We start from the raw sequence: 283,097 nt of genomic DNA, 5'->3' as shown, positions 1-283,097 counted from the left end.
ACAGTAACAGTCTGCAAATTGGTAAAAAGTTCACAATATTAAAATTGTAGTTGAATTTAACATTTTATTGGAATGACCTTTGGTTTTTAGTTCAAAGTTTAAGATTAATGCATCATCATTTAGTGGCTTTAATAACCAGCTGAAAATTCCTGTGCCATTTTTTCTTAAATTTGAAATTATCCTTAAAAGCATATACTCCATATTCTGGGGGAATTTTTAAAAAAGCAAATCAAATAGAAATGTAAACAAGAACCAAAGCAAACACAAAAGTGAAGGAATATAAAGCAAGATCCTGCCAGTGACAAACACTGATCCAACCTAGGAAAATAGAACAATTTGCCACAGTGCCAAGTGAAATAAACAAGACAAACAAAATATCTGGAAAGCATTGAGAAATAAAACTATACATCTTAGAAAAACAACATGTAAAACACACAAAGTTACATTTTATTCCAGTAGTTTGTCATTAGGTTCAGAGTCTTGAAGAGAAATACGAACTGGTTGCTGCTGTAAAGAGTCGGTTTAAGCTGACAACATTTGGTTATTCTGCAGAGAAGACTTTGATTTTTTAAGGTCATGGCCTCATAAACTGATCAGTCATGATTACTGAAGACAGGTCTAGACAATAGTTTTGAATTGGTCTATAAACTTTTCTCAAAGTGTAACATATATAATCAGTTTAAACAGCCAAGAACAAATTAGAAACTATATCATGCTTTAATCTCTAAAGGGCTGCACCATATTAGAAAATTATTCACTAATCTGTGCTCCAGTCAGCATTTTGAGCAGGGCCATTTCCAACTTCATAACACTCTTGGAATACATTAGTCAATTAATGCAGTCCAGTCTTTTGAAATATGAATGTTATGCTGACATATTGTGCAGTCCTACCTCAAATCAACATTTACATCTTATGATGGTTTTGTAAATTAAGTAAAAAAAGAGGTGGACAGCTCTAACCAACCAGCTTCACCGTTTCCTGGAAAGTTTATCATGTCGAATCATGTTGCAACTTTAGACAAATCCAAAACGCTCAACAGGAAACAAAAAAATAAAATGAACCCGTCAGTAAAATTTAAAGTTTACATTTATTTATCGAAGGGCAACACAATTCATAAATACTGAGCAGCTCGTTGGTACATTCAGACCAAGTGAAGTGAAATTCTCGAAAGCAAAATGAAAAAAAAAAAAAAGAAATCAAATCTAGTTCAAAACAGAAATGTTGCAGATTCTCATGTGTTAAATGTTAATTTACAGTCTCATACAACCAAGCAGCAACAGGTCAGCTCGGGTCAAACTAATCTAGGGTCACGATCATGTGCTTCGCTCACCACACTATGGCAATCACTCTACTAAACTGCAGATCCAAGCAGAGGCTGAAGCCGTTTTAAAAAGTCAAAAAGGGTTTGAATGCGTCAGACGACGTGTTGTTGCAGATTCCTTTTCTTGCATAAAGGCCGGTCCTTTTTTATTTTTTCCTCTCCAACACGTTCACTCCACATCCATTGTTCATAAATGATAGTCCATCTCCAGGTCCGGCATCGTCAGCACAGAGATCCGATCCAACGGTTGTTTGACAGCATGATGGGAACTCTGATCGGAGGCACGTCAAGGCTGAGCTTTGCAGGACCCGAAAAATACATTTAAGGTTTTGGGTTAGGCAGAGGGCGCCGGAACAGCAAGATGTGAGGTTCTGGAGGGTGAAAAAAGGCAGAAAACAAAACTTGTCAAATGCAACAATACGTTTAAAACAGCCGAGGTCAAAACTTTAGACACGTCGGGGGTCAACATCCTTTGCAGATTTGATAATATCATGGTCAAGTCCAGTCCTCCACAGGTACATCATCCGATTTTCAAACAGATTCCAGGCTCTAAACACGCCTGGGTCCCATCAGACATTGAGCTCTACATCTTTCAGGTCAGAGCATCTTGTTTCAGAATATTAGACATTTTGTAGCAAATCTCTAGACCTTGATGCAATGAGGTGATTTAGGGAAAAAAAAACCTGAATGGGGAGGGGGGGGCAGTTTTAGGCTGTTGAAAGAAAATTAAATTTTCACTGTGCATACATTTTAATGACTAAAGTGATATTTTACTACTAAAAAAAAACTTTTGGATGAAAAAATAAATTAAGAATTTAATCTATTCAAGTGCCTTGACAAGCTCATCTTCCAGCCAGCAAATAGGAACACATGTTCATTTAGGAAACAAGATTGCATTTCACTGAGAACTGAAAAAAAGTTTAAGAAAACTTGCAGGCGCATTTTTTGTAAACTGCATTTACAAAAAAAGTATATAATCCAACATCAATACTACCAGTACAAGCATACATAACCAATATAATTAAAAGCTTAAATCTCTGTGGCTCTTGACACGTTGCACTCAGTTGTCAACACTTCCACTCAAACCCAGCTTCGTTTTGTTGCTGTGCACATTTCATACATCGCCGCTTCTCTTGCTATTTTTACCTCCCAAACGCTTACAATAGTCATGTGAGCTATTGGGGGAAAACTGAATGTCTGAAGGTACATTCCTTCTTGACAGACCTATCACTTAATTGCATTACAGGAGGTTTTTTTTTTTTTTTTTCACACCACAACAACCACATTATTCAGTTACAAATCATAAGTGTCAGTTTCTCAAAGTAGAAACTGCATACATCAGTCAAAACCAAAGAATTTATGGCCCATTATTAAAACTGTATGATAGACTTCAAGTTTCATCTTTATTAATTTCAGAACTTAAGTCCTGATTTAAGAGATTAAATATACATACAAAAAAAAAAAAAAAAACTTATGGAGCAACCGCTTTATAGTCAAGTAATTGTTTAATAAGCCATGCAACATAGGAGAGACATACTTGTGCATTTCATCTTTTTTATTTATTTATTTTTTTAATCAACAGGTTAATCAAGCAGTATGGATAACTGCATTTTAATATTCAAAACCTGGTAGTTATCTTAAAATGTGGATCTAAACACATGCACCCCCCCCCCCATCAAGGCTAGAACTTCCACATGTCATTAACAGTCACTTGTATAAAAAAAGAAACTGGGATAAACAAGGGTAAAATCAGTAATATAGCCGTGTAAAGGTACATTTATGTTTCAGCCAACACCACCCATACCTGGTTGATGGATCATGTAATGCACCCATCCCTGGCTCTGCTGGACCCCCAGGTTCCTCCACTCGGTCTCAGACATCAAGTGGGTCTTGGGTACACGTTTTGCGATTTCTTTGGGCAGCATTACATGTCTGCAGAATTATACAACGTCAGAATAAACTGGAGGCCTGTTCAGCTCGTGTTGGGTTGCCAGCTACAATGGTATGTCATACAACAGTTACGCAACATGAGGCCAACAAATGTCAATCATGAAAGTAAAACAAAAAAAAAAAGAAAAACTATGAATAAAGCCCACCTGTATTCGTATTTGTCATCGTCATATTTGTCAGAGTAGTAGATCTGTTTGTGAGACATGGCGGAGGCCTGGAAAGAAGTTTCAACCGTTAGTTAGCGTCCAAAGTAAAACTAGGCTAAGTAGCGTGTTAGCAGCAAGTTTTAGTAAAGCGAGCGCAGCTAAGCTAACGGCTTTAAGTTAGGCATGAACTGGTGAGACATGTAAACAACAAGACATTATTTAACCGTTGTAAACGACAGTGGGATAACTTTTAAACTTACCGTATGAAAGCGCAAAGTTACTCTGATCGGAAAATAATCAAGTTATGTAGTTATTCACATCCGATAACAGCAGGATGTTCGCTCTCTCTTTGTTTCCCTCTCGACTGTTTTCAAGCCCGCTTTACTCCGTTCAAAAAGACCTGGCTTCCCCTCATTGGTCAACCAGAAGATCAAGCTTACCTTTCATTGGCTGCTCTGAGGGTGAAACTAGATTTCATTGGCTAATACACCCTGTCAGAGGAAATGACGTAGTTTCCATCTGACTTTCCAATTGGCCAGCGTAATTTGCTCGGTGGCTTTAATGGAGATAAAAAAAAAATCTTGGAGGTTTCTTCATTTATTTGACTACTTGAGTCACAAATTATTTGACAACTAACAATTAAAGCTTACCACGTAATGAAGTTTAAAGTCTGCTCTATTTGCATTTAGTGTAGTAGTTATTTTATGCAAAAGTACAAATGTCTTGTTTTAAAATTTACATTTAAAACGCTTTCATTTTTGTTTTCATACTGATTACCATCAGCGTCACAGCAGGAGACATTTTCTACAATACGTAGATCACAGTTTTCTGTAAATACTAACAAAACATGTTTTTCTTTATTTAATATTTTCCTCTACTACTTAAAAAATCTAATTGTTCCATCTTTGACACTGGTTGGTGGAATGTCAAACCTGGGTTATGCTACTATTTTTAATTATTAGTAAGAAAATAAGACTCTTGTGAATTACAATAAATAAAGGGGTTTCCAAAGTGAGTGTTTTGTTTAATGGTTTCTTCCTGTGCAGAAAACAAATCCTGATCATTTGAGACTATAAGATCTCAATCTGATACCTGTAGTTTTAAGCATAAACATGCACACGCTGTATCATAAATATTCCTGTACCAGTTTACTATTTGCAGGGGCAAGGACCAACTTTCACACCTATTGACCACTTACAGTGGTAACCCTACATTTTGTTTTGGGACAGTGAGAGGAAGCTTGGACAGGCCGGCACAAAGTAGAACATTTAAGACTATCTTTTTAAATAAATAATCTGAAAAGTAAATTGTAAAGAAAGCATTCAGCTTTCTTTATTGTGATGCCTTAAGTAAAATCTGCTATTTTGTATTTTTTTCTTTACAAAATGGCCTATCTTAAAGTAACAAGAGGCAGGACATACAGCCACATACCTGATAGCAATTAAGATAGATCAACCTCTATGCAGAAAGAGCCTATAGGCCAGGATTCTGTGCAGCAACATAAATACATATTCAGATTAATCCAGTTGTACAGAAAGATCCATCTTTCCGTCATCAGCTTTCCCAACCCTTTGAAACATTCGCAAAGCATTTATAGGAAGGATCAAGAAAATTATGGACAACCCTGACCATCCTCTTTACGAGACTATCTTGGGAAGGCAGAGCATCTTCAGTCAGAGGCTTCTTCAGATTCAGTGAAGAACAGGCTGCTGCAGAAGACCTGCCAACAGCCATCACAATATTCAATAACTCTAAGAATCTAAGTTAATGAGCTACAACATTTAATATTTATTACTTCCCTTTGGGATTAATAAAGTATTTTTGAATTTGAATTGAATTTGAATGATTCAGCCACCACCATGTGTCATGGTGGGGGTGACAAATCGAAGACAAGTTGCAGTGTTAGTTTTTCATCACATATAGCATTTTTCATATCAGACAAAAAGCTAGAATTTGATTTTATCTGACTAGATCTCATTCTCCCACATGTCTCTCATGTCCCCAACATAGGACGGCCTTTTCCTTCTCTAGCAGCTCTTCAATCAAAACCTGCTGTTTTAAATGTGCTCAGAAATATCTTTGACTGGACTAAATGAAATATGAAAGACTAGAGTTTGTTTTATTTTCTTCCCTAATCTCTATGTAGTTTTACCATATTCCATATTTTAATATAGATCTACGGCGTTGTAGGAGGCAGAAAAGTGCCTATCACAGTCTGAACACTAAACACACTAATTATAGAGGATAAGGAATCAGATGATGAAACCAGTGTCCACTCTGCAGCAACCGGATCGGTGGGGGTGTCCACTCTGGTAAGTCCCACAGTCAAATATAGCTGTGCAGACGTGTCAGTGAGCCGCTGGTCCGTGCAGCCTCTCCCTGCTGTGTATAAATATGTGTGCACGCATGCATCCTTGGGGGTCGGGGTCACACATGAATCTGTATTATTATAAACCCAGGAGAAGAAGCCCCGTCCATCACCTGCCGCTTTTTTCACCTGCGTGCGTCAATCACGTCCCTTTTCCTGACACAACGCTTCTGCCTGAGTGGCTCAGCTGTCATCCGGGGGCGGGCGCTCCCTGGCAGATCCTGAAATCCCATTGGCTGGGAGGTTTCTTTGGTTGACGTGACGCAGCTTGGAATTCCCAGAGTTCCCAAGTTCACAGGAGAAGAGCGTTGATTTTTAGAAGTAAGCAGGAGGTTTTGGAAGAAAAATCCGCTAGCGACTGGAGTATAAACAGGTTTGTGTAAATAAACCGTCTTTTATCGGGTGTAGTTTGGCGTGCTCGACGCTCCTGCTAGCTGCAGGGCCTGAGTGGGAACGCGGAAGAGTGGGAGTGGGAATGTTCAGGCTACCATCCTTTGTTTACCATCATGAGTGTACCTTCAAATCGGTTGCTACAACAACCGCAGCCCCTAAAGTGTGTCTCTAATGTGATTTAAACGGAGCCGTTGCACTCCTGAGCCTGCTGGTTAGTGAGTATGTGTCTCTATTTTCCTGTTTTTGGATCAATGAGCTGCTCCAAGCTGAGGTTTCACCATCTTTGGTGATTTATCTGCCGCTCACACTGTCTGGCTGAATGGATGTGGATGAATTGTTTGTCTGTGGATGTTAAGTCAGGTGTTTTTGCTTGTTTTTTCCCCTTCTTAATTTTACTGCGCAGCTGTGTATTATGGATGCCACCATCCCATTACATAACTGGAATCAGGCACAATCAGCTCTTTATCCCGCCTGAGCTCCGTATTTGTTGCTTAAACCTTTCTTAGGTTGCACAATTGTGTCCTTTTAAACAACAGTTTGCATAATCACCTTCAAACACTGCATGCATTGTGGGAGAATGTGCCTTTTTTTGTTGTATTTTTTCCCCCCTACTTAAAAATCATGCACAATATATGCAGTACCGTTATAAAATAATATCACAGCCAATTTGTTGAGTTAGGATAATTTGCTTGAAAAGATTAGTGCCATTTGGACATGTCCACTGAGGACACGTTGTCGCTTTCGTCATGTGCAGGATATTATAAAGGTGAATCTGTGTGGTGCTGTGCTAACCTGAGCCTGCAGAGGGCGATGTCTGACAGCAGCAACAGCACAGGCAGCACTGGCTCCTCCACCAACAGCTGGACCCTCCTCTCTCCAGAGGTAAGAACCTAACTTTGGCAGTTTGGACTTCCTGTTTGGACAGGAAGTCCAAATCCTTTGGCTTAGCTTCCTAAGAAGAGAAAACTAAACCTAATTTAGGAATTATTAATGAGTTGCATGTTGGTAAGATGCATGGTTTCCCGCATCTCACCTGTTGTCCTGTGAGCAGGACAACAGGTGATTGTGCGGGTTTGTTGCTGACCGATATTTTCATTTTTCAAAAACTCCACTCGTCCTTACAGTCTCCAAAGTCACGGAGATTCAGCAAGATGCTGCTTCTTTTCTCGCTTATTTCTTCATTTCAATCCAGACCTTGTCTTCCTGGTTCCTGGCCTATACCACTATGCTCAGGTACCTTGAAATTTTATCCGAGCTGCTCCTGCCAGTTTTATAAAGCACCCCCAGGTGTGGCTTTCTTAAATTATTTAAAGGTGTCTTGGTGTATGCAAACTTTCACCTTTGTATGAAGTAATAAAAAGTTATTGCTCTCATTATTCTGGCATTTGGAGGATAAAAAATAATTCGGTAGTCCTCACTGACATTGAAAATACACAATTTAAAGTTGTTTAATTTCAGACAGTGAGGAAAACTGGTTGTATGCTTTTATTTGGTGTAAGAGACTACTCTCTCAAATTAAAAATTAAAGCAAAATTGATCACTTGTAAAAGTTGGGTCACAAGGAAAAGGCAAAGATTTTGAATAACATCAGAAAGTGTACACATACATAATATTCACCAAACTTCATTTCGTGGAGAAATGTCGGGACCTTTTTGAGGCTAACGTTTGTTGGTATACGGGTGGTTGTTGTTTTCAGAAAGGAGCTTTTTAATGAGACCTGTGATTATTTCAACTTCTACATGTTGTAAGCATAACTCCTAACCTTTTTTTTTTTTCTTTTTGGAGGGTTTCAAACGTAAACATCACTCATAAATGGGTTCATTTGTTTGCCCAGCACAGTGCTCGCATATTTGCTTCCTTAGTCAGGGTGACTTTCATTGTTGAAAGACAAATAAAAGAAAGCCACTGGCTCCAACTCATCTGACTTTAAAGCCACAACCAAAATGGATGAAAGCTTTGAATTTTCAATTCTGTCCATGGAAAGATGGTGCTGTTTTAATTAAATGTATTATTAAGTTAGTATGGCAATAGACATGCATAAAAAATAAACTTAAATGACAAAACCCTAACGACCAGCAGGGGGCGATGTTAGAGAGGGAAATGTCTTTTACCTTGACTTACCTGTATTTTCGTTGTAACCAAAGCATTTCCATAGCAACTGCTTTTTTTTAAGAGATCCAATCGTAGTTTTACACACAAGCATAAAATAAAGAACACCAACTACTGATAAGTAGCTTATAAAAGACAACTTAATGATGTCTGATTAAAAACCTATTGAGTCACTTGAGTCAACAAATAAGTGAACATATAAACAATAAGGAAGATGTTTGTTTCTATGCATTTTTTAAAAGCAGGTACAAAGAATTATTTGGCTAAAAAAAATAATTCATATTAAGCTTTTTTGGCTTTAGCTTTCTCACTGAATCTATGACAACCAACTCTAATTTAATATTTACTGCATTATAAGATTAAAAAAAAAATCATATGCAGTCTTTGCCTACCTGCATTTCTCCATACTCAATTAGTCCATGTAAACAAACAATCCGGTTCTTCTGTGGTTTTGAGATGGCAGGTGTCAATTCATCAGAGTATAAATAGAGGTCGCTCCTTTTTCGACAACCCAAGACTTCTGAACACTGAACACAGCTGCTCTAGAGCATTTAAGATGCAAATTCCTCTCATTTGTTATTGCCATAGAGTTTACGGGTCAGGGGAAAAAAATGAAGCTAAATTTGCATGATCCAGAGAGTTTTCAGTAACAGAAAATGCTCTGACCTCCAACACTTCAACCAGAGAAAATAGAATAAAGAATCATCCCCAGTTTATTTTCGTTGAAAATGTAAGAAAGTATTTTAATTTAGTTTATTTTAGGGTGAGTTTTAATCCTGCTTGCTTTAATATTTAATAGCTCTACTGGACATTTGCTGCAGGCATCCTCATCTCATTCTCCAGTCACTGGCCAGACAGTAAATTACATCGAAATTAAGGAAGCATTTTTATATCTGAAGTTGGATGAATTACATTACAAGAAGCCGACGTATTAATCTTGATGAGGAAGAATTGACCTATGAATATATGTCTTAAGTGTCCTGACTTCAGTAGGAAACATTTGCATGCCAACTATGTGGGAAATGAAACTCTTGTTCTTAGGGAGATGCTTATCAAGACATCCCTTACAGTGGATATCAACCTGGCTTGTGAATGCAAGTTTAAGTGCAACATTTCCTGTCTAAACTTGTAACCCCGAGCCTAAAAATCCTAAAAATCTGCCGGATGTTTGCAGGAAACCAAATAATGAGTCACCAGCCGTACAAAAGGCTCGGCATGAATGAAAGCCACTCCTTCCTCCGCTATCTTTTTACTGCGGAGGAATGTAACTGCATTGTTGGTTTTGTCTGCCTCAGGTGTAAAGACGGCTCAAAGGTTTCGTTCCTTTAAGGAGCCAAATGCTGGGGTCGTTGCCTGGCTGCATTCTGATGCAGTCTGCAGAAGAAAAAATAAAAATAGAGAAGCTTTAGATATCGTCTGGAATGTGATCAAATATTAAATAAATCTAATTCAAAAATGGTAAAAAAGCAAAATATTAACTTTTATCTCTGAGGATATTTTATGTACTTCAGAAATGTCTATGCTTTTTCTTTTAAAATAATTTAAGAAATATATTAGCCTTTATGCAGGTATTATTTATTTGTTATAATTTTCTAGGTTTTTCTCCAGTGGGAAAAATTTAAAATGCAATTTATCCTGTTTAACTTTGGAGCCTTCTGCTGCAAAACCTGCGTACTGTGGCGCTTTGTTGAATAATCAAGATTTAGGCTGGAACAAAAAAAAAAGTTGGACAAATTCAACCTTTTAATTTGTTTTTGTTACCAATGTGGAACAAAGTCCCTACAGGAAAAACTGAATTTATTTATAAAGAAAACCACAGCAAAGAGGTTTAGCTGTTTCCAAACATGTCTCCAAACATGTAATGGAGAAATGTTTGTAATGTGTCCATTACAAACATTAGTTGGCACATAATGTTTGCAATGGAGACGTTACAAACATTAGGCGCCAACTACACACCTACTAGTTGTTCGGGAGTCCTTTGCTTCCTACCATCACAAACATAAACCATTTAATCGGTTAAACTCCACCGGGATTTTAACTAGAACTGTGTCAGCTGCGACCCTGCTGTGAAAAAAAAATTAATGCATGAGTATCTGTAATGCTTTCCAAATCAATTTTGAAATACGTTTGTCTCTCTGAGAATGCAACAAATTCCTTGATATTTTTTCATTTAAGAAAATGCCAGGCAACTAAAATAACCTACTGGTAATTTAAGTTATGGATGTTTACGCACAAACCTCTTTTTTAAAATATAAACTGATGGAATCGGATACCGTATGGAACCTCGTAGGATTGTTTTAATTAAATGCTCTGTTTATTTATGCTGGTTTTTTTCCTCTTGTCAGTAATATGTTTTAAACAGAATCTCTAGATTGTTTTAATAGGAAAATTGACTTCTGAATCAAATCGTGACCCTAAAAATCAGAATAGAATTTAATCGCAGGTCACTGAGCACCTGGATCTATTTAAGTTAACTCCATTAGGCTGTTCACACTGCAGCCAGAATACCGATGTTTCGCCTCAATGCGACCTGATCTGATCTTTTCATGACAGCCTGAACAACACAGGTCAGATTATTATTATTTTTATTTTTATTCAAATGCGGTCCAGGCCAATTGCATATCCGATACGTGTCCGATTTTTTTCAAATGTGACCTGAATCTGAACGGATCTGAACTGAACGTCATTGATACTTGACGTCACTAGTCTTCGTCCTGACACGTGCAAGCTAGAAGAAAAACGACAACCATGACGGACCACAATGAGGATTTAGTTCTTAATATATTGGCTCCGATTGGACAACAACTTTAAAGTCGTAAGCTACACTCCACCGTTAGCATTCATGTTTACTTCCGCAATCGCTCAGCACTTCTTCTTCGTCGTCGTCTTTTTCGTGGCTGTTGGCACTGTACCGTCACTCTATGTGTGACGGTATTGCGCCCTCTGCTGTGCGTGCTTAGCACTTTCAGGTCACGCTGGTGATCGCATAAAAGTCGCATATATTTGGAAGCGTAAACGACCACAGGAAAAAAAAAAATCAGATTTTACAAAAATAGGAATTGGGTCACTTCAGGCTACAGTGTGAACATCTCCTTTGTTTTTTCTTCTTCTTTTTTTTCTAAAATATACTTGTTGTTTTCACCATAAAGGATGTGTCTGTTAGTGGTTTATGCTGGCAGGCATGTTTTCCTGTCATTGCCACCTGTTTTAACCCGGATCCTGTTGTCTCTTCTCTCCTCGCAGGAGGCTGCCATTGAGAATGTTGGGCCTGCAGACGACGGCACAGAGAGTCTGGGCGATGCCCCCAGTCTCTCTGAGGAGGTGGCAGGTACTGACCAGTCTATCTCTACCCCGGGGTGCAAACGAGCTGCTGTTTCTGTTCCGACATGCTGTGAACTTTGTTTCAGGAGCTGCAGCAGAGGAGAAATCAGCTGAGCTCCCAGTAGAAACTATCTTGTCTGAAGAAGGCCATCAGGTTGGTACAGAGAGTCGTGCAATTACAGACCTTATAAATTATTAGGAAGCAAACCTTTAAAGAGCACGAGGAAATACTGAACTATAGGGCTGAAACGATTGAATTAATCGATTACTGAAATAATCGTCAACTGATTTAGTAATTGATTAATTATTATCAGGACCATACGAACTTTTAAAAAAAGCTATTTGCTGAAAGAACAACACACTTGGAGCATTAATTAAGCCAAAAAAATTTACAAATAATTTTATATTTTGCGCTTAAGATGGAAAAACATTCTTTGTTTGTAAGCAGAACTCCTCAAGTGGCATTTTTAGCTTCACCTGGTTAAAATTCTGCTAAAAAAAATCTCCTGTTAATCATAAATGTTACTGCAAAACCACAACTGAAAAATGTACTTATTTGCTACATTTTATGTACGTCGATATTGTGTGAAAATAAGACTTAAGTAGATGGAAAATGTGCGTTTTTTTTTTTTTTTTAATCTGATTAATCGCCAGAATAATCAAATGGACTAATCGGCTACTAAAATAATCATCAGTTGCAGCAACAATGAAATATGTTGAGCTCAGTAGTTAAAAAAGTGAAACCCTGAATGATAAGTTTCTCTCATATTCAGGTGTGTCAGGAAACTTCCCCAGAGTCCGGCGAGGGTCCGATCCCTTCCAGCCCGTCCCGACTGAGCCCTCCCCCGTCCAACCCTCTGGACGCCTCGTGCATCGACACGGAGAGTCAGCCACCGGTCATCCACGACATCGTGACCACCTCTCCCAGCGACAACGAGCCTCAAGGCGCCATGCCTTTGGTCGGCAGCATCGATCTGGCCGCTCAGCTGGACATCCCGGCTGTTGACATTCTGCTAGCGGACCCCGCCGTGCCTCCCCCTCACATGACGGACGCCTCCGCCGAAGCTGCGCTCCACACGCCCGCTGATTCTGAACCTGCGAGTGCGGTTGCCCGGAATGACGTCTGGAGCTCTGAGCCTGAGGTCACCGTTCCCACGGAGACCCTTACAGCCGCTGAGCCCCCGCCTCTCGTCGAGGCTGAGGTCAGCTTTGCTGCAGAGCCTCCCAGTCCGGTCCCAGAGCGACCGAAGACCGGAGGAAGTCCTGACCCGGAGACGGTCAGCTCTGCCAAGGCGGAGGAAGACGTGGCTGAAGCTGAGAGAGAGGAAGAAATGCCATCCGAGTCACAGAACGTGGATGAGGAAGAAGAGGAAGGTATATTAGTTTCCAATCACTACTCCTAAATGCATTCTTAATATTTTTTTTTTAATCATGAGAAAATGAATACAGTCAAGAAACGTAAAACACCTGAAGGCTAAAAGCTAATAAACTCATAATTTTGATATCTGCTACAGATAATTAAGTTACAAATCATCATTGCTAAAATCTGTTATTTTAAAGAAATGCCTTTTCTTAAATGAAAACTAATTTTTATTTTGAGCCATACCAAGATAATGAATATCCTCAAAAACCCAGCTGTGCCTGATTTTATCAATGAAACCTATTAAAATATTAATAAATAGCTGCTTTAAGTATTTCTTAAAATTAAATAACACTGAACATCATTTCAGAATAATGTAAGTTGGCAGCTTACAGAGAAGCCTGTGACAATTAATCGCAGCAATAAATTAAATCAAGCTCAATAATTTCCATTTCCTGATTTTATAATTTTTCAGTTTTTTCTCTCTTTCTTCCGAAAACCGTCTTCAGTTTTCAGTCTGGTGTTTTGGTCTCAACCAAACCTTTTTTTTGGAAGGACAATTTTGTTCACAGCAACTTCATAATTCATTTTTTTCTGTTGTTTTGTTTATTTTTTCTGAGTATTTAAAATGTCAGTTCCTGTACTAAATATTTATTGGAATTCAAAGTTTATAGATCTGTAAGAATGCGTTCTTACATTATTATCCCATTACCATTATATTAAAAATAACAATATCATCGTTTATCGCTGTAACTTCAACCAGCAACATTTTCTAACATGACAATTCTACATTGCTGATAAAAATCGCTTTGATTTGATTGATAAAATCATGTTTAAGCAAACAGTTATTGCTTAACTGGGTTGTTTTTATTTACCCCTTTGGTGACAGGTAAAAATGTTTTTGATAATCTCACATTAATACAGATTATTAATTAATTTATGAAGCTTCTGCTGCATCAGGAAGGCGTCTCAGGTCTGTTCATGATGCAGCAGAGCTTCATTCTTTGCAGTTAAATCAAATAAGAAGAAGAAGACGAAGAAGAGGCGAACTCTGAGATGATTTGTGACCACATTTCTTATCTGTGTCATGTTAGCATCTGGAATATGATTTACTGGTCTGACGGAGAGTCCCACACCCCGTTGAGAAAATGCATAAACCCTCAAGCATGAAATTACTGCTGTTGTAATTTAGAGGGGGGAAAAATGTCACCCATTTCCACAAGCAGCAGTCTGCTTTTGTCACCAGCGTTCCTCACATGGTGTTTGCAAAATTCCCTTTGTTTTGCCTGCCATTTTCTGTACGATGGGCAGGCTGCCAGAGGACGATTATCGTTTTGGAAATGGCTTCAACACTCGACAGTTTAGCCCCAAAGATGCAGAAATGATTCATCGAAGTGGTATGGCGGGACAGCTGGGTATTTGCGGTTGGGTTTCAGGCTCGTTGGCACAAAGACTCTGCTGTTGCCGTCTTCTGTTTTCATCTTCTGTGTTTCTTTTTTCTTTTTTTCCCCCCAGATCAGTCCAGCAGCATGGAGACGGGTGAAGTGAACGGCTTTGATGACGGACTGAGGAGGAGGAATGTTCCCTCCTTTGAAGCGCCAAGACCAAGAACCTCCGACGAGGAGGACGACGAAGAGGAGGTCGAGTTCAAGATGGCGGAGAGAAAGGAGGACAAGCCGTGGTTCTCCATGAACAAATGCGTTGTGGCTGCTTTGGTCCTGCTCTTCTTAGGTTCCCTGTTTCTGTCAGGTGAGTTCCTCTTCTGCGCTGCTAAATCGCAGGTGGTTCTGCTTTTTCAAGCTTTTTGCAGCAAAAAACTGTCAGTTTGCAGACGTGCAAAGCTAACCAAGAATTAAAAACAAACGTAGAAGTAAAACTGACTCTACAAGAAACATTTTGAGTCAAAGAATGGCAAGTTGACTTTATCTTTGCCTCCTAATTATCTTTGTTTTTAATTGATTCCTACCTGAGAGTTGGAATCAAAGATCACAACAGTTGAATTCTACATTTAACGTTAATGTTTCCAAGCCCTCTGAATCCGCACCACATCCTTCTCTCTGGAACCAACTCACAGCAAATACCATCTGATGGCACTTTGCACGACGAACAGGTTCAATTTCTAACCAGCTGCAGGGTTTCTGTGTGCTTGAAATCCTTGGATTTCAGTGAGATGATTTCAAGGTTTGGAAAGTGCTTGATTTCTGCATAAGGTTCTTGAAAGTGCTTAATATTCAAACTGCACAGTTTTGTATTAAAGTGCAATGTAACATTTGATTAAAAGCCTAAATTTAGAAAGCGTTATTTGCAGTTTTCTAAATAATTTTTTCTGTCTGAAGTTAAATCAGATAAAAAAATGTTCTTTTTAGGTCTGTTAGAATTAACCAAACTATTTCTATTTGCTAAATGCCAGAAAACGTAGTGAGAATATTCCTCAGATTTTTTTTGTAGCTTTCTTTTTACCTTTTGTTATCATTTAATTTGAGCAGGAGGATCATTTACCCATGATTTGTTTGGATTGTTTCAGTATAATTAATATTTATTATTCCTAATGGCTCCATAAGTTACTGATCAATGTCATTTATATAAAATGTTGTTTTATATTTTGTAAACAAGGATCTTTATGTCAAACTAGTGTTTTGTTCTCAGACCAGTCAGGTGTGTAGGATGTGTATGTGTGTGAGGGAATTTAGATTTATTTTAGGTAACCTTGTCCCTGCTGTGAAACACAAAATACTATCACAAAACATTAATAATTGACACTACTTTTTTATTTATTTATTTTTTAGTTCTGTATTGTTTTTATCTCCAGTGTTGAGGTACTGGAAACTGGAATAGTCTGAGTTTGTACGAACCCTGCGGTCATACAGAACGATCTATTCTGTTTAGAGAACGACGCGTAAACACGTTTCTTTGCCGTCGTCAGCAACACTCGGGTGTCCGTTTATTTGAATCCTGCCGACTAAGCTGCGCTACGTCAACAGGCTTCCTCTCTGACCTGGATAATGCTAGGTCGAGCATCAAAGATAAGAGCGCAGCGTAAGCTCCGGCCCTCAGCGGCCAGCGCCCTGCAGATTGTCGGAGGGTTTATCTGCTCTGACGGTTCCTGCAGCGACAGCAGGAAAAAAAAGCAAATAACACTCTTTCTGAAGTGTGGCGTGACACCGTTTGTTGCCGTTTAGGGAGAATCGTGAGGGCGTGGCTCGATATTGGCGCAGAAGTGCTGGAATGTTTGTGTTCGATGGAGTGAGAAACACGATTCCTTTACAGCTGGCTGTGGGCTGCGCTTGAAAATATTTGTTTATAAAAAACATCTCTTTGCCAGATTTATGTAAAATTTGTGTCTTCTTTCCTTGCAGGGGACATTGACAGCCCTGAATTGACTGTCGGAGACAAAGTCAAAGTCCAAAAGCAGGTCAGCTTTTACCTTTAAAACTGCAAAAATATGAAATCCTGCCAAATATTTTTGGTCCAGTTTTTAGTGCAAATATCTTGAAAGTCGATTAAACAAATTTACAAGTAACTTTCAGCAAGATACAGGACTTTGATTTAAGTAAATAATTCCTTAATATTGACGCAAAAGTTCAACTGGCTGATTATTTAGCTTGCAAGAAGAATGTTTTCTATGTTATGTTATTTTAAAAACAATATTAAGGAGTTATTGACTAAAAACGTATTGCTTGAAAGTGACTTGTAAGTTAGTTTTGTCTTATTTCAAGTGTAAAGATGTTTTACTAAAATGTAGGCCAAAAAATGCATAAAAAGCATATTTTTATTCTTGTTTTACTAAAATGTAGGCCAAAAAATTCAATGTTCAGCATCCATCTGAGCCATTTTTGTTCAACAAACCGTCAGCATTGAAGCTGTTCAATTAAAAAAAAGTGAACAACTTATTTTAAAAACATGCATTCTATTCACACACCCCTGAATTTCTCTTCAGGACTGTCCACAGAAAATGAAAGGAATGCTGGATGAAATAAAAGAGCAAATCACTCATCTGGAGACTCGCATTCAGGTCGGCATGCAATCCTGTTGGTTTCACGTCTTCACCTTCATCCTTTCTTTCGGCGAAGCCTCTTCAAAGCGCAGATATCTCACCTTTTTATTCATTGCTGAAGCTTTGAAGGATTTCATTTGCGACCCGCCTCTATTTTTGCCTTCTGCCTCTCAGATTAGGACAGAACAACTTGATTTGGAGATGCAGGCGTTGGCCGAGAGCGACGACGAACTGGACAGAGCTGGTGTGGAGGAGAAGATGTTAAGTCTGAGGGAGGAGCTGGCGACCCTGCTGAAGCTGAGCAGAGAGCTGCAGAGTCTGCGGGCCCGAGTAAACAAATTCAGCCAGTCCGCAGGTACGACTGCGACGTCTTAAATCTGGTTTATGTGGAAAAATAAATGCGTTCCTGTTACAATGCTGGCCTTTTGTGGTGCAAGAAAGGAAGAATGAGCCTTTTTAAATGGAAAAACGTTGGAAAAAAGAACTACGATAACGTGGTTGCTCACGCAAAAGCTAATACTTTATTGAAGAACCTTAATGTAATTATAAAATTCAGTCTTTATTTGCAGTTTATCAAGAAGACTTGACTGACTTCCCTTCTGTACTTGAATAAGTTTTCCTAATCTCTCAGAATGTGATGACTGTCCTGATATTTGGACAGATTTGGCTACAAAGTTTAACTTTGCTCAGATAAACTCATTGTTCTGTTAATTAGGGTGAAAACTGCAAAAACCCAAAATATCACCAAGTAATTTCGATCCAGTTGCAAGTGCAAATATCTTCGTACACTTCAACTAAGACAAAATTAACCTACAAATAACTTTGTTACAAGAACTTGTTTTAAGTAAATAAATCTTTAATATCAGTAAAAAAGAAAAGAAAAATAGTACAATTTAATTCATCCTTTCCTGTAGTTAAGACACTGGAAGATTATTTCAGTTCTAAGAAGACACTTTTCCCATGTTGGAAGTAAAATAATCTCCTTAACATTGGACTTTTCATCAATGTTAAGGAATTATTGACAAGATATCTGCTCTAGAAAAAAGACTTTGGGTTTTTGCAGAGAGAAGTTGAAAAATAAAATCCCTTCTCATCCTCAGCTTTCCTGTCTCCTCGAGATTTCAGAGATTTGGTTCTTATAATTTCACCCCTCAGGAAAAGTAATCCCACAGCATAATGCTGCCATCTCCATGTCTCATGGTGGCTCACGTGTTGTTTTACTTTTAAAGGTGATCTGTTGTGCTTCCTCGAACAGATTAGGATTTGTCTAAGTACAAAATCATTCTTAGAAAATGAGATTTTAGGTCAGTTCTGACTATTTTAAGCTCCTTTCAGCTGTTTTGCCAATTTAAATGCAAATAAGCTACTGCTGGCTACCCCCCCTCCCCAACTCGACGTTTACACTCCCACGTGAAAATGGCTGCAAACAGAGCCGCATTTATACAACCGTACATCTTGGAAAAGCAGAAGTAGGGGCTCCTCCACAACCAACAAGAATGCAACAAGTGGTTTCTGAATGGTAAATAAACAGCAAAACACTTATGTCTCTTCCAGCAGCCATTGCACAGGGAATACAGCAGTAAAACCAGGTGACCCAACGTGGTGGAGCTCCACTTGGGTTGCTAGGTAACGAGCTGGGGTTGCTAGGTAACGGTACAGTGTGACTCAACATTCATGAGGGTTTTTTAAATGGTTCATTTATCAGGCACCAAAAAAAGATTCTTTTTACAAGAAGTTAAGACTCAAATGAAAGTGCAAAACGTGAATTTTACACTTTCAGTCCACTATAAACCTTTGTTCACAGTTTCAATAGCTCAGCACTCGCACCGTCTCTGAATCTTTAATATCCTCATTTCTCTTCATATGATGCAGGAAAGGCGTCGTCTGCTCCCGCTTCATCTTCCGAGTCTGATGCCGAAGACGCTCCGAGCTCCCAGACTTCAACCGGACCAGAGAGGGAGCAGGACGAACAGCTGGAGGAAGAGCTCCACTGTCAGAAGGATCTGTTGGATGACATCAAGAAACGCCTGGGGGGGATGAAAAAGGACGCAGGGGATGGGAAGCAAGTTTGGGAAAACCTAGACGGGATCCAGGAGCAGCTTTCCAAACATGTGGAGAGTTGGGAGAAGACGAAGCCGCACGGGCCAAAATGGAAAGGGAAGAAAGAGAAAAAACAGGAGCAGGACCACTGGAAGAAAGAGGAGAGGAAGGACAAGGAGTGGAAGCACAGCAAGGAAGAGAAGAAGGAAAAGGAAAACTCTCACAAAGAGTCCTGGAGGAAACACCAGGACGAGTGGCAGAGGAGGAAGAGCGAGCGCAGGATGGACCGGGAGGAGAGGAGGAAGGAGAAGCCGTGGCACAGCCGGCGGGGGGAAAACTCCCATCAGCCCCGGCAGCCGCATCATCACCATCAGCACCACCACAACGACTTCTGGAGGGACCAGGAGCTCAAGCTGCACCGCAATGTCCGCCCCCAGCTGGGCTGCTCCTCGCTGGAGGACTGCGCCTCCAAGGAGGGCCTGTACCCGGTGGAGCTGGCCGAGTTCGAGGAGCTGCTGGAGGGCTACCTGAGCAAGCTGGAGGGCTCCCCCAGCGAGAGCAAGGACGAGCTCCGCAAGGTCACCGCCGACTTCTTCGAGGACGGCGTCTTCATCCACGACCGCGTGCGCTTCGGGGACTTCGCCGAGGACGTGGCGGACGTCCTGGAAGACATGGTGGACGTCATGGAGGGCAGCGACTCCCTCGAGGAGGAGATGGAGGAGTTTGAGCGGGAGGCGCTGTGGAAGTTTGCCGCCATGGCTTAGAAGGATTCAAAAGCATTAAAACCCAAGAAGAACTGTTCTCGTGGTGGTTTTGTAGGACATTTCCCTTCCTGCTCCTCCTCTTCTGAGCTGTAGTTGTCGTAGCTTTTGGTACGGACTCCTAATTGTGTCCCTGAAAAGTCTCTAATTATAAGCTAGACTGTGTTTGTCATTTTGGGCTTAGTTGTTACCTACCTCTGTCCCGGTCATGGCTCCTGATTCAGAGTAACCGTAAACTGTGTGACGTTTTTTTTGTTTGTTTGTTTGTTTGTTTTTTTTGCTTTAATCGGTGCATGTTGCAGTGATGTGAATTTAAACCCAGACCAGACAGGAAGCGACATGAAGTCGATCAGTATTACCCAGTAAATCATTCTTCCAGTTGGTTCTCCCGTCTGAAGAGATCCTGCTGCGTTGGGCGATCGTTATCAGATCAGGTCCGACCGGTTTCTTTGCCGACATCCTTTTTTTTTTTCTTTTTTTTTCACCAAGCAAACACAGAAAGAGAGAGCGAGAGATTTGTTATGAGCCTCCAGCATTTTTTTGTTGTTGTTGTTGAATCTGACTCACCTCTGATCTGTTGACTCGATTTCTGCTCCTGGAGAAAAAAAAAAAAGCAATAGCAAAAGAGTCGAGACTTCTTAACCACTTTAGCACTTTTTCTCAAGCATGTCGGACACATTTCCCTCCACTGCTTTCTGTACCGCATAAAGACACTCAGACCAGTCTGGGGTTAGAACATGGCGAACTTCCTTCAGCTCATCTGCTGATGCAGCAGAATTAGTTCTGCAGCCAAACCTGTAATTTTCCCTCCTCTCGTTTTGTTCAGACGTTTGACTTGACTTGCATGCAGGTGATTTGGTATGTTTTTTGCCAGAGTTTAGATTATAAAAGACATGAAAGCATTTGATTTTCGCACATCAGGTGAAGGTGGAAGGAAAAAAAAAAACCGCACAAAGTTCACAGCCTGAAACGTTCACAGTTTGTTCCTTTTCCTTTCGCCGGCGCTGATGTTGAAGTTGGAGCCGTCGGGTCGGGATTGTTCAGGAGAAGCTCTGGCGTGATTATTTATTCTGTCACTACTGCTCCCGTCTCCTCCCCCCGTCGTCTGTATGAATCCGAGGAGCGACGGACTCGGACCCGGGCCGTTCACGCCGAATGTTGAAGCGACCTTCGTGTACGTTGCGTACCAGCTGCTGCTTAACGTGCCTTTACCACAATATGAAGAACTCAGATTGGACCAGAGTTTCTCCGATTTCACTGGCTTCTGCTAGAAGAGGAAGGAGTTTCGGCGACTCTTAATTCGCCCTGCTGCTCGCAAGGCACAGAGTGAATGTTTGGGGAGTTTACTTGGGAGGTGGTTTATTTCTGAAGACCTGCTTGACCAAAGGTGTTTGGAGGAGTCCTCGAAGCACAGATCGAAGCGAGAGTTTAATCGATATTTGAAAGTATTTCTGCGTCCGCGGGGCGACGATGGGGCTCAACGGATGTGACTTCATTTGACCCCTGGGCAAATATAATTTCTATCATCATCAGTTGTCTCCTGTTTTTATGAAATAAAATGTTGAGTTCAATACATTTTTCACCATGTTGGTTGAAGTTTCTTTTTGTTTTCAGAAGTTTTGTGGGCTTATTTTGGTCCGTTTGACGAGGGTTGACTCCAGGGTAGAGTGATTATTTTTGTTGTCCACTCAGCCCATTGGTAGCTCCTTGTTTCTTCCTGAACATCCTAACAAGTTTCCTACTGGAGACGGTTTGGTCTTCGACGAAGGTTTAAGACATCCTAAAAATGTTTTCTTCAAAAAAATTAGAAATGGATCTGAAAATCTTTTCCCATAACCTGGACTCTTCCTGAGACATTCCCATTGTTCTGAGGATTGTCCGATCCGATGAGTGTTAAATAAATCATTGTCCTAACCTTCGGCTCCAGGCAATCACAAGATTTACTGCCAGCCTAAATAGCTTTCCATCAAGTGGAAAGAACAAGATCAGGGGTTTTCAAGAGCCACCGTCCTGCAGCGTTTGGATGCATCCCTGCTCCAACACACCTGCGTCAGATTACAGGTCAGTTACTCAGCTTCTGCAGAACTTACTGACATGCCAAAGAGGTCATTCAGGCTCTCCATTCAGGTGTGTCGGAGCAGAGATGCAGGACAGTAGCAGTCCCAAAGAGGAGCACTTAAATCATTTTTTTTTTTCTGTTCCAAGCTGGAAAGAAACCGAACTACTTTTATTCTGCATGATCAGAGCATATAAACTTCTGCACAGGTTTATACAGTAGCTGGCTACAATCAATGAGAGCCCTGGAGCCGCCCAGCCAGCCCAGTGTGACGCACGCCGCCTCTCTTGAGTCGGGAGCTGATGGCATGACTGGCATCCATTATCTCAGCTGCGATGCCCAGCTGAAGCGTTTACACGCAGACTTCGGGTCTGTGCCTCAACTGAAGGCAGGCTCGCTCTCTCTCTCTCTCTCTCCATGTTGGCTTCCGCTGATGTCACCCAGCTGACATGCTGATGAACGAGAACCAGTCGTTCATTACGGCAGCGCAGACAGAGTCTGCCATTCTTTGAATAACACAACCAGGCAGGTTAGAGGCGCTTCGGCGCAGATTCGCCGCTCCCTCCCTCCCTGGATTGAAGTTTGCTTTGATTTAAAAAACATAAATTAAATCCCAACAACTAACACATGAAGAAGAAGAAAAACGGCTAGCTACGTCGCTAGGTTTTGCAAACACGTAAAGAAGCGTAATGTCTTTGCTTTGAGTGTGTTCGGTTTGAGACAACAGAGGGTGTGTTGGACCTCGGTACCATTATTTGAGTCATGTTTTGTGTAAACTAATTATTGCTTATAATGCACGATTCAGTCAGTTGATTGGACTCGCCTGATGCCGCCTCTGCAGACGGACCCGGGCGGCGTTTTGTCCAGTCGTCAGGATCCGCTGTGACCTTTTTTGTAGGTCAGCGTGGCAGTTTGTTGTTTCCTTTTTTTCCCCCCCCATTTCTTTCTCTCTTTTTTTGCTTGATGCCATGGAAATCCGACAGAGATGAGGGCAGGAGGGGAGTGACGATGAGGGGTTTTCCGCTGATGTGTGCGCCGGTGATGAAGATGAAGCGCGTATATTTAGAGAGGAGATGGACAGAGATGAAGAGGAAAGGAGCTTCGCGCCGTCTGCTGCTGCTCAGCCTAAACTCGCCAAGGTAAGGCATCAGCTGCTGATTCCGGTTTTTAAAATAAATAAATAAAAAATAAATGCATTCTTAGTTTTTACTGGTTTTATTCGCAGCATAAGCCACCATGGAAGCCGCCATCACCACCATCGTCTCCCAGTTTAAGGTGTACGCTGGGAATGAGGGATCCTCCTCCACGCTGAGCAAAGACGAGTTTCACAAACTGGTGACCTCTCAGCTTCCCAACTTCGTCAAGGTTTGTTGTCTCTTTAGTTGCTTTTATTGTCTCTCTCTGCTGATGTTTGTTTATCATCCACCTTTGAAGGCTCTGAATACAGCTCTGGGGAAAAAGAGAGAGACTTAAAATTATTAGTTTCTCTGATTTTACTTTTCATAGGTTTGACTAAAATGAATATTCTTTTTTTCTATGAACTACTGACATGTTTCTGAAGTTCCAAGCAAAAATGTTATTAGCATGTATCGCACGTTTCAGCAACAAGCGAATTCAAAGTGCTTTACATTTCAAATGATCACGACGAATGCCATCAATAAAGATGATCAATACATATAAAATATATTGATCAATGTCCCAGCTATTATCAAGCATGCGTCTTTTTATTCTGTGTTTCAGCTGTTTTGCAGTTTTCTGGAAATTTGTTCCAGATTTGTGGTGCTTAGAAGCTGAATGCTGCGTCTCCATGTTTGGTTCTGGTTCTGCAGAGCAGGAGCAGAACCAGAACCAGAAGACCATGAGTGATATAACAGCAGATCTTTAAAATGTTTTGGTTCTCATTTGGGGGGGGGTGGGTTACTGTCAATGTCTTATTTATATGTTTAATTTAATTGCACATTGGAGACTGGTGAAACGCAATTTCAAACTTCTGTGTTAACCCCGTTACATGGATCTTTGACAATAAAGTTACACTCGACTTGACTTGGCTATAAACTAACAGTTATTTTTAAAGTCTGTTCTCTGAGCCAGACTTTACAACTAGGACGATGTTTTCCATCTTTAAGAACCTCAATTTTTTTTTAAAGATGGTGCATTTCAAACTTATTTAAAAAAAAAAGAAAGTTTACAATGCACTGAAGCAGACGAACAACTTCTCGACACCCATTAAAGTGTAACCGAGTATCGTAAAGCAATTCAGTTTCTGCTCCGTATTGATCTGCGTCTCGTCTCTGATCGCCCGCAGAACGCCAGCGACCCCGCCTCCATCGACCAGCTCATGAGCTCCTTGGACGAAAACGACGACGGGGAGCTGACCTTCTCCGAGTTCTGGCAGCTGATTGGAAAACTGGCGGGCAAACAGGGAGGCTTCAGCTAGTCGACCCGACCCAGTCGGCTCGCTTAACTCCTGCTGTAAAACGGAGCGAGAGGCCATCTGATTTCTTTTATCTCTCTGTGCCAGAGACTCATGTGTAACTGGCGTAGTTAACCATTTGTTTGATGGGAGGAACTTTGAATTAAAGCCTCTGTTGTTTTAAACCCTGAGCCACCTGCTTCGACTCTGCTGTCATTCATTCACCGCGTTATATGATTTCCAGCAAGCCTGCATCGGAGCCGTAGTGATTTAAGAGCTTGTGATCTGCAGCCGTCCTGCACTTTTAGTGCCCCATAAAGCTGCCGGCTGTTGCATAGCATTATGACCCACACTGCAAAAACACAGCAAGTGTTTATGTCTGGTTTCTAGCGCAAATATCTCAGTTCACTTGAATTGAGACAAAACGACGGACAAGTACGTTTTCATTAAGACACGGGAGCTTGTTTTCAATATTGACCAAAAAGTGCTAGTTTCACTGGCAGATTGTTTATTTTGTAGCAAGACTTTTTCCAATTTTATAAGTGAATTATTGACTTAAAACAATCTCCTATATCCTCCTAAAAAAAAAAAAAAAAAAAAAAGATTCAACTGTACTAAGATATTTGCCCTAGAAATACTTGGTGATATTTTGTGCTTTTTGCAGTGCAGCGGTGAAGATGGCGACAGCGACCCAAACGCATCCTATTGCGTTTTCCTTAAACGGGTCATTTCGGCATCAACTCTAATGTCTAGACAGAGTTATGTGTGCAGGAATGCTCCCCCGCCGTTTTATCGCCTATGGGCCTGTTTTAATTTGCTACTGGCCTGACTGTGAGAGTGCGCCTTTTTTTTTTTTTTTTTTTTCCAGCGCGATAGGTAAATGTGACCTTTGTATCCAAATTACAGCCCCCACCCCCACTCCCACCCCATCATCGTGTCAAGATGTGAGCGTGGGAGGGACGGACGATGGTCGGATGAGTCACAGAAACGGTTGAAATGGGAACGTCTGACTGTCTGACTGTCCGTTTGCAGGCTTTCTGCTAAATCACAACATGTTAACAAGTAGCTATGGTCTAGTTTCCAACGTGGATCTCTTGGTATTCATGAAATAAGCCAAAACTAACTTGCAGGTAAATTTTTAGCAAGAAATAGGAGCTTGTTTTAAGCAAATAAGTCCTTAATACTGACTAAAAGGTAAAATAAGACGGTTTTTTTTCCATATTAGTTAAAATGTCTTGTGTCTTGGCTGATTATATTTCACTTAACTAGCACCTTTTCCACCAATATTAAGGAATTATTTACTTGGAAAAGTTACTTGTAAGTTGGTTTTGTCGTACTTAAAGCGAGATCTTCACCAGAAACTAGACCAAATCACTCGGTGAGTTTTTGTGGTTTTGCAGAGCGGGCGCTTCTGCAGACAAGCATCTGGTTAGCCACGCCTCACTTACTGTGATCAAATCTGCAGATGTAAATCTTTTTACATGGTTGTAAAAGAATCTGGCAACAGGGCCACACGAAATGTATCCCAGTTTGTTCCGTCCAGCTTGTATCTGAAATCTAAGCTGACTAAAAGTTGACCGCAGTATTTTCAAAGCACCTGTTTGAAACCCAGTGGTTCTTTCAACGTGTTCGTGACCCTTGAACTTTTCCACAGTTTTTCACTTTACAACCATAAACTTTAAGGTGTTTATGGTTTAAGGTGGGGTTTTTTATGATGGACCAACACAAAGCGGCAGGTTATTCTGTAGAGAAAGTCAGAGCATGCATGGTTCTTGAGGTTTTTATTAATAAAAGTATTATATTGCAGCTGTATTCGCTGAACCAGTACTTCCTTGTTTTGCTCCAACTACATCAGCGAGACCTATAGATTCTCAAATTTAGGTCTGGACTTTTACTAGGCCATTCTAACACATGAATATGCTCTGATGCTTATATCTGACTGTGTGTTTCTTGTTCCAGAGTCACGCCTGTATTTAGCTCTATCTTTTCATCAACTCTGACGAGCTTCATTGTTCCTGCTAAAAAAATAACTTGCTGCTGGTACATCTCCATTTACCCACTGTGGGACAAGAAATATTTCATTATATATATATAAATTATCATTTAATGCCAGAAAACAACAGAAGTTCTACTACAAAAACAACATTCCTTGTTTCAACATGAATAATTTTCTATTTTGTTTGCAAATATATATTAAAAAAACTTTTTTGTTACCTTTATATGTGATAATATAGCCAGAAACATTATTAGTCAGTTCGGCGTATTGTTTTATAATCTATAAACTACCTGAAGTATATTTTCATAAAGCTGTTTGTTCACTAATGCTGCTTAAATATCTGAAAGAAAAGATGGATTTATATTCAGATTAATCTACAAATAGGTGGGATGTCTTAATCACATGGCCTACATGAAGGCATTTGGGTGTGCTGAATTTTATTTAGGAGCATCAGAGTTAAAAGGGTTTGAAGTTTAAAGCAGATTATTATTTCTAAGTTGGATTTAAGGTTGGGCATCTTTCTCCTTTTGGCACTGGCGCTTCTTTCTGTTGGTCTATCATGACATCCTAATAAATCACATTAATATTTGTTGATCTGATGTGATAAAAAAAATTATTTTATTTCTTAAACCAACAAATATGAAAGAAAAAAAACTGCCTTCACTCAGATCAAAATCTGCCATTTCAGTTCTGCTTTAATGCAATTTATCATTTTTGAAATGCAGTCTAATAAAAATAAATAAATAAAGTTTCAGGTTGTGGCTTGATAATTTGTGTTTTAAAGTTAATTTAAAAAGCGACGTGAGCATGAAGTCACGCCCCCCCCCCCCACGCCCTGCCTCTCTGTCCCAGCAGATGAAGCCGCTTCCAGCCGCCAAATGAGGAAATCACGCATGACGCCAAACAGCTGCAGCCGAACAATAACCTGAAACGTCCAAATAATGAAATAATAAGAAAAACAACAACTTTCAGTCAGTGTATATACATATTTTTTTCTGCTTGTATTTCCATCTCCTTCTCTCAGGGTCGCTGTCTTCCACTCCTCTGCTCTCCCTTCCCACTCTCCCAGGTACACGCCCTTTGACTTGTGAAGGGGGAAAAACTTTTAAGGACAGGGGGGGTGGGGGGAAGCGAGCCCAAATCACGGAAGAGATTCTGCAGTCCTACTAGTTTGGCAAGTCCACGGGGCTCAAAGCAGCGCAGAAAAAAGGCGGAGGAGAGCTCCGAAAGTCACTTTTGGCGCACATTTCACACAGTTCTCTTCTCCCGCAGACGGCAAACGGTGAGTTTGGATGTTTTTCCTTTTGGTTTACTGTAAGTGTTTCCTGCGTGGAAGCGGCGTTTTTTTTTCCTTTACTTTTTCTTTTTTTCTCTCTCTCCTGTTGCCACGTTTCGATAAACTCCCGCAAGAGGCTCCCTGGTCCTGTCTGACTGCAGGAACCGTTCACTGGCTGCTGTCCTACAAAGTTGCGCTTTTGTAGAAGGAAAAATCCAACTATTTAATTTATATTTGCTAACTTTTTTTTTCTTTTTTTTTTTTTTTTTTTACTTCTCATTGAGCTCACATCCATATCAGATTAACGTGAAGATGTTCTAATATAGATTTGAAGTGAGTGATCAGCTGCAAACAGTTGATCTAAAATCCAGGTGATCTGAACCTTAACACACCCCGTGAGTAAAAGGCGCAACTTTTACGTCCTGCTTTTATTGACCAGGAAGCCGAGAGCAACAATTTGTATCTGGTTTTCTCTCTATTATTTATTTTTATGTATTTTTTGTTAGTTTTTAAACCAATCCGTCTTGTTAATCGTGAGTCCTTACGCACACCCACGGGTCTGGATGCGTGGAGTTTACTTGGGTGGGAGACGGTGACTCTTCCCGCTGTTTATAGCCACAGCCCGACTTGTTCCTCTGTTAATATTTGATGCCACACCAGCGGTAGTATTGTCGTTACCCTGCGCACGGACCGTATCACGTTCACCCGTTGTTGTTTTTCTTCTTCTTCTTTTTGAAACGCAACACCCAATCAATCCCCCCCTTTGGGTCTCTGCGGCGAAACGCGAAACTCTCGGTTGTAGGACTTTGCGTTTAATTATTTGCGCTGTTGTGTTTTGCTCTGTTTCTTTTTCTTTTTTGGAGTAGATAAATGACATTGAATACATTGAATTGGATGCAATTTTTTTTTCTGAATGTGGGGAATGTGTTTATCTATACTTGTTCATAGAAAGTACCCGGCAGTGTCGGGAGAAGGGTGGAGGATGATGTGTGTGTGGATACGAGCCGTCAGTTAAGGCCCCTGTGTACTCAGGGCTGGAAGGGCGTGTCGGGCCCAGGAAGAAGTCCCCTAAAGTCCCAGCTGAGCTCAGGATCACTTTAAGTGTTTGGATTACTTTGACAACTAGGAGTGGTTACGCAGCACTTGTGTATACTCTTGAGCTCTTGGTCTTTTTTTTTTTTTCTTCTGTGTCCAATTTGCAAAGTCGGCCTAAGGCAAAAGCTTTCTTGGATGCTGTAGAAGCATCCAAGAAGCTTGGATACGATATTTAGTGATATATTTGACATATTTCATTGACCATATTCTCCCTCTGTCAGCCCTCGTACTAAAACTCATGTAGAGTTTAGTAAGAAGCTCCAGGAGAGCAGGAGGCACCTTGATGATTGAAAAGACTGGCACAAGGGATCATAATCAATATTTCAACACTTCACAGATATTACAGCTTCAAAGTTTGTTAGTACAGTGCAGCCCTGCCTCATGTCTTTTGTTGTAGTTTTTTTTGTAAATGATATTATAAACCTTATTAAAGCAACAGTATGTAACTTTTAGGAAAAAAATTATGTATGTTTTTTACATATTTATTGAAACTGTCTGCTATTATATCTGGTATGAGACAGATAATCTGTGAAAAAAAAATCCAGTTTCTCTGCGTTCTCCCAGTGTTGATAGAAACAACCAGCCAGAGCCAGGAGGAGAGTCTTAGGGTTGACAATCACCCCTCCCTGCAGCGCTGCTCACTCCACCCTCTCACTTCAGCTAGCATAGCCTGTCATGAATGCTAAAGCTAGTTAGCATGGCCACCAATGACTGCAGATAAACAGTTTTCCTGTAAGGATAAGTTGTTTCCCCACCTCTTACACATTTAGCAGCGAGTACATGAGATTGATTGACAACACTAAGGCCCTCCCTCTAGCTCTGATTGGTTCCTTTCCTTCAGACTGCAATACCAGCTAGGTAAGGAAGTTGAGGAGATTGATCTTTTCTCAGATTCTGTCTCATAAGAAACATGGTGGCAGTTTTAACAAATTTGTACAAACATATTTGTTATAAAAGTTATGCACTTTTAAACTTTTCTTTTTGCAGTCAGAATTACTTTCTCTGTATTTCATGCACAGACCTGACACTGTTGTTGGTGACCAAGATCCTAAAGTTAGGTGGGAACATCAAGATTTTGGCAATTAAAAAAAAGAAATGATCAAATTCACATCAGTCAACTTTTGAAACCATTTGGCTGCTTAAAAAATAAGTTCAACAAAGAATCAACAAAGAATCAGAACGTTTATTCTTTCTTTAAAAAAAAATAAAATCCGGTCAAAATTTCACGATACACATATAACAAAAAAACCCTGAAACTGTGTTACTACTTTTGGTTTCAATACCAACAATTTGAATCCAAGTAGTTTGTTGTGATTGTGATATTTCACACATCCTTATTGACAGATGTAAAATGCAGCTGCAGAGAAACTACCAGTAAATGACAAATTTCCATTGAAATCGAGTTCCTTTTAGCTCTACCGCCTCAAAACTGAAGCACTTTAGTCCAAACTCTACTGCCAGACCAAACGACTAAACTTGACCTGGCAATTTATTAAATTACATTAATTAAAAAATTACAGAGGCAAGCACTGGTGTTGGCTCACTAGTGAGCCGTGTAATTGATGGGTCACACCAGAGACTCTAAATGGTGGCTGCTGGTTAATGAGCTGGTGTTAAACATGTAAAAAAATACCTAAAAGAGAGAAGTGAAATGTTAGATTCAACAGCTCATAGGTCCCTGTCACTCTATCGGCGTAACGTCACTAACTGGTAATGTTTAATGTGCGCTTTGGAAAATGCTTGTCTTTCAGCCTGACATGCACACCAGTAACGTAGATGTCAATATGCTGCCGCAAGCTCTGCTGCATCCTTGTTAAAACAAAGAGTCAACAGTCTCTCCCCGCACTGTTTATTTACTCTGCAGCATTTGAATACAGAAACTGACTGCCGAGCGTGTTTGCCTTCAACGAACATTGTCTCTGCGCTTCGGGGCAAAGCTGGCTCGGAGGTATAGCCTGTAAATTCCTGTCTAAGTGATCTCCGCAGAGAGCAATGAGAGGAATTCCTGCAAACGCGTCGCCCTTACTGGCTAGTTTCAGTCTGTGCAACACGTGAAGATTGTCTGTGCATCAGAGGAAGGCTTGGAGTACGATGAGGGACGGACAGGAAGACGGAGAGGGAGAGAGACAGAAGGGCAGACAAGGACTAGGTAATCCCTCTGGTAATCCAATCTTACCTGGTAGCTTAGAAAGATCAGATGACCTATCAAAGATCAGAGCCGCCATTGTCCATCGCAGCTCGTTTCAATCAGACTCCCTCTCACCTTTTCCACCTATCTCACGTCACTGTTCGTCCCCAACCGCAGCTCAGGAGTCTGACAACTGAAACGAAAAACTTTGCAGGGATCCTTGGTTTCAGTTTTCTCAGAACACGTACCAGTCTGAAGAAATATGACGTAAAACTCGAGATTTATCTAGATAAGTGGTACCCAAACGATTTCAGAAAAGTGTCTTCTTGGTCTACAAGGTGTTTTGTCAGATATTTTAAAACGGCAAGTTGTACAGCAAGTTTTTTTTTGTCACAGAATGAGAGAAAATGTTATCCATTTGCATTGCAATGCTTTGTGTTCAAATTGTAACTTAAAGTTGAAAAATTTTAGAAAATGTGAAAAATAAAGAAATTGCCCGAAGTCGAAATTCTAAGTCTGAGGTTTTCTTTTTGTTTGCTTGTTTGGTTTTATTAACTGCATCCTCAAAATACAACATGGCCGCCTTGCATATAAACAGTTTATTTGCGCTTCTGATGATTTTCTCATTAAATGTTTCACATTTAGTTGAAAATGCAGAGAGAAATAAGCTCTTATTGTTAGTCTGGTCACTGGTCAATCGTACTGGTTTTCAAACTTTTGAACTTTTGAATTGTTTGTTTTGGTCAATCGTGCATCCAAATTTAATTGGTAGAGCACCAGATGAGTTGCACCAGCACTTATCCCTGGTTTTACCGTTTGTGTTTTCGCTCCTGTTGGGAGTTTTGAAAGGTTTAAAAAGTTTCAGATCAAAAGTTACAGACAAATGGACTGAAAGATGGATAGATATTAACCTGATCTGTTTCCTTATTGAATGTGTCTTCCTGTATCCCAGACAGGGCAGTCATGGAGGGTGCCATCCAGGCCGTGGTGAAAACCTTCCTGAAGTCATCCAAAGGAAAAGAGAATATAGGAAAGAAAGATTTTCAAAACCTCGTCTCATCCCAGCTCGGCAACATCCTTTCGGTCAGAGCGAACTTCTTTGAACAGTTTGTTATGTAACCGATTCATAACGCTAGTTTTTGTGAGACTCACCAGTTCTAACTTGTATTTTGTGAATGTTAGTCAAATTGTTGTGTGAAAGTAGTGGATGAGTCTCAGAAAATGTTCCAAAAATAACAAAGGCTACGTTCACACAGGAGGTCTTGAAGCTGGATTCTGTTGGTTTTTTTTCCTTGCATGGTTGTTCATACTGCTAATTAAACCTGAATGCAATGAGGCTTTAATGTGAACGGTTTACAACCCCAAAGTGGCCTGCATGTGCAGGCGGAGGCTGCTGACGTCACACGGCATGGATGGATCCGCTTATGGATCGATTTCAAAGTTTATTCAGCAACGAGCCAACGTTATCGTCTCAAGATCAACAACACGAAGCAGGATGCTAAAAAGAAAGTAAAACCTTTTGTGGACCATCGACTGCAACTTCTGTAGGGACGTTTGTTTGCATGTGAAGTGGTGGGATTGTGATGTGATGCACTTCAGAGACACAAAAGTCATTCATAAGTTTAGAATCCTAATTCTCAGTCGTTGTTCATGTCCAGATTTACCATGTCTGGCTTTTTCTGGTGTTGAATGACACGTTTCACATCAATGACATAAAAGCTGGATAAAATGCAGCATGACCGTTCAGATAATTGCTTTAAAAACAGCCAGATATGTATCCGAATTAACACTAATCATGGAAGCGGCACAAATTGGATGTCTTAGGAGGTGAAAAGATGGCAATTGGGTCGTTCAGACTGCTGTGAAAAAGCCAGATAAAGGTTGAAAAAGCGGCACCAAAGCAAACTTGAGTTGCATTTACCTACTGTGTGAAGGTAGCCTATGTTATGACTTAAGCGCTAGTCAAGAATGTTGGCTTTGCTCACTATCATTGTTGACTGACTTGTGGTTGTGTATGTCCAACTTGTAGGGTGCAGACAGCAAGGAAGCAGTCAACAATATGACCCAGGGACTAGACTCTGACGCTGACGGCAAGGTTGGCTTTGAGGAATACATGAAGCTAATAGGCTACCTAGCCTGCTCACTCAGTGAGCAGCGTGTCCTCAGCAAAGAGGAACCTGCAGAAAATAATGCATCCCAACCAGTGCAAAGCTCCCCTGATGGCGCAGCAGAGCAACCAAAAGAGAACACGGAGCCAAAGGAGGAACCAAAACCAAAAGAAAACGACGAAACAAAGGCAGACCCGACTGTTGAGGCAACGGTAGAAGCAAAAGCGGACGCAAACGCCGAGGTAAAGGTAGAAGCAAAGGCGGAGGGGGAAACCAAGCCAGAGGCAGCTACGGTGGAAGCAGCAGCGTCGGCCGAGGTAAAAGCTACAGAAAAAGCTGAGGAAACGCCAAAAGCGGAGGAGCCAACAGAGAAGTTGCCTGCTGCTGCGGAGGAGAACGTAGCGGAGAAGACGGAAGAGGCGTCTTCATAGGGGACAATCCACTCCGTCACCAAAATCACACTACAGAAATCAACCCTGCAGAGAAATGTAACACTAATTCCAAAATAATGTGGAAAGCCACGATTTCTATATACATTAAAATACAACAGTTTAAACACAACAGAAACACTATTCCATATATATGATTATGTACATGACAGTAGCGTTGTACTACTTTTACCACTATGTTTATATGTACAGGATGTGCATCCCACTATATAGCACATTTACCTCATTATGATGGTGTACTATGACAGCATACAGTTGTCCACTTTAATGTGCATGCAGTATCCATGTGAAAGCTTCCCTGGAAACTATGATTTTCCTGCACACTTGACTGAAATAGCTTTACTTACCACTACAATCAACAGGCCTTCCATCCACCCATGCATTCTCTTTCACTTTCTGTCACTTTTCCACTAACAGTAAAGCGAAACGGTTCTTTTGTAAATCACTTTGCCAGCAATCACTTTGCCAGGCATGTGTGACTTAAAGGAATAACGGGACATTTTGGGAACTTGCTAACCAAAATTTATATCAAATGAACTTACCAAATGCTTGATTCTGATCAAATTTAACATTAAAAATAATAACGATAATAAAATTAACAGGCACTGGTAAATCTTACTGATTACATTGTGAGCTCTTGTTTTTATTCCATACAAACCTAATTTTATGTTAGCCTCTGAAGCTAGCAGTAAGGATAGCCGTTTCTCCATGCTAGCTTAGCTTGTTTTGTACCCTGATGGCATGTTATTGTTGCTATTCAACTTGAAAATATTTCTGTATTTGGTGCACTTAAATATGTTTTTTTATATATATATTCAGCAACTTAACACTAAATTGAAAGATACAAACATGATTTTAAAGTTAGCTTAGCAGCAAGTAGAAAGACAAATACAAAATGGCTATTTTCCACTGCTAGCATGGGCTATTGACACATTAATTTTACTTGGAAGGTGAAAGTTTTGAGTTAAAAAAAAAATCACAAATCAACAGGAATATCCCTATTTAGTTAATTTCACTTCACCACGAACAAACACATAGGCTAACAATTAAAATTTAGGTTATCAGATTGATATGAATGTTGAGACAGAGCCATTGCTCAGTCCTCTGTTAGCAGGTGTGTTGCAGCATTTGTACTTTGAAATAGGCAAGGAATAAGCTGGAAAACTCTTGATATTGAAATTCTTGTCTGAAAATTCACATACTTCTCACCAAACCTGGCTTAAAATCCAGCATAGCTGCAATATTATAGTGTGTAGATAATCATATGTTTTCTGTTCTGGTGCTTTAAATCCCATTATATGAGTTGTACACAAATTCCACTTTTTTTTTTTTTTTTTACTAAGTTGCAGCTAAGTAGGTTATCTAAATTTTGACTTTAAATGTAGTAGTACATATAGCTTGGTTTCATTTTCCCCTGAAATTGACTTTTTGTTTTGTTTTTGTCCAGTTTGTCCCTGTAAACATGTCCAAATATTCCTTTATTGGATGCACTTAAATCACTTTTTTGTATTTTTCTCTAAACTAGTGGTGTGGCTAATTTAACAACACAATAAACAAACTAATTTGTTAAAGTTCTGCTTACTTATCTTAATCGTTTTCTCATTGCCAAATATTCTTTTCTCACTTTTTCTTTGTCTGTTGCCTCCTTCAGTGTGTTCCCTTAACTCAGACTCAGACATTAACTGGGAACTGGAGCGTTGGGTGTGACCTTCGGTTAAATAATTAAGTCACTGAGAGGGAATCTACACCTAAAGGACCAATAAGGTCAAAAAGAGAGCCCAGGATAGTCCTGTGGGAGTGGGCCAGGCACTAGCAGGCCAGGTCAGAAAAGGTGCTTGTGCAACTTTATTCCCTCTATGTGTGGAAAGAAAAACGACTGCAACAAACCACCAAAACTCGTCTTATTGGAAATCTTAGATATCTTATGAAGCCACAGCAGGTTAACAGTGACCTGCTTCTTTAAACACTTAGCAATGATACAGCCTGACCTTTTTTTTCTAAACTGTGTTGTTGGTTCGAACTCCAGCTGCTTGTGTTTTTTGTCGGTCACACCCTTGTACCTTTTGAACACCCTGCAACTGGATCCTAAGGGCATTGGGAAATTACTGGATTAGGGATTTCATGAGTAACACGCCCAAAGATGCAGACAATTGCATGAGAGTAATCCTGGATATGGGGTTGCTCATCATGCCTGCCGGTGGTTGTGCCTCTTTAAATCAAAGAACAACACAGAGTGTATCATATTACCTTTTGTCTTATAAGCCATTTCACAATTATTTCCACTGCTATTCAAGTTTTTCTTTCTTCTTTACGTCTCACTTTAAAATTTATTGCTAACTCGTCATTTTAACCACTGCAGCGATTACTTGCCAAAGTACCAAATTCTGTTGAGTTGTTGCATTTCCGCAGCTTGCTGCTCCTCCACACACGACTAAAACATGACGCATTGTTCCCTATCAGAGCAGGCAGCACTTCATTCAAGTGCCCAGTGAAAATGAGAAAGACAAATAAGCACAGATCATGTGATCACCTTGCCTCACTGAGGCACTCCCATTGTAAATACTCTCATTTACGCCAACTCGGTGCAACTTTTGCGCTCGCAGTGCACACTGCTTCCTGCTGCCTCTAACAAACTTCCTGGACTTTTTTTGGTGGTTTTATTATAACATCTTTATTGAAATAAATGTCTTCCCTTTTTTTCTAATGCATGTTGGTACTTTTTGGGACTGATGCGTCTCCTGCACCACCTCATATGGGCCTGTGAAGCTCGGTTAAGGTACGTAAGGTGGTTTACCAAATTGCACAACCACTGGACTCCAGCCTAATGTGAGCACTCAACATCTTCTGGGAGATGATTCATAATCAATATTGTTCATTTGAAGCCATCATCCTTTTAGCCATTTGTAAAGCTGTTTTATTTGTGTCCCGTAGCAAAAGTCCACCCAGCTTTTAAATGGTTATAGAAACATACTGGAACTGGAGCGCAGCAGGGAGTGTTTGCATCGCCACACAATAAATCTCATTCATTCTCAGATACAGCAGATGAAGATAAAAGTTATTAATCCCCAAACTGGAACAGCAAGTGTATATAAATATACAAATGTGTCTTTATGGCTTCTGGGGTCAAAATGTTTGGGGTAGTGGGATGTTTCCCAGGAAGCCGTGCAAGCCTTACTCTGTTTATTTTCTAGGAGTGTGTATGTGTGTGTGTGTGTGTTTGGCAGAAGGACTCGTATCAGTCCACTGTCATGCCCAGTGAGCTTTACCGTTCTCTTATTTCATATGTAACGCTGTATCGTTTTTTACTTTTTTTTTTTTTTTGCTTATAATCTACATACTGGCTAAATCAAAATAAAACTGTGACCGTAAGATGTTTTCAATGTGTGGCGTGTTTCATTCACACTTAAACTACAAACACTAACGTCAGTATTCTAGTGTGATTAATTTAATAGACCAACACAAAGCAATGCTTACCCAAGAAGTTAAACATAAAATTTCCCTTTTTTTCAAACTCTAACATGAATATGAAACAAGTGGCGTGAATTTGCATTCAGCAGCTCCGTTTGCGCTGAGATGCAGTGCAACCAGCTGCTTTCAGAAGTCGTCTAATTAGTAAATAAAATGATGCCTGCATGTTATTTAATCTCATTATGAATCCAGCTGCTTCGTTTAGGTCTGAGCGGTTTGTGTGAGACTTTCAGTGGACAAACAGGAACATGAAGACCGAGAATCACACTAACAAGTCAGACATGATGTTGTGTTGAAGTTTGAAGCAGGGTTGGGTTATAAAACAAGAAATGCCCCTAAAATGAAAGTCTTTCAAGAAGAAAATGAATAATGGATCCAGCCCAGAGGGCCACAGGGCCTCCTGGTGGGAGAATCTGTCAAAGCAAGAGATATTCGTCTACAAAGTTGACATTTTATTCCAGAAAAATTCCCAAAAAAATTGAGTAAAATACAAAATATTTATGTATTTCCTTATTTGCCATGTAGCAAACTAGCACTGCAAATCAATCTGAATATTTTATTCCCAGGGTAAAACATGGAAATGCTTTTCTTCAGATTCAAATTCAGAAATCCTTTACGGATCCCAAAGGGAAAATAAATGTTGTTGTAACTCATATTAATAATAATAATAATAATAATAATAATAATAATAATAAAATCTTCAAAGTTGTTGTCGATGGTGATAGTTGTGGGCAGGATTGATCTTCTTTAATCAAATAATACAAATTCTGTCTTCATTACCCAATAGATGTACAAATAATCACAATGCAACACTTAAAAATTAACCAAAATATGAAAAACTAAAACTTCTAATGTAACTAATAAAAAGGCATTAAAACTAAACAATATTTAACTAGTAATGACTAATAAAGAATATCCAGTACACTCTAAAAATTAATCAAAATTAACTTAATTAGACAATCAAAAAGTCACAATAAAACTAAACTATAGCAAAAAAAAACAAACTATTATAACCCTGCAGTGTCTGAATGTCCAATTGAGAATAAAACATATATGACCAGAGATTTTCTCCACCCAATTCTGTCTGAGTTTGAATTAGGGGCATCAGAGTAAACGGGAGTGAATAAAAAATGTATTTTGCAGAATTTTACATGTAAAATATTTTTGGAAAAACCTTTGCTTCTTGTCTTTCCACTCCACAATTATGCCACACTTTGTGTTGCTTTCTCGCAGAAGATCCCAATAGATAACATAAATGGTTGTTCAAGGGATATTCTGCCATCTTTTTTAAGTGAGTGGAATGGGAGAAGGGAGGAGGGACACCTTCAGGTCCAAAGGGGGTGATAAAGTTTAGGGGAGCAGGAGGAGGAGGAGGGAGGAGAGGAGCAGGTGATATTTAAGCCACTGGCAGACTCTCTCCCCATCCATCTCTGCCTTGGTTCTGTCCCCTGCTGCTCTTTAAAGACAAAGGAGGCCCTCCATCAGCACTCAGGTAAGACCGACACAGAGACATGCTGCTTTTCTTGACTTTCTCCTCCGCAGCGGATAAAAGGGGTTTCTTGCAAACTATTCAGTGCAGCTGAAGTAGATAACCGAACGGGTCCAGGTGGGGTTTGTGGGAGAACAGACAAGAGGAGAATGACGGCAAACTGACAGATAAAATAAGTTATACCAGTTCAATATGTCCTCCAAAACATTTCCACGGCAAATTACCAACCTGGTCGCATCCCTCAGCTTAAACTCCTTCATCATTACCTGTATGTTCATTATTAGAAGGTCCGGTGTTGCGTTACAGATAGGATCTGCATCTATTGTATCGTGTCAGCCAGTGAGACGGCCGACCATATAGATTTTCCAGATAGCCAGCCTTGTGTTGAACACTCAGCAGCTTAATCAGGCCTAATCACCAGTAACTGACAGCAGCTTAATGCAAGAAATAATTATAAGAAAATCCTAATTTCTAAGAATATAACAGTTTAAATATTTTGAAAAAAAAAAAACCTACTGGTTTTCTCTTATGTTTTTAGCCTTTTGTGTATTTATTACAGAATATATATTTTATAGGTTAAATATCTGTATGTACCCCACAAGACAGATATTTTACTTTACTCAAGGTAGGAAGAATAAGATTAAAGCCTGGATATTTCATACTTTGCAAAAACCTGGCTAAAGAACTATTGTGCGTTTCTCGTAGGAGCCTTTCAGCTACTGCGCAAAAAACTTTTTAATATACAAAAGAAAGTTCTGCCAACATGATATTTCGAGAAAAAAATGTCAAAACTCCCAAACCAAGGCTGCAGTAAAAGAAGGCAGCCATTTTGTTCCTGCAACCCATAGAGAGAGAACTACTCTTTCTGTACATATATGTCTTTAAACAGCTGTTTTCTGCATTTCTGTGGAAAATGTGTAAAACAGAATAGACGTACTCGACAAAATGAGTGCTAAAAGTGACATACTGGTATCAGGCTGAAATTATGCACAAATACGTATATCTTAACTGCTATATGATGGAAATATTTGAAACTAACTTGCATCAGAAATGATTCAGGTGACAGTAGATAAAATTCTGCACAAAAATATCGAGATCTTAATCGTCTCTTCTGGTAACTTTATTATGTTACTCTACGTTACTCACAAACGCTGGAGAAACATTCGCAAAAATAATGAGATGTTTGACATTGCAGGGTTGAAATTATTCACAAATATTTTAAGAGCCTAATAATCTCTCTTGGTATTGTTATAGCCTATTTCTTATGAGACATAAATGCTTGAGTAGTATGTATCAAAACATTCTGCACAAGGATGCTGAAAGTCTAGTTGCCATGCAGAGGAAATGTATGCATATTTTTTAGGTCACCTTAATGATTGCATCTATGGGAATGGCTTGGTAGACTCTGCACAGGCACCTCGGGTTACTCGCCTCCTTAGTTTCTCAATGTAAGTGTCAGTTATCACATCGGAGACGTGTTTTACTACAGCGTTACACGCATTACCAGAGCAACCTGCAGGGGAGATAACCAGACGAATGGCATGCATCAGTTGCTTGGATTCAAACGTCCAAGCTTTTCATTATTGACAGTGACTTATCTGTGTCTGTGTGTGCACAGTCTCCCCACGAGTCCAGCACAAGACGCTCCAAGATGCCGGACACAATGTGTGTAAGACTGTTCAGCAAAAGTAAAGCTTCTCCGAAGCTTTATTCCAAAAAAACGTGACCACACACTCCTCCTATCCATCAGTCTACCTGTCCCTCCGTCACTTCATCTTTGAGGTTGCTTCGCCTCTGGTTGCCATGTGGCCACACATGTAAGCAGAGGCTGGAGCGGGCATTTAATCCAAGAGTTTAATGATTTCTACTTCACCCCCCCACCCCCACCTTCCAGCATGTCCAAGGAGCCCAGTTCCAACCTGGAGAGTGCCATGCAGATGCTCATAAAAACCTTCCACAAATATTCGGGGAAGGAGGGCGATAAGTACACCCTGAGCAGGGGCGAGCTGAAGGAGCTGCTAACGGAGGAACTGGGGAGTTACCTAGGGGTAAGTGTGGAGTGTCTCACAGGATAAATATGTGGTTGCGAAGAAAAAGATAGAGTGCATTTGCAAATATGTGTGACACAAGTAGAAGTATGCACATTTATACTCTCATGTGCAAGTTTTGGCAAGCCTGTGCAGCTTTGTAATCCTGCACACACACACACACACACACACACACACACACATAAAAACAAAAGTTGATGTTATTAACTGTGTCTGCTTCCAACAGAGCTCCAAAGATAATGAAGCCGTGGAGAAGGTGATGAACGACCTGGACGCCAACAACGACGGCGAGGTGGACTTCACAGAGTTCATCATCCTGATGGGCGCCCTCACAGTGGCCTGCAACGACTTCTTCCTGGACTCAAAACCGGATGACAAGGGGAAAGACGGGGCAGAGAAGAAAGATTGAAACTGTGCAAGAGAGGCCGGAGTAAAAACAGGAGGAGGAGGACGACGACGAAGGAAAGGAGAAGGAGGGGGAAAGGACTGTAAAACTGATGGCTGCTTTTTTTTTCTTCACTTTTCGTCTTACGCAATTTCTAAACACTCCAAACCCATATGAGAGGAGATGTCCGGCGCTCAGTTTATGGGGTTCACAGAACATGAGGAATTCAGTGGGAGTGCTGTTTTCCCCCATGCAAATGTTATTCATACCACAACTAATCCGGATCAAGTTCCTCTCAGCGCAGCAACAGACTTAATGTACACATCAGGGTTTATTTCATCACGTTTCAGCTCAGACTCATCCGAGTTTTACAGTAGGGGAGGTTATGAGAAGGCACCAGACTGGAGATGTGTGTTTGATCCTTTCTTGCACAATGGAGTATCTGTGAACATATATATGAATATATAAAGTTTCAGATCATTATATCATTGTATGTACTCAGAGTTGAAAGATAGGTGATGTTGCACCTATTTTTTAATCTTTTATGGAAATAACCAGTGCTTCAAAATATTAAACATTGCATTTAACCAACATGGATGACGTGGTGTCTGATTTTTCCCAAAATTCTGCGATGCTGATTCTTTTCAAATGTATTATTATTATTATTATTATTATTATTATTATTATTATTATTATTATTTTCTCTGGTTTTAGGAAAGGTAAATCAACAGCAAACAATTATATTTGATATAGGAACGGTTAGTAACTTGTATTTTGAGCAATACCACACGTCTTCAAACCACATGTCGGATAAACACTCAAAATAGCCCCAGTTTTATTAAGCAGCATCAACAAAACACAATTTTGGCAACATTGTTGGCTTGTGTGTTCAAATTTAGGGGCTTTATACTTCGAAAAACCCGACTTACCTGATTGGTAAGAGTTGTGAAATTGAACGGTCTACCTTCCGATTTATTCCCGCCCTGATTTCGACGTATATCCTGTTGCCTGGCAACCATAAAGCTCGGAAAAATGAAGTTCGAAATATTGAAAATGATCTCTTATTTGATCAATTTTATTGATTACAACAATGAATTGATCAAGTTTGATTACTTAAAAAATTGAAATAATAAAACTTTTTTTATTATTATTTTTGTACAACCAGATTTTAATATACTTATATTTAAAACTGTTCTTTGTTTTTCTACTTCATCCGCCATTATTACAAAAAACCCTAAAATCTCACGTTTGGCCCACAATGCTTCTTGGGATAGCGAAGCACACGCCAGACCTGTTCTTCAAATTTGGAGGGGGAAAAACATTCATGGGTCGCGCTTGAAGGAGTCTTCGTCTTTGTTTTTTATTCCAACCGCTAATAATTTCAAGAAGAAGAAGGAGTCTTCGTCGCATTGCTATGACGTAAGCGGCTTGTAAACGCAGCATTCGAAGGATGCAGCTCCTAAATTTGGACCTTTCGGTCTTTACTGTATGAACTTTATACATATTTTTGTTAAATTGAGGATAGTCTAATCACAATGCAACAGAGGTCCCCGTCCTCACCACCTGCCTGGTGTACAAGTCAACTAGCTGGACGTAAATACTCTTCAAAATCTTACCAGACACTCCAACCAGAGAGATTGCCATACCAATAAATAATAAACAAAGATCAGAATTTCAGATGAAGCATAAAAAAAAACCATTGTTGTTTGAGCTTTTTGTTGTAACAGCAACCTATTATCAAGAACCCCTCTCCAAGTACTGAGCAGAACCAGAAGCGTTGAGCTAATAAGAAAAATATTCACTGACTTTCACACCACGAGGATTAAAATCAACTGGTTAAGAAGCTTATCAGATAAATGATCTGACTGATTAGTATTAAAATCTTAAGAAAAGTGAAGAAATAAGAGCTGAGCGTGGGCTTTGGCCCCATCCAGATGATGATACAGAAGATTCAATAAAGGATAGTCGTACCACCTCTGATCTAAAGCGCCAAATAATGTTTTAAAATAAGATTAGAGAAGTAATATTTAGTGGTCAAAAGCTCTTGGCCATGTTTTCCTAAGTCCTTTTAATGTTCTTGTGCCTGACCATGGCTGTGGGCTGAAACGCTTTCCACAACAGAATGATGACTTGAAATAAAAGTCCTTAAAGGTCAAATTTCATTGTATTTTAGAGACAGAAAACTCTGGATCATAATAATCTGCTTTTTATTGCTTTCAAAGCAGATAATTAAATCCATAAATCCCTTTCTGACACCAGTAGAGCCTTTACAGCAACACATCTGTAGAAACTGAAAGCCATCAACCTGGATGGAAAATGATTTGCTGCCAAGGAACGCAGAGCGTGACAAAGGCCTTTTTTTACGGGAATAAGTATCCAGATTTCTCCTGAATCACCAAAAAAAACCTCTCTCTTCTGGTAACACTTATTGTTCCAGGATTATCACTCAGTTGAAAACCTAAAGCTGAGGGAATGATGACACAACACAGATCAAACCACAGCAATGACAAATATCGCTAGCGGAGCCACCATTGTGACTGTTATGGTGGCCGTGGGTGTTATTTGTAAGCATAAAGTTTCTGAAGCAAAAACAATTGGGTTTTTCATGTCCTTTTCCAGTAGAAAATAACTGAAGGGGAAAGATTACTTCTTTAAAGAAGTTGTATGTATTTTGTTGTATGTAAAAATGTGTCTCCTCTGTAACATTTCTAATGTTTGATTACTGTAACCCAAATTACTGATGATGTATAAAGTGAGACTTTCAGTTGCTTCCAGTCAAGCTGCGTAATATGTAAAATATAAAATATTTGCTTCAAACCCACCTTTTCTCTACAAATGGGGGCGATGGTGGTTATATCTTTACATCAGAGTAAGACGCTGGAATCGCAGCTAATTAGGAAATGACTTAAGAAGGTAACTGGACTTTTCTTGAAGACGCTTCACCTCTCATGCAAATGTTTTCTTTAGCACGAACTGAAGAAGCTTTCCATGCATTATTGTGGTCACTGAAAGGCAGATTTGGCAAGTCACAGAGAGCTTTTAAATATCTAGACAGGGTGCTAGTCTGTTAGGTCTTCCAGCTGGTGCTTATAAATAACAATTTCCTAGAAGGAAAATTCATAAAATTCTTTATTCTTTTATTTTGTTAGCACTATTTTTCGTCTTGTATGGCATGTGTGCCTTATACTTCTTTTCACATATTACTCAAACTATTAAGAAAAATAAATATACCAGCTATGAGCTATAAAGCTTTAACATAAATGAAACAGAAAAGTTTTTACCGTGATAGTTTATGCAGTTTATTGAACATAAAATAAACCCAGCAAACACTTGATGCAGGAGCCGAGGAGTCTATTGCAAAGCAGGATTTCGGCTAATTGTTTTGGAAATCACTTTATATTTTATGTCTTTCAAACAACATTTTTCTCTGAAAATGGCTCGAAGCAAAGTACAAGGAAACTAAGGATTGCTTAAGACTTTTGTCTAGTACTGCTGGAGAATATTATTTTTTCCCTTCCCCTTGAGAAAACACTCCACAAGAAGATGTGATGCAACACAGAGATTTAAACGGCGCCCCAACATTCGAGGAACACAGGTTGTGCTCGGAAAAGCTATGCCTCATACGTGTGCATTAAAGTGTCTGGACTGAGTTGTGGCACCTGGATATGAGATCGAGCAGTCGGGATGTCAGCAGTGAGTGTGTGTCGGTGTGTGAGCATGCTCTTCCCTCTGTGTGCGTGTGTGTGCGTCTTTTTGTTGGGGATTCCCACAGAGTAAACTGCTTCAGCTCACACATCACATCCTGCCAACAATATCCTGCAAGTCTTGTTCTGCTAGATCTAAGCTGACCCAGATGTTTGACTTGAATCTGCATAGAAAACTCCTTTAGGAGCCCAGAGAAGAGAGAAAACAGAAAGAGGGCGTGATACGCGAGAGGATATGTGTGCATGCCTGTGTCAGTATGGTGCGAATAAAGGACAGCAAAGACTGGGAGGGGATCCAGATTGTGAAGTGCATTACTGAAGCGCGAAGCTTGGAAAAGCGGGGGATAAAATCACGGAGGAATGCTGGGGTTGCTGTTACAGCAAGCAGCTCTTTCTGTCCCTCATGCATGCACATCAGTAGATTAGCACGTCCTCCTTCACCACATTGGCTTTTATTGCTCAGACTGAAACTAAGACAAAGGGCCAAATGTAAAACAGCTGAAACACAGATCCCATCAGCCGGAGGGATTTCTTCATATCTTGGTGTACACTGTTAATCTCAAACAACTTTTTTTATTTTTTATTTTTTTTTTGCCTTCAGCAACATTGAGAAACTGACTCCAGGTCAGGCGGTTGTCCTCTGGGCGGGCCTTTCCCAATCCGCTCTCATTCCTCGGCCATCTGTGTTCTCCAAAGGTGTCCTCTGATAGATTTGTTTGAATGTTTTTTCCGCGTGCGCAGCCCGCTGACGGCTTTCTGATCTGATGAGTGTCCAAAAAATGTTAGCCCTGCTGCGACCCCTAAGAGAACCGAGCAGCACGCTGTAATCGCTCACAGCCTCGCTAACAATCTGCTGTCACCTTCAAAAGGATCAACAAGATTGTTTCCACGCTGAGCAAGAAAGTTCAGACAACATGCAGTGTTTTAATGCCGGCTGTCTCCCAACTGCAGACGAAACGTCCTAAAGTCATAACTCCCAAAAACAATCAGTCTGCTCAGCATCTGCACCACATGTGGCAGATATGAGCAGGAAAAGAGGGAGAAGTTAAAATACTGCACTGAAAACCAGCATGAAATAAACATGTACAGCAGAAAAATATTTGCTCCCTTACAGATTTATTCAATTTTTTGCGATTAAAATGTTTCAGCTTGTAAACTAAATGTTAATATTGCACCAAGATAACACAAAAGCAGGTGATTTCATTGAATGTAAAAAGTAATTACTCCCTAAATCCAATGACTGTTTTTTGACAGGAATGTTTTACCTTTTTTTTCTCATTACAGCACCACTGTTTAAGGTTTTGTCACTAATTCTTTGTTAGATTTAAGTCTGAACTTTGACTAGACCACTGAAAATCTTTGTTTATTATCTGAGCTATGTGGACGTGTTTTGCTAGTGTGCTTCAGATTCTTATTCACTGAGTTGCTTGAGTTTCAGAATTTGAACTGATGGCTGGAAATTAGTTTGATAGAAGCAAAATTCATGGTTCCTTTCATTTTGGCAAGTCCTCCATGTCCTGAAGGAGCAACGTAACCGAGACTACAATGCTACCATCACTGCAGTTGAAAATCAGTATAATGTTCATTTTCTAAAGTATTCTGATGGATATAATCTGACGCACCGCTTCTAAAAAGTCTTTAATATTTTTACAATAAGCTTTGAGATCATCAGAAAGTTTTTGGGCAGATGTATGATACCGTAAAGCTCTGCTGATGCAAAGAAGACGATGTGCAGTGGAGGTCAACTGGGTCGTATTCACAGTGTCCAGGTAACCTTTAGAAAGGAAACCTTTTCCAGACCAATATTTGTCAATAAGTCTGATTCTCATCTGTTCTGTAATTTCTTCATATTGTTGCATGGTGTGTTACGTTAGCCTACTTCATGTTGCTAGATAGGTGCTATTTAACTGATTTCAGGGTGGATGGCATTTATCTTTTCACACAAGGTCAAGTTAGTTGAAGTAGCTGCACTGTATCACCTTTGACTATTGCGACATTTTTCAAGCAAATATTAATGAAAATTACAAGTAGGTTTCTAAGTATCTTTTATTTTTAGTCTCTTCAGATACTCTGCAACATTTCTTTCAGTTAAACAAAAAAAAATCTTCTTAATTCTGGCACAAACTGCAACCATTTTATTTTATGGTTGCAAATAAAACTTATTTATTTGTTGATTTTATCTTGTAAAAAATATTGTGCATATGCAAATTAACTAGATTAAACATTTTTTGTTTTCCCTTTTTTCCACATATTTATGTTTTTAAAAATCTTCATTTAGATCAAAGCTGAACCAAAGTCAAATTCCTCGTTTTGGTGCACCAACTTGGCGAATGAATCTGGTTCTAATTTATCACCCGAGATATTATCGCAAAAGCATTAAACGTCAAGACTTCATGTTTCCAATCTTGTCGTCGGCTTGTAAAACAAGTTGAAACAGAAACCTCCTGCAAGTTATGCTCCAAAGCAGGCCCGTAACTCGCACAACCTCCTCGTCCTCTCATCCGCAAACAATGACTGAAGATCACCGCGCAAACAGTGACTGAAAACACGGCCGACCTCACCCCGCCGAGGTCAAACCGCACGGCGAGCGTGTCAGCCGGGCTGCGATCGCCGCGTGGCAGGTGCTGCCGCCTGCATGCATAAAGAAAAGAAGATGAGCTAACAGGGAGCCAGGCCGTGTCACTGGCACCAAGCCTGACGCGTCTGATAAGGCCGACAGGAACACTTCGGTTACCAAGAGGGCAGGTCAAGTGAAACCAAGATGTCAAGGCACAACGTCCATCAGGAGGAGTCGGGCGGCGATCGTGTCAAGCTGTCATGCAAGCCGAAGAGGGGGCAGCGGCTGGACAGAGGGGTAGGATGACTTATACATGGGAACAAAGTGGAGTTATTCATTCAAGTATACAGCAGAACGGGCTGCAGCTCCATATCATCTGATGATTAAACCCGTTCCAGGTGTAGCTGGCTCCGTCTTCGGAGAACTTGAGAAGGGCGGCTTTGCTCGTGTTCATGAAATTAATCTCGATAGACGTCCTCGGGGACTCTGAGGCTGCCAGAGATGAGTCAGAAGACAAAGTTCTGATGTCTTTGTTTCAGGAAGAGCTTAAACTCCACCTCGCTTAACTAAAGCCTTTTAGAAAAAATAATAAAGTTTAATAAAATGTTTTACTGTTTGTTTTTTTTAAACGTTTTATGAATGCCGCAGCAGAAAAACGTCTTCAGCAGCTTCCTGCTTCTGAAACGCATGCAACCTGCAATGCTAAAACACACCGTCCACCCCTGCCCCGCTAATATTTGTGGGTAGAAGTCGCACCTTGATCAAATACTTGAAGAGGACATGAACTTCTGGCATTGTTGTGGTTGGATATCCGACCGCTCCTCTTGGCTGCGCTGGTGGCGTTCTGTTAATCTTATTGGTTTCCTGCAGCTGACCCAAATTTTAACTCAAGGCCGGGACTTTGGCAGGAGCAGATCTACTGGTGTGTTCACTGCATGACTTATTTAAATCTGTTTGGCCTCGTTGAGCATCAAAAAGTGTCCCAGTTTGCAATGCTAAGGTGATGGTGAAGCTACGTTGAAAAATTTGGTGGCAGTTCATTGAAAACATGGATCTTCTGTTTCATTTGTTAACCTTGTTTGATTTATTAGTTGCTTGTTTTGATCTTTGAAGTTATTTGCTTTGTTTTACGTTCATGCACCCCATGAAAACATCAGAACTTTGCTTAGATTACTTTTTGCATGATTACTTTTTGCATGATGGCTTCCCTCTCCAAAAGCCACCAGACCTTTAAAACCTGCATTCAAAGGGCAAAATGTCCTGCAGAAGAGCTTTGTGGCACATTTAGTTTCATTGGTAACACTTTATCTGAAGGGGTGCATAAGACTGACATGATAGTATCATAAACAGGACATAACTTTCAACAAATAAGCAATTTCCACTTGAGGATCAATAAAGTATATTCTATTCTAACAACGGTCATGAACACGAAAGACTCCTTATGAATGTTTACAACTGCTGCCATGAAGTGTCATTGGGTAAATAATGACTCTTTAAATGCTAAGTTGCATTAGAAGTGCATTAAAAGTGTTAACATTTCATTATTTGGTCAATAATTACCCTTTTAATGCCAAGTTCTATTAAAATTGGCATAAAAAGTCAATTAAAAGTGTCAACTTTGCATTTAAAGTGTCATTATTTACCATATGACGCTTCATGACAGCAGTCATAAACATTCATAAAGACTCCTTCATGTTCATAAAAGGTGTTATGTTTATGACAGTGTCATGTCAGTAGCTTCAAATAAAATGTTACCGTTTCATTTCTTACAGTGCTTTTTTTTTTTTTTCCACTAATTAAATCTCGTACCAAACTCGAGGTCTATCGGCCAAAACTGGTCCTGTTTTCCTCTCAGGAATAGAAGTTCAAGATATCAGTCAAATGAATTCAGTTTTTATTTGTATTGGGTCAAATTACATCAATGTTACATGTAATGTACTATTAAGAAGTACAAGTCAAATCAATAATGTTTTAATGGTTCGTTAATAGTTTATTGTTGCATTCTGTCATAACCGGCCCTTTGTAATGATTCATGATCTTGATGTCACCCAGAATGAAAATCAGCTCGACACCTTGCATTAAAACCAAGTTTGTAAAACTAAAACTGTACCGTTTTACATTTTTAATGCTTTCTTTTTTTGGAGAAAGTTCAGGAAGAAGCGTCTCGCGGACGCCGGCCCGCGGACCCAGAGGTGTCGCGGCATTCGTGAGAAGACTGAAAGCCATCTGAGGTTTTAAGGTAATAAGAGCGAACGCGTTGGATCGGTTCCCTTCATGGGTTAAAGCACAAACTCCTGGCATCAAACATACATAAGAAGCAGCCGTGTCCTCCTCTGCGAGACAGACAGTCACCTGCCTCAGGTGACACAGTACCGGCAAGGACCGTAAAGGAGATCCGTAAGGAAAGAAGGGAAGATGAGAGGGACGGTGTCAAATGCTTTTTTTTTTCTTTTTTTTTTACCCTCTTCACCTTAAGCATCCTTGACATTAGTGTAATGATACGACTCTTACTCCTTTTAGGGCTGCGTTTACCTTAATCCATACTATCTGGAGTACAGCGAGGTAAACTGTTTGTGCTCTGCATAATCCTCCGGTTTAAACCTAATCCCTCATCCAGGACTTCACCTCTTAACCTTGTCAATCTTTGGAACAGCAGCTAAAAGTCGACATGCGGATCGAGTACAAAAAACTAAACAAACAAAACTAAAAAAAAAAAACACCCTCATTCTGATCCGGCTCCTTTACAGCACATAAAGCACAACAGACTAACGTTTTCCATTTTCCATTGCTTGTTTTATTGGGATTCAGCACATTCAGGACCACTTAGTCTGGTTTCCATTTAAATTACATCAAAACACATTGACTTAAAACAATAACACTGTGAAGTGGCACGTAAATGGTTAACGTTCAAGTATCTGAGACCGTGATGTCGGCCTGAAACTCGGCTTCAGGCTGAATCCTGGTCTCCAGCATGCCACTAGAATAAGACATAAGGCTGAGCATGTTTGAGCTGACAGGTAGTAAAACCTAAAGACTTTCAGGGAACATCCAAACATCCCCCATCAGCGACTTTCCCCTTAAAGTGGCAGGACTGTCTCACCTGGAGGGAGAACCGCCTCTCTTTTAGGCATCAGCTATCAGAATAAGGAACATTTAAAGGTCAGTGGTGATTTCTTCTTTTTTTTTTTTTATCGAAGCAGAATTTCCAACGGTTTTAAAAACTCAGTAAAGAATCAAACAGATCAGCTGACGCGAGCAAAGAGAGAATATTTGAAGAAAGAATTTACCTGAAAACATGCAATAAAGAACAAAGAACAACAAAATAATAACAATAATAATTCAAAGCCACACCAGTCCCTTTAAGATAAGCCTCAACTGATTAAAATATTTTATATCTTGTAAATTAAAGTTCCAAGGAATGTGTACGGACACAGAGACCTTTTTCTATTTTTATTTTTCTATTTCTGCAAAATAAGAAATACTCTAGAACATGTCATTCCAATTTGAAAAGCTGCTCACCTGAGGTGTCTATAAGGTCAGATTGTCTAAACATTTAAAAACAAGAACAGCAACAAACAAGGCTGTAAGAGGGATCAGATTTATCTTGGCTCCAGACACAAACAAGCTCAGAGGCAGCAAAGAGTTGTACCTTAACATCGCCAGGCCTACAGGAAAACCATTAGATCTGCATGCCAGAAAAAAACAAAACTTTCCTACTGTCACAAACGTAAACATTTACATGGACCATAACATAAGCTGCATGTGAGATGAAGCTGAGGTTCTGCGATGCCGTGGGTTGGTTTCTCCTACAAAGATTCTGAAACCTTTGTTATAATTCAAATCCTTTGGCTCTCAGTACAACAACTTGGTGCTTTGGTCAGATCAGACTAAGACTGAGCGTTCCTGCAATAAATACGACATGTGGGCGATGTGGTTTCTGGTTTCTCATTCAAGTAAATTGGAATATTTTTGCTAGAGTACATTGCATTACACAGTCTCTTAAATACCAGAACATTTTTAATAGAAATCCGGTGGTCTGAGTTGGTATTCTGAGGCTTTCCCGTAACAAAAGGAACCAAAACAAACGCCCAAATTAACACGGAAACGGTTCACCAGACACAAAATCGGCCTTCAGGATGCAGATCTAAATCCGATCTTTTCTCTCATCTTAGGCGAGAAGAGCAAAGTCAGGAGAATGTGGAGGGAAAGCAAAGAGGAATGGTCAAAGGTTTCGCTGTATGCTCCAACAACTTTGACACAAATCTGCATGAAGGGTGCCAGGAGTAGAGCACAACATTTTAAAAGTCTCAACCCATCCCCCAAGCGCTGATCGGCCATCTCTTAGCTCTCTGCCTCCCCTACAGGTTGGGAATCACTGTATCGCTCCCTGAAATGAATAAACATGTTAAGCCTGATCCTCGGGTCTTTGTCAGTAAAAAGTACAATTACTGCTGAACTGGAGCTCTGTCTCGCACATTGTTTTGGGGTGAATCACCCAGTCACCCAGCGCACACAACGCAGTGGAAACTGCTCCCTCATTCACAGTAAAACGGAAAAAAAAAAAATCCTCATGGGACAGCTGATGCCGAAACCAAATGCATAAATTACAATTTTATGAAACTGCTCTGAGATGATCTGTTTTCCATATATTTAGTTGTGTTTTAATGCATGGAGCAAGTCTTTGTCTTGGTAAAAGTGCAGTTCATCCTCCTTGTCCACTAGAGGGCAGGAGAGATAAACTCAAATGTTACAGATATCTGGAAATTTAACTTAACAATAAAGCAGCAGTTTTACTTAGAGGCACAGCTAATAACACATCCTGAAATCAGGTCACATTTAAATCAGAAAAAGGTGCCTTGTCATTTCTGCAGGGCTTGTTCACATGCAAAATAGCAGCCTGGATGTTTTGCATCAGCTGCACATGAAAGTAAAATAAGTGAATAAAACCCAGGCAGCTGAGCACATTTTAAACATCAAATCAGCAACAACAACAACAAAAACACATTTGTGAGGGTTGTAGTTGTACAGACAAAAAAAAAACATCATTTCTTAGATTATTTCCTCTCATCTCTGCTTCAAATCCGTTTGAGGTTTTAAGGTCAGAGTCAGTGGATGCGAGGTACGGGGTGGAGCAGCGTCATGTGCTCCGCCCCGGTGAAAGGCAGGCGGCTGGTGCGGTAATGGTGCACCACCTCCGGGATGCTGGGGAACACGCAGCTGCTCTGGTCCAGAGTGAAGCCGTTCTCTTTGGTCTGGGCCACGATGATGTGAACGCAACCCTGACTGGTCCTGGACACAGACGAGACTCATGAAGACTAACATCCACTCACCTTTTCATCAAAACTTTCAGCTTCTGATTAGCAAAGGAAATGCAACGGAGACGAGACGAACGTAAGATAAAAAGGAGCAAAGACAAAATGAATTAAAAACAAAGATACTTTACAAGGGATCTCTCTTCATTTATTGATGGTTTATTTATTTCTTCCCTCCTTAGTGCATTTCTTCCCTTAGTTTTTAACTTACATAATATGTATAAATAATAATAACAAATATTAATAATTATTGTGTAGTAATATAAAAGCTATTAGTATTATAGCAATACTAATAGCTCTTATATTGTTACATAATTATTATTATTAATGTTATTAATAACATAATATGATTAATAATGATATTATTATGTAATATATTAGCTGTTTTATTATTATGTAATATATTGCAATAATAATTACATATTATATAATAAAAAAATACTGATATTAGTTATTATTATTACTATTAGGCATAACTGTATTTGTTTTGCAAGGTTCCCCCTTCAGTTATTTCATTTCTTTTTTTTTATTTATGTATAACTACATTTATTTAGGTTTTATCTTAAATAAAATCATTATATTATATGATATGATATGATATGATATGATATGATATGATATGATATGATATGATATTATATTATATTATATTATATTATATTATATTATATTATATTATATTATATTATATTTGAGTTTCTAGAGAAATCACATGAAACAACACAGGATGATGGTGGTCAGACCAGAGCGACGGCTGAGCTTCAGCTCAGGAGAAGCTGACCCTTCTTTCTAGCTGCGCATCTTGTTTTATGTCCTGCTGGGTGTAGCTTGGCTTTCTGTTTCGTTTTTTTCAAAATTTCCGTTAAGATATGTTTCTGGTTTAAATGCCTCTTTATCCACACCCACTAACTTGTCCTGCATTCTTTCAAACACAGACTACAGCAAAGCCACAAATAGGAAACGTGCATCCAATTAGAAACGTTTCGTCCAGCGGAAGCTGTGCCTGCACCTTCAGGAAACACTCACTTGAGGGCGATGGAGTACTTGCTGCTGTCTGACTCGCTGTTCCTGACCAGGAAGCTGGCCTCTCTGCAGGACTGCAGCTGGAACTCGGCCTCCTGCCGGGTCACGCAGCCGTGGTACCAGCTGGAAGAGACGCAGAGCAGAATCCACACGTCCCTTTGATATTCAACATGTTTGTTGAGATTTTAGGTGATATTGGACATGACTCCAAAAACCTTTACACCACTTTTAAACATGTGGGTCGTGGAGTGCTCTGCAGAGTCCAATTTGAGTTTTAAACATTTTTAAAACTCTCCATGTTAAATATTCTCTTTTCATTTTAGCTAAACATAATTTGTAAAACTTGAGAAAACATCTAAACACTGTAACTGAGTAATGTTTCATCAATAACCAGACATTTAGTCGGAGTCACAGCTGTGAAATCTGTCCTGATCTGCCCAACATTTACAGCACTGTTATTTAGACTTCCTTTTCTTCTCATTCCGAAATAATTTTCTTCAGCTTTCTGCTTCACTTTAAACGTTTTTGTAACTTTCCTTTCTTTATTAAATTTTATTATTGTTGTTGGTTTTTGCCATTTTGGAGAAGAATATTGTTTTTCTCCATCTTAAATTAATTCAAGACTTCCCAAAACAGAAAACACTATTTCACAAGAGCAATAAATAAATGTACTGGAGCATAACGTGGACGTGATGATGCTCCCTTCACATTTCAACCAATCATGTATATAAAAAAAATATATCTAAAGGTGTGATTAATTTCAGAATATACTGTATGTTTTGTGTTTTTATCTATAAAGGAGAGCAGGGTGCTACCTCTGCTTTTCCAGGGGCAGCAGTGGATCCACGCAGCACGCCTCTCCATCAGGGCTGCTGCAGGGAAGCGTAGACGGCAGCAGAGTCGGGTGAGAGGATCTCAGGATCTTTTGGCTTCTGCTTTTTTGCCTCACATGCTTCTGCTGCAGCATCTGGGTCTGCATGGTGAGTGTATGAAAACACGTCTCCTCTTTGACTGGGTTGTCAAATTGTGCTGGGAAAAGACGAGCACAAGCAAAGTAAAATATATATATATGCATTAAAAAAAAAACTTTCTTCCTGAGTTTGAACTTTCTCTTGATGTCTAAAAACACAGCAGAGTACTTTGATGTTTTATACAAAGATGTTCAGTATGCTGTTGGTCTGTGTGGCTTATAAAATATGCATGTGAGGGTGAAGCAGGCGGAGCAACACAAACACAACCATCTACTCTTGAAAAGCTTCAACCAGAGTCAAACTTCAGACTCAGTGACGAACCTTCAGATAATAACAATGTGGTGAAAGATGCTTTATTATACCCGACAGAGTCCGGACGATGTGCCGCTTCCTCCATTCCCATGGCAACTCGTACTCGGTTACGGGACGCTGGTCAAGCTCCGGCTTCGTCTGCTCACCGTCACGGCTTCCTTCATACGGGTTGTCATAGATGGCAGCTGGCTGACCTTTCTCCGCAGGTCCCTCGCTCCCGTCTGTCGACATGCACACCTTCAGCAGGTCTTTAGATCCCCGACGTCTGATCTCTGGCAGGTTGAAGGGAAGGGATTAAAGATTAAAATCTCTGCCGAGAGATAAAAGCCTCGACCGCTGGAGCGACGCAGAACCTGCAGCAGCTGCAGGGAACATTGTGGGAGAAAGACGGGAAAGCTGGACACAAAAAAGTTCTGCTGGATCAGGTTGCAGCTGAATTTCAATCAAACCAGTTTCCTTTTTTATTTTTATTTTTTACATCATAGGGAGAAAAACACTCTCAAATGTTTAAACACCCCATCTCATGTTGAAATGAGACGATGACAACGTTCTCCTTGTTATTTTAATAATCGAGACAGCTGAACTTTATTTTAGGTTCATTAGTGGCACTTTAATTGATGTTATGTGTTCCAAAAAATAAACAATAAATGCTGAAATTGCTTTAAAAAGTGCTTTAACAAAATATTAGTTTAAAGGTACGCACATCTATTTAGATTTTTCCCCAGTAAAACTCAGAGAAGCCTTTAGCTTTCAACCCTGACTTGAATAAAAACGAGAACAATAGAAACTAGCCAAAGAAAGTCTGCTTGAAGTTGTGATTTAATAACTGATCTCAGCTGCTAAATAATGCTGGGCCGCGTTCACGGCCCTGCTGACTTCCTTCCATGTGACTTCAGCCTCTTAAACCGACCGACTCACATCATCACATCCTCTGCTGACTTCACACCGTCTCAGCGAGAAACAACCTGAGAATCGGAGGAGCAGTAAAGCCCGTCCACCTTCACGCAGCGCCATTGTGTGACTCTGCTGGTAAAAAACAACAAACTAAAAAGTTTCTGGCAGCATCCGATTCCCTGATTGGACACCGCATTTCCTCTGACTCTGAGAGGCCCAAATAGGGCAGCATCCCAGATTCTGGGAGCCGGCGGTCGGGGCCGACTTCCTTTTGAGAGAATAGCACCAGGAAACAGAAACAGGAAAGAGGAAGTGAGGACAGGAAGCTACACCCATTGTCCAAATGAAATGCAGTCATCATAGCAAAGCCAGAGAGCAGAGTGACTTCACATTCTCAGAAGGATGATGAAGTGACTGAAAATGGGAATGCTGTGAGGTCGAGCGTGTTTTACGAGTTCCTACCGGTTATCATTTGCTGTGCGTCGTACGGCTCCATGTAGCCGTCGTTCTCCCCGACCCTCTCTGCGTCCCTCTGCTCTCTGGTCTTCTGGGCATCAAACGGGTCTGCGTAATCCTCCACAATGATCAACTAGATCAGGAAAACACAGGAAAAACAATCATTTAGGGGGTGTAGATCCTTTAAACTGTGAACTCATAGACGAAACTCATGTTTGAGGTTAAATTTACACTGTAATCAAGTCAAATTCATTTCAAAATGAATAAATGATTGAATTTCTGCTTGGGAAAATGTTGTCAGATTCTTCTTTAGAATATTTAGTGTAATGTTCATGGGTTACTAACACATTTTTTTTACATCAAATATATAATGTAAAAAAAAAGTCTCTAATTTACGGTAAAATAATGGCCACTGTGGTTGCCTGAATTTTACCGTATGAATACCATAAATTAAAAACGCCATAAATTACTGTGTACACAACTGCTCAACTTTTCCCGGTCAGCTAAGCAAAGTGAATGGCATTTACCAACTCACTCAATCTTTGGTTACCTAGCAACGACCTACTGACTTACTTGTGGTTACCTAGCAACGACCTGCTGAGTAACTTGCACAGCAGCAGTTTAAGGTTTTGTCACTGTGCCTTAAAAAAATACTGTGGATGTTGAAAACTGTGGATAAGACAGGAAAGGTCACACCATCAGACTGGCAGAGTTTCAGATATTTAAAACAATCATTATCGATATCGACTGATATGCAATACTTTTATCGTCATACGTTTTTTTCAGCCATATTTCAGCCTTACAACAAAATGGAATATTTTATTCATGATTTCTCTGTTTGGTTGTATTTCGGATGTTTGAAACAAAAAAAACCTAACCAATAATTATTGACTGATATGAAATGCCTATATCGTGATACATTTTTCAGCCACATCGTCCAGCCCTACGTAATTCTAATATCGACTGTAGCTGGTGCAGGAATTGATGGGTTTTTTTCCCAACATACTTTTTTTTTAGGATAAACTAATGGAGGCTTTGGCCAGGTTCTGATTTCAATCCCACTGAGTTTCGTAAAACATGGCAGCAGTCACCAGAGGGGAAGAATGTTATGAATGAGAGGGACGAAGCAGAGCGAAGGAGGGAGGGGCCTCTGTGTAGGTCAAAACTGAGCCAGAGGAAGGTGACGACCTCATATGTCTGCCAACAGTTTTGTAATCGAGGCAGAGGAAGACGAAGGTAGAAGGTCAAACAGTGGAGAGCAGCAAAGTGACACATTCTGGGAGGGATGGGCACAGTGGGAGGCACAGACAAAGAGAGGAGGAGGGGAAACACCTCCTCCTTTCTTTGGAGGAGGTGTTTCCCTCCAAAGTCTTTTCTGACATTATAGAGTCAGAAAAGACTCAATAATGGGTCTTTTCTGAGTTTGGACTGGAGCCAGGCTTCTTCACTTTTATGCCTTTCCTGAAGCTGCAGTCAGTCAGACAGTTTACTGGTATCCCATTAGAGAAGGTGGGAGAAACATGTGAGATTGGCATGCAAGACGCAAAGAATCACAAACTAAAAACATGTGTTTGTACTTTTACCAGAAGATAAGCTTGAAGGACACATATGTTTTGGTATTTACCTGTCATTTTAGGAAAAATATTACATTTGGTACACAAATTAAAACATTTATATTTTTAATATTAGGCCTATCATTAAAAAGTACAACAAAATCTAACATAATCCTAAGTAAATTTTCCATATTAGTTATTTCCGTAAAGAAAACTGCCCCTCAAATGTGTTTTCAAGTGTCTGTCCATGTAGACCACAACCCACCCAAGGTAGAATTGAAACTGAATACAAACCGAACAGGATAACAAATATCTCTGGTGTTACACACACTTTTTAAATTAAAAAAAACTCAGACTACCTGCGTGGTCATTTCTGCTCACAGGACATTACTGCCAAAGAACAAATTAGCAAGTATGAATAGGTGACTTTGTGGTTATTCACTCAGTAAATCAAATCACAGTGACAGTTCAAATAATTTTATTAAAACGTACAGCACACAAAATATGAAATAATTAAATAAATAATATCTTTGCCTGATTTTAGCATCTAATTATTTACATATCTAGTAAATTATGAATATTTATACAATGTTTTTTATGTATTATCACAGTTTTATTTAAATAATAAAATATTTATTATTTTTAGCTAATTATTTGTTATGCTGTGGCACTTTGGGCTCAGGGTTTCTTATATATTTTTTACACTATATAGAATAAAATGAAATAATATAAAACTAAAACAACATATAAGGGATATATGGGGGCCAGAGGTGGTCCATGTTACAATTACAGCTCTTTAAATCAAGTTTCTGGTTTATTTTTATTTATTTTATTTACAATAAATATATTTTAGGAGAGTCAAAATTAGCTCTTAGAATAAAACTCACTGTTTCCGTTTTGGACTGCCCTGCAGGTTTCTCTGCCTCAGAGCTCACTGGGCCGCCGGCGGTACCACTGATTGTAAAGTTGGTGCTTTTGTCCTGTTTGTCCACTCTTATCATCCGGCTGATGTAGGCGCAGGCGGGCGGGGAGGTCTTCAGGGGTCTGTGTTGCTCCTCCAACGCCGCCTGTGCTTTGGAGTTCTTGCGGCTTTTCCCCGCCAGCAAAGTGTCCCAAACCTTCCCGTCTTTCTGGGAACCAACCCCGTTCCTGCTGACCTCTGCGCCGGAGTTCTTTCGGTTCTTTCCGGACAGCAGGGAGCCGACGCCGACACCTCCTGCTGCGCTGTCTGCAGAGGAGTTCTTCCGGTGGCCCGTTTTGGTCCCGATGCTGATCATCAGCCCGGCTTTATTTGCTCTGGGATGGGAGCCGGACTCAGAGACTGACCGGATCTTGTCCGTACCGTTCTTCAGGGCCAGGGGGAACTCCTTGAACCACTTTGCCATTTTTTGTTTGTTTCCCTCGGATGGAAATCTGTAAACTTCCCTGCCTCGTCCTGCACCTTTCAGCGCCATGCAAAGGGGCCCCCAGGGACGCACCTTTAGAAAATCACTGCCTCTCTCACAATAGACTTCCGCTGCTTTATTCTAATAGACAGAACATTTTCACACCTCACTTTAAAAAAATCATATTAAAAAAATGGCCCCAATGAAACATAAGCCTGATTAGAAGGGGAAAAAAAATACTCAAGTTTTATCCCATTTGAAAATTTCTTGCATTTGCTCCTTCTTTTCAGTTTAAAGAAAGTTTATTCCCTTTGGATAAAAAGATGCCATCGGAGCGGGATCATCCGAAAAAAGGCAAAGTTTTTCTTGATGGTGATTTTTGGTCCCATTCCCAGAGCGGCTAATGGGTCAGTTACAAGCGTCCACAGTGGAAAAAGTCAAATAAATGAGCCGGTGTGGGGGGTGTCTGCTTTAACAACGGGGAGGCAGTCCCTGGTGGGCGGAGAATCAGTGGCGGTCCTATCTTCACTGGTGCCCTGGGTCCCTCCTTCAAGCCTGGCCACCTCGCACTCCCCATGTGTCAGTAATCAATAAAAAATATCTCTATTTATAAAAAAAAAAATTCTACACCAACAATGTTTCAGGTTTCTATCCTTTCTTTCTTTTTTTTATTTTACAGAAATCAAAGATAAAACATTGTTAAATATTAATAAGGTTCTTGCAAAATATTCAAATTCTCCACTATTTTGGCAAAAAATAAATAAATAAAATAAATTCAAAATACATGAACATACAGATACATTTCAAAAATTCAAAATATTTTTTAGAATGAATGAATGAATGAATGAATGAATGAATGAATGAATGAATCTGTAAAATAATAAGACATATTTGGAAAAAAATAGTACGTATTTAAATATATGTTTTTTTTCTACTTATATTTACAGGTTTTCTTACATATAATAAATAGTCCTATGATTTTACAAAATATATTTATCAGAATATATGTTGCTTGCTTTTTTTGTTTTGTTTGGCTTTTGTTTTGTACTACAATGTAAAATCCTGATAATTTATTATGGGGTAACGAATGCACGGAATAAAATGTAAAGCAAACAAAATAAAAGAAAAATATATACAAAATTAGAACACGCAAATATATTACCAGTGACCAAAAATCAATGAGAAAATAATTATAAATTCACAAATACAATAGCAAATATCTCAAACAAATTCAATAAAAGCAGATGAAATATAATGACTTAATAGGATTTTTTGATTCTGTATGGAAACTTTCAGGAAAACAAGATTCTCTCTATAATATAATATAATATAATATAATATAATATAATATAATATAATATAATATAATATAATATAATATAATATAATATAATATAATATAATATATCTCAAGGTTTAAAATTTAGCAGCATGCACTTACAATAATGTTGTTTCACCACAATTCATGCAACTACTGTTCAAGACAGAAATGACTTAAAATAAATTAACTTATGTGTGGCATATTAGTTTTAATCCCATTTCACTCAAATAATTGACTGCTTTTTATTTAAATGCAGGTTGGGAAATAGGCTGTTTAGACCAGCTCTGCATATTTTAGACTAGCCAAAAGTGTGGGTGTGATTTTGTTTTTTATAAGTTAAAATAAAAACATGTTGCTTTTTTCTGCAAGTCGATATAGATATTCCTTTCTATTTGGACTTGTACTATCGAATTCAAGCTAACTGCGCATTTTATTTACCAAAGGTGTCGGTAAAATAAGTAGTAAACACCCACCAACACCCCTATTTGTGTGATGAAATGTAACCGTCCGTGCTGCTTGCTGCCCCTGCTTCTCCCTCTTTGTCCGGTAGCGGCAGAAAGGCCGTGATAATTATGACAGAAATTTGCGTTTTTGAATGAATTACAGTTGAATGGTGGATCAACAAGCACACACCGTGTGAGGACTGGTTTGCTGGCAATGACACACCAGCGAGTTTCATTTTAAAGGACAGCAGAGCAGAGCAAGCATCGGAGAAAGGGTACAGTTTGCTTCCACGATAGTCTGCCAGATGGCTAGCAATCTGCAGCTAACTCGCTAATGTTAGCATAGCAAACAGCAAGTTCACACAACCTAATCGATTTCTTTGTGCTATACATTATGTGATATGTGTTAAAATTATTTGCACCTGCTCATACGTGACTGTAGAGACACGTATGGTAGAGTTTGGTTCATGATTTTTACGAGTTTTGAGTGAAAATCTCAACGCTGCTGGTTAGCCACATTGGGTAACGTGGCTAACTGGTTAGCAAACGTAGCGTCCTGCAAGTTGCTAACCAAACATCTGCAAGTGATTAGAAGAGGACGGGGAGCTCTGTACCATACATCTACTGACTAACAGCTGGTAGTACGAAAACCAGCATCAACCAACAGAAAGAAGCTGAGTTGCATCTACACGAAATTGGTACGGAGCCCTGCAAGTGCCAGATGTAGTAATAAATATAGAAGTTGGGAACACCCGTTTGCTAAGTTTAGGAAACGTATGCACAGATATGTAAAACGGCATAATCAACATCTAGAATTCAAACTTTCTAATGATACTTGTCTGATTTAGATCACACAAAAATGTGGTAAGCATATAATGCACCAATTTGGACACTTTAAATGGAAAACCCGTTGCTCATCGACCAGCTTTAGGAATTATTTTATGATATATGTTCCATGTTTTCATTTTATTTTATAAAGCAAATGCTTCTGAGGTGTTTATGTTTATCAATACATAAACACCTCAAAATATTTGAACTAAGATTCCAGAGCTTGGGTCTGGGAATGACATCAGACCCAAATCTGAAAACTAGGGAAGCATAACATGAAAAAATCCTGCAGTTCTGTCGCTAAATTGTATGTTAGTCATCATCGATGGAAGTTTTCCTCGCTCTGATTCTAACCTTCTCTGTGACGTTTTGCCTTTAGTAACAACTAGTGAGATTTATTAATTGTTGTGATGCTAAATTTGGCTAGAATTAGTAAGGTTTCATGGTAGTAACCCAAATATTTAAACAAAAAAGTGTAACATGACCAAGAAGATTTTTTTTAACCATAAATTAATCCCAAAATCTGCCATGTTTTTGAGGATTATAAACAACCTAAATTGGAGTTTATGGTTATTAGAGCAGGACAGGAAATTATCACAGAGCATAGTTTCCTTCTGCATTAAAAACAATTTGAAATTGTTAAGCCCTCGTTTGAGATCCAGTTCTGTGTTATTATCACGGTGTTGAACTACCTCTTTACTGGAAACACAGCTCAGTACAATTTCTGACACAAATATGACAGCAAATCTGTGCATACTGTTGACTAACCCGAATCGGTTAATTTTCCATTTCATTTCAACTTGTGGCACTTTATGAGCTCCGTAAATTTCCGCTGCATAACACTAGTGTTGTCACTTTTGTCTGACGTTGATTTGGTGACCAAATCCTGGCGTGACAGACACCGTGGCTAAAATATTTGCAGACCTGGGCCGGCGTTATTGTACCAGCTAATCCAGTTCACTTTTAAGTGTTAGCCAATGCTGTAGTTACAGTACTGACAGGGAGGTTGAACCTGAGGTCCAAAACACAACAACACCGGACAAAACTCTTCAGTTAAAGAATATGTTGCACCATTGATGATGAAGAGGAAAAATCAAAACGTATTGTCGTGTTTCGGACCTCCGGGCCTCTGTGGCAGACTCAACCTGTTGGCATGTAGCCTTCAAGACGTCGTCATTTTTGTAACTTTTTTTTTCCCTTGCATATGAACGGTGATTTGCCACTTCACCGACAGTCATATTAGCTAATGGCTTCCGAATCGGGGAGACTACTGGCGGGACAAGGAAAACGAAAAGGTAGGAATTACCTTCACCCATCTCCCGATCAGATCGGAATCATCCATTACTGCGCTGCAATGGGCTGCACTGGTGCTGTTAGCAAATCACTTTTCGCCTCCCCCATATGTAAACTTCACGACTGTCTTCGGTGGTGGCTGTTTCTCACAGAGTGAGTCTGTGAACAGGTTATTACGTCTATCTTGCTATAAATGTATCTTCAGTACTGTTTCCTCGTTCTCATGTCTGAAGTCTTTTCCTGTCTCCCTCATTGACCTTACCTCTTCTGCCTCTGTTTGCGGCCTCTCTCCCTCTTGCCTGGGTCATTTGCGATTCAAGGCTTCATAACGTTGGTGATGATAACGCCTGGATGTTCAGCATCTTGTCCTCATGCCAGTCTATGTCCCATCATTGAATCCATCTCAACTGTTGGACATGAAAAAGAGGCCCTAGGTCTAAAGCTGCTCCACTCTGTCACTAAGGGGTATTGGCCAATCCAAATGTGATGCTGCACCTGATTGGTGGTGGATCAATAATGTGAGGCATGAAGAGAATTTTTTTTAAATTTTAAGTTGCTCAAGTTTCTCCTCCTTCTGTTTCTTCCTACTTCAGCTTCACAGATGAAGAGCCCGGAGAAGAAGAAGGCCAGGAAATCTTCCACTCAGGTGAGGAGGATGCATCGAGGTTTTCCTCGACAATGTATGGTAGCTCTTAAAACGTATCCGCCGGCTGTGTATCAACTCAGTCAGGATGCACAAAATTGGCTTTTTTAATTTAAAAGAAAATACGAAAACTTGGATTTATACAAAATGACAAGTACAAATATGTGCGTAGCTATTGCACATATTTTTGAGTCGGTGTTTAGTAGATGCGTCTTTGCCTGCAAAAGCAAATCTGATTCCAGACACAGTTGTCTTTAAACAATAATCTGTTTATTGGTTAATCAAATTTTTGGTTTTTGAAGGTTACATTTTTGGAAAATCTGGATTTTTTTTTTTCTCTCCAGTGCACTCATAGTTCAAAGTGATGTCATCACTGCCAGAGGCCGGCCAATACAAGCGTATTTTGCAGCTTCTGTTTATTTGGACTTTGAATTCAGGTTAACTCTATGATAAGACTTTTTTCTTTATTAATTACGAGAACATAGTGAGAATATTAGGAGAATAAAGTAGTAAAAGTAGTAAATTTGTAAAAAGCCTTCAATTAATTTTTCAGAAGTAAGTTGGCCGTTAATTCTTAAATGTTGCTTTGACAGGACTATTTAATCTTGTATATTCTATGTTTTTTGGGGGATTTGTGGGGGTTTCTCACGAGACTTCACTGTCAGGCAAAAGTTTGCGTCAGACATCTTCATTGCGTTCTGTGACTCGAGACGGTTGAGGCTAACACTAACTCACTGCTAACATGCCCTTGCCAGCTAGCTAGCTTTTTCGCATCCATCATGGGTAAGTGCAAGTTTATTACCAGTTTGCTGGAAAAGGTTCATACATTTCTGTGGATATATAGGTCTTAAACTCCATCCATAATGTTTTTAAAAAGTCTTAAATTTGAGTGTTGAAATCTGCAGAATGCTGATGATATTTTCATTAAAATTTTAAAAAGTAAACTTCTTCTGTTTCAGGCGGCGGGGTTCTCCCACCTCACTGAGTTTGCGCCGCCTCCTACGCCCATGGTGGACCATCTGGTTGCCTCCAACCCATTTGACGATGACTTTGGACCTCCGTCCAGACCTAGTGGGGCAGGCGGACCAGGTGGGGCTCCGTTTATCCCCAGTCCAGGTGCCGGTGGAGGAGGTGGGTATGGAGGTGGAGGCAGGATGGGTCCAGGCATGAACTTCATGGGAGGCCCGAGCGGACCGGGAAGTGCCCAGCCTGGACGCAGACCGCCCTTCGGCCCTCCGAGCAACGCTGGACCGCACCACCAGTTAGGCTTTGGAGGAATGCCCGGCTTCGGAGGCGGAGGAGGTGGAGGCGGCGGTGGTGGAGGAGGTGGGGGAGGTGGATTTCATCCTGGTGGCCCCTCTCAGTTCAATATGCAACCAAACTTCAGCCCCCCAATGCATCCGGGGCCAGGATTTAACTCCATGTTGTCTCCAGGAGGAATGGGGGGTCCTGGAGGAGGTGGGCCGCCCCATCCTCGTTTCGGCATCCCCCCCCAGCAGCAGCACGGACAGGGCGGACACCCGTTCAACAGCCCACCGTTGCCTGGAGGTGGAGGTCCACGAGGGCCCTTGCCTCCCATGGGCGGAGGCATGGGTCCTGGGATGAACATGATGGGTGGAATGGGTGGTGGCCCTGGTGGCAACATGGTAGGCGGAGGGTTGCCAGGTATGCCCCCTCAAGGACAGTTTCCTCCCTCACAGGAAGGGCCTTACCCCGGCCCCAGTCCGCCAGGGCCCGGCAGCGAGGATGGGAAGAACTTCGGTGGAGGAGGGGGTCCGCCTGGTCCTCCACCACAGCAGCAGCAGCAGCAGCAGCAGCAGCTTAACATGAATCCCAACGGCCCCCCGAATAACAGCACTACACCCGGCCCTCCTTCTAACTCTGGGCCTTCACAACCAGGTGGAGGCTTTCCCGGCCACCCCGATGTCCCACCGCAAAGTGCAAACACACCTGGCCAACCTCTGTCAGCTCCACCGCAACCTAACCCCAACTCTTCTCCTACCGGTCCGCTGAACGGATCGGGTCAACCCCAGCACCCGCAGTCCGGTCAGCTGCAGCCCCCCAACAACACCAACACCCCTAACGCCAACAACTCCAATCAGCAGCAGCAACAATCAACTCCGCCAAACTCAGCAGGGTCTTCCTCTTACAACCAGCAGAACAACACCCCCGGTTCCGGCGGACCACTGTCCAACGCGGCCCCCAACTCAAATCAGAACAACATAGCTAACAACAATGGAGGCAACACTCCTGGCAGCAACCCCAATCCCCCCTCAAACTCCACCTCGACCCCCAACACCCAGTCTCCCCTGCCTCCTGGACCCACAGCCCCGACAACCGGGCCCAGCTCAGGTCCCGGAAAACTCGGCGGACCCGGTATGGTCTTCCCTTGCGGCATGTGTTTGGCGGAAGTGCACGACGACCAGGACGCCATCCTTTGCGAGGCAACGTGCCAGCGCTGGTTCCACCGTGACTGTACGGGCCTTACAGAACCGGCGTACGGGCTGCTGACCACGGAAAGCGCCGCCGTTTGGGCTTGTGACTTCTGCATCAAGACCAAGGACATTCAGGCCGTGTACGTTCGCCAGGGTTTAGGCCAGCTGGTGGCGGCTAACGAGAGCTGAGCAGCATTGATCGGACAAACGGACTTTGATCCAACTGAATGACCCGTGTGCCATGTCAGCTGCGTCTCGGCCAGCCCTTTACTCGTTCACTACACAAAAGCGACACACTCATCGACTCTGATGCTTAAACGTAGCACTTTGAGTGACTCTAGGCAAATAAATTTTCCTTCCCCTCCCCGGCAATTAGAGTCTGAAATGATGATGAATGTTACCCACGTTGAGAAATCCGGCTGCCAATCAACAAAGCACTGACACCAACACACTACCTCAAACAGCTTGCGACTGACTGGCACAGAAACTCCCGCACTGACTGACTGAACCGTGTGCGTGCATGGCGGTATTTCCAGCTCACGCACTCAGAAAATTAAATCAGGCGGTGGGACATGATGTTTAAATACTCGCTTTGTACTGGTATGAGTTCAGCAGATTACTGATTTTAATTAGAAGCTGGAACGGCTACCAGAAGCAATCAAGGAGCCTCCGGTCTGGAATGCGGTTCAACTATTTGGTTAAGTGTGGAAAAAAGAAAATGAGTAGGGAAATTTTTTTTTTCCTTCTATTCATCGTTTTATCCTTCCAGTACTTTGTTGTTTCTACCTTCTCCTATCTTCCATCTGTCCTTCCTTTTTTTTCTCTTCTTTCTTTTCTACCCACTTTTCTTCAATGTCCTTCCTTTATTCTCTTTCTTCTTTACTTCTTTTTTTCATTATGTCCTTTTCTGTGTGACTTGACTCCTACATAAACTTCATTTTTTCCACCATTCTGTGCTTCTTTATGCTTTTCTTGTAGGACTGGGTGATAAATCGGTTTTATTGATTAATCAAATTTTTATTTTTGAGGATTACATTTTTGGGAAATCATGATTTTTTTTTTTTTTTGCACTCTTGTATTTCCATAGTTCAGTTTGATGTCAGCAAACCCAAAGTTGCTTTTTTGACAAATTCAAACAAAATTTTAATTTCAAACAAAATTATTCTTTAAAAACTTTCTTCAAAAGAATATTACAACAAAATATTAGGGCAAGGCTAAGATTATTATTTTGTAATAAAAAAATCAAAATTATTTAATTTGATTATTTTGTACGATTGCTTATTTTTATGATAAAAATAAATACATTCACCAGAGTAAAGCTGTAATATTAAGCGATTAAAGTTTTATTTCTTTAGAATTTCAACACAAATTTCAATTAAAATGAGGACTGTTGAGCATCTTGTAAAGTTGTACTTTGGTTCAAGGTTTAGAGATAATACTTAATGGAAAAACTTCAAATTTTAATACATCAGCATCAAATTATCTGTAGCTGGACTTTGAAACCGTCTGTATATTTAAAGAAGGAAACATGTAAACTTGCATCAGATCCTGATAACTAAACTGTTTTCTCATTAAAACATCTTTTTCCATGTAATATTAAAATGTTTTTCTGGTAGAATTGAGTCTTTTTTTCTCTTAATATTGTGTCTATATTCTCATAATTAAACAAGAATTCTCATAGCCTGGCCCTAATACTCTGTTGTTCAGCTTACAGAAGCGATGAACTAAAAGCCACTTTGTGAAAATATATTTTTTGTGTCATTTCTTTTCTGAAAAGAAAATGAAGGGGATGAATTAAAATAAAAAAATTGAGTCTGGCATGATAAAAATCTGAGATTTTGTTCTTAAAATCTAAGCTCGCCCAGCTCTACTTTCTTTCATTCTTGTCTTTCTTTCCTTTTATTCTTCCTTTCCTTCTTTCTTATCTGATACCTGGTTTAAAAAAAAAATCGGCCATAAATTATGTGATTTTTTTTGTGTGTTTTTATATCTGAAAATTAACTTAAAGGACTGGGAACTTTGGAAACTTTTTACCAGACAAATGTGTAGGAACTCTGTAAAAAGGTCCCATGAATTCGCAGCTTAGTTTTCTACTGAACCGTTCAGTTCAGCACTGCCCTTTCACATTGTTGGCCTTTTACTGCAATTAAGGGGGGAAAAACTGAAAAACAATGTATCAGTGTATGGCAGTATAAACATGTCAGTATTAAGTGTATCGTGGAAGCTGAATCTCACACGCTTTAACCCTACTTACCGCATCGTTCTGTACCCAGTGCTGGTTAATCCAAAGGAGTACGAGGTCGGGATCTCATCCACGTTTCGCCACCAAAAAAAAATAAACGCAAAAAAAAAAAAATACAAACTTGTAAATATGCTGACAGAAATATTTGTCTAGAGTTCCCATCACTTGTGAACAAGTCACAGAGTCAAAACCAGTGAACAAAAAAAAAAAAGATGAGTTGAGTTTTTGTGTCTTGGTTGTACATGGTGTTTTGGTTTTTATACGGCCGTTTTTTTGTTTTTCTTTTTCTCTCTGCAGTACTCATGACATTGTGAATCCAGTGCTTTTGGATGGTGTTGGCATAGCAAGTAGTGGCATAATGTCTCATATCACGATGTGCATAGTCCTTAACAGAAACTATTGGAGGGAGATGCATGCGATCCAATGCAGTAACTTGTCGTTTATTTTCAGGATTCTTCACTGCAGGAAACCTTGAAGTAGACCAAATAACTAAAGAGAAAAAAAAGGAAACAGAAATATCCATTTTTACATTTTTCTTGCGGTATAAGGTGTTTTTATCCAATTATCATTTCTCTTTATTACATGTCCAAGTTGCCTTTATTTTCATGCTCTCAGTCGTTCCCTTTTTGTTTTGTACTATTTGTGCTGTGCTCTTGCTCTGCTCTGGTGCCTCCTGGTGGAACCTGCGAGTACTACAGGCGGTGGGGAAAGGAGAGGTACTAAACTCTGAAGTAAAGACAGTTTTTTGTAATGTTGTCCGAGTCTGGTTTATCACTTTTATTTGAATTATTTGGCTGGTTTCCACATACAGTCATATAAAATATTGTTTTATCCTCGACGTTGATGTTGAAGGTTATGCAGAAGATTCAACTTTATAACACATTTGTTTTTTGTAAGCTTTTGTTTAGTCACAAACATTAAACATGAAAGCAGAAATAAATCTGCAGTAGTTTTGTGGAAGAAAGCTGAAAATACAAAATTACTCTCCTTTAAGGGACAAATCATATAACAGTGGAAACTTAAGTTTTGGTTGATTTAGTAATAAAAGAAATGACTCGCTTTCCTCCAATCAGCTAATTAAAGTTGGCCAATTTGTGTTCTGGTTTTAGCAGTCGCCAAATTGCTTTTAGATTATATTGATTAATCAGATTGAATTTTTAATCCTTTAATTTAAGAGCAGTCTAAAACAAATATAACATTTGGCTGAAATTTCTGTTTATTTTTCATGCCTGTATATACGCGACAGCTTTTATGGTAAATGCACCAATACGGAACAGTAAGAGCAGTAACTCAGTTTTTTTTTTATATCAAGTCCTGCCTCTGTGAAAAGAAACATTGAGATATTTTGAAATTGCAGTAAAATTAGATGCCTTGTGACAACAGAAAAGTAAAAAACTTAACAGGTGCATGGAAGTCAAAATGCAACATGACTTCATTTTAAGTTTTGATCACATGTGAGACACCAACACCCTTTGGAAAATATGAAAATGAAAGCATGAATTAAAAAACAAACATTGTTTTACTTGGACTGAGCGCATCGATTAGCTCATCCTATTCCTTTTCCTTTGAGTTGGAACTGAGTTTGTTTTAACTGTTCGACCATTTTCACCAAAATGTTCCTTCAAAAGCAGTATGGCAGGCCATTTTAGCATAAAATCGGTTTCATTTGACTATCTGTAATTACATTTCAGATATCTAAAACTGGCTCTTGGATTAGACATTACTACAATTTGACTACCCTTAAGATGTCTACATACATTGTGAACAAAAATTCAAAATCTCTTACATTTTGACGAGTCAAAATTTCTTCTAGATATCTCAAATATCAGCAGATTTGTTATTTTAAGTGTCAAATGCGTAATTACAATTCATGACATCTCAATTATGACGGGTCAAAATTACATTTTTGGATATCTGGGTTTCCTGCATAAAGTCAGAAAATGCTCAGCAGCGTGGAATATGCAGGGAACGGAAACTTCGTCAAATTGAAGACAGCAGAAGTCAGCAAAGAATTTCTTTTTTATTCTCTGCCAGCACACAAATTTCACTTAAAAGGTGCTTTGGTGAGCTAAAAGTGTCAAATGTCAACCCAAACTGAAAATGGTATATTTGAAAAAAAAAAAATAAGTTTCAGTTTTCATTTTTTTCATTGAAATTTCAAAATATCTGAAACAAAATCCAAATCGATTAAAAAATGTTCAAGATATCACTAATTTATTTGGAGAAATGTTGACTTAAGTTTCTCCACAAATACAGAAGACAAGTGTCTTCTGTATTTCTTGGTTTATGACAATTTTTGTTCACTAACATTGTCATAATGTTAGGTGACTTCTCAAAGGCAGTTGGATTTTATTTAGGAGTTCAGAGCAAAAGCACACCACACTATTCAGAACAGTTTGAACATCATGCATCACTTCCACTAGTTTACATCATAAAATCCTAATAACATTTCTTAAAGTTTGTGGTTGTGACCTGATTAAACGTGAAACAGCTCACGGGAAGTGAATAATTTTCCTAATCACTAAAGTTAGGAGTGCAGTGTAATCTTAAGTAGCAGCAAATTATAGTTCTTTCCCCCCATTGGTTCTGCTGTCATAGATAATACCGCCATGCAAAGCGTTCCTCATTGATTACACAGCTGAAGTGGGTCACACAGTGGCTGCATTGTGTTTTAAAGTGCAGCAGGAGAGATGAAAGTCAGTGCGCAGGGAAGCCCCGCCCCCTTCAACAGCTCCCCACCAATCAAATCGCCGCCGAGGCGGGAGGACGGTCCGTCGGACGTGCTGGCAACAGGTTCCACTGGTAGTGGGGGTAATTTTCCCCAATGTCCTCGGCCCGTGGAATAACATCTCCCCATCTCAGCGCTGCGTGGACTTGCTGTTGATTTATACATGCCGAGGAATTGGCAGAGGAAGAGCTCGGAAACGGGACCATCACTGCAGGTGCAGTAGCACTTACTCAGCAGCTTCTTATTTACTTTGAGTTGGAAATAAAGTGTGAGTAATGCGGTCTGCTGAGCTGAGCGGGCATTTCCCAGCATTTGGATCAAAAGCGGGATCCACCTGTGGCTTTTCCTCTCATGGAAATGATCGGAGGAGGAGGAGAAGGAGGGGGGGAACCAGCTTTTGTTGTCCGCCTTCACGGGGGGGGTTTGTTGGGTTTGTTGCGCTCTCGGTCCACTCTTGTTTTAATCGGATCTGTCTGCGCCGCGTAAAGAGGATATGCGGCGCTGTTACAGCAGGTGAACGCCTCGAATGGGATGCGGCGGCGTCTCGTTGGTCAGGCTGCTGTTTATTTCGCCTGATTATACGTGTTCCCTTCCCGTTGTTGCTGCTCAGGTGTAAACAGCCGGGAGGTTTCGACGCGCACCGATACTGACTGACCGGATGGGTGGGTGTGACGCAATTAACGCAGAAGCACACAGGTGCTGTTACAGTCTGCAGCATCCGTGTTTGAATTATAACAGAGAGACTATTATGTAATAAGTGATGCGTAAGGGTTTTGTTTTGTAGTAAGTGATATTTTTGTTGTTGTTGTCAGAGTTGGCTCCAGAAATAGCTTTTTAAGTGTGTCCCTCAAGCTACACTTAAAGCTCTTTCCTTTGGTAAACACATGCAGGACTTTTAGTGTCATCTTCCTGTAAGCCAGACGGAAGCACAAGCGAAACAAGCGGCTGCACAGACCCAACAGGGGTTCTCACGAGTCAGATTTACAAGTGTTTATTTCTTTTTATGAGTGATACATCAACGTTAATCGTACAAAAACGGAGATATTTTTAGTAATAAGTGTAAATGATTTATTCAAGTTTAAATGCTAATGAACAGGACAGCAACCAGCTAATCTGTACACCCTGTCAGGGCTTCGTTTTTAAAACTAAAAAGTATAAATCAATGTAGCCACACTGTAATATTCTAATTAAATTACCTTTTTGTCTCTTTTGTTAATCAATCAATCAATCAAATTTTATTTGTATAGCACATTTCAGCAGCAAGCCATTTCAAAGTGCTTTACATAATTAAAATAAAAACAGCATCTGACAGTGAATAAACAGTTACAAAGACAAAGAGAAATTTTTTTTAAGAAAAAGGAAAAAAAAGGTTAAAAACGATAAAAACATTAAAACCCACACCGCTTGTAGGGCTTCAGTTAAACGTCTCACACTTCAGAGTTTTAGTTAAAACGCCATTTAACAAGGATTAAATGGCATGTTTTACACTTGCAATAAATAAGAAGATACATTTATCTAATTCATTTATATAAATTAAGCTCATTTTATAGAGATTGATTACATACAAAAAGACATATTTCAAACGTTATATTTATTATAGCTTATAGATAATGAAGCTCTAAAATGCTGTTTGTCTGTTTATTTAATACAGAAATGTTGTGAGCTTGTTATAAACTACACAAGCATAACAAAGGCTTCCTATTTCATAGTCTAGTCGATAGTTCCTTCCACAAAGATGGTGAACCGCTGCAGGTTACGGCTAAAGAAGCTGTAACGTATCTAAGCATAATACAGGAATGTTGAGCGGAAGGAAAAGATGTGATAACAAAGTGGACAGGGATTTTTAAGAACAGTAGCGTACAGTTTGTGCAGTTGATACTCGGTCATGGCTCCTTTTGTCTGAATTACTGGATCCATGCGGCGTAGCATGGAGGCGATTAGCAGCCAGTGAAGCTACATTGAACTACATTGGTGGCCTAGAGCTGCATTGTTGAGTCTGGTGCATCATCTTCCTCTTGACAATACCTCATAAATTCTTTGAGGTGTCTGCATCAGGTGAGTTTACTACCTCTGGCAGCGTGATCAGATGTCATTTCCTGCTGGGAAAGGAAGTCGGCATTTCCATAAAGGAAGCCTGAAATTCACTAAAATGTCACTGTAGATGGCTTTGCTGAATTTATACTTTACAAAACTAGTTGATGGCAAGACTCCTCAAATAACGTGTCAAATAAAACTGACTTTGAAACTTTAAACATAATGAACATGACAGTAGAACTTCATGTTTTCAGTGCTGAAATCCACACCCGTGTACCTTAACGTGTTGAAAAGGCTTCGCTTCACAATCCTCTCAAAGCTTCAGTTATCTGTTGTTTGTACTCGACCTTTTCCTTCCACTATGTTCTTGCTTCAAATGCTTGGATTAAAAAAACAAACTCTGTAAACAGAGAGCTTCTTAGCTTTAAGCCTTCTCCGCCTTTCCCCAGCCTTCTCAGACTGCTGATTCGACATCTTTTCTGTGGTATTACAGAGCCAACATGGCTCTGAAGCAACATGTCTGTATTACAAATCATTTTTTTAAATGCTTTCATGTAATACTTTAATTTTATGAAAATTTCTTGCAAGCTGGGGTCATCAGAAATGCCACAAATTGTTAACTTTTTTAATTTAGTTAATGAAAGTTATAAGCTGAACTAAACACTAGCCATTTTATATATAAACAGACCAATATTGTAATTGTAAATATTGTTTTTTCTGCTATTAATCATAAAGGTTTCACAGAAAAACAAACAAAACTGATTATTTTTCTACACATCAAAATGTTTGAATTTCTTCTTGTGTTTGTTAAAATATTATTTTCTTCCCATATGATGTCACTAAACATATAAAGTCGTATAGAACTTTGTTTAAAATAGAAACAAGAATTCTGTTTAAAATAGAAATAGCTTTTTTGTTTTTTATTCACAGTCCAATGAAATTTGAGGCACTCTCCTTTAGGTAAAGCCACACAAAAGTAAAAGACAGCGTCACTAAAAATGTAAATAAATAAATTAACTGCACATCCGAGCTGAAGGTTGATAGTGAAAGTGTAAAGACTAATGAGGACTGAGCATTAAAATGAGACGATCCGGTTGGACGGTGAGGACGAGTGACGGCCGATTGGCCAGTTTGGTGACATTCCTGTCCCTGTTGACTCGGCTCGTCCTTGAGACGAGTCGGAGAAACGCAGTGAAAGGCGATGCCGTTGTCACCCAGAGGTGCACGGCCTCCGGTGGCTGAACAACAGCCGAGCCTTTGTTGAAATGTGTATTTACTTAGGGAACATATTAACTTCTCTGGAGTTTCACTGAGATCAGCCGCTGAAGCTGTCGCAGACATTTAAATGATTTCCCCTCTGTTTGTTTGTGGTTCTCTCTCTCTCGTCGTTCACAGTTCCCCTTACAGTTGCTGCTTCTGGCCCACTTTTCCACTTCCACTCCTAATCTGTCCCTATTATACAAATGCAAACCACGCGCAGTGCTGAAGGGGAGAACGTCTGGAATCCTAAGAATGTTTTTGGTAAAGACAAAGTCTGACTTTGATCAGCTAGACCTAACCTGATTGCCAATGGGAGGTTCTGTGTGTTATTCTATAACCAGAGTTACAGTTTAATCCCTGAAAGAGTTTGTAGAAAATGAAGGACACTAAGAGAACGGTGGATCTATGCATGCCAGAGAAACGCGCCCTTTTATGAGGAAATATGGCTTCACTAGCAGTGATTTGTTTGTTTGTTAAAGAAGATCTATTATTCAAAATGTATATTTTGCAGGTATTTATACTTCGATTTGATCTCTACTGTTTCTAAAAACAGTCCAAGCAGTTAGAAAAACCACACGGTCGACTTCTGGCATTAAGTCAATGTTTTTGGTATCTGGAAAATGACCCATTTCTAAAACCTCCAGATTGTTGAGTCACACTGCACCGTTACGTAGCAACCCCAGTGAAACCTAGCAACACAAGCTCAGCTGGTTTTACCGCTGTATGCGCTGTGCAATGGCTGCAGGAAAAGACAAATATTTTGTTAACTTGTCATTCGGAAATCACTTGCAGCATTCTGGCTGTTTGTGCAGGAGGCTCCACTTCTGCTTCTCAAAGATGTACAGTTATACAATTGCAGATCTGTTTGCAGCCACTTTGCGTGGAGCTGTTTATGGATTGATTTAAAAGTTAATTTAGCCATTAGAGCTGACTGTGTTGTCACAAAATCAAAAGAACAAGGAGAAAATAATTAGCAAAAGCCTTTTGTGGAGCATTGATCTGTAGCTTCTGCTTGGAGAAGTCTGTTTGGATGTGTAGTTAGAGCCAGAAGTGGTGGGATTATGATGTGATGCGTTTGATAATTAAGTCGTTGTTTACGTCCAGTTTTACCGTGTCTGGCTTCTCCGGGTGCAGAATTATGACGCGTCTCACATCAGTGACATAAAAGCCGGATAAGATGCGACACGACCGTTCAGACTCCAGACTCTTTGAAAACAATCCGATATGAATCAGATTAAGTTCCACACACGGAAGTAGCGCAGGTCATAATTTTTAGGGGGTGAAATGATCGGAAGTGGGCCGTTCAGACTGCAAAGAAAAAGCAGGGTATACGTCGCATATGAGCAAAAAGAAAAAAGAAAAGATTTTAGTCAGAGTTAACGTTTTCTCAGCTGCTCCTACGTTTAATGCTCTGGACGGCCGTTTCTTTGTAGGTTTGCAGTTTCAATTTCAGCAAAAAATGTTGAAGAGGTGTGAATACCCTTCCGAGCTTTAACTATATCGATAAAAACATCTTGTATGTCTAACCATGCAGTGTCTGTGCTAGTGAGAGTCCGGCTCAGAGTAAACAGTCTACGGCTGATTGGCTCCGCTCTGAAGTTTGGGGAGGGGAGGCCCATTCCTGGCATAACCCCGTAGCGTTTAATGCTCCACAGAGCCAGAACAATCACTGGAGGACTAGTCGACTCATTTTCATCTCTCAGAATATTAGGTGGACATGTGCAGAGTACACTGCAAACATAACCGCTGACGGAGCGAAAAGTTGTTTGTTTTGAGATGCGTTTTTGGGTCATTTCAGATGCTTGGCTGGGAGTAGTTTGATCAGGATTGGTGCAGCACAAAAAGAAAAACTGGATGTATCTATTTTAAAATCTGATGCAAGTTTGATGCAAAACAGACAAAAAAAATGGTTTGAGATGCTCACAAACAGCAACAACAAGATGCTGGAGTTTGGGGCATTCATTTGTTTTCTGCAGAGGCTCCAGTTTATTCCTGCTCTCCAGAAACATATTTAACATTTAAGCAGTAAAAAAACAAAAAAAACAAAGCTGTAATATTTCACTCCAAAAAATATTCAACTGGTATTATCTTTCACAGAAAATGGTTTTATTTTTTTAAAAATGAAACCATCTAACGCCTTTCTTCCTTTGACTATGAAATTACAAGTGGAAAAATATCAGGTTCCCTAGAAAATAGAGATGGTGGGTATGTTTGTCTCTATCTTTAATGTCCACAGAAACATAGAAAAATTGTTTACCTAAGAGAAACTCCTCATGAATTACTAGTTTTTTGCTTTTTAATTGCCACTTAATCATCCGTAAAGCATGTCCCATAAAGCAAAAATCTTTTTTTTCTGCCTTTGAAACCACATGTCCCCATTTTGTAATCCAGAGTGTCTTCTATAAATTTTTAATATTCAATCCCAGACTGATTTAACACTAGATGTTTTTTTTTTTTTTTTTTTCTCTCAGATTTCATAAAAGCCTCTCCTGAGACGTTACACATTTCCTCTCACAAGCTGAAGCACTCTTCACGACCTCATAAACTGACTGGGAGCAGATTCCTGTCTCGCTGTATTAAAAGTTGATAAGTTACGTGGAAAACAGCCGACATTTAGAGCTGAGGGTTTATTATTGCTGATGCAACTCGCTGTTTTGTAAGCTGCCTAATTTTCTGCTGTTTGAAAAAACAACAAAAAAAAGTTTGCTATTGTGAACTAAAATAAAACACGCCATATTTTAGTTTTTCTTTTTAGTTTTTCCCGTCTTGGCTTTCCGTACGTCTGTCCACACCCTTCAGGTAAAGAGACAGGAACCCTTCAGCACAAAGAGCTTCTTAGCAGCATACTTGGCATGTTATGAATAGAAAACATTCTAGTTGAGGAGGAATTTAACCTGAGGAGCAGCGAGACAAGATGACAAGTTTATCAGGATTTACCATTAGGTGGATATTTTAGCCGAGTCGAAATGACTCTGCAAAGGAACGAGAAACAGGAAGCTGAAAATATGAGGAAACGGCTAAATATTCTCTGAATGTTTAGGAAGAAACATTTGTCTTATTACTCATTTATTGATTATTTTCTGGAATAATAGGTTTTTAAATGATAAAAATTAAAATATAATAAAATAAAGCAAAACTTTTCTTAGAAAATGTTTTTATTTTGAAAAAGAAAATGCACTGAGTCCCGTTTCTAGTGGAAGAAGTGAGGAAAGTCTGTGATTTTTGTTCAACAAATACGTTTTTTAAAGGTTTTTAGTCAGTGGTACTATATTTATAGTAGTTGTAAACGTTTAGCATTAAATAATTCATTAATCAAGTGTTTTTTTTAAAATAATGTAAATTTCCATATTTTTCTCTAGTTTGTCATTGATGTTACTATCTATTTAGTGTATTTTGTTTCTTTAAACATATATATATATATATATATTTTTTTTTTTTTTGCATTATTCACATTTTATGTAGGAAAGCTACATACAATGTGAGCTTTTTATGTTTTTAAAGGAATAAGTATTTTTAGAGTAAGTGTGTTTAATCAGTTCAAGTAGCAGAATATTTTTGTTCAACTGAGGAAAAACTAAATTATTGCTTCCATGATGGGTAACATTCCATGATGGGTAACATTAAAGACCAATAAATATTAAAGTTGCATACATAGATTAAACTGGATTTGTGATGTTTAAATGCAGAATTGGTTAATAACCAGTTACATTTACGAGTAACTTTTTGGGGAAAAAAGTACTTTAACAAGTATATTTCCTACACTTTATAATTTTACTTTAGAAAAATGTATTCTCTGCCCACTGTGAGTAACTTTATTAATGAAGGACAAAGATGTTTTAACCAAAAATTCACCAAAGACGCACGCCTACTGTACAGCTTATGTTAAAGTTTCATTTCAGAAGTTTTATATTAAAATAAATAATTTGTCCTTTTGTCTGATTTTGTAATAAGGTTATGAATTATTTTCATTTTGATCTTTAAAATACAAAATTTTTCATGTAAATTTATATTTTGGTCTGTCTGATGAGGGAACCTTTTAATCAGTCACTCAGTGTTTTTTTTTGTTTGTTTTTTTTGCTCAAGTTATTTCTTGAATGCCTACATATTACATTTAATTGAGTGAAAATAAGTTTTATCAACTGGTTCTACTTTAGCTCGTACTTTGTTTGCTCTACTTGCCTCTGTTTCCATGTCAGATGTTATTAAAGTCGTTATATTTGAGCACTTCCTGTGAAATGAGTCTTATGTAACAGTTGCATGGCAGCTTCCGTGTTTGTCCCATTGGATAACCTAATTTGCATTTATTTTGTTTGTCTTCCTCCATGTGTTGCTCAGAAATAGGAAGCGACAATGGGAACTCCTTCCACTGACCGGAAGGGGCAGCTGGATTACGGCGTTCAGATCCGCTTCATCAAAGACCTCCACGACACGGGCGGAGTCCCGCCCGAAAAATCCAGAGCAAACGGCAACGCCACGCCTCCTTCCAACAAATACGGAGTGGCTGTGAGGGTCCAGGGGATCTCTGGGCAGCCTTATGTCGTTCTAAAAGATGGGGAGAAAGGTGACTCTTATGGAGTCCAGCTGTCTAATCCCAATCCCACTTCCGGGCCAACATCTCCATACAACAGCATCCCAAAACGTAGCAAAGTACCGGCAGATTTCCCCAACTCCTTCAGCCCTGTTGTGAACCCTTCCCGCTCCCCGGTGTCTCCGGCAGAGGATGAGGTTGGGGAGATATTTGGGAGTCCCCTGAGGAGACCTCCAGGGGACGGCCAGGCTGGGACTCAGGGGGAGGAGGAGGGAAGAGCGGGCAGGGAGCGCCGCATGGAGAGGCCAAAGTCTGAACCCCAACTCAAAGCTTCGCCCAGCGAAACGGAGAAGAAAATTAACGGGACTGATAACGAGGAGTATAACGAAGCAGGACTGAAGCCTGTTAAGCTAAAATCTGCGGGACCCAAAGGGTTCAACCGAACTGCTGCTGGATTTACCGGTTCTGTGGGGAGAAAACCCGGCTCGGATTCAGCCCCAAAGTCAATCCCAGAGCCTCCACTGGCGACCGAGAGCGAGCCCGCCGAGGCCATCGACACCAACTCCCTGGCGCCCATCAACAAACTCATCAACAAGTTCAACAGCAGCACGCCGGGCGGCACCCTGCAGGCGAGGGGCCGCACCGGAGCCAGGCAGCGGCTCCAGTTCGACGAGCGCAAGAGGTCCAGAAGCCTCGACGCCCGGAAAGATGCAGAGCCGCAGGCCATCCCTGCCTCTCCTTCATCTCCCGCTCTGAACCCTTACGCTGCGCCCATATCTGCCGCTTCCAGTCCAGTTACGTCATCCGCTCCAGCAACCGCTGTCAAGGCGACGACGCCCAACGCCCCCAAGGCGACCTTCAGGCCTCCAGAGAAGTTTGCTGCTAAAGATAGTCCTCCAACTATTGCGAAAAAACCTGTGAGTACCAGGAACAGGAAACTACAGGAGAGGACTACGGTCACTAAAAATAGAAAATAAAAAGGGATTTATGACTTTAATCTCAGAATTATGGCTTTAATCTCAGATTTTTTGGCATGTCTCCTGATATCAAAACTCATAATTCTGCCAAAGGAAAAAAAAAAATCATAATTCTGAGGGGGGAAAGTCATAATTCTGAGATTAAGGTCATAATTCCGAGATTAAAGTCATAATTCCGAGATTAAAGTCATAATTCCAAGGGGACAAAATCCAAATTCTCAGATTAAAGTAACAATTCTGACATTTTTCTCAGAATTCTGACTTTAATCTTCTGAGATTGAAACTCGTAACTCAGAAAAAAAGTCAGTTCTCTTTTTTTCTGTGGCCTTAATCCTCTTTTGTAGACAAATAAATAATCATGTTATAACTATATATATACATATATATATTTTTTGTTCTATCTCTGTTTTTGAAGGAGACGCTTTCAAGAAGTCTGAGTCAAAACACAGAGGTTTCTAGAAGAGAGGAGGCCCAAATCAAACAGTCTGTTTACAACGTCTTCAAAGCCGGGTTGGTGAAAATACAAACACAAAGCAAAATCCTTTCTGGTCCTCAGTTTTCAGGACGATCCTCGTTGTGTTTCCTCAGCAGCCCCAGTGAGACCGAAGCTCCGTTTAAAAGAAAATCCAGCCTCGTCTTCGAGACTCCAGACAGATTGCAGGTAAAGTCCAGGTTTGTTGTTTCAGAAAACATCCTGCAAACGTTACATGTCTTTTTATGTAGGACATGCATGATGTCAGTCTTGGAGCAGATGAGGTATGTTAGAAAGTCAAGAGGAATACATTCAAAATAAGCTTCTTCCACCCAAAAATAGAAGGAGACTTATTGGAAATCCATTGCAACACAATATTCTTTTGAGCAAAGAAGATTAGAATATTATACATCTCAGTCTTGTTTTTGTTTCGGTTATGTTTAATTGATTTAATGGGCTTTCAATGCAACTTTTAAAGCAACTTTGCATTAAAAGTGTCATTATTTACCGAATGTTCACATGTTCACAGCAGGTGTTATGTCATGTTTGTGACAGTGTCATGTCAGTCTTATACACACTTTATTTAAAGTGTTTCCCAAGTTTATTCATGTGATAAGTCATTTAAAAACACGGCATGCGATGATCCTCCAACTACTTCCTGTTGTTTTCTTCTTCTTCTTCTTCAATGGTGGTTGCTGATCACATGCAATGCAAAAAAAATTAAGTGTTTCCGTTGGGAGTTTTGGGAAATTTGTCTATTTTGATTGGGTCAAAAATCTGAGTGCCAAAGCTTTTTATTGAAAAACGAGTTTCTTCGAAATTGCTGAGTTTCCATTGAGCGGATTTAACTTCAAGATATCAAATTGCACAACTGTTAGTGGCGTTGATGTAAACTAACTTTGTTGGCGTCTTTGCTGGACGATGGTGGTCTCAGTTGTGTGAGGATGACTGTCATTAGAGCAGCAGTGAAGCCAGCAGACGGTTGGCAGCCGGTCCTGGTTTACAGCACATGAAACCGTTTCTGTTTCACTCACTTTGTCTCCAATGGTTCTCCTTCAGCCGGCCAAAAAATGAGAAATTTAAGACGCATGCTGACTGCTCCTCTGCTGGGCTGCTTTGAGATCGATTGTGCCACAGCTATGAGAACTCTTGCCCTTCCTCCTTTAAATTAACAGATACTTGCATAAATTTACATGCAAAAACGACTCATTTCTGTCCTTATCAGCCGAAATTGCATGCTCTTGATTATGCATGATACCTGGTGAATTATTTTGCCCGTCTCGTCTCTTGGCAACGTTGCACCTGCAGAGGACGGCTCAGTGCAACGAGGGCCATCAATAATTGAGTTGGAGTTGAACCCGGCACCAGCTGGGGGTTGACAGGCGAGATGGGACGGATCCTGTTGTACAAAAACCTCCTTGTTTATCGTGACATAAACCACACTGTCCACTTTAAAGACAACAGTAGCAAGTCGGGGTTTTCAAACCCGGCATCACGTGAAATTAAAAACAGGACAGAGGTTGTTTTTATATGCTGCTCAGCCCCTTTACATGAACAGTTCTTTTGTTTGTATTAAAACAACATGAAACCAGAGCCGGTGCAAAGCTCACCTGATGTTTTTCAAGGTGGATTTTCTTGTTTTTAAGATCAGCGCTCAACAAGAGCTATTTCTCTCATTTTAAACAGTAGATTTAAAATGTGAAATGAGGCTTTAGTTCTTTTAATACGACTTCTCTGCTCTGATGTTTCGCCTGATTGACCTTAAAGGCTAAATCATGTCAAACTGAGAGTGGCTGCTGTCTCACCCGGCTTGTGTCCCAGTTTCACCCTGAATCAGATACTGGTGTGTTGAGTAATTCACAGCTACGTTCGCTGATCAGTGTTTGTTTGCAAAGAGCGCAAACAAAGGACCTGCCTGTTAAGCCAAGCGAATAATGCTATTTAAATGAGCTTGCAAAATTTTGGAAAGTATTTTTAGGCATCTTCTGAAAGCTAAGTAGAGTTTGATCCACCAGAATAAAAACAGACTTCAAAACTAAATAATCATAGTCACTTTATTTGAGTTGTGTTTAAGGAATTAAAACATTAGCAAGAAATGATCAAATTCAATTCAAAAATATTTTATTGATCCCCCCAAAAAAAAACGAAATGTTGCTCTAACTCAGATTAATTCAAGATTTTTTAAAGATTTATTGTTGATGGTGATGGCAGGAAAGACCTCCCGTAGAAATCTGTGTTACAGTGCATTTGAAATAAATTAAAATGAAATTAAAATTAATTCATATATTAATTCAGTGTGGCATTAATGCAGGAAGGCTCCCCCTTGTGGTAGCTGATAAATGTAGCTATATATATATATATATATATATATATATATATATATATATATATATATATATATTAGTAAATGGCTTGTGCCATTTACTAAAATTTACTCTGCATTCAGTGAATCCTTAAATAATAATGAACATCCTTTCATATTGATCTAATCTGGCAGGATACAAATACTGAAAACTACCGAAGATTACTGAAAAAAAAGAACTCTGGCTTTAATCTGCTGTGATAAAAGTTACAATTTTAAGAAAGGGCAAGAGTTTAGACTTTTTTTCTCAGAATTTAGACTTTTTTCTCAGAATTTAGACTTTCAATCTTAGAAGACTAAAGTCAGAATAATTCTGATAAATTCAGAGGGAAAAAATATTTTAAGACAAAAATCAAAATTCTAAGAATTATTTTATTTATTTTATTTTTTTGTGGTCCTAATCCTCCTCTGCTCAAAATTGCTTTCACTTGACTGATAAAATATCACTAAGGATACATGAGGTATTTTCAAGGCTGCATTTACTTTATGGCGGGCCAGATTTGGCCCACGGGCCTCGAGTTTGAAACGTGTCCTAGCAGCTTGGAGAATGCTGGCTAACATACAGTAAAAAGGTGGATTGAAATATGCCAGCCATATATTTTTTCCTCCCAAGAAAGCCTAATTTTGCCATCTGTAACATAATAAAAATGACTTTAAATGCATTTCAAATGAAGCTCGCACTATGAAGAACAAACCAAATGTTTTCAGTGTGAGGGAAACGTTTTCTGCTTTTAGTTTTTAATTAACAACTGCTTAAGAGATGTAGAATCATCCTTTAATACAAGGCTCTGTTTAGCCCAGCAGGAGTCTTTATTTCTATTATTTGTGTGATTCACATGAGAATCCAGCTGATGCAATCTACACAAACGAGCGTCCCTCTTATGTTATCTTCTGTTAATTATCTCTCTTCTCAGCGAGAAACTGAAGCGTCCCAGAGCGGGATGATCTCCAAACTGTCCTTTAGGCGATGAGAAGAAAGTGAATCTTTGTAATCCGCCACTGATAACCCCCCCCAAAAGAAAGCTAAATAATCAGAAGAAGGGAAACATCTGCGGCTTCATTTTTCTTGTCTTCCTCTGTGTGCGCTTCGTTGTAATGACTGTGTAGGAGGATAAAGACGGAGGTTTTACGGGCAGGCTGAGCTTATGGCTGCGTCTCTGAGCAGCATGTGAGGTGGGCGGAGAACAAGCTTCTTCTCTCGCTCTGCTGTCAGCGCAGTCGAACATTTTTCTTTTTTATTTAAGGTTCTCAGAACGCTGGCAAGGCTTTCTCGCCCAAAGACTCTTTTTTTTTTTTTTTGACTGTCAAAAAGTAGGGCAAAGAATCCAAGCAAAGCTTCATTTTTTTATTATTACCATTTTAAAAAGTTCAAAATAATGCAGAATGTATAGCATATTTTGCGAGGTCAGCAGTAGCCGTGTGTTGGAACACGTTCTCTCCGCCTCTCTGTCCTTGAGCTCCTTCTCCTCTGTCTCACTCCGGTTTTCTGTGAATATGTTGTGCAGAAGGGAGGATCCGACGGAAGCATCAGGAAGGAGAAATTCGAGGATCTTCAGAAGCAACTCGAACGTTACAAGAAGGAACTGGAGCAGGCGCAGGATGAGTAAGGCCACCGTTTTCAAAAAGTCCTCCTCCGTAGTCCATAATAAACTCTTTAAGTTTAAACAGTTGTGTTGAAAGTCCTCTGAAAGGAGGAGAGAAATGGTTTCAAACGATCAAGAAGAAACCAAAACGCTGCAGAAAGTCTCATTTTAAGGCCTTCAGTAATATCAGATTAACAAGACGAATCTTAGTTATTGTAATCACAATAAATAAGAAAAAAACGACTGTTATAAACAGTGGCTGATGGTTTGCACAAGCAGTAAAAACACGGCATCATCAATTCCAGCAGAATTTGAAGAGTTTAAAATTTTATCATTTAAACATTTTCCACACTTGTTAAATCTCATGTTATGGTTCTAAATTTTAATGTCTTTTATTGGGATTTACTCTATTGGACCAACACACAGCAGTACATAGTTACCACTTCATTTTACCTCATGAAGTTAGAAGTGAAGTAGTAAATGGACTGAATTCATACAGCAAATTGTAGAGGATGGAATAGAAATATCCCTTATTGACCCATAACGGGGACATTTCTTTGCAACAGCAGCAGAGTTAACAAAGATAGAATATAAGAACTCGTCTCACCAACCACTCAAAATGTTTCACATTGGAGCTACAGTCAAAAAAAGCTCAGATAATCATACTTTGATATGCATATTAGTTGTTAATTTGGGGTTAAGTGTCTTGCACATTAACATGTGGCAGAAGATTACTGTCAACAAAACGTCTTGCATTCATGAAGTTGTCAACTTCTCTACTGACTGAACTTCTGTCTTCTGTTGGTTTGTTTGTTGTTGTTTTTACATATATTTGGCCCGCTTCACTTTTAGACCTAAGTAAAATCAAGAACCTTCCCTAAGTGACGTTATTGGTAAACAGAGTCAACCTGAGTGCGTTTCTGTGTCCCCCAAAAAACTTCTGTAAACACTACGTAGGATTTTCTTTTTTTTTTCTTTTGCGTTCTCTTGCAATAACGTACTGATCAGTTCATGCGACATAATTTGATACTGGAAGTCTTTCCTCCGGTAGCCGCCGTACTTTCTGCTATAATATAAAGTTTTTGTAAACCTTATATCCATGTATGTTAATATCTCATTTTGTGAGATATCTGAAGTTTAATATCTTTTTCTTTAGGGCAGAAATACACCACAAACCTATGTGCAAAAAGCAAAAGCAAAACAGATAAAACGTGGACTTTCCATCTCTTTTATCTCTTCTAGGATATAAACAGAAACTTTCCGCAAGAAGGAAAGAGGGGAAAAATACAACCAAAGTATTTTGACGATTTCTGAGTTATTTTCACGGGGTAATAAAGTCATGTGACAGTTTTTATTGTGTTTTTTTAAAGGGCCGTTTTCACGTGCATTTCCTTCTCAGCCTTACTCAAACAGGCATAAACATGCATTGAATAAATCGATTTTCAATCAGTTTTTTTTGCACCAAAGAGTTAAAAATATATAAACACGTTTTCACAGAGGCTCTTTAAATGTGTATGTATTTAAAATTTAAAATACGTTTGTGACTGTGTCCAAAATAGACCAGGGTGCATTTGGTCATTGTGAGGAAATGCAAATCATTTTGTTCCCATGTCCCCTAAGGGGCTCTGTAAAAAACGGATCGTACTGTTCACTTTACAGTTATGGGCTCTTAAATTTAGTCTTGGTTTGTTGCATAAACGCTTCAGAAAAAATACTTTAGAAGTTTGGGGTTGTGTTATGTGCTTCGGGCACATTATGATTTTTGTCTATTTCTTTTCTTTGTTTTCTTATAGACTTTAGTTGAATGACCTTTTCTTCATATATTTTGGAGTTTGGATAATTTCTTTTTGGTCATTTAATTCCGTTAATTTGTGGCGCTGTTGGTCCGCCTATAAATAGGCTGGCTTTCGGCATGTTGAGAATCCCCCGCCTAAGCTCCGCCTTTCCACTCGCTTCCGCTCGCTCCACCACCACCGGGCGCGGTGTGCGCACGTCCAGTCGCTGTGGGCCGCAGCTGACGCTTCCAGCCGGCCATGCTGTATTTCTGTTAGCCTTTGGTTGTTTTTTTCTTGTGATTTTGGCCTGGTGGGACCGGTTGTCCTGTTTTCGATCTTTCTTTTGTATTAGGATCTTTTTGCTTTAGTCCGGTACCAGTAGGGGCTTCGACGGCCCTGTATAGGGTTGTCCGCCTGCTGTACTGTTTTGTTCTGTTTGATCGACTCACCAGGTCCAACTTTCTGTTAATACTTTTGGGGTTTTGTTTTTCTTTTTTGGGACTCGGGATCTGAGGGCCTTTAACGCTATTTTCTTCGCAGAAAATCAGAAGAAGCTGAACTAAGAAAACCAAAGTGAAGAGAATTTAAGAATAAAATTTGTTGAACCCTCATCTTTTCGTCTCGTGTCCTCAAATATGCTGTGCCCTTGGTGGACGTAACAGGTTGTAACGTGACAAAATTTGAACAGATTGATGAATTACCAATTCTTTCCAAAACACCGTAGAAAGTCGATAATCTGTCATTACGCTTTTGCTATTCTGTCTGAAATCCCAATAAAGCTCATAAAACTGCATAAGAACAGGTCAAATCACCGGAAAATGGTTGATATTTGCTGCTGCTGTGTTGCTTTTAGAGTATTTTCTCTCACAGAGTGGGTCAAACTAAAAGGCCGTTTGTGTTTAGACTTGCTGCAGAGCGAATGGCCAGAGAGGTGGCAGAGTCCCGTCTGCGCCTTCAGGAAGATCAGCTGGCTCATCTTCAGGAAGAGCTGAGGCGGGTTTCGGAGGACCTGCCCCAGTCTGACTCATTCCAGTCGGTACGCATGCTCCGCAACAACACCGGCTAACGCAAAGCAGCGCTTCCGTCCAACAGGCTGACCTGCAGCCTCTCTCTCTGCAGGACGTGACGGACCTGCAGGCCCAGTTGGCCGAAGCCACCGTGTTGTACCAGCGGCAGGAGGAGGTGCTCCACCAGCGGGAGCGAGAGCTGACGGCGCTGAAGGGGGCGCTGAAGGAGGAGGTGGAGTGCCACGACAAAGAGATGGAGACGCTGAGGGAGCAGTTCAGCCAGGACATGAAGAACCTCCGGAAAACCATGGAGGAGTTCACACAGGTGACTGTCGGGACGAATTACAGGATGTTGAAAATCCTAAAAGACGGTGTTCAATTAATCATTTCAGCAACAAGGCAGCTCAAAATGCTTTACATCATGAAAACACAAAAATAAAATGTAAACAATCGAAGCGTGTAGTCAAGTGCCACCATTAAATTTTTCATTGATTAAGTTTCAAAGGAAACTCTAAATAGGTGGCCGTTTATTCTAGACCTAAAGGCACTCAGTATTTCGGCTGTTTTGCAGTTTTCTGGAAGCATGTTCCAGATTTGTGGTGCATAGGAGCTGAATGCTGCTTCTCCATGTTTGGCTCTGGTTCTCTGTTTTGCAGAGCAAACCAGCACCAGAACCAGAAGAGGTTCTGGAAGGTTGATCTTTAATGTATTGTGGTGCTAAGCCGTTCAGTGACTTATAAACTAATAACAGTATTTTAAAGCTACATGGAGCCAGTGTGGGGACTTTGCATAACAAAACCAATCAGACGAGCAGTAACATCATAGTGCAGGGTTCTGTAACCTCGAGTGCCACAGTTCTGTGACTCTTGGACACACCTGAATCCAAAGGCTGCATCTTCGGCATGGTCTCTAACCATTCATTTGATCCAGGTTTATTGGAGCGGGGAACCGTAACACTGGAGGATTTGATCTGAAACCCCAAATCTGTGTACATGACGTCTCTGCATGGCAAAGCCTACAAAAATCTGTGACAGCCTGGTGTGCAGAACCAAATACGGAGAAGCAGCATTCACCTGTTTAGAGTTGAAACATTAATCAACATTCTGATGGGTAACAAAATGTAAATTGTTGGCTGTTTGTTCTATGACTTTGTGTTTTTATGATCTAAAGCACTTTGAACTGCCTTGTTGCTGAAATGTGCTTTACAAATAAAATTAGATTTTAGAAAGAGGATGTTGGATTTTAATTTAGTACAAGGAGCATAAGTATTAAGATGATACCATCATCCTAAATTACAGTCTAACTGTATTTATTCACAGTTTCATTGATTGTGTTCTTCGCTGTAATTTTTTTAGCATTTCTGGGTAAGTGTCTGATCTTTTTTTTTTTTTTTAGGCTGTTAGCGAAACACAAAACTATAAAAAGCATCTAGCATTCATTAGCGCATGGTGGGAAGATTTCTGCTCCTATTTTGTGCTTAAAAATAGTAAATTGTGTCTGAAGAACTTCGGCGCCACAATCGCAATTAATAATTCACAGATTTCTGATCCGTTATAATCACAGCGTCAGTGTAAAATAGCGTCAGATCGTCTTTGTGCACAGGTGCAGCGGTGAGGGACAACCGTCAGGTTTCACCTGTCAGGCGTTTAATGACTTATTAAGGGAACGTTAGCTCTGGCTTTGATGCTGCATCTGCATCCAGGCTTTTTCCTTGTCATTCTGTTTAATGCATCAGTTCGCTCTCAGCATTCAAACCGAGGATATGTGGGTCTCTTGAGGTCAGACTGCAGTGAGAGAGAGAGAGGGAAGAAAACTTTGCAAGTTCTGATTGAGATGGAAAACTTTCTCTTTGAAAACTGTCTGTTTCCGTCGGTGAGGTATTTTTGGAGAACTGCAGTTTGGGGTACGGAGGGAACTTGAAGAAAATGTGCAGGAATAGATTAAAATTGAGATCCTTGAAAAAAGTAACATGTCAAAAAAAAAAAAAGCAACAAGAGAGCAGGATGAAAAAGCTGGAGCCTGACTGCAAGAGGTTTTTGTTTTTTGATGAGCTGATTTACTTGGCAGTAGCAGGATAAAAGTAGTCGGATTCCTGTTTACGATGACAGCACAACACATTTTATTTATTATTTGTTAGTCCTCTTGTAGAGCGTACTAATAAAGCTTCAACTCGACGCGTCCCAGTAAAAACTGCCTCCAATTAGTCTGACATGATTTTTCTGCGCATGTTGTTTTTTTTTATGCGATCAGTCGCAGGAGAAGATCGAGGAGGAGCGCGAGAAGGTGAACGCCTCCCTGTTGACGCTGGAGGAGGAGCTGGAGAGCAGCAGGGAGCAGGGGGAGCAGTGGAGGACGGAGCTGGAGGCCGCCACGCAGAAACTGCACAGCACCAGAGAGGAGTCAGTGTCTCCGAAGCAAAATAAGATCCTGATCAATGACGGCAGGAAACGGATATTTAACATCTGAGCCCAAGAGACCGATTCTTACTTTGTTTTCGGACGTTTTGTAAAGATGTTCCGACAGAAATCATCGCTTGTGGTCTTGGAACATTTCTACAAAATGATTAAAACAACTACCAGATTTTAAATTCAGATTCTGGCAAAAAACATGTTTTTTTTAAGTCGTCCAAGCCTTTTAAAATCATTATTATCAATAGTTTTTTTGCCATGTTTGAGCTCTCTGATTTAATTTTTAATTTGGCAGGAACCGAGGACAGCCCTGCAGCCGAACGTGAGAGAGAAAATCTGTCTGGTTTGAGTAGATTTAGCTCGTTTTTGATCAGAACCTGTGATTTACCCCCTGATAATCCCATCGGATTATAATCACCCTCCACACTTGGTACACCTGGGTAAAAATTTGTAAAAAGCTTTAAAGTGGTGTTATTGGTGCTAGATCCCAAACTGGGGGGGAAAAAAATTAAAATACAAGCTTTCACGTCCAGTAAGTGGAAAACATCAATAAATACTTCTTTGTTTTTATAACAAACTCACTGGTTCTGCATGAATCAGCACCACTTTTGCATAAAAACCAGAACGAAAGTCATCTTTTCATCACAGCCCCGAGTGTCTTCTATTGGAATTAGATCTAGAAACTGACGTGGCCGTGGAGGAAGGTTGTTTTTGTGTCTGCTGACCCATTTGTGAGTTGATTTGTGGGTCATTATTTCCCTGAAAGATTTAGTCATGACTCATTTCTCATTTCTGTCTGAACTGGTCTGATACGTCAAATAGTTTTAATTTACCTTCCACTCAAAAAAAAGGTGCCTTTTGGGGAGAAACCGGCCCATATCGTCACGGATACGTTGCTATACCGATGCTGAAAAGTTCAATCTGACCCAAAGGAACTGCTTGAGTTCATTACGATCAGTTCATGTCATTCCTGAAATGCTCGCTTGTCTTCCCCCTGTTGAAGAGTGGCTGAAAGAAATGGGCCTCTGCATATTAACCCCCCATATTTAGCTTTTTGTTGACACTGATCCACTTTAAGAAAGTAAATGACAAATTTAAAAAATGTTTTAGTCAAAATTAATTAATATTGCACTTTTTTTTTTTTTTACATTTCTTCCTTCCACTTAATTTTAGATAAAGTTTGGACTTTACCTAAAACTTTTACTGTGGGAAACTTTTATTTTGGGGCTTTTTAAGCATCTTTACTAGGGTTGATGGTAAGTGTGAAGAGCGCTGTGTCCGTATTGATTATTAGATCAGTGAACCGTTACTAACAGTAGAAAAACCCAATCATCGTGTTTTAGAAAGAATTCTGCTTTCAATCATGTTTATAAATTATTTTTACACATGATCAATCATATTTTATTTGAATCCATTCTTTCTAATATTTCATTGATTTAAAGTAAATGTGTGATGCATCTTAGTTCATGATAAAATAATGTGAGATTAAACATTGGATGTGGTTCCTCTGACGTTGGTTTAAGGTTTGATTTTATTTCAATCAGCCACAACATTAAAATATTGAACATTCATCTGTTGAGTCCCACATGTGACATTCATGTTGGTTTGTTCTCCGTGTTTCTTTTATTGGTGGAAACAAATATGTTTACAGCAGATTGTCTTTTAAAAATACATCCTGTAATACATCCGGTAAAATGTTAGTTTTTTTCGGAACATTGACGAGTCACCACAATCTTTGAGTGGGAGGTGGATACCAGAATTTGACTAGAGATGGACAATAAATCAATAATAAATAAATTGAATATTCACTGAAACGGTCCAGAACCACATGGCATTCTGGGAGATGTAGGCAGAGGAAAGACTTCAGCCGCTCAACCTTTCACGGCTAGCTTAGCAAGGTTGGTGGAATCAACTGACTCGCTCACTCTTTGGTTACCTAGCAACAACAGTTTCAAGTTCCCCGCCAACTGTTGTTGCCTGGCAACAACCCGTTGAGTAACTGACACAGCAGCAGTTTGAGGTTTCACCACTGTGCCTCATAACTGCTTAAAAATATTTTTTTTAAAACGAAATGGAGCGAAATCTGTGTATAAAACAGGTTCAGTTTGGTTTTGTAATATTTAAGATGTTTAAAACAAAAAGCTAATCAATAGCTATTGATACCAACTGATGTGAAAAGCTTATATTGTGAAAAGTTTTTCAGCCACATCATCATGAGACATTAAAAAAAATTCTAAATTCATATCTAAAGTTGAATCTTATCGTTTCCTGCTGCCAGGTTTGGTTCACATTTCAGTGGTTTAATGTTTTGGCTGATTAATAGAAGTAAATTCTGTTTGTTTAAACAGCATCATGGGATGTAAGTTGTAAAAAAAATAACGCGTCGCTTTTTGTCCACAGACTCAAAAAGTCTCGTTTGGAGAAGGAAAAAGTTGAGGGCTCCCTGAAGGATCTTCAGAACGAAAAGCCTGCGTCTGACGATGCAAACGCTTTAAAAGAGGTAATTCAGACCGCAATCATGGAGCTACATGATGTGTGGGTGAACTTTTGTTGTTTTTAAAGTAGTTTTCAAATCTCCCATCAGCTCAACAATAATTGTAGCTTTTCTCTTCAAATCTCTCACATAAAACTCATTGCTATGCGCCTTGGCATCTTCCTCTTGACTCAAACGCATTGTCTCTGATTACTTATCCTAAGGAGCTCCGGCGTTGCCATGACGATCTGAAGCGTACCCGCGCCGATCTGGAAAGACAAAGGGGCGAGGTGGAGGAGAAAGCCGGGGCACTCGAAGCCCTGAAGAAGGCGAGCAGAGAGAAGGAGGCCGAGCTTCTGTCGGAGATTAGCAAGCTGAAGGAGCAATTTCTGAAAGACAAGGCCGAGCTGGAAAAGGCCCTCGAGACGGCGAAGGAGGTGAAACATCATCTGAAGAAATGAGCTTGATGACACCGTTTTGAGGATGACAAAAAAAAACATAATTTTTCTCGTCTACTGTGCAAAACAGAAAAGAAAGAAGTGGCAAAAAATACAGAAAACATGCACAAGAAGCCATTTGACTTATTTTCTTTACCACTTGTTTCTCACCCTTTCCTGCAGTCATCTATTGCATCAGCAGGGAAGACTGTGGTGGACGGCGGCACCAACCAGGAGCTGCAGCAGGAAAACACTCGCCTCAAAGACAGGCTGGCCCGCATGGTACTTCACAACCAAGAAACAAGACGACATGCATGCAGAATTATGTAAACACAAATACTTCAGGAAACAAAAGGACGTCCTCCTACATGGGCTCTATTTTCATCCCAGAAAAGTGAAGTAGATCCTATCCAGAGAAAACTGAGCTGAGAAAATAATCCTTCTGAGAGGAATTTGCATAAGATGCGTGTTATTGTCCGTGTTTACTGCAAAAGCATCACGTTGCATTTGTTCAGCACGCCTTAATCCTGTTATTTTTGCCGAGCAAAATTCTCCAAATTTCTCATTTTAAAGTGAGAAACGACTTGGAATATAGGGAGCCTTGCAGAACTGTTCAGTCCCCTTGGTGTTTTTCAATATTACAACCAAAATGTTTGGTTTATTTCATTGTGATTTTACGTGATCAATCAACACAAAGCAGCTTGTTTTTGTAAAGTGGAAGGAAAATGATTCATGGCTGCCACAACTCAGCACATCAAGAGACCAAAGGTTGTTTTTTTTACTAATTCCTCTTTGCAAAATAGACTGAATGGAGGCCATTTTGAAACAGACATTTTCAAGAATAGCCACATATTCTAAATTTGATTTGGGTCTGGGCTTTGACTGGTCCATTCCAATACCTACAGATGCCTTCATCTAAACAATTTAATCAAATCTCTGGCTGATTTTTTTTTTTCCACCTGGAAGGTGAACCTTCATTCCAGTCTCGAGTCTTTTTCAGTGTGTTATAGGTTTTCTTTCTGGATTGTGCATTACCACAGCATGATGCTCCCTCTGCCATGTTTCTCGGTAAAAATAGTGAGTTCAGATTGATGCAGTGTTAGTTTGGAACTGCATGTAGCAGCTTGAATGGAAAGTTACATTTTGGTATCATCTGAATCAGTTTCCTTCCACTTTGCACTTTTTGTTGGTCTACCACAAAAAAACAATACATTAGTGTTTTTGCGAGAAAGGGGTGTGACTAACTTAAGTAGCTACACATTACAAATGTGTAGAAAACTTTGCTGATATTCCACTAATGTAAAAAAAAAAACTATTTTGCAATTGCAGTGTTTCCATGAAATAAGAAAAACCTGCCGCGCCGTCATCCTCTTACTACTTCCTGTTGTCATCTTCGTCTTTTCCTCCAGTAGTAACATCCAGTTGTTGATCGCATGACTTGTGTTATGCAAAAAAAGTGTTTCCATTCAGTTTTAAACCATTATATCTTAGCTCATCATCCTAGCGCAAAAACTTTTTATTGAAAAATATGAATTTTTAAAAAATTGCCGTGATTACAAACGCAGCTATTGATTTAGCTGTAACTTTAGAGCGTGCACATTTTTTTAAAAAGTGTGATAAATACTTGTTTTAGTTCCTAAAACACCATCTGTAAATCCATCTGCCTCAAGTGTTTTGTTTTCTTGCCTAGCAATCAAGGCTTCAGTCCAGCGTGCCGCGCAGCTCGGATGCTGAGGAGGAGCTGGAAGCCCTGGAAGACGAGAACCGCTCCCTGAAGTCTCAGCTGGAGGAGGCCAAGAGAGGCGCCACCCGGCTGAGCAAAGAGCGGGACGACCTCACCCGGCGGCTGGAGGAACGAGACCTGGAGAGGGAGGCGCTGCGACGGGGCAAAAGCGACCTGGAGGAGCAGAAACGGCTGCTGGACCGATCTCTTGAGAAGATTAACAAGGAGGTCAGCGTGTGTTGGTTAAAAGGGACTGAAAAATTCACATTTTGCTCAATTTTAATCTTCCATTTGGAAACCCATTTGAGTTTCTACTTCTTCTAAAAACAATCCAAGCGTTAATTTTTGGCAATAAGTTAAAGTTTGTTTTGGTGTCTGGAAAATTAACCATTTCAAAAACCTCCCCATTGTTAAGTCAGAATCGACGGGTACTGTGCCATTACCATGAGGACCTAAGTGGAGCTCCAGCATGTTTGCTCAGCTAGTTTTACCTGTACAATGGCTACTGGAAAAGACAAGTGTTTTGTTGCTGATTTACCATCCAGAAACCACTTGCAGAATTCTTGCTGGTTGTACAGGAGGTTCCACTTCTGCTTTTCAAAGATGTACACTTGTATAATTGCGCATCTGTTTGCAGCCATTTTCACGTTGTGAGAGTAAACGTTGAGTAGGGAGGCATTATTTGGATTTTGAAGTGACAAGAGGACCCAAAACATCTCATTCTGAAAGGAGATCTAAATACGCAGAACTGATGAGACTAAAATCTCATTATCTAAGAACGATTTTGTGCAAAAAAAAATTTAATGAGCACCTATCCTAACCTGTTCAAAGAAGCATAATATGTCACCTCTAAGTGTTTTTAGCCATCAGTGCCTTAATTTCTCCTCCTGCTCTCAGATGGAGTTGATGATGGGAGATTCTCGTCAGTCGGTGGCCACCCTGCAGACGCAGCTGGATGAATTCAGGGAGCGATCGAGGAAAGACCTGCTGGAGGCTCAGCGAAACAGCAAAGACCGGCTGGCTGAGCTTCAAAGGGCTCAGAATAACCTGAAGGCCCAGCAGGAAGAGGTCAGGAACATGTTTCAGCAGAAATTACAAAAAAAAAAACACACACTGTGCATATATTCTTCTGAAGTGAATGTCCTTTTGCAGAATGTCTTTCACTTCTATTTTGTAGTTATTTTTATTTTGAATTTATGTGGTTTGCCTATAATTATGTTGAATGTGTGGACCCCAGGGAACTGCAACTAATAGGAATCCAAATAAAAGGAAGACAGAGTTTTTCTTAGAACGTAGAATATAAGAATCCTGCAAGATTTCACAAATGACAAGATCTTGTTTCGCTTTTCCAGGTTTCTCGTCTTAAGAAGGAGCTGCTGGCCTGCAGCGAGGAGAGAGACAGCGCTCAGCTGGAGAGAGATCTCCTGAACAACCGGCTGAAACACTTGGAGAATGAGCTGGAATCCGAGAAGAGCTCCCACTCGGACCGAGGCCGGGAGATCCGGGGCCTGGAGGTGAGACCGCTGCGGTCAAAGGTTGTGACAGGTGGAGTCTAAAGTTAGATGGGAGTAAATCAGGATTGTGGGACAACTGGTGTTCACCTCTAAAATAATAGGGTGTGTGAGACAGAGGTGGGACCAAGTCAGGGTTTTGCAAGTCTCAAGTCTTTGTCCTCAAGTCCTGAGTCAAGTCAAGTCAAATCCCAAGTCTGAAACTTGGAATTTCAAGTCCTTTTGACTCTTTTTCTTTTTTACAATGTTGCAATTATTTGTTAGTACCCTTGCAAGTACACTTGCTAATAACACGAAGTCAGCTAATGTCCGCTATCTCATAGCAAAAGAAAAGTACCGCTTACCGTTCTTTTGTGCAACTTAAAATGTGGAACAAAGTTGGAAGCTGTTGCATCTCCATCTGAGATCCTCTTCTTGCAGGTTTTGCATGTTGCACTGGGTTTTAAGGTGGATATGTCGTAATTCATGGACCCAGAAGAAATTACTCACGGGAGCTCATCTGCTCTGAGTGTTTGTCTTTGTTTTTGTTTTGTTTTTAAATCTTGTTAACTTGATTTATTGTGCTGCAGCTTATGCACACATACGTACGGAGTGCAGAAAAACAGAGGGATGGACTCTGTTAATATGGAATGAGTGAAATTAATTAACGGGGCCCACTTTAAAAATAATATTTGTTTTAAGCTTTAGAGTTTGGGTAAAATATCAAGTCTTTTCAAGTAAACAGATTCAAGTCCAATTCAAGTCCCAAGTCATTGGTGTAAAAGTGAAAGTCGGGTGTAAAGTCTTAATATTAAAGACTCCAGTCCAAGTCATGTGTCTCGAGTCCCCACCTCTGGTGTGGGATGAAGCATAGTCTGTCCCTGAAGTGTGAAGTTGTTCACAGGATAAAATCAAGGCGCTGGAGATCGAGCTGGATGAGGAGAAGAGCGGCGTGGAGCTGCTGAACGATCGCATAACCAGGAGCAGAGATCAGGTGCAGCACAACATTTGAATACACAAATAACCAGGAGGCGTAAAGGCCTGAACCGTCCACTAACACCAGCTGCTGGTTGTCTCCGTTTCCCTCCACTAAGGTGGACCAGCTTCGCTCAGAGCTGATGCAGGAGCGCTCAGAGCGACATGACCTGGAGATGGACAAAAGCGCCCTGGAAAGACAGGTACGCCCAGGTCCCCAAAGCAGCTTCTTCAAAGAGGTCTGCTTATTGATCTTCTTCTTCTTCTTCTTCTCTTTCTCACAGGTAAAGGAGCTCAAGTCCCGCCTGGCTGACATGGAGGGTCAGAGCCGACCCACAGCTGGAATCACGCTGCTAGAGAATAAGATCCAGGAGCTGGAGGAGAGACTCCGCAGTGAAGAACGGTATGTGACAAAATAATACTTCTCATCTTCAAACGTCAGCTGACTTCATTCAGTCTGCACAACTTTATGTCAGCTCTTGGAAATAGTTTTTTTTTTGTGCTGAAACACAATCAGAATGGATTTGCTGAAACTTTGACGCCACTCATAAGTAGAGTAAGTTGGTAGGAAAAAAATGCAATATACAATTAAGGGAAACTAATGGAATAGACATATTAAAGACAAAAGTGAAAATTAAGAAGTGACTGGATGAATAAGCAGTTAAATGGTTGAATGTATGAAGAGTGCAGAAAATTAGTTATAATAAAAAGGGGATTTTATCATCTAAATTCATTCTTCATTTCTGCGTTTAGGTTGTAATCATTTTATATGCATGCATGTCTGAATTAGATAAATATTTAATGGTCTGTAAGGATAATGCCGTCCAGTAGAGGGCGATAAAGTTTACAGTAAAAACAGAGGATTTTTTTTTCAGCATTTTCTGTCAGTCATAGCTTCTTGAGCTTAGTTTAAAGATTAAAAAAGTTTAAAATCTTGTCTTTGAAGACAAATGAAAATATCTCCACTGTTGTAATTCCTAAGCTCCTACATCATTGTTTTTAAAGATCTTTGATTACCAAGTCTTCGCCAATGCACCAAAAATGGGGATTTTAAAAAGTTACGGGTTTTTCTTTCTCTCTGATTTTATGCTGCATGGATTCAGAAATGCAGCTGAAAATGACATTTTCACTTGTTTTTGAAACAAAAATGGCTTTTGTATTCACTCAGCTTATCTCAACATTTGTTTTATGATCTGAAATATTGAAGTAGAGAAATATTTATTTTTAAGTTATGTTAAAAATTAAGTCATTTTCAGTAGTGCTACTAACAGAGAAACTACAAACAGCTGTCCAAAGAAATATTCTGATCAAAAAAGTTTGCTCTTCAATAAAGAATACCCTATCAGAAAACCCAATATACTTTTTGTGATTAGTTCAAATCTCTTAAATAGTTTTGGGTTTCTTTTAGCTGATGGGCTCCTCATGGAGTCCCACACCTGCTGTCTGACATCAATGTAATGCACCAATAAATTACTGAACAAATCCCTTAGACAGTCATATTTATGGTCCATTTCCAATTTTCCAATCAATTCCCTACTTATAGGGAGAAGACGAGCATCCAGGCGTCCCAGAGACGAGCAGAGAGAAAACTGAAGGAGCTGAACGCCACATTGGACCAGGAGAGAAGCCAGCATATCGAGCAGAGGGATCAGGTAAATACTCTGGTTTGAATGCAAATTACATTAAGTCTAACTATTTCATTTCAATATTGAGTTGCTTTCCTGTGCTACCTTGAATGCTTGTATATCTAAAACCGTGTTTTAAAAGTGATTAAAAAAAATCTAACTGTCACATTTGTCCTTGCTTTTTGGCATCATCTCTTTTTCCATCGTGTTACAATTTTTCTGCGTCGTGTCCTCCGCTTTTTAGTCATCACAACGTCGCCTTCGTAGCAAATCAGTCTTTTTTTTTCTTATTATTATTTTTTTGTAATTATTTTTAATAAAATAAAAGTGGATTTTAATATCTAAATTCTGTTTTATATTTCAAAACAGAATTAAATAAAGGGACATTTGCATCCTTTATCTGGGCTCTGCCGTTTTTCTTTCCCCGTTCTTCGTTCCCTCCGCCATCTTTACTCGTGTATCAACTGGCTATCCGGATAAGGATGGCCAGCAGCGCCCTCTGTTGGATGGCGGCCAAACTACAACATTGACAAAAGATCTAAAGGAGATCGTTAATCGAATGGAACACATTTTAACCTATTAAACCATTTATTGTTCAAAACATGAACGTCAAATATTATTCATCTGCTGCGGATCTTTTTATTTATTTAAATGGGCAACTTTAATTGTTCTTATTAGGTTTAAGTATTTTTTAGGGTCAGATCCCAGAATGGTGGGGATAAAGGATCCAAAGTCCCAAAATATTCCTAAGACTCCAAGAAGCATCAACTCTTATTAATAGAGTTGAAACGAAATATAATAAACCATAGTTTCTTTACTTTTTAAAGACTAATTGTATGTGCTCTCCTCCTTACCCAACCCCAACCTCCCTCAGTCACTAGAATGACCCCTGACCTGTGGTGTTCTTCCATATTTCTGCCACATCATCAGCAGCCTACCTGTCATTCATGTCTTCCCTACCGCCCACGTCTTCACCTTTAACCTCCTCTGTTCCCCTCTAACCCCCTTCCTCTTCCTCTGTCCCGTCCCAGCTGACCCTCCGTGTTAAGGCCCTGAAGCGTCAGATGGACGAGAGCGAGGGAGAGGTGGAGCGCTTGGAGGGAGTCCGCCGTAAAGTCCTCAGAGAACTGGAGGAGCAGCAGGAGCTCCAGGAGGCTCTCCAGGCCAAAGTCGCAGCGCTGGAGAACGACCTGAAGTAAGTCTCGGCCACATCGCAAAGCTTTTAAACACGACTGCCGAGTGCTGATTGATGTTTCCGTTGCTTTTCTTCTCTAAGGCGAAAGTCGCAGCAGACTCATCGCACGGCTCTGACATCATCCGCGTTGAGCTCCGACGAGGAGGACGGCCTTCCATCTTGAGACGACCAAAAATAAAAAAATTTAAGAGAAGGACGAGAGATTAAAGAAATCTCACCTGTGAAAAACCTGACTTTTATTATTTTATCACTCTCCTGCGATTATAATTACTTCAGAAATGTCGTCTTTTATCTGTGTTGGTTTCTAAAGATTAACAGCATGTTTTTAAAAAGTTTGACTGTCCTGTATGTTTGTTATAATTGCAGTGAGAGCACATTACTGCAACATATTTGGGTCAGTTTTACTTCTCAACCAAAAAGAGACCTGTATGTTTTACGTATGAACATTTTCTTGCATGATAACTTATATCCTTCAGTTGCAGCTTCCTGCATGTCTTTGTGTTTAAAATGAACTTTTTTTCTTTCTTTTTTTTACGGTTTTGACTGTGACAGTTTGGGGCCGATATCCTGAGCCTGTATTTTTACACTGTGTTGCCTGTTCCTAAAGACAATCAGTAGCAAATAAACGTCTGCATGTATCAGATTTTATAACTTTCAACCACAAAATGAAATATTTAAAAACTTAACCACACACTCGTCTTTGCCATGATTGCTGTCATTTCTTTTTTTTTTTACTTAAAAACAGAAATTGGATACATAACTTTGACTGTGAATACAGAGCGTCAAAATGATCCACATTTACAAACATTTTTCCTTTTGTAGCCATTAAAAAAGTTGCTGGTATTATTCTGGCTGGACTTATGACCACCCTAATTGGTTAGAAATCATTGAAGCTGCTTACTTTTGGGGATTATTACTCCACCCTCATTATATGGTGCACCAGAACCTGTCAGCAAAAACAGACCCTCAGCATGAGGCTGCCACCTCTGTGCAGAAAGGCACAGATTATAAAGTAGAGAGTGGAGTTTCAATGAAATGGTTAAAATAACTTGCCATGTAGCAGTAAACATGCCTGGACTGCCTCATTCAGAGGAAATCCTTCCTATGTATGCAAAATATTAATTGTTGCAACGTGGATAACGCATTGCAGACGTTCAGATGGAGATGTGTTCAAGGACGTCTGACAAGAGCACTGAAACTTTTCTGGTCATTTCTGAAAACATAAATCTTAATGACACATTTAATATTGTGCTGCAGTAATGATCTATAAACTAACAAAATTATTTCCACCACTACAGTTGCTAACAAGTTTGGTGAGCAGCCATTTTGTTCTTGAAAAGGTGTGATTTAGATTTTTCTTTGTGAAGATTCTGCAAGTTAAAATCGTGAAGAATCGACTCCATCATTGATCAAGCTGCATGGTGTTTATGAAATTATAAACTCTTGGAATTTTTTAGAAGAAAACCCCAGCTGCAGTAACTTTTTCATTTCTTAAAAAAGATAGTTTTAGGAGTGCAAACATTAAAAATGAATTTCCATCTGTTTGACATGACTGTGAAGTTTAAAAACCACATTTTAATAACTCAAAATTCTGGACATGTTTTCTTTCATCTGAGGTGGAGAGTTTTAGTCAAATGATTTGAAGTTGGAAACAATGGGATGTTGGTAGGACAATGATATAAAAAACGCACACCAGAACATGTTTTTAATGGATAAACATCCCAACATTGAGCTTCTAGAACCTCAGACTAATTAAGAGTGGTCAATAAAAACAGAGTCTGCATCAGGAAACCAATTAATTTAAATGGAAATTTACTCTAGAGTGGATATTACATAGCATACTGGTGCTGTGAGTGTGTATATATTTGACCCTGTAAAATGTGTTGACTGAAGAAAAATCCACAATCAGTAAAAAAAATGCTGCACCTAATTCATGTTTTATAATTAATTGGAAAAACAATAGGGCTGCACAGTGGCGCAGTTGGTAGAGCTGTTGCCTTGCAGCAAGAAGGTTCTGGGTTCGATTCCCGGCCCCGGTCTCTCTGCATGGAGTTTGCATGTTATCCCTGTGCATGCGTGGGTTTTCTCCAGGTACTCCAGTTTCCTCCCACAGTCCAAAAACATGACTGTCAGGTTAATCGGCCTCTCCAAATTGTCCCTAGGTGTTGAGTGTGTGCATGGTTGTTTGTCCTGTGTGTCTCTGTGTTGCCCTGCGACAGACTGGTGACCTGTCCAGGGTGACCCCGCCTCTCGCCTGGAACATTAGTTGGAGATGGGCACCAGCACCTCCTGACCCCACTGAGGGTCAAGGGTGTCAATAAAATGGATGGATGCAGGGATGGAAAAACGATAGTTTCAAATGCATCAATCAAAGTCACAAATGAATGATGACGTTAGTATTTATGGTAACTGTGTAATGTTCTATTCAGAACTGTAGAAACTTGATTTATAAAGCCTTACATTGAGCTTCATGGTTTAACTTCCTGTGTCGTCGCTGCAGCATCGTGTTTCACATGCTGGCCTTTTCCTGCATCTTCTCCTCTGCATTTCTGTGGTATTACGTTTCTTTTGTAAGGACGTTGTTTCAGTAGTTAAGTGGATGTTTATAATTTTCTAATGATGGTGTTGTATGTTAGGATTACATGTAAGGAAACTGTTAATTTAAAAATGTGTTTTTCATGAGTTCGTAAGCTTTTGGTATAAGCTTTTGATTTTTCTTAAAGGAACTTTAACCAAAGTTTGTATAAAATAAAGAAAATGTTTAAAACTCTTTGGGTTTTATCTGCTTCAAATGCAGGTAGAGAAGACCTGCATTTGAAGCAGGTCGATTCCTGTCACCCCTTCTTTTTCTCTCTGTGTCCTTCTTCATAAAAGCCCACTAGAAACACAACATTAAAAAATAACCAATATTTAGTTTTATCAGAACAAGAATCCAGAGAAACATCTACTGGTTTATAAATTATGGACTAATTATTCTTAATTTTATTAAACGTGGGGAACCGATACGTAGTTTTGTACTTTTACCATTTTGGTTTTGTTGTTTTATTTGTATTCCCTCTACTTCATGTAAAGCACTTCGTAAAGCCTTGTTTCTGAAAATTACCTTACCTTAAGGCTCTTTACATAATAAAAACACAAAATTATAAAGAAAACACCATCCAGTCAACAACTGAACAAACGTTAAATTTTGTTGGGTGCAATTAACAAAATCACACACATCAAATATGCTTGTCAATGTTTCATTTATTATGACAAAACTAACTTACTAATAACTTGTCAGCACATTACAGGAGCTTGTTTTAAGTCAACAATTCCTTCATATTTAAGGAAAATTACTATATTTAAGTGAAATCATGAACAAGATGTTTCTCCATAAAATGTTTTGTTCCACTTATAACCAGAACTTTTTCAACACCATTAAGGAATTATTTACTTAAAACAAGCTCCTATGTTGTTTGTAAGTTAGTTTTGTTTTATTTCGAGTGTTTTGCATGAGAAACTAAACAAAAAATACTTGGTAAAATTTTATGTTTCCTGGAAAAATTGGCGTTTTCCACTTGTGATTAATATTTGCTAAAGTAGAAATTTCAGATTATTTGGAAAAGCCTTTCAAATCCCACTCACAGATTGATGGGCAGCAACAGTTGCTACTTTAAGCTAATTGCTGATGTTTTTCGGTCTTGACGTTGCTTGTTTAAATCCAACAAACCTCCACCTCCCGCAGAGGAGCGCACACCTGATAATAACCAATTTTGAGCATTTGATTAACATTAACACTTTTCTGTTTTAATACTCTAAAAGCAGAAATAGTGCATTTAGTTTTTCCAAACTGTTATTTCCATTTTGAAGAGGGGGAATGTGGTTGCTGGTTTTCCAGAGCAAAAAGTTTAAAATTCTGTTTCTCTGTGTGGAAACGCTTGAAAACGTTATTTTTTGTTGTTTTTTTTTTTAACTGAAGTGAAGAGAGAGTATCTGCATGTGCTAAAACTAAGCTCTCTAGTCATCCTTCTTAGTCCGACAGCGAACTTATCCTGCACTGGATGAAGAGGGAGAAATACCCAACCTGAGGCAGGTTCTCACCCTCAGTGACACGAGGAATAAAAGATCAAGGCACAAGAACAGGTTTCACAGACGTCTTTTCACGTGTCAGGAAAGCCAAAAGGTGTTTTACTGAACGTCTGTCACCAGGAATACGATGAAAGGCATCCATTATCTGACATTTGTACATTGGTGCTGCTTTTCAGATATTTTACAGCATCCCTTTCACGTCTTTTGTCATTGTGTTTTATGATTTCATGTGATAAAAGCATTTTAATTTAAGCATCCAACAAGTAATAAACAAGAGATCCACTGTTCAGGTCTGAGAATCTGTTTTCAGGATAATCATCAGTCGCATTCTTCATTAACCTATATTTAAATAAAGAGGGTCAAGAAGCCACATGTGTCAAACTCAAGGCCCGTGGGCCAAATCAGGCCCGCCGTAGCTTTTTGTCTGGCCTCCAGACACCAAATTACATCAATCAGTCCCTCCAGTTTTTTCCCGATTCATGGAAATTTATGCAAAATCAAAGGTCACCCTCAATTCTTTATGCTAATCCATGACATGTTCGTCTTTCCGACTGGTTGCCAGTCAAATTTATGAAGTTGTTTTTCTCCTCAGGGTAGAAATGGAAAAGTTTCTGATAAGACAAAAGGCAGAAAGGAACACAGCAGCAAAAAATCTAATCTGTTGAGATTAAATTTAATTTGATAAGATTAAAGTATAAATATTAAATATTTTCTCATCAAAAGAGGGGATTGTGGTGGAATTTTTTTTTTCATCTGGTAGCATATTGAACATGAAATTAGTAAAGTTGTAATATATTAAACGATACAATGTTTTGAGCCTCTTAATTTATTGGCAGCTGAAATCAGAAGGTGTGAGGCAGCATTTATGCTACATGGGTGTAATAATTGTTTCAGTGTTTCTTTAAATAGGGGGTCCCAAATTAGCAGGCTGTAAACTACTTAATTTGGGGGTTGTTGCTCTACTGCACAAAACTCCAATGGTATAAATTAGAGTTGGTGGCTGGATTTTGACGATCTGTGTAAAAAACGAACATTTTGCACACATTAAAAACTAAAGCACAAGGTTGATCAATATTGACCTAAAAATCACTGAAAATGTAATTCGAATCCATTTAAAACCACATATATAATATCACAAATTAAATACCTTTGACATCCTTTATTTTAATGAAGGCAGCAGTGCGGTAGAGCTTCTTAAAACAAGCCAGCAGTGGGATTCTTTTAGCTGTGGTTTTTCACGTCGCCTCTAATCCTCACATGGTTTACTGTAATTACTGAAGACATCAAGCTGTTGCAGAGACTCCACCTCTTCCAGCCTGACTTCCCCGAGGGTTTCCCTTCTTACAGCTTCTCTTGTCTTTTATTTTACAACATTGCTTATCCAGTCAGCAGCGACGCTTTGGTTTAAATAGGAAAATGTTCTCATCCGTTATCACATACTTAGTGGCTTTTGCTGTGAGAAAACAGGCAGTCACTTTGTAAAAAAAAAATAAATAAATGAAGCCAGAAAAGAAATTACACTTAATTATGGAGTAAGATGAACTATTATGTCCCAAACAATAGCTGGAAAGGTGCACAAAAATAGCCATACAAAGTCATTTGCATGCTTTTTACGGGTTGGGCTTCAAAAATATGCTTTAGCGGTGTGTGTCTTTTATCAGACGTCTATTCATTTCCAGACGCTCTTCACGCAAGGCGGTGGCGCTTTATTCATACCGTATTGTGTTGCAGCGATGGAGAAAGAGTGCAGCCTTTTATGTGGATGTCACCGCACAAATATGTCCTTGAATAATAAAAACCGGAGGCTGTAATAAAGACATAAAGCAGGATGTCATGCGGTCTCCCACAGCGGAAGATTAGTGAGGAAGAAAAAGAAAGAAGGATTGTTGTAGAGTTGATGTTCAAGCACACCTGCTGGATGGAAAGTGGGTTTTATTTGAACATTTTCAAGGTGTCTTTCATATCCAGAGGGGATCATTTGTATTATAGCCAAGAGATTAAGCATTTGCAAACAATAAATGCTATAAAGTACAAAATTGAATAGACGTAAAACCATAAGTACAAGTACAAAACTCAACAAGAAGTAAAAGGGCAGGTAAAAATGAAATCTTATATCTTATTGGTTCTGCAGCTTTTTGAATCTTCATCCTGATCATAACAGAAAAACTCTGAACAGGGTTTGGTTACGCTCTGGAAAAGTCTGTTTTTGTGGAGAAGTTTTATTGACAATGCGATGTATTTTATTGTTTTTCTGACAATAACCAACAAATAACAGAAAAATTACGATTTAAAACATCCTTATAAAACTACTGTCCATGTTAAAAGTCCTCAAAATGCGATAAAAGTGCATATATGTTGGTGAACTTTTTTGCATAGTGTCCACATGTTCGTCTAAAGAGAGTTCATTTTCGATTATTCAGATATTTTTATTTCTCCACAACTTCAGCTGCTTAATCATTAACGTAAACACGAGAAATGGCATGTTTACTTTCATTTACGACTTCTAAGTCTGAAATTGTGACAATCTCCTCCTCCGTGAAGGTAAGTGAGTTTATCCAAAGGGGAAGCAGGAGGTGACAGATGAGCCACCTGACGTGTTGTTATCAAACAGCTCTCTTATCCTATTTGCAGGTCTGGTGCAGAATTAGCTGCAGTGCAGAGGAAGCAGGAGACCTGCATGATCCTGCAAAGTGTATGGCTTTAAAAAATGAATGGAGGATGAGCCGAGTTTCTCCAGGACGAGACAAATGAAGAGAATCGTCTGATGGGATCCCTGTGGAAGAAGATCAGGGGGGCGTCAGAGAGCAAAATGCTTTGGTTCAGCAACACCAACGCCAAACGTCTGCCGGACGGAGGCGCCATCGACCCCCCAGAGGTCAGACGCAGTTTAATCTCAGAAATGATCCCTTAGAGTGAAGAGTAATGAATCCTTTCCCTGCATCACACTGTTGCTGCTGCTGCTTTTGTGCTCTGTAGCTTCACTGCAACAGAATGTTAAAGTAACAGATTTTATCATATTTTCCAAAAAATAAATAAATAAATAAAATAAAATCTGAGAACACTGTGTGAGAAAAGCTAAACCTGAAATAAAAAATGTACTTTCAAGCAGCATTACAAATCTATGACAGCGTTGCTCCTATCGTAGACAGAAAAAAGTAAATTTCCACCAAACGTAATTTCAGAAATGTTCTAGAAAAAACAGTTTGAGTTTGAAGTTGAACATTTTCTGGAAAAATTTAGAAATTTTAGATTAATTTGAGGGAGAAATTTTTAAATTAATGTCTTTGCCCATAAACCTTTTTGAATTTGTCTTAATAGAAACACAGCTAATATTGTAAAATTTAACTGGAAACCTTTGACAGGTAATAAATGCAGTTTATTAACATATCGAAGTCCACATAAAAACAACGCAAATATAGGGAGTCTGAGCTTCTAACTATCCAATAAATATTTATGGATACCCCAAAAGTTTGAGGCGTTATTAAAGTATATTTACTATTTGCATAGATGTATGTGTCTTTTGTCAGGACTGGTTAGATTTAGTCTTGTATGCGATGGGAATTTTCTTTTACATCCTGTGTTTGTTCTGTGGTTTGTTTTCAGTTTTTCTCCTCCCCTGTCACAGTTTAGTTCATCTAAATAAAGTACTTCTGCTTCAACAACCTGGTTGCCTTCCTGTCGTAAATCTGGGTTTCAGTCACTATTTCAGTCATTTTATAGCCAGTAGTTCGGTGGTGATGTTTTATTTTCAAACTGAATAAAAAATGAACATAGATTTAACATGTTATTGTTCACAGTCAGCATCTGTCATCTATTTCAGTGGAAGATTCATGTGTGGTGGCAAAAATCAAAAAACAGAAGAAAACCATTTAAAATTAAGCTTAAAGTAGACTGGTATATCCACACTTATTTATCGTTTGTATAGTCAACATGTTTATATGTAATACATGAGTCTGGGTTTCATGTAACTGAGGCGAAGACCTGCTGGTATGTCATATTTACCACACCTGGGCAGACCGTGAAGGCATCACTGTCGGAGCCGACCGGAGCGGTACACAAACTGTATCAGGTGTCTGCTCGCGTCCAGTCCCGCTCTCTGTCGTGTCAAGGATATTTTCAACCAAAATACGGCGGAGAGAGTTTCTACTCCACTTATTTATCTCTGTTTGTGTTTTCGTCACCTTCCGGCGACAAGATGAGCGGATTGAGAGAGAGATGGAGGGCGGACAGTGGAGAAGAAGACCAGAAAACCAGCGTGAGTGATGTTTTAAAACTATTATTTGAACATTAGTCACTCTACATTAGATTATTTTACAGTCTGTACCTGTCCGATTTCCAACAGCTGTAGAGTTAACAAACCGGATAGTCCAGCTTGTTTCTCCTCACTTTTGGCTCCGGCTCAAATTCCTACAGGACCTTTAAAAAGTGTTAAAGTTTCACCATTATAAAGAGTTTAAAGTTTGACAGCAGTAATACCCACTGAAGACGTTTTCACACATTATATATTCCTAAACATTTAGGAATAGATGCGCAAAAGGAGCCGGAGCAGTGCACCTGTTTTGATGTGTATGTGATGTTTGATGCGCTCGGTAAACAGATCTTATCATTTTTAAAAAACCACCGAAGAGTGTCCTGATGGCTGCTCACAACAGGAAATACAGTTTATTTCATTTCCATTTACTTAATTTACTCACAGTTTAAAATGAACGTGTCACATACTTGTATAAAGAAACGTTTTGAATGAAAAGGAGTAGCTGGAAGAAAATACATCGTATGTCGTCCACCTCTTTTCTCAAAAGTCAATTCGCTATAGCATAAGCAAAAAATTATCAACCATCCATATAGACGCATATTTAAATGCAAACCAAGCCCAATGTATGTTAAAAATATATATATTTATATTTATATCGCCAAAAATATATATTTTTGTGCACAGTAATCTACTAAGTCAGTATACTTCGTTATACCTTGATTTTATTTTATTAAATGTAAAAAATGACCTACTCTTTTGTTTAGATAAATTGTTCCCCATTTATGTATCTGTATGTTGTTTGTGACAATAGTGAACAATAAAATGTGAATAGAGGGGATTTTCTTAGAGCTGGTATGACCCTTCAGACGCCCCTTAGCAGTTTATTTAGAAAAGCTTTACCTGTCTGACCCTTGACCCTTATCCATTCATCAGCATCTCTCTTCACACCTATAATTATCAGAGTTTGGATGTGTAAACAACCCAAACCTGTAGGTGTTAAAGCAGATGTCCTAATCAATTAGCTTAAAATGAAGACCCAAATTGATTAAAATTAATTAAATCAATGTATTTTTACAGTAACTTTAAAGTCCAGCAAAATAACCTATTACAAGGTCTACATTGTTATTATTTTCTTGACAGCAACAAATGTTTTATTCTAATAACTTTCTTAATTTAGATCTGACATAGCACATACAGCTACATCTTTGTGAAGCATTAGGCTAACATTTGCAGGCTCACTTCTTCTTTTTTTTAATATCGTATGTTGAGTTGGCTCATGTTTGTAACCAGGAAGTGAAAAATCTTATTCACAAGATGGTAAAACAAGACAAATTCAACTTTTAAAACATCTTAGATACAATATTTGACTCTAATAAACAGTCACTCAGCTACTTAAACCTGAGATACTGTCACGTTTTGCTTTTCCTCAAGCAAAACCTGAGGACTTTTCTTTACGTCATAAATTGTAATTGTTGTGTTTCAGCTGCTGCTCTTTGCACATGTATCAGTGATGTCTGAGCTCCATCTGCAGCTCACATGACGCAGACGGGGAGCTGCAGCAGCCAGTACAATCTCAATTTTTTTATATTTAAAAAGCAAAAGAGTGTCAGCATCTATCTCTATCTAACATGATGGGAGGCAATCAGAGACAATAAGTCACTCTGCAGGACATCCATAAATAGAGTTTAGCTTTAAAATGTTGTGAAGGGCTTTGAACTTCCTTGTTGCTGAACTCCTGTGTTATATAACTTAAAACTTTGGCATAGAAAATGTCAATTGTGGGATCTTCTAACGATCCCCTGAAACCACAATGTTTTTTTTCTAAAGTGGTTGCTTACAGAAAACATTGGTTTTGTCACTCCAGATCATCAGACAAAACATGAGCAAATACAAATGATGGATTTCTTTTTAAGATGTTCTTTTATACCAGTGGTCTTTATGGAACAGTCATTTTACAGGGAAGGGAAAACATGAGGTAATCACCTTTTCCTAGACGGTGATCTTACTCACCGACTGAGCCACCCAGCATCCCAAAGATGTTGTTTTTTCTTTTTAAGGTTAAAAACTATCCAAACCAACCGGCCAAAGTTGCTACTAATCACAACTTTGTGGTTCAGTTTCACCCTCACACAACTTGATTACATGCTTAGATTTAAGAAATCACTTCAATACAATCTGACAACAGGAAGCAGGTTTTAAAATCTTAGAAAGCAATATAACATGCCCAAATTAAATAATTATTGTAATATTAAAGAGTTGAATGACTCAATCAAAATTAAGTTTTTGGAGTGACCTAGTCAAAGTCCAGACTTAAATCTGATTGAGATACTGAGACATGTTTCATAAAACAGGCCTTTTGTACTTAAAAATCCTCCTATGTGGGTCAAACTTAGTCCACGGTGATTAAAAACTCATTAGGAAGGAGTTCATGCAAACACTGATGCCAGCTGTGGTTGCCACGGGTGACGCACCCAGGTATAGGTTAGCTGGATGTAAGCCAGGTTATTTTGGCTTCTTTTTCTTACCTTAAGCAAAATAAAAGAAATAAGATTCTTACTATCATATTTATCCAATATTAAAATCAGTTTAATCTGAAACATTGACAAAAAAAACTAAATTAAGAAATCTGTAAAGAGGTAAATACTTCCTCGCAGCACTGTAAGTTTTGAAATGAAGCTAAATTTGGAAGTTGAGCTTGTTTCTTCGGTCTTTCCCACTAAGGTTTTTGTTTGGTAATCTCTGTATAAAATATATGTCTTTGTGTATTTAACTTGTGAACATTACTTCTCACTCCAAGGAAAAAGCAGCATCGTTTAGCTGCTGCCGTTCTGGCTGAGGGTTGAAAATGACCCAAATTTATTCTCATAAAAGTTTATTTTTTCCATATCGAACACAAACAAGTCGTCTAAAATGACTCTTATTTCTAAATATCATGCTGCTGTTTCAGTCCAGATGTTCTGACCACCTCTGTCCGTTTAGAAACTGATAAAGAAATTATCTGGCACCTTTCAGGGAGGCGCCTGTGCACACAAAGGTGGGAGAGACGTGTTAAAACAAGATATCCAATTACATCACCTACATGCAACAAAGCTGAGTCAGTACGTGCAAACAGATTTCTGGAAATCGCAAATTGCACATTTCTATCCTAAATAAATGACATCAATGGTAATCTGAGCTAGATTACATGTTTAAGAAACAAATTTGGCTTGCTTGTTGTTGCTTGTTTAACTGTTCGCAACAATTTATTTATCCTCATGGTTTATTCTGCTTCATTTAACTAGGTATTTGAGTCCTGCGTTTCAAATCTCCGCCTGGATATTTTTGCTTATTTTAATTGTATGAAGTTCTTTAAATGTCTAGTGAGTAAATATGTTTGCCCATTTATCCATAACAGTTGGGACTTTTAATATCTAGCAGTTATTTACAGTCTATTAAAAGAGCGTCCCTCAGATTAATTTCACTTCCTGCTACGGCGGGAGTGAAATTACCATAATAACCCGATATTGGCTGGAAAGCGCAACGTCTCCCCTTTCAGAAATCGTTTTATTTTTTTCAGATAGCGCAAGATTTGGCAGAATTATGGTACTGCACATTTGTTTATTTAATATTTATATTATCAGCTAGTTTTTGGTGAAACTACTGATGTCAGGACATTTAAAATTTAAAATATTTTATTGTATTGTTTGTGTATAAATGGTATAGTTTTATCCATAGGGTTCCAACAGTCTAGAAAAGTCTGAAATGTAATTTTTTTTCCAGGTTTGCGTGGAAATCGAATTTAGAATGTAGAAAGATATTGTTGTCTGTCCACTCATTCATTTGTCCATCTATCTATTTTATTTCAATCCATCTGTTCAGCCTGTGGTTAGTTAAAATATAGCTTATAAATACTGGACTCAGTAAAAATCAGAACTCTGAATTCATTGAGCTCGACTAATTTGAGTAAAAGCCCCTGTGAAAATGCTGCTGAAGCAAGATGGTGCTGTCATCCACAGTGACTCGTGTACTGAACAGCCACTCAGTGGGAAAGAAGCCATTACTCTAAAAAAAAAAACCCGTACAAGTCAGATTACAGTTTGAAAATGCACAGAGAGATAAAGCTCTCCTTTTTTGCAGACATTTCCTGTAATCTGATGAAACTAAAGTGGATATGTTTGGCCATCGTTACACTTGGAGGAAGAGCGGGGATGCTTGTACTGTCCTAATTGTGAAGCATGGTGGTGGCAGCATCATGTTGTGGGGCTGCTTTGTTGCAGGCGGAACAGGTGCTCTTCCTAAAATCAATGGGAGAAAAGAAAATTATGTGGAAAATGATGTTGAAGTTAAAGGTTGGGCGCAGATCAAGCTTCCAAATGGACGATTAGCAATAGCATTCAGCCAAAGTGGCTTACGGACAACAACGTCAATGTTTTGGTGTGGCCATCACAAAGCAATGATCTTAATCCGATGGAGAATTTGTGAGCAGATCAGAAAAGGTGTGTGAGAGTGAGGTGGCCTACAAACCTGAATCAGCTGCACCAGTTCTGAGTATGAATGAGCCAGAATTCCAGAAAACTATTTTGAGAGGCTTAAGGAAGAAACCCCAAAAGGTTTGACCCAAATCATGCAGTTCAAAGGCAAGAAACTCATAAAATGGACGTAAATGTCAGATTTTAAAGACATAAACAATCAGATATAATCATAGATCAATCTGACAGATTCTCTCTCTCATTATTGTAGCATTTAAGAGAGGCATTCCTGCAATTTTAATTAATATAAAACAGTGAGAAAAAGGTATCTATTTATTCAACAGCTGAAATAATATTCCAAATTAAAGACGATTTAATTATAGAGCGATGAAGCGATTGTTTGCACATTTTAATTGTGCAAAACAAATATTCCTTTCACACATTTAACAACTGAGTTGTTTTTGGATGGCTTGGCTAATTTAATTTCTGATTAGCAGGAATCAGAGATTAAATGATTGTCCCACTTTTTGCTGATAATAGATATGAGTCGATGTGTTGAAACAAGCCAAAAGGACAAAGAACACCCTGTGGGTGTTACTTATTGCTTAAAAACACCTTTTATTGTTTCAAGCCCTCAAAGGTTGACTTCATTAAGTCAACCCTTTATAAAAAACAATTGACTTGATATTTTACTGAGTTGCTTGCTCGGTAAGAATGTGCCAAGACCTGTTGGGCCTGTAATTAAAACGAAATGGCATCATCAGATTGGCAATCAAACGTTTTCTTTTTTGGATCACGCTTAAGCATTTATGTGACAATCAAATGGCACTTCATCAGAAACACCAAAGAGACTTTGCCAGATAAAGATTAAACATTTCGCAACGGGTTGTAAAGACAGAAGAGAAACTGATTGCATTATTTCCCATCATGATGCTGCGTGCCAAGAGGATCACAGACATGACTGAACAAAATATATTTATATAGACTCAATGCGGGAAGTGAAGGCCTTAGTGAACACACACGCGCAGTATTTGTTCATGATCCGTTTGTTCATGATGCAACGAAGTGGATAATTCTTACAGTTTAACTCGAAGCATTTCTTATCTTGAACGAGAAACTTTTCACCACATTCTGCTGCAGAGCCGCAGTCCTGACGCATCTCCTCTCGTAGCGTGAGAACAAGCAGAGGAGGCCTATCATTTTCCATGCTGGGATGTTATTAAAATAGCTTAGCTGGATTCTGATCTGTTTACTGTCAACTCTGCAGGGTATTTACATGGCCAACATAAAAAGATCAAGCTGACGAAATGCAATGTTTCCACTGCTGGCATGTCAAGAAATAACAGGTATAACTACAAATATGTGTGAGTCGCTCAGGAATAATCAAAAAAACAAAACATTTAATGTACACTTTTATTAAAAAGAACGACATGTATAGACAACATGTACAGACGAGCTGTTGGACATTTGGTAGGTTTTCAGTATAATAATACTGGGGTCACAGTTTGTCTTGTTCAGATCTTCATGGTTAATTGTTAAAGTATTAGACAAAATTAAGTAAAAAATAAAAAACAACGGTTCATAATTTTACCATTTTTACCAAGATTTCGTTAACAGCTCAAATAGTTTTTAGCACAGCTTTTATTACACATCCTTTGAATGCTTGCTTTATACTTCTGGATATTAAAATATTCCACATAAAATAAAAAATGTTAAAAAATGTTCCTTAAACCTTAAGCTGCCTGCCTTAGTGGTAGTTTTGTTTAACAAGTCTTTTGAGGAATCCCAGCTCTCTGGAAGCTGTGCATAAGACTGACACAACATGACACCTGTCATGAACATGAAGGAGTCCATATGAATGTTTATGGCTGCTGTTATGAAGTCTCATTCAGTAAATAATGACACTTTTAATGCAAAGCTGCACTAAAAGTGTGAACTTTGCATTAAGTGCCATTATTTACTGAATGACACTTCATGTCTTATGCACACCCCTTCAAATAAAGTGTTGCCGTATTTCTTTACTTTTTTGCAAGAACCCTGATCTTCGCTTCATCCATGATGACTTTAAATTAATTTTCTTAAATATTGCTCACCTTCTTGAGGTCTTCTTTCTGCACCTACTTAACAGCAAACATTTATTTGAGGTCATTGTCATGTTGGAAAACAAAAGGTTTTAGTGCTGACTGCTTTAGATATTTGGTTCGAAATCTTCATTCCTTCTGGATTTTTTTTAACTTGACGAGATTCCCAGGCCCAGAGCCAATGAAGTCACCATGATTCACTCTAAGTCTCTGGGTTATTCACCTCTCTTCTTCTTCCAAACAGACACAAGATCTAGTCACCTAAAGAAAATGCCTAAAGTATTCATCCTCTCTCTTTTACTTCCTTTTGGCTTCAAAGTGTTCCTTCTGGGGAAGTGGATTTTCTTTTAGAGCTTTAGTTGTTTGTTGTTTTTGAGGCTACAATCCCTGACTTGGTTGAGTTATTTATTGGTGTCAATTGTCCTTTAGAGTCTTTGAATGGTTTTGTTTCTTCTCACTTGTGAGTTGTTCACACTTAAACATTGCAAATACACAAAATCTTACCAAGTATTTTTTTGTTTTTCTAGTGAAAATATTATAAAATAAGATAAAACTATCTTACGAGTAGCTTTTTAGCAAGATATCTGAGCTCGTTTTAAGTAAATAGCTATGATTTACTAAACCAACACATTAGCTCGTATCAATTATCAACAAAAACTGGGACAAACATTTAATGTCTGTATTGATTTTAAAAGAGTTCTTGTTCTACTGGCAGATTATTTCATTTATAACAAGACGTTTTCCCATAACTGAAATAATCTGGTGATAGTACTAAAACATTTTCATCAATATTTACTTAAAACAAGCCCCGATATCTTATGGAAATGTTACTTGTGCATAGCTTTGTCTAATTTCATGGGTACTAAGATATTTGCACTGGAAAATAAAAATAAAAGTACTTTGTAAGATTTTGTTTTTTTGCTGTGAAAAGCTGAATTTCCTTTCAAAAACAAACTTATGGTTTAAATGAACATTTTTAATATCAGCTAAGATATCTTTTAGCTGAATTAATATAATTTGTAAATATAGTGCATCTTTTATGACTAATTTAATGTATAAACTTGTGGTATGTGAAAAAACTGTATGCCTTACTCCCCCCGATTAGGCATGTAAATGACACCAAACACTTTGTGTTGTGAGCTTAAATGTGTGAAAGGACAGCAAGCACAAACATGAACATATTTGGTGTGTTCAGTTAGGTTTGTTTGCACAGTTTTGTTTATTTTGCACACTGTAACCAAACCAGAAACTGTTATATAAAGACTTTTCATTAATCAGCTTTATGTAACCAGCATGACGCATTCCTCAGAGTGCTGCTACCTACCAATGTCACCGTCTGGTAGACAAACGACGGCCTTGTCCTTTTGCAGTTTTTATCACCTCAGTAACTCAGGAATCACAGGAGGTTTGCATGCATAGTGCTTTCACTGATGTGGACAGCATCACCTAACGCTACTTTTGTTTGAATGTTGAAGGAGATGTTTTATGTACAATTCACATTTTGCCCATTTTCGTACCTCCATTTGGGTCTCTACTGCTTCTAAAAGCCGTCCAAGCGATTAAAAACAAAACACACAGCTGGTTTTTGGCAATAGGTTCATGTTTTTTAGGTGTCTGGAAAATAAGCCTTTTCAAAATCCTCTGGAATGTAACTTCACAAATCAGCAGGCACTGACTGTTGCCTAGCAACCCCAGAGAAGTCCAGCCTGTTACCTAGCAACCGAAGTTGAGCTCCGGGACATTTGGTCTACGTTCACATTGCAGCATGAACTGACCCAATTCTGATGTTTGTTTTTTTTTATGTAACGTGATATGTTTCTCTTTTTATGACAGTCTGAACAACACATGTCAGATTTTTTTCAATGCGATCCAGACCATTTGGATATCCGATATGTATCCGACCTTTTCAAATGTGACCTGAATCTGAACAGCCAGATCCTGAACGTCACGGATACTTGATAAACATCACTACAGTGCGTCCTGATACGCGCAAGCGGGAAGAAAAACGTCAACACCTATGGCTCCAATCAGACAACAACTTCAAAATCATAAGCTATGCTACACCGTTAGCATCCTGGTTTACTTCTGCAAACACTGAGCACTTCTTTTTTTGACGTTGTTGCGACCTCTACTGCGCATGCGGGACACTTTAAGGTCGTTTGCAGTTCACACTGGAGGTCACATACACGTCGCATATATTTGTAAGCGTGAAAAAATATGATTTGACAAAAATTCGGAATTGGGTCACGTCACGATTCAGAGTGAATGTAGCCTTGGTCAGCGGGTTTTACCATTGCTGTACAATGGCAACAAGGGTTTTGTTGTTGATTTACCATCCAGAAAGCACTTACCGTAATCTTGTTGATTGTGCAGGAGGCGCTACTAATGCTTTTCAAAGATGTATGATTACATAATTGCGGATCCGTTTGCAGTTATTTTCACATTATTTCACAAATGTTGAGTTGAGTGGTGTGATCAGCAGTTTATTTGATTTTAATTAGAGACACTAACACATCTCAAATAGGCAGAACTGTAAGAACAATTTGTGCAAAAAAAAATTATGAGCGTACTTTCTACAGCTAATAAACTTATCCAAACTTCTTCAGGGTTGCATAATAGGTCAGCTTTAAACAATACAGGACTATTGAAATGTTCCTGGGTCTAATATAAACTGTCCTTGGCTGTTTATGATCCGAGCAGTGGAAATGTCTCTCCCCGTTCTTTCTGTTGTGCACGTGTCATCAGAGACCTGCAGGGGAGGCTAGCGTCAACTGGCACTGTGGCTCCCCGTCTGGAGGAACAGTGCACAGGAACAGGGTTGGGCCTGGCAGTGCCTCACCCAGCCTTGTAAGGCAAGACAACCGTGACTTCCCACAAGCTTAGTCACAACACAGACGCAGTCGGTCCGGATCACATCTGCCTGGGAAGAGTCTCAGATTGCTACATCCGTTCAGGTAGATATGATAGTGGCTCTTTGAGTTAATGTATTGTATGGTGGGGTTTTATTATGTCTGTGGAGGGAGATGAAAGATTTTTTTTTTTTTGCTTTTAAAATTTTAAATGTTTTGGGGGGCGGGTTTATATAGATTTATCTTGAATTTTATTAATCTATCCAGGCAGAGGTGTTTAAAAAAAAAAAAACGTAAAAATTATTTTTATCCAATTATTTTGTCACATGAGCCGCTTTACAAGTTGGGCAAAAAATATGTGACATAAAGTTGTTTCAAGTACTGTATAACTTCTCCACCCATTCGTAACATGTGTAGTCATGTTGCTCAGTCATAAAACCGGTGTTTGAGATGTGGCTGGAGATAAATTAACCTTACAGATGTCTGTGAACTCTACTGGTGATGCTACTGTCTGTCCCTGCAAATTATTGGTCCTTTGCATTGATTGATGCTTTGTGTGGATGACTCCTTGTATAGAGTGTCAATCTGTAAAGTGAGATCATCTCCTAAATGATGAGCAGCTGTAATGGAGAACAGTAGTCTAATAACGTGGGACTGGATGTCATAAAGGGAGTAGATGTTTGTATTATCTGATGATACAGACATTAAGAAATCAGGGATGTTTGTTATAAATCTATAAAACTCAGTCAGGATGGGCTGATCTTTAGTCTCAAACAATATTAACTATTGTAAAATGCTGATTGTTTGTTTTTTTAATTGAAAAATTGGTAATTAGGAATAAAAGGTGCAAATATTCTTTTTTTTTTATTCTTTGTCCATTTTTTACGATCGGAAACATTTCCAAACTTCAGAATTTGTCTTTCTTGTGACTCAAGGGAAGCATGCCTTCTTTCAGCCAGCTGCCTGGCAGTTCTGCTTCTCCCATAACAGAATCCTTTACAATTGGAAGCAAATTTTCAAACAGAAAATTCTATTTTTTTTCCAGTTTTACCTGAAATTTAGTCAAGATGGTTTTCCTCTTGGCAAATATAGATTTTATTGGACAGATTTACAGATTGTAAACAAGTCTTCCACTTATTGAAACTGCATGAACGTTATGTTTATATTCCAGGTTAAAGTAATCAGAGTTGATTAACTACGATGAATATAGAAAGATAGCTGTGACTGAAAAATCTGAGCTAAATTGTGTAAGGAAAACAAAGGAGAAGGTTGAAGAAAGACACTTTCAGTTGTTCCTAGAAAGGGGGTTGCTCTTGTGAATCCAGATGAGCTGATGAAGAAAACAAGTCTTATTTACATTTATACCAAGTATTCCCAATTCTGAGAGGCATTCCTAATTGTAAAAATCACTAAATGGGAGTGGGAAAACAAGTTGGAATCTGTAAAGCAGCTGAAGCACTGATCCATCCTCCTGCTCTTTTGTCTGGAATGCTGAGAGCAGGACAGGAGTAAATGAGAACAGACTCCCCCGCAGGGCTCATTACCACTCAGCTGAAAGGCTAAACCAGATTATTTTACTCTTTGTTGCTTTCTAAGTTCCTCTGTATCTCTATATCCTTTATATCACTGAAGGAAATTTTACAGAAAAATGTTGCATTGAGTTCCACATCTACCCAAAAACACAATTTATTCCATGGAAAAACATTTCAGAAATCACAAAAGTAAACAGAAGAACATTCTGACTGATGACGTAATCCTTCTATTGCCCCTTTGCACGTGACGTCACTCGTCCGCTCCTGTAAAGCCCGTCAAAAACCGCACATTTGGTAGCCTAATATCTGGCTACAAGATGTGCGGTAGCCAGACAGTGTCTAATATCGCTCTTATTTAGTTGATTTCGCATTAAAAACGGTCACAGGATGCTGCGAGGTCAGCTGCACAAACAGACAAGGATACAAACCAAACTTGTCATTTTATTGTATAACTTTTAATGAGGGAAGATACAGCGGCGATGGATAGCAGCTGTCAGTCACAATGAGTGTCAACCCTCGGTGTAAACGCGGATTTGTAGCGAACACTTTTTACAAGGTAAGAAGATTAACGTTCATAATTTATAGTAAGTATGATTAGAAAGATATCAAATATTGCACTATGGCGAAGATGCGTCTGGCCATCCGTAACCATGGAAACAATGCCCCACCGTCATGTAGCCTAGTATGTATGGAAAAAACTGGTAAGCATATCGTCTTTTTTACGTTTTTTAGGCTGCTCCGGTTTAAGGGGAACCGCTGTTTATGACAAAGCGACATACATCATGTAGTGTGAATTGAGGCAAAGTCGGTAGTTTGAGCAACACGTCAGGAGGGACGAAGTACGAGTCGGTTTCTAAGCTAGCTGTTTCCAACTGTTGTGAATATCGCCGTCTATGAGCTCCAACCAGGTGTGTTACGTTCACGGACAAATTATCTTGACTCGAACAAGTAGAAACCGTGAATTAACTGGCTAAAACAAATTGCCAGTTGTTGGAATATTGAACAGTTACTCTGTTCAATTCTCCCAATCCTCACATCCGGCGCCCATCATGGAGCTTCGAATGATTAAGTGACGTAGTTGCAAACGGTCGATATATTACCATTTATACACTGCAAAAACACAGAATTTTGCCAAGTAATTTTGGTCTTACCAAAATAGTTTCGTATCTTACTACACTTAAAATAAGACAACAACACCAACTCATACGTAACTTTTTAACAATATGTAAGCTTGTTTTAAGTCAATAATTCCTTAAAATTGCAGAAAAGTACTTGTTCCATTGGCAGATTATTTCACTTGTGACATAGGAAAAATGTCTTGTTATAAGTGAAATAATCTGCCAATAGAACAAGTACTTTTTCTGCAATTGTAAGGAATTACTGTATTAAAACAACCTCCTATATCTTGCTGAAACATTATATGTAAGTTAGTTTTATCTTATTTCAAGTCTACTAAGACATTTTCTCAAGAAACTATCAAAATTACTTGGCAAGATTTTATGTTTTTGCTGTTTATCTTAAGGACTTTTTAGTCCTTAAGAAACCGGCGTTATATAATATTCCAAAAATAACTCATATTTCATAAGTTGAATGGAATTCTATTTGGAAACAGATTGCAAGATAGTTTTTGAATTGCTGCATAAACTGTTGCAACGTTTTGTTATACATTTATTAAATCATTTTGTTCTGAAGCTTGAAGGGAAAATCAATCACTGTTGTGAAAAATATTTGAACCAATGGGGTTGATGTTATCAGCAAAGCTGTTTTCTTTATGTTTAATTAACCTGAAGGTTCAATCTCGCCCTGAGAAATGATTTTGTGCAAACCTGCTCCGTCATGCAGGAGGTGGCCTGAGTGGATCTGAGCTTTGTTTTGCCTCTTTACGGGCTGAGAGAACCGCAGAAATGGAAATGAAATGTTCCCTGAGCTGCATGGGCAAGCCCAGAAGGTCAGAGCAGATGTGCATTTGCATACTTATGCCCAGAACAGATACTTAAAACCTTGGAACATATTATGTTTATTTAAGAGATCTGAGTCTGCACTTGCCCATGAAGCAGAGAGAAGACGCGTGTAAAGATCAAAGGAAGTATTTAGTTGTAGCCAAATGTAATAAACATTTTTATTAGCGTATTCTGCTATGTTATGCTGTACAAACAGAGCTGCAGGTCATTAGGTGTGGTGTTTTGCAAATGTGTTAATACCCTTTGAGTTTTTGGCATGTTACAACAGCAAACTCAAATTTATTTTGTTAATTTTTATGCAATGGACCAACATACAGTAAATAAATGCAGTGAGGCACTGACTTCTCTACAAATACATACTATCCAAAATAGAAGCTTATATTTCTATTTTTACCTTAACTGGAGTATTTTGTTGTTAAAACCTTTTAATTATGTTTTAACACGGTTTAGCAGTACGATGGTACAAAAAAATTTCTGTATTTGTATATAAAGTCAATGAGTATCACTAGTTGTGATACTCATCAGGATATGTCACCACAACATGATGCTGCCACCACCATGTGTCACTATGGGGATTCTATGTTCAGGTTAATTTTAGTTTTCTGCAGCACAGATTATTTTGCATGTGAATTTTCCATATTTACTGTTTCTTATTTGTGTTTGTTGCATAAACTCTTAATAAAACACAGTTTGTGGTTGTAACATGACAAATTATGAAAAGTTTTAAAGAGGTATGAATACTTCTCTCATTGTTGCCATTGTTGAAATTGAAATTGAGCAACCTTTTACAGCTCTACGGGTGAGTTTAAAGTTTGAGACATTTGTTGTGTAACTTTAGACGATGCTCTCTGCACATGGGTGGATGTCTGTAAATATTTCTGACAATAATCCTGGAGAAACTAATTAAGGCTTGTTCTGAAATTCAGTGTCTTCATTCTCGCTGATACAATGTTGATGCTCTTCATTCTTCCATCAGTGGCTCTTTTGTTGTGGTTTGGACTTTGACTTTCAGTTTTCAGCCTTCATCCATCTGCACCTTAATGTAGAGGCATGCTAGCATTAAAACATACCAGTAATTTACTAATTTCTACATTAAAATTGCGAATAGATGGGTAATTACCAGTGAGCATGTTTAGTTAACATGTTTAGCGCTTGTGACAAACACCTTTCACTGCACGCCACAGAAGGTTAATGTGCAGTTTGGAGTAGATTACTTATTTCTTTGCACTCTAATCACCTCTCAGGGTGTGTCTGTCCCTGGATCATTTCTGCCTTTAGGACCAAGAAGCCCTCAAGGCTTTTTAGCTGTTGCTTCTTTAGATCAGGAATGAGTCTCGCCCCGCCTGTCAGCGCCTCTGAGCTGATGGTTTTCAGGAACGTAATTATACACAAATACCTGGCGTTCAAGCCGAGCCATTTAGTTTGCGACTACAATGCAAATCAGAGAACAGCCTGCTGACGTAAAAAACAAGATGTTCTCATGTCTTGCTCTTTGTTCTTATAAGCCGTCCAGCTCTGCTTGTGTGATTTAGAGCATTTGGTGGCGCTCCTGGTAAAGCTGTGAGAAAATCCTTAAAGTGCAGCCATCTTTTATTGCAGTAGTCTAATCTCAAACTGAAAAAATAAACTGCATGTGTAAGGCAGAAGAAAAAGAAATCCCATGTGAAGAAATTATAACTGCTGTATTATACTTTTGTCATTACGGCGGCAGAGACTTGAGTTTTCTCTTCAGCTCTCCTCCCTGTTTTTATTAAGTTTCAAGTTTTGAGCTGATATAGACATTAAAAAGTTTCTAATAACCATTTTGTTTTGATCTAATTGCACATTTTGAATTGTTTTCCAGAGTATCCGCCGGATTCTTATTTAAAACCTTCTGGTATTTTAGTATTTCTGACATCATGCACTCAAACACGATTTTCAGGGTATTTAAAAGAGAATCCAGCCCACAGCATTACAGGTCCTCCACCCTACTTAAGAAATAATTTTTCACACACTCACTCACTAACTAAGTAGGCTTAATTAGTGTCTCTTGATTCTACATTGTTGATGGTTTTAGAACTTTGTGACTCCAAGTTGCCACTCAGCTTCCTAACTGATCAGAAATATTTATTTTCTGCTTCCTTATAATCCCGATTAACAGAATGAATTTTGTTCCTCACAGGTTTGTTTGCCACACCTTCAGATTTTTAATAAAAGTGACTAAGAACTATTTATTACTAATTTTGTTTTTTTAGATAACTATACGACTGTGACAGCATGACAAACCAATTATAGCCCCCCAAACACAAAAACCATTCTTAGAAATTGCTTCTTCTCTTATGACACCAGTCATATGATTTATGTCACTAAATGGAACAAATTTGCCATTTATTGATACAGTCATTAAAAAACAGTGGAGAAAACAGCAAAACTAACAATCCACATAATTCTGGGAGGTTTTAAACATAATTTATTGGAATTTATTGGAACAACAATAAATCAAAATTGTTATAAGAAATTTATCATGATAAATGATAAACAACATGATTTATTCTCACCCCTAGTCTATACAGATCTGCCTTAGATGAACTGCGTGTTCTCCTCTCTTTCCTGTTTTGAAGAATGACTTGGACAAACATGCCTGTGTTTCATCTAGCGATGGGTTTTTTCGAGATGAGCCAGTAAAAGTGTAGTGAGCTTTATCTTTAACAATCTGAAGCACTAGGCTGTTCTGCTGAAAAGCGTTTAACAGGAAGATCCAAATCACTTTTTACTTGGTATTTTCTGTTTCTGATTTATCATGGCGTGATGAAAGCACACAAACAAGTTTCCCGACGGCATGTCTTCGTAAGTAGGAAGCACGAAACAGTTTGTGGTTATTCCCAGGAAAGGAGTGGCTAAATATCTGTGACATGTGGTGTTACTAGTTTAAAAAAAACAAACATTTGTAACAGTCCGTATTAAGTGATTTTGCTGTTTTGCGGCTCTTAACGCTCCATGTAGATGCCGATTAGGATAAATATCAAAGCAAAGCAAAGCTGTGTTACTTTCGTAAGATTTTGTTACAGAGAGATTCACTGTGCGACCTTGTTTGCTATACTTCTTCAACAGTGTGCGACGAATTATTTCTGCATTAGACCAGGAAGCATTTTACGGCTGCGAGTCGGTAAATAAGAGTGACTGTAGAAAAACATGCTGGTGAGGATTCATGTCGACAGTTTGCATAAGCAACAGCAGACGCATGATGGTCTGTTGAGTTATGATTTATGCAAAGTTTATGCAATGGTCAGAATCGAAAAAATAAAATTCTGACAAAATACAAGCAAGAATTTGTAAGCTAATACAAAGGGGCAACGAAAAAGTACTTCCAATGAAATTAATGAGGAAACAGCAAAAATATTCCTTCTCACAACTGGAAAACAAAGTGATTTACAGTTTGTAGCTAAGGAATGTGACAAAACAAATGTATGAAATGGTAAAGATGTGGATTACAAATAAGAAATAAATAAGAAACATTTCATTAATTTAAGTAAACATAAATAGGACTGTTTGCTATTTCACCATATTTTAAAATATCTATAATCAGTTTAGTGCAAAAGTCTTCTTAGGGCTTTACCTCGACATATTTGATTTAAGGTACTTTACTTTGACATATTTGTAATTCAGGCATTTAATAGTGCCAATACTATCAAAATAAAGCACAACTCTAGAATAATAGACAAGTTAGTGAAGAATAGGTTTTAAATTTGGCCATAGGTACAATCTGGTCTTTTATTTAGTTAAATTCCTGAAATAAACAAAATAAAACACACTTGTTCACTTTTAAACACACATAGTAAAAATTTGCTGTAACGGTCTGTATTGTTTATTTTTTACCATCTCTTCTACTTTATATTTGCTTGTTTTGGTTAATTTGCCCCCTTTGTCTGATTCATACTTATGTAATGCAATTCTGTCTCTTCCTGTTTTCATTGTGTACCACCGCTGCCCTTCTGTTTTCTTCAGTACTTAAGTATTTTCATGAATCATGGAGATTACTCTTGCATGCAAATGCTTAAAACCTATTATTACTCACTATTACAAAGGATAAATGATTTGATTTACCTCCAAAGTTGAATAGAAATCAAATGCAGCCTCTGACATCATACTTTCTTACTTCAATGGATCATCCTCCTGGAGATTATGCAATAAAAGGATCATTAGTTTGCTTTCAGAGGGGACTGAAGGGTCAGGCGTGTTTAAAGGATTTTAATTGACATCATTGTTTTTTTAGCGAAGAGGAGTTCTTTAAACTATTCACTTCATGCAACAAAACGCTGATTATCTTAATAATGTATCTGTTACAGCCTCAATGATTGAAGCGTTTACGTGCATATTTAAATGTTCTCTCATTACTTCACTTTATTACACCTTTCCTTTTGTAAAATGAAACAAGCAGTAGATTCCTTCACGATGCTCAGAGTGAAAAATATGACAAAGTGGCATTGATCATGGAATGATGTCTCCACAGTATCGCCTGTAAAAGATGAAGGAAAATTTCTGCACAACAAAAACAGAATGTACTTCCACTGAAATGAATGAGGAAACGGCAAATATTTCTTCTCGTATAAACTCAGTGGTTGATGCTGAAGAAACAGATCTGTCCTCAGGTGATTACGGTTTATTGCTAAAGGATGTAAAGAAAGAGACAAAAACTGGCCCACAACATTTGTGTGCCTTAAATTTAGATTGAATTGATACATAAATTCAAGTCCAATCAGTTTGTTTTTTACATAATCAATTACTATTATATCCACTTTAAAAGTTTATAATGTCCAATTTGTGCCTTTCTACCAAGACACGCATGTGTTTCGAAAGCAGCAGTTAGTTAGTTAGTTAGTAAGTTAGTTAGTTTTGTTATTAGAAAATAAAAACGTGGCAAAGAAAATAAAATGGCAAAGATGTGGATTATATATTTAAAAACAAGAATCTTTTCATTCATTTAAATGAACATAATGAGAACTGATTAGAAAAACATTTTTTGCAGTTCAGTGCAAAAGCATTTTTCAGTTCAATATCTGTGACTGTTTTTATTTAATGTAGTTTATCTTCACACATTGCTCAATCATGCATAAAACAGACAAAACGGTTTTTGAATTTGCAGATTGCTCTTGCATACAAATATTTAAAACTTTGCACCCTGTTTCCACTTAGTTCATAAAATGTAAACTGGTTTAGACCTCTAATCAAACCAAAATCACTCCACACAATCTCTTGCTGGTTATAAATAACTAGAGTAAGTAAAAGCCGCTATGTGACTTCAATGTTGCTTTAGTTTCATTATGGAGTCACATAGCCACATTTTCTTACTCTAATCCAAGTCCAAACCTCTAGAGCTATCCTCCAACTTTCAACACACATGAATCAAACTAGTAGTTTGATTCCTTAAACAGCAGGCAGTTCTGCTAATAAGACATTTATTTGATTCAAGTGTGCTGGAGATGGGATGCATCTAAAGGTTGTAGGATATTAACTCCTGGACTAAACTTTGCTTTTCCTCCTCTAAGCTATGATTAAAACAAGGATGAATATTTTTAATCTAAACTAAATCTGCAGTTTGCAAAGTGGGCATGAAAGTTTGAGTAAGAATTCGAGTAGTTGGTAGAAATCGTCAGATGGCATGGTGGTGGCAGCATCATGCTGTGGAGATGAGGGGGGTCCCAGCAGGAGAGGGAAGAGTCAGATTACCTAGAAACCAAAAGAATAGTTTTCTATTTGTTTGTTTGCTTTCACTCCATCTTTGGTAGAAACCAAAAAAGAAACAAACTGTTACATTAACGATGATTTAAAACTTTCAAGGCTTCAGTTTAAAATATGTTTTGTTAATCTGTGAGCTTTGCTATATGAATGAAATCGACTTATGGTCCATATCCACAGGACTCAACATACAGACTGATCAAGAATTTCCTGTCCGTTCACTGAAAACGCTGCTACTAGTATTGTCACAAACACTTCAATCGAAGCGTTGCATGACAAACATTTTTGTTGTTATTTGTTGTTGTTGCCAAGGAGACAGAGCCAAGTGGAGAGTGACTAAGCTGGGGGTTTTAGAGCGTTTTGTATTTTTAGCCCCGGCTGCACTGGACTGGTTAGATTTTCTCCAGCTAGCTGACCACAAACCCTGAGTGGAAAGGTCTCCTCACTGTGTGTTGCTAAGATTTCCAGTGTGATTGTAGGATTTGCACAGTGGAACTTCAGTGATGAGGAAGTTTTATGACTTAAAAACCGCCCTCCCTCTATGCTCCTCCTTCCACTTTCATTTTGAGCTCCTCTTCTTTCCCTTCATCAATCTTAACCCCCCCCCCCACTCCACTTAGTCATCCACCTCCTCTTATCGTCTCATCTTTCATTCCAGGATCTCCGCAGGACGCTCAGACTTCCCTTACAGGATCAGGATCAAGCAGGACACATCTCTGAGCGGCACAGCAGCAAGGTACAAACTCAGAGCGGAAAACACAGGATCGTTTACCGAGACGACGGAGGCGGAGATCAGAGGGATAATTTTTTCTGTCTTCTTTTTCCCCACCATGGAGTGTAGAAGAGCAGCATAGCCGTTGTGCTGCCTCAGAAACCCAGCGAGCAGAAACAAAGAGCTGTGCTCATCACTCCCACAGAAGAAAAGGTAGAAGTCATTAAGGTATGTTTTCCGGCTCAGTGGAACTATAGTGGCGTTGAGCTTTTCCAGTGTGTGTTTCATAGATGTGTTTGGTGTTTTAAGGTCTTCCTCGGAGCTCGGTCAGAGGCGGTGCAGAGTGTCAGGATGCTGACGGACGAAGTGTCTCAGATTCAGGAGGTCAGAGCTCAGCTGCTGGGGCTTAAAGCATTTAATTACTTGTGCAGAGCTCAAATGAAAGCCTTTATGTTTTCTGTGCATAGTGAACATTTTTTTGAAGCATTATCTGTTTTTGTTTGTAGGTGCGGTACTGCCTGAAGACTCTGAGACAGCAGATGGCTGCCAGACAAAACAGCAACTTCAACAAGGTAGATTCCTACTTCTAATGCTTAAAACATGTCGTACTGAATCAGCTAACAGCTCGTGTTTTACTCAGTCTGTCTTCATTTTTTTCTTACTGAAGAATCAACTGTTTTATATTTACGCATCTGTGTCTGGCAAGTGAATTTGATGCTTAATTTGGGGGGAATATGGAAAAATGTATGAAGAGATGTGAACATGTAAAGGCAAGAAATGCATGAGGAATTAATAAAAAAATGAACAAGAATTTAAAAGCAAATCGACAGTAGAAAGTGATGAAATGTAAAGAAAATATTCCAAATGTCTTTATTTTTGTCTTTATCATTAAAACATGGATGTTCTCTGATATTGGAGAGTCTAAAATATGAAAGGAAAATGTTAAAATAAACCACAAGTTTAGGACTCATAAACATTCAAGTTTTTAAGGCGATTTATTTGCACTTATTTTTGTAGTTTTTTTTATTATTATTTTAATGTTGTAACTTCTGAGGTTTTTCTCAAAATTGTGCCTGAACTTTTTAAATATAGCAATTCAGGCTATAAAAACCTCAAAATAAGAAGCTGAGTAAACCATAAGAAATCTAAACGTTGCAAAGCATTTTGATTTAATAATCGAATCTGCTATTTATAATCCAGATAATCTAGACATCTGAAATATTCAAAATCTTCTTTTCCGTCCCTGTTCAGCCTTTGGTTTATTTTTACATATAAACTGAGTTTTAAGAAATTTTACAACACTTGCATTTGAACGGATATAACTTCATTACATTGAAAATAATGGGGGGTGGGGGGAACAAGAAATCTGATAAAAGTCAAATCATGCAAGGAAAGATGGTTACAAAGAGCAAATCCAGAGAGTTCATTTAGAAAAAGATCTTTAAAAATATATATTTAAAAACAATTTGAACTCTTTAAAGTAAATAAAAAAAGCAAATGCAATAATTTTCAAATAAAATTTCTTCTTGGAGGAAAAAAAATCAGATTTTTTTTTTTTTTAGTTTATTTGTATAAGCTGGGCTGGTAACCTTTGTGCTATTAAACTCTGCACATTGTGTAAACATGATCATCTTTGCTTTTGTAGCTCTAAATGCTTCTGTTTTCAACTTAATTTAATATTAACTTTGCACCGCTCTCTCCATCGTAGTTATTTGTTTGTCCTCATTGCACAACGTGTTAAAATCCTTCCAGATGAGCTGCAGGCGGAGCAGCAAAGCATCTGGACTCATTTTCTGCTGCTGTTATATGTGCAGTGGTTTGGTTTTGTAAGACTTTACAGAGGCTCCGCATATCTGTGCTACGAACATTTTGTTCCCTGTTGTACCTGTGGAAATGTCCTTTTTCCTCCTGTAATGCAAAGACACACAAAGTGATTTCTAATCCGTCCGTCTTGCATAATTAGTCCAGAGCAGAAAGTAGCAGCAAACATTCAGGAGCTGCATCTGGTTTATATTTTGTTTTCCTTTGCGTGGGAGAATTTTTTTTTTTGCATTTCCCTCAGAAATGTCCCCAGTCTATGTTGTTCAGTAGAGAACTATGTCTGTTTACAGCTCACTTCTGCCTGTTGGCCTGCAGACCTCAACCATTAAGTTTTGATTTTCAGCCTCATCTTTGTTCATCCCAAAATTTCCCAGATTCCTGGAATCCTTTCGTGATATCATCTGCTGTAGTTAGAAATCCCAGTATTTTCACATTCTTTCTCTTGCATGATTTTATGTCAGACTTATTAGATTAAATTAAACCACAGACAGTTCACTAATTTTTTTTTTCCACTGGGACTTATTCCAAATCTTTCTGTAGCAACATGCCTAAATAAAACTTGTAAAATTATGTTGTTGTTGTTTTTTTACTTTACTGTTCCAGCATCTATGGAGCTTTCACTGGCTACATAATAAAGCAAAACCAAAAACTTAAAAAAAAATTTTACGTAAAAATAAATAAAATAAGAAATAAACAACAACCTTTTCACTCTGGTCACTCTGTTTCTGTTTTCAGGTTCCAGAAAATGACTTCAGAGTCAACAAGCCCATCAATCAACCACCGATCACCAACAACAACAATAACAACGTCGCACTTGACATTCAGGTTAGCTCAACTTACGTCATTGCATTAATGCATCTGTGTGCTTTTTACATACTAATATATATAAATAAGCAGGGGTGAAAGTAAGGGGGTACGGCAGGGTACTGCGTACCCCTAAAAGATTTAGCTGGGGTACGCAGTACTCGCAAGAGAGGGGAGCGGCTGTCTGCTGTAAAAAATCAACAGGTTCACTGTGTAGCTGTGAGTGCATCACTAATCAGCCGTGACTGATTGGTTTTTCAAGAAAAATCTAAAACACAACTTAATCAGTTAATAAATAACTTTTTTCCCATTTCATACTGTTTCTGAACTGTTCGTGCTTTGCTAGAGCAGGGGTCCAATAATGCGTCGATTGCGGAAGGTTTTGAGTCGATCTCGGCATTAGGTGACAAACTGAACACAGCCAAGACGCTGAGACCAGCCAGTCCTCTGGCTGGGTTAAAACGTTCATAACTTTATTAAAGAACAACAACAAAAATCAACAAAACGTGTTCAAATTAATGACCCAACAAAAATAATAATCTCAGTGATTATTGTTTCAACAAGGTGTTGCGCAATTCTGTGCGTTTCAGTTCCATTATCAAAATAACTAGCAGAGCAGGAGTTTAAAATTAATTAATCAACCACCGCTGTGTTCAGGTGGTTATTAATAATCGCAAAAATAAATATCAAGCCTGCAAACCTAATATTGTAACGGACTGAATGTTATGTTTTTAAATGTAATCTGTGCTCGGCTCGAGGAGCGAGCGGTTGCCATGGCAACGGGTGTGCGTAAATGACAGACGGAGAGTAAAAAGGTGCAAGTGGTTTAGAGTTGATCACCTGTTTGGGTTGTTTTACCTTTGTTTACCTATGTCTTGGCGCATCACAGCCGCTGTAGTTTCTGAACGTTCAATAAACAACAAACTTGGACTAATTACGTCGTTCTTTGTGACTATACGTCATCCACAACAAACATCAAACACGGTAAATATGTTTCATTAAGTATTTAACAAACAAATGGCTTCTATAGCGATAATTATGTGAAATTAAATTAATTGTCTAATATAAAAAAATAGTTTGGTGCCGTCAGGCTCAGAGTCTGAGAGGCTTTTCCTTTATCAAACAATTTTTTTTTACTCTTATTTAGTGGAAATATTGATGTTGATGACATTTTATCCAAAATGATAACCTTTATCAACCTTTATAGCTCCATTGTTGAAAATGAGGCTTTAACATTCACAAATGATATTGAAATATAATCCAATCCAACATCTGGTTTGAGGTGATTCCTCTGGAACCTGTTGGAGGAAAAATATCCCAACTTCAGAAGATGAGCTTTAACCTAACAGAGCTCTGTGGTTCCTCCTATCAGCATGAGAGTCAGGGTGAGGAGGCGCCATGTTAGGAAGAGAAGTGGAAGCTGCAGGATCTTCCGAACAAACAGGTCATGATGCTGGGCTACAGATTATCCCTCTGTCTGGACACAGGATCAATAGAACCAGTTTAAAAGATAAAATGAATAGTTATATGCCAGACATGGAAAACTGGGATGCACTCCATGCCATAATGTTCAGAATTTAGGACTCATAGCATTTCATGGTGTCAACATTGCAGCCAGTGGGCTGAAGGAAATACAGCTTTATTTTGTAGCAATTCAAGAGCTACCCAGCTTTTACCGCTTCACAAAAAAATTAATCAGCACAGAAACTCCAAAGCACACAAAGCTATATATACAGTATATATATTATTTTTTTATTTTTTTCATAGTACCCCCAAGAATTTAAAACTACTTTCACCGCTGTAAATAAGTAAATGTGGCACGAATCACTTTCAGTTGCAGAAGATTTAAATGCATCGTGTGTAAAGAAAAGTTTTAGCTCCTCTGATCGGCTCCCACTGCTGCCTTTCCCATGCATTGTGCTGGAGACAGCATTTTATCAGAGCTGCTGTAAACCCACACCATTATCTCCAGCACTGTGGGTGTGTGGGTTGATGGCAGGTAAACCCAGGTCAGTTTGCACTGCCCTCCTTCTCTAAGTAGTCAGATTATGTAACTGTGCAGGGAGCAAAGTGGAAAGTGTAATTATTCCGCTCACTAAAGCAAACGTTTAGAGATAAAAGATTATGTTTAGACTGTTTAAAAGCTGCCGTTTTCTAAGTCTATACCTGCTTTATATCACCGTTTCAGGTTTGACTTTACTGACCATATTGTGCAATGTTTATTCTTTTATACCTTGTAATAAAAGAATAAACTAATTGTACAACAACAACAAAAATCAACAAAACGTGTTCAAATTAATGACCCGATTGAACGCGTCTTTCTTTGTCTGTCCACTCTCTCAGTTTGAGGACAATCAGGAGGACAGCACCAAGCTCAGAGAGGTGACGCGGCGTCTCTACGCGCAGCTGAAGGAGATGGAGAAGCAGCACCAGGAGGAGCGGGACAGACTGGAGGTCAGGAAATGAGTAACTCGACTCGCCTACTGTGACTCACCGTTCTGCTACTTTCACGCTGCTTTAACTGTTATCCATCAATATTACCGTCGGAGTCCATTACTCATTCTCCGACGCGCCACCCTTTATTGGTTTTTGTGAAAGATCTGTCCAAACTTGACTAACATTTTTGTAATGGACTTATCAGCATTATAGGTTGTTTTACATCACACTCATTGTTTTGTTAGCAGCAGCATGTTTAATACGAGACAGTTTTCTCTAAAGACTGACTCATCTAATTTACTTCTTGTGTCTGCAATCTAAAAAACTGGAGAACTTGGAAAGCCAAAAAAAAATCTACATTAATTAATTAAATACATGCTTAAGAGATTGTTTATCTCCTTAAACACAAAATATATTTAAAATTGTCTTCATATTAGTGATTAGCTCTTTTTAAGACCTTAATATTTACCTCGTGAATGCTGCTGTAGATTAAAGTTAAACCGTGAAAATTTATACTTCAGAAAAGGTTTAGTATGCATCAAATATGCAGCTTTTAATAAAAGCATGCCTGTCATAAAAGTTTCATATCAGTGACTTAATGGAGTCTGATGTCTAAATTTAGATGGAAAATGTGTAAAAGTTTTAAAGTACACTGATATTTTATTGCAGCAACAAGATTTCATGCTGGATTTTTTAGAAAAATATGTATATGTTTATTCATTAGAAAGAAACATCCCAATTCAAGTAAATTTTAACAAAAATATTTTTTGCACAAGCCATACCCCTAAAATCTCATCTTAAAAGGTTTCTATAACATCTGAGTGGTGATGTGTGACTTTGTTTGTTTGGGATGTAAATATAACGTGTAAATATAACTTTCAGTTCTTGAAACTGCTCATTTTCCAAACCCCAAAAAACAATAACTTATTGCCAAGAAACGAATGGTTGTTTTAATAAACTTCTTGGGCTGATTTGAGATCTAGTTGAGAGCCAAATGGAAATAGTTCCCCCCTAAACAGAGATCTGGTGAACTCAGCCAGTGAAGTGTTAACTGGTGAATAATTTCTGAGTCAGTTTGGCCAAATGTTTCGGTTAATTATCCTGCTGAAACAAACATCAAATCACTTCCCTCCATGGTCATCTCAACCCCAGACCCTGGAAAAGGAAATAAGAGAAAACCAAACGCTAATATTCTGACAATAGTGTGTTTCAAGAACACTGAAAGTTGGTGGAACCAACTAACGCCCTCAGTTTTCGGTTACCTAGCAACTCACTCACTCTTTGGTTACCTAGCAACTGGCGTTGAGTAACTGGCACAGTAGTAGCAATTTCAGAGTTTAAGTTTTTTTAGGGGTGCTAATAATTTCTGATTATTTCTCAAACAAATACATGAATTAAAATTTGAGTTTCGTTTTTTCTCAAACCTTCAGTGTGAGGTAATGCTGGCCGGGACTCTGCATTAAACCGCAAATGTCTAGAAATGCGACTGTGGACTTTATGGGAAGCTTGGAAACCACAAGTAATGGTTGCCATCAGCTTTAAATGTGTTGTACGTTGTTTTCAGACGGCGAAACATTAAAGTAACATCTCTATCAGCAGGAAGTGAACAGATCAATCATATCCCGCCTGAGAAGCTGATGTGGAGACAGGCCATTAGCTTTTAGTGGATCTCAGATTAAATCGATTAGGAGATGACTCAGGCTCATGTGTGGAAAGACAGATCATCAATTTGTTCTCCATGATTCGTTCTCAGTGATTTTTTTTATTGAATTATATCCGCCTTCATTTGACTGGATATTAAATCAACACAAGGGAGAGTTTAGTTTCGTTTTCGATGTTAAGTGTGATCTGAATTGCTAGACCTGACTCTCAGGTTTAACCCCTTAAATATCGGCATCTTGGTCGGGTCATTCTGTTCAAGTATATATAGGATGTTAAAGCTGCAGTATGTAAGTCATAAAAAAATGTAAAACTGTCCCTATGTTGTGACAGTGAGACAAATAATCTGTGAAAAGATTGATTTCCTACAAAAGTGTTCCTCTCCTGACCAAAAACGACCAATCACAGCCAGGGATAGGATCTTAGCGCTGTCAATTAACCTCATGTACTCACTGCTCAATGTGCTAATGGCGGAGAAACAACTTACCACTACAGGAAAACTGTCTATCCACCGTCATTGGTGGCTATGCTAACTACCCTGAGCATTAATGACAGGCTATGCTAGTAGAAGAGCATAGCCTTCTGTTAGCTCTTCTGCAGAGGGGTGAGCAGCGCCACATAGATGGTGATTAACAGTGCTAAGACCCAACTCCTGGCTCTGATTAGTTGTTTCTAGTTAGCATTGGAAGAAGTCAGAGAGGAGATCTTTCTTTTCACAGATTATTTTTCATATGCAGTGATAAAAAAAATCTGACCTTGTTAAAATGCCCATCTGTTCATCATCTTGCAGGCCGAGTCGAACGAGTATCGCATCCGGCTGGCTGAGCAGTCGGGGCGACTGCAGGCGGTGGAGCTGCAGTCGGAGGAAAAGGGCCAGCAGGTGGAGGAGCTGCAGCGGCTGCTGGAGAACATGAGGGCCGAGAGCGGCCTCCTCAAAGACAAAATGGAGGCGAGGGAGGCGGAGCTGCTGCAAGTCAAAGACGACAGCAAGGAAGGAGTAGAGAACGAGGAAAGGTAGGAATTAATTTTTTATCAAGTTGAAACTTCCGTTGTAAACTCGGGTAGCGATTTGACAGAGAAAACCTGCAGATGGTTGTTTTGTTGTTTCCAATCAGTTTTCATCGTGTCGTCTGCAGGTGCACAGAGCTCAAGAAACAAGTGGCTGTGCTGAAGGAAAAGATTCATCACCTTGACGACATGATAAAGAGTCATCAGAGGAAGCTCCGCCTCATGATTGAGCAGGTATTTACGCACGCATCAAGGTTGCTCGATGGTCAGTGTTGGATAGTAAGTAGTTACATTTACTCAGTTACATTTACTTGAGTGATTTTTTGTGGAAAAAATTACTTATAGGAATAGTTTTACAATGCCAGCAATGAGGAAATGAGACAGAGTTGACACAGGAGGGATTTGTGCTTTTTTCTGAATATTACAGTTTTTGTTTGTTTTGGCCTGTATCACAGCTGCAGCAGTCACGGACAGTACTCCAAGAGAGGGATCGGGTCATCATGGACCTGGAGGAGAAGGTCGCTTTCCTGGAAGCAGAGGTGAGTAGGTCAAGGGTCAAAGGGAAAACAACTGATCCTCCAAAGGGCTTGTTCACCTTTTAAAGTAGCCATTACTGTGATTCTGAAGTTTCTTTACAAACAGTCTTTCCATACATTTGACTGTTTCACAATTTGTGACATTATAACCACAGATCTGATTTTGCCTCTTTACACTGATACCTCCAATTTAACTCACCAATCAATAGTCCACCGTTACTTTGTTAAAACAACAAACGGCGTCATAAAAACCAGCAAATGTTGTGGAGAAGTTTAATGCGGGGCCAGGCTAACTAAATATGTCAGGCTTTCCACATGTCGTAATCTGCATTTCTATTACAAAAGTGCACAAAACTTTGTCAATATTCTGAAAATGTAAAAAAAATTGATAAAATTTGCAATTGTGGTGTTTCCTTTAAATACGAAACGCAATTAAAATCACACACGAATAAGTTTGTTTACGTGATAAGTCATTAAAAGCCATGCTGCGCTATCATGCTGCAACTACTTCCTGTCTCATCTTCTTCGTGGTTTGCGCCAGTGGTAACATCTGGTTGTTGATCATGTGACTCATGTGATGTGAAAAAAAGTGTTTCCATTGCAGTTTTGCAAAATAAATCAGTTTCAACATGGGCAAAAAAAAACACTTGATACTACCACCAAAATGTATTATCAAAAAACAAGTTTCCATTAAGCAAATTTATTTACAAAATGTCAAATTGCACAATTATATGGTCAAAGAAAACACAGCTAATGATTACTGCCTAAACCATCGTTTGCACTAAGATGCATGTAAGCATAAAATCCCAGTAACGTACTCTGACGTGATTTTAATATGACAAAATGTGAGTTAATGGGGGTACAAGTGGTTTTATAAGGAGCTGTAAACATCTTCATGTCTATATTTACATGCAGATTGTACAATTCATGTCAGTTTATTCACTTAAGTCAGGGGTGTCAAACTCCAGTCCTCGAGGGCCGGTGTCCTGCAACTTTTAGAAGTGCCTCTGCTGCACCACACCTGAATAGAATAATTAAGTCATTAGCAAGGCTCTCGAGAACTGAGGTGGTAATTAAGCCATTTGATTCAGGTGTTTTGTACCTGTGGCACATCTAAAAACTGCAGGACAGCGGCCCTTCAGGACTGGAGTTTGACACCCCTGACTTAAGTAGACAAAGCTTTATATGGATACATGTGTTTATGAAACTACAGGTTTTTGCAAAAAGCTGAAAATCAGAATTTCTGTAAAAGGTGTTAAAAAAATAGCACATAATACGGGAATGAAAGTAAATGATTTTCACTTGTTTCTGCTTGCAGAACAAGGAACTGCATGACCACATGGAGCACTTTCTGGCAGGACGGGACCGTCCTGCCCTGTCCACAGAAAACAAACCCGAAATTGTTTACAGGTGAGGAGACGCCTCCCAGTTTCCTTTGCTACTCGTCATCAAGGCTTTTCTGATCTACATCAGCTCACCGTTTTGTTTTTTTGCAGCAAACCTTTGATTCCAACATCCCCGACCAACAAAGTGCTGCCTTTCATCAAAGTCATCGAGATCAAATCCTGAGCAACATCCATGGAAATGATCTAGAACAAATGTGTAAATATGTTTTACTTACCCTCTGTTAATATATGTGTACACAGATATTTATATGTAGCTCTGCAGTGATGGGTATTTAACAGACCTCATGTTTGTGGCTTTTTCACATGTAGAATATTTGTTGCATGTTAAAAACAAATAGGGCAACATGATGAATTCCTCAAAAGCAGTTAAATGATTTCTTGGATGTTACGCGCGGGCACAAGTCTGTGCAGTTTGTACTTTGACAGGGAAGCCTTCAGGATATAGTGGAAAGCGTTCAAAGAACTACAAGCTCGTGCGAAATAATAAGCAGCTTTATAGGTCAAGTTAGAGACGCTAAACTCATAGGAAACTAATCTGGGTTAAATGAAAAAATAAGTCAATATTCTGATGGTTTCAGCACATTTTTATGAGTGGCCAGCTTCCTTAAGGGTCACAGTTTAATTCCTCAGTGCTTTGTTCAGACTTTGTTAATGTGTCAGAATGTTTCTCTTACATTAAGTGGGTCATTTGTGAAGAAAAAATGCATTTAATGTAATAAAACTCTGGATTTAAACTCCAAATATTCTCTAAGCTATATTATTTTCCAATCTGCAAGGTATTGCTTGAACATGCTCTGTGTCCAGGCTTAACTTCTGTTAGTCATATTTAATAATGAATATTTAACATTGTTTTGTATTTTTCTTCAACTTCTGTCAATATTTTTGTTGTGTTTCTGCAAAAGCTGTAAATAGATATCACAAAGTTAGACATTTTGTTGCAGATTTTCTCCACTTTTATTTAAACCTAAATAAAAAAACAGAATAACCTGAATACTGCTGGCGCTTCGTTTCTTACGGGTTTAATTATGGGTTATACTGCCACCTAGTGGTGCTATGAAGAACAGGAACTGAATTAGATGTATGGTTGTTTTTATTCCTTTCCGTCTTTAAGTCACATAGAAACACATCTCAGATAAATACAAACCAAACAGCATCAATAAGTTATAAATTAAATATTTCACATCTGTACAAACAATTTTAAAAAAACAACTAATATTTAGATTCACATTTAGGCTTTTAAAAAGAAATGTCAAATAATTTAAAATGAAATCTGTAGCAGGTTGGGCCTAATTACCCATTAGGTCCAAAGTTTGCAAACATTTCTGAAGTGTGTGCACATAAAGGCGATGCCTGGAAAAGTCCCAGTTTTTGTTGAGAACTTTAAAACACAACCTAGAAACACGCAGTCACAGTTTCTCCTTTTGAGCGTCTGAGTTTCACAGCGTGCTCTCCAGTGTGTTGTAGTTATCTTTGAAGCTTTTGAGCTCCAGAAAGTGTTTGGGCCTCTTGCTGCGCTGACCCGTGGAGGGCAGGTAGGTGACCTGGATGGTGGAGGGAGCGCCGCGGACTGGGGAGCCCGTTAGGTCTTTGGCCGCAGACTGGTGTTGCTGGTCCAAACTGGTGCTGCTGGAGTAGGCCTTCACTCTGGAGGAGAGGAGAGAGGGATGACAGTCGGTAAAACTGTTCTTATGCAGCTCTAAGTGACATTAAACTAAAATCGATGCAAAAAAAAAAAGATATTCTAGCAGTTCTAAGGCTATTTTTGCACATCTTGATCTTGTTTTTGTTTCTTTAGTGTTTCCGTTCATACTACTAACTTAACCCGACCGCAACAAGACTTCTGGTAAAGTGTTTACGTTCTCAAAACGACCCACATGCACAGAAGAAAAATGTTAAGGTCACAGCGGCACTTTGCTTCAGATTGTTGTTTAAAAAGAGAAAAAATAAATAAAAAGCACAACTAATAGCAACGGCTTTTTGTGGAGCATTCACTGCAACTTCTATAGTGAAATCTGTTTGGATGTGTAGTCAGAGCCAGGAGTGATGGGATAGTTATGTGATGAGCTTCAAATTCATCTGGATTTATCTTTTTCTGGAGCAGAATTATCACATTAATAATATAAAAGCTGCAAAAAATGCAACATGGCCGTTCAGACGGAAGACGTTTTGAAAACAAACAAATATGTATCAAAATTGGTCGGAACTTCAACTAGGGAGGTGGAACTTCACCAGATCTCTGGTGAAGTGAAGAGATCAGAACTTAGCCTGAACACTACTGGGAAACTGTTCAGTTCTCTCCCTGTCAGCATGAATAATGTGATCTAAAGCACTTGTTCCAACATTGTCCAGACTTAATAGTTTTCAAGTCTGGACCGGCATGGCAGCACTTACACATCAACCAGTTCATCGAGAGCTTGTTGGTACTCCAGAAACTCTGCCTCGCCGAACGCCTGTCACACAGCAAGAGGAAAGTTAGCGAGCTTCCCTCCACTTTTAGCCAGAGGGGGTAAATTTAACTGGTCCTTCGCCTACCCCGGTTCCGTGGCGAGCGCAGTCGTAGCCTTCAAGCAAGCGATCGATGAGCGCGCTGCGGCTGCTCTTGATCAAAGAGTGGGAATTGCGCAGCTCCACCAGCCAGTTCCTGAAGCTGCGGCCAGTAAATGCGCTCGGAGTGCCGCTTATCTCCTGAACGGGAATCCCTAAACAGGGAAACCAGAAGATTTAAGAAGTGAACCTGTTAAAAAGTCAACGACTGCTCTGTAAGTTTGACTAAATCAGTGCTGTACTTAAATAAAATGTCCTAAGTTATTAGCAGCACATCAAAACAAAAACAAAGAGCGCTCCATGAACTTGTTTCTCTTCAAAAGGTATCATGAACTCCAGTGCTATTTATTCATTGTGTTCATTTGATCATTTCTGTTGATGTTAACACCTCTCTATCTGACTGTGCTGTAGTTATTCAAATATTCATAATTATGTCCTTTTTATTTACATGAAAGCAGAATTTTTGTGTTTCTGTATATTTTTTGTTTCCTAAAATGTACACATTAATAATAATTAATTAATAATTAGTTGTTTTGCTAATCTGCTTTGAAGAAAAAAAAGACATTCATTTATTTATAGAACTGAAACTGGATAGTCATTTGGTCTTTCAGTAGGTTAACTGTTTATATGTCAGATGTGCTTAAATATTAGCAAAAATGGGGTAGGTCAAGTATAAATAATTTTAGCACATGATTTTGCTGAAAACAGAAATATTTCCAAGTATAGTTTCTCCCTCCTCTCCAGATTAAATGCACTCAAGGTAAAGGTTGTGTGACACTATTCTACTGCAATAAATAAAGACTTTACAGAGGAAGTCTGGAGGGTTCTGGGTTTGGGTAATATGTTTTCTTTTTGCATTTATCAGATTTTACTTGACCTAAGATCAGAATCCTGCTAATGTTATGATATAGATCTATAATACTAGTATTTTATTTCTGATATTGATAAATTGATATGTAACAATGTTGTAGGGTTTGTTTGTTTTTTGTTTTTGCAGGTTTTCATGTGAAAATAAGTTTGTACTGCTGCCTTGACCCAGAAATAAATAATTTAAGGGGATTTCTGACTCTGGTTGGAGAGAAAATGATGACAATATTGCTTTAATCTTAACCACCAACAGAAACTAAATGTTAAAACTCACCTGAGTCGCGAATAGCATCGAGGGCTTTCATTCGGTACAGATAGTTGTAGCAACCTTGGAGGGAGAGAGTTTATTTGTTACATTAAAACTGAAAATAATAATTTTGCAGAGTGATAAAGGAAGCAAAAAATAATAATGATATGACTGACTCATCTGCGATCCCCTCCTGAGTCGGTCATCCCCCTCTGATAGGAGCCGAGGTTCGAAGCAGATCTCCTGGACCTTAGAAAGCTTGGAGTCGATATTTTCCCTCAAGCCCTGTCAATAGATTCCTGTGTAGGTGATAAAGTTAGAGGTACCAGATCCTAAAGGTGAGAAAAGTCCAGCTACCTTAGGTGCATTGTGGCCAATAGGTGCGTGCGGTCCACGGCGGGATCTCATCGCAAACCGCATGATTTGCCTTTTCACGAAGATAAACAGCAGCACGAACACCTGCGCACAAAGCCAGACAAAGCTTTAGAGTTTAACAATATTACGCAAGTGTTTTTTTATAATGTTCCCTAGATACGGTAAGCGACTCACCAAGCTGCCATAAGCCATTACCAAAACAACATTGACCCCGGACAGAGGCGACGAATCTGCCATTCTGCCTGTAAACTTCAATAAATTCAACGATTGTGGTTACATTAGCTCGGCAGCTAAGGGTACGTTCAATAAAATGCCAAAGCCGGCCAACGCAGTATAAACCGCTTTATTACATGGCTGTACTTAAATAATTCTTCTTTAAAAAAAATAAAAAATTATTATACCGTAATAACGTAATCGCCCATTTTCATAGTATTTACTTCCAATACCGGTTTTACCTTGAGCTAGCTTTGAACTGACAGGATGACACTACTGCGCAACACAGGATGGTGCAGTGCTGCCCCCTCCTGGTGAGGAGTGGAGATCAAGGCAGCACACCAATAAAACATCAAGGAAGCGATTTGATTCATCTCTGAGTACAAAGCTTTGGACAAAGTTCAAATAAATTCTTCATATCACGCTTTCATATTTTTCCAAAACCTCAGGGATTATTATCTATTTATTTGACTATCTTCAATGTAGACCTTCAAAGGTTTCTCAAAAAACAACAGCGATCATACACTTAAAGCATTTAGCATTTATGTTATTATTATTATTATTATTATTATTATTATTATTATTATTATTATTATTATTATTATTATTATTATTATTAACAATCTACAATGCAACAATTTACAATGCTACTGCAACTGCTGCATCGTGTAAATTGTTGCATAATAATGCCACGGCTAATAATAATAGCAATAATAATAGTGGGATTTAAAAATTATATCGTATGGAAACTCCAAAGTTCCACGCAGGGGCGATCCTGGGCGAACAACCGGAGACCAAGACAAACAAAAGACATTAATTAATGACAGAACACAGTTGGTGCCACAACTATTTTGTGGCTATCTGTAGTCCATATGAAAGACAAGTCAAGTATCAGAAATCTAGATTTCGATTGAATAAAGTCATCTAGATGTTTTTCTTTTTTCTACAAACTTCTGTTCCCTTTTAAAACTGCATACAAGACTTATAAAAACTTTGAAAGATGAATAGATACAACACCTTAACAATGACAAGCTTGCAAATAAAAATATTTAAATTATAAATGTACATTTGTACATTTATAATTTAAATAAATTTAAATTATTTAATATGTGCCTAACATAGTTATGTTAGGCACATTGGGAACCCCACATTGCATGATTTTCCTGTTCTCCTACTTATTCACACCTGGAAAATGCTTAAAATTCCTGACCGTTGTTGTTTTCCAGATGAGATGTGCCCTGTTATTATTTGGGGAACCTTTCATTTTGTCAATAATAGCAATAATTAATAGCTGATTGAAGATTTGTGCATCTGTTTGGTTGTTATTTTATTGTTTTTGTTTTACTTGGACCTTGAGTTTGAAATAAAGTTTGCATCTACCTAATAACTCCTCCATTTCTAAACACATACTGCATACTTTACCAATGCATAATAACAATGAGACATAAGTACTCTCCAAAAAAAGACGAGATAGTTTCTTTTGAAATTGTTTCTTTAATTGTTTTCACCTTCTTGTGTACCTGTGGAGCAGCAATCTGGGGATTGTTTTTGATTTCCACAGTGAGGAGGACACAGGCCAGCTGCAGTTTGTTTCTTCCACCTTGTCGCCTCCTGTGTTTTGCATCAACATCTTCAGCATGTCACAACTCGGTTGATGATATCTAACTATACATATCCGAAAGTGATCACGTGGTGTGGCTCCTGTTTCCTCGAAGCGGCTCTGTGAAAAAACCACGTGACGCAGTTCTCCGTAGCGTCAGAGTGGAAAAGAAACAGGTAAATTCAGCCTCTCGTTTATTGTCTGTGGGCTTGTTGGCTCGGTTTTTTTTTGTGTGTGTGTGTGTATACATTTCCTTTAATTTGTTCTACTAAAGTTCAGGAATTGCACACAGCCCTGAATCCGAACAGCAGTTCGACAGCGAGACATCTTGTCGGCTGTAGCTGTGTGTAATGTATTGAGCCGGGTTTCTGGTCAGTATCGCCTGTTATTTATTTCCATCTTAGCGGCCTGCAGGCCTACCTTCAGCCCCGGTGTTTTCCTAGTAGACAGTCCGGGTTTGGGGTTACACCGGAGGGACACTGGTTGTAAACGTTGTAGTGCACAAACTGCTAACCTAGCTAAAGTTACAGTTAGCCGAAACGAACGACGTTACTTAGCATAGCTTCAAGTTGTTAGCAATACTCTTATAGCAACAGGGCGTATTTTTTGTTTCTTTCTTCAACTGTGAAAGCTTCGCTGCTCGTTAAACAGGTGGTGAGCTAATTAACCTGTTGGCTATGCAGTGAAGTAAAGCCATCCCCGGTAATGCTGCTTTCTCCTGGCAGCTTTCTGAAGCTGTGTTAGCTCGTTAGCTGGTAAAGTTAGCCTGGTTGTCGCCATGAGGTGAAGCCGTGAGAAGCGGAAGCCCACCGAGACTTCAGAGCTGGATGTTTTCTTTCAACGATTAGCTACTGGGCTAACTGGTTGACCATGTGGCTGGCTTATCGAAGTGACATATAATTGTATATGCGACGGGCCCTGGCTACTGGTTTGCTATTATGGGCTTGTCAAAACACGGCTTTTACGTAACCTGAGCAAGATTAAGTAGTCACCTAACCTAACATAGGTTGGATAACCATTTCCTTATGACAAATATCTGCTTGGTCGTGCTTTAGTTGGTGTTTGCATCTTTTTTTTTCTTGTGCTGCATGGCCAATTAAGCCTAGCTCTCTATTCAAAGGACTTTTAAAAGAACATATTGCTCTTGGGATTGCTTCCCCTCCCTGGATGCATATGGGCAAAACCTGGGAGAGAATTGCAAAAGCGTATAAAGTAGGGTTGTAACGATACATAAAACCCTCAAAACGAGACACGACATTGAGTTCACGAGAACGAGACGGGATTAGATTTTAATATTACTTTTAAGAGAAACTTCAAAGATCAAATTTATGCTGCTTAAAGACCTTTGTTCTGCCTCTTTATTGATTTTTGCCACAAACTCAACAAACTGTACGTCTTTTTCTGATTTCTTTTTATCTCTTTAGGCCTTAGGTTAGTGCTTATACTGTGCATGCTCTGCAGTACTTTTCCCAGTTGCTATTGGTAGCGTTTGCTGTGATTGTGAGGTCGAGCAACTCTTTGTCTCCTTCAGCAACTGAACAACAACTCAATTGCTCGTTTCTTGTTACTCTGTCAATTATCTTCTCTGCTGGAAAACCCCAAAATACTGCCAAACAACAGATTTAAGAGTAGTTGGAGCATCTTCTTTTGCAGCTCTACCATGATGACTGCAACTAGCAGGTGCTCATGAGATACCAGTCACCTCAACGAGAAATATTGTCATCATTCCTCTAGAATAAAGCTAACATCTCTAATCCTGTTTTATGGATCTTATTGTCCTCCAAAAACCAAATTGAGGTTGTTTAATTTTTTCAAGAATTTCCAGACACAGATTTGGTAACGGTGCCTTTGGTGGTTGGCTTTTTTCCCAATTCTCCCAGTCAGTGATTCTGCAGACTCCCCACTGGGTGTTGAAGCTTAACCCTGACCCTTTGAAAGAACACATTAGATTAAGTTATTATTGGAGATGCACAGGCATTTCTGGGCCAATGCACATTTATGGTTTGCTTGAAATCTTTCCTAATTGTTAGACTTTCTTTTCTTGTTATTCTCAGCCAAGACAAAAAGGAAATTGTTGCATATTCTTCTATTAGCATGAGTTTGTCTGAAAATCGGCACAATATAAAACTTTATTTCTATATATTTTCTAAACATGGACTTATCAGGCTTTAATAAAATAATTTGTACCTTTAATTACTTTAAAGATTAGGCAATATACTTACTGACCAACAACTTATGCCAAAATTAGGCATTTTTCAAATATCTGACCAGCATGGGCTTATTCTCCCAGTATTATGATGTTGATTTTAAATGTCACAATAATCAAATTTCTTTAATTTCCAAGTGAAAAACGCAGTAGTCTCTCCAGGGTAAATATTCCAGTAAGTTTTTTCTAGTATTGCAATATTGACAAATCTTTTACAACAGCAATATAACAGGACTTTATAACTTTGTCTTAAAAACAAAGAGAAAATAAAACATTGCATTGTAGCATGGCTGAAGGAGATAACTGACTTAAATGTTCAACTTTCACTCAGAAGTTGAAATTTGCATGTTGGTCTGGTCACTAAGTTTATAAATCAGAAAATTAATTGGATCATGTCATGAAGCCACCAGGATTTCTTTTGATGAGCAAACTTGGATCTTTGTGTGAGTAATAAAAGGTTGCCCAAGTACAACATGGATCCAAGAAGAGCTAAATTATTTAATTTAACACAGAAAAGCAATAAAAAAATGTAGTGATGTGAAGCATAACATTTAATACAACCTAAAAAAAAATAGAATAAAGCCAGTGGTGCTTCTGTGCATGATTTACTTTTCCTCTTTCTTTAGTGTAGCTGATGTTTTTTTTAAACACACCTGATGTCTAAAGTTATCTCTACAGTGAAATTGGTCTTTTTTAGGTTGTGTATGCAAATGACAACTGTAAACATAACATTAGTAACTAAATCTTAATAAAAATTAATTTTTATTGATATTCATTCAACCTGGAGAAGTCAGGTGTGATACTCACTCCATCTAAAGACGAAAGCTGTAAAGCTTCAAACATGTATTCACCTCAAATGCCAGCTCATGTTAGTCTGGTGTGTTCAGGTGTTTCTCGCTCTTAGAAAGGGATAAAGTTTTGGTCTCTGGGCCAAAAAATAAATAAAAATACTGATAGGAAAATAAAATCAGCTGATTGAAGTTAAAAATAAGTGAAGAGGGATATGTTTTTTTCAGCCTTCATCCTCAAAGCACATTACCCTGCATGTTGTGCTTCAGATCTGTCTCTGCTTCAGCAACACTTATTTCAACTGATGGCTGATTAACAAGCTTTTGTTCAGCTGCAGTCGCCTGAATCAGGAAGAAACGTAAAACGAGCAGCGCAGTGTTCCTGGAGGACGACAAGAACTTCGATTTCTAAACAATATTTCTTTGTGATTTGAGCTCTGAATCAAGAAAAAGTGATTTAATTATTTTAATGAATTTACTCTGATGTTTCTCCAACGTTGCTTTATATTTTAACACATAAAGCACTTTTAAATATATCCCTGCTTTAAAATTCCTAATGTATTTTAATATACAAATATCTAAATATATTTTGTTTAGACAGATTTCATAATCCATTTTGTTTGTCTTTGGTTTGTTTTTTTTGGATATTTAAAATGTCTTCCAGTTCTAGTGTTAAAAGTTAATTACTTATCTTTCAGAGTGTACTGGCATTATTATGACATTTCTTAATGCTATTAACAATGGTCTCAAAATGATATTGTTTATCGCAATAATTTCTGGGATAATTTATCACCCAGCAAAATTTAAAAGCGGATATATGCCTGAAAGTTCTTTGAAATACTTTTAAGGATTACATGAAAAAGTGAACATAACGAATCGGTGACTAGATCAGCGGCTAATTTCACCTCTGATCTGTGGTTGGTAGATCAGATACTAAAAATATTCTTATTTATGTTCCTGCTCAATATATAAAAAATTCAGATATCCCATTGCAGTCTACTAATGCATATCCAGCAGCTTCTACTTTGTTGCTCTTTTTGAGTTTAATAAAAACTTGAATATATATATATATATATAGTTGATGCGTAAAATAGACATTCTTCTTTTTCTGTTTGTCTAAACTACAATCTCCATACAAAAAAAAACCTTCAGCATATTTTTGTTTTTCTCTCGTGTTGTAGTCCTTTGAAAAGGAGCCTGAGTCATTCAAAATATGAACAAGCAACTCGGACCTAAAACGATCATAAATATGTATTGACCACAAAAATCTGATGAGTGCATCTCATCAAAAAGGCAAATTTTTCACCTATGTCGTAAGACTTCGGTTTCCAGTCCCAGCACATGAAAGCATTAATACAACAATAATGGTAATTGACAGGGATTGTAGTCGGTGTAAGAGAGAAAAGACAAATGTTTTATTTTTGACTAGAAAGTTGCAGATCTGAAAGTTTATATGTAGAAGGCTCTGTGTGGCGCTGCGACTAGTATACAAAGGCTTTACTTCTTGTTCAGGTCAACTCACCGACAAGGTTAAGATTTTTTTATTTTTCTGCTTAAAGGAAACAAAAACAATTTAAAGGCTTTTACTGCAACATCGCTGAATCACTGCTTTCCTTCCCGTCTCTAAATGATAAGATACCAGTGGAGGAAGCACTTCTTGTGTGTATATGTAAACTTCGTAAAGTTTCTGCAACACCCTTTTCCTTTCCTTATCTCCTCAGGTGTTATTCCTTTGTAAATACTGTTATTTGTATATACTGTAAATGATGACGTCCATGGGCGGGAACCGAGCCCGGGGCAGCTGGGAGCCGACACAGGGCCAAACACAGAGCCAGACACAGCACAAGCAGAGGCCTCAGGTACGCATTCAGATACCTGCAGAGTTTGTATGCGCTCCGACACACTATTGGACTGGGATTATTTAGATAAAAGAATCTGCTTAATGTTTAAACCTGAGTATTGAAGACAAAACATTAAGTTGGAGGTAGAACTAGTTACCAATATGCAATGACTACTTTTTATTTGTCTCAATAAATGAATAAACTTTTACTTGAAAGTTGAGTGGAAGGAAAAAGTCTATTAAGGAGTTTTAGCTTACTTTTTATGGTGTTCTCAGGGACATAATGAGAAAATCTGAGTGTTTTTCTTGTATATTTTATTTAGGTAAATATCTTCTCAGAGATTTAAATGCTGAGATTCTCAGCAATTGATATTTATATGAAAGGAACATACAAGCTGTGACACTAATTAGTTAAATAAGAGACGGTACCTTTTGAGAACTTTCCAGTTTTTAACTTGATGAGGTTAAAATAGATTTTTCCTGTTAATGTCTTTTGTTTGGCCCTTAAAGACAAACTGCAGAAGATTACAACAAAATTTAAGTAGCTTTTAGCTTCATCTGCTTGTATTTGTGTCTGGAGGCTTTATGAGAAATTGTATATAAATTACGTTCTGTTTCAACGAGAATGCAAATCTCTTGTCAGTTGGATGCAAATGGTGGACACCTGTCTCTTTTTTTTTTTTTTTCTGACAGGCCACCGCAGAGCAGATCCGACTCGCGCAGATGATTTCAGACCACAACGACGCAGACTTTGAAGAGAAGGTTAAACAGGTGAGCCTTTTTTATATCACATTGTTTTATTACTGCCTTGGTTTACTAACCTGCACTGTATCTGCAGTTTGTGTGTCTTTTTTTGATATATTAAGTCTTGACAATCCAGTGATCTTCTTTGTTGTTCCTAGTAGCAATATAAACATTTATTTTTTTCTTTTCCCATTATACAAAATCCAAAACTTTAGTCCATTAGTATTATTGTTAGAATCATTAAAGAAAGAGGTCTGAAATTTCTTTAAGGGTCAGAAATAGTTTTTTTTTTTTCCCCCACCAAATCAGTTCTGATGGTGCGCTCAGACCAAACTCGTTTGCGTGTCAAAAAAGTGCCTGATGCTTCAAGTTTGACGCGTGTGCACTTCGAGGTCAGACTCTGACATTTTGCTCTGGACGAGAGTCGGATGTGTCAAAATTGCTCTTGGTGTATGCAAAGGAGTGACATGTGTCCCTCAAACTTTTCCACCATCTCCTGCATATTACGTCCAAATAAATATGTTTATTTGACATTTATTAAAGTAAACGTTAAATAACGTTTTTGCTGGATGCATTTAGGTAGCTCAAGTACTGGGAAATATTTTCAAATGGTAAGTTATAACTTCCTCGCTGATCCTTTTCCAACCAAGGTTCTTTCTATTCCTGTCTCTGCAGTCATAACTTGATTAGTAGGATATTATAGGACAGGTAACTTCCATAGTTGTTTTTTTGTTTTGTTTGTTTTTTCTGAGATCCCGTCGGAAAATGCATCACCATGTGTTGATTGACACGTCGCGTCAAGTGGCGGAAGATTAGATTTTTCAACCAGCGAAAGGCCCAAAAGTTTTCAAATCACGCAGTTCGTGATGTGTCCTTATCGCTCCTCCACATAGACTTTGAGTCTAAATCAGACGCGCCTGACGCTCAAAACCCGTTTGGTGTGAACGCACCATAAGACAGCTTCTAGAAATTGGTTCTATGAGAAGTAACAATACAGCTCAGTTCCCAAAAAAATGTTTTTCTTTTTAGAGAGTAACAGTGTGAGGAGAAACTTTTTACTATTGCAAATTTCATATCTTAATTTGACCATTTTTTTTATAAAGGTAATTTTAAACCTTATTACTTATCTGAGCTGCATTGCTGACGATAAATCCATATTTACTGTTGGGGCTGCAGCAGCAACTGTATGCGTCTTTTATTTCTTTTGGTCACGTGTCTTTTCTCAGCATTTTATGCATTCCACCTGGAGAACCTGCCAGAGCAGTTTTGCTCCAAAAGGGAAACCTCAAGAACAAATCCTAACTGTGTTGTTGACTTTATTAAATATAGATTTTAGACTTCATGCATCACGTGGTTTTTAGGAAAAGTTAACGTTGCCTGGAGATATTTAGCCTGACGGTGTTTATGAATGGAGCTACAAGTGGACCTTCGTGAGAAGAGATATTGTCAAACACTTTAAATCAGCAGCAGCATCTTCTCTGTTAGACTTTTGTTGCAGTATCTATATTAGAACCTACTATTTCACTTTGTTTTGATGTCCTCATAACAAGAACCGTGACTTGCAGAAACCTAAGCGTGGGTTCACCTCTGTGTCTCATTGTTGCACCGCTTCTCTCTCAGCTGGTTGACATCACAGGCAAGGACCAGGATGAGTCCATGATCGCGCTGCACGACTGCAACGGAGACGTCAACAGAGCTATTAACGTGTTGCTGGAGGGCAGCCCGGACACTGTGAGTACGCTCCCTGTTTAAGACGCAGCCTCTGGAGAAATCGGTGCCACCCAGGCTTAAACCGCACTTGGTGGGGGAAATTTCTCTTTTGCAGCACAGCTTGGCATTTGTTAGGCTTATATTCCACTTTTTATGAAGAGTTGTCGTTAGAAAGGGATGCCTAGAAAGGTTGTCTAAAGAAATTTTTTCTCTTTCTAGTTTGTTGTTGCTGATCTTAAAAAAAAACAACAAAAAAACAAGTCTTCATATCTTTTGGTATAATTTGTCTTAAGCGCTGTATGCCAGCTTTTATAGACAGTAAATGTTTTCCAGATTAGATCTGAAAAAGAAAATGGTGTGAAATAATTGTAGTTCCAGTAGGGCAGAAACTGCCAATTATTTTAGTAATCGATTATTCAGACTATCAATCAGATTAAGTTTTTCATTTAACCACATTAGCCTTTTCATACAGTATTAGAAATATAAAAAAATGCAAATAGACACCCTTAAATATATTATTGCCTAAAATGCAATGACAGCATTCCTTTAGTGAGTGTTTGGGGTAGGACATATTTAGTTTTTATTTTCCTTAAATGCAAAATGTATACATTTTCTACAGTCAATTACTGCTCTGACTGCATAGTTTTTTGGGGGGTTTTTTCAGCAATTGGCTTTTGTACTCCATTTAATGATTATTTCAATAATCGATTAATCAAAATCAATATGATTGTTTCAGCCTTTTACTTAATTCCTTGCCTGTTATCTAGAACCAGGGTAACCAAGTCCATTCCACTCGAGAGCTACTGTCCTGCATCCAATCTCCAACACGCTTAAGGTTTCTGGTAGCAGTGATCTGAATCTGCTGCTTCATGCTGTTTCGACTGGATTAGTCCACAACGGAAAGTTGTTTCCTAAAAGAGATTGTTTGTATCACCTGCGTCCAAATTCAGATTGTTACCAGAAATTATTTCATCCACATAGACAAAAAGAACCAGAAATTATGTTTTCACTCCTCCAGACCTGTAGGTGGCGCTTAACATGGCGTGAGGGACACGCCATGTGTCCCTGAGAGACACATGGCGTCCATTGAAATGATGCCATCTCAATGGACGCCATCCATTGAGACTCCACATTTTGTAGAAGTTTTTGCAGAACATCAGCCGTTGTTTTTGTCACCTTTGACCCATTTGGTGTCATCAGTCAGATTAGAGTTTCATTCTACAGTTTTAAACTTATTTCACAAATTTTTGCATGAACAAGATATTATACTCTGGAACCAGTTTATCAAAAATGTTTTGTCTGCTAAAAAAATTAAAGACTTTCCTGTTTTAGAAGAAAGTGTTGTAGCTCTTGAGTTCTGGTTTTGACCGCTCTTGTTCTAGAAATTGTCTCCACCCACTCACTTTTTCATCAGTTTTTGTCAATATTTCCATCTTGCTGTCCATCTGTTTGCCTGCCATCCATCTTCTTTGGTTTGATCATTCTGTCTTCCATTTTTTTTGTCTGTGTTCATTTCTTTTTGTGTGCCAATCAATATCCATCTATTCATCCTTTTTCATTATTTCATCCCTTTTCCGGCTGTCCATCAATTTTTCAAGTTTTTTAGTTCTGTTTTTGAAAGCGTAAGCGCTCTGGTATGCATTAATCGTTTTGATAAATGTTCAAAATGTTCAAATTGGGCTTGAAATGCGATATAAAGATGATCCCAAATAGCTGCACAGACATTCCTAGCTGAATATAAACAGAAAGTGAAACCGTAAAGTAGTGGAAATGCATCAGAATAACCTCAGTTTAATTGCAGAGAAAGGAGCAATTTCTTCTTGCTTAAGTAAAAGGATCAGCAGCCAGTGTTGGCCCACATAATTGAAGATCTGCCATTGGCAACAAAAACAGAAGTGTTATTCAGCCCTGCATCATTCATTTAGATTTATTCTTCTAGTAAAAACAACGTTTATCCACCAGCCGTGTGACCATCCGACCAGTTGTCCTGCAGTAAAGGCCAAGCACTCTGAATAAACCACAGATAACTTCAACACTGGCTGGAAGGAGAAACATTTTAACCCTGTTTTCATTTCTCCAGGACTCCTGGGAAATGGTGGGGAAGAAGAAAGGAGTGTCTGGGCAGAAGGAAATCAGCCAGGCGGAAACCGGTGAGGAAGGAAAAGAGAACAGAGAGAAAGGTGGAGAGAAAGATGCTGCACGTCGTCGAGGTGGCGCTCCACGGAAAGGCCGCGGATTGAGCAGAGGACGAGAGTGTACGTTTCTACTTTGCAAATTTAAACCTCTCCTCTCTATAATTAATCACATTTATTCCCATGTTTCTGATTTGCTTTGTGATGGTTATAATAAGCTGTTCTTTTTATGCTTTTCACAAATTTAAACAAACTGACCATGTTTAGTTTCTTAAATTTGTGAAACCAGGTATTTGGTAAATAATTCCAGCTCAAAGTTCATGCACAAGGAATTGTCATAGTTGCAGTTCCTTGCAAAACTATTCTTACCCTATTTAACGTTTTCAAATTTTTTATCCATTTTTACAAGTACATACAATCAAACATCAGGGCTAGAGGTAGCAGACAGTCACACTAAACATTTTCACATTTTGACGACATGAATGAGGTGGAAGAGGGAGAATATATGCGTTAAAAAAAATGTATTGCAAGTAAAAATGTTAAGCCATGGCGCTCGTTTTTATTCAGCCCTTGCATAATTTTTTTCCCTCACACTTTGCTTTGTGTTGGTCTACCTCATAAAGTCCCAATAATATGCAAAGATGTGTAGCTTTGAGACAAAGCTTGCTAAAGGTTCAAGGTGTATTAAGTGCTTTTGCAAGGCACTGTTCAATTTGTGTTAACATTAAAAATAAAGATATAAACGAGTTTTTCCTTCCAGTAGTTGTTAGAAGCAAAATATTTCCCTCTGAGCTTTCTGTTGACCATCTGACACTTTTCTGTCCAATCTTTTGTTCATATTTCCATCTTTTTCAGTCTTTAAATCAGTAATGTGCGTAGTTAAATATTTGCCCCTCTTGTTGGGATGTTCCTGATATTATACCGTCAGGTCGATACCAGAGAATAAAGCTGGCGAAATCGACTCACTTGTTTTTCATTTTGATTTGCTTTTCTGATTTCTATAAATCATACAAATCTCTTCTTTCTGCTAGCTTCCCAGTAATATGTGACTCAGTTTGAAGTAATTTTTCCTGGGGAATGTGTGCACTGCGGTGTTGTAACCCAATACCGGCCTTTCTCTGCAAAATTGCAGTCCGTGGCCAGGAGAACGGCTTGGATGGAGGCAAAGCTGGAGTGGCTGGACGAGGAGCAGAGCGAGGCAGAAGAGGCAGGGGCAGAGGAAGGGCAACTGTTGGTAAGCAGTCATCTAGAAAAAGTTATTTTTGTTCAGATGGCGCATCTGATGCTTTTCTTTCTGATAACAAAAGTTAAACATGCACCCGTTTTGTTTTCTCCAGGGGTAAACGCACGGAGAGGAGGCAGATTTTCAGCACAAGGCATGGGGTAAGGGAGCAACTGCCTTTTGTTGCACTTTTACCTGTTGCCATAGTCACCAGAAAGCATGACCCAAGTCTATTGTGGGGTCTTAATCGGAAGGTGGGGGAAGAACTTTATCCAGTGAGAGAGAGCAGCGTGGGCTGAGCATTTCTACGGAGAGCATAGCGTCTAAAAATCTCATTCAGAAAAAAGATCCGCATTTATCGCCATGTTGGCGTTTTAGTTTCAGCGACTGGCTGATCTGTGTCACAGGATTGACAAAAGTATTTGTCTGTGATGGCATTCCTAATGGGTAACGTTGCACTGAATTTGGATTAAACAGGTATGAATAAAGTGGATGGCAATGTTTCCCTTTTTCTTTTCTTTTTTTTTACATACACGCATATCTTATGTTGTAAATCAGAGTCTACCTCAAATCTAGACTGTGGCTTTTGTGATTGAGGTCAGGAGCTGTGCAGTTTCCTCCTCGGAAGCCTAAATCAAATTTTCTCTCTCACTGAAACCAAGCATTGAATTAGGACATGAAAGCCTGGGTAGCGTTACAGCGAGTGTATGTTTATGTACAGTGTGCTGCCAGAGAGAAACCAGAACAACGTAACTCAAAGCTTTTCAGTAATTTAGGGATTTTCTGCAAGAGGTTTAAGTGGTACAACAAACAATTACATAATGTCTCGCTAGATCTTCAGTCTGTATTCCAAGACATTTGGAAAATGCTCTACAGTTTTAGGCATATTTCACTTTTGTGTTCATTATGAGGATATATATATATATATATATATATACATCATAAGTCTTCTGTTTGTATTTGGGCTTGTAACTCATGATAGCAAAATTAAACTCCATAAAATGTGGGAAAAATGCATCTAGTACCAAATAGTAAAGCAGTGATTTCGCAAAGCAAATGTTTTTACGCCAGCTCATAAAATCGAGGAGAAATGTTGGCTTTTATACCTAACAAACTGACACCCTACCCAGAAATGTAAGTCGTCTTCAGCTACCACTTGTGGCAAACGATGTAATTTAAAAAATGCTTAAATTCTGGCTGCATTCAGGTAGATATTCTGATATCTGCTCAGCATTATTACGCTGATCTGCTGCAGATTGCATCAGTGCAACAACCATATTTGCATTAATGAGTTGAGCAGTGTTTTTGCAAAACATGGTAGTGAATGGAAGCAGCTGAAAGTCTCATTTCAACACATAATCGGTGTAGGTTTTACTTGGGTAGATCTGCACTGCATGCATCCATTTTCCAGCTCTATTTAATTAGAAAACCTCTTGAATAATTAATCGCAACAAGCAAATCAAAATACTGCATCAACCAGCAGATATTACTAAACAAACATTTTTATGTAGGAAAAAACATGAAAACTGTATACAATAAATACTTTAAATTTCTACTCTGACGATATTGAATTATGCATACAAATATACTTATTCATCATCACAGTAATCTTTTTTTTTTTTTTTTGCAAAATGACTAGTGACTGAAGTAAAAGCTGTACAGCTGATTCATCAATAAACCTCCGCTGTGCTTCTGTATTTAGTTTAACTTTCAGTTGCTTTGGATGACTGCATCTGTTCCCCGCGCCATGATGGAAAATAATCTGATCTCCAGTGGCAAACAAATATGTGACGTCCTTATCTGCTGTCCTGTTTAATAAGAGAAACCTGAACCCCACAATCTTTTCTCTGTTTCTATATGTCAAACACTTGAAGTTCAACCACTGGTTTGTTTCCTTAAGATGAGACTGTGTCTTTGTTTGAAAGGATCTTATGCAGATAATGAAAACTGTTTTGGCTAGTTTGACTTGTTGCTGTTGGTCATATCTCTAGTTTGGTGAGATTTTTCTCACTTTGCACAAGTAAGACTTGCTTCAGTAGAAGCTACAAGAACACAACATATTTTTGATATTTACTTCTGACTTTTTATTTACGCACAAGGTCATAAAAAAAACGTCTGATTTTCTGCTTCGACTTCATTGTGTCTGTAAAGTAAAAACTCATCGTTGCAATGTTAGTAATTCACACCTAGGTGTAAAATCACAAACTTTTATTATTTTAATGAGCTTTAAAGGTGACCTGTTATGCAAAATTTACATCTTGTATGTTTTTGTACTTACATTTGTGTTTCTACTGCTTCTAAAAACGACAGAAGTGCTTAAAAGAACCACACAGATGTTTTTTAGCAAGAAGTTATTTTTTGTAATCTGGAAAATTGGCCGTTTAAAAAACCTTCCAAATGTAACGCTACTAGTTAGCAGGCACTCCCCGTCACCTAGCAACCCCAGCAAGGTTACGCCTGTTACCTAGCAACCCCAACAAAGTACCTGCCATTACCTAGCAACCTCAGTGGAACTCCAGTGTGTTTGGTCAGCTGGTTTTACCGCTGCATTCACTGTACAATGGCTGCTGGAAAAGTCAAGTGTTTTGCTGTTGATTTACCATTCAGAAACCATTTGCTGCATTCTTGTTGGTTGTGCAGGAGGTCCTATTAATGCTTTTAAAAGATTAACAGTTGTATAATTGCTCATCTGTTTTCAGTTATTTTCACATGCGAGTGTAAACGTTGAATTATAAGCAGATTATCTGGATTTAAAGTGACAGGAGTCCCTAAAATATCTCATTCTGAAAGGAGTTCAGAATGGGCAGAAGTGACGAGACTAAATTCTCATTTTCTAAGAATGTATTTTGTGGGGAAAAGAAAAAAAGAGAAGAACATGTTTTGTATCGTCCATAGACCTATCCTAACCTGTTCAAAGGAGCATAGGTCACCTTTGAAGACTGAGCTGTTTCCTTTTTGTGCAGGCCTCTGCAGTTTTTTGCTGCCGATTTGTCTGCACATGTTCTTAACTTTTCTCTGCATTTCCCAGAACTTTCAACCCTGCAGACTATGCTGAGCCAACCCAGACAGAGGAAAACTATGGAGGAGGCAGTACCTGGAACAACACAGGAAGCGTGGAGTTGGAGGAGGGAGCAAGTAAGTACATTCAGTAAGAAAGGCCACAAATCAAAAATAATGTTCTATTTTTGATTGTTTTTCTAATTTTTGGAATATTCTGCAGGAGAGGGAACAAATTATCCACCTAAGTTTGACTCTGCTCCTGGTAAAGCCGTCTGTTCTTTTTTGTTTTAAATGAGCTTTTACTGTTTTGGAGGCATTGATTAAATTGTCTTTGGCTGACAGCTCCATGGAGACCTGCCACAGAGGAATGGGGCACCGAGGACTGGAATGAGGATGTGAGTGTTTCAGGACTTGGCTGTTCACATTTTACAGCTTTACAGAGAAACGCCTTGCCTTCATAGTTTGAACCTCATGAAAACCTGATATTTTAACAAGATCGTGGAAAATATTGAGATCCACTGATGGTTTCTATGCAATCAGGGAAAGTTAATTTCAGTGTTTTCAAGTTCTAGAAAAAGAAGAGTGTGTGAAAATGTTGTCTAGACTTGATTCCCACTCTCTAAAAATGTATTATCCTTAATCCTTCCTTACTTTATTACTTTCTTTTGTCCTTCATGTTTTTTTCCCTTTTCAAGGCCTTCCTTCCTCCCTCTAGTGCTTCCTTTCTTCCCTCTGCTCTTTTCCTCCTCATCTTTTGATGTTTTCTTCTGCCTTACCTTTATTTCCTACCTTTGTTTTTGTCCCTCCTTTCATCTTTGTTGCCTTTCTCTCTTTTTATCCTTCCAAATTTCTTTTTTTCCTTCTGTTTTGCTGCATCATCCCTTCATTCTTTTCCTTCTCTCCTTGTGGTTCTTCCTTTGTCATTTCTTTCCTTTCTGTCTTTGTTCCTTGCATCCTTTCTTTTTCTTCGTCTTTTCCATACTTGTCCTTCCTTATTTTGTATCTTGTGCCATTTACCCCACTTTTCCCTTTTTTTCTCTCTCTCTTCGTCCTGGCAGTTTCAGTTTTTTTTAGACTTCACATTTCATTTATTTCAAAATGAACACAAACCCCTGATAACTCTGCAAAGTTGGATCTGATAAATGTCAGCTTTTTTATCGTTTACTTCCAAATGCAAACCGTCCAATCCTCCTCCTCTTCCTCAGCTGTCAGAGACCAAGATTTTTACAGCTTCCAACGTCGCATCGGTTCCTGCACCTCCAGAGAATGTCACAATCACCAAAGGACAGAGGTTGGGTTTTATTTTAGATGATTACATTTCCTTTTTTGTTTTCTCAGATGTGTAAATAGTAGTTTTATCCTTGATTTTCTGCATCAAGTAATACATTAACCCATCGTCCCACTCTATAAGTAAGAGATTCTCTGCATAATGTAAACCTGACGAATATCAACATTCAAGCTTTAAGCATATTTTTTCACCTGCTGCAGGATTGACCTTGCGGTGCTGCTGGGGAAGACTCCCCCATCTTCATCCTCAGAGACAGAAAACGCCCCCAAAGAGGCCGCCCAGCCCTCCTCTCTGCCACAGTCTCTGGTTTTTAGCAACTCCAAGCAAGGGGGGCCACTTTCCCAGACATCCTCCAGCGCCCCGTACTCCCAGCACAGCATGGTGAGGCTCTGATGAAAACCCTGCAGTGATCAACATTTGGACGGCCGTAGGACCCCCGATGTCTCAGGCTGTTTTCACACCTGATAGTCCGGTAGTTGATAGGGGAACAAAATTACAACATTTATGACATTTTCAACAGGTGTGGCTCGCTTTCACACTGCACTGTCAAACCATAGAAATTAATTGGACAAACCTGTATCCCCCTCTTGCCTGTGGTGGCGCTGGACCAAGAGTCACTGATGGAAGCGGCACAAAAATCTTCCCAAGAGAAAATGGCGCAACTTCCTATGAGAGAAAATGTAAACGAAAATGGAGTGGTGTCAGATTTTAGCAGTTGTAGGGTTTCTCATTTGTCTTTAGAAAAAGACCACAAGGTTTTTCTCCTGCTAACTTTACAACGGCACATTCATTTGGTTGTTTTCACCCAGAATGCCCTGCATCATAATTCACTTCCTGCATTTGGAGCAGCATCCACAAATGCACCCGAACCGCAAAAGAGTTTGAAACTTGGATCTTAGGCAGACCAGAGTCCCTTTTGTTTTTTTTGTTTTTTTTAAAAAAGCTTTTCTTTGGTCCACATCTGAGTTCGATTAAAGAAGCAGACTAAGCAGGGCTGGTGTGAATGATGCAGCATTAGACTGCTGGTTAATGTTTAGAACTTAATTATGCAACATGCAAAAACAACGAGGACGCCTGCATTGTGTCTAGATCAGTGGATCTAGACACAATGCCCAAAACTGCCCTTTCTGGCAGTTTTGGGTAGTTTTGGACCAAAACTGCCAAAACTACCCAGGTGCCACAACATTCATTAAACTAAAAATGCAAAAATTAGTTTGTTGCAAAAGTTTGATAAAAATTGTAAATCCTTAAAGAGCCAAAACATTTTAAAAAGGCTTCAGGCTGTTAACTTATTAACAGAAAAGCACATTTTCTTGATGTCGTCAGTTGTTTCCGAAATGGTCGGCCAAATTTTACAAGTCTTGACTTGTGGTTGGGGGACCGTTCAAGAATCATTTCAAGGGCCACAAATGGCCCCCGGGCCACACTTTGGACACCAGGTGTAACATATTAACAGTAATGTAACAACCTGATTTTATTGCCTTTATACACTGCAGGCCAGCATGCTGGGTAAGGGATTCGGGGATGTGGGAGACCCTAAAGGAGGCAGCACAGGAACTACTGGTTCCCAGTTCCTGGAGCAGTACAAGACCGCCCAGGCGCTGGCCCAGCTGGCAGCACAGCACTCCCAGGCTGGACCTCCCAACACGGCGCCTTCATCCTGGGACAACAACGCCTCCACTCTGGGGCAATATGGTGAGGATCAAACTAAGCTTTACTTCTCCTTAATTTAAATAAAAGTCAGATTTAAAGTATTTTCTGATTTTAACCCTTTCATTTTCACCCTCACTGTTGTGCAGAGATGAAAACTCAGTCAGAATCTGGGATCCACACACCCTTTACGAAGCGGCAGCCCTACCAAACTGCCACCCCAACCTCGTCCATGTTGGACGTTTTCCTGCAGGACAAAGGGCTGCCTCCTCCTTCCTCCGTCTCCTCCTCCTTACCGCAACAAACCACATCTTCACCGCATGCGGTGCCACCGCCTGCGTCCTCTCTTCCCAAAATGGCCGCCGTCCCCTCTCTGGGCCAGCAGGTCTCCCCGAGTTCCTCAGACGCCCAGGGCTCCAGTCCACTGCCTTTACAGCAACATAAACTCAAACAGCAGAAGAAGAGAACTTCTATTTCCACTAAGGTAATATCTAATGTTTTTATTTAAACAGTAATAAATGAAGTCCTATAGTCGTAAATTTAAACTTTTCTTTTTAGTTCATTTGTGTTTTTATCTCAAAAGTGAGGTGCTGGAAAAGTTTGAAAATTTACCTTGAAAATACGTCCTTGAATGTGTTGAGTTCATTCAATGATTTAACAAGATTTACAATGGCCCTATAAAAAATGTGTCAAATAAATTTTTGGGGGCTAAATCAAGATCATGAATGCTCTTAAAGGGCCGGTTGTGCCAGAATAAATTGATTGACTGTTTAAATTATGAATGAATTCTTAAAATTAAATAATATTTAACATCTACTCAGTCCCTCTGGGATTTCACAATTGTCTTGATTGTTTATTGCAATTAAAATAAAAGTGTTTGTGGTACTAATTTGGAAATATTTGCAATATTTATGCTTATTTATGACGATAAATGCAACTTTTTATAGCTCGCTGTATAGATCATGAACTATAATCTGACATCAATTAAAGCTGAGGCAGGTTTTTAGAACAGTAAAAAAGTTAACAATTTTGGAGAAAATCTGTAATAAACTCACTATGTATTAATGCAAAGGAAATTTAGAGATTTGTTGATTTTTGCATACATTTCCACAACAATTCACAAGAATTTGAAGGGACTGATTGATATAATTAGGAGAAACTGCATTAAAATGATTGATAAAATAATACTTAGGCACATGTAGTGTTTAGTCCAGAACTTAGAGGGCCACATAAAAAGATATGGTTTTTGACACATAAGTGTCAAAAACCATATCTTATGTGTCAAGATATGGTTTTTGTGTCAAGTCAAGTTTGACACATGATATAGGCATTGGTTTGATGCAACAATTGCATTTTTTCCTTCTCATTTATAAGTGTCATGTTGAGCATCGTTAAGATCGTTTTATTCCAGTTCCTCCCTGATGTTCCTCTTCCTCTGCTCTCTCTCAGATTCCAGCGATGGCCGTCGAAATGCCCGGCTCCACAGACATTTCAGGGCTCAATCTTCAGTTCGGAGCGCTGCAGTTTGGATCAGAACCGGTTCTGCAAGAGTACGAGTCCACCCCTGCCACCACGACGCCGGGCAGCCAAGTTCAGAACAGCCTCTACACGAGTCCCAGCAGGTCGGTAACCTCTGGAGCCCAATGCTGGAAAAGGTTTCCTGTCTCAACACATCGATGGGTTGATGCAAAAAAAAGTTAAAAATGCTATTTATATTTGTGGCTTCTGATGCCACCTTGTGTAGATATAGGAATAAAAAAACGTCTTAAAATGTGTTTTTTAGGACCGAGTTGGAAAACGTCTGTTTTTATTGAGTCTTTCTATTGAAATTCTATTAAGGCATCACCAAACATATGTTTATTTTCTGTCATTTTAATTGATCTAATCAACGTCAAACCAAAAAAAAGTAATGTTGTGATTTTTTAATTGGTGGATAATTTCACTCTGATTTGCAGCGAATCGACTCCCGCTCTGTCGAACGCCGGCCAGATGGAAATGTACGATCAGAGAGCGCCTCAAACGCGCCGCTATCCCCCGTCGGTCTCATCCTCTCCTCAAAAGGACCTGCAGCCCAAGGTGAAGCTGCTGCAGCTCTTAATTTTTACCTTAAATTTTCAATATTTTTATCCACTTTGATTTCATTCTCATTTTATTTATTTTTTATTTCTATTGATTGTGTGCAACTTTTATTTTAAATTGGTTCTGTTTTGTCAAAAGGCTTACATTTTCATTTTTATCATTGATGAGATTAGAATATTGTTTAAAAATATGCTTATTTTATTAACTAAATTCAGTCAGTGAAGCATAGATTAGCTACACACAGACTGATATTTTCAAACATTTCAGTTTGATGATTTTCTACTTGCAGCTCATTAAAATGTAACATTTTAGATTAGAATACCTTTTCAAATTTGATTAATGCATAATTTGATCAAACCAGTGATCTCATTTTAATAATTTTTATTTTTTATTATTTCAGAATGGCTTCAGTTCAATACAAACTAGTCAGTCTGAAGGTAAGTTTGTTTTTTTTGTCTTATTCTGAAAAGTAGCAGCAGGATTTCTGATTGACTTCTGAAGCTCTTGAATGAATCATTTATGTAAAATATCTTGAATAAGTCTTGGTTTCTATTTCACCTCTTAAATATGTACATTTGTTTATTAGTTGCTTATTCTATTTACCTTTGTTGCTGCATTTCTTTGAAAAATACAAAAACAAAACTATAAAATATATAATATGAGGTGGTAAATAAACACGTCTGGAGAAATTTTAAGTTGAACATTCAAGCTTCTTAAACGTTCTTTACGTAAATAAAGTCAAATATGTTCATTTGTTTAGTTTTTTTTTTATTATTATTATTAAAAATGTTTAGGTTTGGCTTCAAATCAGGAATTTCAGTAGTTAACTCAGTTCACATAGGTCAGAGAAACATTAGTGGAAAGTTATATTTTTCTTAATTGGATTCTAAATTTTCACTTCACGGCAATAAGACGAAACCCTGATCAGGTGAAATTATCTTCGCAGTGTGAGCATCTTAAAGCAAATCATTTAATTTCTGTCCCACTCCAGGCCCTGCGGTGTCAGTGAAGCCGGGTTCGGATTCAGTCACGCCTTCATCCGTCTCCAGCATGGCGGCTCTGGCAGACGGCGGCTCTGGCCCCGCCTCCTTGTTGACCGCCAGCCAGTCGAACCTCGGCGCTCTCGGGCACAACGAAGATCTCCCACCAAGCTCCATTCCCCCTCCTCAGCACAACAAGTGAGCTGAAGTTCAAATGTGCATCCAGGCCGTTGTGAGAACCGACAGATTCTCTGAACCAGCCGGTTTTATCTCCACAGCTCTCATCCATCGCAACAGAACAGTCTGGCTCCGTCTTCAGTGCGAACATCAAACTCAAGCTTACTGGTGAGCTCTTTAAACGCTCGTCTCGATTTTCCTGCAGTAAGAGCCACTAATTGTAGATGTGCGTCTCTTGCTCCGTTTTGTGCTGCGGTTCAAAGTTGCTAACAGCTTTTTCAGTGCTTCCTGTGGCTGCAGATGGACGCATTAGATGCAGATTCGCACTAATGGATGTGTAATCTCATCAGTCTTAAGTACATCCTCCTTCTCTCTCAGCAGCACCCCAACGTAGACGGCGACTTGAGCCTGCACTCGTCCTTCACCTCCTCTGTCTCAGCCGTGCCGTCATCATCTGTCCCCCCCTCCTCTTCCTCCATGGCTGCAGCGCAGGCGTCGCTCGGAGTCCCTCAGGGCTCCTCGGTGGGCCCTGCCACTGTCTTGACTCCCTCGGGCCAAGGTCCCGTCAGCAGTCTGGCCATGGGCCTCAATGCTGCCTCCATGGGCGCGCCAACGGTGGCCCCCGCCTCCATCTTGGTCTCTTCGACGTCCTCGACCGTTCCCTCTTCGGCCACTTCTTCCACACGCAGCTCTGCAGCTTCCTCAGGTCGGGCGACAAGTCAGAAATACACACTGCATTTATCATCCGACTCTTTAAACCGATTATGCAAAATTCACATTTTCTCACGTTTCTGTTTGTCCATTTGGGTCTCGACTGCTTCTAAAAACAACCCAAGTGGTTAAAAAAAAAAAAACATGATACCCAATAAGATCTTTTTTTTTTTTTAGTGTCTGGAAAATGAGCCGTTTCAAAAACCAGCCGATTAAGTCACTGTGCCGTTACCTAGCAACCCCACGCGGAGCTCCAGCACATTTAGTCAGCTGGTTTTACCACTATATGCGCTGCACAATGGCTGCTGGAAAATAGTGTTTTGTTGTTGACTTGCCATTCAGAAACCACTTTCTGTTTTGTTTTTTTTGTTGGTTGTGCAGGGGTTTTTTGTTAATTTTGCATCTGTTTGCAGCCATTTTCAGTAAAAATACTTTTGTTATTGCCATTTTAGGCAGTTAAATGGTTTGTCATTTTATAAGAGGAATTAAATTGTGTATTTGCATTTTCTCAATGTATTTCTAATGGGTGAAAAATCTTAAATGGTTGCATGAAAGATCTGCAGAACATTCCATTTAAAAATAAAATCCTGATTTACTAATATGGTCTTTAGTTGCAGCCACACACTGTAAACAATCAGGAAATTGTTTTTCTTTTAATAACGGTGTTTAGTTGTATTTACTCCCTTATTTAAATTGTTGTGTGTGTGCAGGGAAAGCACCTCCAAACCTGCCACCTGGTGTGCCCCCTCTACTGCCCAACCCGTACATCATGGCTCCAGGACTACTGCATGCCTACCCAGTGAGCCTCAAAATAATTTTATCTTAACTTTTATGTTAGCTCTTCACATTCCTGCATTTTCTGACAATTTCTCACTTCATCTCAGCCTCAGGTGTATGGCTACGATGACCTACAAATGCTGCAAACAAGAATACCATTGGTGAGTTTCCTCTCCAGAGCAGCACTTAGCTGCTGAAAAAACAGCTCAATCCCACACACCGCTGTACTGGTGGCTTATCTTTTGGGTTATTAATGTTTCTTCTTCTTCTTTTTTTTTCTAGGATTATTATAGCATTCCATTTGCCACTCCAACAACGGCGCTGACAGGCAGAGAGGGCAGTCTGACAAGCAACCCGTACTCTGGTGAGTCCACTTTGAAGAACCGAGTTGAGAAGTTATGATGCAAAATTCACATTTTTGCTTGTTTTTGTACTTCATTTGGTTTTATATTGCTTCTAAAAAAAACAACCTAAGTGCTAAAAACATCATCCAGCCATTTTTTGGCAATAAGTTAATGTTTTTTTTTGGTGTCTGGAAAATGTGCTGTATCAAAAACCTCCAGATTAAAAGGGGACCCCAGCCAAGCCCTGTTACCCAGCAAAACTCCAGCACGTTTACTCAGCTGGTTTTTACCTCATTGTACACAATGGCTGCTGGAAAACACAAGTGTTTTGTTGTTTGTTTGCCATTCAGAAACCTCTTGTTTGATTCTTGTTCATTGTGCAGGAGGCTCCACTTCTAGCTTCTCATATTCTGATGCTAAACCAACACTTTATTCTCATCATGTTGCCTTTTTTTTGTTGTTTTTTTTGCACTTCAATTCATATAATCTGCCTCCAAACTGTGTTTGTGGCTGCATCAGGTTCAAGGCTGTTGCACAAGTACTTTTGTTTTGTAGCCATTAATAAAACCAGTAAATTCTTCACCATAAAAATACTAGAAGAAAAAGAAACGAAGCTGGTGGAGATGTTTTCATCTTCAGACAGATTAGATTTACAGATTTACTCTGCTGTGCCTGAGAAACGAGTCTGAAGTAGGCGTGGGCGATATGGACTTGAAATTTTATTGTGATAATGATAAAGGTGACGATAAAACATATTTATCACTTATTTTTAAGGCTGCTTCTGTATGTCACAGCAGTTATTTCCCCAGAAATGCAAATACTGCTCTTGAAAAACGTTTGTTTGTAATCTACTTCTTTAAGACACCAGTCGCATAGAGAACTGTGATTTATATCATTAAGCTGCACATGGTAACTGGTTTTAATCATATTTTGACATTTATTGATGCTTTCATTGAACAAACAGTGGAGAAAATAGTTAAAAATAAAAATCCTGACAGTTTTAAACATCATTAGCTTTGAATTATTGTTGTCATAAGAAATTCATCATGATTAATGATAAACAGTTTGAACATCTGTAATGTTTTCTCAGTTTTATTTTGGGATAATTTGCGAATGTTTATCTAGTCCTGGGTGTTGATTGTTTTCCACAGCGCTCATCTTTTCTTCTTGTCCCGTTTTCAGGCGACTTGTCGAAGTTCGGTCGTGGCGACGCATCGTCCCCGGCTCCAGCCACCACATTAGCTCAGACGCAACAGAATCAGACCCAGACGCACCACACCACGCAGCAGCCCTTCCTCAACCCGGCGCTGCCGCCCGGCTACAGCTACACAAGCCTCCCGTATTACACTGGCATGCCGGGCCTGCCCAACACCTTCCAGTACGGACCTGCTATGTTTCCGGTGAGAAACTTCACATCATCTCAGGGCTACTGATCGGCCTATCAGAGCGCAGAAATGAGAAACTGACTGACATTCATAACGAGGACAGCTGAGGACGTGATGCAGGAGAAAGTCCTAATATGATCGTTTTTTATCTTTTAGAATAAGACTGAAAGAAAACCTTCAGGATAAAACGAGATATTTTGGTTTTTTGTATTTATAAATGTTGTAAACCTTTTCAAATTCTGCAGAACGTTGACTTTGTTGTCCTTAAGCCGCTTCGTAAAAACTTTGGCTGTAAGCTTGGAGTCATGAGCTGCGTTTCCATTGGTCATAAAATTGGAATTAAGAAATTAAGCTCATTTAATGGAAACACAAATTTAGAAAAAAAACTAGTTTTTGCACATGTGTGATATTTCATTTTATTTTTTGGGGGCTGTATTGAAACTAGTCTATTTCACAAAATTGCAAGTGAAACACTTTTTTTGCATCACACTAGTCATAAATTCAACAACAGGATGTTGCTACTGGCGAAAATGACAAAGACAACAGGAAGTGGTAGGAAGATCATGTGTTTTTTCCCCGCGTAAACAAAACTTATTCATGTGTGGTTATTTTTGTATTTTTTCAAACGGCATTTCTTATTTTTAATTATGCTTTTTCAACGTTACCAGAACATTGACAAAGTTTTGCTCACATTTGTAATTGAAACGCTGCTACAGTTTGTTTGTAGGACAAACCTGCGCCCGAGCTTTTACTTCCTCCTCCAACATTCCTGCTTGATGTTCCCTTTCCTCGTGATAACTTCTACTTTACAAAGTGCACCAGTTCCTCCTGCAGCATGATGCTGCCAGCCCCATTCTTACAAGTGTTTCTGTTTTACCAGTGTTAATTTACACAAACGGTTCACAGATCATGTTTCCAGAAGTGAAGATCTGTGTACCTGTGTTGCAATCCTGCGTTTTTAGGTTTTTGATGTTGATGCTTTCTTCTGTTAAAACGTGCAAAATTCCTTGATTGGGTTGAAATGTATTTGGATTAGATAATGTGACGGTATTGTTTATGTACGGGCACAAAATTAATTAATCCGATTATGATGTGCGTTTACATCCACTTTGGCAAAAAGTACTGAAGGTGCAATGTTATGTATTTAAATAAAGACATGATAAACATGCAGGTTCAGCAGTTTTTCAGATGTTTTTGATGGAATAATTGTAGTCTTTTTTTACCATTGGGTTGGAAATTCTTAGCTTTTTTTTCAGAATTAGCTGTTTGAGCTTAAACTGTTTCCAAACAAGGATTTTGACTTCAATTTCAAGCGCTCAGAGCATACAGACATTTGGTACAAATATATAAACTTTAAGGGATTTTTTTATAACATTTTCCACAAATGTTAACATAGAAGAAAATGTATTCATCCAGTTGCAATTCTAAAAATAAAAGTTCTTTACGCATGAGAAAAAATTTTCAATAGTAGATTTGCATTAAAATTGTTTTTTTCTGAAGATTATGTAATATTTGCAGTCCTAAAGTTTTATTTAGTTGGACTAAGAGCAAAATGGTTCTTGCAAACATGAAAAGTTTGAATATTTATCCAAATAATTTCTTGATAATCTAAATGAAGACTAAAATCCCAGCTCTGTCGGGTTATTTTTCGTATTTCATCCTAACTCGCTTCGGTTTTTGCTCAGGTGGCTCCTACCTCTTCGAAACAACACGGCGTGAGTGTCAGCGTGAATGCATCCGCCACGCCCTTTCAGCAAGCGAGTGGCTACGGTTCCCATGGGTACAGCACTGGTGAGGATCCCGCTCTGTAAACCTCCACCACGGTTCTCACAGTCCGCTCTTTGATTTTTATCCCCCGTCGGTGTGGGATCCACATGCCATCCGAACTCGGCTGCATCTGCAAGTGTAAACATTGTATGTGTGTGTGTGTGTAGAAGTTTTATTTCTCTGGTTGTGAAGACGGTCGTCATTGCTGGAGATGTTCCTTTTTTTTTTTTTTTTTTTAAGTTTTTCTAAAATTGAGCGACTTATGTTTATGCTTGAGGATTTTGCCAGAAATGTAAACCTCTGTTATGACATGAAGGTCTAATTTCCACCATGCTGGAAGTGGAAGTGAATGCACCAGCAGCACATAGAGGGGTTAGGTTACTGGTTTCCTGCTGTTTCCATGGCTTGCTCTGCTCATTTTACAAGTTGGAGTCTTTCTTCGGGCTTTGCCATTGATCACATCTCTTGCACACAACTACAAGTGAAACTACCATATTTATTTTTCCATGTTTCCTTTTTTAGCTCTTTTGTTTCTCTCCAGTTTGTTTTCCTCGTGGTTTTCAGGAGTTACACGTTCATGTCCATTCTCCTCCCCAGCACTGAAGTGATTTTGTAGTTTTATCTTCTTCCACTCTCTGCATCCACCACATGCACATCACCCATTCGTTCTAAGCTGCACCATCTGCTGCTTTCTGCCATTATTACCCCACTCACACTCACTCTCAACCCCCTTCCTACACACACCCTGCCTGCCCCTCACTTCCCTCACCTCCTTCCCCAAGACTTGAGTCAAACAGTATTTGCAAATGATGTTGGCGTTGATTTGGACCGTTTAGACGGGCTCTCTGGTGCAAAAACACAAAATCTTACCAAGTATTTTTTGTCTAGTTGCTAGTGAAAATATCTTAGTACAATTGAAATAAGTCAAAATGAACTTACAAGTCATTTTTCAGTTCAATATGGGAGCTTTTTTTTTTTAAGATAAAAAAAAAATCCACTAATTCCACTGGATGATTATTTTTTACTTATAACGGGACATTTTTCCCACAAATTAATCAAACGGTAAAACTGATCATTTTTCATCAAAACAAAGTAATTGTTGACTTGAAACAAGCTTATATTTTTTGCTAAAAAAAAGAGTTGCTAGTAAGTTTTGTCTTACTGAAAATATCTTAGTAAGTTTGAAATAACGTTTATTTTATTAATTGATTAATTTACTGATTACTTTGGCAGTTAATTGGATGCAGATTTTTCTTTTGGCCGCTTAAAAAGCCCTTTTTATGCAATATTAGAAACACATTTAAAGGTGCAAATAAAGAAATTAATTTCCTTTTTTTTAAAGTAAGAAAATAAACATTTTACTGCCTAAATGCAATAACATTATAACCTGGTGAAGCTAAAGTTATACAACTTGAGGAGTTTTGGCTAAAATATATTTACAGACCAAAGTGTTTTTAATCTTAAATGCAAAATGCACATACATTGTACAGCTGCACCGATTTATCGGCAAGCTGATTTTATCGATTTTCTTAGTTTTGGGAGATCGGCTGTTTTTCACATGTGAAGCTGATTTTATCCCCTGATCTTATCTACTATTGCAAAGATCTAAAAATCACCTTTGCCACCAAGTCCAGGTCATGTCTGCACGTTTATAGTTGACAATATTCACCCCACTTTTGCCAATTCATCAATTTTCTTGCTATACTGAGCAACATTTCAGACAAAAAGAAAATTGGTATCGGCCAAAATCTGAATTTGGCAGGTCAGGTTTTTTTTTTTTTTTTTAAAGATCATCCAAAAAACATCAATCAGTGCAACCCTAATGCATCGTCCAGGTTTGGATTAATTACTGCTCTGGAAAAACAGATACCTTTTTAAATGATCAGTTTCTCTGATTTTACTCTTTATAGGTTTATGTTTGAGCAAAATTAACATTATTCTTTTATTCTATGACCTACTGACGGCATGTCTCTGAAATTAGAAGCAAAAATTTTGTATTGATTAGCAGAAAATGAGAAAATGTCAAAATAACAAAGATGCAGTGCTTTCAGACCTCAAATAATGCAAAGAAAACAAATATTCATTTAGAAACAACAATACTAATGTTTTAACCCAGAAAGAGTTCAGGAATCATTATTTGGTGGAACAACCAGGAGGTTTTCACTGCAGTCGGCTCTTAAGTTTGTCCAGAGCTGAATGTTGTTTTCAGCAAATTGCCTTTTTTGAATCCCTTTACTCCAGTTAACAATTACTTAATTTCTAGATTACCTTCAGTAACCAGTTAATCATTTCGGCCTCATTTGCATTAGAAACTAAAGTAAAAATACTTGGTAAGACTTTGTTTTTGGAGTTGGTCTCCAGACTCTTTAGAGCACCGTCTGCATTGCAACGTTTTGGCGAAGCCTGTCGTCTAGTTAACGATCCCAGACCTGGAAGTTACTTGCAAATGCTGTGACGCAGGTCCGCCCCGCCCCGCCCCCCTGCCTGGTGTGTCTAACGCTGTGGGCTGCGGCTGTGTGTCTGACTGTTGCAGGCTATGAGGATGTGGGCCAGGCTTCAGGGAGTGGGGATTTCTGTAAGGGCGGATACGGCACTGCCGTGGCCGCTGCCGCTTCTGCACAAAACAAGCCAGCCAGCTCTGTCACCGGGCCTGGAGTCGGTGAGTGACGCCATACGCCGAATTAAAGCAAAGAACAACAAAATTGTTCCTTCAGTCTTCCTCCTCGTGTCACCAGCCATCCCTCTCCCCCCCCTCGTCTGTTTTCTTTCGCTCTTGTTCATTTTTTTGCCTCATTGCTGGAGAGCTTTGCCCGTCGGACAAACATCACACCACATTTGCCGTCAGTTTGCCTCTTTTTCCAGCTTATTTTACCTCCCCCCTCCCCCGTTTCCTGAATTCTGCACAGGGAAACTCATCATCAGCCCCGTCGTAGGAAGTTAAAATACGACGAGCTGAAACAATCCCAGCTGATTATGAGTTTCTCTGGTCGGTGCCGTCCCGTTTTCCGTTTTGCTTGCTCTTCATCCTCATCGCTGCTCAGAGGGCATCACAACGACTCGATGCTTCCTGTTCCTGTCAATGGTGAAGAGGGACTTCATGTCTGAGCTTTTGGGCTCCTGCTGGTTGGATTTAAAACTCGCTGGTTCTTGGATTTGTTGGGCCGAGTCTGGTGGATTTGAATGTGAGGATGTTTCGTCTTTGCAGCTGTTTTGACCAATCGCGGCGTTTAAGGAGGGTTTTCTCATTGCTTTTGTTATTTTACTGAGCATCTTCTGTGACACATTGCATGCAGAAAGCCTGGTGTGATGATGGACCTGAACTTGAACTGCTAAGATTCATTGTTGAACTTTGTTTCAGTTTAATCCAGTTGTGTTCAAACTTTTTCCACTGCAGGCAAAGATGAAAGTAGTTTTTTCTTTTTTTTCTTTCCAACTTGAAAGATGCTAAAACAATGTTCATAAATTGAACATTATTGTAGAAAACAGGCTCAAACATTTGCCTTAAAGAAATGTGTACGATTTCCTAACTTTGTGGGTCAAATGTTTTCTGTGTTGTTGGTTTAGAAATGTATTCTATTACCGGCAACAAAAATTAAAACTTTACTCAAACATCCATGTTCTGTTCAGTCAGGATCAATGAATCAACAGGAAAATGTGACCCAAATCTGCTTCACGGCAGTCTGAACGACCCCATCCTGATCTGTGCCACCTTTACATTCGGTTCTGATTTGGATACGTATCCATCTGCAGTCGGAACGGTCAGTTTGAATTTGATCCAACATTTAAGTCATTGTGCTGAGACATGCAGCGTAATTCTACACCAGTAAAACCCAGACAGATGCAGTGAATCTGGATGTAAACAATGGCTGAAAATTATAATGATGAACTCATTAAAGAAGTCTTTGTCATTGAAGCACATCACAGTCCCACCACTTCTGCCTCTCACTTCACATCCAAGCCAGGCTGCCCTGCTGACGTTTCAATCCTCCTCCTCGTTGCTATGACGATGCCGTCGGCTCAAGCTGCCGAATAAACTTTAAAGTCGATCCACAAACGGCTCAATCTGTTGCAACTTTTGTAATCGAGTGACGTAAACATTCTCCTGTAAACTTTTAAAATTTAAATTGAGCATTGAGACCTGTAAGTCTGTTTATTACTAAAATGTCACTGCATGTTTATAGACGTGCAATCGTTGCATTTTAAAACTCTCAACAATTGTCATGCAAAATTACATTAAAGTCAAATTTTGCTGGGTAGTAAACTGTCCAAGAAATGATTTTGATAAATGTTAATATTATTGTTTTGAAATCATTTTCAAGTGGTATATTGATACTGGCTTAATTCACGTTTTTCTTCTCATAAACTAATAAACTTTAACTTTGCAACCAAAATTTGACACTGGAACTGGAAGATATATATATATGATTTTTTAAAAAGCGACCACTAAAAACCAAAACCTTTAATAAAATGGATTATTTGACCTCTCTCAACAAACTAACCCTTTAATTCTAAATTGTCATACAATTTATTGCTTATTAGACCAGCCAATGCAGAGATAAATTTCTTAAAGCTGTTTTGAAAGTATTTTTGCTTTACTACCAAAAGATTTTTACAGTATTTATCATTTTCAAAGTGTTCATATTTTCCAATAATGTATTTCCTATTGCATGAAAGCTTCTTCATAATAATTTAAACTGAGTGCTTTTCAAATCTACTACAGGTAAGATGGTGACTGCTGATAGCTACTCTGCTAAAGCCTTACACGATAACAACTATTCCTTTTTCAACAATAATAAAAAAAATTTCTCCTCTTGAACTGGAATTTTCAAATAAAGTTAAAGCCTTTAGATGCTGTTTTTAGACACTTACTGATCTCCATAGGTTGCATTCACAAGAACAACTAGTTTTTTTTATTTTATTCTTTATCCAACATGTGGAACTGAAGGCAGACACATTTTAACATCTACGAGCTTCTGGCCTGAAGACGGTTCTTTCCTTTTTGTGTTTTGACCCCGTTTAGTGTTGGTGTGAGCAGTTTTCTAATGTCTAGCTGGAGCAAACATGGCTGCAAAAACATCACAGGATTTTTCACTATAACATAATTTCTTTACTTCTGTTCCTCCTTATTTTGTCTCTCAGAAAAGGCAAATCTGCTGAAATCATCTATGGACAAGAACATAGATGTAGATGCTGAGGATTTGTCATGTAATTTTCGTTTTAATTCCCCGTCACTGCCTTCTTGTTGTTTAAATGTGTAAAGGACCATGTTGTCGTTTATTTTGATGGGAGACGATCTCACTCTATTCTGGATAAAGTTTGTAATGTCTCTCTCTTTTTTTTTTTTTTTCTGCAGGAGTTTCTGTGACATCAAGCAACACAGGAGTGCCGGATATTTCAGGATCTGTTTACACGAAGACACAGGTAGCTGCAGGTTATGACCAATATCTGCAGTCGAGCAGCAGTGCCTTGATTTTTTTATTTTTTTTTTATTTTTATTTTTCCTGATTTTTGGTTTCTTCTTCCCGCAGTCATTTGAGAAGCAGGGTTTCCATGCCGGGACGCCAACAGCTTCCTTCAGCCTCCCCTCGGCGCTGGGGACCGGCGGGCCCATCAACCCCCCGGCGGCCGCTGGCTACGCTCCGGCCCCCTTCATGCACATCCTGACCCCGCACCAACAGCCCCACTCTCAGATTCTGCACCACCACCTGCAGCAAGACGGCCAGGTAGATACTCAGCATATTCAAGGACACGGCAGCACTAAAGACGACCAGGCAGAAAAACTACAAAATCAGATGTTTACGTACACTAAGATGGACAATTAGACCATATTCTTACTGTTTTGTGTCCATTACGATTTATACACTAATGCTGTTCATACTGGGGCTTGAAATTCTCAAATTCTTAAATTTAATTTTGGTGATTTAAAGGTTTGGACAGTGCTGGATATTCAAACTGCACAGTTTGAATAATGTGCAATCTAACATTTGATTAAAAGCCTACATTTTTTAAAGCATTATTTATAATTGAGTCCAGGTATTTAAAGCTAATGAAAAGGCATAAGCACATTTTTTCTCAAACTTTTCTTGTTTTGGGTCAGTTAGAATCACCAAAATTATCTGCTTAATTCCAGAAAACTTTGCAAGAAAATGTGAGATTTATTTTGTAACTTTCTCAGAGCAGTCAGGTGTCTATAACCGACTTATCAAGACAGAAATTTTTTTCCTGCTGTAAAATGTAAAATACACTAACAATGTTAATAAATTATATCACTTCTTCTTTAGTTCATTTGTATTGTTTTTAACTCCAAAGTTTGGAGCTGGAAAAGTTTGAAAACTTCCCTTGAAAATGCTTAAAGTTCCTGGAAAAAGAATATAAACGCTGTATCGTTTAGAGGGTTGCCAGGTTTGACTGATTCCAGTGTAAAAACCATGAAACTCCAAAAAACTTTATATAGACATATCTATTGATTTATAGATAGTTTTACTGGACAGAACTTACAAAGAACAAATCTGGTTCTTAAATCCTAATGAGTCAAACTGAAAGTGTCATGGAGTCATCAGCCTCATGACATTAACACTGACATGAAAAATAATATTGAAGAAATAAATATATCAAATCTAACTAAAAGCATAAATAAGTGATAACTTATTTACTATTATGGTCTGTAAGATATATTTATCCTCAGTATTAGATGTGGTCTCAACAAACCCATGACACTTCAACAATATTATTTTACCTTTTATCTGGAAATGGTGTCTGTTTATTCTTGCCATACAGTACTCTGTATTAATTATTGCTCGAAAGGTCTTGCCATACCAGTTTATTCCTCTGTATTTACTGTAGTTTCTTAGTTTATTCTGACATTTGTTCTTTATTCATTTCCATTTAGTTTCATTTGATTAGTTTTATCCTCTCTTGGTTTATTGCTATGTCCACTTTAGTTTCTTTCCTGTTGCTAGATTTATTTTTTCGTTTATTCACCATCAATAATTTTCACTCATCACCTGCTCCGCCGCCTAATAGTCATGTGTTTCACATCATGTGTTGATTTTTTTCACTGTTCAGCTTCGGATTCTGTTTTTATGCCATAATTCACATCTAGTTCGTCGCTCCGCTTTATGTCCCGCTTCTCCTGTTCGGGAAGCGTATTGATGGGGAAAAGGCAGACTGACATAAACCTTTTAAAACAACGGAAACAATTTCTGCATTCTGATTATTGAAATTTAAAAGTGCTGTGTTGTTCCATCAAACCCGTTTCATACCGGACCACTTACAGCTCCGGTGTTAACGCTATAAAATGAACGCTCTCTATCGTGGTATCACCCATGGAGGGATTTCTTTATTTCTTTATTTTTCAGAGGGATACACAGTGAGGGTATCGTGCTTTTAGCTACCAGTAGCAGAACGGAGCTGCGCCAAGAAGCTAACAAACACTGAATAGAAGAAGAGCTGCCATCGATACAGTTGCAGCCAAGCATGATTTAATGTTACACAATACAGTTTTACCAAGTTGCTCAAAGTCTAAACTGGCATTGTTGTTCATTTAAGGTGTAAAGTTTACCTTCGACCAAACGCCCCCCAAAGGCATCCCAGCGCCCCCCTTTTGTAAAAATGTCCGCCAGCGCCCCCTGCCGCCCTCTGAATGCCCCCTGGGGGGCGGTACCGCCCACGTTGAGAACCGCTACTCTAATGGGAAAAATACTTGTCTCATACGTCATCCATTGTATTCAGACATTTTTGGTTGTTCTACATTTTTTCTGTTTATTGTATTCTGACGACCAGAACCAGAACCCACTGAGACTTGAACACGAGACTTGAGTTTTTTTCACTGAGATTTCTGTTTTTCAATATACCGCTGAACTTATCCACTTATCATTCGACAGATTCTAGAGATTTTAAAATAAATTGACTAAAGAGATCAGCGCAATAACACTGCATTTTATTGAGATACAAATAAAACTATTTTCAAGAATTTTCCTCTGAAATCTTTCTAAAAATGCACCAAAGCTGTTCTGGTTTTTCAACTAAACGTGTTCAAAAGCAGCCCAATCTGGCAACACTGCACCAGTTAAAAATCCCAATAAAATGAGAATAATTTAAAGTTGTTTGAATCCTCATTGCCCTTAATGTCTGAACCCTGTTGACGATCAGTTATCTCTTGGCAGAGCGGCACCGGACAGCGCAGCCAGAACGCCTCCATTCAGCAGAAGTCTCAGATAAACAAGTCGGCGTACAACAGCTACAACTGGGGTGGGAACTAACATCGGCCGACGGGACCTCCTCCTCCGCCTCCTCCTGAGGCGGGGTTACGGCTCATCACTCCTGCGAAACCGTGTCCACATGTGAAGCTCCTTCTTCCTCCTGCAGAGGTTTCCCTCCCGTCTCTTGGCTCAGCCGCTCCCTGCAGTCCCGACTGCAGCCAGAGGGAGGCGCTGTGCCAGGAGGGGCCTAAAAGTCGGAGCTGAAAATGGTTATAAAAATTAGGAGGTGAAACGTTGAGTGTTGGGAATTTGTATCATGATAATCCCCCCCCCTCATTCTGCTCTCCACCCCCTTTTTTTTGGTTTGTTTCTTTAACTTACATGTAACATAGAACTGTTTTCTAAAAGAATGAACTTTTCCTGTATTTTACTCTTATTTCCCACCTTTTTTCTTAGCTGAGCGAAGTAAAATCTGAAGGCGGTTGGGAGGGGGAGGCAGGCTGGTTTTCTATTTCTCACCCTCAACTCACCTCCTATTTAATCTTCCAACAAAAAATATCTAAAAAAAAAAAAATTGCTGTTGAATGTTTTGTTTTTTCCTCCTCCTTTTTTTTCTTAAGTTTGAAGAAACAATTCTCTTAATTGGTAGAGTTGTGAAGTTTATTTTTTACCAAATATAGATATATTATTATATATAAAGACATATAAGTGAGCTCACTGGCTTGGACTGTGAGGAAGGTGTGTTTGTCATGTGACTGCGTGCATGTTTGTACACACGGGGGGCCGTGTTTGTGTACTGTGCTTCGTTTTTTTTCGCCTAGCACAGGAGTTTTTCATTATCCAACGCTTGTACAGTTACCGTTCCCTTGAGTTTAAAACGACGCTGCGTGAGGTCCATCTTCTTTTGAAAAATGTTGAATAGTTTTTCCCAAGACTTGAACCCAAGCCGCTTTGTTTTTTTTGTTGTTTTTTAGTGTTTTAGTTTTCCCGAGGCCCCCGTCCTCCACAGCCTCCTCTCCGCTTCACCACCTGCCCCCTCCTGACGTTGTAAGGAAACCTGCACCATTGAGTACTGATGGACAGAGTTGTGCTATGGCTTTTCTTTTTGTCAGCGTTTCTTTTTTTTTCCTCTTCTTTTTGTACTGTGCGTTTTAAAACAAAAGATTTAAATGGATAAAATTGTCTTGTACATATATAAAGAAAAACACAAGTACTGTAGTCCTTGTTTGTCAATGGCTTTCTTTTTTGTTTTTCTCAAATTCTCGCGGACTTGTTAGCTTTTTTGTTCCATTTTTTTATTTTGTAAAAATATATAAATATTAAGTAAATAAACAAAGACGTTTTCATCATTTTGGATGTTAATGTCTTTTAATAAACAGATTTTTGTGGCGTGTGAATGTAACATTTCTTCTAGCAGCTGAAGCTTTTTAAGCTTTTATCCAAGTCTGTGTCAATAAATTAGAAAGTCACTGATCTTTCCCACTCTGGAGAAGTACAGAATTTAAGTACTTTTCATGTCTAGCTAAATGGTCGAATATTTGTATTTTCAGACTTTATTGATTGGTCTAATTGACCAAAACTGATCAATCTGTTTCCTTCATAGCTACCTAAAAGGACTGGAAACATTCAATTAGTCTTTAGAAAATATTATTTAATCTGCTGTTTACGTTTTTCATCTTTAAAAAAAATACATGTTATCGCAGGAGTCGTTACTACGCTCGGTCAGCCATGTTAACTTGCAGCTCTGACCTGCGCGATCATGTGACCTGGTGACGTCAGACCGCGTCTGTCAACCATGGAGAATTCATTATTTTTTTATTTGACCAAATTCACATCTTGGTATGAAGATCTCCTAAAAACAACTTTCGAACTGAAGAGTTTCCTCTTTTCTAATTTGATAAACTTATTTTGATGTGATAAGAAAATCGATCACTTCCAAAAGTCAAGATTGAAGGTGTTTTTAATGTTTATTTTCAATACTGCTGAGAAGCAAGAGGTAAACATTAATTGGCTTTTGTATTAACAGCTACACTTTTGAAACTTTAAAACAAATATAGCTAAAAACCAAAGATACCAACAGTAGATAGAAGTTATCTGCATCTCTTTGAGAATGTTTTGATCAAAAAATCTGAATTATTTTATTTCCCATTTGATAAACGTCTTTTTTTTTGGAAGGGTTTTGCTGTGGGAAATACGGTCCTGGAAAATACTGTCTTAAAGGTGCGTCTTTCACAATGAAAAGATTTAATGTTTCAATGTTAGCCAGACAGAAAATCTAGAAATATTTTATCAATATGTTAGCTATTTTAATATCCTTTTCTTTTTTTTTTCAGGGAAATACGGGCGTCGTAAATTAAACTGCGTTTTTTTATGTACAAATTCCAATTCATTTATAACTAAAAAGTGTTTTATTGAAATAATTAGTGGCTATGTCAGTATATATTTCAGTCGCATCATTACTGTTGGAGTAATTATCCTGATTATTAGGTCATGTGAACTTGTTTTAGCAAAGTGCGCGTGTTTTTACCGTCTTTACGGTAACGGTCTCTTTGCGACACATTGCGTCATGCGTGCGGAACATTCTAGAGCGCTTTACGTCTCTGTTGACATTTGTAGCAGCGCTGACGCCTCTTTTCGCTCGCAGCTCGCATTTCTAGTTATGATTTAACTACTTATCTTGAGCTGTGAGTAAATGAGTGTTTTTGATTTATTCCGCGGGTTCTTCGGGGTCCCGGGAGGACACTTCCGAGGAAGAAGGTCAGTTTGTTTTTTAAAACTAAATCAGAAGGTAGAAGTTAGCCGCTGTTAGGTAACGAGCCAGCTCCGTCTAGGACAAGATTAGTGGTTTTATTTCTGCCAGGAAAACAACAGGGGTCCATCATCTAACTGGGCTGCTGCTCATTTTAGCGTCAAGATCCATGATCTGTTGAGATCACTCCTAATCGGTCGGTGCCAGGGCGGTTCTAGGTTCTGACCTTTTGGGGTTCACAGCCCCCAGTGAGCAGCTGGCAGTGGCTTTTGATCAGAAAAGTGGTTAAAATGTTTTAAATCAGAAACGTACTACTTCTTTTTCTGAGCCAGAAAAAAAAAGTAGTAATTGTCAATATTCTGCAGTACATTTCAATAAATCTGAATTTTTTCAGAAAATTTCTTGAATCAGTACAAAACAAAATACATTTTTAATAAGTAAATTTTGTTTATTATATGGATTCATTAGTTCAGTCACTGAACTAATGACGGGCAGGGTGAGACACAAAAGCTCTTTACAGGTTGCTATATGCCAAGATATTGCTGGAAAATTTAGTGGTAGGAAAAACTGATGCACAAGTGACTGCTGCCAGGAGAGGCAAAATCCATTCACAAGAAAAATTATGCAAAGATCAACACTTTAGCAGTTTTTTTATTGCTTTCTATTAATAATAACCCCTCTGTAGGACAGTTGCAATGTAAAATGTAGAAACCATTAATATAAACAAAACAAATGATGTAAATTGAGAAGGTCAAGTCATAATAAACAAACATGCCTGTTTTATGGACTTGTTGCTGTTGTAAAATATTGTAGTGGTATATTTGTAAGTGAACTTTAGGTTGCTATTTATTTATGGGTACTTAGTTCAAATTAAGAAGTGCTTGATCTCCACCCTAACGAATAGCATGAACTTGTTGCTCAGTAGCGTAATAGAAGGACATAGCGGCTGCAGGAACATTAATCTCTTTGTTTTTATAGGGACCCCTTCTTTGATGCAATGACTCATGATGATGACGACGAGGATGATGAGGAAGAAGGATTCTACTACGACGGATTCAGAAGGGACCAGCAGGACCCGTTGGACAGAGCCTGGAGGTTTGGCTTCAGCTTGGGTCCAGACGGGATGAGGTTCCAGGAGCCGGCCGTGTTCGGCCACGTCCTCAGGGAGATGGAGGAGATCTTCTCCCAGCTGGGCCGCTGGGAGGGACATCCGGAGTCGGGACACTTTGGTACGGAAACGGAGCCAAAATGTCTGTTATCTGGGCTCTGGGCTGTGAGGTCTGGCTGGGAAATGTCTCCAGCAGACGGATTCCTGCTCTGCCTCAGAGCCTCCCAATGAGAAATGTTTTTTCTTCTCCGTTTTATGTTTCAGGCGTTCCCAGAATCCTGCCTCCGTCTCCACCTCAGGGCAGATCAGAGAGCAGCGGGAATCCTCTCAGGGACTTTATGCTCAAATCACCCGACGGCGACGTCCGCCGGCCGCACCCGGAGCGCCGACCTTCATTTGAGTCGCCGCCTTTTGATGGCTGGAGCCCTTTCTCTAAGGTACATGACAGACTTCACTGCTTTTTCAGCTCACATTCAACAAATCTCTGAGATTTTCTTATCGTCTCCAAACAGTTCAATGATTTCTGGGGCGAGACGCCACAGAAAACTCCAGGTCCAGAGGCTAAAGAAGACAGAGGTAGGCGATGCCTTTGACTTGGATTGTATCGATTTTTCGTTTGATTTTTTTTTTGCCAATTTTTCCGTCCAGATCTGGATTCTGCCGTGTCGTCAGGCGGCTTGGACCAGATTCTGACCCCTCCTGTTGGTCAGAACCCGAGCGAACCGCAGAGCCGGTCTTTCTTCCAGTCCGTCGTCGTCACCAAGGTGGTGAAACCCGACGGGGTGAGCTCTTTCTAAACGTTCTTCCATCAAAATATAGATTTTTTTTTTTTAAAGTGTGTGTACTTATTCACATTTTCTATTAATATAGAAAATAATTTCAATATTAGAAGTGTATACACTTATTCACTTCTAAAAGTCTATATAATTTACACTTATTTGTTCATTTATTTAATTGTAATAATGTTCTTTTCTCACGATTCTAACATAATTTTAGAAATGAATAATTTAAATTGAGCCTCATCCAGATCAGAATATATATGGAAAAATATTTCTATTTCCAGACTTTATTTCTTTTAGCATTTTCAAAATCTTTTTTCCTTCCAAAGTTTTTCACAACTTGCATCTTTAAATCTCAACAAATTTGAAGAATTACATATAATTCATTGTAAACTTTTATATTTATGCTTAAAAATCACCTACAGTAAATATCCCACTGTGCTAATTTGAGTTTGGAGAGAAGAACGGGATTTGGGATTATCTATGCTACAAAAAAGTGTTTCTGCTTGCGGATTTTACATATTTTAGTTTTTTTCCATGAGTCGTAAATGTTTCAGAACATCAAACACGTTTTAATATTAGACAAATATTAACAAGGTAAATACAAAAAGCAGCTTTCAAATGATGATTTCATTCATTAAAGGAAAAAAAATCTATCCAAACCGACCTGGCTCTTAAATTATCTGTTAAGTCGTGAATTAACTGGGATTAAGATGTTTGTTTTTAGAAAGCTGACCTGCAGAAATGATAAATAATTTAAATAAATCCTCTGACAGCTGAAAAACTTCAAAAAGCAACTAATCAGCTAAAAAGAAATTTTCAATAAGTTTAAAATTAACTTGAAATTCAGTTTTACAGCTGCAATAAATAAACTTTTAATCGTTTTCATATGGAGTGAAACGACACTATAGACTGTTAAAATTAATTCTTACACTTATTTAAAAGCTGATTTTATGTTTTAGTAAAATTTTCTTTCCAACCATCGTGTTGGAAGGAAAATACATCAAGCAATAAAATATAGTTTTAAAAATGGAATAAAACCAGAGGATGGGTGTAAATATTCTCCTGCTTTCCTCTGGCTGCTTGTCAGACTATGGAGGAGCGGCGAACGGTCAGAGACGGACACGGCAACCAGAAGACCACGGTGACCCGCTCAGGAGGCCCGGAGGAGAGGCCGGATGGACCGGACCGCCAGACCGGACCGGTTCTCCCAGGTCAGCTGTGCTCCAGGCTGGGTTTACTGAACTAAATGAATAAACCAACAGCAGCTCTGTTTTTTGTTCTTTTGTTTTTCCAGGAGATTCGAATCGTTTCTCAGATCTGCGGGATGACGACTCGTTATTCTCTCGGTTCTTCGGAGGATTTAAATAAGAAATAAACTAAAGTATCGTCCTCTGCTTGGTTTTTAAAGGGAGAACGTGTGTTTGATACAAGCAGGAAATTAAAACTAGTCGCATCAAGAACAAACAGTCCAGTTAAATGTTTTATTTTTGTAAAAAAAAAAAAAAAAAAGGCAGAGTGAGTGGAAGAAATGTGAAAGAAAATCAAATAAAGAAGTAATATATTTACACAACTTTGATGTTATTTGTGTTTTTATTTCACCAGCATTAAACTCTAACTCTTTTTTCATAAAATGATGCAGTCTGGAATAAAAACATTTGAAATACAAAATCTTAAGGAAGAATTTAAACTTTAGTTTGAATTTTATTTAATCGTTTGATATTTAAACATCTGGGAGTTTGGAGACGAGTTTTCCAATAACGAATGTTATTTATTGTGTTATTTATTGTTTTTTCTTAAACTTTCAAATCTGGGAAAGTGGGATAGAAAATGCTCTTTAAAGTGAAGTTGGGTATACATCACTCATTCTAAGCAGTTAACATTTTAAGAAAATAAAAAATAAGATGTATACCATCAATTTGTGTTTTTTGTTGTTTTTTTTTGCGTATTCTACTTTTTGGCAAGAAATTATTTGAAAAAAATGAAATAGCCTTCCAATACAGAGGGGTTTGAAATTAAAGAATCAAATTAAGAGGGAAGGATGTATTTAAAAAACTGAATGACAGGATGAAGATTAAAAATAATTGCACTTCAGTTGAAGAGATTCAGGTGTGGAATAACTAATAAAACAATTTTTCAGTCTTTAAACTTTTTTATGAGTTTGTCTACATCTGGAATTCCTTGGATAAATATTTTAGACAAATGGAGTTTCTTCTGTTCTGATTCTGTTCTTGCAGTTAAAAATGACCAAGCAAAATAAATAAATGAATATTTTTAACTTTATGTATTTCAAACAGTTACTGTCCAACACCTTATAAAATATTTTAACTAATATCAATACTTTTTTTCTTTTCATAAAAAAGGGGAAGAAATTGAATTAGTGTGGAAATAACCAATCAGAAAGGAGCTGAAATCAGCTCGTTTCTATCAGCTGTACCTCAGATCCAGTAAATCCTTCCTGCTGCTTTGATTCTGCTCTCAGAATGTCACATAAAATAATCTTCTCTCCTCTGCTGAAAAAAAACAACACCTGAGCCTTGCAATAAAGTCTGTGACGTAAGCCCTGAAGTCCAGCATCAGAGGGCAAACTGTGCTCAGTGAGGCAGAAGGAGCAGAGCTGTGCAGATCACACACACACACACACACCTGACCCCCGCAGCGTCTCTGAGAGCTCACCTGGGGTCAGAGGGCGTCTGCAGGATGGAGAGGCTGCTGAGGAGGTGCCGGATCAGAAACTCTCTGGTCAGGGAATGCCTGGCCGAATGCCTCGGAGTTTACACCCTGATTGTGAGTAAAACTCATGAATGAGACGCTAAACTGCTTCGTGTTGCAGAAAAGTTTAACTTTGCCCCCCCCCCTCCTTTTTTTTTTAAAGAAACAAACAAAACAGAGACAGTTTGAGAGACGAGGTGTGTTAATGTTAATGTTGTTTTACCTCTAATTAGTGTCTCTCCTTCCAGAGCAATAAACATTTACAGCACAGACCATAAAGCAGGTTAATCAGAAGTGAAGTCTATAAAAACCGAGTGCATGTGTCCGATCTTAACGTTTTTACCCATCTGCTTAAAATAGAAACTCCTTTCTACTCTGCTCAGCTCATTCATGGACATTTTTCACTCCTCCTGCAGTGCTCAGAAAAGTCTGTGTGTGTTTGCAGTTGTTTGGATGCGGCACCGTCGCACAGGTGACGACGTCTCAAGAAAAAAATGGCCAGTATCTTTCGATCAACCTTGGCTTTGCTTTGGGGGTGACGTTCGGGGTCTTTGTGTCCCGTGGAGTCTCAGGTAAGATACTTTGATTTCTTCTGCTTTATGCAAGGGCGTGGTTCCCAACCAGATGTTTATTGCAGAGATAACAGTTTACTTGAATTTAATTTATCCGACTGGAGGATGCAGAGGAGGGCAGAGTACCCAAAAAATGTACTCAAGTCAAGAGTAGCACTACTTCAACATATTTTTACTCAAGTAAAAGTGAAAACTAGCTGTCCAAAGAATTACTCAAGAGTAAAAAAAAGTATTTGGTATCAAAGTTACTCAAGTAATGAGTAATAGATCAAAACATGAGTAATTTAATTACATCAGACAGAACAAAACATGAAGTTATGTGGAAATTTTGCTATTTTGTAGGTCAAAATTAAACTAATTTATACAAATAAGGTAATTACTAAAAAGAGAAATGTTTCCAAATCCATTTTTTTCACTGTAAAACTTAACAAAAGCTGCAGGAGCTTGTAAAACATGTTTGTTCATCATTCAGTTAAGTTACTCCCAGAGTATCCAGAAATACTACTCAAGTAAGAGTAGTGATACTTCATAAGAAAGATACTCAAGTAAAAAGTACTCTTAAAAGTTTTTTCCAAAAAGTTACTCAAGTAAATGTAACTGAGTAAAAGTAACTAGTTACTGCTTAAAAATAAAAATACAATATGAATACTCAAGTTATCCTGCCTACAGGATTTATATAATAAAGAATACATTTATTAAAGGTATTTTTTAAAGGTAAAATACCATTTATTTTACCTTTGAAACATTCTGACAGAATTAGCTGAAACCTGTTTAGTCTGACAGATGCAGAATGTGCTTTTAGTAAATCAGATTATTTGTTTATTTTCAAAGGGGCTCACCTGAATCCTGTGGTTACGCTCAGTTTGTGCGTTTTGGGCAGACATCCATGGATGAAGCTCCCTTTCTATACCTTTTCCCAAATGTTTGGAGCCTTTCTGGGTGCAGCCACAGTTTTTCTGCAGTACTACGGTGAGTCCACATGCAAAACGTTAAATCGCTGGCACCGTGTACAGGCACTATTAGTCCTCCATACTATTACGGACTTTATGAAAATAATTCATAAACTTTGAGTTATTATTAAAAGCAGATTCTGCTGCTCCGAGTTTCTACATTCATTCATGGAAATAATTTTAAATAAATCTTCACATCATTACAATGTGAATCTGGATTTTCTTCTTCTTTTTCCCCCCCAACAATTCACTTGTTTGGTTTCCACATGTGATGTCAGCACGCCCAAGAATTACCATTTTGTTTGAGAAGTGTGTTTTACAGCTTCTAATTATTTGAAATTTGATTTTAGGTCAATTCACATTAGAGATGATTGAAATAAAAGCCAGTTGTTGAAAATATTTTCTGTCACTTGTAATTTCTTTTTTTTTTAAAGTGATCAAAATGTTATTAAAATTGGAGATCGACTTTGGTATATAAAATATAAAGTTGACATTTTTAAGTCCAACCCTACTGTTGCCATAAAAACTTGAAAAATTTTATGCACAGTTGCTCACAACTGTGCATAAAGAGTGAGTTTGAATAAAATGTTTGCAGACGCCATCTTGAGTTACGGCGGGGGTCAGCTGACGGTCACGGGTAAGACGGCTACAGCAGGAATATTCAGCACTTACCCAGCTGAATACCTCAGTTTGGGGGGAGGCTTCTTGGACCAGGTCAGATATAGTTACTGTTTTATCTGGAAGACATGAGAAATTCATATTTAACTTAAGCAACACAGCCGTGAACTGTCAAAGCAATGACCTGTAACGTTCCCTTACTTAAGTTAACGTTATTTTTCACATAGCTAGGTTAAATTAGCATTATTAAAGTGATAACTTAACCACCGTATCGGGTGTTAATATTTCAAAAGAGAGACATTTAGTACATTTTGTATTCAATTCTAGACTCCTTTCTTCTCTGGAAAAACCGCCATGTTTGTTTTTGAATCAACGGCTTCGTTTAAAGTATAACCAGCGGCGCCCACTGCTGGATGGCGGGCGAATTACAACATCGAAAGACGGTTTTAAGTAGACGTTATTATTAGTTTATCGATCGGAACTAATTGTAATCTAGTAAAAAAAATAATCGACAAACATCCTTGAACCGACCTGTCTTGTAAAACCGACATTGGGCAAACGCATGAAAGCATTATTTAAGTTTAACCCACTGGATGTCTCGCAGGTGATCGGCACCGCTGCTCTGCTACTGTGTGTCCTGGCTACAGGGGACCAGAGGAACACCTCCATACCCGATTATCTTCAGCCCCTCCTGGCCGGAGCCACGATCCTGGTTATCGGCGTCTCCATGGGCTCAAACAGCGGATACGCCCTGAACCCGGCCAGAGATTTTGGACCTCGCTTCTTTACTTACATTGCTGGCTGGGGAGATGACGTTTTCAGGTTAGTTTTTTTTTCTCATTACGTCCTCCCAAATGTTAACCCTCATTCTTACCTAATGTTTGTGTTACAGGGCTGGACGTGGTTGGTGGTGGGTACCGTTAGTCGCTCCCTGCATCGGCGGTTTGGTAGGAACTCTGATCTATGAGCTGCTGGTTGAAGTCCATCATGCATTCCTTCCTCCGGAGGATCAGTCTTCATGTCAAGAAACCACCGAGGGAAAGTCTCTGGAGCTGGAGGGAGTGGAACCAAGTGTTGGAAAGTCTGCATAGCTGTCAGATTGTGCTTTACCAAAGACTAAAGCTGACGTACTAAAGGATCTGATTGAGGAAGTCTGTTATCAGACAAAACAAGCTATCAGCCTTAGAATTCCTTGGAAGAACCTTTACAGCTGTTTAATGATGATCATAAACCTAATTTGTTATTTCTGAGTAACCTAAGAGTCTGTTCAGAAACAGTTTAGTTCTGAACTTTAATAAAATCCAAAAACTGAATCGGAACAAGGATATGAGATCTATGTCGCATTCTAGATGGGATTTGGGAAACCAGTGGGCTTTGAACACAGACGGTGTCGATCTGAAGTAGTTCAGGAAGTTTGATGTTACTTTCTGATTCGAGCATTGAGATAACGGAGAAAGTGCACCAAGAATCGAGCCTTGAGGAACCCCACATGATCTTTGTTCGTTCAGATTCATTACTGAATGACGCAGCGTAGCTCTGGTCAACCAAGAAAGATGTGAACTAATCAAGAAATATTCTGGTGAGCCATAAAAATGTTTTCGGTTTTCTGCCTCGGAACAAGAACTCTTTCAGCTTAGATGTGAAGTAATTCCCAGATCTGATTTCCAAAGGAAATGCAGAACCGTATAATTAGCTCCTTAATATCCATGTAACCGAAAATGTGTATTTGCTGAAAATATTCTTGTGCATAAAACCCACTTTAAGAAATCAATGAAACTTTTGCACATTTTAGATATTTTCCACATTTATTTCCAAACAGCACAGAAGTGTATGGCATTTCAGCAAGCAGACCACAAGCATGGGAAATAAAATGACATGAAATTGCCACTATAGAGCTATATAAATATGATATGACATATAAAAAAGATACAAAGTCCACTCATAGACCTCCGCCATGTCACTGTGAGGGCTTGAACATAGAAAAGAAAAGTGGGTACAGCAAGCACTGATCCTGTAGTTACAAAAGAACCGCCTTAAATAGAAACCTTTTGTTTTCATACACGTGTTAAGACGACACACCTTCTCTCAACATGTAACTAACTCTGGGAGGGTTTTTAACTTTAGTCAGTTTGAGGAGGGGGAGTGGAACAGTACAAGTACAAATACTACACATATTCACATTATCATAGTAAGTTACTAAAACCAGAATGCTTTCTTAGTGTACTTGTATGTATTTACATGGCAAAAACTTGTACACCGATACTACTGACAGGAAGTCTGATCTTTCTTTTTCTAGCTTAAACGATCAACAACATCACAGATTATTCACACCAACCGGGTCGCAGACTTCCTGCAACCTCTTCATCTCATGACTCTCTAAGATACAAACAGCAGTGACGTTTTTAGTATAAATAAATATCGCAACATAAAAAAAAAATAAAATAAAAAACATCAGTGCCAGTTTCTCCGGACGCTCCTCTTCATGCTTCGGATATCTCTCGTGCGCCTCGGGAGGCGGCGGGCGTAAAAAAAATAACGAGAGGGGAGTTTGAGGCGGGCCGCATGGCGTGCAGACGAAATGCGTGGATGCATTCGGTGAAGAGTGGAAGAAATGGGAGAACAGGTAAAAAATGGTTGATAAAAACAAAACCTGAATGAAGTCGGCCTCCCACCTACGTCAAATTGAACGAAAACTTGGTTTGTGCAGCAAAAAGTTTTTCGCTTGTGCTGCTACTATTTCAGAGATGTCAACTTGTTCCAAAGGTTATCAAAGGTCATATCAGATCCTCCACATTTAAATCTGATCAAGAAAATTAAGTGTCAATCAACTGTTTTTACTTAATGTGGGAGAGCGCAGGTCAGGTTGACCTTTGACCTCAGGTAACTACTTTATTAATTTATTTTTAAAATTGCAACAAAAATTGTTGCTGCACAACCGTAGCAAAATCTTATTTTGTTTGATTTTGTAAATGTTGGGAGAGCTGGTTGACCTTTGACCTCTGGAAACAATAGATTTGAAATTATGGCAGCACAAACGGAAATTTTTGCTGCACAAAAAGCACAGTTGATCGGTACCAGATTTATTTTTTATTTGTAACTGTTGAGGTGGAGGCTGGTTGACCTTATTGACCTCTGGCAACTTTTTGTTTTGAACTTTAAAAATTAAAACAGCAAACACAAAATGTGGGGGAATTAGGTGATCTTTGATAACATCTGGAAACGGCGGCACAAACAATATTTTTTGCTGCACAGCCGTAGAGTTTCGCATCACATTTTGTTTTATTTTGTAAATGTTGGGGGAGCTGATTGACCTTTGATCTCCGGAAACATTTTTAAAAAATTTATTTCAATTATAATAGCACAAATGAAATTCTTTGCTACACAAATGTAGCACAGTTGATTGACACCATATTTTGTAAATGTGGGGAGGCAGGTTGACCTTTGATGACCTCTGGAACCGTTATCTTAAAAATCTTAGCAGCACAAACATTTTACACCAATTTCATTCAACTTTATGAAGGTGGAGGTTCAGCTTCACTCAGGTCCGATACGAAGGCTTCTGACCCAGGAAGAGCTTCTCACGAGACTAGCACAGGTGTAACAAGATCAAACATGCAGCTACAGTCGCACAGAGGAGGCGCCGTAGAGAGTAAAATGTTTCTGAGTGAGCTAAAAAAAAAAAAAAAAAGTGTTTCATCAACATTCATGTTCTGCAGCTGCCTCTGTCTCCGCGCTGCACCCCCTACTGGGGCTTGTCTGTCTTGTGTGCGGTGAGGAAGGCCATGCCGTGGGTCCTGAAGTGCGTGTTGAGGTCCGTCGCCTTGTCGAAGCGCCGCCCGCACACCTTGCAGCCCAGGTTTCCGTCGCCGTCCTCCAGGTGTGCCAGTGGGGAGGAGGCGCCGGGGGAAGCGCTCGGCGAGCCGGGGGCGCGCGGGGCGCCGCGTTCCGTGTCGCTCTGCGTATCTCGCACCCGGTGGGTGATGAAGCGGTGCCTGCTGAGGGAGCCGGCCGACGCGAAGCAGACGCCGCACTGCAGGCACTGGAAGGCGGCGGTGTCGCCGCGGTGCTGTGGGATGTGGCGCTGGAACTCTGCGCCGTCCTCCGTGGAGAAGCCGCAGGGGACGCAGCGGAAGACGCTGTCCTCGTCCTCCAGCTCGCCAGGCGCTGACGACGTGGACGCCACCGATGCCCTGGTTCTCTTTGCGGGGCCAACGCCGCCGCCGCCGCCACCACCGTCCTCTGTAGCGCTCTCCTCCTCGTCTGCTGCCCGGCCTGCAGGAGGTCCGACCTCGCCGTCGAGCTCTGAGGAGCTGCCTGGTCCGTCGCCTCCTGTAGCAGCTCGCTTCCTGGTCAGGGGAGGACCCTGAGCGCAAGCAAAGCAAGAAAACAACAACAACATGAGGGCTCAGATAGACACATTTATCCCCACGGATGGGAAGCATATCAATTTAATCTAATTTTTGTTTTTCAAAGATTTTTTTCACCAATTCCCTCCTTATGTTTCTGCAGTTCTGCATGATGCTTCTTTTCTTAAGAAGTGAATAATTTTTGATTTGCTTCTACTAGTTTATAACAAATATTCTACAATAAAGGCTTAAGTGGTTAAAAAAAAATCTGCGTCAATATGATGCTGTTTTTAAGCATCAAACTAATCTTTTGGATTAATCAATTGCTAATTGGATGCGAAGGATGCTTGATCATTTTATTTTATTACAGAATTGGAAACAGGTGACGCTAAAACTAGGCCACTCGAGGAGTTCTGTGTTGAACATATTTACAGACAGTGGGATACTTTTATCTTGATGTTTATTTTAAATTAAGATGTATATTTTTTCACAAGCACATTCTACAGAGACCGCTTTTGTCAGAAATCCAGTTAGTTTAAATAAACTAATTTCTAGTCAAAGGTCACCTGTGGAGCCAAAGAAGAATTTTGAACTAATGTAATATGCAACAGAAAACCCAGACATGGCCAATGCTGCAGAACTCTGACTTGAATCTTAAATTACATTTTTTTTACTCACTTGTCCATCTGTTGTTCTGTGATGGAGTCGGATGTGTTTGTCCAACAAGAACCGGCTGCCAAATGTTCTTTTGCCTTCTGTGCAAAACCTGGATAATCACAGAAGAATGGATGTAAAATTTTATTAAAATGTCACACACAGGTAGAAAGCGCTCTTAGCGCCCTCTAGAGGCCAGAATACGTCAACTGAATATCAAACAATGTAACACTATTTTAAAGTTTAAAAAATTAATTACAAATTGATTGTGATAATTTAAGACGAGAACTGAGTGTCTACAAAAAGACAATCTACGGACAAATTAGAAGATGCTTAGAAAGTGATTGAATAGATTTATTACACCTCGATTAATACAAGTCAAGGCATCTGTTAAAGAGAGCTAAATAAAAGTTCATTGGAAGGAAAAACCGGTAGAAAAAGGTACACAATTACAAAGCAAAGTCTATTTAATAATTTGCTGTATAATCTAAATAAAATCTAAAGCTTAAATTATAAGTCAGAGTTTCACTTTTTGAATTAAAATTATGCATTAAATTAACTTTTAAAGTTAATCTAATTCATTGAGATGCACTAAATTGTTAATTTGTTTCACTGGGTCACTCTGAAACATTTTTTTGTCACTGATGAAAGCGACTCACTGGCAATGGAAGATCCTTTTATTGCCCTCATGAATGACTCGTTCGTGACGCCGCAGGCTGGAAGAAGTGCTGAACGTCCCGCCGCAGATACGACAGGGAAACTGTGGAGCAAAAACAGAGGAATAAAATAAACAACGCTCTTCTTCAGATGGTCCCATTTGTTTGAGCGTCTGGAGCGTCACCTTGCCGTGCTCCATCTTCACGTGACTCAGGTAGTCTTCGTTGTCGGTGAAGGTGGTCTGGCACTGGGGGCAGGTCCACTCGCTCACGGCGCTGGAATGACCCCCGACCCCGGCGCTGCCAGAAGACTGGCCTCCCGGGGCTTCGTAGTCCTCATCCCCTTCATCGTCGTCGTCATCCTCCTCCTCATCTTCCTCCTCCTGCTCCCGCCCCCAGTCCTCGCCGTCCGAGGTGTCGGGCTTCGCAGAGGATTTCGACTTGAGGCCGGAAGGACTGGAGGAGTTGGTGGGAGCCGAGGAGGAGTTGGAGGCGTCGGGCTGAGACTCAGGTTTGGCTGATGGGCCTCTGTGAGCCGTCTGAGCAGAACCACAGGAAAACATTACAGAGCAGAAGTTCACAGAACCTCAATGCATCATTAGAGAAGAGATGATTCTGTAATGGTGGATACTTCTACAGCAGACAGGATTCACAATACAGAACCTGAAAAAACAGAAAGGATGGATGGATGGATGGATGGATGGATGGACGGACGGACGGACGGACGGACGGACGGACGGACGGACGGACGGACTAATGGAGTGTTGGATGGATGTCCAGATGGATGGACGGACTAATGGACAGTTGGATGAATGGATGTCCAGATGGATGGACAGACTAATGGACGGTTGGATGGATGTCCAGATGGATGGACGGACTAATGGACAGTTGGATGAATGGATGTCCAGATGGATGGACAGACTAATGGACGGTTGGATGGATGTCCAGATGGATGGACGGACTAATGGACAGTTGGATGAATGGATGTCCAGATGGATGGACAGACTAATGGACGGTTGGATGGATGTCCAGATGGATGGACGGACTAATGGACAGTTGGATGAATGGATGTCCAGATGGATGGACAGACTAATGGACGGTTGGATGGATGTCCAGATGGATGGACGGACTAATGGACAGTTGGATGAATGGATGTCCAGATGGATGGACAGACTAATGGACGGTTGGATGGATGTCCAGATGGATGGACGGACGGACGGACGGACGGACTAATGGAGTGTTGGATGGATGTCCAGATGGATGGACGGACTAATGGACAGTTGGATGAATGGATGTCCAGATGGATGGACAGACTAATGGACGGTTGGATGGATGTCCAGATGGATGGACGGACTAATGGACAGTTGGATGAATGGATGTCCAGATGGATGGACAGACTAATGGACGGTTGGATGGATGTCCAGATGGATGGACGGACTAATGGACAGTTGGATGAATGGATGTCCAGATGGATGGACAGACTAATGGACGGTTGGATGGATGTCCAGATGGATGGACGGACGGACGGACGGACGGACTAATGGAGTGTTGGATGGATGTCCAGATGGATGGACGGACTAATGGACAGTTGGATGAATGGATGTCCAGATGGATGGACAGACTAATGGACGGTTGGATGGATGTCCAGATGGATGGACGGACTAATGGACAGTTGGATGAATGGATGTCCAGATGGATGGACAGACTAATGGACGGTTGGATGGATGTCCAGATGGATGGACGGACTAATGGACAGTTGGATGAATGGATGTCCAGATGGATGGACAGACTAATGGACGGTTGGATGGATGTCCAGATGGATGGACGGACTAATGGACAGTTGGATGAATGGATGTCCAGATGGATGGACAGACTAATGGACGGTTGGATGGATGTCCAGATGGATGGACGGACGGACGGACGGACGGACTAATGGAGTGTTGGATGGATGTCCAGATGGATGGACGGACTAATGGACAGTTGGATGAATGGATGTCCAGATGGATGGACAGACTAATGGACGGTTGGATGGATGTCCAGATGGATGGACGGACTAATGGACAGTTGGATGAATGGATGTCCAGATGGATGGACAGACTAATGGACGGTTGGATGGATGTCCAGATGGATGGACGGACTAATGGACAGTTGGATGAATGGATGTCCAGATGGATGGACAGACTAATGGACGGTTGGATGGATGTCCAGATGGATGGACGGACTAATGGACAGTTGGATGAATGGATGTCCAGATGGATGGACAGACTAATGGACGGTTGGATGGATGTCCAGATGGATGGACGGACGGACGGACTAATGGAGTGTTGGATGGATGTCCAGATGGATGGACGGACTAATGGACAGTTGGATGAATGGATGTCCAGATGGATGGACAGACTAATGGACGGTTGGATGGATGTCCAGATGGATGGACGGACTAATGGACAGTTGGATGAATGGATGTCCAGATGGATGGACAGACTAATGGACCGTTGGATGGATGTCCAGATGGACGGACAGATTTGAACTAAAAGACATCTATAGCAGTGCTCTAATCTAACTCTTTACACACAGACACACTTCTTTCCTGGTGGGGCCGGGGGCCTCTGGCCCTTTAAATTCTAGATGCATCTCTGCTCCACCAGCTTGAACCAAACGGCTGAACGGACTCCTCAGCCGCTCATTGGGTTCTGCAGAACCCTGGTAATGAACTGAAGCTGAATCAACACTGCAGAGATGTTCTTGGTGTAGAACTTAGGACAGGGTCACCATGGAGGAACCCTGCTAAGGCCGACCCAAGGTTTAATGTTCGCCTTCTCTGACACCACATTCATTGTAGAGAGCAATGGACGGGCAACACATGAAGGCGACGACAGGAAACGTTCTGGTCCAAACACACACCTTGATGTGCTCCATCATGGACCCCTTCTGGGCGTAGAGCTTGGTGCAGTCGGGACACTTGAACACATGCACTTTCTGCTTGGCTAAATGAGTGTCAAAGTGCATGTACAGCAGGGGCTTCTGGGTAAAAACCGTATCACACATCACACACTTGTAGATCATCCTGTAAAGAGAGGACAAAAATTTGGTCCTCTTAAAATTCAAGTAAAAAAGACCTTTGGATGGATGGAGGAGGGGGACGTACTTGGCCTGTCCTCCAGTTAGTGTTGGATGCTGGGTGCTAATGTGGTTCTGGGCGCTGGGGGAGGACTTGAAGGCCATGGGGCAGCTGGGGCACTTGTGGAAGACCTCGCAGTGAGCTGTCTGAATGTGGGACTTAATGGAGTTCAGGCCTCCAAACACAACCTGGCAGCTTGAGCACCTGGAAGGGGCAGAAAGACACCATCTTGACCACACCTGCTGCACCTGCCATGTTGGATGAATCTACTGACAGCATTAATCACAATTAATCCCGATTAGCAACAATTAATCACAATTAGTAACAATTGATTATAATTAATCACGATTAGTAGCAATTAATCACGATTAATCGATTGTTGAAATAATCGATAACCAATTTACGAATAGAATAATCATTAACTGGAGTATACAAAATTTAAATCTGAGAAAACACCACCTTGAAATAAAAAATTATGCCAAAAATTTACAAAATATACATACATTTTTCAATTAAGATGAAAAATTGTCTGTGTGTAAACTCAGTTTTAGCTTCATCTGGTTCAAATTCTGTAAAGTAAATCTCTTAAACGTTTGTTATTCAGTTATCAATAAAAACACTAGCTAACAGATCAGCTCTACACTGTATGGATGTGGAAGTCAAGAAGAAATGCCTGAGCTATTCACATGTTGATATTAGTTGTATTATTTTAGTTTCGGATGCATCCTTTTACTACAAACGATCAAGCTTTCACTACAGAAATGTTACATTTTAGGCAATAAAACATTTATTTTCGTATTTAAAAACAGAACTGAATAATTTATTTATTTGTATTTCAAATATTGTATAAAGTGTTAACTGGTTAAATGAGAAATCTGCACACTGTGCCAATTTGTTATTTGAAAAACTGATTGACATCAGAAAACCTTTTTGGATTAATCGGTTAATAATTGGATGCAAAGGCTGCTTAGTAGATTTATTTATTTTTTAACCAAGTGAAGTTAAAATTATGCCACTTGAGGAGCTTTAGGTAAAATATAAGCACAGACGAAAAAAAGTTAGGCTTAATATGTTCTGTGTATCGTCTATTTAGAAATTGACCTCTTTTAGAGTCTGTATACTCAATAGCGATTAATTGATTACTAAATTAGTTGAGAATTATTTCTGTAATCAATTAATCACGATTAATCGCTATTGTCCTACGTTATTCTTCGGATTTTTTCCTCTTGCCGTTATTAAAGCTGAGGTTTCATCTTCACACAGCTGTTTGCCCACCTGTATCCGATGCGTCTGGCGAAGTGCAGACACGCCTCCTCCAGGTGGGTCTGGAAGCTGGCCTGCCGCGCCGTCCCACCACACTCGGGACAAACGTGTGGCGCTTTGTGTTTGTGGATCCTCTGGTGCGCGGACACGGCACATGAATTGGGGAGCATCATGGGAGGCGAGCACTGGCTGCAGGTCTGCAAAAAAAACCGAACATTTTGGAAAAACATTCAGCATCCGTTGATGTTTTATATGAACAAACCTCAGCAGGATACGAGTTTGATCCTCACCGAGCTGGGAGCACCTCTGATCTGCTGGAAGTGAGTGACCAGCTCCGCCTTGCTGGAGAATTGCGTTTGGCACTCTGGACACTTGAAGTTGTTGTACTGCAGCCCCTCTGCCTTCTTGCAGGGCAGCGGCATCAAGGCCTGCGGCCCCTGAGGAGCGCGGCGGACGGGTCGAGTCGGACCTGCTGCCGCTGGAGACGAGCCGTCCTTCATGGGACTGGAGCCGGCGGGGACGGCGGCACCCCCTGATGTGGCAGAGGGAGAGGAGACCGGAGCAGAGGACGAAGAAGTGAGCAGGCCTGGACGGCCAGACGGTGGACACCGAGCAGGACAAACAGGTGGAAGTCAGCGAAGATGGATAAAAAGAAAAAAAGATGCATGCATAGTTGTGATTCACAACCATTACAAGCTGCGTCAAGTTCCAAACCTGGATGCAAATCAATCTAAAGTTGATCTTATCCATCAACTAACTGAGCTGACTGACTGATACACAGCCATTTTCTTATAATCAGTAATCTATAAACTGACTGAATAAACGGAAAACTGTGGTTTTGTCACATTATGAAACTTAAACATATCTATAAAATGTAACAAACCTTTTGTTGCTGAATAGAATAAAAGATGAAATTAGTAAAATATGCGACACACTTAATTCCCCGTAAACATGGATATCAATACAGAAGTACGGTCTGCTCTTGAAGGAATGTTAAAACTTCGCTCCGTGTAGCGAAAGCTATCAACATCAACAGTTTTTCAGCTTGTTACATACGTCCAGTGGTGCAACTACACATTATTTAGGTGGATGCGAAAACATAAATCGTACCCCCCGGGAAGGAACGTCAGGTTGAAGGAGCGACGCTCACTCGCTCCATCCCCCCCGGGGCGACGATACGTGAAGGGTAAAACTCGCTACATTTACCTCATTATGTGCGCGAGGTGAAGGACCATAAGGCGCGCAGAAGTGTATAGGAAAACATCATTGGCGCGCCGCCCCTTCCAGACAGGGTTTTGGCGCCCCCTCTGGTGTTGCGCCCCTATGCGTTGCATACCCACTTTTTGCGCCACTGCATACGTCCTCGCTTTCGGAGCACATCAGTAATTTTTGGTTGAAAAGTTGACGCTTCGCCACGTGAACTTAAGGAATTTGTAGTGTTTAAATTTAAAAAAAAAAGAACCGTATGAAGTGCACTTTGCTTCCCACACCGGGCTCTGCTTGGACCGTTTCTCTTTCCTGTTCTAGTATGGCTGCTATCTGATTCTGTATCAACGGCTCCGCTTAAGGATGACCAGCAGCGCCCTCTGCTGGATGGCGGTCAAACTGCAACAATAAAAGACGGTCTAGCTAGCGGACGTTAGCTAGACCGAGTGAAAGTCATTTTAATCAGTGTAGTAACTAGTTACATTTACTTGAGTAACTTTTCGGAAAAAAATTTACTCTTAGGAGTATTTTTATTATGCAATACTTTTTTACTTTTATTTGAGTAACTTTATTATGAAGTATCGCTATTCTTGAGTAAAATGTGATTCTCTACCGACTCAATGAAAAATGAACATGTTTTAACCAAAAATTCACCAGAAAAAGACAAGCAAATGCAATTTTTGTTAAAGTTTTATAAGTTTTTTATTGAAAGAAATTTATTTGGGACATTCTTCTTGACTGATTTGTTATTTTTTGTTACTTTTACCAATTACTGTCATTTTGGTCCTTGAAATACCAAAAATTCCACTTAACTTTATATTTTGGTGAGTCTGATTTGGTGACTTAATATTTTAAAATATAAATTTTTAAATATGATTCTCTACCGACTCAATGAAAAAATGAACATGTTTTAACCAAAAATTTAAAAATATAAATTTTTAAATATTAAAAATTACTTGATACTTCAGGAGACTTTTTACCACATACTTTTTTACTTTTACTTGAGCAAAAATATGTTGAAGTAGTCCATGTAATGATGTAAGTTTTAAATATGAAATGATCGATGTCTACTCAGTACTTCACTAGACTTTTTACTAAATACTTTTGTGTCACTTCTTGGGAGAATAACTTTTCCCTTTTACTTGAGTAAAAATAAATTAAAGTAGTGACACTCTTGGTAAAATTTTAGGGAACTCTACCCAGCTCTTATTGTAATCCAATACCATTAATTGACAATTGATCGTAAGTCAAGACACTTTTTACATTAAAAGTAAAAAAATCTTGCATTTAACCTCCATTAAACGCAAAAAATTAAATGCATTTAATGGAAGTTCTATCAACATTTGTGGCTGTAATGCAGCAAAATATTTAGTAAGAGTGCTTCTGCACCTCAACTTACCACCAATCGGTGTTATATCTTGCTGGCCAATCATCTGCTCCACAGTGACGGGCCTCATGACCAGATGCGAGCATTGCATCACCAGCCCACGCTCCTTGTGCTCCCTGGCGTGCAGCAGCAGGCTGCACTTGTTGAAGAAGGCCAGCCTCTTGGCACAGTGGTTGCAGGTGACCTCTATGCGGAGCGACCGCCGGTCATAGTGCCGTGCCAGGCTGCGCTCCAGAGCGAATGCGTCTCCGCACTCTAGGCAGCGGTAACCCGTGGCGGGCACTGGGAGCCCCCACTCGGGCGGCGGAGGAGCCGAGAGGTCGGGCTTGTAGCTTGGCAGGAGGTTTTTGCTGTTCAGGATTTTGTTGAAAGCCTCCACCAGACTCGACTGGCTGCGGGAGATGACGGCGCCCGTGCTGTTGACTATTGAGGCGGGCTTGTTTGGCTGGACGGAGTTGCCCGAGATGGTGCCACTGCCTCCATTGGCTGTTTTGTTGGCGGCCGTGCGAACGCTTATCCCGCTGGCAGCGACGGAGAACTTGGGGGAGGAAGCCACCGCGGGCGTCGCTGGCAGGGCAGCGGACTTGGTGATGCTGACAGCCGTGGCCGAAACCTTCGCCTTGTCCGAGGAAGCCATCTTGTTTTGTACCTTTGTGGCGGCGGCGAGCATGACACTGCTGGCTGCGAGTGTAGAAACGGGCAGAGCGTTCAGAGCGCTTACTTTTTGGGAAGATGTCGTCATGAGGCCAGGGGAAACGTCAGTCTTCTGCGTTTTATTTGATAAAAGCCTGTGTTCCCCAGTTTGACCTTTAGGGTCCAAGCCTTTTCCACCGCCTTTTGACGCCACCCTGGTCACAGTCCTGGTAATCCCACCTGTGGAGGTTTTAATGGTTTTTATCCTGACTTTGAGGGGCCGGGATGGAGCTCCCGGGGGAGTAGGAGCAGCACTTCCCATTTCTCCTCCATCAGTGGAAGATGGCTTAGCCTTTCCATCGTCAACCTCCATACTTTCTCCCTTGTCCACTTTGCCATCCGCGACCCTATCGATCCCATTTCCCACCTCCATCTCTTCCTCCTCCTCTTTAGGCACCCGCAGCTCAGGGGGAGGCGGAGTGGACGCCACGGCGGGGCTGGAGCACCGCTTCGCCGGACCCTGAGCGGCTGAATTTGGCATCTCCGGCTCGGGGCTCTCAGGTGAATCTCTCTCCTCTATGACATGTTCTGGATGTCTCTCCTCCACCTGTGGAGTCTCCACTGAGCCGGATTGTGGAGCGGACACAGAAGGAGTGTCCCCAGGTTTCGGTTGGGTCGCGGCGGAGGACGCGGGCTGCGACAGAACAGAATCAGACTTGTATCGCCTGCTCATCTGCGTGCTAGTCGGCGAGTCAGGGTTCTCCTGGATCACCAGAGGACTCCCCAGATCTGGGTCGGAATCGTCCTCCTCCACCTGGTGCTGGAACCCGCCAGCTCCGCCTTTTGGGGCGCCGTTGAAAGGCTGAGACGAGAGCAGCGGCTGCGATGAAGGTGCAGAAGGAGGAGCTGAAAGCAGAGGCTTAGACGGCGGAAAGAACGGCAAGGCGAGTCCAGCTGGAGAGGACGATCCGGCCGACACGGAGGAAGATGAAGGAAGCGAGGCTTTGACGGCATCCGCCCTCTCTTGGCCCGTGTCCTGCTGCTGCTGGTGCTGCTGCTGCAGGAGCTGCATCTTCCTGGCCCGACCCACCGGATCTCCAGACCCCTGTGCCACCAGAGGTTTGAGTCTGTTGAAAATGTTCCCGCCCTGCTTATGAGACTTGACTGTACTGGCACCGGCTGCTTCTGCGGACGCTTTGGGAGTGTTCACGGACCATGGCCCTCCGTTGGACTGGTTCTGGCCAAGGGAAAGAGGCGTAGTGGAAACACCAGAAGCTCCAAAGCCGTTGTGATTGAGCGCTTCGGATTCGGCGCAGGCGCCGAGTCGGGGACCGGCGTCCGCCCCTGCGATCACATCGATGGGGTGCTGCTCCGCATCGCCGTCCCCGCCGTCTACGGCTTCATGCCGGACTTTGTTCTTCACGATCACGCTCACGATGGAGGTGTCCACCTGGGGGTCCGAGGGACTGGGCGGCCTCAGGGAGGACCCAACGCCCACCACGCCTTCCTGCTTTCCCAGGGGCGCACCGGCCGGTCCGTGGGGGCCCTCGGCCTCATCCGGCGCCGACTGTATGGCCTCTTTGGCATCTATGTCAGGGATATCAAACGCTGCCAATAGGTCATCAAAATCTGGGGTCTTCATGTCCCCCATACCGGGATCCACTCCTGAAAATAAGAAAATACAGAAACGTAAGGATTCATCTGGAAAAACGGAAAATTCAGTGATAAGGCTTTTACTGGCCGATTTTGATTTCCTGCTTAGTTTCCTTCTTCATTACATCTTTTTCAAAAGGAATACAATATAGTAGGACTGAAACGATTAATCGTGATTAACTTCTTACTGAAATAATCATCAACTAATTGAGTAATCAAATAATCATTAGAATATAGACTCAAAACAAAAGGCCATTTTCTGAAACAACAAATTTACTCAGGGCACTAATTAATCCAAAAGTGAACAAAAATTTTTGCAAAAAAAAAAAACTTTTTTCTGTAAATGTTATACCTAGAACTCCCCAAATGGCAAATTTAGCTTCACCTGGTTCAAATTCAGCAAAAAATAAATGAATTAAATCTCCTATTCTATAATAATAAACAAACAGAATAATAAACAAATTAGTTCTACACTTTATTAATGTTAAGTAAAGCAGAAAGGCCCAAGTTTTTCACATATCAATGTTAAAAGTATTTTTTTATCTGCAGATGCATCTTTTACTACAAATGATCAATCGTGCACTAATGAATACCATTATTGCATTTTGGTTAATAAAATGTTTGAATTATTCAATGTTGCATTTTTACTATTGTATAAAATTATCTTAAGTAATTAAAATAAAAATCTGCAGAATGTGAAGATTTTTTTTGTCCTTTATTGTCAGAATATTCAATTAAGAAAAGTAATTAATAGCTTCAGCTATAGAATATATACAAGCAAATTCCTGCTTTAATTTGATCATTAGCAGCTGGTTTGATGGCTCTGAATTCAACTGAAAATTAGGAAGTACAAAAATATCTCCATCTGTGCATCAGAGCATACGCCTGTCTCCTCTAACCTCAAATCAAAGTGTAGCAAAAAAAAAAACATGCAGCATCTCTATGAGCTGACAGAAAAACAGGCAACATTTCAGTTTTGATGTATTTAATTAAAAGGGATAAAAGAGATTTTTTCTGTATTTGAGTGAATGGAGCTAATAATGAGGCTTTAGAAGTATTAAATAAAAGCTCAAACTTGCGTCTTTGTTGCAGAATTTTTGCAAAATTGTATTCACCAGCAGGGTAGCATAGCAACATTTAGTAAATAAGAACAGGCCTGTTCGATGTTAGGAAGTTAAAAATCACAGTGAGGTTATCAATAGTGGTAGACACATCTGTCAGTTCAACGTTTCTGATTCAGTTTGTGTCTTTCAGCATGTTGGGCTCATTTATCTGTGTCAGGTACAGGTAACTGTTGCATTGGGTCTAAATCAAACATGCTCAAAATATCATCTGCATGCAAAGCTTGGAATATAACACACAAATATTGCATTTCAAACAGTTCTTTGTGAGATATAATGATATATTGTGAGGCCCCAATACAGAATTTAAACAAAAAATAAAACTCCTTAGCCACTGTTTAAATGCATTCATACTTGTAAATAAACATCATTCAATTTGTTTATCAAATCTGTTCAACTGTGAAACAAAAAAAAAATACTACCATAATATTGTGGTAATTGCTTAATTTTCGTTGTCTTGCAAAAGTATTCACACTCGTTTAACTTTTTCTGTCATCTTACAAACACAAACTTCAATGAATTTGGTTTGTTTCCTATCTGACAGGTGATTGGGGTATGAATCTGAGACACTCTGTTCAATATAATTTCATTTTTTGTGTGTTACTGTCGAAAAATTCACCATTATGACCAACATTTATATAAGGTACAAATATTTATCCTCTCGTCCAAATAAACGAAATATAATAATAAACAGATCTGGGAGCAAAAGCTGGGATATTGACAATGAACCTAAGCTGTCTGGCTGCAAACGGCTTAATACATGTGTACTGTGATATTTAGATATAATAATACATTTAAACCTGTCGGTTATCTGCCAGATATGTCACACATACACATTTGTCACACATGCATAACATGATCTGCCAAGCTCCAAGAAGCTGAAGCAGGTTGGATGGGTGTTTCAGTCTCCTGCACTAGCACTGACTAGCCGGCTAGGCGAGTGCTAACGGCGGCGTTTCTGCAACCAAACCCTCCTCCGGTGACAGGCTCGGCTCTTTTAAACCATGAATGGAGTAACGCCGATTTAATCATGCTTTCACTACCACGCTAGGGTTTAAAAACAGTGACCACATTTGGGGCGGTTCGTCTTGAAACAGCGTTTCTGTAGCAGCGGGCTCCGTTATTTTAAGCTAACGATATTCCCTTCCGTCTGTGGCTGCTGGCCGCTGAGCTCCAGCCAAGACTGAGAGGGGTCATCGAGCTAACGAGCTAGCCTCCGCCGTTAAAAGCAACAGGAGCGGTCTGCTGGCGTCAGGTCTGACAGCGGCCAGAGTCCGCTGTTCGAGGGGTCGACGATGACGGAGAAAATTATGGCAGGGATGGGGATTTTTCTTTAATATTTGATGTATTATGGATTGTTTACCTGGATGTGCGATTCCCGACTATCCTAGCTCGTTTTCAGCAGAATATGCTGCGCTTCTGACGATGTGCTGTTGGTGACGGAGCCGTCTGTGCTTGCCGAGACTTTTTGACGAACCATAGGAGCCATCATCATAAATGTTATGCTGTTCTCACTCATTTAATTCAAGCTTAAATTAGATACTCGCTTCATACATAACAGAATTTTTTTTCCCTATTTTGTTGTAAGGTATCAGAACACTGCTCAAAAGTAAGATAAATATATGGTTTAATTCCATTGAAGAAAAAGAACCATATTATAGCACAGGTGTCAAACTCCAGTCCTGGAGAGCCACTGCCCTGCAACTTTTAGATGTGCCTCCTCTGCACCACACCTGAATAGAATAATTAGGTCATTAGCAGAGAGGATGTAATTAAGCCATTTCATTCCAGTGTTTTGTACCTGTGGCACATCTAAAAACAGCAGGATAGTGGCCTTTGAGGACTGGAGTTCGACAACCTTTTAAGTACAGAATCGGTGGAGGATCTTCGTTTGCATCTCTGCCAGGTCTCTGATTGAGTAAAACATTAGATAATGTGCAACTGAGTTAAGCCCCATTTGGGAACAGGACTCAGAAGTATGAAAGTGAGCCAAAACATGCCTTGTATGTCCAAGGCATACAAGGTATATGTGGTTATGAATTATGAAATGGAAAGTTGTGGGAATGAAAAAAGAAGATGCAGTGGGATGGCTTCAAACATGAAGCATATGCAAGAAACTCTTCACACATCTCTAAGCTGACAAGAGAGGGGAAACCTTCCTCTGAGAAATACCAGGAACTAATATGGCTAAAATGAGAATCATGAGTTTATTTTGATCAGAAAGGCTAAGGTTAGCTATTAGGGGGTAATGTGATCTTTTTCTCAAATTATAATGGTAATGTTTATCTTTTGACTAAAGGGTAAAATACCATTATTTGAAGGGATATACAAACAGATTTAGACAATGAGTGAACAATTAAAGAATTTTAAATAAGTTTTCCACTATTACTACTCATTTCAAATTTCAGTTTTGTAAATACACAATATTAGTTTAACTTACTTTGAAAATGTAGCATAATGACTTTCATAATTTTCCCTAGATATTGTAATGCAGAGCAGTTCAAAATCCGAACGGGATGCCCGTCAACGTGGAGCCAAAAGATTCGAATCAAGGAAAAGCGCCGCAATTTCCACCACTGTGCGCTTCCCATCACGTGACCACACGCATCCCATCAAGCCAGCCTTGGGAAAATTGCAAGGATGCTGCTGCAAACGACACGTATATTTTTTTATTTATACAGATAAGACATTGTTAAACTACGAGGCCCCATTCTTAGAACTACTCTGATAATTTGCTGTGATTTAATCTATTTTCGTCTCTAGTCTTTCACTGATGCCAGAAACCAGTCATTGAAGGCATGAATGGGAAAATATGAGGCATTTACACCTGACTTTTATTGCAAAAACACGCAGACAGGCCAGGAGAATAACTGTATGGCCTACAGCTATGATCAATAATGAATTGGTTATTAATCACAAGGGAAAAAGTGAAGAGTGTTCAAAGTAACAAATGATCCTAATGTTTTGTAACTTCATCAAATTGTATTTCAAGAGAATTTATGCTGTCAAATAATATATTTTTTTTATTATTTGGTGTTTCGAATGAGAGTTTCAGCAGTCATATTTGCAAAGAAATCCTGCAACTGTTCATTTTTCTTCTTGTTTGGACATCTCATTTCTTCTTCTCTTCATCTTTTCTGCCGTCTTGCTTGTTTCCCGTCTGGGAGGCCAGGGAGCCCATTGCGTTGCGGATGGCCTCGTTGTTGGGATCGACTCCAGGCAGGTTCTCCAAGACGCTCTGAAGGAACTCTGGGTCTTGCATTACATCATAGTCATCCTCCTCCTTTAAAAAAAAAAAAAAAGCATGAATTTAGAAAGTTCTCTTTTTTTTTCTTACTGAATTTAAAATATTACTTCCAGATATCACAACATTGTTTACCTCTTGGGTCATATTGGGAAAATTATTTCTTATTAACGGAATACATTTTAAAATGAATTTCATGCTATAAATGAACGGTGATGGCTCAAATTCCACATATTTACAGTGTTCTCTCTTTTCAAATCAATTACTTTATTGATCATGAAGCAAAATTATTTTTACAATAATTGAATGGTTTACTCTTAAATTATAGCAGGTATTATCAGAGAGGTTAAGTTTTAAATATGGACCTTCACAAAGCCATAAAAAGGAAGAAAGCAATGGATTAACAGATAAATGAATGAATCTATGATGAACAATATATGAATAGGTACAAATTTAGATAATAGGACTGGGAATACATTCTGGAAATACAATTATTTTTTCATAATTATTTAGAGCTGAAAAATACTCAAACATACCATGACATCAGTGTTTCATATCAGTCAATATCCATAATAATTGAATATTTTTTGTTTTAAATATCTGAAATACTACCTCTTAAGCCGTTTCTCTCTTTACTCCATGCCATTCTTTTTATTCACAAGCAGTTACAAGGCTTTGTGGCGAAACATGAAACTGCTACTGCGCACGATACATGAGAAGTTGTTGCTAGGCAACCAAAGATATCAGATGCAGAAACAACAGGCATACTCAGCAGCTAAATGTCTTTTTCTAAGATGATGGCTTCCAGTTATGACGTTATTGGCACAGCTTTGCAGAGTTCCAAGGACTTTCAGCTTGCGGCCTCCATCAGGGTCATTCCCTGAAGGCCACAAGTCGAAATGCATCGCTCTGTTAATAAAGCTGTTGTCTGAAAGCACATTTAGCTGGAGCGTTAAGTTGTTTTCATATTCCAACTTCTCTTTTACTAAAACAAACTGCAGAGTCTGAGGAAGACTGACCTTGGCTGATTCTGCAGCGTCCATGGGCACTCCCGTTTCCATCTCACCATACTCTGTTCACAAGAAAACAATTATCCAACATACCGAGAGCACAATGAAGTATAAACCTGTATAAGGAATGAAACCCACCTCCTCCAGCTAGTGACATCTGCATGGCGTAGGCTATCTGTTCTTCCTCTGTCATGCTGCTGAAATCAGGAAGCACTGCAGCGCCGCTCTCAGGCTGAGAGACTGACATCTTTAGCAAGGTGTCCTCCGACTCTATCAAAACAATGACAAAGGAAATAAATAATTTTCTGCTGTTTTATAACAATCGGGTCAGTTCCAGCAAGCATCCAAAAAATCTTGAAGCTACCGTCTGCAGCGGGTGTGGAGACGCCGGCCTCGGCAGCAGAAGCAGCAGTGGCTCTGCGGGCCTCTTCCTCCTGCCGCTGCCGCTGCTCCTCCATTGAAACACGCAGGGCCTAAAGCCATTCACAGAAATGGCACAATGAGGAATAGTCACAAAAAACGACAAATAGGAAACACAACATATTCTTGAGCCAATATTTTTTCCAAAAAATCCTACTTTTAATTTGAGTACATTTGCTGTTATGCTAAAATAATTAAAAATCACAATAATTAGATGCCCTTTACATGCCAACTGGTTACTTGAAGGGACGGCAGGAGGGGAAAAAAAAGCCCTTTCTGTCCTACCATCATAAACATAAACGTGGAGTATTTGAACTCTACTAGGAATTTACCTGGAACTGTGTGTCTTGGTACGCTGCGTTTTCTGGGAACATTTTTTAGATGGATTTGATGTTAATGGATGAATATTGAGACAAAAATACCTCTTACTTGCTTTCAACTATGGTCACTATGGTAAAAATGCCCCTTGTTTACTTTCAACTATTTTGGAATGCAAAATAAATAAATAACTGAAGGATGAGCCAGAAAGAATCAGACTAATCAATTATGCAAGACTGCATAAAGAGGAATGGCAAAAAGTCCCAGTTGCTCCAACCCAATGACATGTAATAGAAGACTAGATATTAACAACAAGGGGGGCAAAATGTATTCCACAACTAATTTTGGTTAAAAAAATATAAAAAAATTCCCAGTCATTTTTTCCACTTTTTGTCATTTTTGTTCCTTTTCAAGAACATAAAACAGTTGCAGATATTAAGATGTCGCTATGAAGTTGTGGCATTTTGATTCTGTGTTCCTTTGGGCTAATTTAAAAGTTGCTGTTAAATGCTAAGCTAACTAGCATCCAGGGTGGATGTTTTTACCGCTTACCAAGGCCAGCTCTGGATCAGCGCTGGGGTCAACGCCAAACTCAAAGTCGCTGGCGCCGAGCCCCATTATAGAGCCTCCCTCGCCGGCCAGGATGGGAGAGGACAGCAGTGCGTCTGCCAGGCTGGGTCCAGGAGGAACCGTGACCAAGTGGGAGCCTGTTCCCTCCTTTCCATTTAGAGTATTAATAAATGCTGCCAGCTTTTCTGTGTTCACCTCCTGAACAAACAACAGAAAACACCTTTAATTTCAAACTTCCGTACTTTAGCTGTCTACATTGTTTTCTGGTGTTTTGTAACATCCTGCACATTCGAGTACAAAATATTGTTTGACAAAAATCATGAAATTTTGTCACGGCTGAATCTGGCTTTCGGTTTCTGGAGAGTGGAATAAAGCCATTTCACTTTTTTTTTTATTTGGACTAAAATAAATCATCTCTTCTCCCAAAGAAAAGTATTTGAACTTCTCTTTGGGAGAAGTTGAAATACTTCTCCCAAAGAGTATCCCACCTCAATGCAGGCTGTTTAAAGCACCATTGTGAAACACTGACACATTTATTTAGGTAAGAAACAAAACAAATATCTAAAATCAAACCAAGTTTAATAACCACAATCCAGTTAAACCCAATTCTAAAGTCCAGAAAAGATATGAAAAGGCCTTTTTGATTCGTTTCATTTTTGAGCTTTAGAAAATTGGTAAACGTCCGGTAAACCAATACTTTATTTTGGTTTACCAATCCAGTAAATGAAACATGTTAAAAGAAAATTTTGCTATTTTCAAGTCAATAGGAAACCAAAAACTACATTTAGCTGTCAGATTCCATTAGCGATCATAAAAATCAAGTCTTCACCTCTTCTCCAAAGTTGATGATATCCACGTTCACCTTCTCCTTTTTCAAGCGCTTTGCCATCTTAACAAGCTGCCAGACCAGCACGGTGGGACACAGACAGGGAGGTTTGAGGCAGAAAGAAAACAGGTTGAAGTGGAAACAGTCGTACGAACAGAAAAGATTTAACGCTAAATGCCATGAAACACTCAAACTCACATCTTTTTCATTGTCTTCCACAGGACTCCCAACAAAGGCAATGATCCTCATTTTGTGGTTTTTGCCTTGTCTGTGTTTTAGAGCCAGCTGAAAAAGACAGATGTAAACATGGCTGCTCAAAAAGTGCTGCTCTGCTTTAAAATGCACATGTAAAAATATTTAATATTTCTGAGAAGAATGATGGATTTAGTAGACATCTGCGAAGCTTCCCATATCCTTTGTTCAGCAATTTTCAGATGAGGTAAAAAAGAAAGATTTAAAACTCCAGTGGATTTATACGTACCACAATTAATAAGATTTGTCTGGCTTATTAGTTTAGATATTTGGTATTTTGTGATTAGAAGTCTCAGTTTGTAATTTTTTTTTATAACTAGATAAAATATTTTGATTTGTAGGCCTCCATTTTTTTTATTTTGTTCATTTTTCCATAACACTACAGACAGTTTGACTGTGATTTGTGAGTCTGTTCAATTTATTTTAACTAAATCTATTCATTTTTCATGCTGTTTTGGTTCAGTTGTGTTGTGTCTGATCTTGATTTTTGTTTTACAGTTTTCAGTGTCTGAATGGTAAAAATCTGAAAACTTTGAGTTCTGTAGCAGGAAGAGAAACTACTCTACTGGGTGAACTAGATTATTATGTGCTTTAATTTCTAGTGAATTATAAACACCTTACATGCAAAGACCATTTATTAATTCAGCAATTTCTATGTATATTTAGAGAATTTGCTGTGATTTTTATTTATTTTTTTTGCCAATTGTGTGTTTGAAATGTAACATCTTTATGATTTGGTTTAGTAGGACAAAAAAAACTCACAAGGGTACACACAGGAGCACAAAATGCTGCTTCAATTTCTAGTGAATTATAAACACCTTACATGCAAAGACCATTTATTTGCTGTGATTTTATTTATTTTTTTGTCAAATTTTTTTCTAAATTTTCTAATATTTTTTTTCTCTAAATATACATAGAAATTGCTGAATTAATAAATGGTCTTTGCATGTAAGGTGTTTATAATTCACTAGAAACTGAAGCAGCATTTTGTGCTCCTGTGTTTACCCTTGTGAGTTTCTTTTTTGTCGTACTTAAAATAATCTTTTCCATACTCACAAATTTGTTAAGTCAAAGTTTGAATCTGTGAACTGCTTACATGAGCCACTCTGATGCCGGTACAGAATGAGATTCTTCCTCTGGGTTGGACTGTGTGTAGTTTGGACAGAATGCGGCCAGAGTCTGATGTCAGGGTTGTAAGGACCTCACAGTTACTACATCACAGAAGAAACACAAACACACTGTTAGCTGTACTTGGTATTCAGAGAGATGCATAGAACCCCATGCAATCTCATTGGAATATTAGCCAAAGGTATGTATATATGTTTATGCTTATCGAGTGCCAAGCAAATATTTCTTAGAATTTATGACAAACATTTTTACGGGGAGTCTGTGTGTGTGATTTTTGCACTGGAATAGGAAGAATAGGTCTTGATTTATTTCCCCCATACTCATGAAAACCAATTGTATTGTAGCACTGATGTCCCTTAAATAATTACCACCAAGAGCAGCCAGCAGAAAGGAGCTGTGTGAAGCAGTCAAGATGGAAAGACCTCTGCAAATATGAATTATTAATCTGCTTATGCATTGAACTTTTCTTATTGCAAAATAGTTATCAAATGTTGCATCAACATCTCAATCTTGTGAGATGTTGATACTGTAGTGGCAACTGCAATTAACTGTGCCTCTCTATCAGTAGATTGTCTCTTGATATGTAAATTATGCATTAATGTAATGTAGGGAAAAAAAGCTTACTTTGCCATGGTGATGAGTCCAACGTTGTTCTCCGGGTTGCTGCGTGTTTTGGAGTGGCAAACGATGTTGACAGCATCCTGCTGAGCCTGTAGTCTTGTGGGTAGAAAGTCTCCATTTCTCATGTATTCGCTGTTGTCCACACTAAAGGTAAAGACGTTAAAATGAGGCTGACCTCGTAAGTCAGACAACTAGTTCATAACTTTAACCAAAATGAAATGTTAAGTCTAACAGACTGGTTGAATTAGTATCACTAATTCAACCAGTCTGGTTGAATTAGATTATGAAGATTATGCTTCATAAATCTTGAAGCATAAATCTGCTTCAAGATTTATGAAGCAGTAACAATATTACAAAGAAGGTCTTTACACGTTTAAAAAACACAACTAACGCAACTAGCTATGGATAACCCCATTGTTGCGACTGGTGCTAACAATATAGGGTTCGCTTTTACCGTAACAGAGCAAAACTCTTTCAATCGTAAGTGCTAGAATTATACCCATATATTTTAGCTAAATAAATCCTTTACTAGGAAGGGACTTATTGGCTAATTTTAGCTACAATGACTCAGCCACTCAACTCTGCTTTAGCCGGCTAGCTCTTAACCGTCATTTATCATGTCAGAAAGCCGCGACATTCGTCCTGTGTTCAGTTTAATCATTTCAATTGTCGAGTACTAGCCTATCATGTCTTATTATAAACAAGAAATAGTTTACAAACTACTTAAAATTCGTTTCTAGAGTTCTTACCAAACCATAGTACTTTCGAGCACCATTTTGGAAACTTCTTGTTGCTCTCTGGCGGAGTCTAAAAATCCCCAATTCCTATTGGACAAAAACTGAATAAGAGCACATATGATTGGTCACGTAATGTTACGTTCGACTTTCAAGCTGCGTGCGCACTGTTTGTCTCCCGGAAAACCGAACGACGCCGAGTAGGCGGAGTCTCTGGTAAGCCAAAGAACACACTTACCCCAGAAATCACAAATTCAGGGCCTCTGCTTAAGCTGCTGCTCAACAACCCGAACCCAGATAAGAGGAAAATCGTGGATGAATGGATTTAGTAATTAAGCTCATTGAGTTATATTTCATAAACAGAAATACACTTGAAAAATAAGAGAAAATAGTCCTGTGGCAGTATTTTCTTTTTTATTAAAACTGACTTTATATAAGAACAGTGTAAGTATCTGATTAGACTGCAAACATTTACAGCTACATTATTTCCAATATCATGAAGAAAGAGTGTCTGTGCATGTGTCTCACAGGGATGGACAACCCTGCACCAAGGTCAGGTGAACATCAATGAGAAAATCTCAAACATTGGCATCTGCACCTCTGTAAAAATGTTTTTGCTTTCATGCACATCACCTGACACCTGTCAGAGTAATGTTATGCAAACCAAACCAACCACATCCATGAGAAAACAAAATGATTGTACCAGCTTATAATAATGTCATTGCCTACTTTTTGGTTCCAGTCACATGATTCAAGAGAAACTGCTTTTTCGTGTAAAAATACCTCTGTTTGAACGAATTCAAGACACAAAGTACAAGATTCAGATCAGAGGTCTTTTATGAGACAGACCCCAGATCAGTGTTTGTTGAGGTGCTTCTTCACCATCCACCAATTACATTTGATCACATCTATTCAAAGTATAAAAAAACAACAATCACCTTCTTGTAAAATATAGTTTTGACCTTAGCATTAGAAGTTGTTGTTAGGATTCACAGTGTTTGAAGTCATATAGATGCATTAGAAAATTTGGTTAAATAAAAAGCTGAGAGTCCTGACTTTCCCCAGCATTATGTACATTTAAAGCAAGGCTTAAAAAGAAAAAAAAACTGCATCTTATTATAAATGAAAACAGTAATTCCTTTCAACATAAACATCTGCTGCAAAAAAAGTGTTCCACATATACATTGTATTGATTTGCTTTAAAGCAACTAAATCATGTTTAAAAAAAATCATAATTCAACTTCAGCCACTTAAGGTGAGGTCTATAAACTGTTTATAGAAAATGTGTCCAGTTATTGAGTATTGAAAGTAAAGCCAATAGAGAATGATTTTACTTGCAACACCACTTCTTGGCCATTAGGAGGCGTAAAACGTCCCAGATTTTCTAAAAAGAAGCTCCTATTAAAAATAAACGTAAGTTATTGACATCTTTCGTTCAATTCACACTTTTTGATTAGACAGCTCTTAAATACATAATATTCTTCAGTTATTTTCAAAATGTGATCACATCTAAAGATATGAAAATTGCAACAATCCTTGATGTCACTTTGGATACGTCCATCTTTTTCTGTACAATATACAATAGGATAGATACCAGCGTTTGTATTAGAACTTGCAAGAGTGATTTGGCAAATACAAAATAAGGAATGGCCTCCAAGAAGACAAATAAAGGAATAAAAGAAAAAATCCTGAAGTCACTCTGAATGCTGGTTTAAATTAGGATAAGAATAAAATATTATGACTAGATTTGAATACAGGTACTCCTGGGAGAGAAAGATAGTGTTCACTAACCATCACATTAATGTTCCCACATTTACTAGTGTCAGAACACATCTGTTCAGAAATCAATGTGCAAACGAACAGGAGCATAAACAAAAAATAAACAAACGTCCGGCTTGGTCCCAGTGATTCACTACAAGGACTTGTTAGTCCTGGTACCTCAAGGAAGACAAAGAGAGGGATGGGAATGGAGGGCTTGTAAGTAATTCAGTGTTGCTCATGAACACTTTCAACTTTATTTTCATTGAATCCTGGTTTCTGTTCCACATCTAATGCCTGTGGGGGAAAAAAGGTTTGATTAAAAAGACATAAGGTAAGCTAAAGCTGACATAAAGAAAATTTTAATTTTACTTACAGTGCCTTTTCTTTCAGTGGAAGCCATGTCATTGAGTGGGATTGGATCCTCTGTAGTAATAGGTTCTTGATCAGAAGACTGAAATCTGAAAACAAAGACGAAGTGATTTCTGGTGCAGTACCAATTACCACCAGAAGATGGCGCACAATGACGCGACTGACTATCCAGAATTATGCAGAAGAAGTTCAGTGTAAGCGTAAACTGTACAAACTAGTCAGCATCACAGCGAAGCCTTTACTCAAGAAGCTGATTTCTCAATTTCTGTTTTCACAGGTGGGCTGAGTGCAGAAGTAATAGATAAGAACCATTATTAGAAGTGTCTGTAAATTCCGGACAGTGTTTTATTGGTATCGATTCTATTTTGAGATATTTCTGTGTACTACAGTTGACTGTTAACTGCTGCTAGCCGAAATGCTAACTATTGTTAGTGTAACCGTTAATTGCCGTTGCTCTAAAAGTTATCAACCGTTAGCTTCCTTGAAAAAGTTAGGCAGGTTAACGATTGCTTCCCCCTTGATTATAGGTGATAGGGTATACAAGGTATACAATATCATATATTTATTCGAGCACTGGTCCACAGCGAGTAAAAATTACTAAGCTAAGTTCATGATTGTGTATGATGATCCAGAATCAGAATTCATTTTATTATTGTTGTGCACGAACGAAAGCACCACGAAATGTAAACAGTTTGTTTTATTTTGTGCGTAATACGTAACAGAAAATGTACAAACTGTGTAATTACTAAAATAGTAGGCTACGTTGACACAGCAGGCATATGAAGTCCAAATCCTATATTCAGATTCCCGGCAGGCCCAATTCCGATCTTTTCTTCCCCCCAAAAAAATCCGATATGTGCCACTTTCAAATGCGGATACATGTCCGATTGTTTTCAAAGCGTCTGTAGTCGTATTTTATCCAGGCTGTTATGTCATTAACGTGAGTCATGCATCATAATTGTGCACCAGAAGAAGCTGACATAAACAATAGCTGAAAATTATAATTATGAAATAAGTCTGATGGACACTTCTAAGTCCATTAAGTCTCATCTACTCATACTACTTTAATCAGTAGTGTGAACAACCAAAAAAAAAAAAAAATCGAATTTGAGTATCGACACCTGCTGTGTGAACTAGCCTTTGTTTGCATAGCATAAACGCATTAGTAACTCAGTGTACGCATAAGGTGAACAGTTAAGTCAGCATCACAGCGAAGCCATTACTCAAGAAGCTGATTTTTGTTTTCACAGAATAAAGACACTTTATTGCACACTAATCAGTGCTTCTGCCGTCACATGTGTAGCATAATCTTGCCAGGAGATAAAATAAGCTTCCTACCCAAGAACTGAACCTAGACGTGACAGGCAAGTCTACGTGGAGCAAGTACTGGATGAAATCATCACAACACTATGAACTTTAGAGAAGCCAGAACTCATCAAAGTGTGCCATTATCTAAAGCGCAGTGAAACGGGTTCAAGGGGCATGAAACAGTTGAACCTGAATCTCAAAAGTCAGAAAATGCTCCTATAAAAAAACCTGAGCAAGAACACAAGCAACTTCAGCAGGTGCAAGAAGAACATCACATCCTGGAGAAGAAAATTGGACCTTTGGGGGCAAAGGTGAGCACAATGGCAGTAATTGGCGACAAAGGCAAATCCTCCTGGAACCTACAGAGTACCTATGGTCACATTAAAGAAAGACTTTAATAAATAGAGCAAGATCGGGGAATGAGGACTTAAAGACAAGCTTTATCTCGCCAGTCTCAATAACCAGATTGAGTCAGGACTCGAGATGGGATATTCTGAGAATGAAATAATTGAAACCGTCATCAAAGCTGTCAGCCCTAGCCTTCACCTCAGAGATCTGCTTGTCACTACAAAGTTGACTTATCATTGGACCTGCAGTACATACTAATGGACATCTCCCAAACCCAAAGGAGTCTGCTCAAGCCTTTCTGTCCAGAGTAAAAGAATTAAAAGAAAATCTGCTCTGCAGGTCTGAGGAAGACGACGAAGGGGAACAGTTCAGCCCAGATTTTATCCAGCATCACTAGGTTTTAAGGACAAAGGTCTAAATCCCCAGGATATCCACAGGATGTAGGCAAACGTAATAGGTGAGTACAAAATTTCTCAAACAGCTAGTAAGAACTGAGAAGTTAATTTCGTTTTTTGTCGACAGATTGCCTTCTGTGTAGAAGTTTTAGGAAGCCATTGGATTTTATATATAGAACACAAGATGTAGGTTTACAGCATTGAAAAAAAACCCCACAAAATTGCATTGCTGTATTTTACAAATACTTATTCATTAAATTGTATTCTAACAGTACTGTGTTATCATGAAGCACAACACTTTCAAATAAGATGGCTGCTATGGCCAGTCACTTGTTGGGTGGAAGCATCAAATAATATTGTTTGTTTTTAAGAGTCGAAAACTTGTTTATTACTCTGTTGTGACTCAGACGCAGAGTCTTTTTCAATTGGCATGACTGTGAGATTGTGAAGTCTTTTCTCACCCAATGTCTAATGCAGCCAGGACTGCAGCTGACAGCGTGCACTAAAGGATTTTCAGTTGCTTACAGGCACTTTTGGGTTACTAGGATGTTTGCCTTCAGAGAAACTTGTCTTACTCAAGGAAGTTGTACATAGTCAACATAACTGGGGGGGAACATCCAGCCTCTGTTTTATAAGCAAAGATTTTTACGGCCACCAGTACCTCCTTTGTTTTCAGTAATGTTTTGCAAGTGTGATTCACTCAAGACATTTGTCAGATTTAGAACTGCATGCCTTTTAGTAGGACATGCAGACAGTTATTGTTTTCTTACATCATTAAACTGAGACATATTTATACAATCTAACAAAACAGGAACATCTGAAGTTGCAGAATAGAAAAATAAAAGAATAAAATATGTGAAACTCAATACTCCTGTATGATATTCTCATGCAGGAGTACAGTCTGTGGTTGCTCTAGAGCAGTGGTTCTTAACCTTTTTTGAGATACCGAACCCCCCAGTTGCATATGCACATTCACCGAACCCCTCTTATTCCAACCCCCCCTCCCCCAAATACTTTGTGGTATTCTGATATAGTAATGTAATTAAATTAGCTGTGTAACCACCCCCACACCACTAGAGGCAGTACCAACCCCGAAAAGATGCGACTAAGGAGCAGATTTAGACTATAGAATTTGGTCAAAACTGTGAGCTTTGCTGAAGTAATTAAAGACAAAAGTTCAAATCCATGCTGAGAGTGGAGCTCCTTCAATCAGTGCTCTTCCGCAGCACTGATTGGCAAAGCAATGTAACGTGATCCTCTGCAGCAAGTGATGGCAAAGGGGGGCGTGTCATCACGACTTTACACAAGCATGTCTTTACCTCTGCGGCAGAGGCTCCGCCGAACCCCTGAGACCGACTCATCGAACCCCTGGGGTTCGATCGAACCCAGGTTAAGAACCATTGCTCTAGAAGGATTGTTAAAACTTTGCTCCATTAAGGTAATTAACTCAACAACCCTCAAAACTCAACCATGCTTATTGGCGTCATGGTTTTTCCCATCATGTTACAATTTTTTTGCATAATACCCTCTACTTTTCTGGTATCACATCTTCGCCTTCATAGATAGCACAATAGTAATTTTTGAGTTACTGATGCTTGACGGAGCAGTTGATGCTGCTTCATCATGCTGCTCGGTTGAATACTCACTTTAAGTTGAACCTTAAGGAGCTTGCTGAATGTTTATATTTCAAAACAGAACGGCATAAAGGGCATTTTGCATTCCACATAAGACTCTGTATGGACCATTCATATTCAGGAATGGCCCGCCATCTTTATTCCTGTATCAACTGGCTCTCTTAAGGATGACCAGTGGGTGACCTCTGCTGGATGGTGGCTAACCTTACTTACTAGACTCACCTTTCCTGAAAAGATCCCTCCTCTCTCACTCTCTGTGCTCCTCTGTCCTGACTCCTACAGGTCTATAGGGTTGGTGAAGTTATTCTTATGAGTGAATTATCATTATTGTTATTATCCACTCATGACAATCACACGTGAATGAGCTCACTCCTGTTCCACTGTGCAAGCATCCATGTGTGAAGTGGGGAAAAATATCAGATGCTCCATAAGAAAGTCCACCCAAAGATAATAGATGATAAAAGAATGCACACTTCACTCTATAAACAACAGGACCTTCATGGTGCATTTCTGACTAAGTAGTTGGCTAAGCAGCAGCATTCTTTTAGCGCTGGAATGTAACTTTCTCTCATATGAAGTATGTAGCCAGTTCTTATTTGTCAAACAGGGAGCAGTTGGTTGGTTCATTAATTATATTTATGTAATGACTTTATGTTGTTAGCTGTGGGTTGAAGCTAACTTTTCTTATTACCAGCAGTGATGCTTAACACTTTCTTGAAAAACTTTAAAACATCCATTCCTCACTGAATCATGACCTGCCTGACACGGCTGGAAACAAGCCCAAAGCAGAAGGCCAGATCAAGAGTTAATTGAAGGTCTCAAAGCAGACGTGTAGGAGATAAAAAAATTATACACTCCTGATCTACATTTTAAGACCAGTTGACAAATGGAAATAATTAACATTTTGCACCGTTGGATCTTAATGCTGCAGTATGCAACTTAAAAAAGTTTTTACATATTTGTCAAAGCTTTCACTATTTTGTGACAGTATGGTATGAAGGGAAAAATTAGGGAAAAAAATAAAATAAAATAAATCTCCTCTGCCTTCTCCCAATGCTAACTAGGAACAGCCAATCAGAGCCAGGAGGCGGGTCTTGGCACCAGTCATTCCCTCACTACCTCTTTGTTTTCTGCCAATCTACAGCTTCGATGATGGCAGATAAACAGTTTTTCTGTAACTAAGTTCTTTCTCCGCCATTAGCACATCAAGTAGTGTGTACTGACAGCGCTAAAACCATGACTGACAGTGCTAAAACCTTTCTCCTGACTCTGATTGGTAGTTTCCTGAATCTGGTATTCCACTGCTTATGAACACCCTGGAAACTGATGGTAGAGTCTCCAGTTATACACTCAGCATAACAACTAAAATTCTGACCTTCTGTTTTTGACCCCTCAAAACAATTAAGGGACTTTTGTTGATTCAACTGGCATCAATCAAAGGTGTGGTATTTAGGTATTTTATTAACAAAAAACCTTACTATGAGGACCTGGACGGCTGGACCAACTGTATTTTGGTATTAATAAATGGAATTTATGAATTCAACTCACCGACTCTTCTTCAACCTCATACATCAAGAATCTAGCTGGAGAAAGGATAATTCTCTGAACACAATCAGATTCTCTATTATGATGGATGTTGTGAACTCAAGACTTAATGCTGAAAAAGAACCAAAGGCTATTTATTTATATTTACGCAACCAGGATAATGTAGCTTTTTATTTTTTAGATTTCTAAATTATGTCTCTCTTGAATTGTGTAGAATATATATCACACTATACATGGAAAAACTTTAAAAATAATTATAGTATATTTTATTACATCAGAAATACCTGGCATTTTTACAGGGCGTTTGTACATTTCAGAGCTAGTGTAACTGGATTTGAATTGGACCAGTTTGTGAAGTCCGCTGACGTGAGATTTGTTGAGAATTACTTGCTCTTTATAATTAAACCGAGATGAAAGGCTCCATCTAACCTCTGGGGGGTGCTGCTGTCGTGGTGTCTGCTGGGTGTTTCACTTCCACCTTCTCCTTCACTCATTGAGGTATCCTGAGAGTGAGACAGAGTGTGTATTGTGGGAGTGAGAGATAGAAAAGTTGGAGTTGTAGGAGTGTTGACAGCACTGCCGCTGTGGGGTAAGCTCTGCAGGAGGAGGTCAGGTCGACCAGACTGAATGCCTGGGTGGGAGAAGAGGATAAACTTGTATTACTGGATTATGAAAGCACCACTTCACATGCCAACACATGTTTTCAGCTATCAGCAAAACTTTGTTTCCCACAGTACAACTGAAGCAGCTGCGCTCTTATTTCTCTTACCGATGACTCCCTCGGTGTCCTCCTTAGTGTCAGTGCTGACTTGATGTTGGAGTGAAGGTTGCTGGTAGCTGGCTTGAGTCAATAGATAGAGCCCAGAGCCAGCAGGTTTCTTCGCAGGACCGTTAGCACGACGCTTTTTAACTGGGGAGGCTTTTACTACATGCAAGATAGTAAAGAGCAAATTAGGAGCTCAAGTTGTAAAATTGGGATATGGATATATATTTTTACAGTGATTTAACATAAACTTTACCTGGCACCTTCTTGAAAACCACATTGCTCATGAACTTTTGAAATCTCTCCGCATAAAAACTTGGTCTGTGTACCGATACAGTGTCCTGAGTGGGGAGAAAAGGTTTATGTTCAAACCTGTGTTTTCATCCACAACAAACCGACAAAGAACTTGAAACTACTCACCCCATCATGAACCAAGGATTTAAAGGAATGTTCTAGTTTCTTTACTAATCTGCAAAAAACAAAACAAACACAGATCCAAGGCCTGTTACTTAAGCGACAAGACAAAACACATTTAATTTAATTCAACATTCAATTCATTTTAAAAACACTTTACGTCAAAGGAAAATTAAATGTCATAACTCATATCTTCCAGGTATCTTCAAACAGTCATTGTGAACAGTGATGCCATGAACAGGAAGCACCTTCAATAGCAGTCAGTCTTGTAATGAATATGAAGAGGCCTCTGACTGAAGAGACTGGTCATCTATGGCAGTCTCATAATAGCCATTACAATGCAAACAGCTCAAATCTGGGCAGCAGAGAAAATGTTCCACATCGACACCAACAGTAGGCAGCCACTGCTAATCCACATCATTTGCTTTTGCCGATTTGATCGCTGTCTGGCCGTTTGGTTAGGAAGCCTGGCAGAGACATACTGGATTTGTGGATATGATCCTTGTCTATTCCATGAATCCATGAATTCTCCTTTTGAACTCCTCTGCTTTGGCGTCACAGTTCAGGTATTATCAGAGCTTTTGAGATGCTAATCAGGTGCTCCCAGTTGTAAAACTGTGGCAATAGTTATGCTTCATAGCAGCAGTCTGAGAGGAAAAGTAATTCCAGCTGCACAGTGTCCAGAACCAGAGGGAACAATTGTCCAAACATCCAAAGCCTCAACCACAAAATTATGAACAAAGTTTACAAAAATAACAAATCAGAGCTACACCAACATGCTGCCACCACCACGATTCTAGAAGCGGCAGATTCTAGAATCGTGTAGATTCAACCAAAACAATTCACACAAAATATACAGCAAAAATCAATCATATCAGTTTCATAGATTTTCAATTTCACACCAACACGCTGCCCTTCCACTCAGCTCACCATAAACTTTGCAAATATAACTACACCATTTCATAATGATGACCTTAAGTATTGGCTCTCTTTGGTACTCAAAAAAAATTTGAGTATGACAAGAGAGAACTGTCAAAATTGTGAAAATAATTGGCAACAGGGTGAAATGAACAGAACCAAACAAAACCTTTTATTTACTAAATGAAGCTCAGGGATGTCTGAGAGCTTTTGTGCACAGCTTCATTCATGCTAAGTGAACCCAGTTTAACACAACACATAGGTTTCCGTTTCATCTAAGCTGTTCACAGGGTCTGCACAAAAGTTTTTTTTTTTAGTTAAGCCCAATCCAAAGTTTTAAGTTTCTGTAAACTTATAATATTTGTGTGTGTGAGTTTCGAGTCTTGCTGCTAAAAAACAAATGATCTAGGAGCGTTTTGTTGAACTGATCTGTGTATGTATTGCTTTTTCCATGAAGGCTGTGTTTTGGTTTTCATTTACTAAACAAAGACACAAACATGCACACTCACCTATAGGACTGCAGAATGTCAATAATACCAATGTACACCAGCAGCCTCTCGCCCTTCGAGTTTCGTGCAGGGATCCCCCCGGTCCTGAAAAATGAAACACAATTAGTACACTGTTTTATTCTCAATCAAGTTTATGTACTGTACCTTCTTCAATGCTTTCAATGGAGCATTTGAATTGTTTTGGGGGTTTTTTCAGCATGGAATGTCTACACCAGACATGGGTTAAAAAAAAAAATCATACATAAAAGCTCAAATATGTACATAAATTTTCTCTCACATCTGGTTAAATGTCACCTTACAAGGTGAAGAGAAACTAAACAGTTTTTGTAGTCATCTGCAAGTTTCTGGCATTACTCTTGTTGGATGAATATGTGATCTCTGTCTGGACCTTGTGTCAGTTTATGGAGACATGAAACTGGCTTAACTGCAGACGTTTCCAATTTGTACCTTGGTGGTTTCCAAGGTTTTCTGAACACCATAAACCAGTTTTCATTCCTTATAGGGTGACATAGACATAGGTAGGTATTCTAACAGGACAATGAACCTAAACACATATCAAAAATAGTCTTGAAATGGTTAAAGCAGGGTAATAGTGAACTTTTGGAATAGGGGTGGGCATTTATCGTATCAGTTATGAAATATTTCTTCTCATAAGAATTTTAACTTATCATTGCCACGATAAATTCCAATTAATGGGTTTGTGGGCCTATGATTGCTGTACTACAGCTACATAATAATCTAAAGAAATAGTTTACAATGGTACACTAGTACCACAAAATACTGTCATAAAGTTGCAGGTCCATATCGCCCACCCTTATAGATTTAATAGCCAGATTTGTACTGAGAAACCATGTCATTTAAATGAACTTAAGTACTTTGAAACTACCGATAGGACGGTATGAATTTAGCACTATATGTAATTTGTGACATGTGAATTAGATTACATCTATATTAAATGTATATGTTTGCTTGAAATTATTGTTTTTAATATTAAATTATGCGGTTTATAATAATTGAAACCTGGAAAAATTGAAATATAGCATTTTAAAGCCCCAAATTAATACCACATTCATGTCCATAAGTGAATGTAACCTTCTGACCAGAACTCAAGACCTTCTCATTTTCACTCACTGGTCCACTGGCTCCACTCCTCCCGTTTCAGTCTGGATGGCCTCAATAGCTGTGCTGTACAGGGACTTCTGGACTTGCGGCCTCATGGCTCCTTCTGCTGCTGCTTCTGTATTTTGCTCTCGACAGGCCTGATCTAAATTATGAATTCCCACTAGCAGACTGTAGTCCATTATCTTGAAACTTTGCAACAGCTGAAACCAAGTCGAACAAACCAAGTCATGAAAAACACCCACATTAAACTAATAGTAGACTATTTATATATTCTTACCAGACAGTCTCTCTGAATAGTTTTACAAACAGCATTGTGCGTGTCTGCCTCCAGGAATAAACCGTCACTCATGTCCTGCATAAAATCCAGGTCCTTGAATGTGGGAACAGCCTTTTCCCTCTCTTTGGGATTGGCTCGTCGCTTATGAGTGGAGCCTTTCAGATCAAATTTGACGTGCATCCGTACCGAACTGGGCAGCAGATTGTTCATTACTACAATGCGGATGTTTTTACCGGCTGCTTGGACGCAGTACAGCCCATAAAACTTTGGTAATAATGTCCTCTTGTTCTGGTTCAAGTTCTACAGAAGAAGAGAAATCACAGAAGAAGGCCATTAAAAATTTACTTCCAAACATACATAATTATTTTAGTTATTAATCTATTGATTAATCAGATAAATAAAACATTGGCACATACTGCAGGTTTTTCATTAAACCATTTTTATACAAGATTAGAAATGCATTTAAAAAATGAAAATAATTCAAATCATTTTTTAAAATGAGAAAATATAAATTTTATTGCAAAGATGCAATAACATAGGCATTCCTTTCGTATACGCCTGATCATTTATAGCAAAGGATGAATCTGCAGATAAGAATACTTGTAACAACCCCCGGTGCTTGACTTAGCATCAATAATGTATGGCTGATCTATATTTTTGGATTACCGATTAATAATTGGATAGCAAAAGGTGTTTAGTTGTTTTTTTTTTTGGTTTGTAGAGAAAAAAAAGCTAACCCTTTGCCACAATCCTTTGATTAAGGAGTTTAGAACATATTCACAGACAAAGGTAAATTCTTAACTGCAAATGTTTTTTGTACAATTTTGGCTTAATTGTTGCCCTTAGTATGTTGTTCTTTCAGCAGTTGTCATTTTTGAGTTTGCATACCCCAGTTAACAATTTTTCAATTACTAAATTTGTTGACAATTATTTCAATAATCAAAAGAACCCTATTAATTGTTTCAGCCCTAATTGTAAGTTAGTCTGAGTTCTCCTGATGGCCATCTGAACAATTGTACAACCTAAAGACACCCTTAGTAAAGAAAAATACTCTCCTTTGTTTTGTGTGTCAGGACACAATCTTTACTGTAAGATATAAGATTATTTTTAAATCATCCTTGATTGTAGAAAATCAGAAATATGTTGAAACATCCTCCTGATAACAGTGTGAACCATATAAGATTTTTCCACCTGTATAGAATCTCTTGGTTACTTCACTAAGATCATTGCTGTAGTCTTTCCATCTTGGCATTGTGTTAAACACCTAATTGCTCCAGAACAGCAAACTGACCAAAATCCTGCCTCCTTAGAAGCAGACACAGATGAAGATCATCAAGTAAGCTAATTATTGCTCTCTTAAATTATATGGAAGCAAAGTAGGGTGTACTTAGTTTTTCTACACAAAGTTATTTCTCTTGTCAATCTCTTTAGAGTAAAATAATTGTAGAATATGGGCATGTTTACAACAGAGGTTTTGATTTGGTCCACTAGGTATTTTATTATTAGAAAAATCACGTGAAGCCAGTATTAAATGGTAAATGGTCAGTCAGTGTTATCACTAAATATTGCAATGACACATTATTTGCATTGTGGTTCTATTCCTTGAAGCCAACAATATAAGCATAGACTTTGATCTTATCAGATAACTGAAAGGAAAATCAACAGTATTTTTTAATCATCTCATGTTTCCTGTTACAAATATGTCAGGAGAAAATTATCACTACAAAGAGAAGTATACTGCAACACATCTTGTGTCTTAAACTACGCTATTTCTCAATCCTATCCTCTGTATTTATGACTCAGCCGATTCAAAGGAATGTAGTACTTCAACCTCAATTCGACAGAACCCTGGTAATTACCTTCTGATGCAAATAAGGCATTTATGAGTTGGGAAAAATTCAACACATGCAAGACCGTCTACCCTGAGACCCAGCTTGAGAAAAGTGTGCATTGAATCAGATCTTACCATAAAGTATCCCGGAAGCAGTTTTTGAAGAAACTCTGCCTCTTTGTGCTGCACTGTCTTAACAATGAATTCATCGTCACTCGAGAGGTAGAACAGAGATCCGCTGGCCCCGGAACTCGACAACTCGATCAAAGGCTCGTTACACAGAGAATACTGTAAATAAATCAGAGTAAAGTATGACAATAAGAACTGAAAAAGAACACTAACTCTAAAAATAGTAACACCAACTCTAAAATTAGTAACGCTAATAGGTGGAAAAAGCCCCGCCTCTCTCGTGCCAAAACTCCATTGCTCTCTGGTTACCCATTATCCTCATTCTTTTCATTATTCAGTAATCCTGAATAATGTGGACAGACATACCATGTAGTCATCAGGCCGGATGCCAAACATCTCTCTGAAGTAACGAAAGGCGATTGGAGCGTATGTTTTGAACCTGAAGTCTCCGTAGTGATGACCCGGTGTCAGGTTACTGCCTTCGCTGCCAGAAAATGACAAAACCGGGACATTAATTTTCTCAACACAGACAACAAATAAAAAGAAATTGATCCGCATGAGACAACAAACTCCTTGCTAAATAATTCTCCAAACTCACCAGGGAAAGAAGATGCTTTCCACGACTTCAAAGTCTTGCAGCAGCACATCTCTCTCAGGTTTCTGGTTCAAGCTGCCCACCGTGTGTGTGATGCCCAACTGTATGGCCGCTTTAAGAGTGGAAGATGTTGTCTGGATAGAAGGAAATACTTGCATGTTTCAATGTACGATAAAAGACTAGATGTTACCGATGGTTTATGAATGTAAGCTATAAATTTATACACATTTGAAATTGTGAAACGTTGAAATCATACCATTGATAGAAGAATACATCTCAGGAACGACCTTATTACAGTGGCAATAATCAGCTTAATAATAATGACTAATAATAAAAGCCACATTTAAATAAAACTTGATAAGATAGAAACATATTTAATTTTAAACTCCAGCACTGTTAAAGTATTGATACTCCTTGAACTTTTCCACTGTTACAGTACAGCCACAAACTTCACAGTATTTTTGATTGTTTATGTTGACAGGCAAACACTAAGTAGTGCATAAATGTGAAGTGGGAGCATGGTTTTCTAAATATCACCAAGTTAGATTTTAAAAAGCGTTAACAGGCATTTGTACTCAGCCTCGGTTACCCCTAAAATAAAATCCACAGCAGCAAAGTGGCTGCAGAAGTCGCCATATTAGTAAATAGTTATTAATCTTATTTATGAAGGCCTCACAGGTTTGTTGGAGAACATAAGTGAACACAGCAGACAGACCAGGAAGTAGTTTAAAGCAGAACTGGGTTATAAATCAATATCTAAAGCGTTGAAATTCTCAGACTGTTTAAAGCATAGCCAAAGATTTAAAGAGTGTGACAAAACCACAATACTGCCAAAGGCAACGCACCTGAACTGACAAGGCTGGCATTAAGAGCATTAATTAGAAGCAGCCACGCAGGTGTTCAGTCAGGTGCGAACTCAGGTGTTTACAGATACATTATGCTGGGCTAAATACAGCTTCCATTAATTAGCACCATGCAGTTTTCAGTGGCATTTGCTGTTGTTAGATATGCATATTCATTGTTGTGTTATCTAGCTTCTCGTTTTTCTTTCTCTCTTTCCGCCGGCGTAGAAACAGATTCCAGATATGTTTGAATGTATCCTATGTATTCTCTACATCCTTCTTCCTCTCTTATTTTTTTTTAGCTTTCGGTCTTTCTCCACCACCTGTTCTACTTTCTCTTTATTCTCTTGTTCGTCGCGACTGACACAATCACGGAGCAAGTTCTAAAAAAGTGAGAGTTTTTTCTAAATGTACATCAAGCGAAGCATCAGAGCAAAAGTCACATTGCTCCATTTGTGAGAGTAAAAGTGTCTGGCCTCTTTTTGGCACTCAGACATCAATTCTGCTTGTTAAACTGTCAGATAGGACATGATTTAAAAACAAGCGTGCCAAGATAAGATTGGAAGAACTGGAGATCCACCGTTCATGTGGATGAATCTACAAGCTGCTATCCTCCTCACAAACCTGAAAGGTGGCAAGAAAAAATTGACCCTTTTTAACATTTTCATCAGTAAAACCTTTTTGAAACGATGCATCATGATCCCTCCACTTCACAATTATATACTACTTTTCGTTGGTCTGAAGGGGTGAATACTTTTGCAAGGGATTATAAGATTATATGTCACAAGCACTAGCTGAAATCCAGACACTAAGAAGTTCTGCTGGCTCTTAAAGAGCTACTATCTATAATGGCACCTTTTTGTAGACGGTCTCCCCCGTGGGATCAACTCCCCGATGGCCGATGGTTTTTTTCAGGGCCTGAGACGTGCCAATGCTCGGACCCTGTCAGTCCAAACACAAGACAGCTGAAAGTCAGGCAGGGCAAAGAAATCTTGAGTCTGAAGCAATAAGCACCATTTTTATGTTTCATACAGGAAGGAGAAGATGGGATGTCAGCAAAATGTTGCTAAACTCCATACTGTCGAGGTAATTTGTGTCTATGTGTCCCAACTGATAGTTTCCAGCTAATGTGTTGCGGCTCACCTCTGAAGCAACATTTTTTCGGTTCCCAGTCGAGTCTGCAGGCAGAAGAGGGAAGAAACACATGTTACGTAAAAATCGTTTAAAAAAAAAAAATGGGGACAATTAGGTAACCAAGCAAAGGCAGTTTCTTAACTGGACGTAATTATTTTGTGCAACACAGCTTCAACTGTCATTCCTTACAATAAAAAGCAGACATTGCAGCTGGGCTCCAACACAAACATGCAGACCAACCTCATTCGTTACCTTTGAGAGAAGACAGTGCCCTCCAAAACTGACCCGTCAGGTCTTTGAGTGCAGTGGAAGGAATTAAACCAGTATTAAAAAAACCAATTCAAACTGTGCCAATGAGGAACAAAGAAACATTTTCTAGAAACTGAAACACAGACAGGTGTCTCCAGCACAGGTAGTTCTCTTTTCAAATGTTTTTTTTTTTAAGTAAATAATAATTGGATTATTATTAATTCTGAAATCTGCAGTTTTTAAAAATAATTTGTTGTGTTTTGGGCTTTTTGAGCTCGGACTGCAGTCGGAAGTAACATGTTTCCCATGTGATTAGGTGTGACCCATTTAGATTGGATCTGACACGTTTCTGGCTCAGCGACTCTTTTTAAATCTGCCTTTGTTACTTTTGTTTTGGCTACCTGTTATTTTGTTTTTTTAAGCCTTTTGTGACTCTTACCTTGAAATGTGCTATATAAATAAAGTTTTACTTAGTATTGGTCAGTAAATACAATGAAAACACTGTTTGATTAGATATGATTTACTGGGGAATTTTCTTCTTTTTTCCTCCTCCAGTGTTTAATTTCCCTACATAGATTCATGGGTTTCCTTTCAGCATTTTTATATCATTGACTCCAATTCAGAATTATTTTTTTAACATAGTAACATCTCAGTTTGATTTCTGTTTTTAAGTTGTTTTCATTGCTTTGTGTTGAAGCCCTTACAAAATATCCCGTTTCATTGTTTCCCTTGCAGGAAACAATGAAACTTTCCATTTACCAAATATTTACTTTTTTGACAGATTTCAAAACCACTTGACATAAAAAATAGACGATCAAAATAACTAAAGTTGGTAACTTTTTCACAGCTCTGGGCTTGGGTAATACTAGTCCTACAAGATTCAAATTTGCAATTTAGTTTTGGGGGGAAAATATCAACCCTTTGTGTTTGTGTTGTGTTTTTCTTACTGGCAGTTAAGAGATTAAAATTTCAGAAAAAAAAAGTTGAATATTTACAATCAAAAATAAATTAAAAATAAACTCTAGGGCATTTTTGTTATTTTAGTATTTTATTTAGAGACAATTTTTCCCACTAAAGTTCAACTATACATATATCAGACTGGAAAATGTATTTTAATAAAAATAAATAACTTCTTTTTCACTTACTGAATTAAAGAACAAAAAAACATGAATATTTGATATGCAAACTGACAACTTAAGAGAGAAAAAAAAGAAAGAAGTTAGAGAATGTGCAATTAATACTTTCATGGCATGCATTTTTGTGTCCAAAGGGACGCAGTACGGGCTGCACAATAAGGACCTAAAAGTTAATCCTGATATTTTGTTTTATGTAATTTGCAAACGGTAGAAGAGATGATAACAAATATCTAAAACTCAATGCTGTCTTTTTGGGCTGGAAAGGCAGTTGCATTAAGTGTTGCAGTTTCTTACTAACAGCACACAATAAAAGATCAAATCTCAAATATTAAAAAAAGCGAAGACCAAAGATTTGACAGAGATAATTTTAACATAGGCCAGGGCTACTCTTTGAAACAGATGAGTCTAAAACTAGATATTTCTACACCAGAACAGAGGATGTTTGGTGTAAACACAATGCAGCATTCCAGGAAAAGAACTTTACCCCAGCTCTGAGGCACAGAGCTGAACGAGTCAGAATGTAGAAATAGTTTGTTGCAGAAAAATAAAAAAAATAAATGGGGAGACCTAGGCAGAAACAAGAGACCCATTGTTTAATGTTTTTGGGATGCTCTGAGATACTTGAAATAGGTTGTATATGCAAGAAACCCCTGGAATACCTGATATCTGAAAGAAAGGCATGGGACAAACCTTCCTAAGATTCAGATTGAGGTCAGAGATATGTTGATAGCTAAAAGAACCATGTCTCTTTAAGTTATTTCAGCCAGAGGGAGTAAGATAAGGGGGAGGAGGGAGCACTGACTTCTCAGATGATGAAAATATTTACCCTAGACAAACTTTAAGAGTTACGTATAATCAAATCATGTACTTGTAACTTTTGGCTTAAATTACGCAATAAAAATAAAAGAATATATGTGAAAATCAGCCCTGAACTTACTGGAAGAGTGGCCCTGAAGACCTGGAGGCTCCTCAGATGCTGTGGCCATTCAGACAGAAAACCAGACTTGGTTCAAATGAAACTCGGGTCTGGATCTGGGCAGACAAGCAGAACCTCATCAATAACAAGATAATCCTGTTAAAACTGGACTAAAAACTAGCCACGTTGACTAACTCTGGGTATGTGGAATCTTAACATAGGATGGGCAAAACTTTCTGTAACTACAATAACACATAATTTTTGTTTAAACTGTGCCTACAAGTGTAAAAAAAAATAAGAGCGTGAACGATAAAAGCAGAACATATTGTAGGTTACTGTGAGTGCTAACTGGATCACTGGGTGGCGACGTCTACAGACGAGGCTAACCGCTAACACCACTTTAACCAACAGCGCTAAAGCTATGAATAACAAAAAGAAGTAAAGTCTTAATGGTCAACTTACCCGAGAATCTGGTGACGGCGTTCTACGGCCTTCCACAAAAAGAATAAACCGCCCTCTAAAAGTTAGGATTCCCACAAAACACGTAAACAAGGAAGCAATGCGGATGCGGCAGTTTCTGTGAGTGGCTCAAATCGAGCGCACACCGCGCTTCCGGTAATTCCTGGTACTTTCACAATAAAAGACCCACTCATCCTGTACTGTCTTGCCAAGTTTTTCAGCAACTTGATGTAAAATTAGCTGGAAGTGTTTTTTTGTTTTATATCATTGCTGATGAACAATAATAGTTGTTTGATTGTGAAATATAGTTAATGAAGGTTAATTACACTTCTCAGTGTGGTGTATTTTGGCATTACAATAGTTATGTAAACAGTAAAATAAAAGCATAAATTTACAAATGCAGAATTTCACAAAATAATTTATTCATAAAGAACATTATTTATTTTAGAAGCACATTGAAGGAAAAAACAAACACTTATTCTGGGCAAATTACATCATAACAGTTATGAAAATATGAGCTAAACAGCTGGCATCAGCAAACATGACGTCAGACAAGCAAGTTTCAACAGATTTTGATGTCGACATTTCTGTCTTCAGTTTGCACTGCACTTGAAATGGGCTCCACCTTACATGTTTGCACGAGAGTTGGCATTATGGAAACAATCTAAGAAAGTGAAGCTAAAGTAATTATGGGCCATTGACAATGATCATCTTCAGAACTTTGCTTGGACTCTGTTTGATTTTTACATTTAGAAACATAAATAAATTCAGATTTTAGCTGAACTGGTCGAACTGGATGAAAAATCAGTCTCTTTTTGTAGCATCATTGCTACTCATGATCTCTTTCAAAGTTCTAAACAATCTCATTGTTTTTTAGCTTTTTCACCAAAAGAAATGAAAGAAAATGTTGAGATCAACAGTCTTTGTCCTTCTACTATGAGTTTGGAACCAGAAAAACTGATCTCATTGTTATTCATTCTCTATGTTCTCGACCACTCGCCACACACAAGTATTTTTATGCAGATTGTGCCAAAGAACTAGCCCTTATTAATGAAGTATTTTGAATCAAATTGAACATTATTTTACATATAAGATATGTTGAGAAACATATCTTATATGTATAGTAAAGTACTAAAAGCAGTAGTAATTAGAGAAATATGTTGAATCAAGAAAAGTTTCACAAGTAGTGGCTTGTTTATGCTTTTATATTGAAAATGCATGAAACAGGAAGTGTAGTTGCTTCCTATACATTGGTTAAAGTGGTTTGAGTTGCTCTGGTTCTCTTCTATGCATAATAAATTGAAAACAGTCAAAGTAAAAAAAATAATTTATTTGTTATGTACGCACCACATTTCTGCATCGGATTAGACAGACCTTTACACTTTCTTGCAGATGTATTAAATTTCTTTTAACAATCAAAGACCAGCCGGCAGTCTGTCACTGGCTTTACAGAAGCTCCAGTTGAAACAAAATCCATGTCAGAATTTTCAGAGTGCATTTAATAAATATAGAAGTGTGAAATTAATGAAAGAACAGTTTTGTAAAAGTGGTAACAATACGCATGAAAACTAAACTGCATATTTTGAAATGTGGTGTTCATTATTTCTTGAAAATTTCAGAATAGAAAAAAGTAACTCAGTCAGACCACCATCTACACTCTTGTTCTGACTGCCTAGGCGAGATAGAAGATATGGATAAGCAGTAAAGATAGTAATTTGCTTTATTGGGCTTTCCTTTGCTCTCTATTGACGGGAATGATTATATTATCTGTCATATTTAACATGCCCTCTGGTTGAAGGTGAACCCTGGCTCTGGGGACTTGGTTCGGCAAGTCACTGTCGAAGCAGCTCCATCGAGCTTCACCTTTGTATTCAAAGCACTCGCATACCAATGTCTTGGTGGAAAATTCTTCCTCGCAGAATTGGGAGAGGAATAGTGACCACTGTGAAGAAGAAAGAAAAAATTACTGGCATATAGTTGAAGAGAGATTTTCATGCAAGAAAAGCTCCATCAAGAATAATATCTCTTTAGGAATTGTTCTTGATTATTTATAGTTAAAAAAAGAGAGAAATGAATCAAATTAAAGGTCTAAAACGTTTTTTTGACCATGTCAAAAACAAGTTTGCGCAAAAGAAAACATCCAAAGACTAGCTCCTTTCATAAACATATTAGGAGTGGTTCAGTCATTGTATAGCATTGAATGTAAATGGCAAACAGTAGGGCTCTTGTTATTAAATAAATATGAAGTGAGAACTCTGAGATCTTCAAGCCCTAGATCTATCAGTCATAGATAGTAAAACAAATTCCTCTCCCACTTCTCTAGTACTTACCGCTTGTTGGGTGCAGCACAGTTCTTCTTCTGGCTTTCCACAGCATAAACTCTACCATGACTCCAGGCGGTTGATGGACTTTCCACAGCGGACAAAATGGCTGGCACCGGACCGAGGAAAGTAGATTGGAAGGTATCTGGGATGGCAATGACGTTTCTGGCAGATGGCACCGATATTCAGAAAAGTAGGAGCAGCAGGTGGGTACGTCTTTGTCTCTGAGAAACAGAAGATGAAGCAACAAAAAGACTAAAAGCAGTGAAGATGTAAGATTGTGATTAGTTCAAACGATTGAGAAGTCTAAAATATGCTACCTCCCTGATCAAAACACAGAGGAGCTGTCAGGGCAATCATCAAAAAGCCAATGGGGCCTCTAGCTGAAGTCATGGTTGTGTGATGTTGCGGTGCGATCCTGAGTCTGTTAAGGTAGGTTCCTCTCGAACTAGGTCTGTGATGGGATCACTGACCAATTTATATTCATAAACATTCACTGGAGAAGAATGTGTGTGCGGGAAGAAGTGTCTGAAAGGTTAAAGTGGGAGTGGAGTGTTTGAAGAAATGTGGTTTCTGTATGGGGCAGGAGGGATGGAGGATGGGCAACATGTTGCCGGGAAGTGATGATAAAACAAATGTCAGTCTAAGTAGGAGATGCTTTTGCTGATATTTTCAAGGACAGTTTGAAAAGTCTCCAGCTGAGGGTAGAAAAAAGCCTGCTGGTATAAAAAACACTAAGAGGACAACATAATGGAGACACACTGGTCACTTTTTTAGGTACACATTGCTAGTGGTGGTAACACCACATTTGATGGTTTGTACATAAGAATGACACCTGTCATGAACATGAAGGAGTCTTCATGAATGTCTAAAACAGTTGTCATGAAGTTAAATAATCATTCGGTAAATAATGGCACTTTTAACGCAAAGTTGCTTTAAAAACTGGATTGAAAGTCCAGTAAAAGTGCCAACTTTGCATTAAAGTGTCATTATTTACAAGATAATACAAAGTTGGCACTTTTAATGACAGTGTCATGTCAGTCTTATGCTCACCCCGTCAAATAAAGTGTTACCCTATTGGTAACAATATTGGCTTGAGGTCACTGGACTGCAGTGAGCTCATTTTCATGTTCAAGAACCCAGTTTGAGATTATTTAAACTTTATTAACATGGTGGGTTTTTTTTGTAAGAAGCAGCCATCACAGGATGGGTGAATTATGGTGATAAAAGAGAATGGATCCGTGCTTTGATGCTGTTAAGCTAAGCTGAAATTTTAACTCATCAGACCAGATTGTCTATTTTGTTGAGCTGTTTTAATAATATAAACTAATTTTTCTGTTCTTAGCTAAGATGATTGGCAGACACTATGGTCTTCTACAGCTGTTACCCATCGGCTTTGACGTTTTATGTTTTATACCTTCGTAGATGCAGATATTGAGTGATTACTTGAGCTACAATTTATCTCATCTAGAACTATTTTGCTCAATCTCTTCTGACACCAGCAAGTCATTTTCATCCAAACAACCATTGCTCACTGGGTATTTTCTCTTTTTCTGACCATTCTCTGGATACCTAAAGATGTTTGTGCTAGAAAACCCTAGTAGATCAATAGATTTATGCTATTCAGACCAGTCTGTTTGGCACCAATATCCACGCCACATTTAAAGTCACTTATGCCTCATTTCTACTGAGCGGTGTGGTATGGGGCAGTGCAGTTCAGTATGCTATTTTGTCTGTTTCCTTTGTGAAAGTGGCTCATAGAGAAACCCAAACCGTACCATTCCAAGGCCACCTTCAGTTGTAGGTCCATAGAGTAGAGCAACTGGGGTCACACAACACAGTTCACTGATTGGAGGACAGAAAAATGTTACTGCTTGCGACAAGCACAATGTATACTTGTGCTTTGCACGTTTGGTAAGTGAATGTCCAACAGACAGAGGAAACACTCTCTGGAATACGCAGACCATAAAACAGAGCACCAAACCACATCAACCAATGACGTGCTGCAGAGACATGAACCACACTAATCTGAAAAAGTGGAGAAACCTAAAAGAGCAAAACCACTAGAACACCCTATTATTTAAACTAAAAGTTGAACAAAGGTTCTGCACTGAATTTTTTTTACCTAACATGATGTCTCTAAATGCAGATAACTTTCTTGTTATTTGGCATTTTAAAATCTTTAACATGAGCACACATCTGCACGTAGCTGTGGAGCTAACAAACAAGAGGTACTGTACCTGGCAGGTTTTATTTTCAGCTGTGTTCCTTATCATAGTGGAGTCTTATCAGTTGCACAGAAACCTCGCCTCAGTCTGGCTTTAAATTGATGGGCTATAAAGATAACAGAGGGAAAACCCTGGAAAAATACAACTGCTCCCACACTCACAGTCTGTCAAAATGCCCATAAATCACCCCCACCATTGACTAAAATAATTTGCCTTTTTGCAAATGGCACATTGAATGAACTGTAAATATACATTAGTTTTTCCACTGAGAAAGATAACATTTTCTAACTTAGCCACATGCAAAAAGTTTTTTTTGGCAAATACTGACAGCAGCACGGTCGGTGACTAAGTAACTTTGCAACAGCAGCTTAAAGCTGCAATATGCAACTTTAATATATTTTTTACATAGTTGTTGAAACTGTCATTATCTTGTGACAGTTTGGTATGAGACAGATAATCTGTGAAAAAAAACAAGCTTCTTTTCCTTCTGCCAATGCTAACTAGCAACAACCAATCAGAGCCAGGAGGAGGGTCATAGCACAATCAGTTGCCCTTCTGTGTTGCACTGCTCATTTGCCCTCCCCCTTTCTCTCTGTTACACTGCAGCTAGCACAGGCTGTCATGTCAGGCTAGTTAGCATTTTAGCAGTTAGCATACAGTATAAAAATATGGTTGTGCACAATGGGGTGTAGATGGGATTGGCAACACTAAGTTCAGCACTGAATTTAAGGAATATTTTCCTGTTTGTCAAGGAATCTGTAAACTTTGATTATGTCTAGTTCAAAATCCAAAACATCCGGACTGGTCAAGCATGCACTGTATTATTCTGGAACAGTCATTTTCCTACATCATAAATCAAGTGGATTCCCAACAATGATCTTCCTATTTCTGATTTGTTTTCTGCTGCGAGAAATGTGAGTCTAAAAACTTTTCTATTCAGTTACAAGACTGGAGATCAGTTGTTGAGGAACACAAAGATCAAATCTCATCTACGTCGTCTGTGAAACAGTTTCAACAGACCACAAAGCAATAACACAACGATTTTCCAGCTCAGTGATCCAATTCTTCTCACCAATAATAGATAACCGATTTTTTTTACGACATCAAGAACAACTTTTCACTAGATATCTTGAAAGACCAAGATTCTTTAGCATTATAAAAATATTGTGCACTGCAGACTTTAACTGTATTAAACCTGGATTTGTTTGCAAAAATATACATTTTAAACAGAGACTAAGAAATGATGCCTACCTAAAACCAGTTGATGAGCAGTCAGTCCATCAACTCTTCAAGGAGAGCAGAACAATCCCTCTGGGAAAAAGAGAGAAAACATGTTATTTCTGTTTAACTGGGATGACCTTAAACTGGTCAAAGCTGCAGGTCAGGTACACGGTGATCATGTGAAGTGCAATGTAACCCTCAACAATGGGGAAAAGCTCAACTTGACACTTCTAATGCAAATATTTTAAGCATGAATAAGGCATCACAATTTTTAATTGAATATTAAGCTTTACATACTTAGTAAAGTGGAGGAGAAATGTGACACCAATTGGCTCTATCATTAAAATCAAGTGAAATTTTTTCCCAATGTGCTAAAGATGCTTTAAACTCCTTTCCACCGTCTGCAGAAACTGGTTGAGTGAGTGAGATTTTCATGGTGTGGCACTCCAAAAATGCTAATGATGTGGTTCCTTGTTGTTATCACAAACTCTGTGGGTGGAATAAAAACTGCGTTTATTCAAGTGCAGTCTCAGTCATAATACGTTTTTCCACTGACCTGAGGGGAGTGTCGATTTACCCAAGCTACTGTTGTCTAAAACTTTACTTCTTCTCCTCCAGATGAAGACAGAAACACAGATGACACCTTACAGCTCATATAAGAAGATATTACATGATGCAAATAGTTCAGAGTGAAAAAAAATATATATAATCATAAGACTTAAGAACAAGTAATTGGCACAGTGACGTTTAAATGTTGGTTGTTACACATCATAATCAGATTGAAAAAGCAGAATATGTTCTTCAATGACACATTTATGTTCTTGACTGACCCAAAAGATTCAGATTTTTCTAACAAAATACTTCTTATTACAAGTTTGTGAAAAGGCTACACTTTTTTTTCCTTTTTTACCAAAATGTATGGGGAATCAATCCCGGAATCTTAATGACATGCTACATTCATATTTGGATGCATTTTTTGCAAGTCTTTCATTCGATTAGTGTGAGCAACACAATTGTCTCATACAAAAAGATAAAGAATGGATATTTGTTTGACCAAGCTGTCAGGAAAAAAAACATAGGAGCAGAAATGCTCCTATGTTCGTTTTTTTTTAACTCATATGCATGTATTTTTCACCACTGACTAGAATAGTTTATAATTTACTTTAAATGTTAATTTTTCTATCCTTTAAAAAAAGGCAGTTTATTCAAGAAAAACCGTTTCTGGAGAATTGTGAAACTTTATAACATTGCTAAAAATCATGGCTCCTTGGAAGGAAACTACTGTTTTTCACAGTTCTACTGTGCCTTCATTTTGTTTTATTCAGTCATATTTTTGCAAAGTAACTCATCCACATTTATGTTTTCCAGTATGGTTAATTTCCTTTTGATTACATTTAGTTTCCTGTGCTATGCTTCCATGCGTTTTGCTCTTGGAGTTGTGGCGTCTCTTGTTGTTCCAAAGTGTTTTCTCTAGATGTCCTCAGTCGTTCTTATCTTGCCTCCAGATCACAGTGTCTTTTAATTCCTTAGCGCTTTCTAAAAACACCAGTTCTCTCCTTTGCTAGAACAGCAGGCTGAGCCAGTTCAGCAGCTTCTTAGACCCTTCACGGTTTCTTTGGAATGTTTTTTTCTAAAGTGAAAACGCTTTTAAAGACATCTCTGGAGACGATGTAGTCTTAAAGGAAGCACACGTTGCTCTAATATCTCTCCATTAATGGAGCTACGCTTTGCTAATAGAAATAAAACAAACCCCTATCATGATATTATTCCATATTGCTACATGGCTGCTGAACTGGATTTTTTTTCTTTCTTTTTGCTGCTGACTTTCATCCACTTCTTCCAATAAAGATCAAGAATACTGATTTATTTTCATTCCACGTTCTTACTGTGTGATGATCCTTGGCTCTCACAGGGTGTATTTTGCTCTGAACAGTTAAGTCAAAGAACGTCATTTTAAGTCGGTTCAGTGAACATCTTGCAGGGGAGCTGGTGTCTTTGTCCAGCGGTCATTGGGCGAGAGGCGGCAGCAACCTACATGGTTCACCATGTGACATCACTACCCGCATAAGATAGGGGTTAGTGTTTAACGTTCATCTGATTATGTGAAAAAATTTTTGAAATACTTGTTCTTGTCTAGGTTCATCATCATTTTGAAGTATAAAGTCACAGAAAGGTCTATAGAAACTAGAGACCCAAGCCACCTCGACAGTCAGGAAATGTTCGTCCTGGCTGACGGGAACAATCAGGATGTTCCCGTCAGCCAGGAGTGGGTACCTTAACGTGCGGGCAGGCTGACAGCGCCACTAAGTTGCCAAACAGGAAGTCCAAGTGTTGATTTTCTTTTTATTTGCAATCTGAGATCAGGATCCTTCCAGAGACGTAGTACTGTGAAAGGAAGAACGTATCAGTAAGTACTATGCATTTTATTCTGCCACAATGGAAGTATTTTTTATAAGGAATTAGTAAGAGTTCGCAGTAATGTAGAAAATACACTAAAATTAGATTTCACTCAGCCGACTAACCGGTGGGGAATTTGCGTATAAAGTAACGAGAACAGGCAGAAACTGCTGAGTTGGTCAGAAGAGACAAATGGCTGAAACATTCTGCATAACTATCCTGCATAGTAACAGAAACCAATATTTACATTTATTGCAGCTGCATTCAAATGAAACAACTCAGACAGTGGAATACAAACTTTCAGCTCTAATTCAGTTAGCTGAACAAAAACATGGCATAAAATGCAAAGCGTTTTTTTTTGTTTTGTTTTTTTTTAACAATCTGTTTATTTCAGGGGCTCAAAACTGGATCAGACAAATGAAAACAACTTAAAAAAAATGTTGGTTCCTACACTTGGTAGAAAATTCTTTGCTTGGACTGACAACCTGAAAACCTGAACTCATGGAGATCACCAGATACGAGGATTTCTCCTTTCCTTTTGCCATTATTCTTTTAGAGATTAACCTTAAATGAGTTTTAACAGACACACCAAACTGCAGGAGCCACTCCAGATAAGCTAGTGATTTCTTGGATGAGGTTTTGTTGTTGTTTTTTGCAGCTTTTGTATGGCCCCTTTGACTGCATGATGACTGCTCACAGAAAAAAGTTTCAAATCTACTGGAGGGTTTGTGTTCAGATAAGAATGGGAAGTAGCTGAGTGAAAATGCAAATAGAGGGAAATAAAGGGACAGGAAACAGCTGAGAAGAGGAGTAAGCGTGGTATTAAGTGGAGGACTTGAAGATTATGTTCATAAATGTGACATGAGGTTCATATGGGATTGATTAATATTGTATAGTATGTGACCAGTTTGACCGGAGTAATTTAAAAAAGAACGTCAGCCATGAAGAGCATTACTTTATCTTAAACTTGCTTGATAATTAAATCCACAAAAGTCAGTAAAATGTTGATTGGAGTTAAATTTTGTACATTTATCGGAACAATTTTATAGAAATTCTCATTACGAAGCAGAAAATATGCAATTTAACTTAGGAGCATTTACGTTGATCTCTTTTTGGTGGAGTGGTACTGTTGTGACCAAGTATTTCTGTTTACATCCGTGTTTTTTGGTACTGAAACATGCACTGAATGGTTCAGAGACTTTTCCATGGCTTAGCAGTTCTTTGAAAAACCAGAGAAGTTTGCATACATGTAAATAAACTTGCTCCAACTTTAACCAAGAGTCTCTGGAGCCCCTCACAAAGTCAGCCGGGTGAGATCCTATCAGGTCACCCGGCTGCTTTGGAGAAGTACAGCAATGAGCGACGGTGCGTTCCTGCATTGTTGTCTCAGGAGGTTTGGTCAAAAGCTACACAGCAGGTTTAATGAATGACGGAAAAAGAAAACTGAATAAAGGGAGGGACATATGTAAATACAGTTTGAAATGACAGCCTACACTTCCTGTTCTGCCCTGTCCGCACTATGTTAGCAGAGAGGATAGAGGAGCAGAGGAGAGCTGACAATACAGTGACTCCACGATAAACGGTACTGAGGACTGCCGGGAGTAAAAGAGGAAGCTAAATATTTGTTTTCCACTGCTAGCAAGAAGAATCCTGCTGCTGCTGCAAAAGCCTGTCAACCCTTTCCCTGCTACGTATAAGTCTAACTGTGCTTGTTTTCTTCTTCACAGCAACCCAGACGCATCCATGCCGAACTTGGTGATCGTCTCCATCTTTTTCTTCCTGATTGCCCTGGGGCTGCTCATGGTCATCATAGGCCAATACAGCGAGATTGAGATGATAGGCAGGAAGAACGAAGAGCTGAAGACGGCCAAACTTGTGTTTTATAACAAGCTTCAATATGAAATCAATTATAAAAAGTCGTTGCAGGACATTAAAACAAATGGGGAACAGAGGTTGAAAGACATGGAGGCTAATCAGCTCCAACTCAACAAGCAGCTGGAGGACAAGAAATCTGAGGCCGGCGCCTGTCAGGAGCAAATGGTAAAATGTTTTAAAATATGTTTCTTTCTATTTTATTTGTCTGTTTTTCTGCTTCCGAAAGATGCAAAAACGCATTTTTTCAAACACGTTTAGGTTAAAAGAGGAATTAAGAAATGCAGTTGATGGATTAGTGTTTGTGGATCATAACTCCTAATTATTCACAGAAAAGTCACCTCATTTTTTTTTGGGAGGATATTTACATTAGCATGGAGGTTTGTACTAAACAGGTGGCAGTTCTGGCACAAATAGAGCCTGGTGCAAACTCTTCCATGACCTTCATGCCAAATGTGAACTTCTTGATTGCAGGTGTAAATTGTCAATTAAGGAAAATCCCACGAGAAAAACCTTATTGTTTCTCATGTCTCCCCCAACAAACTGCTGCCCTGGGAGGTTAGTCATATCACCCACATCTAACAGAGTCACTGCAAAAATGGCACTTTAATTAAAATGAATTTACTTGCTACTTTTAGCTTTTTTATGCATTTTTTTTGTAGCATGGAGCTATGCTCGGTGCTTTATGTCAGCTATAGTTTTTCTTAAAAGGCTTTGCAAATGCAATAATTTCAGCAATAGCTTTTTGTCACTATTCCAAGAAGACCAGACAGAAATGAAGAGTGCTTGACTGGTAGTCGTCCTGTTGTCAGATTCCTCCGTCTGGAGCTGTGGAGTTCTGCGCCTCTTCCTCTTGCCACATTTTCCAGAACGTGCTTTTCTTCTTTAACCTGTCAGCTTAGTTCTTGGTAAATTTGCAGTTTTCTTTTCTTCTAATTGGATAATCCTGTGAGACATTCACAGCTAGACTGTTGTTTTACAAAATGCACAGTTTTAGACAGTGGGAGGAAGTCGGAGTAACCTGAAACAACCGATGCATGCAGGACCCAGCTGTAATCTAGATTAAATACATTGAAGCTTTTGTTTGTGTTTTGCATAACTGCGTAACTTTCTTCCTCCTGTGTGTATGGGTTGCTGAATGGACTCTTTTTTTAAAATAATTCTTTCTTTTATGTTTGTGGTTGGTTTGTCCCTACGCTGCCCCACACCAAATGTCACCACACCCTTCATGAAACAGGATCACAAACCGCTCCGATGTTGAGGTGTGGTGTCTCCATTGTTCAGCGCCTCTTCGTCTTGATGCGGGGCGTGGAGCCGCTGCTGCTGCTCAGAGTCATCACATCCCACATGATCTGGGTTTTATGACTCCGTCAGTACTTCAAACATAACCTCAATTCATACAAGAGCCGCGGCACGAAAGTGATTTACAGAACAAATAAACGGAAGGAGTGTCCACCCCTGTAAGGCGAAACTGTTTGGTATTATAGTTGTTCTCAGCCGCAGAAAATATAGCCGACTTGTAAATCAGCAAATTAACACTTTAACCTTGTTAAAAAGAAGTTAACATTCACTCACACGCATTTATAAATTTATAAATGCGTGTAAGCTGCAGCTAAAATCAGATATTTACACTATAAAACCCACACACAGAATTATTTAATCCTCACTGTATCACTCTGAGTCAGGGTTAGAATATTTCTATTTGTAAAATCCCACAATGACAGAGATAATTGTCTTTACAAAGTTTTCTTTTACAGCTTTCTTCAGACTCACAAGTTTACATACACCACACCCCAAACATCTATTAAAGCTTGGATGATGATGTCCTTGGGTTTATTTATTCACAGCATCTTGACTTTGAGGAAGCACACTCATGGATGTTTTTTGAATGTTTTAAATTAACCTCCGTGTTCCTGTGTGGAAAAGGGATTAAGGCTAATTTTTTCTGGAGGCAAATGTCCGGCCGTCTGCTTGCGACCTCAAACTGAAACGAACTAGGGTTCTGGCAGCAGGACAATGATCCAAAACACACCAAACAAAATGAAAACCTTGTAGTGGCCTAGTCAAAGTCCTGACCTCAAACCTACTGAGGTGTTGTGGCATGACCTTGAAAATGCCATTCTGGAAAAACTCATTGCAAGTTATCAAAAAGGGTTCGTTGCAGCTGTTGCTACTAAGTGTGGCAGAAACCAGTTATTATTTTTCCACACATATTTATTTAAAAACTACATGTTGGGTTTGATCAATATTTAAATTGGTGTGATGTTCTGAAACATTTAAGATATATTCTAAAAAATGTACATGTAATGTCATTATTTCTCATTTCTCCCATGCAGAAAACAAAAACCGAGGAGCTGGCATCTGTACAGGAAGCGCTCAAAAGCGCCACAGGTAGGAAGCACAGACACGCTGCTCCTCTGCCACCAGGTGGTCAAATGCAGGAACGACAGCTCAACTCTGACCCGCTTCCTTTCTTTTTCTTTTAAGCGACCTTCAGTGCAGAGTCTGAAGCCTGGAAACAAGAGATCATCAGTCTGACAGCAAATCTATCAACAAGCAGCCCGATATGCAAATATGTGACAAATAACAAAAAACTTATGTAAGACGCAATTTAACGAAACACAACAAACGTTTTCGGAAAATGTAGCTACACACTAAAGAATAACAAATTGTTCTGTTTTTCAGGGAATTTTGTGCCACACCACCAACTCAAGCGCAAGAGAAGTTAAGCAGATAAAACTACAAACCCACATCAGTAACAAACTCCAAAAAACCATTTTATACTTCAGAAATGGACCCTTATGATGATATGAAAGTGTGTTGTACCATTACAATCTACACTTAAAAATCTCAAATAAAATGTTTTCACTGCCTGAAAATTAAGCTAGTTGTTTCGACTTGTAGTGTTTGTAAATCTCTATTATAAATAAATCTGTGCATTTCCACTCTTTTGAAAATGGATGTTTTTAAGTCTAAGTTTGAACTGGTCTGTATCACATAGTAAGTAGGTCATGAAGTATGAATGCAGACAGGATGCAGGTAGTTAAGTAGGATAATTACTGAAAAACAGAACCTATACATACAGGCTGGTTTAATTATGAGAGTAGTAAACAGCTGAATTCTGTGGAAAACATTTTTAAGAGGGAATTTGATTTGATTCAGATGTTTGACATGATGTGGGGGATCTTTAAACCATAATCTCGTGTGTTGCCTTGGTAGATTTCAGAAAATATACTTTTTTGTTTCTAAGAAAATGTAAATGAAGTAATTTATTGGGATCGCTGTAGAAAAATTAAACCTGAAGATTATGTTGCTATAATAAAAGCAAACATAATCTGCTGAGGATGTTACTTAAAGTTCGAATAAGGACACTAAATACCATCATATGTCTATTTTTGTTGATGTCTCTTGTTTTTAAGTGGTGTTTGCACTAAGCTGCTTGCATTATATATATATTTTTTATTTTATTTTTTCTCTCTCTTTCTCTAAATACATTTTCGAAATCACATGCAACTGTCATTTCTTGTTTTGACTTGTTTCAACATCTAATTGTTCTTGGATAAATAAATAAAATTAAATTAAAAATGTAGATAGAAAAGCAAAATTACTAAAAAATCAACCAAACAGCCAGCTTCTCTTTGCTGCGTTCAAATACTTTAAATTGTTCTGGTCTCTGAGTTTGTATTTGGATCCTTTAAATCCACAAATCATGTGCATTGTTAGCATTAGTTTTAACTAAATATGTATGAAGCTAAATATTTAGTTCCCAACTAATCGTTTAAGTCTGAGCTACATTTTGTTAAAGATTAGACATTTAGTTAGCAAAGTAAATGTTTAATTTCAATCTAAATGTTTAGTTTGGAAGCTAAATATTTAGTTTAGAGTTAAACATTTAGTTTGGGCCTAAAAATTTAGTTTGCAAGCAAAATATTTTGGGTCAATTTGAAAGCTAAGCATTTAGTTTGCAAACGAAATATTACACATTTAGTTTGAAACTCTGACATTGCACGTCACCATGAATAACACGGGAAAAATATGATATACTTAAATATTGCTGTTTTTGTTCTTTTACTGTGAAACTTTACAAACAGCATTCATAAATATAATGCTTTAATTAGCAGATAATTTGTGTTAATAACGAGCTTTAACATTAATTCCTCCTCATTAATATCAACCAGAAGTTGTGAGGGAAGGGATAGGTCTCCATTTTAAAACCAATTCAATTGTGATGAGAAATTCATTAAGATTTTTTGTTCCTGCTCACTCAGACATTTCGCATGTTGACGGTGCAACATAAGACCACGGGGACTCTCCTCTCAGGAGGGGGAGGGAGGGAGGCAGAGGGTTGAGTAGACGCGGCTGTGACAAAAAGCCGATTACAGAAGGCCACTGAGTCCTCTGTGGCAATTTGCATCCATCCTCTCCTGGTCATTCGAGAGGAAAACACATCCGCGGATCAAGTTTGTGGTTTTTCACGGAGCAGGATTCATTCATCAGCAAAAAGTTTTACAACTTTTCTGTTATTTATATATGTATATATAACTTTGAGGATTTCACTTTCTTTTGAGTGTTGTAGTTTTTTTTTATTTTTTAACTTGGACACAAAATACTAAATGGAAGTTTTAATAAACATTTAGATCTCAAGACAAGTTAAAGGAAAACTTTAAACTTTTTTACAGTTTCAAGTGAAAATCATACAGAAATGACCAGCCCTTCTAGGAGCATAGACGATCAGAGAGGAACCGCAGACAGTCCGGCTCACAAAGCGGAGACCCCCCGGTACCGCAGCTGGAGCAGCCTGCGCTTCTCCAGATGGAGGAGCAGCTCCCAGAGGACGACTCCTCCGAGCAGCCCCTCTCCAAAGACCGAGAAGAGAAGCGACATTTCCCGGACTCTCTTCACTCTGGTCAAGACCCACAATGACGACTACACGGCAGACCCGGACGGCACCCTGGACATGGGCGCAGAGGCCGAAGTCGGCCTGGAGGACCTGCTGCAGGATCAGTCCACGTACTTCCAGAAGCAGTTCGGCTCCATGCTGCAGCCCGGCGTCAACAAGTTCTCACTGCGCATGTTCGGCAGCCACAAGGGGGTCGCGGCAGAGCAGGAAAGGGTCAAGAGCTTTGGGGTGTGGATCATCCACCCCTACAGTGATTTCAGGTAATCATCGGTTTGGTGGCCATGGAGGTCCTGATTCAAAATAGAAAAATCATTTAAGTTCCTGGAAAAAAAAATAATAATAATCTGTGTTGTTAGAGGGGCAACATTATGGAAAATTTACGACGGCGTCTGTTAGGGCCATTATTGATTAAAAATAAAAGTACATTTTCGCCAAAAAGACTCACAAATTTGTGACCTAAGAAATTTTCTAGTAAAAACAAAGACATGTTTGAGTTTGAAACATTGAAAATTACTAGGGGAAAAAAAACATAAAATTTTGAGCTTCATCTCAGAAGTTTTCTAATAAAAACAAGGACATTTCTGAGTTTCAGTTTTCAAAATCTTTTCAACTATTTCAGAAGAAAGTTTTCTAGAAAATTTCTGGTGGATTTTCTGGTAAATTTGCAATTTTTCAAACATAGAAATTACTTTTTTTTTTCTCTCAAAAATGTATAAAATTAAAAAATGAAAATTTTCTTGCGAATTTTCAACTTTTCAAACTTAGAAATGCCCTTGTTTTTTCTAGAGTATTTCAGAGATTTTTTTTGGGTGAAAATGTACTCCTTTGTTCCATCTACAATGGGTCTAATACATTCTTGTAAAAATAGACTTTTTTCAGGTTTACATCATAATGTAATGTTATTTCTTCATCAAAAACATACCTGGAGTGTTGTCTTGATTCTTTCATGCATGTTTGAGAAATCCTTTAATATCCATGGCAACAATTCAGTTGTGCTAAACGCCTGGGTGGACTTAGCTCCGCCTTCAAGGTGCAGCTCCTCAGAGCTTCCACTTCACAGAGCTGCATTCCTCTGCAAACCCCGCCACCCCCTGCCCCTCACACTCAGCTCCTTCAGACTAGCCAATAGCAATTAGCAAACACCTGGTGGAATTGTGTATCTGCAGAGCTCATTATACGAGCTACTTCTCAGTGTAACGCTGGTGAAAACATTGTTAAAGTGATAACAGAGGAGCCATGTTGTGATGACTTCCTGAAGGTGGAGATTCAGAAAGAGACAGAAACTCAATTTGTTAAATTACAAAGTCAAATTTCTTTTAAGTTGTTTTTCATATATACCAAATTTTTCGTAACAACTGAAGGCAACATTATGTTTTATTGTGCCATAAAATTATTCTATGTGGCTGGAAAATACATACCATTGCCTCTTTATGGTCTCCAAACGTGTCATTTTTTCTATAAACCTCCCTTGAAAGCAGCAAACGCAGCCAAACAAACAGATTGTGATGTCCAGTTCTCCAAGGACATCAGCTGATGTCATGGTTTGTAGCACATGATAAGGCGATGAAGGGATTTCATTAATGATAAAGTATTTAGGGCAAGATCAACTGGATTAATCATGCAACTCTAACGTGACTCAATATTTTCCAGTTCATAAGATGAAGAGGACTGTCTTTCTTGACCCTCACCATTTTAACAGAACATTTGACCTTCGTTTACTCGTGTTCAGCCTCGGTTGGGGGCAGATTTGTTGAATCGCCACGCTTTTGGAGCACACCATCTTTATGGTGACCCCCGAGCAGCCTGGGCGTGAGGTCATAAACGATACCCGGCATCAGATTTGAACAATTTTAACCATCAGGCCTTTGCCAGACAGGGAGGATAAACCGGTGCACAGGGATTAATGCCCATAAGAATCCCTATAATTCCCATCTTGCTCTATTATGCAATAATACACAGACAGCTGAGGGGGAGATTACTGAGCGCCTGCTCTCCTTAGACCTTATGGTCCAGCTTCCTCTTTATAATGGACCAGTTGGAACCGCACCACACTCGTTTACAGTTTAGGTTCACACGAGTTCCTCTAAAAGGAACCAAAAAAAGTTGGAAAGTTTGCAGACTGGCAAAATTATGATTTCCTTTGGAGCTTCTCCACATTTGATGCAAACTTCAGTGTATATTACCAACACAAAATGATGCATAATTGTAAAACAGAAGAGAAATAACATGTTTTTTAATTTTAAAAATAATCTGAAGTGTAGTTTGACTTCTTAAACTTTAAATCTGATTCCGTTTATTAAAATCCATTGCAATTAATCATCTTAAGAAGTTACCTTATTAGTAAATATAATCCAATTGTGAGTAATTTAGTGCAAATAATGAAGACGACAGACGCACTAGCAGAGAAGAATAGACATTCAGAGCTGTGCTAGGATATAAAATAATGCCCCAACCCATCTCACAGAGCACAATTCTCAATTAATGTGTTTGAATGGCCTAGTCAAAGTCCTGACCTGAAACAAACCAAGAATCAGTGGCAAATTGGAAAACTATTTACTATTTTGCAAAGAAGAATATGCAAAAGTGGATATGAAATATTTCAAAAGAGCTACAGAGAGAAAAAATAATAACCTGAACGCACACTTTTTTTCATTTAAAACATTTTTAATTTTTTTTGACTAATGAAAATCTGAAAAAGTGTGCCATGTATCATTTACATGCTATCAGAAGAAAGTGGATCATATGACAGATAATGTATTATTGTTCTTTGAATTAGCTAAACATTTTATAAACTGCAAACCTTTCTATTCTAAACTGCAAAATTTTTTATTCTTGGTACAATCAAATACACTTGAAATAGGAGAAAACTAACTTACAAGTAACTTTTCAGCAACATATGGGAGCTTGTATAAAGTAAATAATTCCTTAATATTGATTAAAAAGTGCTAGTTTGACTGGGAGATTATTCCAGTTATGGTAAAAAATACCTTGTTCCACTGGTAGATTATTTTACAAATAACTAGTATTTTGCCATTAATATTAAGAAATTTTAAACTTAAATCAAGCTCCTATATCTTGCCCAGTGGTTTATTGTGAGTTAGTTTTGTCTTATTTTAAGTGTACTAAGAAGCTAGACCAAAAAATAAGTAAGATTTTGTGTTTTTGTAGTGTAAAATTCTAATAAAATATATTGATATTTTAACTTATAATCTAACAAAATATGCATGCTCTTAATATATACTGCGTATGGCACATCAGTGCTGCATGTTTCTCAATATAAACCATTAATATCTGGTCTAAAAGCTTTTTCTGCCTCTGAAACTACACTTGCACATTAATCTTGTATAAATGTGAACACGTGGACAGCTGTAAAACCCTTCAGAGTCATCGGTGGAGTTATTAGCAGCAGGAAGTAGTCACTAATCTGCTGGAGCATAAGTAGTCATGTAAACCGGCATGTTGACATGGAGGACACGACCAAAAGGGGATCGAAGGAGGAATGAATGGGAAGAAAAACAAAAATCTCATTAACTCGTTCTTTATCTCCTCTTGTTGTCCTCATTTTCTGTGTATAGGGAAAACACATACAAATCTCGGTCATTTTGACCCGAGGACAACAGGAGGGTTAAGAGGAAGAATGCTGCAATCAAAATCAGTCCAGCTGATATTCAGTTATCATCCCAGAGTAATTGAAAGAGCGACAGAGAGCCAGTAAAGCAATCTGTGAGTGATGTAAACAATCTGTTAGGAAATCCAAACCGAGCCTTTGGTGCATAACGAGACACTGGAGACATATAGGCCAGCGCAATCGACATGAATGGAGAGTGAAGCCATAAGGTTCACTGCTCCACACAAATCACAAGGCAGACATTTCCACTGGGAGTGATACGCTCTTCTGCTCAATGCCTTGTTCAACATATACGGCAAGCAGTATTCATTTTTAATGGCAGGGGCTATTCTTGTGACAGAAACTATTCAGAGAATAATGAGATGGATGTCGGTCTCTGGTAATTAGGTCAAACCATGAAGCTATTATTTAAAATTAACAAGTTTAACAGGTAAATTAAACCTCCTAAAATCTGTTAACCAATGAAAGGATGTTTTTATCACAATATGACTTAATGTGAGAGAGCAAATCAACACAGAACGGACTCTGACCTGAACACGGCAGCGTTTTAAGCGTATTAAGTGTTTCTAATCATGTTCTGCTAGGTTTTGTTTAGGGATGCGCTTTTTTCACTTCCAATACCAATACAGATATCTGAGGTTTAGTATCGGTTGATACCGATTCTTTTCATTTTCTTATGTTGTCTGTTTTAATATTTTTTCCTAACTTTGCTTCTATTTACCTTAACTTTCTGCCAACACACTTTATATTATATACTCTAAAATGTATGTCCATTCATTAATGGTGCAGTAGAGTATTTCAGGAACCTGTTTGGAAACGGTTCTTTAAAAAGTTTAACAAAGTGAGGAAATGTTACTCAAATATGTTTAAATTTGTAGTCTGTTGTCGTGGAATGAAGGAAATATGACACATGATGACGTTCTTGTATCGGAGACATGAAACCTTTTTAAAGACGCAGTTCAGCCAACCATGCATATCGGAAAGACAGGTCAGTTTTCCTACTTGCAGCAGCTGCAGAGTAACAATGACTTGATGCTTTGGATGAAGAATGACTGAGAGTTTACGAGGGTTTTTTTGTGCATGTGATTTCTACATCAAAGAGTTTAGGTACACCAATCTTTTGGGATTTATACCTTCATTAAATAACTCTATTTAAAGTCAACAAAGAGTCCTTTCGTAATTAGTGTGAAAACCTGAAGATTAACCTAACATTTACACATTCTACGTTTTGTAGGTAATCTCATCAGAGAACCACAGGTCTAATCGGTCTCTCTTGTTTTGTGCAGGTTTTATTGGGATATTGTGATGCTTCTTCTGATGATGGGTAATCTGGTCATCCTGCCCTGGGGAATCACCTTCTTTGAAGACCAAAACACCCTGCCCTGGATTATCTTCAATTTCCTCTCTGACACCCTCTTCCTCATGGATCTGGTCTTCAACTTTCGTACCGGTATCCCGGGAGAGGACAGTCACATTATTCTGGACCCCAAAGAGATCCGCATGCACTACCTCCGCACCTGGTTCCTGGTAGACTTTGTTTCCTCCATCCCTGTTGATTACATTTTTCTAATCGTTGACCTGGAGTCCCGCCATGAGTCGTCTGATGTGTACAGGACGGCCCGTGCTCTGAGGATTGTGCGTTTCACCAAGATCCTCAGCCTGCTGCGTCTTCTCCGACTCTCACGTCTCATCCGATACATCCATCAGTGGGAAGAGGTAAAAGAATGGGACAGGAAGTAAAACCGCACTCTTGGTTTGTATTGTTTCCTCAGTTTTGAATGTCATCTTTTCAGCCACTCACTCAAGGAGCCTTGTCACCCTTTCGCTTCTTTATTTAACTGCATCATTCGAGTGATTCTTATCTCTTGTGTGGAGCAGAGGTATCAAACTCATTTTAATTTTGGGCCATATCAAGGGCCGGTTGTGCCAGAATGTATTGTTAAAACCCATAATCAAAAGGTCAACTGGTGACTTGACCTGTCCTGTTTTATTCAGTTTTCTCTTGAGCTGTTGTACTAATTTTCTCCTTTCACTCCATGCTGTTATTTTTTATTTTTAAGCAGATATGAGGATTGGTGGCGAAACCTTAAACTTCTGCTGCACAAGTTACTCAGCAGGTTGTTGCTAGGTAACCAAAGAACGAGTGAGTTGCTAGGTAACCATAGAGCTAGTCAGTCAGTTGATTCCACCAACTTTGCTTAGCTAGATGTGAGAGGTCTTTCCTCTGCCTACATCCCCCAGAATGCTGTTCAGTTCTGAGCCAGGTTCAGTGATAACTCAATAGATAAAATATCCACATTTTATCTATTGAAATTGATCGTGCGTACCTCCCAATATATATTGTTATTGATCACTTGCCCAGCCCTGCTTAATCATAATCCAATGACATTGTAATAGTTGGCAAGATGATGAGCTACAAATCATTAACTCCATGGTCAGATCTAGAGGTGAAAAGCACATACAGCTTCAACTTTATGGAACATACGAGACATTTCAGAGAAACTGGTGTGTAAGCATAAAAAATGACATTGACTTTGCTTGTTCACACAGACCAACCACATTCCCATTCACTCACTCCGAAAACTCATCTTCCACTATATCTTAATGATTGTATCTTAATGACACCAAGGTGTGAATGGCTCAAATTGTGTTAGTTACAGTAAGAAGGAAACAGATGCTCTTGTGTTCAGATCTAACCAATTGTACTTTAAGCTATCTGTGACCCATTTGGGTGTTTCTGCACTCACCTCTGCCAGTCTTCACTATCATAAAATTCACTGTATACCGGACTTAGTCACGCCTCACAATCATGTTTACAATAAGAAGAAAGTGTGGTTTCTGCCTGGAACTGTCATGTTCCAGCATACAACTCAGTTTCTCTCATCATACGCGTCTGTCCTGTTGTACCGCCCCAAGAACAAGGAACTTGAGTGTTTAGTGGCAAAACTTTGTAAAAGTTGTCTTACTATGTCAGACAGGCAACTTTTCCTTCAGTTTTTAAATTGATTTTCTTTTCCTGTTGTCTTTCAACACTGAATAAGCTGTTTTGTTATTATTTCCTCAATACACTTTATGTTCTAATCTGTTAATGTTATTTCTCCCTTTTAACTCACATGTATACTTTGTAATTTATATCTGTCTTGTTTTTGAAACGTTTTCTATAATAGCACTTGGATAACTTGGTGACTTTAAATCAACTGAACTTGAACTTATTTAACATCTCCTGTGACAGATTTTTCACATGACTTATGACTTGGCCAGTGCTGTGGTGCGTATAGTCAACTTGATTGGTATGATGCTGCTGCTGTGCCACTGGGATGGCTGTCTGACCTTCATGGTTCCTATGCTGCAAGACTTTCCTCCGGACTGTTGGGTATCTAAAAACAACATGGTGGTGAGTCCAGGCTCTGCCTAAACATCGAACCTCAAATGAAATATTCAATAATTGAATGTTTACAACATCAATACAATCACAGCTAAATGAAATCATCTTCTCTTCAGAACGCCACCTGGCATATACAATACTCCTACGCCCTGTTCATGGCCATGAGTCACATGTTATGTATAGGATATGGCGCTCATCCTCCAGAGGGCATGACCGATGTTTGGCTCACCATGATCAGCATGGTTGTTGGGGCCACCTGCTATGCCATGTTCCTGGGTCATGCAACTAACCTGGTCCAATCTTTGGATGCATCCCATCGCCAGTATCAGGAGAAGGTAATTATCTCTGACAAGACCCTAAATATGACCTTTTATGTTTCCTTGAACAGGTTAGGGTAGATCTATGGGCTGTACAAAACATTTTCATAAATTATTTTTGCACATAGTCAGTCTTAGATTATGAGATTTTAGTCTGATCAAGGCTGAGTATTTTGAGTTTGTTTCAGAATTAACTGTTTTATTGGCTCTTGTCGCTTTAAATCCAAATGATCTGCTAATTTAATTATACAACCGTCTCTGAACATTATACAGACATACTTTCAGAATGGTAAGTAAACAATAAAACACTTGTCTTTTTCAGCGTTTTAATTGTTTGAGCGGTAAAATCTGCCAACCGAACATTCTGGAGCTCAGCTTGCTTTGCTAAGTGACTGGCTGTGCTTTATAGTGGTTGCTAGGTAACGGCGCAGCGCCCGTTGATTGTCACTTAACAATCGGGAGTTTTAAGAAACGGCTCATTTTCCAGACCCGAAAAAACATGACTTTATAGCCAAAAAACGACACGTATTTTCTAGGCGTGTCTAGGAGAAGTTAAAGAAAGTATTAAGACGTGCAAAATATAAATTTAGAATAATAGGTCTCTTCTAAAGAGAGAGTGTGTAGCCAAAAGAGTAAAACAAAAGAGTAAAACCTTTTGGCTCAAATGTTTCAATGGTTATTATCCACTAAACTCAAATGTTTAGTGGATAATATGTTCCAGGAGCGTCACATGGACGCTAATGTGCCTCTGGCTTTGAGTTTTAATATCGCAGTCATGTTTCAGATCAGAGGCTTGCTTACTTCTTCAAACTTTGCTCAGAGAGACAACGCTACATGTTACATGTTTACTATCTAATGGATTTCCACTGTGACCTTTCACTGGGGATTTTCACATGATAAAGCTGAGCAGATGATGACAAATGGGAGCACCTCTACTGACGGCAGACAGTGATCACAAATGAGTTTGTAATCCACTTAGAATGGGAGACAAAAAAAAACCCCACACAAAACAAATGGAATAATTTTAATTACAGTGATGTAATTCAGCAAACACATGGCAGGAAACGGGACTCGCAACACCTGACATAAGCGCTACAGAACTTTGACTGCATCCTCATGAAGGTCGAGTCACAAAGCATTTTATGTGATTTTTGCAGTACAAGCAAGTGGAGCAGTATATGTCGTTTCATAAACTGCCAGCCGATGTGCGGCAGAGGATTCATGATTACTATGAGCACCGATTCCAAGGCAAGATGTTTGATGAAGACAGCATATTGGGAGAACTCAGCGACCCACTGAAGGAGGTGGGTTATTCTTCAGACGTGTGACTTTGATTGTTCTTTCTTTTAATTCCAAGAGTTATTAATGAGAGCAGAGTGTTGTTGGAATTTAAGGTGCAGACAGTGATAGGTATTTTTCTAGAACCTACATAAAAGAACCACAGACAACGTATATGAATTTTATGACCAAGCTTTTGCAAAAGAAGAAGACTCTGTCAACTGCTCCAACTGTTCACAGAGCATTCTGAAGATCTTTGGGTACAGCTTGTCTTTTATTATCAAACTTCAAAGAGGGAGGATAGGCAAGATAGACAGCAGAGGAAAAACAGCAGAGGTCGTAAAACATTTTACCCAAACACAGCAAAGGTCGTAAAACAATTTACCTAAACAACTAGCAACCCAGTTCCAGATGTGATATCTGATCTACAGTCTGAGCCCGGTTCAAATCTCGGTCAAACTGTTTCACATGAAGATGAACAGGCAGTTGTGACCTCCAGGTCAGTTCATACACACACTAAAGAAGAGAACACTTTAAACTGACTAACATTAGACTGAATATGAACTAAAGTAACAACAAAATGATAATACCAAAAAAATCTCTATCAGACAGAGTGTCTGCATGAAGTGCCAGGAGTTTAAGTGTCATAATTATTGTATCGTTGCCACAACGTTTATGTAATACTTCATATAAGATCCTCCCAATTACAGTTAATTAGCAGAACTTAGCTATTTCATTCAGTTGTGTTGAGCCAGAATCAAATCTAAAAGTTGCAAAACAACGACCCTTGAAGACTGGAGTTTGACACTTTAAATGAGTTAATAGTTATACATTTTATCAACAGTCTTCAACATGCACAGCAGAAAACTGAAAATGTGTTTTCCCACTTAGTTTACTTCTGTCCATTTTGTCTCTGTCATGCAGGAGATTGTCAGCTATAACTGCCGTGGACTTGTCGCCAACATGCCGCTCTTTGCCAACACCGACCCTCACTTTGTCACCGTGATCCTGACCAAGCTGCGCTTTGAAGTTTTCCAGCCGGGAGACTATGTAATACGAGAGGGAACGCTGGGTCGGAAAATGTATTTCATCCAGCATGGCACCGTCACGATTATCCCGCGTGGCAGTAAGGAGTTAGTGCTCAGTGATGGAGCCTACTTTGGAGGTAAATACAGCAGAGTATTAAAACTCTATTCGGCTACTTATCAGCTCTACGAGAGTCTTCATAATTCAGATTATTGCTGCCCTTCTTTTATAAAATCTCCCACAGAACCCTTGGTTGTAACTGCACTACATTTTCCAACTAATATTTACTATTTCTTCTGAATTTCTAATGGTAAATGTAATTTTTCATCATTGGCTTGATGTCATTTTGAAGAAAAAACAAAAAATTATGAAATATTTCACTCTGTAAATGCAATGAAGATAATGTGCAAGTTGCTTGATTATGATTAAACTGTAAATAAGTCTGGCAGTGTAGTTTTTCTTTTTACTTGTGCTGTGAAAAAACCCAAAATCTTACCATGAATCTTTCTAGAGGAAACAAGATTCACTTGAAATAAGACAAAACTAATTTACAAGTAGCATTTCTGTAAGATATAGGAGCTTGTTTTAAGTCAATTATTTCTTAATGTAAGTAACAAGTACCAGTTCCACTGGCATATTATTTCACTTATTACAAGACATTTATCCAACACTATAAGTAAAATAATCAGCCTGTGAAACTAGTACATTTTAAAGTCAATATTAAGCAATTCTGAACTTAAAACTAGCTCCAATATCTTGTTGAAAAGTTACTTCAAGTGCACTAAAATATTTGGACTAGAAACTAGACCAAAAATATTTAGAAAGATTTTGAGTTTTTCTTCTAACTTTATGACTAAATCGATTGTTTTTCTTGGCTCAGAGATCTGCCTACTAACTCAGGGCCGACGGACGGCCAGCGTGAGGGCCGACACCTACTGTCGCCTTTATTCGCTGAGCGTGGACGACTTCAACGAAGTCCTGGAGGAGCATCCTCTGATGAGGCGGGCGTTTGAGAGCGTGGCTGTGGAGCGACTGGATCGAGTTTCACGCAGATCCAGTTATCAACCTCCAACGACTGAGTCTGAGTGAAGGAAGAAGAGAAAGAGACTCCAGCCAGACATACAAAGACCTTTCTAACAGATCTCAAGAAAATAAAAAATACAGATGTTGTTAAATGCTGCATCACTTGATTGAAACTATTGCACAATCATTAATTAGAAATTGTCACTTGAATATTAAAACTCACCATAATGTTTACTTGGATTGTATTGATGTTCACAAACTGAATAAACCTTTGTCAGCGCTTTTTACAGTTTCTTCTTCTGTATAACAGAGAGTTATAGATCCACATGTTGTTTTTTAACAAGTTATAGACTGTAAGCCATATAAATCAGGTGTTCAAGCAGAAAAGAATCCAAAAAAAGCCACTGGACCTCAATGACTGGATTTCTGTTTGCCCAGCACTGACATGGGAGCAGCAGATGGTGGTGCATCATGAAGCTTTCTGATTCAAATGATCCCTAAGATCTGTATGTTGTGTCACATGGAGGTTAATACCAATGGCCGATAAGCTCCAGTGATGTAATAACTAAACTGTGACCGCAGCTGCAGGTGGTGGTGAACTTTTACATCACCCTATTTTACTCATTTGTCATTGTCAGGATTTACAGTTACACTTGGTTTCAAAGAATAATGTCTTTTTAAATGACCAGACGTACAAAAAAAGAAATAAGTGAATAAAACTCTCAGTATGTTGTTACTTTACCAGATTGAATCAGTTAAATTCAGCTAAGATTCTCGTCAAGCACTTTTCACCAGGAAGAGAGGCAAATGCAGGCGGAGAAATGATAAAACTGAGATTGTTTGGGTTTTTTCATCAACTGCCTCTTCTTTACATGCTTAAGATCCTGCTAATAAGGTTTGTTTCTAAAGTGTTTCGGTCAAAACAGGTTTTAATAGAGTGGTGGTAATATTTTAAATTGTATAAAAATATAATTTGAGGGTCAAAAGGCTTTGCATGTTTGTAGAGCTGTAATTAGACCTTCTCTGACTGGGTTTCTGCCAAAATGTTTATATTTTGCTTGCACTGATTATGCAGAGTAAAAATGAATATTTCTGACCCTGAGACATAATAATGAGTTTTCCAAAGTAGCTGTCATAGAACAGCATTAAACATTAGCTCATATTTGTACACATTGCATTGTTTTTTTTTATTTAAAGAAGCATTTGTTTACATTTCCAAAACACTGTTTTGGAACATAGTGTTCCAAAACATAGTGTTTTGGAACACTATGCGTTTTGTGTTGCATTTGCACAAAACGCAACACAAAACCGTTGCGTTTTGTGCAAACGCAACGGTTTGCACAAAACCGTTGCGTTTTGTGCAAAGAGTGTAAGCACTGAAAGGAAATATTGCTGTACATCACAGACGGCTGATGATGCAGATGTTTTTCTGAACAGCAGCTAATAATTCAGTGCTACGTCAGAGATCTGATGTTGGTGCAATCTTAGATATTTGTTTTCCTGTAATTCTGGTCATTTTTATATTAAAATGTCTTCTGGGGGACTTTTTCCAGGGAGTGACTTTGGTTATGTATTAAATGGTAAACACAAGCTGTCCAAGAAATTATTAAAGTCAGAGTAAAACACTATATAAAGAGAAAATCTGCTTGGTTTTTCAGTAACAAATCATTACGTTTTATTTCATTTGAAAATTATGTCATCAGACAAACAAAACTATAAACTTATGAACAAATTCTGACATTTTAAAGACTAATATGAAAGTAACATAATTACAATTTTAAGAATAAGAAATTCTTTTAGATCAAATGTTTTATGGTTAAAATGTATAAAACCAATATTTACAGTCAGCGCTTGATCTCCAAATACAACAGGCAATGAAAATTAGTACAAGGTTTGTGTATAGATAAAAAGTCTCGTTTTAGCATAAACTCAATGTGTCATTTTGGTAAAAACATGTTTATTCCTCTGATAGAGATTTTTTGGTATTATCATTTTGTTGTTACTTTAGTTCATATTCAGTCTAATGTTAGTCAGTTTAAAGTGTTCTCTTCTTTAGTGTGTGTATGAACTGACCTGGAGGTCACAACTGCCTGTTCATCTTCATGTGAAACAGTTTGACCGAGATTTGAACCGGGCTCAGACCGTAGATCAGATATCACATCTGGAACTGGGTTGCAGTGGCGCAACTACACATTATTCAGGTGGATGCGAAAACGTAGATCGGCGCCCCCAACCCGAGGGAAGGAACGTCAGGGTGAAGGAGCGACACTCACTCCCCCCCCCTAAATTTACCTTGTTATATACGCGAGGTGAAGGAGCGTAAGGCGCGCTGAAGTGTATGGGAAAACATCATCGGTGCGCCGACCCCTCCAGACGGGGTTTTGGCGCCCCCTCTGGTGCTGCGCCCCTATGCGTTGCATACCCTGCATACCCACTTTTTGCGCCACTGCTGGGTTGCTAGTTGTTTAGGTAAATTGTTTTACGACCTCTGCTGTTTTTTCTCTGCTGTCTATCTTGCCTATCCTCCCTCTTTGAAGTTTGATAATAAAAGACAAGCTCTACCCAAAGATCATCAGAACGCTCTGTGAACGGCTCGGAGGAGCAGTTGACAGAGTTTTCTCCTTTTGCAACAGCTTCGTCATAAAATTCATATACGTTGTCTGTGGTTCTTTTATGTAGGTTCTAGAAAAATACCTATCATCTTCATTTAGTGAAGTAACTCAAAGTGTGTAAGTAGCCAGAAATATTTAAGAAAGAGTAACAGTATTCATAATATTACTCAGGTAAAAAAAAAAAAATTCTCTGTAGTATTTTTTTTCAACTAAATGTAACTGAGCAAATGTAATAGTCACAGCCTAAAAACATAACATCTTTTTATAGTCATAATAGAAGACAGCTGCAGCTGTAAAGAAAAAAATACAACAAAGACAAAAGACACCAAATTATTGAAGACAATAATAATCAACCATGCATTCTTACATTTTCCATAAACTTATTAATTCACAAAACTTTTACATAGGGAGAGTTAAAGTGGTTAATATAATCTGAAACAAATAACAGCATCATTTACAAGGTCATTTTGTTTTGAAGAGAAACCTTAGAGATTTTTGTTGTATGTTGATTTCATTTCATTTATTTATTTATTTCGAACAGACATTAAAAACAGTCAAAAAAAGAACAAGAAAACCAAATAGAATGAGACAAACTTAAGAAATAAAATGTGAAACAAATTATTTTGCCCATCTGACATGCAATTTTATATTTTCTGTTCGAAAAAGAGCAGGTAGAAGATACATCTTATAATATCCTGCCCCTTTCATACTTGTCAATGTATTATCAATTAACTTTCAGAACATCAACAAGAGACAAATTGTTTCCATTTTTCCTTATGTTTAACTATGTACAATTATTTTAAGTACTATTTATTTAATAATTTACATTATAAACTATTAAACATGTTATGTAGCATATTTTGAAATGAGTTCTGCTTTAATCAATTTTTAAAATTGGTTTACATTTGTAATTTTTTTAATCTCATCATTCAATCCATTCCAAACATTTACTCCACACACAGATAAACAAAAACTCTTCCTGGTTGTTCTAATATGTTGTTTTTTAAAATACCCTTCACCTCTTAAATCATAACCACCCTCTCTGTCACCAAACATTTCCTGTATATTGTGTGGAAGTTTTTGATTTCGGACCTTAAACATGAATTGTGTAGTTTTAAATTTGACCAGGTCCCAGAATTTCAGTGTATTTGATTTGATAAATAACTGGTTTGTGTGTTCCCAGTATCCCACTTTATGTAGTATACGGATTGATTTTTTTTGTAAGACGTATAATGGCTGTAAATTTGTTTTGTATGTATTCCCCCAAACGTCCACACAATATGTTAACTGTGGCACAATGAGTGTATTATATAGAATAAACAAAGAGTTATAGTCCAGGACGAAACAAATTTTTCTTATAACAGCTACACTTTTGGCTATTTTAGATTTTACTAGGCTGATCTGTGGTTTCCAGTTGAATTTGTCGTCAAACATGACACACAAGAATTTTCCTTCATGTACTTGTTCTAAATAAACACTTTCAATTGATATTTTAATTTGATTATTTTCCTGTTTTTTATTGTTTCCGAATATCATAAATTTAGTCTTATCTAAATTTACAGCTACTTTATTATTTTTGAGCCAGTGCTGTAATTTTTCCATTTCTGTGTTGACCACTTCTGAAAGTTGTTGAATGTTCTCTCCAGCACAGAAGATACTGATGTCGTCTGCAAATATAATGTATTTTATAAGGTGTGATATGTTGATATATCTGAGAATGCACAATTAGTGCATAACAGCACATTGTATTTTTTATTATAAGTGTATTGAGGTCAATAACACCCACCCACTCTTTCTCTATACAGGATAGAATAATACAAATCAATCCCTCAAGTCCAATCTTGTGAGAATGTTCTGGAAGGGAGTCCATGTCCGGTCAAACTCTGTTAGTGCATGAAATAGTCAGTGGGCTCCAAAGCCACTCCAGCTATCAGCATCAGTAATGGCTCTCCTCAGGGCTGTGTGCTGAGCCCTCTGCTCTTCACATTGTACAGAAACAGAATGTTAATACAGTAACAGAGTTTATCAGTATTGTTTTTTGATACAGAAAATGCCAGGAAAAAAAAAACCAAGCATTTCTGAAGAAAAATGTGTCGTGTTTGCACATCTCCAAAAATCCAAATGTGAAAATACAAATGATCAGATTTAACAAATACAACAACTTTCAGCTTTATAGACATGAAACCCCTGCAGTCTTTCATTCTAGTGTTAAACCAGATCAACTGAATAGTGAACTTCAACAGAGGACATGTATGAAAAATACTTCTATTGCTTTTCATCTGTGTGATGCCTCATGTGGTGAGTTAAACTAACTTTGTGACGAAAACTTTTTCCACAGCTCCCACATGAAAACGGCTTTTCACCTGTGTGAATCATCATGTGCTGAGTTAAAAACTGTTTTTGACGAAAACATTTTGAACAGCTCCCACATGAAAACGGCTTTTCACCAGTGTGAATCATCATGTGCCGAGTTAACTCCCGTTTTCCACTAAAACTTGTTCCACAGCTCCCACATGAAAACGGCTTTTCACCAGTGTGAATCATCATGTGCTGAGTTAAATTCTGTTTTTGACTAAAACTTTTTCCACAGCTCCCACATGAAAACGGCTTTTCACCAGTGTGAATCATCATGTGCCGAGTTAAATTCTGTTTTCCCCTAAAACATTTTCCACATCTTCCACACGAAAATGGTTTTTCACCAGTGTGAATCATCAAGTGATGAGTTAAACTAACGTTGTTACAAAAACGTTTTCCACAGCTCACACATGAAAACGGTTTTTCACCAGTGTGAATCAACATGTGCTGAGTTAATTCCCGTTTTCCCCTAAAACTTTTTCCACAGCTTACACACGAAAATGGTTTTTCACCAGTGTGAATCATCAAGTGATGAGTTAAACTAACGTTGTTACAAAAACGTTTTCCACAGCTCACACATGAAAACGGTTTTTCACCAGTGTGAATCAACATGTGCTGAGTTAATTCCCGTTTTCCCCTAAAACTTTTTCCACAGCTTACACACGAAAATGGCTTTTCACCAGTGTGAATCATCATGTGCTGAGTTAAATGCATTTTTTGAATAAAACTTTTTCCACAACTCCCACATGAAAACGGATTTTCACCAGTGTGAATCATCATGTGCTGAGTTAAATTCTCTTTTCGACTAAAACTATTTCCACAGCTCCCACATGAAAACGGCTTTTCACCAGTGTGAATCATCATGTGCCGAGTTAAATTCTCTTTTCGACTAAAACTATTTCCACAGCTTACACATGAAAACGGCTTTTCACCAGTGTGAATCATCATGTGCTGAGTTAAATACTTTTTTTGACTAAAACTTTTTCCACAGCTCACACATGCAAACAGGTTTTGAAACGTATGAGTTCTCATGTGAGCATCAAAAACTGATTTTAAAGCGAAACACTTTTTACAGATGACACATGAGAAAGGTTTTCTTCTTTCCTGATTTTGCTTCTCAGCTTCAGCAGCTTCCTTTAAGAGGACTTGGTTCCTGTTTGGTTCTGATTCAGTTTGGTGTGTTTGCTCATCAACAGGAACCAACATGCAGGTATCAGTCTCCTGTTTTAGTTCAATCTGTTCTTCACCCTGACTGCAGTAAACTTCTTTCTCTTCCACTTTTATCTGATGATCTTCTTTCTCTTCCTGGTCTTGTTTTCCCTGCAGAGGTTCTAACTCCTCCTGGTCCGGAGAGGATCTTCTCTCTTGGTTACACTGCAGGGAACCTGGAGAAGAAAACAGAGAAAAAGAGTTATTGTTAACTTTATTGAAGTAAGTAGGAGAAATCTTTCATCGTTTAAAACAGAAATCAACAAAAAAACACTTGAAAATTCAAAAGAGTAGACAGAGATGCAGATCAGTCGTCACATCCAGCTGACATTTGGAGAATTCTCAAATAAACTGATTTAAAAAATATTTTTTATCACATAATTAATTGTAGTAGGGATTATTGTTGATATTTAACAGTAAATAGCATTATGTCAAGATGTCATTTATATTACTCTGAATTATATAAAAAATAAATTTTTAGTCCACTTTATATCTTTGGGGTTTCACTTACAAAAATGAGTTTATTTCTAGGTTAATAGTTTAGTTTTGTTCCTTTGTTATTTATTTTTCTAAGTTAAACAGGAAGAACTGTGGGTCCATTTTCCGTCAGTATAGGTACTGGTATCGGACCAGCATGCACTGGATTGGGCCTGTAGGTTTTGACCAGAGCAGCAGAGGAAACAATGAAAAGTAGTGATGAGATGAAGCTTCATGAAGCCTGAGGAACTCCATCCAATCACTGGACTCATGAGCCGATGCACCGCGGTGCTTCAAATGATCCACTGTGACATCAAGTAGACAATATAATATCCGAAATAGGCAAAACAAAAGTTTTGCCTTACAATGAATAAACAAGCAAAAAAAAAATGTGATTCTGATACATAAATTCTGATTAATCTGGTTGTATGAAACAATGGCTGGATCAAAAAGAAAACGGGAAAAACAGGAGAGAGGGTTGTGATTGGCTTGTTATTCGCTATGTCAACAGAGACAACAATTTATGACAAAACAATAAAAACTAACTGCTCGGGTTTGGGTGAGTTCTTCATTTTTCGTGCTTCATAAAAATTATCCTGGATTATTCGACACACCACTAATGAAAAGTTTGACCTTTTTTATTTGCTTGTCAAACAAGAAACAGCAGGCGCAAATCGTGACACCGCACCTACTGTGGCACTGGAAGTGACACCTACTGTGGCACTCACGGCTGCCACTGTTTTCGGGGCTAGCTGTCAGTGTTGCCACTGATTTCTACAGACTTCGGCACCTTCCAAGGGTTGCCACGACCTCATACTGGCACCACTTACGCCTCACGGACCGCTCCCCTATTGTCGCTGACGAGATTTAGGGTGGCCATCTTAGAGCGGTCGACCGCTCCACTCAGCGTTATACGTTTGGCAGGCACAATGACGTATTTGCGTATTTAATCTTTCATAACACGCTGTTTTGTTACTAGAGACCTTATACAAACAGCTACATTTATAAACAATTGTATTTTTAAAGTATTTTTTAATTGTATAGTTCAGCATATTTAAATATGCTTATTGGGGAAAACAATAGAATAGGAATAGAATATTCTTTGGTGACAGCTTCAGTGTTAGATTTACTATGAATGAATTTATAATTCAAAAAAACACCGGTGGATGTGGCACAAAGTATTGCATTTCCTGTTAAGTGTTGTGTTCCCTCAAAAAAGCAAATACGTCCTGGTCTATTTTGGATACAGTCTCAAATTTCAGCTTCCAATAAAGAGCCTCAGTGAAAACATGTTGACATCTGCCATAAGGTGCCACTTGTGCCACGAGCTTCCGGGTAAGGTGCCACTTGTGCCACCTTACTCTGAGGTTAGGTGGCACACTTACTTCTATCTGTTTGAACTAAAGTTATTCATATGCTACATTCTATCTGAGACAGATAGAATGAGGTCACAACAGCCCGTGGCACCCATGGCCATGAGCTGTTGTGCCACCTTACCTGGTGCCGCCTTACTACCGGGTAAGGTGGCACAAGTAAGGTGGCACAAGTGGCCATGGGTGCCACGGGCTGCTGTGACCTCATTCTATCTGTCTCAGATAGAATGTAGCATATGAATAACTTTAGTTCAAACGAATATTAATAAAATATATCTTAATTAAAACATAATTCTCATACATATTTAAATATACAGCCGGTGTTCCGACTTAGCAGAGAAAGACAACACCTGCACTGAATGCATGTCAGATGGGACCTCTTCTGCAACAGCTGATAATAGCTACCACTAGGTGCCACTACGACTGACACTAGGTGGCCATGGTAAGTCAGTGCTGACAAGCTCCTGTCAGTTCCGGATTATAATTATTTTCATACAATTACCTTAATATAATGCTATTGATTATTAAACCGGGTAAGTTCACTAATATTGACTTATTAGTTAATATTAGTGACAGTGGCAACATGAGATATTGACAATTCCAGAGTGACATTATGTTCGGCATGGTTCCATGACAGCTCACAGGATGTCATAAGTTCCCAAAAAAGTAATAGACCAGGCAGCCACTATAACTTTAAGAGTTTTTTTAAGATAACATGTTTTCCAAAAACTTTGCATTATCATAATTTTCCAAAAATGCCTGTTAACCAGTTATTATTTAATAAATTTAATATCTGCTATTTTTCACTAATTGTGAAGTTCATTCCAGATTTGTGCGCCATAAAAGAAGGTTGCTTCTCCATGTTTGTTTCTGGTTCTGGACATTGTCTTTAAAGTTTTCTTATTCAAAGATGAGACAATGAATAAAATCTGAACTACAAAATGCATTTCAATAGCATTTTCAAGGCAGCAGCAGGACTTTCACTTTAAAGTTAAACCACCATAAATTTTTTTACACTGAAGTAAAACAAAACAAAGTATGTACACCTCAAGACCTTTGACAAAAGGGGGAATCCTAAGCAGCATTAAGAACAAGATTGTTACATATTTTTGGAAATAAAAATTACTTTGGGTTATACTTAAGATACAAATGCTTTTTTAAATGAAAATTGTGCTGTTTACATATTTTATTTGGTAGATATGTTTCAATAAGTTTAAACATGCAAAGTATATGCATAGTAATTGATTTGTCAATATTTATTGGCCATTATATGTAAATACTTTAAATAGCAATAACATATCATTTAAGTTTTCAATGGTCAAGAACTAAAATCTTTGTGTATTATAAAATCCCTCTTTGAAATCATTTGAAGTCTTCTGTAAAATTCATGCTTAGTCAACATGTGAATTTACTACATCAGGATCAAATAACATATTATTCCTCCATGAGAAATTATAATATTTCATTACGTAAAAAAGAAAATTTTTCAAACTTTATTAATTTCTACAATATACGTTTTACACAACTACTACGTATTTTCCATCTTGGCCAAAAGCCTATCTGGCAACCCAACGGGGTTCCTAGGTTCCACTGTAGTAGTGACACTTAGTGGTAGATTCAATTACTTTGGCCATCTTCCTTCAATTAAGGCCCCGTTTACACGACAACGATTTCGGGGGAAAACGGAAGAGTTTTGTTGCGTTTGTAGTGTGCGTTTACACGAAACCACCGAATGTTTTCTCTAACAACGGCACAGATTGAAAACGGGTTCCAGACCAGCTCATGCATAGTATGACGCAAAACATAGCTGCTTCCTACAATCCACAGAAGAAGAAGAAACTACTCACAATGCTGGTGTTACTGTTTCCCCATCAGATTCGGTTCCCTCAGCGTCTCTTCACCGCTCCGCTCCGCCCAGGTGGCAAAATACAGGCTGCTTGTTCAGCGCTCTTATGTAGAGAACTACGGACCAGGACCAGCCCGGCTCCAGACGAGTTTAACAGGGGGGGCACCGACTTATTTTGGGGGGCAAAATGAGTCTACGTAGCTGAACATAGACAACAACACCAGCAGCCTACAGGCTACTTGTTAACAAGCTTAACGTGCTGTATTGATATTAGCCAGTCATCTTTTAGCTGTCATCACCTGCATCCAACAGCTTTACTCAACTCAGTCGGTTAGTTCGGGGGAAAAACTGTGCCAAGTTATTTACGTTTTGCTGGGTTGCTGCCATGATTCTAACACACATGCGCAGCAGCAGCAGGTCTCCTTCGCTGCCTCACAGGTGTAAACCCAGCGCAAGCGTCTCAGCGTTCATGTTGCGTTTGAAGGCGGCTCGGAAAAACAGGTTACGACTTGTTAGCAATGGATAAAACTGTTTTAACTGCTGAAAAAGGTAACAGAGGACACGGATATGGGACGTGCGGGAACTCCTATTTTATCAAATTGATATAGGAATAACAGACTGTTGGCCATTCCAAGGTAAAAACAATAAACAGCTTCCAATCCGGGGCCGCTAGACACCGTGAAAGCTCAAACAAGGTTTTTCGGCAAAGTTATCCCACTTTTTCCAACTGCATGCGCCCTAATCAGACGCATTGTGTTCTCTCACGGAAATCCACATGCCTTCAAGTACAACTTTTTTTTAAACACATGCGCACTTTCAAAGTTTCATAGAACCTAGCACCAACTAGGCGCAGCAAGAGCATTACACGTTTTCGATGTGTACCGTTACTGTGTAAACACAGATCGTAATTAGAACGTTATCGTGTAAACGATCCAACAAAAACGGAACAAAAGTGCCGTTTTTGTTGGATCGTTGTCGTGTAAACGCCCCCTAAATTAAGTCAAAAATATTCAAGGTGTTAAACGGATAATTAACCAATACAATTACCATTGAAAAAAAAATATTATAAACAAGCAATATAAGTAACACGTTTTCCAAAAACTGGCATTGCCATCCCCCAAAACATCGATCGTCACCAGTTGTGACAGCTCTGAAACATTCTGGACACCTAACGGCAGCTCTAGTGGAAGCCAGACTCAGCTGCTGCAAAGGTGCCGAAACCAATGGCATCCCTGATACCTGTTATGTATGTATTCGATTAATTCAAAGACGAAAGGAGTCGGCTGAATTATTCAGATGAACCTTTGTGAATAAATAGGATGAACGAATCATACATAATAATATACGAAAAAGTGTAGGAATTCAGCTAACATAAGTCTTTCTGCGAAAGAAAACCCTACAAAATTATTTCTTCTTCTGTCTTCAAGTTCTTCTTCTCCTAGTTATAAAGCATCATGGGATATGTAGTCCATTTTCCGAAGTCATTGATAACGCTGATAGCTAGCCCCGAAAACAGTGGCAGTTGTATCGCCTAATGACAAGAGGTGGTGAGGTATTTCCGTTTGAATTTATGCCACATAGATTGGTTCCTGGTCCTGCTTGCTCCTATTGTTCTTGGCCAAAGCATTGGCCAAGAACAATGTGAGCTACTGGTACAACAATCGAGTTTTGTGGTGTGCCGTTGTGCCCAGTAATTAGCCGGTACCATCCAGTGCTTAGTTTTTTCATTTTCCTGCTGATATCAAGGCGACAGCGGAATGTAGCCAAAACTTAGCTACTACAGCTAACACATGGTTTGTAGCTGCCTGCTATTTTAAAGCTTGAGGATGTTGAAGCTCCAGCTTCAGAAATGGGAAGACGGAGGTTAAAAGGAAGCTGTACGTGCTTCGTTCACTGCAATAATTTGTTGGAGGAAAATAATGCCGGAGGAAATCCACTGCTATGGGAACAGGCTGAGAACAGAGGCAGCGATTCGGAACAAGTTTGCGTTTGTGTTATACAGAGTATGAAATTATTTTTAGGCAACTCCTTAGTTTTTGTTTATATGACAATTAAATAAAAATACATTTAACATGCAGTCGGAGCGACGAGCCCCTCAAATACCGAGAAGGTAATTTAAGAACAGCCGAGAGCAGCAACGCTTCAGCCCGATCCGAACCACACAAGTTGTCAGTCAGATTAAGGTCCAAAACCTTCGCTTTACAGCCGTTTAAGTGGCACCGACCCACATAAAAACCCCACAGAACAAATGGTACAAATCACGTATTTCCCGAAAATATGACATCTACCTTTGCTCTTTCATAATTATAATCCACGTTAGAGTGAATTTTTCCACTTGGCTGCTATAATCTGTTCTTGCGTTACACAACGTAATTTCTCTTTTTTCCCTCTGAGATTCTGCTTAGAAAGAGGTTATGAAGTTACATCCTCCCACTGCTTTTTGTTTTTAAAATGGTACATTTAGGTTTGCCTCGACTTTTATAAACTAATGCCTCTAATATGCATTATTTTTTGTATTACTGTTGGTGCAGATATTGGGCGAACACTGTGCTTTGCCTGCTAGTAGTTAAATTAATTTCAGCTGCACACTTTCAAAAGAGTGTTCAGATTTTAACATGCATTTTCTAAGTAGTAAATATTTAAGTTCACTCTTTACTGAGTAACTTCAGTGTTGTTACACCTCTGAAATATTTTTTGCAGTTTGTGATACCAGAACTATTTCACTTAGACATTTAATTTTCTGAGATATTGTCAATTTATCTTCAAGCAAAACTCTCAAAAAGAGCTGAGGATTTATTAGTTTTGATTACGTTGTGCAGCTAAATATGGACGCTTATTAGTTTGTTTTTTAATTTTTCAGGTTTGCATCGTAATACAATTTTACAGCTACCAACACTGCTATTAATATTTTATATTGCTTGCTTTACTAACCTTGCGCTGCATTGGTCACATTTTTCCTGTTTTCTGTCGTAAGTCTCAGTAGTTAAAGGAGAGGCCTAAAAAAGGTCATTTTCTCTCTACATAAAAATGCCATTGTCACAGCGTAATTGTGACGTCTGCGTTCATTTACCTGTTAACAAAGTATTTATACGGGAAAGAAAAGAACATAATGATCCTCATACAGAAAGGTCCAGACATTAACCTTCGTCCAAACGCTGCTGTTTCCTACCTAATCGGTGTAAGATTATAGGGGGGGTCCGGGAGAAATCCAGCAGTCTGCGCTGATCATCCATCTCTTCCTCTGATTTGACGATTATTTCTTTAATCTCTGAATGTTGCTTCAGCAGCAGATAGTTTTCAAAGAAACACTCAAACATTCAACACAACAGACCACATGCAGTCCTTAGTCGTCGTCTTCTTCTTCCTCTTCTTCTATGGCGGTTGACAACTTTTAGGCGCATTACCGCCACCTTCCAGGTTTGAGTATGGATCAGATGCTTATAATCTTCCCATAATACCCGTTCTCCTTGTTATATCCATGCTTGATAAAGACCAGACGTTGAGTAATGCTCAGATACTTTTATTGAAGCATCTTTTCTAAGGTCTGCTCACAGGTGTGTCACACAAGACTCTCTGCTTCTATTGTTCTATTCTCTACATTTATACATTCACATGAGCTCATGCTCGCCACCTAGTGGACATAAACAATTCATTCAATCATGACACTCCTAAAATAAATAAAAATACTACAAGAAAACTACATCCCCTGACGATCTATGAAACAACTCTCTAATATCTAGCGTATTTTTATTCCTACTTAACTCTCTCTTTCCCGTACATATTTGTTGCATTCTAGGAAGATCGCAGCTGCAGGTGGTGGTGAACTTTTAAATTTTTTTCTCATTTGTCATTGTAAGGATTTATAGTTACACTGGGTTTCAAAGAATAATGTCTTTTTAAATGATCACACGCACAAAAAAAGAAATAAGTGAATGAAACTCTCAGTATGTTGTTACTTTACCAGATTGAATAAGTTAAATTCTGCTAAGATTCTCATCAAGCACTTTTCACCAGGAAGAGGCAAATGCAGGCGGAGAAAAGATAAAACTGAGATTGTTTGGGTTTTTTCATCAACTGCCTCTTGTTTACATGCATAAGATCCTGCTAATAAGGTTTGTTTCTAAAGTGTTTCGGTCAAAACAGGTGTAACCCACAAGAAGGGTTACTTTAAATACCTTTTAATAGTAGATGGCAATACCAACACTACAAAAGTATAAGTAAGTTGGGCCTGATCAGGAGATTCTAAATTCGGGGGAGCCTAGGTGTGAACAACACAGGAGAGCACACAATGTATATAAAAAAGTAGAATTTAATTTTAAAAAAGTAGAATTTAATATAAACATTTGTGGATCCACATTGTACAAATAAACAAAAAATTGCACGCTTTAAAAAAAAATTTAAATAAAAAAATAACCCAGTCTTTTATGTGTCTGTCAAATGTTCTTTCAAAGTTTGTTTAGTCTTTCCAATATGTCTGTGAAATATTTTTTTTATGTTTCACGGCTGGTGACCAGTCGGGTCACTGTCTACCAGTTCACTTGGTCCTCTGGGCTGGGGCTCGCCATCCAAGTTCTTGTAAGGTTGATCTTGATGTCTCTGGCGCAATGTTTCAAAAGTGCACCATAAGAAAAAAAAACCTGACCTGGAAGAAGGTCACAGTAAAGCATCTTAAAACTCAGGATGCTAATATCAACAAAGCAATTCAACAATTCAAATTTCAATCTAAAAGTGCCAAAGTACATCTATAACATTAAATCTATATTCAAAATGTGGATTAGAAACCCCCATTAGCTCTGACCTACAGAGAACAGAAAGTTCCTAAGTAATAAGAACACATCACAGCACCATCACATTAACAACGTTGAAATATTAAAACATGTACTAATAGAAGAAGTAAATTTACATGGAAAAAATACAACATACACAATAATAATGATATAAAATTTATAATACACTTTTATTTTTTATTAAATTTGAACAGTTATTAGGTATTTTAGCCAATTTTTTGTGAATTTACTGGGCCAACGGCTGAGCGCGTGCGATTACTCACCGATGCTTCAATGCTATATAACTACCAGGGATTTTTCCGGACGTCAGCTGTTAGAAGCTTTTGGAGATCTAATTAAAAAAAACAGATTCACTATTTTGAATTATGAATTCTGAGATACTAATTTAACATTGTCTTACCAATTTCCAGGATTCTTCGTAGAATTTAACAGAATCTTACAGGGGATTCACGGAACAACCGTCAGCTCTCACGGGAGTTAGACGCGAAGCTGAATCTCAGAGCAGCAGTTAAAAGGGCGGAACAATCAACCTGATTGGCTGAAGTGAAATCAGACGGTGCCAGTTATTGGTTGTTTAAAATGTCACTAAAAGCAATCATTAAAGGGATATTTCACAGGTTTAAAAGATTTTTAGCACTTTTTTATCAATATTTAAGAACATATTTACAAACATTATTATTTTTTTTAACTTAAATACTTTTTAATCTCGTTGTGGAATGAGATATTAAATCAACATCTATTCATTTTACTTGTGTTTTTAACACTGGGTTACACTGGTCTTTAATAGAGTGGTGGTAATATTTTAAATTGTATAAAAATATAATTTGAGGGACAAATTGCTTTGCACGTTTGTAGAGCTGTAATTAGACCTTCTCTGACTGGGTTTCTGCCAAAATGTTTATATTTTGTTGGCACTGATTATGCAGAGTAAATATAAATATTTCTGACCCTGAGAGATAATGAGTTTTCCAAAGCAGCTGTCATAGAACGTCAAAGAACATTACCTCATATTTGTACACATTGCATTGCTTTTTTAATTTCAAGAAGCATTTGTTTACATTTCCAAAACACTATGTCTATATTAATGTCCGTCTGAAACCGTTGCGTTTTGTGCAAAGAGTGTAAGCACTGAAAGGAAATATTGCTGTACATCACAGACGGCTGATGATGCAGATGTTTTTCTGAACAGCAGCTAATAATTCAGTGCTACTTCAGAGATCTGATGTTGGTGCAATCTTAGATATTTGTTTTCCTGTAATTCTGGTCATTTTTATATTAAAATGTCTTCTGGGGGACTTTTTCCAGGGACTGACTTGGGTTATGTAATAAATGGTAAACACAAGCTGTCCAAGAAATTATTAAAGTAAAAGTAAAACACCATATAAAGAGAAAATCTGCTTGGTTTTTCAGTAACAAATCATTACGTTTTATTTCATTTAAAAATTATGTCATCAAACAAACAAAACTATAAACTTATGAACAAATTCTGACATTTTAAAGACTAATATGAAAGTAACATAATTACAATTTTAAGAACAAGAAAGACATTTAGATCAAATGTTTTATGGTTAAAATGTATAAAACCAATATTTACAGTCAGCGCTTGATCTCCAAATACAACAGGCAATGAAAATTAGTACAAGGTTTGTGTATAGATAAAAAGTCTCGTTTTAGCATAAACTCAATGTGTCATTTTGGTAAAAACATGTTTATTCTTCTGATAGAGATTTTTTGGTATTATCATTTTGTTGTTACTTTAGTTCATATTCAGTCTAATGTTAGTCAGTTTTAAGTGTTCTCTTCTTTAGTGTGTGTATGAACTGACCTGGAGGTCACAACTGCCTGTTCATCTTCATGTGAAACAGTTTGACCGAGATTTGAACCGGGCTCAGACCGTAGATCAGAGATCACATCTGGAACTGGGTTGCTAGTTGTTTAGGTAAATTGTTTTACGACCTTTGCTGTGTTTAGGTAAAATGTTTTACGACCTCTGCTGTCTATCTTGCCTATCCTCCCTCTTTGAAGTTTGATAATAAAAGACAAGCTGTACCCAAAGATCTTCAGAACGCTCTGTGAACAGTTGGAGCAGTTGACAGAGTCTTCTTCTTTTGCAAAAGCTTGGTCATAAAATTCATATACGTTGTCTGTGGTTCTTTTATGTAGGTTCTAGGAAAATACCTATCATCTTCATTCAGTGAAGTAACTCAAAGTGTGTAGTAAGTAGCCAGAAATATTTAAGAAAGAGTAACAGTATTCATAATATTACTCAGGTAACAAAAAAAATTCTCTGTAGTATTTTTTTTCAACTAAATGTAACTGAGCAAATGTAATAGTCACAGCCTAAAAACATAACATCTTTTTATAGTCATAATAGAAGACAGCTGCAGCTGTAAAGAAAAAAATACAACAAAGACAAAAGACACCAAATTATTGAAGACAATAATAATCAACCATGCATTCTTACATTTTCCATAAACTTATTAATTCACAAAACTTTTACATAGGGAGAGTTAAAGTGGTTAATATAATCTGAAACAAATAACAGCATCATTTACAAGGTCATTTTGTTTTGAAGAGAAACCTTAGAGATTTTTGTTGTATGTAGATTTCATTTCATTTATTTATTTATTTCGAACAGACATTAAAAACAGTCAAAAAAAGAACAAGAAAACAAAATAGAATGAGACAAACTTAAGAAATAAAATATAAAACAAATTATTTTGCCCATGTGACATGCAATTTTATATTTTCTGTTCGAAAAGGAGCAGGTAGAAGATACATCTTATAATATCCTGCCCCTTTCATACTTGTCAATGTATTATCAATTAACTTTCAGAACATCAACAAGAGACAACTTGTTTCCATTTTTCATTATGTTTAACTATGTACAATTATTTTAAGTACTATTTATATAATCATTTACATTATAAACTATTAAACATGTTATGTAGCATATTTTGAAATGAGTTCTGCTTTAATCGATTTTTTAAATTGGTTTACATTTGTAATTTTTTAAATCTCATCATTCAATCCATTCCAAACATTTACTCCACACACAGATAAACAAAAACTCTTCCTGGTTGTTCTGTTGTTTTTTAAAATACCCTTCACCTCTTAAATCATAACCACCCTCTCTGTCACCAAACATTTCCTGTATATTGTGTGGAAGTTTTTGATTTCGGACCTTAAACATGAATTGTGTAGTTTTAAATTTGACCAGGTCCCAGAATTTCAGTGTATTTGATTTGATAAATAACTGGTTTGTGTGTTCCCAGTATCCCACTTTATGTAGTATACGGATTGATTTTTTTTGTAAGACGTATAATGGCTATAAATTTGTTTTGTATGTATTCCCCCAAACGTCCACACAATATGTTAACTGTGGCACAATGAGTGTATTATATAGAATAAACAAAGAGTTATAGTCCAGGACGAAACTAATTTTTCTTAGAACAGCTACACTTTTGGCTATTTTAGATTTTACTAGGCTGATCTGTGGTTTCCAGTTGAATTTATCGTCTAACATGACACCCAAGAATTTTCCTTCATGTACTTGTTCTAAATAAACACTTTCAATTGATATTTTAATTTGATTATTTTCCTGTTTTTTATTGTTTCCGAATATCATGAATTTAGTCTTATCTAAATTTACAGCTACTTTATTATTTTTGAGCCAGTGCTGTAATTTTTCCATTTCTGTGTTGACCACTTCTGAAAGTTGTTGAATGTTTTCTCCAGCACAGAAGATACTGATGTCGTCTGCAAATATAATGTATTTTATAAGGTGTGATATGTTGATATATCTGAGAATGCACAATTAGTGCATAACAGCACATTGTATTTTTTATTATAAGTGTATTGAGGTCAATAACACCCACCCACTCTTTCTCTATACAGGATAGAATAATACAAATCAATCCCTCAAGTCCAATCTTGTGAGAATGTTCTGGAAGGGAGTCCATGTCCGGTCAAACTCTGTTAGTGCATGAAATAGTCAGTGGGCTCCAAAGCCACTCCAGCTATCAGCATCAGTAATGGCTCTCCTCAGGGCTGTGTGCTGAGCCCTCTGCTCTTCACATTGTACAGAAACAGAATGTTAATACAGTAACAGAGTTTATCAGTATTGTTTTTTGATACAGAAAATGCCAGGAAAAAAAAAACCCAAGCATCTCTGAAGAAAAATGTGTCGTGTTTGCACATCTCCAAAAATCCAAATGTGAAGATACAAATGATCAGATTTAACAAATACAACAACTTTCAGCTTTATAGACATGAAACCCCTGCAGTCTTTCATTCTAGTGTTAAACCAGATCAACTGAATAGTGAACTTCAACAGAGGACATGTATGGAAAATACTTCTATGGCTTTTCACCTGTGTGATGCCTCATGTGGTGAGTTAAACTAACTTTGTGACAAAAACTTTTTCCACAGCTCCCACATGAAAACGGCTTTTCACCAGTGTGAATCATCATGTGCAGAGTTAAATTCTGTTTTCGATAAAAACTTTTTCCACAGCTCCCACAAGAAAACGGCTTTTCACCAGTGTGAATCATCATGTGCTGAGTTAAATTCTGTTTTCGATAAAAACTTTTTCCACAGCTCCCACAAGAAAACGGCTTTTCACCAGTGTGAATCATCATGTGCTGAGTTAAATTCTGTTTTCGATAAAAACTTTTTCCACAGCTCCCACAAGAAAACGGCTTTTCACCAGTGTGAATCATCATGTGCAGAGTTAAATTCTGTTTTCCCCTAAAACTTTTTCCACAGCTTCCACACGAAAATGGCTTTTCACCAGTGTGAATCATCAAGTGATGAGTTAAACTAACGTTGTTACAAAAACTTTTTCCACAACTCACACATGAAAACGGTTTTTCACTAGTGTGAATCATCATGTGCTGAGTTAATTCCCGTTTTCCCCTAAAACTTTTTCCACAGCTTACACACGAAAATGGCTTTTCACCAGTGTGAATCATCATGTGCTGAGTTAAATGCATTTTTTGAATAAAACTTTTTCCACAACTCCCACATGAAAACGGATTTTCACCAGTGTGAATCATCATGTGCTGAGTTAAATTCTCTTTTCGACTAAAACTATTTCCACAGCTCCCACATGAAAACGGCTTTTCACCAGTGTGAATCATCATGTGCCGAGTTAAACTCTGTTTTCGACTAAAACTATTTCCACAGCTCACACATGAAAACGGATTTTCACCAGTGTGAATCATCATGTGCAGAGTTAAATTCTCTTTTCGACTAAAACTATTTCCACAGCTCCCACATGAAAACGGCTTTTCACCAGTGTGAATCATCATGTGTCTAGTTAAATTCTCTTTTCGACTAAAACTATTTCCACAGCTCCCACATGAAAACGGCTTTTCACCAGTGTGAATCATCATGTGCCGAGTTAAATACTTTTTTTGACTAAAACTTTTTCCACAGCTCACACATGAAAACAGGTTTTGAAACGTATGAGTTCTCATGTGAGCATCAAAAACTGATTTTAAAGTGAAACACTTTTTACAGATGACACATGAGAAAGGTTTTCTTCTTTCCTGATTTTGCTTCTCAGCTTCAGCAGCTTCCTTTAAGAGGACTTGGTTCCTGTTTGGTTCTGATTCAGTTTGGTGTGTTTGCTCATCAACAGGAACCAACATGCAGGTATACGTCTCCTGTTTTAGTTCAATCTGTTCTTCACCCTGACTGCAGTAAACTTCTTTCTCTTCCACTTTTATCTGATGATCTTCTTTCTCTTCCTGGTCTTGTTTTCCCTGCAGAGGTTCTAACTCCTCCTGGTCCAGAGTGGATCTTCTCTCTTGGTTACACTGCAGGGAACCTGGAGAAGAAAACAGAGAAAAAGAGTTATTGTTAACTTTATTGAAGTAAGTAGGAGAAATCTTTCATCGTTTAAAACAGAAATCAACAAAAAAACACTTGAAAATTCAAAAGAGTAGACAGAGATGCAGATCAGTCGTCACATCCAGCTGACATTTGGAGAATTCTCAAATAAACTGATTTAAAAAATATTTTTATCACACAATTAATTGTAGTAGGATTATTGTTGATATTTAACAGTAAATAGCATTATGTCAAGATGTCATTTATATTACTCTGAATTATATAAAAAATAAATTTTAGTCCACTTTATATCTTTGGGGTTTCACTTACAAAAATGAGTTTATTTCTAGGTTAATAGTTTAGTTTTTGTTCCTTTGTTATTTATTTTTCTAAGTTAAACAGGAAGAACTGTGGGTCCATTTTCCGTCAGTATAGGTACTGGTATCGGACCAGCATGCACTGGATTGGGCCTGTAGGTTTTGACCAGAGCAGCAGAGGAAACAATGAAAAGTAGTGATGAGATGAAGCTTCATGAAGCCCTGAGGAACTCCATCCAATCACTGGACTCATGAGCCGATGCACCGCGGTGCTTCAAATGCTCCACTGTGACATCAAGTAGACAATATATGTGAAATAGGCAAAACAACATGAAGCCTTACAATGAATAAACAAGTAAAAAATGTTTGTGATTCTGATACATAAATTCTGATTAATCTGGTTGTATGAAACAATGGCTGGATCAAAAAGAAAACGGGAAAAACAGGAGAGAGGGTTGTGATTGGCTTGTTATTCGCTATGTCAACAGAGACAACAATTTATGACAAAACAATAAAAACTAACTGCTCGGGTTTGGGTGAGTTCTTCATTTTTCGTGCTTCATAAAAATGATCCTGGATTATTCGACACACCACTAATGAAAAGTTTGACCTTTTTTATTTGCTTGTCAAACAAAAAACAGCAGGCGCAAATCGTGACACCGCACCTACTGTGGCACTGGAAGTGACACCTACTGTGGCACTCACGGCTGCCACTGTTTTCGGAGCTAGCTGTCAGTGTTGCCACTGACTTCGGCTGACTTCGACACCTCATACTGGCACTTCCGCTGACACCTGCCATTATGCGTCACAAGTGCCACTGTTTTCGGGGCTGGCTGTCAGTGTTGCCACTGATTTCTACAGATTTCTACAAACTTCAGCACCTTTCAAGGGTTGCCACGACCTCATACTGGCACCACTTACGCCTCACGGACCGCTCCCCTATTGTCGCTGACGAGATTTAGAGTGGCCATCTTAGAGCGGTCGACCGCTCCACTCAACGATATACGTTTGGCAGGCACAATGACGTATTTGCGCATTTAATCTTTCATAACACGCTGTTTTGTTACTAGAAACCTTATACAAACAGCTACATTTATAAACAATTGTATTTTTAAAGTATTTTTAATTGTATAGTTCAGCATATTTAAATATGCTTAGTGGGGAAAACAATAGAATAGGAATAGAATATTCTTTGGTGACATCTTCAGTGTCAGATTTACTATGAATGAATTTATAATTCAAAAAAACACCGGTGGATGTGGCACAAAGTATTGCATTTCCTGTTAAGTGTTGTGTTCCCTCAAAAAAGCAAATACGTCCTGGTCTATTTTGGATACAGTCTCAAATTTCAGCTTCCAATAAAGAGCCTCAGTGAAAACATGTTGACATCTGCCGTAAGGTGCCACTTGTGCCACCTTACTCTGAGGTTAGGTGGCACACTTACTTCTATCTGTTTGAACTAAAGTTATTCATATGCTACATTCTATCCGAGACAGATAGAATGAGGTCACAACAGCCCGTGGCACCCATGGCCACCAGCTGTTGTGCCACCTTACCTGGTGCCGCCTTACTACCGGATAAAGTGGCACAAGTAAGGTGGCACAAGTGGCCATGGGTGCCACGGGCTGCTGTGACCTCATTCTGTCTGTTTCAGACAGAATGTAGCATATGAATAACTTTAGTTCAAACGAATATTAATAAAATATATCTTAATTAAAACATAATTCTCATACATATTTAAATATACAGCCGGTGTTCCGACTTAGCAGAGAAAGACAACACCTGCACTGAATGCATGTCAGATGGGACCTCTTCTGCAACAGCTGATAATAGCTACCACTAGGTGCCACTACGACTGACACTAGGTGGCCATGGTAAGTCAGTGCTGACAAGCTCCTGTCAGTTCCGGATTATAATTATTTTCATACAATTACCTTAATATAATGCTATTGATTATAAAACCGGGTAAGTTCACTAATATTGACTTATTAGTTAATATTAGTGACAGTGGCAACATGAGATATTGACAATTCCAGAGTGACATTATGTTCGGCATGGTTCCATGACAGCTCACAGGATGTCATAAGTTCCCAAAAAAGTAATAGACCAGGCAGCCACTATAACTTTAAGAGTTTTTTTAAGATAACATGTTTTCCAAAAACTTTGCATTATCATAATTTTCCAAAATTGCCTGTTAACCAGTTATTATTTAATAAATTTAATATCTGCTATTTTTCACTAATTGTGAAGTTCATTCCAGATTTGTGCACCATAAATGAAGGTTGCTTCTCCATGTTTGTTTCTGGTTCTGGACATTGTCTTTAAAGTTTTCTTATTCAAAGATGAGACAATGAATAAAATCTGAACTACAAAATGCATTTCAATAGCATTTCAAGGCAGCAGCAGGACTTTCACTTTAAAGTTAAACCACCATAAATTTTTTACACTGAAGTAAAACAAAACAAAGTATGTACACCTCAAGAACTTTGACAAAAGGGGGAATCCTAAGCAGCATTAAGAACAAGATTGTTACATATTTTTGGAAATAAAAATTACTTTGGTTATACTTAAGATACAAATGCTTTTTTAAATGAAAATTGTGCTGTTTACATATTTTATTTGGTAGATATGTTTCAATAAGTTTAAACATGCAAAGTATATGCATAGTAATTGATTTGTCAATATTTATTGGCCATTATATGTAAATACTTTAAATAGCAATAACATATCATTTAAGTTTTCAATGGTCAAGAACTAAAATCTTTGTGTATTATAAAATCCCTCTTTGAAATCATTTGAAGTCTTCTGTAAAATTCATGCTTAGTCAACATGTGAATTTACTACATCAGGATCAAATAACATATTATTCCTCCATGAGAAATTATAATATTTCATTACGTAAAAAAGAAAATTTTTCAAACTTTATTAATTTCTACAATATACGTTTTACACAACTACTACGTATTTTCCATCTTGGCCAAAAGCCTATCTGGCAACCCAACGGGGTTCCTAGGTTCCACTGTAGTAGTGACACTTAGTGGTAGATTCAATTACTTTGGCCATCTTCCTTCAATTAAATTAAGTCAAAAATATTCAAGGTGTTAAACGGATAATTAACCAATACAATTACCATTGAAAAAAAATATTATAAACAAGCAATATAACTAACACGTTTTCCAAAAACTGGCATTGCCATCCCCCAAAACATCGATCGGCACCAGTTGTGACAGCTCTGAAACATTCTGGACACCTAACGGCAGCTCTAGTGGAAGCCAGACTCAGCTGCTGCAAAGGTGCCGAAACCAATGGCATCCCTGATACCTGTTGTGTATTCGATTAATTCAAAGACGAAAGGAGTCGGCTGGATTATTCAGATGAACTTTTGTGAATAAATAGGATGAACAAATCATACATAATGATATACGAAAAAGTGTAGGAATTCAGCTAACATAAGTCTTTCTGCAGAAAAAAAAATATATATTTTTTTTCTTCGTCTGTCTTCAAGTTCTTCTTCTACTAGTTATAAAGTATTAGGGGATGTGTAGTCCATATCCCGAAGTCATTGACAACGCTGACAGCTAGCCCCGAAACAGTGGCAGTTGTATCGCCTAATGACAAGAGGTGGTGAGGTATTTCCGTTTGAATTTATGCCACATAGATTGGTTCCTGGTCCTGCTTGCTCCTATTGTTCTTGGCCAAAGCTGCAAGACTTGTACCATGAAAAAGACGCAAAACTTAAAATATCTGTGAGCTACTGGTACAACAATCGAGTTTTGTGGTGTGCCGTTGTGCCCAGTAATTAGCCGGTACCATCCAGTGCTTAGTTTTTTCATTTCCTGCTGATATCAAGGCGACAGCGGAATGTAGCCAAAACTTAGCTACTACAGCTAACACATGGTTTGTAGCTGCCTGCTATTTTAAATCTTGAGGATGTTGAAGCTCCAGCTTCAGAAATGGGAAGACGGAGGTTAAAAGGAAGCTGTACGTGCTTCGTTCACTGCAATAATTTGTTGGAGGAAAATAATGCCGGAGGAAATCCACTGCTATGGGAACAGGCTGAGAACAGAGGCAGCGATTCGGAACAAGTTTGCGTTTGTGTTATACAGAGTATGAAATTATTTTTAGGCAACTCCTTAGTTTTTGTTTATATGACAATTATATAAAAATACATTTAACATGCAGTCGGAGCGACGAGACCCTCAAATACCGAGCAGGTAATTTAAGAACAGCCGAGAGCAGCAACGCTTCAGCCCGATCCGAACCACACAAGTTGTCAGTCAGATTAAGGTCCAAAACCTTCGCTTTACAGCCGTTAAGTGGCACCGACCCACATAACAACCCCACAGAACAAATGGTACAAATCACGTATTTCCCGAAAATATGACATCTACCTTTGCTCTTTCATAATTATAATCCACGTTAGAGTGAATTTTTCCACTTGGCTGCTATAATCTGTTCTTGCGTTACACAACGTAATTTCTCTTTTTTTCACTCTGAGATTCTGCTTAGAAAGAGGTTATGAAGTTACATCCTCCCACTGCTTTTGTTTTTAAAATGGTAATTTAGGTTTGCCTCGACTTTTATAAACTAATGCCTCTTATATGCATTATTTTTTGTATTACTGTTGGTGCAAATATTAGGCGAACACTGTGCTTTGCTGCTAGTAGTTAAATTAATTTCAGCTGCACACTTTCAAAGAGTATTCAGATTTTAACATGCATTTTCTAAGTAGTAAATATTTAAGTTCACTCTTTACTGAGTAACTTCAGTGTTTTTACACCTCTGAAACATTTTTGCAGTTTGTGATACCAGAACTATTTCACTTAAACATTAAATTTTCTGAGATATTGTCAATTTATCTTCAAGCAAAACTCTCAAAAAGAGCTGAGGATTTATTAGTTTTGATTACGTTGTGCAGCTAAATATGGACGCTTATTAGTTTGTTTTTAATTTTTTCAGGTTTGCATCGTAATACATTTTACAGCTACCACACTGCTATTAATATTTTATATTGCTTGCTTTACTAACCTTGCGCTGCATTGGTCACATTTTTCCTGTTTTCTGAAGTAAGTCTCAGTAGTTAAAGGAGAGGCCTAAAAAGGTCATTTTCTCTCTACATAAAAATGCCATTGTCACAGCGTAATTGTGACGTCTGCGTTCATTTACTGTTAACAAAATATTTATACGGGAAAGAAAAGAACATAATGATCCTCATACAGAAAGGTCCAGACATTAACCTTCGTCCAAACGCTGCTGTTTCCTACCTAATCGGTGTAAGATTATCGGGGGGGTCCGGGAGAAATCCAGCAGTCTGCGCTGATCATCCATCTCTTCCTCTGACTTGACGATTATTTCTTTAATCTCTGAATGTTGCTTCAGCAGCAGATAGTTTTCAAAGAAACACTCAAACATTCAACACAACAGACCACATGCAGTCCTTAGTCGTCGTCTTCTTCTTCCTCTTCTTCTATGGCGGTTGACAAACAACTTTTAGGCGCATTACCGCCACCTTCCAGGTTTGAGTATGGATCAGATGCTTATAATCTTCCCATAATACCCGTTCTCCTTGTTATATTCATGCTTGATAAAGACCAGACGTTGAGTAATGCTCAGATACTTTTATTGAAGCATCTTTTCTAAGGTCTGCTCACAGGTGTGTCACACAAGACTCTCTGCTTCTATTGTTCTATTCTCTACATTTATACATTCACATGAGCTCATGCTCGCCACCTAGTGGACATAAACAATTCATTCAATCATGACACTCCTAAAATAAATAAAAATACTACAAAAAAACTACATACTCTGACGATCTCTGAAACAACTCTCTAATATCTAGCGTATTTTTATTCCTACTTAACTCTCTGAGTAATACCTCTCTTTCCCGTACATATTTGTTGCATTCTAGGAAGATCGCAGCTGCAGGTGGTGGTGAACTTTTACATTTTTTTCTCATTTGTCATTGTCAGGATTTATAGTTACACTGGGTTTCAAAGAATAATGTCTTTTTAAATGATCACACGCACAAAAAAATAAATAAATAAGTGAATAAAATTCTCAGTATGTTGTTACTTTACCAGATTGAATAAGTTAAATTCTGCTAAGATTCTCGTCAAGCACTTTTCACCAGGAAGAGGCAAATGCAGGCGGAAAAAGATAAAACTGAGATTGTTTGGGTTTTTTCATCAACTGCCTCTAATATCCTGCTAATAAGGTTTGTTTCTAAAGTGTTTCGGTCAAAACAGGTGTAACCCACAAGAAGGGTTACTTTAAATACCTTTTAATAGTAGATGGCAATACCAACACTACAAAAGTATAAGTAAGTTGGGCCTGATCAGGAGATTCTAAATTCGGGGGAGTCTAGGTGTTTATATACATATTTTTTTATGTATATAAAAAAAATAGAATTTAATTTTAAAAAAGTAGAATTTAATATAAACAGCATTTGTGGATCTACATTTTACAAATAAACAAAAAATTGCACGCTTTAAAAAAAATTTAAATAAAAAATAACCCAGTCTTTTATGTGTCTGTCAAATGTTCTTTCAAAGTTTGTTTAGTCTTTCCAATATGTCTGTGAAATATTTTTTTTATGTTTCACGGCTGGTGACCAGTCGGGTCACTGTCTACCAGTTCACTTGGTCCTCTGGGCTGGGGCTCGCCATCCAAGTTCTTGTAAGGTTGATCTTGATGTATCTGGCGCAATGTTTCAAAAGTGCACCATAAGAAAAAAAACCTGACCTGGAAGAAGGTCACAGTAAAGCATCTTAAAACTCAGGATGCTAATATCAACAAAGCAATTCAACAATTCAAATTTCAATCTAAAAGTGCCAAAGTACATCTATAACATTAAATCTATATTCAAAATGTGGATTAGAAACCCGCATTAGCTCGACCTACAGAGAACAGAAAGTTCCTAAGTAATAAGAACACATCACAGCACCATCACATTAACAACGTTGAAATATTAAAACATGTACTAATAGAAGAAGTAAATTTACATGGAAAAATACAACATACACAATAATAATGATATAAAATTTATAATACACTTTTATTTTTTATTAAATTTGAACAGTTATTAGGTATTTTAGCCAATTTTTTGTGAATTTACTGGGCCAACGGCTGAGCGCGTGCGATTACTCACCGATGCTTCAATGCTATATAACTACCAGGATTTTTCCGGACGTCAGCTGTTAGAAGCTTTTGGAGATCTAATTAAAAAAACAGATTCACTATTTTGAATTATGAATCTGAGATACTAATTTAACATTGTCTACCAATTTCCAGGATCTTCGTAGAATTTAACAGAATCTTACAGGGGATTCACGGAACAACCGTCAGCTCTCACGGGAGTTAGACGGGAAGCTAAATCTCAGAGCTGCAGTTAAAAGGGCGGAACAATCAACCTGATTGGCTGAAGTGAAATCAGACGGTGCCAGTTATGGTTGTTTAAAATGTCACTAAAAGCAATCATTAAAGGGATATTCACAGGTTTAAAATATTTTTAGCACTTTTTTTTTATCAATATTTAAGAACATATTTACAAACATTATTATTTTTTTAACTTAAATACTTTTAATCTCGTTGTGGAATGAGATATTAAATCAACATCTATTCATTTACTTGTGTTTTTAACACTGGGTTTCACTGGTCTTTAATAGAGTGGTGGTAATATTTTAAATTGTATAAAAATATAATTTGAGGGAGAAAATTGCTTTGCACGTTTGTAGAGCTGTAATTAGACCTTCTCTGACTGGGTTTCTGCCAAATGTTTATATTTTGTTGGCACTGATTATGCAGAGTAAATATAAATATTTCTGACCCTGAGAGATAATAATGAGTTTTCCAAAGCAGCTGTCATAGAACGTCAAAGAACATTAGCTCATATTTGTACACATTGCATTGCTTTTTTAATTTCAAGAAGCATTTGTTTACATTTCCAAAACACTATGTTATATTAATGTCCGTCTGAAACCGTTGCGTTTTGTGCAAAGAGTGTAAGCACTGAAAGGAAATATTGCTGTACATCACAGACGGCTGATGATGCAGATGTTTTTCTGAACAGCAGCTAATAATTCAGTGCTACGTCAGAGATCTGATGTTGGTGCAATCTTAGATATTTGTTTTCCTGTAATTCTGGTCATTTTTATA

General features: G+C 38.7%; 20 protein-coding genes, 1 long non-coding RNA gene and 1 other non-coding gene across 43 annotated transcripts; 12 read left to right on the top strand and 10 right to left on the bottom strand.

Annotated features, from left to right (window-relative positions):
- Positions 1-1,069: 1,069 nt before the first annotated feature.
- cks1b (CDC28 protein kinase regulatory subunit 1B) lies at positions 1,070-3,837 on the bottom strand. Its single transcript, XM_008422500.3, has 4 exons — positions 3,679-3,837; positions 3,419-3,486; positions 3,127-3,254; positions 1,070-1,693 (listed from the first exon to the last, which is right to left on the bottom strand). The coding sequence occupies exons 2-4, from the start codon at positions 3,475-3,477 to the stop codon at positions 1,644-1,646; spliced, it is 237 nt and encodes a 78-aa protein (XP_008420722.1). The 5' UTR covers positions 3,478-3,486; positions 3,679-3,837; the 3' UTR covers positions 1,070-1,643.
- Positions 3,838-5,943: 2,106 nt separating this feature from the next.
- Positions 5,944-19,804, top strand: pbxip1a (pre-B-cell leukemia homeobox interacting protein 1a). 3 transcript variants are annotated; one of them, XM_008422501.3, is made up of 10 exons: positions 5,944-6,159; positions 6,934-7,061; positions 11,532-11,616; positions 11,696-11,763; positions 12,383-12,983; positions 14,485-14,718; positions 16,326-16,381; positions 16,907-16,981; positions 17,138-17,318; positions 18,836-19,804. In XM_008422501.3, the coding sequence occupies exons 2-10, from the start codon at positions 6,990-6,992 to the stop codon at positions 19,765-19,767; spliced, it is 2,304 nt and encodes a 767-aa protein (XP_008420723.2). In that variant the 5' UTR covers positions 5,944-6,159; positions 6,934-6,989; the 3' UTR covers positions 19,768-19,804. The 3 variants fall into 3 exon arrangements, with proteins under 3 accessions (XP_008420723.2, XP_008420724.2, XP_008420725.2); XM_008422502.3 differs by lacking the exon at positions 5,944-6,159 and adding an exon at positions 6,216-6,390; XM_008422503.3 differs by lacking the exon at positions 5,944-6,159 and adding an exon at positions 6,216-6,398.
- Positions 19,805-21,482: 1,678 nt separating this feature from the next.
- On the top strand, positions 21,483-24,424 carry s100a11 (S100 calcium binding protein A11). The gene is made up of 3 exons (XM_008422506.3): positions 21,483-22,959; positions 23,046-23,185; positions 24,126-24,424. Exons 2-3 carry the CDS (start codon positions 23,057-23,059, stop codon positions 24,255-24,257), a joined length of 261 nt encoding a protein of 86 aa, XP_008420728.1. The 5' UTR covers positions 21,483-22,959; positions 23,046-23,056; the 3' UTR covers positions 24,258-24,424.
- Positions 24,425-27,114: 2,690 nt separating this feature from the next.
- On the top strand, positions 27,115-36,660 carry s100u (S100 calcium binding protein U). Its single transcript, XM_008422507.3, has 3 exons — positions 27,115-27,511; positions 31,681-31,811; positions 32,758-36,660. Exons 2-3 carry the CDS (start codon positions 31,692-31,694, stop codon positions 33,265-33,267), a joined length of 630 nt encoding a protein of 209 aa, XP_008420729.1. The 5' UTR covers positions 27,115-27,511; positions 31,681-31,691; the 3' UTR covers positions 33,268-36,660.
- A 1,472-nt stretch (positions 36,661-38,132) lies between these two features.
- s100s (S100 calcium binding protein S) lies at positions 38,133-41,268 on the top strand. 2 transcript variants are annotated; one of them, XM_008422508.3, is made up of 4 exons: positions 38,133-38,245; positions 39,861-39,907; positions 40,137-40,290; positions 40,517-41,268. In XM_008422508.3, exons 2-4 carry the CDS (start codon positions 39,894-39,896, stop codon positions 40,697-40,699), a joined length of 351 nt encoding a protein of 116 aa, XP_008420730.1. In that variant the 5' UTR covers positions 38,133-38,245; positions 39,861-39,893; the 3' UTR covers positions 40,700-41,268. The 2 variants fall into 2 exon arrangements, with proteins under 2 accessions (XP_008420730.1, XP_008420731.1); XM_008422509.1 differs by lacking the exon at positions 39,861-39,907 and having other exon boundaries at positions 38,140-38,245.
- Positions 41,269-48,859: 7,591 nt separating this feature from the next.
- Positions 48,860-59,401, bottom strand: LOC103472706 (SH2 domain-containing adapter protein E). The gene is made up of 6 exons (XM_008422510.3): positions 58,345-59,401; positions 55,911-56,037; positions 54,605-54,826; positions 54,087-54,300; positions 53,275-53,394; positions 48,860-52,225 (listed from the first exon to the last, which is right to left on the bottom strand). The coding sequence occupies exons 1-6, from the start codon at positions 58,909-58,911 to the stop codon at positions 52,042-52,044; spliced, it is 1,434 nt and encodes a 477-aa protein (XP_008420732.2). The 5' UTR covers positions 58,912-59,401; the 3' UTR covers positions 48,860-52,041.
- Positions 59,402-60,668: 1,267 nt separating this feature from the next.
- On the top strand, positions 60,669-68,796 carry pygo2 (pygopus homolog 2 (Drosophila)). Of its 3 annotated transcripts, none has more exons than XM_008422511.3 (4): positions 60,669-60,881; positions 62,669-62,729; positions 63,321-63,373; positions 64,330-68,796. In XM_008422511.3, the coding sequence occupies exons 2-4, from the start codon at positions 62,681-62,683 to the stop codon at positions 65,992-65,994; spliced, it is 1,767 nt and encodes a 588-aa protein (XP_008420733.2). In that variant the 5' UTR covers positions 60,669-60,881; positions 62,669-62,680; the 3' UTR covers positions 65,995-68,796. The 3 variants fall into 3 exon arrangements, with proteins under 3 accessions (XP_008420733.2, XP_008420734.2, XP_008420735.2); XM_008422512.3 differs by having other exon boundaries at positions 60,669-61,304; XM_008422513.3 differs by lacking the exon at positions 62,669-62,729.
- A 1,986-nt stretch (positions 68,797-70,782) lies between these two features.
- cgnb (cingulin b) lies at positions 70,783-99,790 on the top strand. 4 transcript variants are annotated; one of them, XM_008422515.3, is made up of 20 exons: positions 70,785-70,989; positions 78,405-79,514; positions 79,990-80,084; positions 80,166-80,235; positions 83,914-84,011; positions 86,670-86,802; positions 86,886-87,098; positions 89,024-89,172; positions 91,582-91,681; positions 91,879-92,091; positions 92,275-92,373; positions 93,782-94,042; positions 94,712-94,882; positions 95,167-95,328; positions 96,209-96,298; positions 96,399-96,482; positions 96,564-96,682; positions 97,823-97,931; positions 98,936-99,099; positions 99,181-99,790. In XM_008422515.3, exons 2-20 carry the CDS (start codon positions 78,420-78,422, stop codon positions 99,260-99,262), a joined length of 3,507 nt encoding a protein of 1,168 aa, XP_008420737.2. In that variant the 5' UTR covers positions 70,785-70,989; positions 78,405-78,419; the 3' UTR covers positions 99,263-99,790. The 4 variants fall into 4 exon arrangements, with proteins under 4 accessions (XP_008420738.2, XP_008420737.2, XP_008420736.2 ...); XM_008422514.3 differs by having other exon boundaries at positions 70,786-70,989; positions 80,163-80,235; XM_017307653.2 differs by lacking the exon at positions 70,785-70,989 and adding an exon at positions 71,265-71,437 and having other exon boundaries at positions 80,163-80,235.
- A 6,126-nt stretch (positions 99,791-105,916) lies between these two features.
- Positions 105,917-137,378, top strand: tuft1b (tuftelin 1b). 2 transcript variants are annotated; one of them, XM_008422518.3, is made up of 13 exons: positions 105,917-106,042; positions 107,363-107,422; positions 126,664-126,741; positions 126,847-126,945; positions 127,027-127,101; positions 127,224-127,289; positions 129,274-129,363; positions 131,686-131,796; positions 134,228-134,451; positions 134,574-134,679; positions 134,901-134,984; positions 136,300-136,391; positions 136,478-137,378. In XM_008422518.3, the coding sequence occupies exons 1-13, from the start codon at positions 105,932-105,934 to the stop codon at positions 136,548-136,550; spliced, it is 1,269 nt and encodes a 422-aa protein (XP_008420740.2). In that variant the 5' UTR covers positions 105,917-105,931; the 3' UTR covers positions 136,551-137,378. The 2 variants fall into 2 exon arrangements, with proteins under 2 accessions (XP_008420740.2, XP_008420741.2); XM_008422519.3 differs by lacking the exons at positions 105,917-106,042; positions 107,363-107,422 and adding an exon at positions 118,793-118,885.
- An 81-nt stretch (positions 137,379-137,459) lies between these two features.
- On the bottom strand, positions 137,460-140,941 carry LOC103472712 (lipid transport auxiliary protein 1). Of its 2 annotated transcripts, XM_008422521.3 has the most exons (8): positions 140,822-140,941; positions 140,595-140,669; positions 140,403-140,504; positions 140,222-140,330; positions 140,073-140,126; positions 138,920-139,086; positions 138,779-138,837; positions 137,460-138,031 (listed from the first exon to the last, which is right to left on the bottom strand). In XM_008422521.3, the coding sequence occupies exons 1-8, from the start codon at positions 140,846-140,848 to the stop codon at positions 137,824-137,826; spliced, it is 801 nt and encodes a 266-aa protein (XP_008420743.1). In that variant the 5' UTR covers positions 140,849-140,941; the 3' UTR covers positions 137,460-137,823. The 2 variants fall into 2 exon arrangements, with proteins under 2 accessions (XP_008420743.1, XP_017163155.1); XM_017307666.2 differs by having other exon boundaries at positions 140,595-140,930.
- A 1,318-nt stretch (positions 140,942-142,259) lies between these two features.
- ubap2l (ubiquitin associated protein 2-like) lies at positions 142,260-176,627 on the top strand. Of its 5 annotated transcripts, none has more exons than XM_017307595.2 (29): positions 142,260-142,409; positions 146,949-147,086; positions 147,761-147,838; positions 149,432-149,542; positions 151,602-151,776; positions 152,786-152,887; positions 152,991-153,036; positions 155,904-156,010; positions 156,096-156,137; positions 156,218-156,270; positions 157,081-157,166; positions 157,364-157,544; positions 158,660-158,858; positions 158,963-159,297; positions 160,263-160,435; positions 160,769-160,889; positions 161,293-161,329; positions 161,884-162,070; positions 162,151-162,217; positions 162,431-162,755; positions 163,471-163,559; positions 163,645-163,698; positions 163,820-163,901; positions 165,064-165,281; positions 166,952-167,057; positions 169,567-169,692; positions 172,387-172,454; positions 172,562-172,756; positions 175,199-176,627. In XM_017307595.2, the coding sequence occupies exons 2-29, from the start codon at positions 146,991-146,993 to the stop codon at positions 175,292-175,294; spliced, it is 3,555 nt and encodes a 1,184-aa protein (XP_017163084.1). In that variant the 5' UTR covers positions 142,260-142,409; positions 146,949-146,990; the 3' UTR covers positions 175,295-176,627. The 5 variants fall into 5 exon arrangements, with proteins under 5 accessions (XP_017163084.1, XP_008420746.1, XP_008420748.1 ...); XM_008422524.3 differs by having other exon boundaries at positions 162,428-162,755; XM_008422525.3 differs by lacking the exon at positions 142,260-142,409 and adding an exon at positions 142,455-142,604 and having other exon boundaries at positions 162,428-162,755.
- Positions 176,628-177,796: 1,169 nt separating this feature from the next.
- Positions 177,797-181,443, top strand: hax1 (HCLS1 associated protein X-1). Its single transcript, XM_008422527.3, has 7 exons — positions 177,797-177,991; positions 178,962-179,212; positions 179,356-179,528; positions 179,604-179,667; positions 179,740-179,873; positions 180,961-181,084; positions 181,168-181,443. The coding sequence occupies exons 1-7, from the start codon at positions 177,927-177,929 to the stop codon at positions 181,239-181,241; spliced, it is 885 nt and encodes a 294-aa protein (XP_008420749.1). The 5' UTR covers positions 177,797-177,926; the 3' UTR covers positions 181,242-181,443.
- Positions 181,444-182,555: 1,112 nt separating this feature from the next.
- aqp10b (aquaporin 10b) lies at positions 182,556-186,035 on the top strand. The gene is made up of 6 exons (XM_008422528.3): positions 182,556-182,657; positions 183,028-183,154; positions 183,986-184,123; positions 184,700-184,818; positions 185,327-185,544; positions 185,615-186,035. Exons 1-6 carry the CDS (start codon positions 182,571-182,573, stop codon positions 185,811-185,813), a joined length of 888 nt encoding a protein of 295 aa, XP_008420750.1. The 5' UTR covers positions 182,556-182,570; the 3' UTR covers positions 185,814-186,035.
- A 473-nt stretch (positions 186,036-186,508) lies between these two features.
- On the bottom strand, positions 186,509-202,362 carry znf687b (zinc finger protein 687b). Of its 2 annotated transcripts, none has more exons than XM_008422529.3 (10): positions 202,123-202,362; positions 197,365-199,650; positions 195,050-195,345; positions 194,772-194,956; positions 193,524-193,700; positions 193,280-193,442; positions 190,564-190,917; positions 190,382-190,482; positions 189,747-189,834; positions 186,509-189,085 (listed from the first exon to the last, which is right to left on the bottom strand). In XM_008422529.3, exons 2-10 carry the CDS (start codon positions 199,634-199,636, stop codon positions 188,465-188,467), a joined length of 4,257 nt encoding a protein of 1,418 aa, XP_008420751.2. In that variant the 5' UTR covers positions 199,637-199,650; positions 202,123-202,362; the 3' UTR covers positions 186,509-188,464. The 2 variants fall into 2 exon arrangements, with proteins under 2 accessions (XP_008420751.2, XP_008420753.2); XM_008422531.3 differs by having other exon boundaries at positions 195,050-195,291; positions 202,123-202,361.
- On the bottom strand, positions 193,113-193,247 carry LOC145553927 (small nucleolar RNA SNORA13). The gene has a single exon (XR_014089998.1). It is a non-coding gene; the product is annotated as a small nucleolar RNA SNORA13 (small nucleolar RNA).
- Positions 202,363-203,562: 1,200 nt separating the features above from the next.
- On the bottom strand, positions 203,563-210,050 carry LOC103472718 (26S proteasome non-ATPase regulatory subunit 4). The gene is made up of 10 exons (XM_008422532.2): positions 209,898-210,050; positions 209,152-209,292; positions 208,496-208,610; positions 207,346-207,432; positions 207,151-207,219; positions 206,304-206,519; positions 205,378-205,486; positions 205,152-205,283; positions 205,023-205,075; positions 203,563-204,042 (listed from the first exon to the last, which is right to left on the bottom strand). Exons 1-10 carry the CDS (start codon positions 209,921-209,923, stop codon positions 203,872-203,874), a joined length of 1,119 nt encoding a protein of 372 aa, XP_008420754.1. The 5' UTR covers positions 209,924-210,050; the 3' UTR covers positions 203,563-203,871.
- A 229-nt stretch (positions 210,051-210,279) lies between these two features.
- LOC103472720 (phosphatidylinositol 4-phosphate 5-kinase type-1 alpha-like) lies at positions 210,280-228,699 on the bottom strand. Of its 2 annotated transcripts, XM_008422536.2 has the most exons (17): positions 228,540-228,699; positions 228,099-228,193; positions 226,029-226,070; positions 225,786-225,820; positions 225,498-225,584; positions 223,804-223,934; positions 223,572-223,689; positions 223,212-223,364; positions 221,246-221,545; positions 220,978-221,168; positions 219,847-219,930; positions 218,426-218,474; positions 218,262-218,346; positions 218,012-218,167; positions 217,672-217,873; positions 212,017-212,101; positions 210,280-211,937 (listed from the first exon to the last, which is right to left on the bottom strand). In XM_008422536.2, exons 2-17 carry the CDS (start codon positions 228,145-228,147, stop codon positions 211,869-211,871), a joined length of 1,836 nt encoding a protein of 611 aa, XP_008420758.1. In that variant the 5' UTR covers positions 228,148-228,193; positions 228,540-228,699; the 3' UTR covers positions 210,280-211,868. The 2 variants fall into 2 exon arrangements, with proteins under 2 accessions (XP_008420758.1, XP_008420759.1); XM_008422537.2 differs by lacking the exon at positions 226,029-226,070.
- Positions 212,201-241,458, top strand: LOC103472719 (uncharacterized). 4 transcript variants are annotated; one of them, XM_008422534.3, is made up of 6 exons: positions 212,201-212,289; positions 213,263-214,125; positions 238,431-238,743; positions 240,912-240,966; positions 241,063-241,174; positions 241,261-241,458. In XM_008422534.3, exons 3-6 carry the CDS (start codon positions 238,447-238,449, stop codon positions 241,310-241,312), a joined length of 516 nt encoding a protein of 171 aa, XP_008420756.1. In that variant the 5' UTR covers positions 212,201-212,289; positions 213,263-214,125; positions 238,431-238,446; the 3' UTR covers positions 241,313-241,458. The 4 variants fall into 4 exon arrangements, with proteins under 4 accessions (XP_008420756.1, XP_008420755.1, XP_081468402.1 ...); XM_008422533.3 differs by lacking the exons at positions 212,201-212,289; positions 213,263-214,125 and adding an exon at positions 230,941-231,063; XM_081612276.1 differs by lacking the exons at positions 212,201-212,289; positions 213,263-214,125 and adding an exon at positions 236,484-236,713.
- LOC145553605 (uncharacterized) lies at positions 228,930-231,576 on the bottom strand. Its single transcript, XR_014089659.1, has 3 exons — positions 231,178-231,576; positions 230,867-231,081; positions 228,930-230,478 (listed from the first exon to the last, which is right to left on the bottom strand). It is a non-coding gene; the product is annotated as an uncharacterized LOC145553605 (long non-coding RNA).
- Positions 241,459-242,936: 1,478 nt separating the features above from the next.
- LOC103472721 (potassium/sodium hyperpolarization-activated cyclic nucleotide-gated channel 2-like) lies at positions 242,937-254,415 on the top strand. Its single transcript, XM_008422538.3, has 7 exons — positions 242,937-243,735; positions 248,390-248,819; positions 250,336-250,497; positions 250,605-250,823; positions 251,963-252,109; positions 253,008-253,248; positions 253,990-254,415. The coding sequence occupies exons 1-7, from the start codon at positions 243,278-243,280 to the stop codon at positions 254,196-254,198; spliced, it is 1,866 nt and encodes a 621-aa protein (XP_008420760.2). The 5' UTR covers positions 242,937-243,277; the 3' UTR covers positions 254,199-254,415.
- A 2,573-nt stretch (positions 254,416-256,988) lies between these two features.
- LOC145553604 (uncharacterized) lies at positions 256,989-267,290 on the bottom strand. Its single transcript, XM_081612275.1, has 2 exons — positions 267,174-267,290; positions 256,989-260,484 (listed from the first exon to the last, which is right to left on the bottom strand). Exons 1-2 carry the CDS (start codon positions 267,235-267,237, stop codon positions 259,010-259,012), a joined length of 1,539 nt encoding a protein of 512 aa, XP_081468401.1. The 5' UTR covers positions 267,238-267,290; the 3' UTR covers positions 256,989-259,009.
- Positions 267,291-268,297: 1,007 nt separating this feature from the next.
- LOC145553603 (uncharacterized) lies at positions 268,298-281,049 on the bottom strand. 3 transcript variants are annotated; one of them, XR_014089656.1, is made up of 4 exons: positions 280,208-281,049; positions 269,192-274,624; positions 269,055-269,122; positions 268,298-268,646 (listed from the first exon to the last, which is right to left on the bottom strand). XR_014089656.1 is itself a non-coding variant. In XM_081612274.1 (2 exons), exons 1-2 carry the CDS (start codon positions 280,353-280,355, stop codon positions 273,150-273,152), a joined length of 1,623 nt encoding a protein of 540 aa, XP_081468400.1. In that variant the 5' UTR covers positions 280,356-281,049; the 3' UTR covers positions 268,298-273,149. The 3 variants fall into 3 exon arrangements, 1 of the variants encoding a protein (XP_081468400.1); XR_014089655.1 differs by having other exon boundaries at positions 268,298-269,122; XM_081612274.1 differs by having other exon boundaries at positions 268,298-274,624.
- Between the last annotated feature and the right edge of the window lie 2,048 nt (positions 281,050-283,097).

This window comes from Poecilia reticulata, chromosome 11, assembly GCF_904066995.2.
Source record: "Poecilia reticulata chromosome 11, P_reticulata-male-v2, whole genome shotgun sequence".
In the NCBI taxonomy this organism is placed as follows: Eukaryota; Metazoa; Chordata; class Actinopteri; order Cyprinodontiformes; family Poeciliidae; genus Poecilia; species Poecilia reticulata.
Note: the sequence above shows the minus strand (reverse complement) of the source record. Positions and strands in the feature narration are given on the sequence as shown.

Coding starts and splice junctions, on each gene's coding strand:
- s100a11 (XM_008422506.3), top strand. CDS start 23,057: ATGGAAGCCGCCATCACCACCATCGTCTCCCAGTTTAAGGTGTACGCT. Junction 23,186..24,125: donor AGCTTCCCAACTTCGTCAAG/GTTTGTTGTCTC, acceptor GATCGCCCGCAG/AACGCCAGCGACCCCGCCTC.
- cks1b (XM_008422500.3), bottom strand. CDS start 3,477: ATGTCTCACAAACAGATCTACTACTCTGACAAATATGACGATGACAAA. Junction 3,255..3,418: donor GATGACAAATACGAATACAG/GTGGGCTTTATT, acceptor ATAATTCTGCAG/ACATGTAATGCTGCCCAAAG. Junction 1,694..3,126: donor TTACATGATCCATCAACCAG/GTATGGGTGGTG, acceptor TTCACCCTCCAG/AACCTCACATCTTGCTGTTC.
- LOC103472712 (XM_008422521.3), bottom strand. CDS start 140,848: ATGAAAATGGGCGATTACGTTATTACG. Junction 140,505..140,594: donor TAATGGCTTATGGCAGCTTG/GTGAGTCGCTTA, acceptor CTTTGTGCGCAG/GTGTTCGTGCTGCTGTTTAT. Junction 138,032..138,778: donor CTCGATGAACTGGTTGATGT/GTAAGTGCTGCC, acceptor CCTCTCCTCCAG/AGTGAAGGCCTACTCCAGCA.
- LOC103472719 (XM_008422533.3), top strand. CDS start 230,963: ATGGCTGGCACCGGACCGAGGAAAGTAGATTGGAAGGTATCTGGGATG. Junction 238,744..240,911: donor GCGCCTGTCAGGAGCAAATG/GTAAAATGTTTT, acceptor TCTCCCATGCAG/AAAACAAAAACCGAGGAGCT. Junction 240,967..241,062: donor AGCGCTCAAAAGCGCCACAG/GTAGGAAGCACA, acceptor TTTTCTTTTAAG/CGACCTTCAGTGCAGAGTCT.
- LOC103472718 (XM_008422532.2), bottom strand. CDS start 209,923: ATGGTGCTCGAAAGTACTATGGTTTG. Junction 206,520..207,150: donor TCATCAACTTTGGAGAAGAG/GTGAAGACTTGA, acceptor TTGTTTGTTCAG/GAGGTGAACACAGAAAAGCT. Junction 204,043..205,022: donor ACGCTGCAGAATCAGCCAAG/GTCAGTCTTCCT, acceptor TTTTTTTTAAAG/GAGGAGGATGACTATGATGT.
- LOC145553604 (XM_081612275.1), bottom strand. CDS start 267,237: ATGGATGATCAGCGCAGACTGCTGGATTTCTCCCGGACCCCCCCTATA. Junction 260,485..267,173: donor TATAATCTTACACCGATTAG/GTAGGAAACAGC, acceptor TTTCTTCTCCAG/GTTCCCTGCAGTGTAACCAA.
- hax1 (XM_008422527.3), top strand. CDS start 177,927: ATGAGTGTTTTTGATTTATTCCGCGGGTTCTTCGGGGTCCCGGGAGGA. Junction 177,992..178,961: donor GGACACTTCCGAGGAAGAAG/GTCAGTTTGTTT, acceptor TTGTTTTTATAG/GGACCCCTTCTTTGATGCAA. Junction 179,874..180,960: donor AGGTGGTGAAACCCGACGGG/GTGAGCTCTTTC, acceptor GCTGCTTGTCAG/ACTATGGAGGAGCGGCGAAC.
- pygo2 (XM_008422511.3), top strand. CDS start 62,681: ATGGCTTCCGAATCGGGGAGACTACTGGCGGGACAAGGAAAACGAAAA. Junction 62,730..63,320: donor GGGACAAGGAAAACGAAAAG/GTAGGAATTACC, acceptor TTCCTACTTCAG/CTTCACAGATGAAGAGCCCG. Junction 63,374..64,329: donor CCAGGAAATCTTCCACTCAG/GTGAGGAGGATG, acceptor CTTCTGTTTCAG/GCGGCGGGGTTCTCCCACCT.
- s100u (XM_008422507.3), top strand. CDS start 31,692: ATGGAGGGTGCCATCCAGGCCGTGGTGAAAACCTTCCTGAAGTCATCC. Junction 31,812..32,757: donor AGCTCGGCAACATCCTTTCG/GTCAGAGCGAAC, acceptor TCCAACTTGTAG/GGTGCAGACAGCAAGGAAGC.
- pbxip1a (XM_008422501.3), top strand. CDS start 6,990: ATGTCTGACAGCAGCAACAGCACAGGCAGCACTGGCTCCTCCACCAAC. Junction 7,062..11,531: donor GGACCCTCCTCTCTCCAGAG/GTAAGAACCTAA, acceptor CTCTCCTCGCAG/GAGGCTGCCATTGAGAATGT. Junction 16,382..16,906: donor AAGTCAAAGTCCAAAAGCAG/GTCAGCTTTTAC, acceptor ATTTCTCTTCAG/GACTGTCCACAGAAAATGAA.
- LOC103472706 (XM_008422510.3), bottom strand. CDS start 58,911: ATGGCGCTGAAAGGTGCAGGACGAGGCAGGGAAGTTTACAGATTTCCA. Junction 53,395..54,086: donor CTGCCCCTGGAAAAGCAGAG/GTAGCACCCTGC, acceptor CGTCTCTTCCAG/CTGGTACCACGGCTGCGTGA. Junction 52,226..53,274: donor AAGTACTCCATCGCCCTCAA/GTGAGTGTTTCC, acceptor GTCTGTGTCCAG/GACCAGTCAGGGTTGCGTTC.
- cgnb (XM_008422514.3), top strand. CDS start 78,420: ATGGGAACTCCTTCCACTGACCGGAAGGGGCAGCTGGATTACGGCGTT. Junction 84,012..86,669: donor CTGGAGCAGGCGCAGGATGA/GTAAGGCCACCG, acceptor GTTTGTGTTTAG/ACTTGCTGCAGAGCGAATGG. Junction 97,932..98,935: donor ATATCGAGCAGAGGGATCAG/GTAAATACTCTG, acceptor GTCCCGTCCCAG/CTGACCCTCCGTGTTAAGGC.
- znf687b (XM_008422529.3), bottom strand. CDS start 199,636: ATGGGGGACATGAAGACCCCAGATTTTGATGACCTATTGGCAGCGTTT. Junction 193,701..194,771: donor GCCAGACGCATCGGATACAG/GTGGGCAAACAG, acceptor TGCCCCTTCCAG/GTGCTCAAGCTGCCAGGTTG. Junction 190,918..193,279: donor CCATGATGGAGCACATCAAG/GTGTGTGTTTGG, acceptor GGTTCTGCTCAG/ACGGCTCACAGAGGCCCATC.
- LOC103472721 (XM_008422538.3), top strand. CDS start 243,278: ATGACCAGCCCTTCTAGGAGCATAGACGATCAGAGAGGAACCGCAGAC. Junction 250,498..250,604: donor TATCTAAAAACAACATGGTG/GTGAGTCCAGGC, acceptor TCTTCTCTTCAG/AACGCCACCTGGCATATACA. Junction 250,824..251,962: donor ATCGCCAGTATCAGGAGAAG/GTAATTATCTCT, acceptor TGATTTTTGCAG/TACAAGCAAGTGGAGCAGTA.
- s100s (XM_008422508.3), top strand. Junction 40,291..40,516: donor AACTGGGGAGTTACCTAGGG/GTAAGTGTGGAG, acceptor TGCTTCCAACAG/AGCTCCAAAGATAATGAAGC.
- LOC145553603 (XM_081612274.1), bottom strand. CDS start 280,355: ATGTTTGAGTGTTTCTTTGAAAACTATCTGCTGCTGAAGCAACATTCA. Junction 274,625..280,207: donor GATAATCTTACACCGATTAG/GTAGGAAACAGC, acceptor TTTCTTCTCCAG/GTTCCCTGCAGTGTAACCAA.
- aqp10b (XM_008422528.3), top strand. CDS start 182,571: ATGGAGAGGCTGCTGAGGAGGTGCCGGATCAGAAACTCTCTGGTCAGG. Junction 182,658..183,027: donor TCGGAGTTTACACCCTGATT/GTGAGTAAAACT, acceptor GTGTGTTTGCAG/TTGTTTGGATGCGGCACCGT. Junction 185,545..185,614: donor TGGGGAGATGACGTTTTCAG/GTTAGTTTTTTT, acceptor TTTGTGTTACAG/GGCTGGACGTGGTTGGTGGT.
- tuft1b (XM_008422518.3), top strand. CDS start 105,932: ATGGGATCCCTGTGGAAGAAGATCAGGGGGGCGTCAGAGAGCAAAATG. Junction 134,452..134,573: donor GGAGTAGAGAACGAGGAAAG/GTAGGAATTAAT, acceptor TGTCGTCTGCAG/GTGCACAGAGCTCAAGAAAC. Junction 136,392..136,477: donor AAACCCGAAATTGTTTACAG/GTGAGGAGACGC, acceptor GTTTTTTTGCAG/CAAACCTTTGATTCCAACAT.
- ubap2l (XM_008422524.3), top strand. CDS start 146,991: ATGATGACGTCCATGGGCGGGAACCGAGCCCGGGGCAGCTGGGAGCCG. Junction 160,436..160,768: donor CTCTACACGAGTCCCAGCAG/GTCGGTAACCTC, acceptor TCTGATTTGCAG/CGAATCGACTCCCGCTCTGT. Junction 163,902..165,063: donor GACAAGCAACCCGTACTCTG/GTGAGTCCACTT, acceptor TCCCGTTTTCAG/GCGACTTGTCGAAGTTCGGT.
- LOC103472720 (XM_008422536.2), bottom strand. CDS start 228,147: ATGGCCACAGCATCTGAGGAGCCTCCAGGTCTTCAGGGCCACTCTTCC. Junction 221,546..223,211: donor TGCTTCCGGGATACTTTATG/GTAAGATCTGAT, acceptor CTTCTTCTGTAG/AACTTGAACCAGAACAAGAG. Junction 218,475..219,846: donor GACATTCTGCAGTCCTATAG/GTGAGTGTGCAT, acceptor TGTTTTTTGCAG/ATTAGTAAAGAAACTAGAAC.